Raw genomic sequence first — 285,151 nt, forward strand, 5'->3', positions numbered from 1 at the left:
CGTAATCCTGCGAGCATCGTGTCGATTAGTTGCTGAAATGCGGCCGGTGCAATTTTGATACCCGGTGGTAGGCGATTGTAGTGGTACAGTCCACGGTGCGTGTTGATGGTTAAGAGGGGGCGGTATTTAGCATCTATTTCGACCTGTAAAAACGCGTCCGAAAGGTCGATTTTGCTAAAAAATTTACATTGCGCCAGCTTTGCGAATATATCATCCGGGAGCGGTAAAGGGTACTCGTATGACTGGAGAGCCGAATTCAATCCTGTCGAGTAGTCTCCACAAATCCTGATACTACCGTTCCCTTTTCTTACGACGACGATGGGCGCTGCCCAATCGGAATAATCGACTGGCGTGATGACGTTAAGTGCCTCTAACCGATCAAGCTCTTTTTCGACTGTAGCTTGCATAGCATAAGCCACTGGGCGCTTGGGACAGAAGGTCGGACGAACGTTTTCTTTTACTTGCAGCTTTATACTCGCCTTGGTGCATAATCCGGTACCGTTGAAAACAGTCGGAAATCTGCTCTCCCATTTCGCAGATTCGCACTCGACTCGATTGCAGAACTGGTCCATTGGCAAAGTTCCTAGCGAAAAAATGTCGACAAAATCGGCTCCCAGAAGCTGTAGATTAGAGGGAACAACTCGAATCGTTGCGGATTTTGTCACACCGTTGATTGTGACTTTCGCCTCAAACTCGCCATCCAGTTGAAGGCGTGATCCGGATGCTGTCTTCGCATGCACTTTTGCTGGCGTTAGAGGCGGCATGCCTAGCTGCTTCCACGTTTTCCTTCCGACTATAGTGATGTCCGATCCCGTATCGAGTTGCAACCTTGCTGATTTGTTCCCTATTCGAATATTTACAAATTTGCGCTTGTGAATGTTTCGAACGTTTACTATCACTACACGTGTCGCTGTCGAAGTGCGCTTGTGAGATCGGATGAATCTCTTCTTTCGGCCTGACGAGCTGCAATGACCCTCGCGATGGCCAAATCTCCCACAATCCTGACACTTGTGAGAGCCGTACGCGCACTCTCTCACCCAATGGGATTCGCCGCATAACCAGCACGGTCTCGGTGGCTTCGTTGCCGGTGAACTTCGGTCGGGATGTCGCTGGTTGGTACGCTGGTTCTTCTGAGCGCTGCGTTGCTTATTCTCGCCCTGTAATGCGAGAACTTTCTCTTCCTTCCCGGTAGCGAACATTGTACTTGCTACCTTTAAGCCGGTTAAACGTTGGCCTTCGGCGGATAGCTGCTCCAGCGTTAGATCCGGTCGATCCTCAATTCGCGCTAGGAGCCTTGTTCGGACATCGGTATCCACTTCCTCTCTTAAACCGCAAACAAACATTAAACACTTGAACTGATCCTCCGTCATGGTAGCGAACTGAAAATCGTTGCAGGCACGATTTATCCTGCAAGCGAACGGAAGCAAATCCTCGTTTCGCTCCTTTACCGTTTGGAGGCACTTGTATCGCTTACAACTAAGCGATTCTACTGTTCCGAATAGCTTGTTCAGTTTGCTTACCGTGTCTTCGAACGTGAGGTCGCGGGGAAGGCAGGGAAGAATGAAGTTTGCGTATCGTGCGTGTTCCGCTGTGCCCAATTTGCGAGTGAGCAGGCGGATTTTTGCTGAGTCATCGAGCCGGGAAGCGTCTTGAACGAACAGATCCTCGAAGCGCGAGTACCACGCTTGAAATGTGGCACCGGATTCTGCGTCGTACCGAAACTCGCTTATGCTTCCCGATAGGGCGTCCATGATTAGCTCGGGATCCCTCGGCGCTATGGACTGCTGCTGGGCGGTGGGCTGGGGTGTCGTGTGGTGTTGCTGCTGCATCAGCTGGGCCATCATCTGCTGCTGTTGAGCTGCTTGTTGCTGCTGCTGTTGCATTTGCTGCTGCATTACTTGCAGCATTTGGTACAGCATCCCGAATTCAGGACTCTGCGTTACCGATCCTGACTGGAGTGACGCTACGCCTGGATGCTGCGATGGTGGTTGCTGGGCCGATGCATTTTGCAATGGTGGAGGTAGGCGCTGCGAAAAAGCCGCGTTCAAAATGCTTGCACCATTTTGCGACAAACGACGCTGTTCGTCCGTCTCTGGATTTTCGCCGGGACTATACATTTTTGCGCTGTGTTCAACGGAATTGTCTATAATTTAAACAGAAAGCACTTCACACACGAAAAAAAAAATTCTTTTTTTTTTCAACACTTATAGTTCCTATTTTATTCTTCGTTTTCCTCGTCGCCACTTTTATGTTTCTTTCTTTGCCACGGGAGGACACCATACAACACCGAATGAACTGGACACGTGACCCGTTACAACACGTATTACAAACTATATATTTTACACGTAAAACGCAACACGTTACAATATTCACGCTCCCGCAACGCTCATCGCTCATAGCGTGCCCGAACCGAAGTGTCGACCGCGCGCGCCCGTGCGGTGACCTCTCGTTAGCACCGGTGGATTACACTTACACCATCGACCGCTGACCGTTACTTGTCAGCGGTGAGTTACCGTGTCGGATCCACCGATGCGTTATAGGGTGGTCCATAACACAGACAAAATTCCTTAAATAATCCGCTGACAAATTGCGGTCCGTTATCGCTGACCAAAGTTGCAGGCATGCCGAAACGTGCAAACAGGCTTCTCAATATAGTGATGGTAGCTGATGTGGTGGTGCTCGATGTTTTCACTATTTCTGGCCACTTTGAATAAGAGTCGACTACGACTAAAAGGTACGAACCTTCCCATGGCCCCGCATAGTCAATATGAATCCGAGACCAGGCGCCTGATGGTTTTGGCCATGCCACTGGCGTTGCTCTTGGGGGTGCTTTTGCGGCCGCTGCACAAGCTCCGCAATTAGCTACATAGCTTTCTATGTCGCTGTCCAAGTTTGGCCAATAAAGATGACTACGTGCAATTGATTTCATTCTTTGCACTCCCGGATGTCCTCGATGAAGTTGGACCAGACATCGAGTGCGCAATCTTTCTGGAATCACCACCCTCTCTCCAAACATAATACAACCATCAACAGTTGTCAGAGATTCCCTTCTATCATGTAGTTGCGCAGCATTTGTTCCAAATGAAATGTCTCGGGGCCAACCGTTCTGCACGTACTTGTACACCTTCTGCAGCAAGGTATCTTCTTGTGTGGCAACCTGGACTTCTCTAAAACGAAGAGGGAATGCGTTTAATGCGTTTATGGCAACTGACCTTAGATCTTGCTCCAATTCCACACTGGCGATTATGTATTCAGCTTCCGGCTTAGAGTGGTTTTGTATGAGTCGCGACAGGACATCAGCGTTTCCAAATGCGCCGGTGGGTATGTATTCGATGTCCATATCATACAGTTGGAGTGTAAGTGCAAACCTTTGAAGGCGATTTGCCGTGTACGTCGGAATTCCCTTTTTGCTGCCGAATATGCGTACTAGTGGTCGGTGATCTGTTTGTAAGGTGAAGTGGCGGCCATACAACATGCGATGAAATTTGGTCACCGCAAAAATGATAGCCAATCCCTCTCGGTCGATCTGGCTATATCCTTGTTCTGCTTTAGTGAGCGCTCTTGAGGAATGCTGAACAACACGAATGGAGCCGTCGGAATATTGATGACTAATTGTAGCTCCTAAACCCACTGAAGATGCATCTGCTGATACTATTATTTTCTGTGTTTGGTCGTAATGAGTTAACAGCAGTTTAGAAGATAGCAAAGATTTAAAAGTCTTAAATGCTTGCGTGCACTCTTTCGTCCAGTGAAATGGTGCGTTGGTTTCTAGTAATTTGTCCAAAGGGTAGCGTAGATCCCTCATGTTTGGCACGAATTTGCCGTAATAGTTAATAGCGCCCAAGAAAGATCGTATTCCTGTGAGGTCTGTTGGCTCCGGCAATTTTGTGATGGCCTCTATCTTCGCTGGATCTGGGCGCAAACCATTGACGTCGATGATGTATCCCAATAACTGGATTCGGCTGACCTTAAAAGCGCATTTTTCCGCACGAATAGTAAAACCGTATTCCTCGATTCTCTTCAGGACCTCCGATAATTTAGCGTCGTGTTCTAGCTCCGTTGCACCTCCGACAATGATGTCGTCCATGTAGCCTGATACGCCTTCGATTCCAGCTAACATCGTGTCTACGATCTGCTGGAACGCAGATGGAGCTATTTTGATACCTGGAGGCAATCTATTGTAATTGTAGAGTCCACGATGCGTATTTATGGTAAGCAGGGAGCGATAGCGAGCGTCAACCTCAACCTGCAAGAAAGCATCGGATAGATCAATTTTGCTAAATACTTTACTACGAGCCAATTTTGCAAAGATGTCCCCAGGCAAGGGGAGTGGATACTCATGTGGCTGCAAAGCTGAGTTTAATCCGGTTGAATAATCGCCACAAAGTCGAACACTTCCATTTGCTTTCCTTACGACGACTACCGGTGCCGCCCACTCCGAATAGTCGACTGGCGTGATGATTCCTAAACCTTCTAGCCTATCGAGCTCCTTGTTGACGGTCTCTTCCATCGCATACGCGACAGGCCGTTTCGGGCGAAAAACTGGTCGGCTGTATGGTCGTAGCTGCAGATAAACACGGGCTTTGGTGCAAAGTCCTATGCCTTGGAAAACTGATGGAAATTTGTTCTCCCACGAGATTGGTTGTGCTACTCCAATCTGATTACAAAAGTAATCCATTGGGACCGTTCCCAAAGAGAAAAGGGTTACAAAATCTGCTCCTAGTAGTGCCAATTCTGCTTTCGACACTCGAATTGTGGCTCGCTTCACTTTACTTCCGATGGACACGTGCGATGTGAATTCCCCTTTCAGTTCAAGGGTGTCGCCTGAAGCTGCTTTGGCTTTAACTGTTACCGGCATAAGGTCAGGTCTGCCCAACTGCTTCCACATACGCTGGCTTATCACAGAAATATCGGAACCTGTATCTAGTTGCAAACGAGCTGGCTTCTTTCCGATTAGGATGTTGACATATTTCCTATTCTGCTGTACACCACAGACGTTCACCTGGACCACTTTAGATGCTGCATTTTTGTGACGATGAAAATTGTCACGTTTGCCACGGCGGTTGTAGGAAGCGCAGAAACCCTCGCGATGACCAATGCGAGCACAGTCTCGGCATTTGTGTGCTTTGTATGTGCATTCCCGGGTCCAGTGAAATGCACCACACAGCCAACATGGGTTGCGGGGTTTAGATTCAGGATACCGCTCCTTATTCCGCTCGTTCCTTGTTGGCAGCTGGTGTCGCTGCCTTTGTCCTCCTGCATGCAATGCGTGTACTCGTTCACTAACCCCAGGCGCGATCATTGCACTATCAGCCTTCACACGAATCAGTCGCTGACAAAGTTCCGCTAGCTGCTCTAGAGTTGCGTCCTTCCGTTCCTCCAGGTTAGCTAACAACTTAATTCGTACATCGCGGTCACCTTCGTCCTTTAACCCACACACTAAAACGAGACACTTGAACTGTTCTTCTGTCATTGAAGAAAATTCCGCTTCCACGCAGGCACGGTTTACGCGGCAGGTAAATGCCAGTAAATCCTCATCGCGCGTTTTCGTCGTATTGAAGCACTTAAAACGCTTGCATAGGGTAGACTCCATTTTGCCAAAGAGCATTTTAAGCTTTTCCACCATTTCGGAAAACGCGAAGTCACGGGCGGATCGTGGCAAAATGTAATTAATAAAACGGGCGTGCTCGGCTGCGCCCAACTTACGTCCTAGCAAGCGGACCTTCGAAGCGTCGTCTAAGCGGGCTGCGTCCTGCGCAAAAAGGTCATCGTACCGCGCATACCAGGACTCGAACGTAACGCCAGCATCGGCATCGTAATGAAATTCCGTTATGTTGCTGGCTAGAGCTTCGAGGATGAGCTCCGGATTGCTGGGCTTTGGCGGTGGATGCTGCTCGGGCTGTAGAATTTGCGGCGCGGGAAGCTGCTGTTGCACCAATTGAGCCAGGAGCGCTTGTTGCTGAGCTAATTGTGATTGCAACAATTGCAGCGTTTGCTGTATCGCCGGGGCGTCGGATTGCAGCGGTGGTGGATGCTGCGATGGTGGATGCTGCCAGAACGCGGCGTTCAGGACACCATTTTGAGATAACCGACGCTGCTCCTCGGTGATCGGCGTCTCTTCTGGGCTGGACATTCTGCGTCGTTTTCGTGGAATTTTTATCACTGTTATCACGCGAACCGTATTCGTTTATCCTCGTCGCCAGTTGTTGTGTCGTCACTCGTTAAAAATATATGCTGAGACAATTACACATTAAAACTCGTTTATTATAAAATTAAGACACGCACGGTAACATGAAAAACGACCGTCTCCAGTGGACGCACAAACGAGAAGAGAGACTGCACCAACGAGACCAGGGCCACACAAACGAGAAGGGCCCCAAGGATCGCGAGAGCGATCGGTGATCAAACGGTAGGCGGTGTAGGCGGTCGCAAAAAATTTGTGTAGTAGTAACTTTCCACTTTCCACTTTCCATATGCAAAATTTTCCTCTTCCTTTCGAAGAAACTTGGTGAGCGAGAGTGTAAATTGTTCAGTTTTTCATCGGAAAATGTTTGCCACTTGTTTTTGACGAAATTGTTGTTCAGACTATTAATACGGTTAGATTAGTGTTTTATGATGTAGTAAAAGACAATTTATTATAGGACTTGTGAATTCAGTTCACCAAGAAAGAAAATCTACAGCATTTCGGATGAGGAACAATGTAACAAAAGAATAAAAATCACTGTAACGTTTAGCATTACACAAATAACAAAACAATAGCTCATAAAGTATAAAAAGAAGCTAAAAGAAGAGAAAACAACTTGCAATGTAAATATAAATATAAAAAAGGTTACTTTAAGGTTAGGTTACAACAGAATGTAAAACAAAACTTAAAAAGAAATATTAAGAATGTAAATAAATTACCATTAAAATTGGAATTTATGTAAAAAATTAGGTAAGATAATTTGTTATAACTTTATTAAAGCCTTTGCTGTTTTCGCTTGACTTGCATAATTACCAAATATTTTCAGTTCAAATTAGCTAAGTATCATAGGTATAGTACAGTGAAGATTTATGTTCTCGTTGAAACAGACGTGCTTTAAAACACACTTTTATTAATTTCAACTATTCGACAACTTCAATACTAATTCACCTTCTCTTAAGAAAATGAAAACATATTACTAAAGGGTGCACTCCAACTCATTATTGCATCATTTAATTGTTGACGAGTGCAAAGCGGTGACATAATGGAAACATGTGTGTCACCGTACCCTGTTGAATTGTCACGAGGTTCACGTTAATTTCCACTACGAAATTATGCACTATCCGTGAAATTATCTTTCCCCTCCACATTTACTACTGCTGAAACTGCTGGCAGCTGAATGTGCCGAATCTAAAGCCGTGTTTGTTTAACTGTAGCTGTAATCTGTAGCACAAACGCTTCTTAAAAATAGAACCATGCAGAAAAATAACTATTACGTTATTTAATGAAAAAACATGTTCATGTTTGTTTTTAGTATCTTTAATTTCATCCTTTATTAATACATTTCAGATTTACATGACTGGTGTAACAAAGTACATGTGTGATATTTGCCATTTCACTAATTCGATGTAAAATATTTATTTTTTTATCCGAGAATACGCGAATTTCTATTTTTAGTTCCAAAGGTACGATACAAGATAACGAAATATAGAGGTGTATAAGAATACGCAACAAACCGAACAGTATCGCCATCTGACGGCATCGAGGCTTCGAAACGAAACACTAACTGTTGTGGTGTGATTTACTTCTTGCTGCCCTTTCCAGTAGGTTTGCTTCCCTTCGCTGCAGGCCCAGACCCTGTAGCGTTCGTGACCGATATGCGAACTTTAGTGTTCGTAGCCTCCGGCCCACCGGCACTCGCCTTCTTCCCGGGTTCTCCTTTATGGGTAACATTTTTCCAACCCGGTCCAGTGTTCGTAGCCACCGGCCCACCGGCACCCGCCTTCTTCCATGGTCCTCCTTTTTGTGTCACATTTTTCCAACCCGGTCCAGTGTTCGTAGTCTCCGGCCCAACGGCACCTGCCTTCTTCCATGGTCCTCCATTTTGTGTCACATTTTTCCAACCCGGTCCAGTGTTCGTAGTCTCCGGCCCACCGGCACCCGCCTTCTTCCATGGTCCTCCTTTTTGTGTCACATTTTTCCAACCCGGTCTAGTGTTCGTAGTCTCCGGCCCAACGGCACCCGCCTTCTTCCATGGTCCTCCTTTTTGTGTCACATTTTTCCAACCCGGTCCAGTGTTCGTAGTCTCCGGCCCACCGGCACCTGCCTTCTTCCATGGTCCTCCTTTTTGTGTCACATTTTTCCAACCCGGTCCAGTGTTCGTAGTCTCCGGCCCACCGGCACCCGCCTTCTTCCATGGTCCTCCTTTTTGTGTCACATTTGTCCAACCCGGTCCAGTAGCTGCCCTGGAGGTGGCGTCACCTTTCGCATGGTTCGATACTCCACCACGTACTCCGGGAGCTTTGGATTGTGCTTCTTTCCGTTGGTGGAGCGTTGTTTTCTGCTTGTGATCATGTTGTTGTTCTTTTGCAGGATCATCTGTACGGAAGCCGACCGTTTTTTTCCGCGAAACGGGTGCACTGTCACTGACACGATCTTTGCCATCGGAAGTCGGCTGGTTGGTAGATTCGTCGTTGTCATTTCCATTTAGATTCGTCCGTTTCATGTCATTCGTACTTTTCTCTTTAGTCGAACCCAGTATGACGGAGGCGGGTTTGGGACCGTGGGATGGACGACCGGTACGCCACGGACGACGGGTAACAGGTCTGGTCGTTGGAGCGGTTGCAAATATAATCTGACGAGGAACATAGCTGTAAGAGCTGGTCGATGTGGACTCCTCCTTCTGGCTCATTTGGTGTGCGCAATCGATACAACGAAATCGGCAAATGTGGCACAATCGACACGATTGGAAACAAGCTTCCATTGTGTCCAAACCGTAGAAAGATGTTTTTCCATTTAGTGCCGGCCCCAATTTTGCCAAAGGTTCCTCCTTTTGGGTTTTGTTGCAACACTTTGGACAGCAGTACTGGATTGACAGCCAATTCAAACAAGCGTTGCAACGTTCACAACAGCAGAAACAGCGTTCCATCATGTAAGCTGGTGTAAGATGGTTGCTTTGATAGGAATGATTATATTTCGATGTTGTCAAAGGTTTATATTAGCTAGTCGACGTATGGTTGCTTCGATTGTAAATTTCTGAATGCTTATATTTCAATGTTGCCTGTCAAATAGTACTGTCAAATAGAACTGTCAAATAGTGCAGGATTTGCTTTCCTAACAGGTTTCAGTCGTCGTAAAAAAATTCCTTCACGCTTCTTTGCAGCCCATCAACGAAGTGAAGAAGACGACAATCTGTTCAAAGTCCAAAATGTGTATTTTAACAGATTATATTTTGATGTAACTTGTGAAAAAATTATAATCTGTATCCAAAAGGATAGGGTTTTGCAATGAAAGATCCAAGAAAATAATGAAAAAGCTAAACTGAAACTACATGTGTATCCTTAAAAATATTTCGACTTCTGAACATGACCTAATTAATCGAATCGAACGCTTCTTAAGCAAAAAAATTAATTTCCAATAGCAATAACTGTCGTGATTCTCACTCATTTTTCAATTTTATTTAGTCAATTTTATATTTTTTTAGGAGCACGTCACCAAACCAAGTCTTCTTTTCGCGATCAACCACAAGACTGACTATTTTCCTCTAACTCGCTTTCCTTCTTTTCGCCCCGCTCTTCGTCTGACAGTACTCCACACAATCGAACTCCGGTCAAGGTTTGGATATTTGTTTAAACCTTGAATCGTTACATTTCGCTCTCTGAATTTGAATCCGCAGTTATTTCCATTACAATTTTTTATAATTTTCCTATCTCACGGCTCTCGATCCCTACAATAACATAAAAAAAAATCAATTTTTTCCTTCGTGCAATTTAATGTATGTGTACAAGTGCGTATGTTTAATATTTTATTTATTTTTATTATTTATTAGCTGAACCACTTGTGATAATTTCCAAATAATAGTTTTTAAGAAAAAAAATCATAAAAATATCGATTACTATTGTAGTTTTTAAACGTCTTTCAGCGTTAAATAACGGTGATTTCACTTATTAGATGTGGTTGAAACTTCATTCTGAAAAAAAAGATTGCGGCTGTGTGTAGGCAATCGGAGAACATGTCTAATGGGCATCAATTCAAATCAACACTAGAATGGTTAAAATTTTATACCAACAAAACCTATTATCGTAGTAGACAGTTCTCAATGTTTTGCTTATTTTCTATTGCATTACCGTATTGCCGAAAAATAGTGATAAGACTCCGTGGATGTATTATAAAATGTGCCATATAAGCTATCAACACTACGAGCCGCTTTCTAACAACCACAATCGCCGCGATAGCTTGAGTAATAGTGTGCGTGACATCACCTGCCTTTTGCAGCCGACCGAAGCGCGCCGAATGAACGAGCAAGCACCGTCAGTCAGTTCTCGAACGACCAGGCGTCCGCTTCAAGCGACGTCACCATTTTCTGTTGCGGCTGTACAGCGAAACGTTGGTGACCGAGAAAGGATATTAAAGCAGAGCACGAGCTGTGCAAGCGGAAACGAGTGCCGAGCCTGAACTATCCGGCCGTTACGCAGACTGCACTGCTGGAAGGACCGGAAGCGCTTAAACCTTTATGTTGCAACGCAACGTTCTTTTCAATTTCGTTTTCACCACCGCGGACGCGTTTATTAACACCAAATTTTGCAAGTTTCTTAAACCAATTTTATTTCCTACTTCAAACTTAACGTCTTTCGCGGAGCACTTTCTTAGACCGGTTTTGGTTTTGTGGTTCGGTTTGGCGCGGGTGTAGTTCGGCTTCGCTAGAGGTGTAATTCGGGATGCGCGGCTTGTCTTGGGTGCGCGTTAAAAAATTACACGTCCTTTCGCTGGCGGGTTTCGACTGTGAATCCCTAAAATCGATGGCGCACACGCGATCCGTAACGGCACTGTCACCCGTCACCGAACTGTCACCGTCATTACGTCAGGTGACATAAACAAAAACGAATCATACGTTCACCGTTGTCTACAACACTTTATCTAAAGTAATAATGTAAGTAATTTCATAGAAGTAGACGTCCGTTACTTAATTTAACAATTTGCTCTCCTTCCCTCATCTACCTTTTCAGTCATAGAGTAAACGTGTTTCTGCTCATCTACCAGCTCGGTACTTGCTGCGTGTACGTTGTGTTTGTGTCGTCTAACATTAAGGCCATTGCTGACTACTACACCGATACCGATGTGCGGCTATACATGCTGATCATTCTTCTGCCACTCATCCTGATCAACTGGGTCTGTAGCCACTTGCAGGAGCTGCCTCTTCCGTTGCACTAAACCACGTACTAATTCGTCGTTTGACTGTTACCGGATCTCCCATTGTGTAGGTTAGGAATCTGAAATCATTGGCACCATTCTCGACGGTAGCTAATTTTGTCACGCTCGTCTCGTTCGGCATCATCTTGTACTACATCTTCCGCGAGCCCATCTCGTTCGAGAATCGCGACAAAGTCGGCACAATGAGCGGTTTCGCGCTCTTCTTCGGCACAGTGCTATTCGCTTTGGAAGCAATCGGTGTGGTGAGTAAGCAGTTGTTTGTGCTACGATATTCGATAATGCGGTTACACATGTCTTATTGCTTTTAGATCCTGCCATTGGAGAATGAGATGAAAACTCCGAATAAGTTCGGTGGTAGTTTTGGTGTGCTGAACAAGGCAATGATCCTGATCGTCACACTGTACATTGGTATGGGCTTTTTCGGATATCTGAACTACGGTTCAGCTATAAAGGGATCGATAACGTTGAATCTGCCTGAGGAAAAATGTAAGCAGTTTGAGCAGCCATTGTAGCCGAGATCGTATGATTAAATGATTTACTTTGCTCTTCTCCTCCCTCAGCTTGGCCCAGTGCGTTAAGGGAATGTTAGCCTTTGCCATCTACATCACCCACGGGCTGGCGTGTTACGTAGCGATAGATATCACCTGGAACGACTACTTGAAGAAGAATTTGGGTGATTCTCCACGAAGCACCTTTTATGAGTACATCGCACGAACGGTGCTAGTGTTAATCACATGTACGTATAGGTTTATTTGGATTCCAGCGCGGATTTGCTCATCTAATGCACTTCTCCTCTCATTACAGTCTTGCTGGCAGTGGCCATTCCCAATCTGGAACTCTTCATTTCGCTGTTCGGAGCACTGTGCCTTTCTGCCCTGGGCATTGCATTCCCTGCATTGATACAAACCTGCACGTACGGGCACCATCGGCAGGGTATGGCAAAGGTGTGGATGGTTGCGAAGAACAGCGTTATTGGCGTGGTAGCCATGCTGGGGCTGGTGATCGGTACCTCGACCAGCATGATCGAAATCATTCACACCCTCGGACATGACGATTGAGGATTGTGCGGCTGTGTGCGCTAGCAATAAACAAGCAGCGAAAATCAACATCCGCAACCAACATGAAGTATTGATTCGCCATCTTTTCACTCCATCATTACAAATAAGTATTACTCGACACGTAAACAGCGCACCTGGCGACCGAGAGAAAGTGCACTTTTGAGGGCAGGACTGTGAGGGGTGTGTTATGTGAATGTGTGGGACAGAGAAAGAGACAGGGTGGAACATTTGGAACAGAAAGAAGATAATTGTTAGAGCCATAACCATTCCTATGCTAAATGCGTCGAGAAGTCAAAGCGTTAGCTGTAGCTGTCGAACTACTACCGAGCTGCTCCTGATCTCCTGATCATGATGTGACAGGCGATGGTTTACCGGTCTGCCGGTCCATTTGCCGTCAGCTGTTCAATCATTTCTATCATATGTGCTTTTATTTTAAGGTGTTCTTGCACATTCATTCGATGTTCCCTATGATCGCAACGATCGCAACTGTGAAGCGGTGGTGTATACACATGAAGCCCACCAGGACGAACATATCTATCTTGTAAGACTAGCTAAGCGAAGCGAAATGATCAAACGGAAAATTGAAAAGTTGTGTACATAGCGTAAGTGAAGTTGCAATAAACTAGTATTTTAAAGAAAACAGCTATGCTGGAGCGATGTGTTCTCTTTATGTATTGCAGTCCGACCGGCAACCTCTCCTAATAAAACTTTTTTTTAACGTATAAGACAACCTAGCTGATTTATTGGTAGTTGGAGTAAGCCTGTTAGTACCGTATACATTTCATACATTCCGCTACGGGTGGTCCCCAAGAAGCTTAACCCATTACATCACTTCATCGTATTCAACTTGATACGCAAAAATACACTATTTTAACAAGTTTACACGTATGCTTTAAATCAAAAGCGTGAGGTATATTTCGTTCGACCTTTAGCTTTATCGCACCTAAATTTCATCTGTTGAAATGACTAAAGGCTATCGCCTCACGTGTTAAAACATTCTGAAAGCTTTCCAAATTATTGTTTATTTTTAGAGCATTTGAACAAAATCCGTGTTTAATGATACCAGATGATAATTTAAGAGTTCTTTTAGTGCTAGTTCCACTTTGTAGGTCAATTTTGACCGTTTATATCAGCGGCGGATCAAACGGTAGGCGGTGTAGGCGGTCGCAAAAAATTTGTGTAGTAGTAACTTTCCACTTTCCACTTTCCATATGCAAAATTTTCCTCTTCCTTTCGAAGAAACTTGGTGAGCGAGAGTGTAAATTGTTCAGTTTTTCATCGGAAAATGTTTGCCACTTGTTTTTGACGAAATTGTTGTTCAGACTATTAATACGGTTAGATTAGTGTTTTATGATGTAATAAAAGACAATTTATTATAGGACTTGTGAATTCAGTTCACCAAGAAAGAAAATCTACAGCATTTCGGATGAGGAACAATGTAAGAAAAGAATAAAAATCACTGTAAAGTTTAGCATTACACAAATAACAAAACAATAGCTCATAAAGTATAAAAAGAAGCTAAAAGAAGAGAAAACAACTTGCAATGTAAATATAAATATAAAAAAGGTTACTTTAAGGTTAGGTTACAACAGAATGTAAAACAAAACTTAAAAAGAAATATTAAGAATGTAAATAAATTACCATTAAAATTGGAATTTATGTAAAAAATTAGGTAAGATAATTTGTTATAACTTTATTAAAGCCTTAGCTGTTTTCGCTTGACTTGCATAATTACCAAATATTTTCAGTTCAAATTAGCTAAGTATCATAGGTATAGTACAGTGAAGATTTATGTTCTCGTTGAAACAGACGTGCTTTAAAACACACTTTTATTAATTTCAACTATTCGACAACTTCAATACTAATTCACCTTCTCTTAAGAAAATGAAAGCTGATATGGTCCACCCTGATCCATCGGTAGATCTGTCACGGTAACTCACCGTTGACAAGCGACGGTCAGCGGTTGATGTGTGAGTGCAATCTACCGAAGGGTCAGCGTACGCGCTCGCTCTCGACACTCCGATACTAGAAGGGCAAGTGAGCGGACCAGCAAGCGCGCGTAACGGAAGAGCAAGCCGGCTCGAAATGTATGTTTGTAATGTTCGTGAAACGTGTGAATATAGTGTTATGTTAAAGTACCTAATCGTCTAAATGTTCAAGTAACATACGCGAAAGAAAAGAAACACAAAAGTGGCGACGAGGAAAAACGAAAAAAAATAGGAACTTAAAAAAAAAAAAAAAATATCGGTGTTAAAGTGAAAATATTTCTTTGTTCTTCGCGTGTGTCTTACGGTAAAGACAGTTTCGCAAACGCCGTAGCGCAATGTTCAGTCCTGACGACAATACCGGGATGGACGATCAGCGTCGTTTGTCGCAAAACGGCGCGAGTGCTTTAAACACTGGTTTTAATCAACGCCTGCATCCATCGACGCAGCCAACGCAGCCGCCATCGCAGCATCCCGGCTTGGCGTCACTACAAGCAGGACCGTCGTCACAAGGTCCTGATTTTGGGATGCTGTATCAAATGCTGCAACTAATGCAGCAACAAATGCAGCAGCAGCAGCAACAGGCGGCTCAACAGCAGCAGATGATGGCTCAACTGATGCAGCAGCAACACCACACGACGCCCTCGCCCTCCGTACAGCAACAGCCCACAGCGCCTAGGGATCCCGAACTGATCATGGACGCGCTGGCGGGAAGTATAAGTGAATTTCGCTACGACGCAGAATCCGGTTCCACATTCCAGGCGTGGTACTCGCGCTTCGAGGATCTGTTCGTGCACGATGCTTCCCGTCTCGAGGATTCCTCAAAACTCAGGCTGCTAATCCGTAAATTGGGTACAACGGAACACGCGAGGTACACTAATTTCATTTTGCCCTCCTTGCCCCGCGACCACACCTTTGAAGAGACGATAGGCAAGCTGAAGACCCTTTTCGGAAGCGTCGAATCGCTAAGCAGCAAACGGTACAAGTGTCTCCAAATGGTCAAAGAGCGAAATGAGGATCTTCTCCCGTTCGCTTGTCGGATTAATCGTGCTTGTAATGACTTTCAATTCTCTTCAATGACCGAAGACCAGTTTAAATGTTTGAAGTCGATAGCGATATCCGAGTACGGCTCCTAGCACGCGTAGAGGATCGAGCAGATCTCACATTGGAGCAATTATCTGCCGAAGGGCAGCGCATTATGGGCCTGAAGGAGACCAGCGCTATGTTCGCCACCGGAAAGGACGAGAAAGTTTTAGCGATGCACCGCGAGAGAAAACATCCGCCTACGCAGAGAAACCGCCGAAGCAATAACAACCTGCGGGATTCTCACCGAAACAGTGTAGAGAAAAATTCTTCAACGTCGAAGCCATCGAGACCGTGCTGGTTGTGCGGTGAACTCCACTGGGTGAGAGAATGTTCGTTTAGCTCTCACAAATGCCAAGATTGCGGGAGATATGGGCATCGCGAAGGACATTGCAGCACTTCGGCTCGAAAACAGAAATTTACGAGATACCGCAAACGCTCTCCGGCAGCAATACGAGTAGTCGTAGTAGATGTGCGTAGCATACACAAGCGTAAGTACGTTAGTATACAGATAGAGAATAAGCCAGTGAAACTGCAGCTCGATACGGGATCCGATATCACTATCATCGGACGGAACACGTGGAAACGGCTCGGCATGCCAACTCTAACGCCAGCAAAAGTACATGCGCGAACGGCATCCGGCACACGCTTGCAGCTAGACGGCGAGTTTGAGGCTAACGTAACGATGAACGGAACGACCAAATTCGTAACGATCCGTGTTTTTCCATCGGATCTAGAACTGTTAGGAGCAGACTTGGTGCATAATTTCTCTCTAGGAACGATACCGATGGATGCATTCTGTAACAGAATCGAGGGCGAATCTGCTAAATGGGAGAGCAGATTCCCTGCTGTTTTCAACGGCACCGGTTTATGCACCAAGGCGAAAATACATCTGCAAGTGAAAGAAAACGTACGTCCTACTTTTTGTCCGAAGCGCCCGGTTGCTTACGCGATGCAAGCAACCGTCGAAAAGGAGCTTAATCGGTTGGAATCGCTAAACGTAATCACGCCAGTCGACTATTCAGAGTGGGCTGCGCCGATCGTCGTCGTTAGAAAAGGAAACGGCAGCATTAGAATCTGCGGAGATTATTCGACGGGACTTAATTCTGCGCTCCAGTCTTACGAATACCCTTTACCGCTCCCTGACGATATTTTCGCGAAGTTAGCGCAGTGCAGATTCTTTAGTAAAATTGACCTGTCCGATGCGTTTTTGCAGGTCGAAATCGATGCGAAATACCGTCCCCTGCTCACCATAAATACGCACCGTGGCCTATACCACTACAATCGATTACCACCGGGCGTAAAGATAGCTCCGGCCGCGTTTCAACAACTAATCGATGCAATGCTCGCGGGATTGAAAGGCACATCCGGCTATATGGATGACGTAATCGTTGGCGGTAAAACGGAACGCGAGCACGACGAAAATCTCCTGAACCTTTTTCGCAGAATCCAGGAGTACGGTTTCACAATCCGTGCGGAAAAGTGTGCGCTAAAAATGCAGCAAATTGAGTATCTGGGTTTCATCGTTGATCGTCGTGGCCTCAGGCCAAACCCAGCAAAGATCGACGCTATCCTCAAGCTGCCGGCACCAACAAACGTTAGCGAAGTCAGATCATACTTAGGCGCAGTAAATTATTATGGTAAATTTGTTCCGAAAATGCGCGACCTAAGGTATCCTCTAGATGTGCTCTTACAGAACGAAAGCAAATTCATCTGGACTCGCGAATGCGAACGCGCTTTCACACAGTTTAAAGATATACTGTCATCGGATTTGCTACTAACGCATTATAACCCAAACGCCGAAATAGTAGTATCTGCAGACGCATCATCGGTGGGACTTGGCGCAACTATTAGCCACAAATTTGCGGATGGCTCAGTAAAGGTTGTTCAGCACGCATCAAGGGCGCTCACGAAAGCTGAAGAAAAGTACAGCCAAATCGACCGCGAGGGTCTTGCCATCATTTTTGCGGTTAAGAAGTTCCACAAGATGCTCTACGGTCGGCATTTCCGTCTGCAAACAGACCATCGTCCCTTGTTAAGAATATTCGGGTCAAAGAAAGGGATTCCAGTTTACACGGCTAACAGACTGCAACGTTTCGCACTCTCTTTACAGTTATATGATTTCAGCATCGAGTATATACCCTCTGCGAAATTCGGAAACGCTGATTTATTATCCAGGCTGATAAGCGAGCATGCGAAACCGGATCCCGAATACGTCATAGCCAGCACTGAACTCGAGGATGATGTAAGTTTTGTAGCCATTCAATCGTTAAATGCATTTCCTCTTAATTTTAGAGACGTTGCGAACGCTACACGGGCTGATCCGGTACTGCGCAAAGTTCACCACTACATCATGCAAGGTTGGCCTAAAAACAACGCATACGGTCAAGAGTTGGCGCGCTTCTTCAATAGAAGCGAATCTCTCTCCATGGTACGAGGATGTATTTTGTTCGGGGAGAGGGTAGTATTACCTACCAGATTACGCCACAAATGTATTAAGCAATTGCATGAGGGTCATCCAGGAATGCAGCGTATGAAAGCGCTAGCCCGGAGTTACGTGTATTGGCCGGGTATGGATGATGACATAGTGAACCATGTTAGAGCGTGTCATGCTTGTGCGATTGCCGCAAAATCGACCCCTCACACTAAGCCGGTATCCTGGCCATCCAGTAAACGCCCTTGGGAACGCATTCATGTCGACTACGCGGGACCGATCGACGGCGAATATTTTTTGATCGTAGTTGACGCCTACACGAAATGGCCAGAGATCATCAAGACGAACAGTACAACTTCACCGGCAACGATAGCGATACTGAGGAGCCTTTTCGCAAGGTTTGGTTTTCCTGTGACGCTTGTAAGCGATAACGGACCGCAATTTTCTAGCGCTACATTTTCGGAGTTTTGCGCAAACCGCGGGATTCAACACATCACCAGCCCGCCATTCCATCCTCAGTCTAACGGACAGGCTGAACGTTTCGTCGACACCTTCAAGCGGTCTGTGAAGAAAATCATGGAAGGTGGAGCATCCCATGCAGAAGCGCTTGACATTTTTCTGCAAACATACCGAGCGACCCCCAATCCAGTGTTAGAGAAGCATCGGTCGCCAGCGGAGGTAATGTTCGGGAGAAAAATACGAACAGCAATGGAGCTGCTTATACCACCTTCAACGCCGGAAGCAGAGCCAGCAGGACGAGCCTGTTCCTTCCAGCGCGGCGATCTTGTATTTGCCAAATGGTACGCCCAAAATTCATGGAAATGGATTCCAGCAAAGATCGTTCGCGCATTAGGTAACGTGATGTACGAGATCGAAACGGATGATCACCGTGTACACCGCCGCCATGTAAACCAGCTACGCAAAAGGGTTACAACCAGCTCGCACCAGTCGTCCTCGCCAGCAGCTCGCCACCAACTACCGATCGACCTTTTAATGGAAGGTACATCCAGCGACGAACGGGCAGTGTCTGCTGGAAGCGCCATAAATGCATCATCGCCGATAGAGGCATTCCCCAGACCGGTACCTTTTATACCTAGCCGACGTCAACAGCCGAGAGGATCGCCACGCCGGTCTTCTAGGATTAGAAGACCTCCGCGTAGGTTTGAAGGATATAGGCTGCAAAATAAAAGGGGGAGATGATATGGTCCACCCTGATCCATCGGTAGATCTGTCACGGTAACTCACCGTTGACAAGCGACGGTCAGCGGTTGATGTGTGAGTGCAATCTACCGAAGGGTCAGCGTACGCGCTCGCTCTCGACACTCCGATACTAGAAGGGCAAGTGAGCGGACCAGCAAGCGCGCGTAACGGAAGAGCAAGCCGGCTCGAAATGTATGTTTGTAATGTTCGTGAAACGTGTGAATATAGTGTTATGTTAAAGTACCTAATCGTCTAAATGTTCAAGTAACATACGCGAAAGAAAAGAAACACAAAAAAAGCATATTACTAAAGGGTGCACTCCAACTCATTATTGCATCATTTAATTGTTGACGAGTGCAAAGCGGTGACATAATGGAAACATGTGTGTCACCGTACCCTGTTGAATTGTCACGAGGTTCACGTTAATTTCCACTACGAAATTATGCACTATCCGTGAAATTATCTTTCCCCTCCACATTTACTACTGCTGAAACTGCTGGCAGCTGAATGTGCCGAATCTAAAGCCGTGTTTGTTTAACTGTAGCTGTAATCTGTAGCACAAACGCTTCTTAAAATTAGAACCATGCAGATAAATAACTATTACGTTATTTAATTAAAAAACATGTTCATGTTTGTTTTTAGTATCTTTAATTTCATCCTTTATTAATACATTTCAGATTTACATGACTGGTGTAACAAAGTACATGTGTGATATTTGCCATTTCACTAATTCGATGTAAAATATTTATTTTTTTATCCGAGAATACGCGAATTTCTATTTTTAGTTCCAAAGGTACGATACAAGATAACGAAATATAGAGGTGTATAAGAATGGCTGCGATTAACCGGACATGTTGGAGAAATACGCAACAAACCGAACAGTATCGCCATCTGACGGCATCGAGGCTTCGAAACGAAACACTAACTGTTGTGGTGTGATTTACTTCTTGCTGCCCTTTCCAGTAGGTTTGCTTCCCTTCGCTGCAGGCCCAGACCCTGTAGCGTTCGTGACCGATATGCGAACTTTAGTGTTCGTAGCCTCCGGCCCACCGGCACTCGCCTTCTTCCCGGGTTCTCCTTTATGGGTAACATTTTTCCAACCCGGTCCAGTGTTCGTAGCCTCCGGCCCACCGGCACTCGCCTTCTTCCATGGTCCTTCTTTTTGTGTCACATTTTTCCAACCCGGTCCAGTGTTCGTAGTCTCCGGCCCAACGGCACCTGCCTTCTTCCATGGTCCTCCTTTTTGTGTCACATTTTTCCAACCCGGTCCAGTGTTCGTAGTCTCCGGCCCACCGGCACCCGCCTTCTTCCATGGTCCTCCTTTTTGTGTCACATTTTTCCAACCCGGTCCAGTGTTCGTAGTCTCCGGCCCACCGGCACCCGCCTTCTTCCATGGTCCTCCTTTTTGTGTCACATTTTTCCAACCCGGTCTAGTGTTCGTAGTCTCCGGCCCAACGGCACCCGCCTTCTTCCATGGTCCTCCTTTTTGTGTCACATTTTTCCAACCCGGTCCAGTGTTTGTAGTCTCCGGCCCACCGGCACCTGCCTTCTTCCATGGTCCTCCTTTTTGTGTCACATTTTTCCAACCCGGTCTAGTGTTCGTAGTCTCCGGCCCAACGGCACCCGCCTTCTTCCATGGTCCTCCTTTTTGTGTCACATTTTTCCAACCCGGTCCAGTGTTCGTAGTCTCCGGCCCACCGGCACCCGCCTTCTTCCATGGTCCTCCTTTTTGTGTCACATTTGTCCAACCCGGTCCAGTAGCTGCCCTGGAGGTGGCGTCACCTTTCGCATGGTTCGATACTCCACCACGTACTCCGGGAGCTTTGGATTGTGCTTCTTTCCGTTGGTGGAGCGTTGTTTTCTGCTTGTGATCATGTTGTTCTTTTGCAGGATCATCTGTACGGAAGCCGACCGTTTTTTTCCGCGAAACGGGTGCACTGTCACTGACACGATCTTTGCCATCGGAAGTCGGCTGGTTGGTAGATTCGTCGTTGTCATTTCCATTTAGATTCGTCCGTTTCATGTCATTCGTACTTTTCTCTTTAGTCGAACCCAGTATGACGGAGGCGGGTTTGGGACCGTGGGATGGACGACCGGTACGCCACGGACGACGGGTAACAGGTCTGGTCGTTGGAGCGGTTGCAAATATAATCTGACGAGGAACATAGCTGTAAGAGCTGGTCGATGTGGACTCCTCCTTCTGGCTCATTTGGTGTGCGCAATCGATACAACGAAATCGGCAAATGTGGCACAATCGACACGATTGGAAACAAGCTTCCATTGTGTCCAAACCGTAGAAAGATGTTTTTCCATTTAGTGCCGGCCCCAATTTTGCCAAAGGTTCCTCCTTTTGGGTTTTGTTGCAACACTTTGGACAGCAGTACTGGATTGACAGCCAATTCAAACAGGCGTTGCAACGTTCACAACAGCAGAAACAGCGTTCCATCATGTAAGCTGGTGTAAGATGGTTGCTTTGATAGGAATGATTATATTTCGATGTTGTCAAAGGTTTATATTAGCTAGTCGACGTATGGTTGCTTCGATTGTAAATTTCTGAATGCTTATATTTCAATGTTGCCTGTCAAATAGTACTGTCAAATAGAACTGTCAAATAGTGCAGGATTTGCTTTCCTAACAGGTTTCAGTCGTCGTAAAAAAATTCCTTCACGCTTCTTTGCAGCCCATCAACGAAATGAAGAAGACGACAATCTGTTCAAAGTCCAAAATGTGTATTTTAACAGATTATATTTTGATTTAACTTGTGAAAAAATTATAATCTGTATCCAAAAGGATAGGGTTTTGCAATGAAAGATCCAAGAAAATAATGAAAAAGCTAAACTGAAACTACATGTGTATCCTTAAAAATATTTCGACTTCTGAACATGACCTAATTAATCGAATCGAACGCTTCTTAAGCAAAAAAATTAATTTCCAATAGCAATAAAATAAAAAAAGAATCAATTTTTTCCTTCGTGCAATTTAATGTATGTGTACAAGTGCGTATGTTTAATATTTTATTTATTTTTATTATTTATTAGCTGAACCACTTGTGATAATTTCCAAATAATAGTTTTTAAGAAAAAAATTCATAAAAATATCGATTACTATTGTAGCTTTTAAACGTCTTTCAGCGTTAAATAACGGTGATTTCACTTATTAGATGTGGTTGAAACTTCATTCTGAAAAAAAAGATTGCGGCTGTGTGTAGGCAATCGGAGAACATGTCTAATGGGCATCAATTCAAATCAACACTAGAATGGTTAAAATTTTATACCAACAAAACCTATTATCGTAGTAGACAGTTCTCAATGTTTTGCTTATTTTCTATTGCATTACCGTATTGCCGAAAAATAGTGATAAGACTCCGTGGATGTATTATAAAATGTGCCATATAAGCTATCAACACTACGAGCCGCTTTCTAACAACCACAATCGCCGCGATAGCTTGAGTAATAGTGTGCGTGACATCTCCTGCCTTTTGCAGCCGACCGAAGCGCGCCGAATGAACGAGCAAGCACCGTCAGTCAGTTCTCGAACGACCAGGCGTCCGCTTCAAGCGACGTCACCATTTTCTGTTGCGGCTGTACAGCGAAACGTTGGTGACCGAGAAAGGATATTAAAGCAGAGCACGAGCTGTGCAAGCGGAAACGAGTGCCGAGCCTGAACTATCCGGCCGTTACGCAGACTGCACTGCTGGAAGGACCGGAAGCGCTTAAACCTTTATGTTGCAACGCAACGTTCTTTTCAATTTCGTTTTCACCACCGCGGACGCGTTTATTAACACCAAATTTTGCAAGTTTCTTAAACCAATTTTATTTCCTACTTCAAACTTAACGTCTTTCGCGGAGCACTTTCTTTTGGTTTTGGACCGGTTTTGGTTTTGTGGTTCGGTTTGGCGCGGGTGTAGTTCGGCTTCGCTAGAGGTGTAATTCGGGATGCGCGGCTTGTCTTGGGTGCGCGTTAAAAAATTACACGTCCTTTCGCTGGCGGGTTTCGACTGTGAATCCCTAAAATCGATGGCGCACACGCGATCCGTAACGGCACTGTCACCCGTCACCGAACTGTCACCGTCATTACGTCAGGTGACATAAACAAAAACGAATCATACGTTCACCGTTGTCTACAACACTTTATCTAAAGTAATAATGTAAGTAATTTCATAGAAGTAGACGTCCGTTACTTAATTTAACAATTTGCTCTCCTTCCCTCATCTACCTTTTCAGTCATAGAGTAAACGTGTTTCTGCTCATCTACCAGCTCGGTACTTGCTGCGTGTACGTTGTGTTTGTGTCGTCTAACATTAAGGCCATTGCTGACTACTACACCGATACCGATGTGCGGCTATACATGCTGATCATTCTTCTGCCACTCATCCTGATCAACTGGGTCTGTAGCCACTTGCAGGAGCTGCCTCTTCCGTTGCACTAAACCACGTACTAATTCGTCGTTTGACTGTTACCGGATCTCCCATTGTGTAGGTTAGGAATCTGAAATCATTGGCACCATTCTCGACGGTAGCTAATTTTGTCACGCTCGTCTCGTTCGGCATCATCTTGTACTACATCTTCCGCGAGCCCATCTCGTTCGAGAATCGCGACAAAGTCGGCACAATGAGCGGTTTCGCGCTCTTCTTCGGCACAGTGCTATTCGCTTTGGAAGCAATCGGTGTGGTGAGTAAGCAGTTGTTTGTGCTACGATATTCGATAATGCGGTTACAAATGTCTTATTGCTTTTAGATCCTGCCATTGGAGAATGAGATGAAAACTCCGAAAAAGTTCGGTGGTAGTTTTGGTGTGCTGAACAAGGCAATGATCCTGATCGTCACACTGTACATTGGTATGGGCTTTTTCGGATATCTGAACTACGGTTCAGCTATAAAGGGATCGATAACGTTGAATCTGCCTGAGAAAAAATGTAAGCAGTTTGATCAGCCATTGTAGCAGAGATCGTATGATTAAATGATTTACTTTGCTCTTCTCCTCCCTCAGCTTGGCCCAGTGCGTTAAGGGAATGTTAGCCTTTGCCATCTACATCACCCACGGGCTGGCGTGTTACGTAGCGATAGATATCACCTGGAACGACTACTTGAAGAAGAATTTGGGTGATTCTCCACGAAGCACCTTTTATGAGTACATCGCACGAACGGTGCTAGTGTTAATCACATGTACGTATAGATTTATTTGGATTCCAGCGCGGATTTGCTCATCTAATGCACTTCTCCTCTCATAACAGTCTTGCTGGCAGTGGCCATTCCCAATCTGGAACTCTTCATTTCGCTGTTCGGAGCACTGTGCCTTTCTGCCCTGGGCATTGCATTCCCTGCATTGATACAAACCTGCACGTACGGGCACCATCGGCAGGGTATGGCAAAGGTGTGGATGGTTGCGAAGAACAGCGTTATTGGCGTGGTAGCCATGCTGGGGCTGGTGATCGGTACCTCGACCAGCATGATCGAAATCATTCACACCCTCGGACATGACGATTGAGGATTGTGCGGCTGTGTGCGCTAGCAATAAACAAGCAGCGAAAATCAACATCCGCAACCAACATGAAGTATTGATTCGCCATCTTTTCACTCCATCATTACAAATAAGTATTACTCGACACGTAAACAGCGCACCTGGCGACAGAGAGAAAGTGCACTTTTGAGGGCAGGACTGTGAGGGGTGTGTTATGTGAATGTGTGTGAGAGAGAAAGAGACAGGGTGGAACATTTGGAACAGAAAGAAGATAATTGTTAGAGCCATAACCATTCCTATGCTAAATGCGTCGAGAAGTCAAAGCGTTAGCTGTAGCTGTCGAACTACTACCGAGCTGCTCCTGATCTCCTGATCATGATGTGACAAGCGATGGTTTACCGGTCTGCCGGTCCATTTGCCGTCAGCTGTTCAATCATTTCTATCATATGTGCTTTTATTTTAAGGTGTTCTTGCACATTCATTCGATGTTCCCTATGATCGCAACGATCGCAACTGTGAAGCGGTGGTGTATGTGCATGAAGCCCACCAGGACGAACATATCTATCTTGTAAGACTAGCTAAGCGTAGCGAAATGATCAAACGGAAAATTGAAAAGTTGTGTACATAGCGTAAGTGAAGTTGCAATAAACTAGTATTTTAAAGAAAACAGCTATGCTGGAGCGATGTGTTCTCTTTATGTATTGCAGTCCGACCGGCAACCTCTCCTAATAAAACTTTTTTTTAACGTATAAGACAACCTAGCTGATTTATTGGTAGTTGGAGTAAGCCTGTTAGTACCGTATACATTTCATACATTCCGCTACGGGTGGTCCCCAAGAAGCTTAACCCATTACATCACTTCATCGTATTCAACTTGATACGCAAAAATACACTATTTTAACAAGTTTACACGTATGCTTTAAATCAAAAGCGTGAGGTATATTTCGTTCGACCTTTAGCTTTATCGCACCTAAATTTCATCTGTTGAAATGACTAAAGGCTATCGCCTCACGTGTTAAAACTTTCTGAAAGCTTTCCAAATTATTGTTTATTTTTAGAGCATTTGAACAAAAACCGTGTTTAATGATACCAGATGATAATTTAAGAGTTCTTTTAGTGCTAGTTCCACTTTGTAGGTCAATTTTGACCGTTTATATCAGCGGCGGATCAAACGGTAGGCGGTGTAGGCGGTCGCAAAAAATTTGTGTACTAGTAACTTTCCACTTTCCACTTTCCATATGCAAAATTTTCCTCTTCCTTTCGAAGAAACTTGGTGAGCGAGAGTGTAAATTGTTCAGTTTTTCATCGGAAAATGTTTGCCACTTGTTTTTGACGAAATTGTTGTTCAGACTATTAATACGGTTAGATTAGTGTTTTATGATGTAATAAAAGACAATTTATTATAGGACTTGTGAATTCAGTTCACCAAGAAAGAAAATCTACAGCATTTCGGATGAGGAACAATGTAACAAAAGAATAAAAATCACTGTAAAGTTTAGCATTACACAAATAACAAAACAATAGCTCATAAAGTATAAAAAGAAGCTAAAAGAAGAGAAAACAACTTGCAATGTAAATATAAATATAAAAAAGGTTACTTTTGTTAGAGCCGGTAAAGAACTCATGTGCACACGCGGTGGCTGATGGATGTGAACTGAACTTGTCCTTTTATTTTATTGACAGTTGAGGTGTGTACAGTTGAGTGTATACAGTCGAGGTATGACACATTGTTATATTCGTACTTTATCATATTTTAACACTCCCCCTCAATGTGACATATCTAGTTTTCTTAATCCTATTTGTTCCAAATTTTCATGTAATTTTTGCGGTCCTAACGGTTTTGTCAAAAGATCTGCTTTCATTTTATCCGTTGGACAGTATTCAATTTTTATCGTTCTGTTTTCGCACAATTCTTTAATAAATTGGTATTTAGTATCAATATGTTTGGATCTTCTACTTATGCGCTCCGTTTTTATGAAGTTTATGCATCCCTGATTGTCTTCATTTATAATGGTTGGATGTTTTTGAGTTTCTCCGAAATCTGTTAGTAGCTGCCTTATCCATATTGTTTCCTGACAACATTCACTTAATGCAATGTATTCACTTTCCATAGAGGACAGTGATACACACTGTTGGCGTCTACTAGCCCACATTATCGTTCCACCACCGTATTGGAACAACATGCCAGTAGTGGATTTTCGTGTTTCTACATCACCACTCCAATCTGCATCAGAATAACCGAGCAGCTTGTGTTTACAATTATTACCTAGTTCTAGATGGTAATCTTTTGTTCCTTTTAAGTATCTCAATATGCGTTTTGCAGCTGTCCAATCCTGTTCAGTTGGATTGCTAAACTTTCGTCCGAGAATTGCTACACTAGTAGCTATGTCTGGTCGAGCTACTACTGCTAGATAAATTAATCCACCGATTAAGCTTCGGTATTTTGTAGTATCTGCGAAGCTATTTCCTTCAACTATGGTTTTTGCATAGGCTACATCCATGGGAGTGGATATTGGTTTACAGTCCGTCATTCCGAAGTCTTCAAGTAGTTTTTCTATGTAGTTCTTCAGATTAAGATGAAATGTATTATTTTTCCTTATTACTTCTACGCCTAGGAAATTCCGAACTGCTCCTAAATCGATGATATTAAATTTTTCCTTTAATTTACTTATTGTTTCTTCCATTTCTTTGATGTTATTCGAGGCTATAAGTATATCATCTACATATACCATTAGGAATGACTTTTGATTTCCAATCTGTTTTGAATAAAGACAAGGATCTGCTTTTGCTGCAATGTATCCAATCGATACTAAGACTTGGCTTAATTTCTTGTACCAACATTTTGCTGATTGTCGCAATCCGTAAATACTCCTATTTAATTTGCATACCAGGTGTTCTTTTCCTGGTTTTTCATAACCAGGAGGTTGTTTCATGTAAACCTCTTCTTCCAAATTTCCGTACAAATATGCAGTTTTTACATCTATATGATTTACTTTCATGCCTTTCATTGCCGCTATAGTTAAGAAAATACGGAACGTAGTTTGTTTCGTTACTGGGGCATAAACATCATTTATGTCTATTCCGGATTCTTGAGCAAATCCCTGGGCTACGAGTCTAGCTTTAAACTTTATGATTTTATTATCTGCATCTCTTTTGATTTTAAACACCCATTTTGAACCTATTACCTTGTGTCCTTGTGGTAATTCTGTTATGTTCCATGTTTCGTGCTGTTCATGAGCTTTTAGCTCATCTTCCATAGCTTTTCTCCAATTATCATCTGCTAAAGCTTGGTTATAATTTACTGGCTCATTTTTCTCGACACGTATGTCAGCCAAATAAGAAAGATTAAAATCGTCTAAATAATTTGGAGTTTTTCCTTTGTTTTCACGATTTGATTTTCTAATATTTTCTATTGGAATATTTGTTTCATCATTTGTTTGTAATATTTCATTTTGTTCTTCATTCGCTATTGGAATATTTGTTTCATTAGTTGTTTTTAATTTTTCATTTTGTTCTTCATTCACTGTTGGAATATTTGTCTCATTAGTTTCATTTTCAGATTTTTCTTCATTCTGTTTACCAATGATTACTTCAAATTCGATATCTTCTTCCTGTTCGGTATCAATTCTATTTTCTTTTCCGATCTTTTCTATAGCAATTTTCTCTTCTTTTAATTCGTTAATGAATCGAGCATCTCTGCTTATAGTTATTTTGCTTGTGGTAGTATTTAGGAAACGATAAGCTTTCTGATTAGCAGCATACCCTACAAAAACTAGTTTCTCAGCCTTTTTATCTAATTTTTGACGTTTCTGTTCAGGTATGTGTACGTATGCTACGCTACCAAAAATTCTCATATGGCCAACATTTGGTTTTCTATTGTGCCATTTTTCAAAAGGTGTACATTTTATCGGAGCTGTGTAAGTTCTATTCTGTATGTAATTAGCAGTAAGTACAGCTTCTCCCCAAAACTTTTTGTTTAGTTTAGCGTCAAATAACAAACATTTTGCCATTTCTATTAGTGATCTGTTTTTCCTTTCCGCTACACCGTTAGATTGCGGTGAATAAGGTGTCGTAAATTGAGGTTCAATACCTTCTTTTCGATAAAAATCTAACAGCTCTTTGTTATTATATTCTCCCCCTCCATCAGATCTTATATACTTGGGGTTCCTGCCATATAAATTTTTTACCCATGACACATATTCCATAATTTTATACTTCACATCTGATTTGTTTGTAAGTAGAAAAATTACCGTATAGCGGCTGTAATCGTCGATGATTGTCATGATATATTTGTTACCACTAGGTGTTTCAATTTCTAGTGGACCACACACGTCTGTATGTATGACATCTAACACTTTTGGGGATGTTTGTTCTTGCCTTGAATGAAAAGGTAATCTTGTAAATTTTCCTTTTAAACATGATTCGCATTCATGCACTATACCACATTTTTTGTATTTTATCCCTGTCACCATGTTACCTTGGATCATTGATTCGATAGCTTGCCAGTCTCGATGTCCAAACGTTCGATGAAGATTATGTTGACAATTATCTGTGTGATAATTTTCAATCGCCGCATTCGCCGATTCTGCATATCCCAACACATACAATCCGCCGCGTTCCATCATCACTGCTTTTTCGTTGGTTTGTAGATTGATGATTTTTGCACCGTGTTTTTCAAAAATAACTTTAAAATGCTTTTCGGTTATTTTTCGTACGGATATCAAATTCGCTGCTAGGTCGGGGGCGTACTTCACGTTGCTTAGCGTTATTATTATTTCTTCGCCCTTTTGATTTACTCCGTTAACTTCGCATTTGCCTTTTCCAAGAACCAATATTTGTCTACCGTCGGCTATTGTTATAGTTTCGGCAGCACATTCAGTCAACTCGACGAATCGCTTTTTGTCTCCTGACATGTGTGTGGTTGCACCGCTGTCCAAAATCCATCCACGTTCTTTCCATGGATTAGTGCCAAGAGCAAAATTTGCTCCAACGTTTGTCTTCTTACAAGCGTCTGCTTTTGCGTTGCGACAGTCCTTTTTCATATGCCCCGGTTTGCGACAATAATTGCAAACAATTGATTGTCTTTTCGGCTTAAAGCCTCGGCTATGAAACGCCTGTTCGCCTTTAGTATTGTTTTGGTTGCGCTCAGCCAATCTGTTGTATTCATCGTTGATTCTCGCCTTCACCGATTCCAGTGAAATGCTGTTTTCAGGAGCACTGTCTAATGCCGTTACTAAGCCGTCATATGATGGAGGTAGACTTCTTAGAAGCATGCATATTCTAATTTCTTCTTCTAGTTTGGTTCCCGCAGCGTTTAACTTTTCACATATATGTTCAAACTTTCGAATATGTTCTTTTATGTCCCCGTTTGTATAGTTTATTCCACACAAATTTTTCAAAAGAGACACACGCATGGATCTAGTCGTTCGTTCGTGATGATTTTTTAGCGTTTCATACACGTCTTTTGCATTGACACAATCCCTGACTATAGTTAACTGATCATCGTCTAATAACAAAATTATGGTAGCTTTGGCCTTGGTGTTTGCCTTTATCCACGAAACTTTTGATTGTTCTTCTGGGGTTGGCAAGTCTTTCTCTACCACATCCCAAAGATCGTCTTTTATTAACACCATCTGCGCACGCACTTTCCATGTGGCCCAATTGTCGGCTGATAGCTTCGGTATACGTATTTTTTCATCCATTTTTTCTCTGACTTTCTTAGACACCACTTTCGCGAATTACAGAACACTGCTTTTGATTTTTATTCCTTTTGAGACCGTTAGCGCTCTGGGCCCATAACCTGTTAGAGCCGGTAAAGAACTCATGTGCACACGCGGTGGCTGATGGATGTGAACTGAACTTGTCCTTTTATTTTATTGACAGTTGAGGTGTGTACAGTTGAGTGTATACAGTCGAGGTATGACACATTGTTATATTCGTACTTTATCATATTTTAACAACTTTAAGGTTAGGTTACAACAGAATGTAAAACAAAACTTAAAAAGAAATATTAAGAATGTAAATAAATTACCATTAAAATTGGAATTTATGTAAAAAATTAGGTAAGATAATTTGTTATAACTTTATTAAAGCCTTAGCTGTTTTCGCTTGACTTGCATAATTACCAAATATTTTCAGTTCAAATTAGCTAAGTATCATAGGTATAGTACAGTGAAGATTTATGTTCTCGTTGAAACAGACGTGCTTTAAAACACACTTTTATTAATTTCAACTATTCGACAACTTCAATACTAATTCACCTTCTCTTAAGAAAATGAAAACATATTACTAAAGGGTGCACTCCAACTCATTATTGCATCATTTAATTGTTGACGAGTGCAAAGCGGTGACATAATGGAAACATGTGTGTCACCGTACCCTGTTGAATTGTCACGAGGTTCACGTTAATTTCCACTACGAAATTATGCACTATCCGTGAAATTATCTTTCCCCTCCACATTTACTACTGCTGAAACTGCTGGCAGCTGAATGTGCCGAATCTAAAGCCGTGTTTGTTTAACTGTAGCTGTAATCTGTAGCACAAACGCTTCTTAAAAATAGAACCATGCAGAAAAATAACTATTACGTTATTTAATTAAAAAACATGTTCATGTTTGTTTTTAGTATCTTTAATTTCATCCTTTATTAATACATTTCAGATTTACATGACTGGTGTAACAAAGTATATGTGTGATATTTGCCATTTCACTAATTCGATGTAAAATATTTATTTTTTTATCCGAGAATACGCGAATTTCTATTTTTAGTTCCAAAGGTACGATACAAGATAACGAAATATAGAGGTGTATAAGAATGGCTGCGATTAACCGGACATGTTGGAGAAATACGCAACAAACCGAACAGTATCGCCATCTGACGGCATCGAGGCTTCGAAACGAAACACTAACTGTTGTGGTGTGATTTACTTCTTGCTGCCCTTTCCAGTAGGTTTGCTTCCCTTCGCTGCAGGCCCAGACCCTGTAGAGTTCGTGACCGATATGCGAACTTTAGTGTTCGTAGCCTCCGGCCCACCGGCACTCGCCTTCTTCCCGGGTTCTCCTTTATGGGTAACATTTTTCCAACCCGGTCCAGTGTTCGTAGCCTCCGGCCCACCGGCACCCGCCTTCTTCCATGGTCCTCCTTTTTGTGTCACATTTTTCCAACCCGGTCTAGTGTTCGTAGTCTCCGGCCCAACGGCACCCGCCTTCTTCCATGGTCCTCCTTTTTGTGTCACATTTTTCCAACCCGGTCTAGTGTTCGTAGTCTCCGGCCCAACGGCACCTGCCTTCTTCCATGGTCCTCCTTTTTGTGTCACATTTTTCCAACCCGGTCCAGTGTTCGTAGTCTCCGGCCCACCGGCACCTGCCTTCTTCCATGGTCCTCCTTTTTGTGTCACATTTTTCCAACCCGGTCTAGTGTTCGTAGTCTCCGGTCCAACGGCACCCGCCTTCTTCCATGGTCCTCCTTTTTGTGTCACATTTTTCCAACCCGGTCCAGTGTTCGTAGTGTCCGGCCCACCGGCACCCGCCTTCTTCCATGGTCCTCCTTTTTGTGTCACATTTGTCCAACCCGGTCCAGTAGCTGCCCTGGAGGTGGCGTCACCTTTCGCATGGTTCGATACTCCACCACGTACTCCGGGAGCTTTGGATTGTGCTTCTTTCCGTTGGTGGAGCGTTGTTTTCTGCTTGTGATCATGTTGTTGTTCTTTTGCAGGATCATCTGTACGGAAGCCGACCGTTTTTTTCCGCGAAACGGGTGCACTGTCACTGACACGATCTTTGCCATCGGAAGTCGGCTGGTTGGTAGATTCGTCGTTGTCATTTCCATTTAGATTCGTCCGTTTCATGTCATTCGTACTTTTCTCTTTAGTCGAACCCAGTATGACGGAGGCGGGTTTGGGACCGTGGGATGGACGACCGGTACGCCACGGACGACGGGTAACAGGTCTGGTCGTTGGAGCGGTTGCAAATATAATCTGACGAGGAACATAGCTGTAAGAGCTGGTCGATGTGGACTCCTCCTTCTGGCTCATTTGGTGTGCGCAATCGATACAACGAAATCGGCAAATGTGGCACAATCGACACGATTGGAAACAAGCTTCCATTGTGTCCAAACCGTAGAAAGATGTTTTTCCATTTAGTGCCGGCCCCAATTTTGCCAAAGGTTCCTCCTTTTGGGTTTTGTTGCAACACTTTGGACAGCAGTACTGGATTGACAGCCAATTCAAACAGGCGTTGCAACGTTCACAACAGCAGAAACAGCGTTCCATCATGTAAGCTGGTGTAAGATGGTTGCTTTGATAGGAATGATTATATTTCGATGTTGTCAAAGGTTTATATTAGCTAGTCGACGTATGGTTGCTTCGATTGTAAATTTCTGAATGCTTATATTTCAATGTTGCCTGTCAAATAGTACTGTCAAATAGAACTGTCAAATAGTGCAGGATTTGCTTTCCTAACAGGTTTCAGTCGTCGTAAAAAAATTCCTTCACGCTTCTTTGCAGCCAATCAACGAAATGAAGAAGACGACAATCTGTTCAAAGTCCAAAATGTGTATTTTAACAGATTATATTTTGATTTAACTTGTGATAAAATTATAATCTGTATCCAAAAGGATAGGGTTTTGCAATGAAAGATCCAAGAAAATAATGAAAAAGCTAAACTGAAACTACATGTGTATCCTTAAAAATATTTCGACTTCTGAACATGACCTAATTAATCGAATCGAACGCTTCTTAAGCAAAAAAATTAATTTCCAATAGCAATAAAATAAAAAAAGAATCAATTTTTTCCTTCGTGCAATTTAATGTATGTGTACAAGTGCGTATGTTTAATATTTTATTTATTTTTATTATTTATTAGCTGAACCACTTGTGATAATTTCCAAATAATAGTTTTTAAGAAAAAAATTCATAAAAATATCGATTACTATTGTAGTTTTTAAACGTCTTTCAGCGTTAAATAACGGTGATTTCACTTATTAGATTTGGTTGAAACTTCATTCTGAAAAAAAAGATTGCGGCTGTGTGTAGGCAATCGGAGAACATGTCTAATGGGCATCAATTCAAATCAACACTAGAATGGTTAAAATTTTATACCAACAAAACCTATTATCGTAGTAGACAGTTCTCAATGTTTTGCTTATTTTCTATTGCATTACCGTATTGCCGAAAAATAGTGATAAGACTCCGTGGATGTATTATAAAATGTGCCATATAAGCTATCAACACTACGAGCCGCTTTCTAACAACCACAATCGCCGCGATAGCTTGAGTAATAGTGTGCGTGACATCTCCTGCCTTTTGCAGCCGACCGAAGCGCGCCGAATGAACGAGCAAGCACCGTCAGTCAGTTCTCGAACGACCAGGCGTCCGCTTCAAGCGACGTCACCATTTTCTGTTGCGGCTGTACAGCGAAACGTTGGTGACCGAGAAAGGATATTAAAGCAGAGCACGAGCTGTGCAAGCGGAAACGAGTGCCGAGCCTGAACTATCCGGCCGTTACGCAGACTGCACTGCTGGAAGGACCGGAAGCGCTTAAACCTTTATGTTGCAACGCAACGTTCTTTTCAATTTCGTTTTCACCACCGCGGACGCGTTTATTAACACCAAATTTTGCAAGTTTCTTAAACCAATTTTATTTCCTACTTCAAACTTAACGTCTTTCGCGGAGCACTTTCTTTTGGTTTTGGACCGGTTTTGGTTTTGTGGTTCGGTTTGGCGCGGGTGTAGTTCGGCTTCGCTAGAGGTGTAATTCGGGATGCGCGGCTTGTCTTGGGTGCGCGTTAAAAAATTACACGTCCTTTCGCTGGCGGGTTTCGACTGTGAATCCCTAAAATCGATGGCGCACACGCGATCCGTAACGGCACTGTCACCCGTCACCGAACTGTCACCGTCATTACGTCAGGTGACATAAACAAAAACGAATCATACGTTCACCGTTGTCTACAACACTTTATCTAAAGTAATAATGTAAGTAATTTCATAGAAGTAGACGTCCGTTACTTAATTTAACAATTTGCTCTCCTTCCCTCATCTACCTTTTCAGTCATAGAGTAAACGTGTTTCTGCTCATCTACCAGCTCGGTACTTGCTGCGTGTACGTTGTGTTTGTGTCGTCTAACATTAAGGCCATTGCTGACTACTACACCGATACCGATGTGCGGCTATACATGCTGATCATTCTTCTGCCACTCATCCTGATCAACTGGGTCTGTAGCCACTTGCAGGAGCTGCCTCTTCCGTTGCACTAAACCACGTACTAATTCGTCGTTTGACTGTTACCGGATCTCCCATTGTGTAGGTTAGGAATCTGAAATCATTGGCACCATTCTCGACGGTAGCTAATTTTGTCACGCTCGTCTCGTTCGGTATCATCTTGTACTACATCTTCCGCGAGCCCATCTCGTTCGAGAATCGCGACAAAGTCGGCACAATGAGCGGTTTCGCGCTCTTCTTCGGCACAGTGCTATTCGCTTTGGAAGCAATCGGTGTGGTGAGTAAGCAGTTGTTTGTGCTACGATATTCGATAATGCGGTTACAAATGTCTTATTGCTTTTAGATCCTGCCATTGGAGAATGAGATGAAAACTCCGAAAAAGTTCGGTGGTAGTTTTGGTGTGCTGAACAAGGCAATGATCCTGATCGTCACACTGTACATTGGTATGGGCTTTTTCGGATATCTGAACTACGGTTCAGCTATAAAGGGATCGATAACGTTGAATCTGCCTGAGGAAAAATGTAAGCAGTTTGAGCAGCCATTGTAGCAGAGATCGTATGATTAAATGATTTACTTTGCTCTTCTCCTCCCTCAGCTTGGCCCAGTGCGTTAAGGGAATGTTAGCCTTTGCCATCTACATCACCCACGGGCTGGCGTGTTACGTAGCGATAGATATCACCTGGAACGACTACTTGAAGAAGAATTTGGGTGATTCTCCACGAAGCACCTTTTTTGAGTACATCGCACGAACGGTGCTAGTGTTAATCACATGTACGTATAGGTTTATTTGGATTCCAGCGCGGATTTGCTCATCTAATGCACTGCTCCTCTCATTACAGTCTTGCTGGCAGTGGCCATTCCCAATCTGGATCTCTTCATTTCGCTGTTCGGAGCACTGTGCCTTTCTGCCCTGGGCATTGCATTCCCTGCATTGATACAAACCTGCACGTACGGGCACCATCGGCAGGGTATGGCAAAGGTGTGGATGGTTGCGAAGAACAGCGTTATTGGCGTGGTAGCCATGCTGGGGCTGGTGATCGGTACCTCGACCAGCATGATCGAAATCATTCACACCCTCGGACATGACGATTGAGGATTGTGCGGCTGTGTGCGCTAGCAATAAACAAGCAGCGAAAATCAACATCCGCAACCAACATGAAGTATTGATTCGCCATCTTTTCACTCCATCATTACAAATAAGTATTACTCGACACGTAAACAGCGCACCTGGCGACCGAGAGAAAGTGCACTTTTGAGGGCAGGACTGTGAGGGGTGTGTTATGTGAATGTGTGGGACAGAGAAAGAGACAGGGTGGAACATTTGGAACAGAAAGAAGATAATTGTTAGAGCCATAACCATTCCTATGCTAAATGCGTCGAGAAGTCAAAGCGTTAGCTGTAGCTGTCGAACTACTACCGAGCTGCTCCTGATCTCCTGATCATGATGTGACAGGCGATGGTTTACCGGTCTGCCGGTCCATTTGCCGTCAGCTGTTCAATCATTTCTATCATATGTGCTTTTATTTTAAGGTGTTCTTGCACATTCATTCGATGTTCCCTATGATCGCAACGATCGCAACTGTGAAGCGGTGGTGTATACACATGAAGCCCACCAGGACGAACATATCTATCTTGTAAGACTAGCTAAGCGAAGCGAAATGATCAAACGGAAAATTGAAAAGTTGTGTACATAGCGTAAGTGAAGTTGCAATAAACTAGTATTTTAAAGAAAACAGCTATGCTGGAGCGATGTGTTCTCTTTATGTATTGCAGTCCGACCGGCAACCTCTCCTAATAAAACTTTTTTTTAACGTATAAGACAACCTAGCTGATTTATTGGTAGTTGGAGTAAGCCTGTTAGTACCGTATACATTTCATACATTCCGCTACGGGTGGTCTCCAAGAAGCTTAACCCATTACATCACAGCGTATTCAACTTGATACGCAAAAATACACTATTTTAACAAGTTTACACGTATGCTTTAAATCAAAAGCGTGAGGTATATTTCGTTCGACCTTTAGCTTTATCGCACCTAAATTTCATCTGTTGAAATGACTAAAGGCTATCGCCTCACGTGTTAAAACATTCTGAAAGCTTTCCAAATTATTGTTTATTTTTAGAGCATTTGAACAAAAACCGTGTTTAATGATACCAGATGATAATTTAAGAGTTCTTTTAGTGCTAGTTCCACTTTGTAGGTCAATTTTGACCGTTTATATAAGCGGCGGATCAAACGGTAGGCGGTGTAGGCGGTCGCAAAAAATTTGTGTAGTAGTAACTTTCCACTTTCCACTTTCCATATGCAAAATTTTCCTCTTCCTTTCGAAGAAACGAAGTGATTTCACTTATTAGATGTGGTTGAAACTTCATTCTGAAAAAAAAGATTGCGGCTGTGTGTAGGCAATCGGAGAACATGTCTAATGGGCATCAATTCAAATCAACACTAGAATGGTTAAAATTTTATACCAACAAAACCTATTATCGTAGTAGACAGTTCTCAATGTTTTGCTTATTTTCTATTGCATTACCGTATTGCCGAAAAATAGTGATAAGACTCCGTGGATGTATTATAAAATGTGCCATATAAGCTATCAACACTACGAGCCGCTTTCTAACAACCACAATCGCCGCGATAGCTTGAGTAATAGTGTGCGTGACATCTCCTGCCTTTTGCAGCCGACCGAAGCGCGCCGAATGAACGAGCAAGCACCGTCAGTCAGTTCTCGAACGACCAGGCGTCCGCTTCAAGCGACGTCACCATTTTCTGTTGCGGCTGTACAGCGAAACGTTGGTGACCGAGAAAGGATATTAAAGCAGAGCACGAGCTGTGCAAGCGGAAACGAGTGCCGAGCCTGAACTATCCGGCCGTTACGCAGACTGCACTGCTGGAAGGACCGGAAGCGCTTAAACCTTTATGTTGCAACGCAACGTTCTTTTCAATTTCGTTTTCACCACCGCGGACGCGTTTATTAACACCAAATTTTGCAAGTTTCTTAAACCAATTTTATTTCCTACTTCAAACTTAACGTCTTTCGCGGAGCACTTTCTTAGACCGGTTTTGGTTTTGTGGTTCGGTTTGGCGCGGGTGTAGTTCGGCTTCGCTAGAGGTGTAATTCGGGATGCGCGGCTTGTCTTGGGTGCGCGTTAAAAAATTACACGTCCTTTCGCTGGCGGGTTTCGACTGTGAATCCCTAAAATCGATGGCGCACACGCGATCCGTAACGGCACTGTCACCCGTCACCGAACTGTCACCGTCATTACGTCAGGTGACATAAACAAAAACGAATCATACGTTCACCGTTGTCTACAACACTTTATCTAAAGTAATAATGTAAGTAATTTCATAGAAGTAGACGTCCGTTACTTAATTTAACAATTTGCTCTCCTTCCCTCATCTACCTTTTCAGTCATAGAGTAAACGTGTTTCTGCTCATCTACCAGCTCGGTACTTGCTGCGTGTACGTTGTGTTTGTGTCGTCTAACATTAAGGCCATTGCTGACTACTACACCGATACCGATGTGCGGCTATACATGCTGATCATTCTTCTGCCACTCATCCTGATCAACTGGGTCTGTAGCCACTTGCAGGAGCTGCCTCTTCCGTTGCACTAAACCACGTACTAATTCGTCGTTTGACTGTTACCGGATCTCCCATTGTGTAGGTTAGGAATCTGAAATCATTGGCACCATTCTCGACGGTAGCTAATTTTGTCACGCTCGTCTCGTTCGGCATCATCTTGTACTACATCTTCCGCGAGCCCATCTCGTTCGAGAATCGCGACAAAGTCGGCACAATGAGCGGTTTCGCGCTCTTCTTCGGCACAGTGCTATTCGCTTTGGAAGCAATCGGTGTGGTGAGTAAGCAGTTGTTTGTGCTACGATATTCGATAATGCGGTTACAAATGTCTTATTGCTTTTAGATCCTGCCATTGGAGAATGAGATGAAAACTCCGAAAAAGTTCGGTGGTAGTTTTGGTGTGCTGAACAAGGCAATGATCCTGATCGTCACACTGTACATTGGTATGGGCTTTTTCGGATATCTGAACTACGGTTCAGCTATAAAGGGATCGATAACGTTGAATCTGCCTGAGAAAAAATGTAAGCAGTTTGAGCAGCCATTGTAGCAGAGATCGTATGATTAAATGATTTACTTTGCTCTTCTCCTCCCTCAGCTTGGCCCAGTGCGTTAAGGGAATGTTAGCCTTTGCCATCTACATCACCCACGGGCTGGCGTGTTACGTAGCGATAGATATCACCTGGAACGACTACTTGAAGAAGAATTTGGGTGATTCTCCACGAAGCACCTTTTATGAGTACATCGCACGAACGGTGCTAGTGTTAATCACATGTACGTATAGATTTATTTGGATTCCAGTGCGGATTTGCTCATCTAATGCACTTCTCCTCTCATTACAGTCTTGCTGGCAGTGGCCATTCCCAATCTGGAACTCTTCATTTCGCTGTTCGGAGCACTGTGCCTTTCTGCCCTGGGCATTGCATTCCCTGCATTGATACAAACCTGCACGTACGGGCACCATCGGCAGGGTATGGCAAAGGTGTGGATGGTTGCGAAGAACAGCGTTATTGGCGTGGTAGCCATGCTGGGGCTGGTGATCGGTACCTCGACCAGCATGATCGAAATCATTCACACCCTCGGACATGACGATTGAGGATTGTGCGGCTGTGTGCGCTAGCAATAAACAAGCAGCGAAAATCAACATCCGCAACCAACATGAAGTATTGATTCGCCATCTTTTCACTCCATCATTACAAATAAGTATTACTCGACTCGTAAACAGCGCACCTGGCGACCGAGAGAAAGTGCACTTTTGAGGGCAGGACTGTGAGGGGTGTGTTATGTGAATGTGTGGGACAGAGAAAGAGACAGGGTGGAACATTTGGAACAGAAAGAAGATAATTGTTAGAGCCATAACCATTCCTATGCTAAATGCGTCGAGAAGTCAAAGCGTTAGCTGTAGCTGTCGAACTACTACCGAGCTGCTCCTGATCTCCTGATCATGATGTGACAGGCGATGGTTTACCGGTCTGCCGGTCCATTTGCCGTCAGCTGTTCAATCATTTCTATCATATGTGCTTTTATTTTAAGGTGTTCTTGCACATTCATTCGATGTTCCCTATGATCGCAACGATCGCAACTGTGAAGCGGTGGTGTATACACATGAAGCCCACCAGGACGAACATATCTATCTTGTAAGACTAGCTAAGCGAAGCGAAATGATCAAACGGAAAATTGAAAAGTTGTGTACATAGCGTAAGTGAAGTTGCAATAAACTAGTATTTTAAAGAAAACAGCTATGCTGGAGCGATGTGTTCTCTTTATGTATTGCAGTCCGACCGGCAACCTCTCCTAATAAAACTTTTTTTTAACGTATAAGACAACCTAGCTGATTTATTGGTAGTTGGAGTAAGCCTGTTAGTACCGTATACATTTCATACATTCCGCTACGGGTGGTCTCCAAGAAGCTTAACCCATTACATCACTTCATCCTATTCAACTTGATACGCAAAAATACACTATTTTAACAAGTTTACACGTATGCTTTAAATCAAAAGCGGGAGGTATATTTCGTTCGACCTTTAGCTTTATCGCACCTAAATTTCATCTGTTGAAATGACTAAAGGCTATCGCCTCACGTGTTAAAACATTCTGAAAGCTTTCCAAATTATTGTTTATTTTTAGAGCATTTGAACAAAATCCGTGTTTAATGATACCAGATGATAATTTAAGAGTTCTTTTAGTGCTTGTTCCACTTTGTAGGTCAATTTTGACCGTTTATGTCAGCGGCGGATCAAACGGTAGGCGGTGTAGGCGGTCGCAAAAAATTTGTGTAGTAGTAACTTTCCACTTTCCTCTTTCCATATGCAAAATTTTCCTCTTCCTTTCGAAGAAACTTGGTGAGCGAGAGTGTAAATTGTTCAGTTTTTCATCGGAAAATGTTTGCCACTTGTTTTTGACGAAATTGTTGTTCAGACTATTAATACGGTTAGATTAGTGTTTTATGATGTAGTAAAAGACAATTTATTATAGGACTTGTAAATTCAGTTCACCAAGAAAGAAAATCTACAGCATTTCGGATGAGGAACAATGTAACAAAAGAATAAAAATCACTGTAAAGTTTAGCATTACACAAATAACAAAACAATAGCTCATAAAGTATAAAAAGAAGCTAAAAGAAGAGAAAACAACTTGCAATGTAAATATAAATATAAAAAAGGTTACTTTAAGGTTAGGTTACAACAGAATGTAAAACAAAACTTAAAAAGAAATATTAAGAATGTAAATAAATTACCATTAAAATTGGAATTTATGTAAAAAATTAGGTAAGATAATATGTTATAACTTCATTAAAGCCTTAGCTGTTTTCGCTTGACTTGCATAATTACCAAATATTTTCAGTTCAAATTAGCTAAGTATCATAGGTATAGTACAGTGAAGATTTATGTTCTCGTTGAAACAGACGTGCTTTAAAACACACTTTTATTAATTTCAACTATTCGACAACTTCAATACTAATTCACCTTCTCTTAAGAAAATGAAAACATATTACTAAAGGGTGCACTCCAACTCATTATTGCATCATTTAATTGTTGACGAGTGCAAAGCGGTGACATAATGGAAACATGTGTGTCACCGTACCCTGTTGAATTGTCACGAGGTTCACGTTAATTTCCACTACGAAATTATGCACTATCCGTGAAATTATCTTTCCCCTCCACATTTACTACTGCTGAAACTGCTGGCAGCTGAATGTGCCGAATCTAAAGCCGTGTTTGTTTAACTGTAGCTGTAATCTGTAGCACAAACGCTTCTTAAAAATAGAACCATGCAGAAAAATAACTATTACGTTATTTAATGAAAAAACATGTTCATGTTTGTTTTTAGTATCTTTAATTTCATCCTTTATTAATACATTTCAGATTTACATGACTGGTGTAACAAAGTACATGTGTGATATTTGCCATTTCACTAATTCGATGTAAAATATTTATTTTTTTATCCGAGAATACGCGAATTTCTATTTTTAGTTCCAAAGGTACGATACAAGATAACGAAATATAGAGGTGTATAAGAATGGCTGCGATTAACCGGACATGTTGGAGAAATACGCAACAAACCGAACAGTATCGCCATCTGACGGCATCGAGGCTTCGAAACGAAACACTAACTGTTGTGGTGTGATTTACTTCTTGCTGCCCTTTCCAGTAGGTTTGCTTCCCTTCGCTGCAGGCCCAGACCCTGTAGCGTTCGTGACCGATATGCGAACTTTAGTGTTCGTAGCCTCCGGCCCACCGGCACTCGCCTTCTTCCCGGGTTCTCCTTTATGGGTAACATTTTTCCAACCCGGTCCAGTGTTCGTAGCCTCCGGCCCACCGGCACCCGCCTTCTTCCATGGTCCTCCTTTTTGTGTCACATTTTTCCAACCCGGTCCAGTGTTCGTAGTCTCCGGCCCAACGGCACCTGCCTTCTTCCATGGTCCTCCTTTTTGTGTCACATTTTTCCAACCCGGTCCAGTGTTCGTAGTCTCCGGCCCACCGGCACCCGCCTTCTTCCATGGTCCTCCTTTTTGTGTCACATTTTTCCAACCCGGTCTAGTGTTCGTAGTCTCCGGCCCAACGGCACCCGCCTTCTTCCATGGTCCTCCTTTTTGTGTCACATTTTTCCAACCCGGTCCAGTGTTCGTAGTCTCCGGCCCACCGGCACCTGCCTTCTTCCATGGTCCTCCTTTTTGTGTCACATTTTTCCAACCCGGTCTAGTGTTCGTAGTCTCCGGCCCAACGGCACCCGCCTTCTTCCATGGTCCTCCTTTTTGTGTCACATTTGTCCAACCCGGTCCAGTGTTCGTAGTCTCCGGCCCACCGGCACCCGCCTTCTTCCATGGTCCTCCTTTTTGTGTCACATTTGTCCAACCCGGTCCAGTAGCTGCCCTGGAGGTGGCGTCACCTTTCGCATGGTTCGATACTCCACCACGTACTCCGGGAGCTTTGGATTGTGCTTCTTTCCGTTGGTGGAGCGTTGTTTTCTGCTTGTGATCATGTTGTTGTTCTTTTGCAGGATCATCTGTACGGAAGCCGACCGTTTTTTTCCGCGAAACGGGTGCACTGTCACTGACACGATCTTTGCCATCGGAAGTCGGCTGGTTGGTAGATTCTGTTGGGGGTTACGCAGTATTACACATTAAGTGAAATTGGGAGTTCGGATTGAATGTATAACAAGGAAGAGAAAAAACACGTGCACTTTCCTGTACGTGTATTGGCGGAATCAAATGTACATGCAATGCTTATTCCAGGGTTGAGCAACATGCGGTCCGCAACTGTCAAGCTAATGTTGAGGGGTAGGAAATTGCTTACTTCAACACTCCTCCTCAATTAATAGCCCTCTACTATAATCCTACTAATCCTAGATTACTCGAAAACATGTTATGTTTTATCGCACCTAAAGGTTTTGTTAAAATGTCTGCATTCATACTATCAGTTGGACAATACTTTAAAACGACATCTCCCCTTTTACATAAATCACGCACGAAATGATGTTTAGTCTCGATATGCTTGGACCGCTTAGAAGTTTTCTCCGATTGAGCAAATGATATACAGGCCTGATTGTCTCCGTTCACTGTGGTTGCTTTGTCTTGAACCTCCCCAAAATCACCAAGAAGTCGACGCAACCACAATACCTCCTGGCAGGTCTCCGCTAATGCAACATATTCTGCCTCCATAGTTGACAATGTAACATTATCCTGCTGTCGACTAGCCCAGGATATTGCTCCTCCTGAGAAATATATAACTAATCCAGTTGTTGACTTTCGCGACGAGGAATCTCCTGCCCAATCTGCATCAGAAAACGCAACTAAACCATCGGAAACGATTCCATCATTAACACCACCTAGCTTCAACACCCAATCTTTTGTACCTTTAAGATACCTAACGGCACGTTTAGCTGCTGTCCAGTCACTTTCAGTTGGAGCACTGAATTTCCTTCCCAATATCGTAGCTGTTGTCATAATGTCAGGTCGTGCACAAACTGCTATGTACAAAAGTGCTCCCACAACGGACCGATACTTGGTACTATCTTCTAGTATTTCGCTTCCTACTTCATCTTTCAGAAAACCTTGGTCCATAGGTGTTTTCGCTATTTTCGCTTCGCTAAGCCCGGTTTTGATCACTAGTTTGTTGATGTAATTCGTTAAACCTATATTGTAAACGCCATTTCTCTTCTGAACTTCTAGTCCTAAGAAAAACTTCACATCACCTAAGCAAGTCATTTCAAAATATTCCAGTAACTGTTCATAAACACCCATTATTTCCTTTTTGTTTTCGCACCCTACAAGTATGTCGTCAACGTAAACTATTAAATAGAGCATTTTTCCGTTTCTGTTAGCCATAAACAAACATGGATCGGCAGAACTTGTAGTGAACCCTAGTTTGCTTAGCACTCCCGAAAGCTTCTCGTTCCAGCACCTTGCTGATTGCTTTAGTCCGTAAATGCTCCTTCTTAGTTTACACACAAACTCCTCCTTTCCTGGAACCTCATATCCAGGAGGTTGACGCATAAAAATTTCCTCGTTGATTTCACCATAGAGGTAAGCAGTACGAACGTCGAAATGTTGTAAAGCCATATTCTTCTTTCCAGCCAGTACTAATAACGTTCGTAGGGTAGCATACTTTGTCACTGGAGCATACACTTCATCATAGTCTTCTCCGTAGCGTTGATTGTACCCTTGAGCTACTATCCGTGCTTTGTAACGCACGATCGCATCCGATTCATTTCGTTTTTGCTTAAAGACCCATTTACTACCAAATGCTCTTTTTCCTTTGGGAAGCTGTACCAATTCCCATGTCTCGTTGTGTTGGTGCGATTGAATCTCACTGTCCATCGCCTGTTTCCATGAATTTCGATCTTCACTCGAAATTGCCTCCTTATAGCTTGTTGGTTCATCTGCGGTATACGATGCAACATGTTGGGTACGTACGCAGCCAGGCACTCATGTGCGCTCTCCACGAGAAGTCTCTCGCTGGATGAGAAGCACGAGTGGCCGTTGAAGCAAAAGGGCAACTAGGACGATCGGGATCGTGGCCTCGATCCCGATCAAGCTGCGACGAGTCGGGTTTGAGCAGCGGATCGATAAAGTCAACTATGTGACACTGCACGTTTTAGCCTATAATATAGTATATGTGTTTCCCTGTAACAAACAGTTCTTTTATTTGCGTTTGTGTTGTTTTAAAGTGTAAAGTATCACCAACGTAAAAGTGGCGACGAGGATGGGATACTTATTTTAAACTGTTTGTTAAGTTTTAACGTGTGCAAGTGTAAGTGTCACAAACATTGGTCCACCGTGTCGTAAGCGTCGCAGGATGGAGCAAACCGACGCAAATAGTGTGGACTTCCTCGGGGACGCTGACCCGCGCCGATTATCTCAGAATCGTGCCAACCTCCCAGGCGTTCCCGTGCAAAATCTCGGGCATCGAGAAGGAGCGTCAGTTTTACCACCGACGCACATCCAGCCACCATCGCAGATTACTTCGACGCCATCGCTGCTCAACGCGTCTCCGGCCATGATTAGCAGCGCGGACAGTGCCACAATGCTACAAATGATGAATTTGCTTCAACAGCAAATGGCGCAACAGCAGCAAATACTCAACGAGTTGCTACATTCGCGCATCCAAAATCAAAGCGCAACACCCTCCACCTTCCAGCCTGAGCAAATTATTGATTCTCTGTCTCATCATATTTCAGAGTTTCAATACGACAAAGAGGCTGGTATAACCTTCAAAAATTGGTTTTCACGATATCTCGACCTGTTCCAGAAGGACGCTGCTAGGATTGACGACGCCGCCAAAGTGCGATTGTTGCTTCGGAAGCTGGGACCATCCGAGCACGATCGCTATTTGAGTTTTATCATGCCGAGTCGACCGCCTGATTTTTCACTGGAGCAGACGGTGGAAAAGTTAACATGCCTGTTCGACACCCAGGAATCCCTGCTGAGCAAACGGTTCAAGTGTTTGCAAATCGTGAAAAAGCGGACAGAGGATCACCTGAGTTATGCATGCCGGATCAACAAGGCGAGTGTCGAGTTCGAACTCGGCAAGCTGAACGAGGAAGAGTTTAAGTGCTTGCTGTACGTGTGTGGTTTGAAGGACGAAATCGACGCAGACATCAGGACGCGGCTGCTAGCCCGCATCGAGGACAAGGTCTGCGCAACCTTGCAACAGCTATCGTCAGAATGCCATCGCCTGATCAATTTGAAGAGAGATAGTGCAATGATCGAAGCACCAGCACCAGAGCGTGTGCTTACAGTAAACGCTAAGGCACATCGCGTACAACGACAGTTCCAGCCCAAACGTGAAGCTCCGAAAAGTCCGTGTTGGTCATGCGGAGAGCTTCACTGGAGCCGCGATTGCCCGTATCGAACGCATCGATGCAACACCTGTTTCAAAACAGGCCACAAAGAGGGCTTTTGCAAACGCATGAAGTCGCATAAGCCAGGCAAACGTCTCTGGAAGCAGCAAGGAACGCACTTGAAAATGGTGACAGTTAACGTCCGGAGCGTTCAGCAACGTCGCAGATTTGTTTCATTAACGATGAATGGTACACCAATTCGCCTGCAGTTGGACACAGCTTCCGATATTACCGTTATCGATTATAAAACTTGGAAACTCATCGGAAGTCCGCGATTAGTGTCACCATCCGTGATCGCCAGGACCGCATCAGGTGCTAACCTGTTCTTGGAAGGAGAGTTCCTATGTAAAGTCACAGTGAATGGACAAACAAAAGAAGCTGTGATACGCGTCTCCAGATCCCAATTGCTTCTTCTAGGTTCCGATCTCATCGACTCGTTTGCACTTTGGTCGGTTCCAATGGATAATTTCTGCTGCCACGTTACGGGTACTTTTACCACGCCAAAGCAATGGCAAGAACGTTTCCCAAGAGTGTTTCAAGGTGTAGGCCTCTGCAAAAAGGCCGGTGTTACCTTGACACTGAAAGACAACTGCCGTCCAGTCTTTCGTCCCAAAAGACCCGTCGCATACGCGATGCAGGAACCAGTTAATCAAGAACTTGATAGGCTAGAGAAATTGGGAATAATAACACCTGTAAAGTTTTCGGAATGGGCCGCACCGGTAGTAGTGGTGAAGAAGGCAAACGGGAAAATTCGGTTATGCGGTGATTATTCTACTGGGTTAAATGAAGCGCTAAGAACACATGATTATCCGTTACCAGTCCCAGAGGATATATTCTCAAGGTTGTCAAATTGTAGAATATTCAGCAAAATCGACTTAACAGACGCCTTTCTTCAAGTCGAAATCGAGCCAAGATACAGACCACTCCTAACTATAAATACGCATAGAGGGTTGTACCATTACAACCGCTTACCACCCGGCATTAAAGTTGCTCCAGCTGCTTTCCAGCAACTAATGGATACGATGCTTGTAGGGCTTAAGGGCGTATCAGGATATCTCGATGATATCATTGTAGGAGGAAGTAGTGAACCCGAGCATGATAATAATTTGGCAGAAGTTTTACATAGGCTGCAAGAATACGGGTTTACAATTCGAGCCGAAAAATGCGCGTTTAAACAGCAGCAGATCACGTACCTTGGACACGTGATCGATAGCCACGGGTTACGACCAGATCCGTCGAAGATCGACCTTATCAAAAAGCTTCCAGAACCAAAAGACATATCCGGTGTGCGGTCATTTCTGGGAGCAATTAACTATTACGGGAAGTTCATCCCGAATATGCGAAAGCTACGTTATCCGTTGGACAATTTGCTTAAGGCAAATAATTCATTCTGCTGGACTCCAGAATGCAAGCAGTCGTTCAAAACGTTCAAGTCCCTCCTATCGTCCGACTTGCTTCTAACGCATTACGACCCGAGGCAGAAAATAGTCGTTTCTGCAGACGCCTCATCCATCGGTCTCGGCGCTACTATTAGCCACGTGTATCCTGGGGGTTCAATGCGGGTGATTCAACACGCATCCCGCGCCCTCACCGAGACAGAGCGTCGTTACAGCCAAATAGATCGCGAGGGCTTGGCCATCATCTTTGCAGTAAAAAAATTCCATAAGATGATTTATGGAAGGCGTTTCATTCTCCAAACGGACCATCGACCTCTTCTTCACATTTTTGGCTCAAAGAAAGGTATACCAATCGTCACTGCTAATCGTTTACAGCGTTTCGCACTCACTCTTTTAGCATACGACTTCAGCATTGAGTATGTACGCACCGACGATTTTGGAAACGCTGATTTGCTTTCGCGTCTAATAAACACACAAGCCAAACCTGAGGAAGATACCGTGATCGCATGCATCGAATCAGACGTCAAAGCAATAGTGGTAAGTGCGCTTCAAACAACACCACTCCATTTTGCAGATCTCACCAGAGAAACAAAGAAAGACCCCTTGCTGCAAAAGCTCATGCGATATATACATGAAGGATGGCCAAATAATTCAACATACACAGGAGAACTTTCACGATTCTTCGCCCGGAAAGATGCATTATCAACCGTTGAGGGTTGTATATTGTTCGGTGAGAGGGTGGTGATTCCTCAAGCTTTGCAACGCCAATGTCTACAGCAGATACATCATGGTCATCCCGGCATACAAAGGATGAAATCGTTAGCCAGGAGTTATTTCTATTGGCCCTCCTTGGACTCTGACGTCACGGATTGGGTCAAAACTTGTCATGCGTGCCAAACAGTTGCAAAATCACCCCCTCATTCAAACTCCGTGCCTTGGCCAAAAGCAGCTGGTCCATGGCAGCGCATTCATGTGGACTATGCTGGTCCACTAGGCGGAGACTTCTATCTCATCGTAGTGGATTCATTCTCAAAGTGGCCTGAGATATTCCGAACGAACAGCACTACGTCCGCAGCAACTATAGGCATCTTACGCGGAATATTCGCCCGCTTCGGAGTTCCAACCACACTGGTATCCGATAATGGTACGCAGTTTACAAGCGAAGACTTTAAGTCATTTTGCTCTCAGAACGGCATCGAGCATATGACGACGGCGCCCTATCATCCGCAATCCAACGGCCAGGCTGAAAGGTTCGTTGACACTTTCAAGCGGACTGTTAAGAAGATATCAGCAGATGGAAAAACAATGCAAGAGGCGTTGGACGCATTCCTACTGGCCTACCGAAGTACCCCAAGCTCCGTGTTGGAAGGTACTAAATCACCGGCTGAGATAATGTTAGGCAGACCAATGCGTACAACTTTAGATCTGTTACGTCCACCGCCTGCGGAACGCTTATCGCATGGTTCAGTAGATAGGAAACTTAGACAATTCCGCCCGTCCGATCTCATTTACGCTAAGTGTTACTCTCGCAACGGTTGGAGGTGGATAGCTGGGACCATTGTAAAGCGGATTGGTAATGTTATGTACACCGTCAGGACAATTGATAGAAATATCATCACAAGTCACGTGAACCAGCTGCGCGAGCGTCACGAACGTCATCATCGGCGTGTATCAGCAGAATCTGTCGGTCTACCCCTCGACATTCTTCTGGATTCCTGGCAACTTACTCCGCAACCAAAGACCACTACAACTGAACCAGAACCGCTCCAACACGCTAGCGTATCGACTGATCGACGCACATCAACGCATGATCCTTGTATGGCCTCAAACGAGGCACCGCTGCGTCCAGAGAATGCCCCAATCCCGATGCGACCTCTAATCCAAGAACCACGTCGCTCTTCTAGGCATAGAAGACCGCCAAGTAGGTTCGACCAGTATAGACGATTTTAAAAGAGGGGAGATGTTGGGTACGTACGCAGCCAGGCACTCATGTGCGCTCTCCACGAGAAGTCTCTCGCTGGATGAGAAGCACGAGTGGCCGTTGAAGCAAAAGGGCAACTAGGACGATCGGGATCGTGGCCTCGATCCCGATCAAGCTGCGACGAGTCGGGTTTGAGCAGCGGATCGATAAAGTCAACTATGTGACACTGCACGTTTTAGCCTATAATATAGTATATGTGTTTCCCTGTAACAAACAGTTCTTTTATTTGCGTTTGTGTTGTTTTAAAGTGTAAAGTATCACCAACGTAAAACAACACCTACTACGTAATCACTCAGCTTGCTAGGCAGTTCACCGCGATTTACACGACTCGAACGCCTTACCGGTTCCACGTTGTCTTCATGTTCCACTAAGACCAGGGGATCCACGGTCTCACCAACTTCAGTTGAGTCGAAGAATAAACTATCATCACTCGTACTGTCTGTAACCACTTCCTCTCGGGTTGTTGGTTTCATTGGGTTCGACGTTAAATAGTATTCCACGACATTCTCTGAAGAAGTATTACTTTGAGTGTCTTTTAACAATCTTGTAGTTGTTTGCTTTAATTTTCCTTCAGATGACTTCCATTTATTTACAGGCACTACATCACTCTCCAGGAATATAGCATCCCGGCTGATGGTAATCTTATCCGTTTCTGTATCAACGAAACGATAACCTTTATGTTCATCTGAGTAGCCAATAAAGATTAGCTTGCGTGCCTTGCTTTCGAACTTTCCTCGTTTGACATTAGGAATCTGCACGTACGCGGGACAACCATACACTTTCAGATGACCTAAATCTGGTTTACGACCAAACCATTTTTCGTAAGGTGTCATATTAGTCGCTCGGGTAGGAAGTCTATTTTGTATATATGCTGCTGTCATAACTGCTTCACCCCAGTACCGTTTGTCTAGACCTGCGTCAAGGAGCATCGTTGTTGTCATCTCCTCCAAAGATCTATTCTTTCTTTCTGCTACGCCGTTCTGTTGAGGTGAGTAAGCTACTGTGTACTGCGCCTTGATGCCTTCCTCTGCGTAGAAAGTACGTAAGATGTTATTGACATACTCGCCTCCACCGTCGGATCTTATTGTTCGTGGTTTTCTAGCAAAGAGGTTCTCCACAAAACGAACGTACTCCTTAATTTTACCGGCAGCATCAGATTTCTTCTCTAACAAATAGACAAGAGTAAACCGACTATAATCATCTATCATACTCATAAAGTACCTTTTTCCTCCCGGCGTTGTTGTCCGCGTTGGGCCGCAGATATCGGTGTGGATTAAATCCAAAACCTTTGTTGATTTTATCTCCGCTGCTTTTGGAAAGGGGTGTCGTGCTAATTTTCCCTCGATGCAGCTTTCACAAGTTTCACTAATGCCGCAGTCCACCATTTTCATTCCGGTGCATAAATCGTCGTTTATTATCTTCGTGATAGTTTTCAGGTCGCGATGACCAGAGCGACGATGCCACATGTGTTCACAGTTAGCATTATGTGTCTTCTTCTCAGCTGTATTTGCCACTTCAGCCGTTTTCAGTTTATATAGGCATCCGGAACGTTCGCCTTTCAGCATAAGTTTATTGGCCTCGTTGCGAATCTCGTACCCATCGATTTTGAACGCAATTGTGTAGCCATTGGCCGCCATTTTGTCCACTGAAATCAGTCCTGCCGTCAATGACGGAACATACAGGACGTCTTTTAAAGTGATTTTTATAATGCCGCCGTTCGCACCTACACAACGAACCGTTCCATGTCCAATACCGGTTGCCTTTGCAACGTTCCCGTCGGCCAAAACGACACTTGGTCCTTTTTCATACACGATGAGTTTTTCGAAGAATTTCTTGTTGCTCGTCATGTGGCAACTTGCACCACTATCAATGAGCCACACATGTGACTGATTTATGCCAACCATGAAACACATACTGTTGCACTCTGCGCGACTGCCATTTTGTTTTCTTTCCTTAGACCGACAGTTTCTTTTCATATGTCCCGGCTTACCGCACTTATAACAAACTGTTCCGTGGCTTTGTTTCACGTGACCTTTCATGGCCTTTGGTTCGCTAGTGTTACCTGACCGATCTTTTCTTCGCTCGCTTTCGTCGAGCAACTTCGACTTAACGACTTCCACCGTTAACTCGGAATCCGGACGACTCTCCAATGCAGTCACCAGCCCACCATATGACTCCGGCAAGCTCCGGTGAATCATTGCAACACGTAGCTCTGGCTGAAGCACCAGACCCGCTATTGTGAGTTTATCGAATAAACTCTCGAGCTCCATTAAATGTTTTTCCATGTCGCCACCCTCGATCAGTTTCATGTCACAGATTTTCCCTAGAACCGACACTCGCGACGTTGCACTCGTCTTTTCGTGAAACAGTCGTAGTTTTTCCCAAAACTCTTTTGCCGAAGGTATGTCTTTTACCAGATTGACCTGGTTATCCTCTATACAGAGCCCCATTGTGGCACGCGCCTTGCGGTCATCCTTGACCCATTTCTCCGGTGGTGATTCTGGTTTTGGATCAGCGATCACATACCATACTTCTTCTCGAATCAGGAGCATCTCCATTCGAAACTTCCAAGTGCTGTAGTTCGAATTGTTCAATTTTGCAAGCGAGAGTTTTCCGGGTTCCGCCATTTTATTTTGCACACTATACCGTACAACACACAAAACCGACGCGCACGTTCCTTTAGCAAAAACTAGCCTTTCTTCACTGAACAATCAAAATTTCCCAGGATAATTATATCCTGTCTGGGCCCATAACCTGTTGGGGGTTACGCAGTATTACACATTAAGTGAAACTGGGAGTTCGGATTGAATGTATAACAAGGAAGAGAAAAAACACGTGCACTTTCCTGTACGTGTATTGGCGGAATCAAATGTACATGCAATGCTTATTCCAGGGTTGAGCAACCTGCGGTCCGCAACTGTCAAGCTAATGTTGAGGGGTAGGAAATTGCTTACTTCAACAGATTCGTCGTTGTCATTTCCATTTAGATTCGTCCGTTTCATGTCATTCGTACTTTTCTCTTTAGTCGAACCCAGTATGACGGAGGCGGGTTTGGGACCGTGGGATGGACGACCGGTACGCCACGGACGACGGGTAACAGGTCTGGTCGTTGGAGCGGTTGCAAATATAATCTGACGAGGAACATAGCTGTAAGAGCTGGTCGATGTGGACTCCTCCTTCTGGCTCATTTGGTGTGCGCAATCGATACAACGAAATCGGCAAATGTGGCACAATCGACACGATTGGAAACAAGCTTCCATTGTGTCCAAACCGTAGAAAGATGTTTTTCCATTTAGTGCCGGCCCCAATTTTGCCAAAGGTTCCTCCTTTTGGGTTTTGTTGCAACACTTTGGACAGCAGTACTGGATTGACAGCCAATTCAAACAGGCGTTGCAACGTTCACAACAGCAGAAACAGCGTTCCATCATGTAAGCTGGTGTAAGATGGTTGCTTTGATAGGAATGATTATATTTCGATGTTGTCAAAGGTTTATATTAGCTAGTCGACGTATGGTTGCTTCGATTGTAAATTTCTGAATGCTTATATTTCAATGTTGCCTGTCAAATAGTACTGTCAAATAGAACTGTCAAATAGTGCAGGATTTGCTTTCCTAACAGGTTTCAGTCGTCGTAAAAAAATTCCTTCACGCTTCTTTGCAGCCCATCAACGAAATGAAGAAGACGACAATCTGTTCAAAGTCCAAAATGTGTATTTTAACAGATTATATTTTGATTTAACTTGTGATAAAATTATAATCTGTATCCAAAAGGATAGGGTTTTGCAATGAAAGATCCAAGAAAATAATGAAAAAGCTAAACTGAAACTACATGTGTATCCTTAAAAATATTTCGACTTCTGAACATGACCTAATTAATCGAATCGAACGCTTCTTAAGCAAAAAAATTAATTTCCAATAGCAATAACATAAAAAAAAAATCAATTTTTTCCTTCGTGCAATTTAATGTATGTGTACAAGTGCGTATGTTTAATATTTTATTTATTTTTATTATTTATTAGCTGAACCACTTGTGATAATTTCCAAATAATAGTTTTTAAGAAAAAAATTCATAAAAATATCGATTACTATTGTAGTTTTTAAACGTCTTTCAGCGTTAAATAACGGTGATTTCACTTATTAGATGTGGTTGAAACTTCATTCTGAAAAAAAAGATTGCGGCTGTGTGTAGGCAATTGGAGAACATGTCTAATGGGCATCAATTCAAATCAACACTAGAATGGTTAAAATTTTATACCAACAAAACCTATTATCGTAGTAGACAGTTCTCAATGTTTTGCTTATTTTCTATTGCATTACCGTATTGCCGAACAATAGTGATAAGACTCCGTGGATGTATTATAAAATGTGCCATATAAGCTATCAACACTACGAGCCGCTTTCTAACAACCACAATCGCCGCGATAGCTTGAGTAATAGTGTGCGTGACATCACCTGCCTTTTGCAGCCGACCGAAGCGCGCCGAATGAACGAGCAAGCACCGTCAGTCAGTTCTCGAACGACCAGGCGTCCGCTTCAAGCGACGTCACCATTTTCTGTTGCGGCTGTACAGCGAAACGTTGGTGACCGAGAAAGGATATTAAAGCAGAGCACGAGCTGTGCAAGCGGAAACGAGTGCCGAGCCTGAACTATCCGGCCGTTACGCAGACTGCACTGCTGGAAGGACCGGAAGCGCTTAAACCTTTATGTTGCAACGCAACGTTCTTTTCAATTTCGTTTTCACCACCGCGGACGCGTTTATTAACACCAAATTTTGCAAGTTTCTTAAACCAATTTTATTTCCTACTTCAAACTTAACGTCTTTCGCGGAGCACTTTCTTTTGGTTTTGGACCGGTTTTGGTTTTGTGGTTCGGTTTGGCGCGGGTGTAGTTCGGCTTCGCTAGAGGTGTAATTCGGGATGCGCGGCTTGTCTTGGGTGCGCGTTAAAAAATTACACGTCCTTTCGCTGGCGGGTTTCGACTGTGAATCCCTAAAATCGATGGCGCACACGCGATCCGTAACGGCACTGTCACCCGTCACCGAACTGTCACCGTCATTACGTCAGGTGACATAAACAAAAACGAATCATACGTTCACCGTTGTCTACAACACTTTATCTAAAGTAATAATGTAAGTAATTTCATAGAAGTAGACGTCCGTTACTTAATTTAACAATTTGCTCTCCTTCCCTCATCTACCTTTTCAGTCATAGAGTAAACGTGTTTCTGCTCATCTACCAGCTCGGTACTTGCTGCGTGTACGTTGTGTTTGTGTCGTCTAACATTAAGGCCATTGCTGACTACTACACCGATACCGATGTACGGCTATACATGCTGATCATTCTTCTGCCACTCATCCTGATCAACTGGGTCTGTAGCCACTTGCAGGAGCTGCCTCTTCCGTTGCACTAAACCACGTACTAATTCGTCGTTTGACTGTTACCGGATCTCCCATTGTGTAGGTTAGGAATCTGAAATCATTGGCACCATTCTCGACGGTAGCTAATTTTGTCACGCTCGTCTCGTTCGGCATCATCTTGTACTACATCTTCCGCGAGCCCATCTCGTTCCAGAATCGCGACAAAGTCGGCACAATGAGCGGTTTCGCGCTCTTCTTCGGCACAGTGCTATTCGCTTTGGAAGCAATCGGTGTGGTGAGTAAGCAGTTGTTTGTGCTACGATATTCGATAATGCGGTTACACATGTCTTATTGCTTTTAGATCCTGCCATTGGAGAATGAGATGAAAACTCCGAAAAAGTTCGGTGGTAGTTTTGGTGTGCTGAACAAGGCAATGATCCTGATCGTCACACTGTACATTGGTATGGGCTTTTTCGGATATCTGAACTACGGTTCAGCTATAAAGGGATCGATAACGTTGAATCTGCCTGAGGAAAAATGTAAGCAGTTTGAGCAGCCATTGTAGCAGAGATCGTATGATTAAATGATTTACTTTGCTCTTCTCCTCCCTCAGCTTGGCCCAGTGCGTTAAGGGAATGTTAGCCTTTGCCATCTACATCACCCACGGGCTGGCGTGTTACGTAGCGATAGATATCACCTGGAACGACTACTTGAAGAAGAATTTGGGTGATTCTCCACGAAGCACCTTTTTTGAGTACATCGCACGAACGGTGCTAGTGTTAATCACATGTACGTATAGGTTTATTTGGATTCCAGCGCGGATTTGCTCATCTAATGCACTGCTCCTCTCATTACAGTCTTGCTGGCAGTGGCCATTCCCAATCTGGATCTCTTCATTTCGCTGTTCGGAGCACTGTGCCTTTCTGCCCTGGGCATTGCATTCCCTGCATTGATACAAACCTGCACGTACGGGCACCATCGGCAGGGTATGGCAAAGGTGTGGATGGTTGCGAAGAACAGCGTTATTGGCGTGGTAGCCATGCTGGGGCTGGTGATCGGTACCTCGACCAGCATGATCGAAATCATTCACACCCTCGGACATGACGATTGAGGATTGTGCGGCTGTGTGCGCTAGCAATAAACAAGCAGCGAAAATCAACATCCGCAACCAACATGAAGTATTGATTCGCCATCTTTTCACTCCATCATTACAAATAAGTATTACTCGACTCGTAAACAGCGCACCTGGCGACCGAGAGAAAGTGCACTTTTGAGGGCAGGACTGTGAGGGGTGTGTTATGTGAATGTGTGGGACAGAGAAAGAGACAGGGTGGAACATTTGGAACAGAAAGAAGATAATTGTTAGAGCCATAACCATTCCTATGCTAAATGCGTCGAGAAGTCAAAGCGTTAGCTGTAGCTGTCGAACTACTACCGAGCTGCTCCTGATCTCCTGATCATGATGTGACAGGCGATGGTTTACCGGTCTGCCGGTCCATTTGCCGTCAGCTGTTCAATCATTTCTATCATATGTGCTTTTATTTTAAGGTGTTCTTGCACATTCATTCGATGTTCCCTATGATCGCAACGATCGCAACTGTGAAGCGGTGGTGTATGTGCATGAAGCCCACCAGGACGAACATATCTATCTTGTAAGACTAGCTAAGCGAAGCGAAATGATCAAACGGAAAATTGAAAAGTTGTGTACATAGCGTAAGTGAAGTTGCAATAAACTAGTATTTTAAAGAAAACAGCTATGCTGGAGCGATGTGTTCTCTTTATGTATTGCAGTCCGACCGGCAACCTCTCCTAATAAAACTTTTTTTTAACGTATAAGACAACCTAGCTGATTTATTGGTAGTTGGAGTAAGCCTGTTAGTACCGTATACATTTCATACATTCCGCTACGGGTGGTCTCCAAGAAGCTTAACCCATTACATCACTTCATCCTATTCAACTTGATACGCAAAAATACACTATTTTAACAAGTTTACACGTATGCTTTAAATCAAAAGCGGGAGGTATATTTCGTTCGACCTTTAGCTTTATCGCACCTAAATTTCATCTGTTGAAATGACTAAAGGCTATCGCCTCACGTGTTAAAACATTCTGAAAGCTTTCCAAATTATTGTTTATTTTTAGAGCATTTGAACAAAAACCGTGTTTAATGATACCAGATGATAATTTAAGAGTTCTTTTAGTGCTAGTTCCACTTTGTAGGTCAATTTTGACCGTTTATATAAGCGGCGGATCAAACGGTAGGCGGTGTAGGCGGTCGCAAAAAATTTGTGTAGTAGTAACTTTCCACTTTCCACTTTCCATATGCAAAATTTTCCTCTTCCTTTCGAAGAAACGAAGTGATTTCACTTATTAGATGTGGTTGAAACTTCATTCTGAAAAAAAAGATTGCGGCTGTGTGTAGGCAATCGGAGAACATGTCTAATGGGCATCAATTCAAATCAACACTAGAATGGTTAAAATTTTATACCAACAAAACCTATTATCGTAGTAGACAGTTCTCAATGTTTTGCTTATTTTCTATTGCATTACCGTATTGCCGAAAAATAGTGATAAGACTCCGTGGATGTATTATAAAATGTGCCATATAAGCTATCAACACTACGAGCCGCTTTCTAACAACCACAATCGCCGCGATAGCTTGAGTAATAGTGTGCGTGACATCTCCTGCCTTTTGCAGCCGACCGAAGCGCGCCGAATGAACGAGCAAGCACCGTCAGTCAGTTCTCGAACGACCAGGCGTCCGCTTCAAGCGACGTCACCATTTTCTGTTGCGGCTGTACAGCGAAACGTTGGTGACCGAGAAAGGATATTAAAGCAGAGCACGAGCTGTGCAAGCGGAAACGAGTGCCGAGCCTGAACTATCCGGCCGTTACGCAGACTGCACTGCTGGAAGGACCGGAAGCGCTTAAACCTTTATGTTGCAACGCAACGTTCTTTTCAATTTCGTTTTCACCACCGCGGACGCGTTTATTAACACCAAATTTTGCAAGTTTCTTAAACCAATTTTATTTCCTACTTCAAACTTAACGTCTTTCGCGGAGCACTTTCTTAGACCGGTTTTGGTTTTGTGGTTCGGTTTGGCGCGGGTGTAGTTCGGCTTCGCTAGAGGTGTAATTCGGGATGCGCGGCTTGTCTTGGGTGCGCGTTAAAAAATTACACGTCCTTTCGCTGGCGGGTTTCGACTGTGAATCCCTAAAATCGATGGCGCACACGCGATCCGTAACGGCACTGTCACCCGTCACCGAACTGTCACCGTCATTACGTCAGGTGACATAAACAAAAACGAATCATACGTTCACCGTTGTCTACAACACTTTATCTAAAGTAATAATGTAAGTAATTTCATAGAAGTAGACGTCCGTTACTTAATTTAACAATTTGCTCTCCTTCCCTCATCTACCTTTTCAGTCATAGAGTAAACGTGTTTCTGCTCATCTACCAGCTCGGTACTTGCTGCGTGTACGTTGTGTTTGTGTCGTCTAACATTAAGGCCATTGCTGACTACTACACCGATACCGATGTGCGGCTATACATGCTGATCATTCTTCTGCCACTCATCCTGATCAACTGGGTCTGTAGCCACTTGCAGGAGCTGCCTCTTCCGTTGCACTAAACCACGTACTAATTCGTCGTTTGACTGTTACCGGATCTCCCATTGTGTAGGTTAGGAATCTGAAATCATTGGCACCATTCTCGACGGTAGCTAATTTTGTCACGCTCGTCTCGTTCGGCATCATCTTGTACTACATCTTCCGCGAGCCCATCTCGTTCGAGAATCGCGACAAAGTCGGCACAATGAGCGGTTTCGCGCTCTTCTTCGGCACAGTGCTATTCGCTTTGGAAGCAATCGGTGTGGTGAGTAAGCAGTTGTTTGTGCTACGATATTCGATAATGCGGTTACACATGTCTTATTGCTTTTAGATCCTGCCATTGGAGAATGAGATGAAAACTCCGAAAAAGTTCGGTGGTAGTTTTGGTGTGCTGAACAAGGCAATGATCCTGATCGTCACACTGTACATTGGTATGGGCTTTTTCGGATATCTGAACTACGGTTCAGCTATAAAGGGATCGATAACGTTGAATCTGCCTGAGGAAAAATGTAAGCAGTTTGAGCAGCCATTGTAGCAGAGATCGTATGATTAAATGATTTACTTTGCTCTTTTCCTCCCTCAGCTTGGCCCAGTGCGTTAAGGGAATGTTAGCCTTTGCCATCTACATCACCCACGGGCTGGCGTGTTACGTAGCGATAGATATCACCTGGAACGACTACTTGAAGAAGAATTTGGGTGATTCTCCACGAAGCACCTTTTATGAGTACATCGCACGAACGGTGCTAGTGTTAATCACATGTACGTATAGGTTTATTTGGATTCCAGTGCACTAATGCACTTCTCCTCTCATTACAGTCAGTTACAGATTCTAATGCACTTCTCCTCTCATTACAGTCTTGCTGGCAGTGGCCATTCCCAATCTGGAACTCTTCATTTCGCTGTTCGGAGCACTGTGCCTTTCTGCCCTGGGCATTGCATTCCCTGCATTGATACAAACCTGCACGTACGGGCACCATCGGCAGGGTATGGCAAAGGTGTGGATGGTTGCGAAGAACAGCGTTATTGGCGTGGTAGCCATGCTGGGGCTGGTGATCGGTACCTCGACCAGCATGATCGAAATCATTCACACCCTCGGACATGACGATTGAGGATTGTGCGGCTATGTGCGCTAGCAATAAACAAGCAGCGAAAATCAACATCCGCAACCAACATGAAGTATTGATTCGCCATCTTTTCACTCCATCATTACAAATAAGTATTACTCGACACGTAAACAGCGCACCTGGCGACCGAGAGAAAGTGCACTTTTGAGGGCAGGACTGTGAGGGGTGTGTTATGTGAATGTGTGGGACAGAGAAAGAGACAGGGTGGAACATTTGGAACAGAAAGAAGATAATTGTTAGAGCCATAACCATTCCTATGCTAAATGCGTCGAGAAGTCAAAGCGTTAGCTGTAGCTGTCGAACTACTACCGAGCTGCTCCTGATCTCCTGATCATGATGTGACAGGCGATGGTTTACCGGTCTGCCGGTCCATTTGCCGTCAGCTGTTCAATCATTTCTATCATATGTGCTTTTATTTTAAGGTGTTCTTGCACATTCATTCGATGTTCCCTATGATCGCAACGATCGCAACTGTGAAGCGGTGGTGTATGTGCATGAAGCCCACCAGGACGAACATATCTATCTTGTAAGACTAGCTAAGCGAAGCGAAATGATCAAACGGAAAATTGAAAAGTTGTGTACATAGCGTAAGTGAAGTTGCAATAAACTAGTATTTTAAAGAAAACAGCTATGCTGGAGCGATGTGTTCTCTTTATGTATTGCAGTCCGACCGGCAACCTCTCCTAATAAAACTTTTTTTTAACGTATAAGACAACCTAGCTGATTTATTGGTAGTTGGAGTAAGCCTGTTAGTACCGTATACATTTCATACATTCCGCTACGGGTGGTCTCCAAGAAGCTTAACCCATTACATCACTTCATCCTATTCAACTTGATACGCAAAAATACACTATTTTAACAAGTTTACACGTATGCTTTAAATCAAAAGCGGGAGGTATATTTCGTTCGACCTTTAGCTTTATCGCACCTAAATTTCATCTGTTGAAATGACTAAAGGCTATCGCCTCACGTGTTAAAACATTCTGAAAGCTTTCCAAATTATTGTTTATTTTTAGAGCATTTGAACAAAAACCGTGTTTAATGATACCAGATGATAATTTAAGAGTTCTTTTAGTGCTAGTTCCACTTTGTAGGTCAATTTTGACCGTTTATATAAGCGGCGGATCAAACGGTAGGCGGTGTAGGCGGTCGCAAAAAATTTGTGTAGTAGTAACTTTCCACTTTCCACTTTCCATATGCAAAATTTTCCTCTTCCTTTCGAAGAAACGAAGTGATTTCACTTATTAGATGTGGTTGAAACTTCATTCTGAAAAAAAAGATTGCGGCTGTGTGTAGGCAATCGGAGAACATGTCTAATGGGCATCAATTCAAATCAACACTAGAATGGTTAAAATTTTATACCAACAAAACCTATTATCGTAGTAGACAGTTCTCAATGTTTTGCTTATTTTCTATTGCATTACCGTATTGCCGAAAAATAGTGATAAGACTCCGTGGATGTATTATAAAATGTGCCATATAAGCTATCAACACTACGAGCCGCTTTCTAACAACCACAATCGCCGCGATAGCTTGAGTAATAGTGTGCGTGACATCTCCTGCCTTTTGCAGCCGACCGAAGCGCGCCGAATGAACGAGCAAGCACCGTCAGTCAGTTCTCGAACGACCAGGCGTCCGCTTCAAGCGACGTCACCATTTTCTGTTGCGGCTGTACAGCGAAACGTTGGTGACCGAGAAAGGATATTAAAGCAGAGCACGAGCTGTGCAAGCGGAAACGAGTGCCGAGCCTGAACTATCCGGCCGTTACGCAGACTGCACTGCTGGAAGGACCGGAAGCGCTTAAACCTTTATGTTGCAACGCAACGTTCTTTTCAATTTCGTTTTCACCACCGCGGACGCGTTTATTAACACCAAATTTTGCAAGTTTCTTAAACCAATTTTATTTCCTACTTCAAACTTAACGTCTTTCGCGGAGCACTTTCTTAGACCGGTTTTGGTTTTGTGGTTCGGTTTGGCGCGGGTGTAGTTCGGCTTCGCTAGAGGTGTAATTCGGGATGCGCGGCTTGTCTTGGGTGCGCGTTAAAAAATTACACGTCCTTTCGCTGGCGGGTTTCGACTGTGAATCCCTAAAATCGATGGCGCACACGCGATCCGTAACGGCACTGTCACCCGTCACCGAACTGTCACCGTCATTACGTCAGGTGACATAAACAAAAACGAATCATACGTTCACCGTTGTCTACAACACTTTATCTAAAGTAATAATGTAAGTAATTTCATAGAAGTAGACGTCCGTTACTTAATTTAACAATTTGCTCTCCTTCCCTCATCTACCTTTTCAGTCATAGAGTAAACGTGTTTCTGCTCATCTACCAGCTCGGTACTTGCTGCGTGTACGTTGTGTTTGTGTCGTCTAACATTAAGGCCATTGCTGACTACTACACCGATACCGATGTGCGGCTATACATGCTGATCATTCTTCTGCCACTCATCCTGATCAACTGGGTCTGTAGCCACTTGCAGGAGCTGCCTCTTCCGTTGCACTAAACCACGTACTAATTCGTCGTTTGACTGTTACCGGATCTCCCATTGTGTAGGTTAGGAATCTGAAATCATTGGCACCATTCTCGACGGTAGCTAATTTTGTCACGCTCGTCTCGTTCGGCATCATCTTGTACTACATCTTCCGCGAGCCCATCTCGTTCGAGAATCGCGACAAAGTCGGCACAATGAGCGGTTTCGCGCTCTTCTTCGGCACAGTGCTATTCGCTTTGGAAGCAATCGGTGTGGTGAGTAAGCAGTTGTTTGTGCTACGATATTCGATAATGCGGTTACACATGTCTTATTGCTTTTAGATCCTGCCATTGGAGAATGAGATGAAAACTCCGAAAAAGTTCGGTGGTAGTTTTGGTGTGCTGAACAAGGCAATGATCCTGATCGTCACACTGTACATTGGTATGGGCTTTTTCGGATATCTGAACTACGGTTCAGCTATAAAGGGATCGATAACGTTGAATCTGCCTGAGGAAAAATGTAAGCAGTTTGAGCAGCCATTGTAGCAGAGATCGTATGATTAAATGATTTACTTTGCTCTTTTCCTCCCTCAGCTTGGCCCAGTGCGTTAAGGGAATGTTAGCCTTTGCCATCTACATCACCCACGGGCTGGCGTGTTACGTAGCGATAGATATCACCTGGAACGACTACTTGAAGAAGAATTTGGGTGATTCTCCACGAAGCACCTTTTATGAGTACATCGCACGAACGGTGCTAGTGTTAATCACATGTACGTATAGGTTTATTTGGATTCCAGTGCACTAATGCACTTCTCCTCTCATTACAGTCAGTTACAGATTCTAATGCACTTCTCCTCTCATTACAGTCTTGCTGGCAGTGGCCATTCCCAATCTGGAACTCTTCATTTCGCTGTTCGGAGCACTGTGCCTTTCTGCCCTGGGCATTGCATTCCCTGCATTGATACAAACCTGCACGTACGGGCACCATCGGCAGGGTATGGCAAAGGTGTGGATGGTTGCGAAGAACAGCGTTATTGGCGTGGTAGCCATGCTGGGGCTGGTGATCGGTACCTCGACCAGCATGATCGAAATCATTCACACCCTCGGACATGACGATTGAATCTTGTGCGGCTGTGTGCGCTAGCAATAAACAAGCAGCGAAAATCAACATCCGCAACCAACATGAAGTATTGATTCGCCATCTTTTCACTCCATCATTACAAATAAGTATTACTCGACTCGTAAACAGCGCACCTGGCGACCGAGAGAAAGTGCACTTTTGAGGGCAGGACTGTGAGGGGTGTGTTATGTGAATGTGTGGGACAGAGAAAGAGACAGGGTGGAACATTTGGAACAGAAAGAAGATAATTGTTAGAGCCATAACCATTCCTATGCTAAATGCGTCGAGAAGTCAAAGCGTTAGCTGTAGCTGTCGAACTACTACCGAGCTGCTCCTGATCTCCTGATCATGATGTGACAGGCGATGGTTTACCGGTCTGCCGGTCCATTTGCCGTCAGCTGTTCAATCATTTCTATCATATGTGCTTTTATTTTAAGGTGTTCTTGCACATTCATTCGATGTTCCCTATGATCGCAACGATCGCAACTGTGAAGCGGTGGTGTATACACATGAAGCCCACCAGGACGAACATATCTATCTTGTAAGACTAGCTAAGCGAAGCGAAATGATCAAACGGAAAATTGAAAAGTTGTGTACATAGCGTAAGTGAAGTTGCAATAAACTAGTATTTTAAAGAAAACAGCTATGCTGGAGCGATGTGTTCTCTTTATGTATTGCAGTCCGACCGGCAACCTCTCCTAATAAAACTTTTTTTTAACGTATAAGACAACCTAGCTGATTTATTGGTAGTTGGAGTAAGCCTGTTAGTACCGTATACATTTCATACATTCCGCTACGGGTGGTCTCCAAGAAGCTTAACCCATTACATCACAGCGTATTCAACTTGATACGCAAAAATACACTATTTTAACAAGTTTACACGTATGCTTTAAATCAAAAGCGGGAGGTATATTTCGTTCGACCTTTAGCTTTATCGCACCTAAATTTCATCTGTTGAAATGACTAAAGGCTATCGCCTCACGTGTTAAAACATTCTGAAAGCTTTCCAAATTATTGTTTATTTTTAGAGCATTTGAACAAAAACCGTGTTTAATGATACCAGATGATAATTTAAGAGTTCTTTTAGTGCTAGTTCCACTTTGTAGGTCAATTTTGACCGTTTATATCAGCGGCGGATCAAACGGTAGGCGGTGTAGGCGGTCGCAAAAAATTTGTGTAGAAGTATCTTTCCACTTTCCACTTTCCATATGCAAAATTTTCCTCTTCCTTTCGAAGAAACTTGGTGAGCGAGAGTGTAAATTGTTCAGTTTTTCATCGGAAAATGTTTGCCACTTGTTTTTGACGAAATTGTTGTTCAGACTATTAATACGGTTAGATTAGTGTTTTATGATGTAGTAAAAGACAATTTATTATAGGACTTGTAAATTCAGTTCACCAAGAAAGAAAATCTACAGCATTTCGGATGAGGAACAATGTAACAAAAGAATAAAAATCACTGTAAAGTTTAGCATTACACAAATAACAAAACAATAGCTCATAAAGTATAAAAAGAAGCTAAAAGAAGAGAAAACAACTTGCAATGTAAATATAAATATAAAAAAGGTTACTTTAAGGTTAGGTTACAACAGAATGTAAAACAAAACTTAAAAAGAAATATTAAGAATGTAAATAAATTACCACTAAAATTGGAATTTATGTAAAAAATTAGGTAAGATAATTTGTTATAACTTTATTAAAGCCTTAGCTGTTTTCGCTTGACTTGCATAATTACCAAATATTTTCAGTTCAAATTAGCTAAGTATCATAGGTATAGTACAGTGAAGATTTATGTTCTCGTTGAAACAGACGTGCTTTAAAACACACTTTTATTAATTTCAACTATTCGACAACTTCAATACTAATTCACCTTCTCTTAAGAAAATGAAAACATATTACTAAAGGGTGCATGTTGCGAACGCGAACAAAACTCATGAATGAGCATGCTAGCACCCAAAAGGGGTTAATCATAACAATTGAGAAAACCGCGAAATCAGTCGAAATGTTAAGAACGCGAACAGAATCATAATAGTTGACAGAAAGGCGAGTTCATAAGTAAACAACGTCCGGAGATCCGTACGAAAATCGCATAAACAATAAAAGCCCTCACCGTTTGATATGATAAACAAATACGATCAACGATACGGTTAAGAAATAATTATCGCAAATAAGCTGACACCATACGACCGCCAACGGGCATGTATACCCTCACAATGCAAGATATGCTAAAGTAAGAACAATGATTCGATCTTTCAACATAAGATTGCTAACGTAAGGAGAATGATTCTATCGTTCATCTGGTTTTCGCCTTCAAATCTCAAGACACATTGTTAGTATATAAGCAGGAGATTTTGTCAATAAACTTCACTTGTACTTCAAACCTAACCACGGTATCTTCAAGTCGCTGGGTTGGCAATCGAATTGAACGGAGGTCCACACTAGATACTTACTCTGATTATTCAGAACAACAGGCTAGTGTCCGACCCGAACAATTCCGAGCGCCTTCACTTCTACGGCCCTTCCAGTGAAAGCAGAGGTCCACCGTTAGAAACTCACCCTGGGAAACCCAGTTACGAAGCCTAACGTCCGATCCGAGCTGACCTGAAAGGTGAACGAGACTTGCGCGAGAGTTTCAGGGTAGGCCAATCTTCGCGTGGTCTACCTACGGCGGCGGACCCAGCAGTCCGAACTTTGTTCCCGCAGCAACAAATGGTGGCTCCAGAGAGGAGATTACATTAACTCGCGCGCGCAATTGTAATCTCTTAGAACGAACTTACGTTCATGGTGTGCTGTCGCCATAAGAACAGCCAAATAGTTCTGTGTATTAAATGATTCGTGAAGACGGTTAAAACATAACAAAAGTGATTAAGCGTCGTGAATATCGAATCAAGTGCAAGTGCAGAACTTTTCAAAGGGCTACGGACTAAAGTGATGTTCTCAAACTTCTACGGACGAGAAAGTGAACAATATTAACCACGAACAACAGTGATTCAAGTTGCGCACCTCTTCCACCGCAGTCGTCCTTAATCGTCACAATCATCAGAGATCCAGCCAGTGCATCAAGGGAAGTTAACATAAATCCGAAAGGGGTAGGTTAAAACATTCTATTATAAGCACGGCAAGGAAATCTTTGATTCGTCCAAAATGCCTCACAAGTTTACCGAGAATAACACAGGTAGTTGTCGACTCTGTACAGCGGAAGATACCGCCAGTGCCAGCGCCAGCCAGTGCATCAAGGGAAGTTAACATAAATCCGAAAGGGGTAGGTTAAAACATTCTATTATAAGCACGGCAAGGAAATCTTTGATTCGTCCAAAATGCCTTACAAGTTTACCGAGAATAACACAGGTAGTTGTCGACTCTGTACAGCGGAAAATACCGCTGAAGAGAGTATGATCGCATGTACAGAATGCGATCGATGGTTCCATTTGGTTTGTGCCAAATTAATACGGAAACCAAAGCCAGAGGAAGCCTGGCTATGCTACAAATGTCAACAGATTAAGTATGAGCTTAATAGGCAAAGAGATGAGCTCAAGGCTCTCGCGGAAAGAGACGCAAAAAATAGGGCAGAGCTGAAGACCTTGAAGGAATGCAAAATGAACCTGGGAGAAGGAAGTTCCACCAGGGAACAAACTCTGCAGGAAATGGTATCACAATTGTTAGTGAGCCAGCAATGGCAAATGAAAGAGTTTGCTAAGCTAATAACAAACAACGGTGGTGAATCCACCCAAATAGGGATCTTGGTCAAAAGACAAGCCCTAATGCAGTTGCCCAGATTCGATGGCAACACGAGGCAATGGACAAACTTTAAAAAGACGTTTGAAGACACTACCCGAGAAGGGGAGTTTTCTAATATAGAAAACTTAAACCGTCTCAAGCAGGTTTTACACGGAACAGCCTTCAAGACTGTTCAACAATTGATGATGGAGGCGGAAAACGTTCCAGAGATAATAAAACGTTTAGACGAAACTTTCGGTAGACCTGATATGGTTTATTTGGAATTATTGAACGATCTCCAAAGGTTACGAAAGGAGTCAAAAAACGTCATCTCGGATATGGCTAACGCACTCGAAAACATCGTGACGAACGTAAAACTTATGGGGAGACCGACGTATTTGAACGATCACAGGCTAGTGATGGATTTAACGGCTAAGTTACCGCATCACATTCAAGTGAAAAGAGCGGAACATATGGCGGCCGCATCATCATCACTAGATGTTCAAAATCTAGAGGAGTTATGTCGATGGCTCAAACCCTATGCCAAAACGTCGGAAATGATGAACGCGATCGCAGTTCATACACAGAAGGGAAACAGTCATTTCCATGATCAAAAACCAACTACTAAGGCTGAACTACAGCCTACAAAAAAGGAAACAAATTCCTACAAGTGGTCAAACGGGGTAATGAAATGCTTAATATGCAATAAACCTCATGCTACGATCACATGCTATACATTGATCAGGGAAGTACCTTCTGAGCGAATAAAAATTGCTCGAAACAAACGTTGTGTCAAGGTTGTTTAAAAACAAACAATCATTCGATAAACGATTGCAGATCCGCACAAACTTGTGGAATAAATGGATGCGAAAGTAAGCACCATAAGATGCTTCATGTAAAGGTTACACCTCCCATAGTTGAAAAAGAAGGTGTAAATAGCCATTATGAACAAAATGCATCATCAACACATTACCAGGTATTACCGGTAACATTAATAAACGAATATAAAAAGATTGATACATATGCTTTCCTAGATCCCGGATCGTCCTTAACACTTTTGGAAGCCAAAGTCGCAAAGAAACTTGAGCTTACAGGGAAAGAAATACCTCTTCAATTACTTTGGACACAAGGCAAAATGGCCGACCACGTTAAAAGTCAAAGCGTGGAAGTAAGAATCAAGGGTGCCACAAAAAAGGGATTTGTACTAAAAGACGTAAGGACAATTAACAATCTTAAGTTGCCAATTCAATCTTTGAATTACGACGAATTGTGCGATGAATATCCTTACCTGAAGGACTTACCCATAAATGCCTATAATAACGTTCAACCAACAATCATAATTGGCGTTAAACACAATCACCTTTTAATGGGAATATCCCATAGATATGGAAAATTAGGTGATCCGATCGCAATGAAAACAAGATTGGGGTGGTTGATTTATGGCAAGGCAGCCCATGATCAAGGAATTAATCATTCCATGATAATAAAAGAAGACGAAGGAAGTCTCCGTCAAATAAAGACAAATTATTTATCAAGAGAGAATTCTGGTGCAAAACCAGTCACTCAGCTTCCCGAATCAAAGGACAAAGCACGAAACAATTATGAATCAGTTGAAAACTTCCCGAAAACACCGAAGAATGCTATCAAAGGAAAGATTAATAAAATAACTGTAAAGGGAATAGAAAGAAAGATAAAATCTTGTGCGGGGTATTCAGAGCGGCTTCAGACAAGCACGAGATATGTTACTGCGGAAATGCAGGAAAATAAATACACACAAGGAAAAGGCACCAACAAAACAAGGATTAACCCAAACATATGGAACGCCTTAATAATCACACTTCTTCTATTTGCAGCTCAAGCATTTGGAAAAACCATCAATGGATTAATCGCATACGACTGTGCGAATGATAACATCAACATAACAAGCTATTCGTTGATGAAAGTAGCTTCATGTATGCCTCAAACGGAAAATATAACTACAGTCGAAACCAAAATTCAGGTATTACAACGCAGCCCGAAAACGTTAACTCATGTTCGTCAATGCAAGGTAATAATTAAACGCTCGATCAAACACTGCGGGGCTTGGTCTCATACCTCTGAATATGAACAAGGTTTCGCGTATATAGTAAAGGAATTTACTCCGGATGAATGTAGGCAGGCTCAAGTGGTAGGCGAAATTTCACTCTCTCATAATTATAAGATTAGGGAATTACGTCGCAATCACACCACCAGAGGGCAAGCATTGATCATCGGCAGCGTCACGGGCTCAGCGTGCGAAGGAGGTGTCTACTCAACACCATCTCATACGTGGACGAAGGCGCTGGTATACTACGAGTACGAGATCAGCATGTACGACTACGAGACGACAGCGAACATCGAGGAAGACCAAGTGACGCTTCGAAGTGGTATCGTGTGCCCGTATAGTGTTGGTTGGTGTTTGGACACGGAGTATGGCTATCTCACCTGGGATATAGATCAACAAAAGCTGTGCGAAAGGACCGACTTTGAAATCATCTACGAAGGTACGGTCAATAAGACGTTTAACAGCAACAAGGGCGATCGCATAAACGCCGTGTACACCTTGATCACACACGAACAAATGTTTTCAATAAGAGCGCGTGAAGTTAAGCAGATCTGTGGTTTCGACAGCTTTGATACAGATCACCCGAGGATCTTCATCCTTGAATTAAACGGTTATCAATCGCCGTTTAAACGCAAGGCGGAAAATGGAAAGAACTTGGATCTCTTTACCTACTTCAACTCCAAGATAACGTTGGTGGAAAGTTACCTCGGGCAGAAACTGAATGATGTGTACACCGCGGTAATGACAGAAATATGCAAGGTCGACAAGGCGCTGATGGAAACAAAACTGACGTTAGCACGTATCAATCCAACCGAATTTGTTTCCAATTTAATACGACGACCGGGGCACACAGCAGTAGTCGCCGCAGAAGTGCTGTACATACTTGAATGCAAGCCAGTTTTCGTCACCTATGAGAGAAAAGATGAATGCTATCAAGAGATACCGGTACGGTATAACAATCGGTCGATGTTCATGGCACCGGTTACAAGAATGCTGCAACTACGTGGTACCCAAATTGACTGCACTCCGCTGCTGCCTGCTAAATTCAGTATCGGTGGTAGATGGTATACAACGGATCAAAGACTACGGGAAACAACGCCACCGCAAGAGTTAACGACGGACGTCGTGACAAGCTGGTCATACACTCCCTTGCCAAGTCTAATGGAAAGTGGCGTGTATGATTACGAGAATCTGCAGCGAATGAAGGATATGGTGTACGAGCAGAGTGACAAACGAATCGCTTCATCAGTCGTACACAAGATGATATCCGGCCAGCATCCCGATCTACAAGGCTTCTCTTTCGAACCGCTCTTCTCCGAAAACGTCATTCATAACGCCTTTCATAAGTATTGGTCGAAACTACTATCATGGTCAACATGGCTGGGCAACGTAACGTCTACAGCGATCGGCATCTACATGTTAACGCGAGCTCTTAAATTCATCGTCGACACCATAATACACGGCAGAATTTTGTACGATATCTACGGCATCGGATGGCAGCTTTTGGCTTCGTTTTGGGACTCGTTGACAAATTTGCTGTCGCATCGCAACCACATGAAGAGGGGTCAGCATACACACGTTCCACCGACAACAGCTCCCGAGCTTGATCATCAGGCCGTCGAAGTACGTTCACATCGTCTTCCAAACACCAAAACCAAGCAGTATCCCGACTTACGCGAAGAAATGGTTAGTCTTCAGGTTCAATGTAATGACTTCGGATCATAAGGTTCTACAAGCATCAGCCCATTCTTCAGATCATCAATTCCGGTGGTAAACAAGTAATTTAAGAAATCAAATGAGAGTGAAATAATTGAATGGATTAATAGTTATCGCGTTAATTTGTAAAACCTTTAGTTTTACCAGGGGAAGAATGTTGCGAACGCGAACAAAACTCATGAATGAGCATGCTAGCACCCAAAAGGGGTTAATCATAACAATTGAGAAAACCGCGAAATCAGTCGAAATGTTAAGAACGCGAACAGAATCATAATAGTTGACAGAAAGGCGAGTTCATAAGTAAACAACGTCCGGAGATCCGTACGAAAATCGCATAAACAATAAAAGCCCTCACCGTTTGATATGATAAACAAATACGATCAACGATACGGTTAAGAAATAATTATCGCAAATAAGCTGACACCATACGACCGCCAACGGGCATGTATACCCTCACAATGCAAGATATGCTAAAGTAAGAACAATGATTCGATCTTTCAACATAAGATTGCTAACGTAAGGAGAATGATTCTATCGTTCATCTGGTTTTCGCCTTCAAATCTCAAGACACATTGTTAGTATATAAGCAGGAGATTTTGTCAATAAACTTCACTTGTACTTCAAACCTAACCACGGTATCTTCAAGTCGCTGGGTTGGCAATCGAATTGAACGGAGGTCCACACTAGATACTTACTCTGATTATTCAGAACAACAGGCTAGTGTCCGACCCGAACAATTCCGAGCGCCTTCACTTCTACGGCCCTTCCAGTGAAAGCAGAGGTCCACCGTTAGAAACTCACCCTGGGAAACCCAGTTACGAAGCCTAACGTCCGATCCGAGCTGACCTGAAAGGTGAACGAGACTTGCGCGAGAGTTTCAGGGTAGGCCAATCTTCGCGTGGTCTACCTACGGCGGCGGACCCAGCAGTCCGAACTTTGTTCCCGCAGCAACAGTGCACTCCAACTCATTATTGCATCATTTAATTGTTGACGAGTGCAAAGCGGTGACATAATGGAAACATGTGTGTCACCGTACCCTGTTGAATTGTCACGAGGTTCACGTTAATTTCCACTACGAAATTATGCACTATCCGTGAAATTATCTTTCCCCTCCACATTTACTACTGCTGAAACTGCTGGCAGCTGAATGTGCCGAATCTAAAGCCGTGTTTGTTTTGTGAGAAATGATCCAACCTGGCTTGAATATATTGTCACTAGTGTCAAATGTCAGAATTGTTGGAATGAGTGCGATGTATATAAGAACGAACGCGAAGCGAATAAAACTCTCTTTCTCCTTGTAACCTGAATCCCGTCAACACGTGTCTTTCTTTGCTAACAGGTTATGGGCCCAGTCGAAATGGTCGAGTTACAACGTTTTAGTGTTCCGAAATTAAATAATAACAATTATAACTCATGGAAATTCTAAATGGAGATGTTGCTAGTGCGCGATGAGGTTTGGTCAACTATAGTTGAACCAAAACCTGAAACTGTAACCTTGGTATGGTTACAGAAGGATTCCCGTGCACGGGCAACAATCGGTTTGTGTGTCGACGACGACCAAGTGAGTTTGGTGCGTGATGCGAAATCGGCCAAGGATGCGTGGGAAGCTTTGAAGAAGTACCACGAGGCCGGTTCAGATACGTATTTGCTAAAGCGTATAACGCGTTTGGACTTGGAGGAAGGAGGAGATATGGAAAGCCATCTACGGACTTTCTCAAGTCTTTTACAACAGATTGCGGACATTTCTGAAACTTTACCCAAGCGAGTTCAAATATCTCTTTTATTTTGCTCGCTACCGGAATCGTACGATCCCATTCGCACGGCGTTGGAGCAGATTTCGCCAAATCTACTCACACTGGAGCTTGTAAAAAGCAAATTGCTTGCCGAAAGCGAAAGGCGACGGGAACGTTCTGGTAAAAGTGCACAGGACAAAGTGTTTCATGTTTCGACAAGAAATAACAAAGTGAGTGAGCGTAACAAAAACTCAAATGTGGTGTGCTATCATTGCGGTAAGGCTGGACATTTTAAACGAAATTGTCGTTTGTTAAGTCGCACACACGTGCAAAACAAAAGTACAAATGATTCAGCAAAGGTTGTAGCTATGGATGGTGAGGATGGGCCGTTTGCATGGATTGCATTCGGTGGATTACCAGCAAATTGGTATATAGACAGTGGTGCATCGCGTCACATGACAAGTGACAAAGCGTTTTTCGAAGAAATCAAACATTGTGCAGAAATGTATGTGATACTGGCAGACGGTAGCAAAGCCAAAGTCGAAGGCGTCGGTTCGGGTACACTTGTATGCGTGTCCCAAGATGGTGGTAAAGCCATAGTGCAAATCAGTGATGTCCTGTACGTACCAACACTAGCAAGCAAGCTAAAAGAAGAGAAAACAACTTGCAATGTAAATATAAATATAAAAAAGGTTACTTTAAGGTTAGGTTACAACAGAATGTAAAACAAAACTTAAAAAGAAATATTAAGAATGTAAATAAATTACCACTAAAATTGGAATTTATGTAAAAAATTAGGTAAGATAATTTGTTATAACTTTATTAAAGCCTTAGCTGTTTTCGCTTGACTTGCATAATTACCAAATATTTTCAGTTCAAATTAGCTAAGTATCATAGGTATAGTACAGTGAAGATTTATGTTCTCGTTGAAACAGACGTGCTTTAAAACACACTTTTATTAATTTCAACTATTCGACAACTTCAATACTAATTCACCTTCTCTTAAGAAAATGAAAACATATTACTAAAGGGTGCACTCCAACTCATTATTGCATCATTTAATTGTTGACGAGTGCAAAGCGGTGACATAATGGAAACATGTGTGTCACCGTACCCTGTTGAATTGTCACGAGGTTCACGTTAATTTCCACTACGAAATTATGCACTATCCGTGAAATTATCTTTCCCCTCCACATTTACTACTGCTGAAACTGCTGGCAGCTGAATGTGCCGAATCTAAAGCCGTGTTTGTTTTGTGAGAAATGATCCAACCTGGCTTGAATATATTGTCACTAGTGTCAAATGTCAGAATTGTTGGAATGAGTGCGATGTATATAAGAACGAACGCGAAGCGAATAAAACTCTCTTTCTCCTTGTATCCTGAATCCCGTCAACACGTGTCTTTCTTTGCTAACAGGTTATGGGCCCAGTCGAAATGGCCGAGTTACAACGTTTTAGTGTTCCGAAATTAAATAATAACAATTATAACTCATGGAAATTCTAAATGGAGATGTTGCTAGTGCGCGATGAGGTTTGGTCAACTATAGTTGAACCAAAACCTGAAACTGTAACCTTGGTATGGTTACAGAAGGATTCCCGTGCACGGGCAACAATCGGTTTGTGTGTCGACGACGACCAAGTGAGTTTGGTGCGTGATGCGAAATCGGCCAAGGATGCGTGGGAAGCTTTGAAGAAGTACCACGAGGCCGGTTCAGATACGTATTTGCTAAAGCGTATAACGCGTTTGGACTTGGAGGAAGGAGGAGATATGGAAAGCCATCTACGGACTTTCTCAAGTCTTTTACAACAGATTGCGGACATTTCTGAAACTTTACCCAAGCGAGTTCAAATATCTCTTTTATTTTGCTCGCTACCGGAATCGTACGATCCCATTCGCACGGCGTTGGAGCAGATTTCGCCAAATCTACTCACACTGGAGCTTGTAAAAAGCAAATTGCTTGCCGAAAGCGAAAGGCGACGGGAACGTTCTGGTAAAAGTGCACAGGACAAAGTGTTTCATGTTTCGACAAGAAATAACAAAGTGAGTGAGCGTAACAAAAACTCAAATGTGGTGTGCTATCATTGCGGTAAGGCTGGACATTTTAAACGAAATTGTCGTTTGTTAAGTCGCACACACGTGCAAAACAAAAGTACAAATGATTCAGCAAAGGTTGTAGCTATGGATGGTGAGGATGGGCCGTTTGCATGGATTGCATTCGGTGGATTACCAGCAAATTGGTATATAGACAGTGGTGCATCGCGTCACATGACAAGTGACAAAGCGTTTTTCGAAGAAATCAAACATTGTGCAGAAATGTATGTGATACTGGCAGACGGTAGCAAAGCCAAAGTCGAAGGCGTCGGTTCGGGTACACTTGTATGCGTGTCCCAAGATGGTGGTAAAGCCATAGTGCAAATCAGTGATGTCCTGTACGTACCAACACTAGCAAGCAAGCTAAAAGAAGAGAAAACAACTTGCAATGTAAATATAAATATAAAAAAGGTTACTTTAAGGTTAGGTTACAACAGAATGTAAAACAAAACTTAAAAAGAAATATTAAGAATGTAAATAAATTACCACTAAAATTGGAATTTATGTAAAAAATTAGGTAAGATAATTTGTTATAACTTTATTAAAGCCTTAGCTGTTTTCGCTTGACTTGCATAATTACCAAATATTTTCAGTTCAAATTAGCTAAGTATCATAGGTATAGTACAGTGAAGATTTATGTTCTCGTTGAAACAGACGTGCTTTAAAACACACTTTTATTAATTTCAACTATTCGACAACTTCAATACTAATTCACCTTCTCTTAAGAAAATGAAAACATATTACTAAAGGGTGCACTCCAACTCATTATTGCATCATTTAATTGTTGACGAGTGCAAAGCGGTGACATAATGGAAACATGTGTGTCACCGTACCCTGTTGAATTGTCACGAGGTTCACGTTAATTTCCACTACGAAATTATGCACTATCCGTGAAATTATCTTTCCCCTCCACATTTACTACTGCTGAAACTGCTGGCAGCTGAATGTGCCGAATCTAAAGCCGTGTTTGTTTTGTGAGAAATGATCCAACCTGGCTTGAATATATTGTCACTAGTGTCAAATGTCAGAATTGTTGGAATGAGTGCGATGTATATAAGAACGAACGCGAAGCGAATAAAACTCTCTTTCTCCTTGTAACCTGAATCCCGTCAACACGTGTCTTTCTTTGCTAACAGGTTATGGGCCCAGTCGAAATGGCCGAGTTACAACGTTTTAGTGTTCCGAAATTAAATAATAACAATTATAACTCATAGAAATTCTAAATGGAGATGTTGCTAGTGCGCGATGAGGTTTGGTCAACTATAGTTGAACCAAAACCTGAAACTGTAACCTTGGTATGGTTACAGAAGGATTCCCGTGCACGGGCAACAATCGGTTTGTGTGTCGACGACGACCAAGTGAGTTTGGTGCGTGATGCGAAATCGGCCAAGGATGCGTGGGAAGCTTTGAAGAAGTACCACGAGGCCGGTTCAGATACGTATTTGCTAAAGCGTATAACGCGTTTGGACTTGGAGGAAGGAGGAGATATGGAAAGCCATCTACGGACTTTCTCAAGTCTTTTACAACAGATTGCGGACATTTCTGAAACTTTACCCAAGCGAGTTCAAATATCTCTTTTATTTTGCTCGCTACCGGAATCGTACGATCCCATTCGCACGGCGTTGGAGCAGATTTCGCCAAATCTACTCACACTGGAGCTTGTAAAAAGCAAATTGCTTGCCGAAAGCGAAAGGCGACGGGAACGTTCTGGTAAAAGTGCACAGGACAAAGTGTTTCATGTTTCGACAAGAAATAACAAAGTGAGTGAGCGTAACAAAAACTCAAATGTGGTGTGCTATCATTGCGGTAAGGCTGGACATTTTAAACGAAATTGTCGTTTGTTAAGTCGCACACACGTGCAAAACAAAAGTACAAATGATTCAGCAAAGGTTGTAGTTATGGATGGTGAGGATGGGCCGTTTGCATGGATTGCATTCGGTGGATTACCAGCAAATTGGTATATAGACAGTGGTGCATCGCGTCACATGACAAGTGACAAAGCGTTTTTCGAAGAAATCAAACATTGTGCAGAAATGTATGTGATACTGGCAGACGGTAGCAAAGCCAAAGTCGAAGGCGTCGGTTCGGGTACACTTGTATGCGTGTCCCAAGATGGTGGTAAAGCCATAGTGCAAATCAGTGATGTCCTGTACGTACCAACACTAGCAAGCAAGCTAAAAGAAGAGAAAACAACTTGCAATGTAAATATAAATATAAAAAAGGTTACTTTAAGGTTAGGTTACAACAGAATGTAAAACAAAACTTAAAAAGAAATATTAAGAATGTAAATAAATTACCACTAAAATTGGAATTTATGTAAAAAATTAGGTAAGATAATTTGTTATAACTTTATTAAAGCCTTAGCTGTTTTCGCTTGACTTGCATAATTACCAAATATTTTCAGTTCAAATTAGCTAAGTATCATAGGTATAGTACAGTGAAGATTTATGTTCTCGTTGAAACAGACGTGCTTTAAAACACACTTTTATTAATTTCAACTATTCGACAACTTCAATACTAATTCACCTTCTCTTAAGAAAATGAAAACATATTACTAAAGGGTGCACTCCAACTCATTATTGCATCATTTAATTGTTGACGAGTGCAAAGCGGTGACATAATGGAAACATGTGTGTCACCGTACCCTGTTGAATTGTCACGAGGTTCACGTTAATTTCCACTACGAAATTATGCACTATCCGTGAAATTATCTTTCCCCTCCACATTTACTACTGCTGAAACTGCTGGCAGCTGAATGTGCCGAATCTAAAGCCGTGTTTGTTTTGTGAGAAATGATCCAACCTGGCTTGAATATATTGTCACTAGTGTCAAATGTCAGAATTGTTGGAATGAGTGCGATGTATATAAGAACGAACGCGAAGCGAATAAAACTCTCTTTCTCCTTGTATCCTGAATCCCGTCAACACGTGTCTTTCTTTGCTAACAGGTTATGGGCCCAGTCGAAATGGCCGAGTTACAACGTTTTAGTGTTCCGAAATTAAATAATAACAATTATAACTCATGGAAATTCTAAATGGAGATGTTGCTAGTGCGCGATGAGGTTTGGTCAACTATAGTTGAACCAAAACCTGAAACTGTAACCTTGGTATGGTTACAGAAGGATTCCCGTGCACGGGCAACAATCGGTTTGTGTGTCGACGACGACCAAGTGAGTTTGGTGCGTGATGCGAAATCGGCCAAGGATGCGTGGGAAGCTTTGAAGAAGTACCACGAGGCCGGTTCAGATACGTATTTGCTAAAGCGTATAACGCGTTTGGACTTGGAGGAAGGAGGAGATATGGAAAGCCATCTACGGACTTTCTCAAGTCTTTTACAACAGATTGCGGACATTTCTGAAACTTTACCCAAGCGAGTTCAAATATCTCTTTTATTTTGCTCGCTACCGGAATCGTACGATCCCATTCGCACGGCGTTGGAGCAGATTTCGCCAAATCTACTCACACTGGAGCTTGTAAAAAGCAAATTGCTTGCCGAAAGCGAAAGGCGACGGGAACGTTCTGGTAAAAGTGCACAGGACAAAGTGTTTCATGTTTCGACAAGAAATAACAAAGTGAGTGAGCGTAACAAAAACTCAAATGTGGTGTGCTATCATTGCGGTAAGGCTGGACATTTTAAACGAAATTGTCGTTTGTTAAGTCGCACACACGTGCAAAACAAAAGTACAAATGATTCAGCAAAGGTTGTAGCTATGGATGGTGAGGATGGGCCGTTTGCATGGATTGCATTCGGTGGATTACCAGCAAATTGGTATATAGACAGTGGTGCATCGCGTCACATGACAAGTGACAAAGCGTTTTTCGAAGAAATCAAACATTGTGCAGAAATGTATGTGATACTGGCAGACGGTAGCAAAGCCAAAGTCGAAGGCGTCGGTTCGGGTACACTTGTATGCGTGTCCCAAGATGGTGGTAAAGCCATAGTGCAAATCAGTGATGTCCTGTACGTACCAACACTAGCAAGCAAGCTAAAAGAAGAGAAAACAACTTGCAATGTAAATATAAATATAAAAAAGGTTACTTTAAGGTTAGGTTACAACAGAATGTAAAACAAAACTTAAAAAGAAATATTAAGAATGTAAATAAATTACCACTAAAATTGGAATTTATGTAAAAAATTAGGTAAGATAATTTGTTATAACTTTATTAAAGCCTTAGCTGTTTTCGCTTGACTTGCATAATTACCAAATATTTTCAGTTCAAATTAGCTAAGTATCATAGGTATAGTACAGTGAAGATTTATGTTCTCGTTGAAACAGACGTGCTTTAAAACACACTTTTATTAATTTCAACTATTCGACAACTTCAATACTAATTCACCTTCTCTTAAGAAAATGAAAACATATTACTAAAGGGTGCACTCCAACTCATTATTGCATCATTTAATTGTTGACGAGTGCAAAGCGGTGACATAATGGAAACATGTGTGTCACCGTACCCTGTTGAATTGTCACGAGGTTCACGTTAATTTCCACTACGAAATTATGCACTATCCGTGAAATTATCTTTCCCCTCCACATTTACTACTGCTGAAACTGCTGGCAGCTGAATGTGCCGAATCTAAAGCCGTGTTTGTTTTGTGAGAAATGATCCAACCTGGCTTGAATATATTGTCACTAGTGTCAAATGTCAGAATTGTTGGAATGAGTGCGATGTATATAAGAACGAACGCGAAGCGAATAAAACTCTCTGTTCACGCACAACAACAACACACCAGGACGAATTGACAGTTGACGATCGGTTTCGTCAAGTTTCGTCAACTGTCGGAATGTGAGTGCCAGGGGCACTCAATGGAGGTTATAAATACTGGTGCAAAAATATAAATCGATCTCTTTTTTCTACTCAACGCCTCGACTCCGGTAAATATTACAGCCAGCAAAATAAATCCGAAATCCGCAAATTCGTTCATGGTGCCGTGACCAGGATCCGACGAACTTGGTTATTGTAATTCTGCCGATTCTCGCGAGTTTTTCTTTCCGCGCCACATATTTACCGCGTCACATCACAACCGTTTTTTTCGCGACCGTCGAAAATTTGTTTCATACACGACCATGCCAGCGTCGACCGTAATACTATCATCGCGAAGGACAATCTTGCTTGTCTCTTTAGACCGTCACGAGAAGTTCCTTCTCGATTTTCTCCCCGAGCGAGACGAGATAGAGATGGAAACGCGCATTGCCAAGTTCGAGCAACTTTCCATCGATTTGGAGAAGATTCAAAGGCAGTTAGAAGATGCAGCGATCACTCCAGAAGAAATAGCTCACAATGCCGCTTTACGCGATGATTTTGAGCCGCGTTTGATACGGGCTCACTCCCAGTTAAAACTAAAAAGGGCACATATTCCTCGGGACAATATTTCGCAACCAAACGCAGGCTTCAATCCACTGCACAATATGAAGCTTCCCTCCATTGCACTTCCAGAATACAATGGTGATTATATGCAGTGGCTGACGTTCAGAGACACATTTGAAGGATTAATTCATGATAATCCTGATTTACCTTCCATACAAAAATTCCACTATTTGCGAGCATCCTTAAAGGGAGAAGCCGCCAAGGTAATAGAATCCATTACCATTAGTGCCGCGAATTATGAAATTGCATGGAAGATGCTAACAGAACGCTACTCGAACGAATATTTGCTTAAAAAACAGCACTTGCATGCATTGTTTGGAATGGCCACTGTAAAACGGGAAAGTGCATCCACGCTTCACCATCTTGTCGATGAGTTCGAACACCATAAGACGACGCTAAGCCACTTGGGTGAAAATACAGAGGCTTGGAGTAGCTTGCTTGAGCATTTATTGTGCACTAAATTACCGATAACAACACTGCGTGATTGGGAAGAGTTCGCTTCCAATAATGAAAATCCAAGCTACCAGAGCTTGGTTGCATTTTTGCAGCGGCGAATGCGGGTGTTAGAAACCATGATGGTAAACAATCCCGATGCGCCCTCTACCGGTAATAATACGCACTTCACACCAAAACATGCGAATCTCACTCGGCTGTCTAGTTTCCCGTCCACCTCTCATGACGCGCGAAAATGCATCATATGCCACCAGGAGCACAACCTCACTACCGCGGGATTCTTAGCGGCCTTACGTCGTTTCACATCCAGGCGCGGATTACCTGCACACATACACTCGGACAACGGAAAAAACTTTGAAGGAGCCGCGCACGAGCTCCGTGAACTTTTCCGCATGTTCCGCGATGAACAGCAGCAACACATCATCGCTAATGAATGTGCCAACAAGGGAATCACTTGGCATTTTACCCCTCCCAAGGCTCCCCACTTCGGCGGATTGTGGGAAGCAGCGGTAAAAACGGCCAAGCGACATCTTTACCGACATCTAGGCAGCACTAGGCTGTCCTACGAGGGATACAGCACCATCCTTCAGCAGATAGAGGCCGCAATGAATTCACGACCTTTATTGCCCACCTCAGACGACCCGAACGATTTGGCAGCACTTACCCCAGCGCATTTCCTCATCGGCACATCCATGCATTCGGTTCCTACTCCAGATTACACTGGATTGAAGATGTGTACACTTGATGAACTCCAAAAGTGGCAACTGATGTTCCAACGTTTCTGGAAACATTGGACATCGGAGTATCTACAAGAATTGCAAAAGGACAACATGAGGCATCACCGAACCAATGAGATACTACCTGGACGATTAGTCATCCTGATGGATGAATCCCTACCAACAACCCGATGGCCCCTCGCACGCATCATCGACGTTCATCCGGGCCAGGACCAACTCACACGAGTGGTTAAACTAAAAACAGCCAAGGGGATCCTCACACGTCCGATCACAAAGATTTGTATTTTACCACTCGCCGCTGACCCGAACACCACGTGCTAACAACTTTAGTTGTTTTTCTTTTTATTATGACATTCCGTCATGGGGGGGAGGATGTTCACGCACAACAACAACACACCAGGACGAATTGACAGTTGACGATCGGTTTCGTCAAGTTTCGTCAACTGTCGGAATGTGAGTGCCAGGGGCACTCAATGGAGGTTATAAATACTGGTGCAAAAATATAAATCGATCTCTTTTTTCTACTCAACGCCTCGACTCCGGTAAATATTACAGCCAGCAAAATAAATCCGAAATCCGCAAATTCGTTCACTCTCTTTCTCCTTGTAACCTGAATCCCGTCAACACGTGTCTTTCTTTGCTAACAGGTTATGGGCCCAGTCGAAATGGCCGAGTTACAACGTTTTAGTGTTCCGAAATTAAATAATAACAATTATAACTCATGGAAATTCTAAATGGAGATGTTGCTAGTGCGCGATGAGGTTTGGTCAACTATAGTTGAACCAAAACCTGAAACTGTAACCTTGGTATGGTTACAGAAGGATTCCCGTGCACGGGCAACAATCGGTTTGTGTGTCGACGACGACCAAGTGAGTTTGGTGCGTGATGCGAAATCGGCCAAGGATGCGTGGGAAGCTTTGAAGAAGTACCACGAGGCCGGTTCAGATACGTATTTGCTAAAGCGTATAACGCGTTTGGACTTGGAGGAAGGAGGAGATATGGAAAGCCATCTACGGACTTTCTCAAGTCTTTTACAACAGATTGCGGACATTTCTGAAACTTTACCCAAGCGAGTTCAAATATCTCTTTTATTTTGCTCGCTACCGGAATCGTACGATCCCATTCGCACGGCGTTGGAGCAGATTTCGCCAAATCTACTCACACTGGAGCTTGTAAAAAGCAAATTGCTTGCCGAAAGCGAAAGGCGACGGGAACGTTCTGGTAAAAGTGCACAGGACAAAGTGTTTCATGTTTCGACAAGAAATAACAAAGTGAGTGAGCGTAACAAAAACTCAAATGTGGTGTGCTATCATTGCGGTAAGGCTGGACATTTTAAACGAAATTGTCGTTTGTTAAGTCGCACACACGTGCAAAACAAAAGTACAAATGATTCAGCAAAGGTTGTAGCTATGGATGGTGAGGATGGGCCGTTTGCATGGATTGCATTCGGTGGATTACCAGCAAATTGGTATATAGACAGTGGTGCATCGCGTCACATGACAAGTGACAAAGCGTTTTTCGAAGAAATCAAACATTGTGCAGAAATGTATGTGATACTGGCAGACGGTAGCAAAGCCAAAGTCGAAGGCGTCGGTTCGGGTACACTTGTATGCGTGTCCCAAGATGGTGGTAAAGCCATAGTGCAAATCAGTGATGTCCTGTACGTACCAACACTAGCAAGCAAGCTAAAAGAAGAGAAAACAACTTGCAATGTAAATATAAATATAAAAAAGGTTACTTTAAGGTTAGGTTACAACAGAATGTAAAACAAAACTTAAAAAGAAATATTAAGAATGTAAATAAATTACCACTAAAATTGGAATTTATGTAAAAAATTAGGTAAGATAATTTGTTATAACTTTATTAAAGCCTTAGCTGTTTTCGCTTGACTTGCATAATTACCAAATATTTTCAGTTCAAATTAGCTAAGTATCATAGGTATAGTACAGTGAAGATTTATGTTCTCGTTGAAACAGACGTGCTTTAAAACACACTTTTATTAATTTCAACTATTCGACAACTTCAATACTAATTCACCTTCTCTTAAGAAAATGAAAACATATTACTAAAGGGTGCACTCCAACTCATTATTGCATCATTTAATTGTTGACGAGTGCAAAGCGGTGACATAATGGAAACATGTGTGTCACCGTACCCTGTTGAATTGTCACGAGGTTCACGTTAATTTCCACTACGAAATTATGCACTATCCGTGAAATTATCTTTCCCCTCCACATTTACTACTGCTGAAACTGCTGGCAGCTGAATGTGCCGAATCTAAAGCCGTGTTTGTTTTGTGAGAAATGATCCAACCTGGCTTGAATATATTGTCACTAGTGTCAAATGTCAGAATTGTTGGAATGAGTGCGATGTATATAAGAACGAACGCGAAGCGAATAAAACTCTCTTTCTCCTTGTATCCTGAATCCCGTCAACACGTGTCTTTCTTTGCTAACAGGTTATGGGCCCAGTCGAAATGGCCGAGTTACAACGTTTTAGTGTTCCGAAATTAAATAATAACAATTATAACTCATGGAAATTCTAAATGGAGATGTTGCTAGTGCGCGATGAGGTTTGGTCAACTATAGTTGAACCAAAACCTGAAACTGTAACCTTGGTATGGTTACAGAAGGATTCCCGTGCACGGGCAACAATCGGTTTGTGTGTCGACGACGACCAAGTGAGTTTGGTGCGTGATGCGAAATCGGCCAAGGATGCGTGGGAAGCTTTGAAGAAGTACCACGAGGCCGGTTCAGATACGTATTTGCTAAAGCGTATAACGCGTTTGGACTTGGAGGAAGGAGGAGATATGGAAAGCCATCTACGGACTTTCTCAAGTCTTTTACAACAGATTGCGGACATTTCTGAAACTTTACCCAAGCGAGTTCAAATATCTCTTTTATTTTGCTCGCTACCGGAATCGTACGATCCCATTCGCACGGCGTTGGAGCAGATTTCGCCAAATCTACTCACACTGGAGCTTGTAAAAAGCAAATTGCTTGCCGAAAGCGAAAGGCGACGGGAACGTTCTGGTAAAAGTGCACAGGACAAAGTGTTTCATGTTTCGACAAGAAATAACAAAGTGAGTGAGCGTAACAAAAACTCAAATGTGGTGTGCTATCATTGCGGTAAGGCTGGACATTTTAAACGAAATTGTCGTTTGTTAAGTCGCACACACGTGCAAAACAAAAGTACAAATGATTCAGCAAAGGTTGTAGCTATGGATGGTGAGGATGGGCCGTTTGCATGGATTGCATTCGGTGGATTACCAGCAAATTGGTATATAGACAGTGGTGCATCGCGTCACATGACAAGTGACAAAGCGTTTTTCGAAGAAATCAAACATTGTGCAGAAATGTATGTGATACTGGCAGACGGTAGCAAAGCCAAAGTCGAAGGCGTCGGTTCGGGTACACTTGTATGCGTGTCCCAAGATGGTGGTAAAGCCATAGTGCAAATCAGTGATGTCCTGTACGTACCAACACTAGCAAGCAAGCTAAAAGAAGAGAAAACAACTTGCAATGTAAATATAAATATAAAAAAGGTTACTTTAAGGTTAGGTTACAACAGAATGTAAAACAAAACTTAAAAAGAAATATTAAGAATGTAAATAAATTACCACTAAAATTGGAATTTATGTAAAAAATTAGGTAAGATAATTTGTTATAACTTTATTAAAGCCTTAGCTGTTTTCGCTTGACTTGCATAATTACCAAATATTTTCAGTTCAAATTAGCTAAGTATCATAGGTATAGTACAGTGAAGATTTATGTTCTCGTTGAAACAGACGTGCTTTAAAACACACTTTTATTAATTTCAACTATTCGACAACTTCAATACTAATTCACCTTCTCTTAAGAAAATGAAAACATATTACTAAAGGGTGCACTCCAACTCATTATTGCATCATTTAATTGTTGACGAGTGCAAAGCGGTGACATAATGGAAACATGTGTGTCACCGTACCCTGTTGAATTGTCACGAGGTTCACGTTAATTTCCACTACGAAATTATGCACTATCCGTGAAATTATCTTTCCCCTCCACATTTACTACTGCTGAAACTGCTGGCAGCTGAATGTGCCGAATCTAAAGCCGTGTTTGTTTTGTGAGAAATGATCCAACCTGGCTTGAATATATTGTCACTAGTGTCAAATGTCAGAATTGTTGGAATGAGTGCGATGTATATAAGAACGAACGCGAAGCGAATAAAACTCTCTGTTCACGCACAACAACAACACACCAGGACGAATTGACAGTTGACGATCGGTTTCGTCAAGTTTCGTCAACTGTCGGAATGTGAGTGCCAGGGGCACTCAATGGAGGTTATAAATACTGGTGCAAAAATATAAATCGATCTCTTTTTTCTACTCAACGCCTCGACTCCGGTAAATATTACAGCCAGCAAAATAAATCCGAAATCCGCAAATTCGTTCATGGTGCCGTGACCAGGATCCGACGAACTTGGTTATTGTAATTCTGCCGATTCTCGCGAGTTTTTCTTTCCGCGCCACATATTTACCGCGTCACATCACAACCGTTTTTTTCGCGACCGTCGAAAATTTGTTTCATACACGACCATGCCAGCGTCGACCGTAATACTATCATCGCGAAGGACAATCTTGCTTGTCTCTTTAGACCGTCACGAGAAGTTCCTTCTCGATTTTCTCCCCGAGCGAGACGAGATAGAGGTGGAAACGCGCATTGCCAAGTTCGAGCAACTTTCCATCGATTTGGAGAAGATTCAAAGGCAGTTAGAAGATGCAGCGATCACTCCAGAAGAAATAGCTCACAATGCCGCTTTACGCGATGATTTTGAGCCGCGTTTGATACGGGCTCACTCCCAGTTAAAACTAAAAAGGGCACATATTCCTCGGGACAATATTTCGCAACCAAACGCAGGCTTCAATCCACTGCACAATATGAAGCTTCCCTCCATTGCACTTCCAGAATACAATGGTGATTATATGCAGTGGCTGACGTTCAGAGACACATTTGAAGGATTAATTCATGATAATCCTGATTTACCTTCCATACAAAAATTCCACTATTTGCGAGCATCCTTAAAGGGAGAAGCCGCCAAGGTAATAGAATCCATTACCATTAGTGCCGCGAATTATGAAATTGCATGGAAGATGCTAACAGAACGCTACTCGAACGAATATTTGCTTAAAAAACAGCACTTGCATGCATTGTTTGGAATGGCCACTGTAAAACGGGAAAGTGCATCCACGCTTCACCATCTTGTCGATGAGTTCGAACACCATAAGACGACGCTAAGCCACTTGGGTGAAAATACAGAGGCTTGGAGTAGCTTGCTTGAGCATTTATTGTGCACTAAATTACCGATAACAACACTGCGTGATTGGGAAGAGTTCGCTTCCAATAATGAAAATCCAAGCTACCAGAGCTTGGTTGCATTTTTGCAGCGGCGAATGCGGGTGTTAGAAACCATGATGGTAAACAATCCCGATGCGCCCTCTACCGGTAATAATACGCACTTCACACCAAAACATGCGAATCTCACTCGGCTGTCTAGTTTCCCGTCCACCTCTCATGACGCGCGAAAATGCATCATATGCCACCAGGAGCACAACCTCACTACCGCGGGATTCTTAGCGGCCTTACGTCGTTTCACATCCAGGCGCGGATTACCTGCACACATACACTCGGACAACGGAAAAAACTTTGAAGGAGCCGCGCACGAGCTCCGTGAACTTTTCCGCATGTTCCGCGATGAACAGCAGCAACACATCATCGCTAATGAATGTGCCAACAAGGGAATCACTTGGCATTTTACCCCTCCCAAGGCTCCCCACTTCGGACGCTTGCAAACAGCCGACCGGAGCAGACGTGTTTTCACCCCGCTCTCGACTTGGTTAGGAGTTCTACGAAGCTTTTTCTACCCTCGGCCTGCCGTCGGTAGAAATTAGTGAAGTGCTCTAAGCAGTGTAAATCATCGACCTGGAAGTGAAGTCAGTGCTTGTGTGTGATCGTGCGTACAACAGTGAAAAGTGCCGAACCGTTTTCATCAATTGTGTATGTGAATGAGCCGGTGCGTGAAGTGTTGTGCGTAGTGATCCAAGTGAGCGTTTATTCTGCCGACTGTGACTGTGATATTGCCTTCTGCATTACGGTGTTTTGCGTGCGCCTTCCGTGTCACGCCGCCGATCTTAATTGCCCTTATAAAGCCGATTGTCTTAAGTTGCCTTCTGCGACGTTCTGCCGACGGCTTTTCATAAATTTTGCTGTAGCTCTCTTCCGTCGGCATATCCTTTTCCGCTCTTGGCTAAATAATAAGTAATAATTAAAAATTTGCCGCTTTGTTGTTTCTCCTTCTTTCGGCGGCATTCTAATCGCCTTCTGCGAATAACGGCTAAGCTTCTCAAAACCCAGCGGCAGAATACAGTGATTTTGTTCAGTGCAGTGCAGTGCAAGTGGGAGGTGTCCGCGTTTGTCGATCGCCATTGATTTATTGTCTTCTACAATTAAATACTGGATAATCGACGGACGGCGTAGACACCATAAATTGGTACGGCCTTTTGCTAAACCAGTCCCATTTTAGTGCGTGCTAGTGCCGTGTTTTTGTGTGCGTGTGTGTGCTGCGGAGAGCTGTTTTATACAATCGTGAGAAGATTAATTCATCAAAGCGACGAAGCATCCTCCCAACGCCAACACCTCACCAAACGGCAAACATTTAGATAATAAGAAGTAGAAAATAGCATTAGCTTTCCCACATCCCAAAAAACCCACAGCCCCTTTGTACGCTACCTCCCATTCTTGACAATATTGTCCCGCTACCGCACAAAACATCCTAAAACAATTACGCCCACCACACCCTCGCTATTTGTTTTAACATACAATTCCATCACAAAAAGGTACATAGAATCCCCACACACCATTCACAAAATTACGGGCACCCCCCAGGGATATTCCCCGCAACCACACAACACACATCGCACAACGTACCTGGCTATCTGCCATTTTCCCTCCATTCACACCTGCACGCACGCAGTACCCGCTACCTGTCGGGATATTCCACCCCAACAATAAAGCATTTTCCACTCTTCTACCCCGACCGCTAACGCTTACGCGATCATAATTCTCCGTTCATACCCATCGGGATATTCCCGCATCCACACACATCCCTAATAATAAACCACACATTTTCCCGCCTTACCCGGCCCCTGTTCACACTTTTCATTCATAATAATTTTTTCCATACCTATCGAGATATTCCCCACTAAAACACACACCCTGCACACTGTAACAAAACGCACCTGAACATTGGTACCACCTTTACTTACCCCCGTATTAATTATCTTCTCCGTACCCATTGGGATATTCCCCGACACCAGACACAATAGTTACCACACAGTCGTTATTGTGTGCCTCGCCACTTACCCTCCTCATTCTGTAAAAGTCATACTTCGAGCTTAACCTTCCATCGGCAACTCAACCCCTTCTTCACGAAATCAACACCTACCTTACTTTCTTCTACTTCCTTTTCCTTATCCGCTATACTTGGCTACTTCTCCTTCTTGTTGGCCAAACTTCATCCCTCCTTCCATCTCTCCACACTATTTACTGCTTCTTCCTTACTTCTTCCAAACCCTAACAAACTAACTAGGCCATGCGCACTCCCCTATTAAGAACCTAGCTTTCTTCCTCCGGAACTCGTTATCTACACCTTCTTCTACTTATTCCATACTTATCTATTTCCTTCTCAAATATCACCTAAGTACGGAACACTGCTCCCTCGCAGATCTCGTTACTACAATTCCCACTCCCCTCAGGCTCTAATACTTCCTCCCGTTCTCTATCTACCAAATCTCTCCCCTTCCCACAATCAATTCGATACTACACTCTCCTCTCGTTTCAGATTTTAGTTCTCGTTCTTTTCTCCAATCTTCTCCCCTTTTATCAAGCTTCAGTTCTCCCTTGCTCCAAACTTCTCCCCTTCCCCCAATCAATCCGGTACTACACTCTCCTTTCGTTTCAGGTTTTAGTTCTTTTTCTGCTCTTTCTCTCCAAATTTCTCCTTTTCTTTTCAGGATTTAGTTCTTCCTTTCGTTCTCTTCTCCAAATTTTTCCCCCTCCTCCCTCATCAACTCGATACTACACTCCCCTTTCATTCCAAGTTTTAGTTTTTTCTCACGTTCCTTTTCCCAATTTTCTCTTCTTAAGGTTCTAGTTCTCTCTTCCGTCATTTCTCCATAAATCCTCACCTTTCTCCCTCCTCAACTCGATACTACACCCTCCTCTCGTTTCAGATTTTAGTTCTCGTTCTTTTCTCCAATTTTCTCCCTTTTTATCAAGCTGCAGTTCTCCCTTTCTCCAAACTTCTCCCCTTCCCCCAATCAATCCGGTACTACACTCTCCTTTCGTTTCAGGTTTTAGTTCTTTTTCTGTTCTTTCTCTCCAAATTTCTCCTTTCTTTTCAGGATTTAGTTCTTCCTTTCGTTCTCTTCTCCAGATTTTTCCCCCTCCTCCCGCATCAACTCGATACTACACTCCCCCTTTCATTCCAGGTTTTAGTTTTTTTCCCACGTTCCTTCTCTCCAATTTTCTCTTCTTAAGGTTCTAGTTCTCGTCTCCGTTATTTTTCCATAAATCCTCACCCTTCTCCCTCCTCAATTCGATACTACACTCTCCTTTCTTTTCAGGCTTTAGTTCTACGTCTTCTTTCTTTTCTCTAAACAGAATATCCTTCAACCTCCTACAATGCCGACTACGACTAGAAGCACAACCAAGTCCCGACTTACACTGACCACGACCCCGGAAAAAACACTGATCCGGAGAACCATTCCGCGCCTTTCAGCTCCCCCGAAGATGACAGCCAGGCAAGAGACCCTGTTCACTCGGCGAATGACACGAGGCTCTTCGTCGACCGCCAACGCCCTTCCAGTAGCGGATTCCACCGCACCTATGGAGAAATCTCCGAAGGTTGGAATGGGCCCAGCTAAGCGGTTGATGATGCAGCCGGTCATCGAAGAGTGCGCGGGCCCGTCGGCTACATCGTCGGTCGAGAGCAACGGAGGAGCCTCTTCGGGCCTGTGCCAGAACGACAATAGACCAGCGGATCCGGTACAAAGGGCAAGCTCGCTGCTAACTGGCCTTGTCCGCACCATACAGGACGGCCAGAAGGCTAAGGGCTTTGCCACCCTGCCGCGAGACTGGGAGACTGTCTTGGGCTCGGCCATTAAGGCGCTCCAAGAGATTCAGCATCGACCGGAAAAACGGAATGCGACAACGCAGACGGAAATTGCCGAGGAAGCACCAACGGGGGCAGAACGCGAACCGAACCTCGCTGCGGCGCTAGTAGTGCGGGGGCGCGAGGGAAACGGTGGGGAGGAGACCGAGTCTACCTACATGGAAGCCCGGTCGCCTTCCGAGCCTCTCACGACGCTCCCACTCCTCAGCGCCACAGTGGAGACGACGGCGAGCGAACTGCAGTTGGCTACCATCCTCATCCAAGCAAATATGGAAATCCTGTCGAAGCTGAAAATCTTCAAACAGGTACAAAAACAACGGAATACGGACGTCGCCAACGACATCATTTTCGCCACAACAACAGCAACATCCAATGCTGGAACGGACGCCCCGACCAGCATACCAGACCACCAACACAACACCACAATAGTCGAAAACGCAATAGTCGAAAACGAACAAACAAACACAAACGAAACCAACAAACGGCGACGGACCAGGAACAAAAATAAGGCAAACGAGAACGGACAACAGGAGGACCATCCAAAAGAACCGGAATCCGGATGGACGAAGGTCCTCAGCAAGCAAGCTAAACGGCGGATGAGGAAGAAGCAGCGAAAGCAGCAGGCAGCGGCAGAAGTTGGTCAACAACATCAGCAGCAGCCGGAGCACCATCAGCCACCGACGCAGCCCAAGAAACGCGCGTATCGAGTCCCGGACGCCCTGGAGTTGGAGGCGATTAACGACACCACGCCGGACGAGATATTGCGCGTAGTAAAGGAGAAGCTTGGCGACGACAGGAAGGTTGTGGAGCGAGTGCGGACCAACTTCCAAGGGAATCTTCTCTTGGAATTGTCCTGCAAGACCCACACCGAAACTCTGGACATGTGGAGAAAGGTGTCCGCGGCGCTCGACGGCAAGGCGAAAGCCCGTCCGCGGACCCCCACTGTTCGGCTCACCTGCACAAACATCCCGCCCAGCTGCTCTAAAGAGGACATCGCCACGGACATTAGCACCGCCTTGGGAGTAACCATCTACGCGGATCAGGTCACGACCGTAAAGTCGAACTACGGTACGTTGGTCGCGTTCTTCGGTTGCCCAGAGGTGGCCGCGACGGAGGAGGTGCTGCAGACGCAGCACGTCATCGGGCTGAGTCGGTGCTGCAGACTCCGGAAGGTGGAGACGAAGCGCCAGTGCTACCGATGCTATGAGTTTGGCCACATCGCCACCAATTGCCGCGGCAAGGATCGGTCCAGCAGATGCCATCGATGTGCTGAGCCTAAGCACTCTGGACCGTGCACTAAGGAGCGGAAATGTCTCGTCTGCAAGGGCCCGGACGCAATCGGACACTCGTTCGGCCAGCGCAACTGCCGCCAAGTAGGAGGAGGGGTCACCAGCCGGCCCTGCAATGGTTAAGGTACTCCAGCAGAACCTCAACCACAGCCAGCTGGCCCAGGACATGCTGCTGCAAACGGCCCGATCGGAAGGCTGCGACATAGTGCTGATCTCGGACCCATACCGGATCCCCGAGAACAACGGCAACTGGGTTGCGGATCCGACGGGCAATGTGGCAGCAGTATCGACAGGAAGGTACCCCATCCAACGCATTATCGAGAATCGACGGGATCGCTTCGTCGTGGTCGAGATGCGTGGCATCGTTTTCTGCTCCGTGTACCTACCACCAGTGGGTCCCGATTCGACTGTAGAGGATTTCCGGCGCAAATGGACAGAGATTGCGTCGGTGATACCGCGGAACCGGGACACCGTGATTGGCGGCGACGTCAACGCCTGGTCAAGAGCGTGGGGCATGGAACGCAGAAGCAACGATGGAGAGCGGGTGCACAGGGGCGCGGTGGTGATGGACGCAGCGGCGTCGCTGGGACTGGTCCTGTTGAATCGGGGCAACCATCCAACATGGAGCGGTCACAGTGGTCGCAGCTCCATCGTCGACGTATCCTTCTGCAGCCCGTCGCTCATGGGAGACAACGACTGGCGCGTCTGTGACGAAAATCCGAGCGACCACAACACCATCAAGTTCACGGTCGAGCGAACGACGGCACAACATAACCTGGGACAGAGGGAGCAGCAAACGGCGGAGTGTAGGTGGGCGACCCGATTCTTCAACAAGGACCTCTTCGTTGAAGTCATGGGCTCGCTGGACATCCACAACCACACCCTCTTGGCGGACGAGCTGACGCAGGCCATGACAACCGCCTGCGACGCGACGATGCCGAGATTGCCTGCGGCCCGAGGAAGACGACGATCGGTGTACTGGTGGAACGAGGAGATTGCCCAGCTACGCCGCAACTACATCGGGATGCGGAGACGGCTCAGGAGAGCACGGACGGACGACCAGCGAGAGGAACGACGGCCGGCCTGTACAGCAGCCAGAGCAGCATTGGAGCAAGCGGTCAAGCGAAGCAAGAGGGAATACGGCGAACAGCTACCTGAACAGCTAGGGCCCCACGGATTCGGGCCGGGTTACAAGGTCAGGAAGCAGCAGTGGACTGGAGCGCGCGTACCGATGGAACGGGACCCAGCGAAGCTCCAGCACATCGTCGGCGAACTTTTTCCGGAGCGACCGCCCATGGATTGGCCCACAGCGGCCAGATTGTCAGAAGAGGACATCGACCGGGATCCCGTCACCGAGGGGGAGCTGTTGAGCATTGCAAAATCGCTCAACCCGCAGCGAGCCCCGGGCGACGACAATATCCCGAACGTGGCCCTGATAGCGGCGATGACGGCCTTTCCCGGTGTCTTCAGGAGAACGTTCCAGCACTACATCCGGACAGGCTACTTCCCGGACGAATGGAAGAGGCAACGGTTAGTGCTGTTCTCCAAGACGGGGAAACCACCCGGGGAACCGTCGTCGTACCGGCCAATCTGCCTACTGAGCGTCCTCGGGAAAGTACTGGAGCGACTCATTCAGCGCAGACTCACGGAGCATCTTGACGCGACGGGTGGTCTGTCTGACGCCCAGTACGGATTTCGAAAGGGACGCTCTACGATGGACGCCATCAACAGGGTGCTCGCCAACGGAAAGATCGCGCTCGACAAGAAGGGCAAGGGCGACCGACTGTGTGCGATGGTGACAATCGACGTGAAGAACGCCTTCAACACGGCTAACTGGACAGCGATCGGAGAGGCTCTGCAGCGAAGGAACACGCCACCGTACCTCCTGGCGATGCTGCGGAACTACTTCGAGAATCGCACGCTCCACTACGAGACGGACGAAGGATTGGTCTCGCTACCAGTGTCGGCGGGCGTGCCTCAGGGTTCGGTTCTAGGGCCAACACTGTGGAACGTCATGTACGACGACCTTCTCCGTCTGGAGCTGTTCGGGAAGCGTGCGGACATCATCGGGTTTGCTGACGACGTGACGTTCACCCTCGTTGGACGGGACACGCAGGACATCAGCGCCCTTGCTACGAGGAACCTGGAGACGATCGAGCGTTGGATGGGAGGAGTGGGATTGCAGCTGGCCCATCACAAGACCGGCTACATGATCTTCTGCACCCATCACACCCCGCAGATAGGCCAACTACGAGCGGGGACACACACGATCGAATCCACGGAGACGCTCAAGTACCTCGGGGTTGAGCTCTGCCGCAAACAGCACCACGGTCGACATCTAGAGGAGGTTTGCAACAAGGCGACTCGTATCACGAACGTCTTGACCGCCCTGATGCCGAACAAGTGTGGCCCAAAAAGCAGCAGAAGGAGACCCCTGGTGAACGTCGGGAATAGCATCGTCCGCTACGCTGCGCCAGCGTGGGGACGGAAGCTTCTACAGAGGAACACTCACCGCACCACAGTCCAGAGGTCGCATCGCACCGGAGTGCTTCGAGTGGCCAGCGCATTCCAAACGGTTTCATACGACGCCGCCTGCGTGGTTGCAAGCACCATCCCGTTAGTTCTCCTCCTAGAGGAGGACATCCGCTGCCACGACGAAAAGGCAGCGAGGGGAGGTCCAGCACCAGACATACGGAAGCGGCAGCGAGAAGAGACCATGGAGCGCTGGCAACGCCAGTGGACAGCCGGCGCAGAGCAGCAGAGTTCGCCAGGTTTGAAGACAAGGAGGCTGATCCCGAACATCAGTTCATGGGTTGGCCGCAAGCACGGGGAAATAGATTTCTATCTTACCCAAGTCCTAACGGGACACGGGTTCCTGCGGAGCTACTTCGTCAACAAAGGTATCCTGGAAGGCTCGCCTAACTGCCCGGTGTGTGAGCATGACGTGGAAGACGTCGACCACGTGATGTTCCATTGTCCACGGTTCGCCCGAACACAACACGAGATGCAGCAACAGAGCCACACCCGCTTGACGATGGACAACCTTGCCACGGAAATGTGTGCCAGCCGCAGCACATGGGAAGCAGTCCGGACGGCCGCACGGACAATCTTCAAAAGCCTCCAAGTGAGGTGGAATGAGGAGAGTCCGCCGACGGCCAGAAGACGACGGCAGCAGCGACGAAGGAACGCGGATCAACGGAGGCAGCAATAGCGGCTCCCCGCCACCAACAACACCAGGACAACGGAAAACAGAAGCAGCAGCGGTAGCGACGAGTAACCAGAGCAGCAGCAGGAGCTAGGACCCACCCGAGAGTGGCGGCCACGGACGGGTGGATTCTGAACAACAGCAGCAGCAGCAGACGGAAGACACGAAGCGGCAGCAGCAGCGAGGACAACTAGGAAGGACGACGCAGCAGTGCGCAACAGCAAGGGTGCTACGCACACACGACCCCGCATGGAGTACTACGCACATCAGCGCATCGGCAGGGTTCGGATCAGGTCGAGGAGTGGTTTAGTGCGGTCGCATCGGTTGCTTGACTCGCTTCACGGGTCAAGCTTCATGATGAATCCCACATAACCCATCTCGAGGGGCGGTGTCTAGCCGCGATATGCCCCTCTAGGTGGGTACCTTTTGAAGGTTCCCTCCCCGTTAACAAAAAAAAAAAAAAAAAAAAAAAAAAAAAAAAAAAAAAAAAAAAAAAAAAAAAAAAAAAAAGGCTCCCCACTTCGGCGGATTGTGGGAAGCAGCGGTAAAAACGGCCAAGCGACATCTTTACCGACATCTAGGCAGCACTAGGCTGTCCTACGAGGGATACAGCACCATCCTTCAGCAGATAGAGGCCGCAATGAATTCACGACCTTTATTGCCCACCTCAGACGACCCGAACGATTTGGCAGCACTTACCCCAGCGCATTTCCTCATCGGCACATCCATGCATTCGGTTCCTACTCCAGATTACACTGGATTGAAGATGTGTACACTTGATGAACTCCAAAAGTGGCAACTGATGTTCCAACGTTTCTGGAAACATTGGACATCGGAGTATCTACAAGAATTGCAAAAGGACAACATGAGGCATCACCGAACCAATGAGATACTACCTGGACGATTAGTCATCCTGATGGATGAATCCCTACCAACAACCCGATGGCCCCTCGCACGCATCATCGACGTTCATCCGGGCCAGGACCAACTCACACGAGTGGTTAAACTAAAAACAGCCAAGGGGATCCTCACACGTCCGATCACAAAGATTTGTATTTTACCACTCGCCGCTGACCCGAACACCACGTGCTAACAACTTTAGTTGTTTTTCTTTTTATTATGACATTCCGTCATGGGGGGGAGGATGTTCACGCACAACAACAACACACCAGGACGAATTGACAGTTGACGATCGGTTTCGTCAAGTTTCGTCAACTGTCGGAATGTGAGTGCCAGGGGCACTCAATGGAGGTTATAAATACTGGTGCAAAAATATAAATCGATCTCTTTTTTCTACTCAACGCCTCGACTCCGGTAAATATTACAGCCAGCAAAATAAATCCGAAATCCGCAAATTCGTTCACTCTCTTTCTCCTTGTAACCTGAATCCCGTCAACACGTGTCTTTCTTTGCTAACAGGTTATGGGCCCAGTCGAAATGGCCGAGTTACAACGTTTTAGTGTTCCGAAATTAAATAATAACAATTATAACTCATGGAAATTCTAAATGGAGATGTTGCTAGTGCGCGATGAGGTTTGGTCAACTATAGTTGAACCAAAACCTGAAACTGTAACCTTGGTATGGTTACAGAAGGATTCCCGTGCACGGGCAACAATCGGTTTGTGTGTCGACGACGACCAAGTGAGTTTGGTGCGTGATGCGAAATCGGCCAAGGATGCGTGGGAAGCTTTGAAGAAGTACCACGAGGCCGGTTCAGATACGTATTTGCTAAAGCGTATAACGCGTTTGGACTTGGAGGAAGGAGGAGATATGGAAAGCCATCTACGGACTTTCTCAAGTCTTTTACAACAGATTGCGGACATTTCTGAAACTTTACCCAAGCGAGTTCAAATATCTCTTTTATTTTGCTCGCTACCGGAATCGTACGATCCCATTCGCACGGCGTTGGAGCAGATTTCGCCAAATCTACTCACACTGGAGCTTGTAAAAAGCAAATTGCTTGCCGAAAGCGAAAGGCGACGGGAACGTTCTGGTAAAAGTGCACAGGACAAAGTGTTTCATGTTTCGACAAGAAATAACAAAGTGAGTGAGCGTAACAAAAACTCAAATGTGGTGTGCTATCATTGCGGTAAGGCTGGACATTTTAAACGAAATTGTCGTTTGTTAAGTCGCACACACGTGCAAAACAAAAGTACAAATGATTCAGCAAAGGTTGTAGCTATGGATGGTGAGGATGGGCCGTTTGCATGGATTGCATTCGGTGGATTACCAGCAAATTGGTATATAGACAGTGGTGCATCGCGTCACATGACAAGTGACAAAGCGTTTTTCGAAGAAATCAAACATTGTGCAGAAATGTATGTGATACTGGCAGACGGTAGCAAAGCCAAAGTCGAAGGCGTCGGTTCGGGTACACTTGTATGCGTGTCCCAAGATGGTGGTAAAGCCATAGTGCAAATCAGTGATGTCCTGTACGTACCAACACTAGCAAGCAAGCTAAAAGAAGAGAAAACAACTTGCAATGTAAATATAAATATAAAAAAGGTTACTTTAAGGTTAGGTTACAACAGAATGTAAAACAAAACTTAAAAAGAAATATTAAGAATGTAAATAAATTACCACTAAAATTGGAATTTATGTAAAAAATTAGGTAAGATAATTTGTTATAACTTTATTAAAGCCTTAGCTGTTTTCGCTTGACTTGCATAATTACCAAATATTTTCAGTTCAAATTAGCTAAGTATCATAGGTATAGTACAGTGAAGATTTATGTTCTCGTTGAAACAGACGTGCTTTAAAACACACTTTTATTAATTTCAACTATTCGACAACTTCAATACTAATTCACCTTCTCTTAAGAAAATGAAAACATATTACTAAAGGGTGCACTCCAACTCATTATTGCATCATTTAATTGTTGACGAGTGCAAAGCGGTGACATAATGGAAACATGTGTGTCACCGTACCCTGTTGAATTGTCACGAGGTTCACGTTAATTTCCACTACGAAATTATGCACTATCCGTGAAATTATCTTTCCCCTCCACATTTACTACTGCTGAAACTGCTGGCAGCTGAATGTGCCGAATCTAAAGCCGTGTTTGTTTTGTGAGAAATGATCCAACCTGGCTTGAATATATTGTCACTAGTGTCAAATGTCAGAATTGTTGGAATGAGTGCGATGTATATAAGAACGAACGCGAAGCGAATAAAACTCTCTTTCTCCTTGTATCCTGAATCCCGTCAACACGTGTCTTTCTTTGCTAACAGGTTATGGGCCCAGTCGAAATGGCCGAGTTACAACGTTTTAGTGTTCCGAAATTAAATAATAACAATTATAACTCATGGAAATTCTAAATGGAGATGTTGCTAGTGCGCGATGAGGTTTGGTCAACTATAGTTGAACCAAAACCTGAAACTGTAACCTTGGTATGGTTACAGAAGGATTCCCGTGCACGGGCAACAATCGGTTTGTGTGTCGACGACGACCAAGTGAGTTTGGTGCGTGATGCGAAATCGGCCAAGGATGCGTGGGAAGCTTTGAAGAAGTACCACGAGGCCGGTTCAGATACGTATTTGCTAAAGCGTATAACGCGTTTGGACTTGGAGGAAGGAGGAGATATGGAAAGCCATCTACGGACTTTCTCAAGTCTTTTACAACAGATTGCGGACATTTCTGAAACTTTACCCAAGCGAGTTCAAATATCTCTTTTATTTTGCTCGCTACCGGAATCGTACGATCCCATTCGCACGGCGTTGGAGCAGATTTCGCCAAATCTACTCACACTGGAGCTTGTAAAAAGCAAATTGCTTGCCGAAAGCGAAAGGCGACGGGAACGTTCTGGTAAAAGTGCACAGGACAAAGTGTTTCATGTTTCGACAAGAAATAACAAAGTGAGTGAGCGTAACAAAAACTCAAATGTGGTGTGCTATCATTGCGGTAAGGCTGGACATTTTAAACGAAATTGTCGTTTGTTAAGTCGCACACACGTGCAAAACAAAAGTACAAATGATTCAGCAAAGGTTGTAGCTATGGATGGTGAGGATGGGCCGTTTGCATGAATTGCATTCGGTGGATTACCAGGAAATTGGTATATAGACAGTGGTGCATCGCGTCACATGACAAGTGACAAAGCGTTTTTCGAAGAAATCAAACATTGTGCAGAAATGTATGTGATACTGGCAGACGGTAGCAAAGCCAAAGTCGAAGGCGTCGGTTCGGGTACACTTGTATGCGTGTCCCAAGATGGTGGTAAAGCCATAGTGCAAATCAGTGATGTCCTGTACGTACCAACACTAGCAAGTGGTCTGATATCCGTGAGCAGTCTAGTAAAAATGGGTATTGTAGGGGTTATGAGGTATAGGGAGAAGAGAAGAGGGAGAGAGAAACGAATATATACATCAGCGGAATAGGAGAAAAGACATGAAGACAAAATAAATGATTCAGTTGAGTTAGAACTGTCAGCTGGAATAGATGTATTCCGATTGTGTTGCGTTTTAGTGTGATCCGAAAAATGTATTTCCTCCTCAAGTCACTACAATGGCGCAGTTAGGAGGGATACGAGTCAGTATTGTGGAAGATATATGCATTAACAATATAAGTAAGTTGATTTACTGATTTTCGTGCGTCATGGAGACGATGTCGGTAAAAGTGACGGTAACGCACATTCCTTCAGGGGATCGATGCAAGTAGAAAGAACTAGAAGGCACATTCCTACGGGATTCGATGCAAACAAGAGTACACACATTTAAGCAAGTCGCTCATACACGAATTTACGGATTCACACACATTCCTTTACAGGAATCGATGTCGATGAAAGTAATCGTAATGCACATTCTTTTATGGGATCGATGCAAGTAAAAAGGATTAGTTTAAGCACATTCCTACGGGGATCGATGCGAGTGTAATATACCAGTAAAGCACATTCCTACGGGGATCGATGCAAGTATAAACACCTAAATAAGCACATTCCTACGGGATTCGATGCAAACAAGAGTACACACATTTAAGCAAGTCGCTTATACACGAATTTACGGATTCACACACATTCCTTTACATGAATCGATGTCGATGAAAGTAATCGTAATGCACATTCCTTTATGGGATCGATGCGAGTGTAATATACCAGTAAAGCACATTCCTACGGGGATCGATGTAAGTATAAACAACTAAATAAACACATTCCTACGGGGATCGATGTAAGTATAAACAACTAAATAAACACATTCCTACGGGGATCCATGCAATTATAAAGAACTAGTAGAGTACATCCTTACGGAGATCGATACAACCAAGTACACGCTCACTTATAAACTAGATTGATTCGTATAGACGGACAAACGGATTCACACACATTCCTTAATGGAATCGATGCCAGTAGATGAGTGTTGACACACTCATCACACACACTATTGTGATGGGATCAATTTTAGTAGTGTTGGTCAGGCGATTATTTCGTAGTAGTGGTATTGCTTTACATAGACTAGTTTCATCGATTTCCGCTAATCGGATAACGAACAGTTGTATTTCGATCGTTCGGCAAGGATATCAGAAAATATAGTTAGTCGCGGAACATAAAGTTGAAGCATAATGAAGCGTGGTTTTGTGAAAAAGACTTATAAGAAGGAGAGTTCAGGATGGTTGGTTGAAGATGATCTCAACAAGGACGATGCACCTAGTTCGTCAGAGTTTGGAAAATCAGCCATGTGCAGCGTGGCACCTCCAGTGTTATCTTCTTTACCATTCGCTACGCTCCAGATTGGCGAATGTAAACCGATGGAAGGAGAAGAAGAGATCGATAAAATTACTTTCGATAGATGGCTCGACGTTTTGGAATCCTCCATGGCGTTGGCGGGCATCAAGGAAGAATCCGTAAAGGCCAACATCTTTAAGATGAAAGCTGGTTCTAAGTTGCTGGATATGCTCGATGGTACTTTGGGCAAGAACGGACCTGATGCGGTCTCTAAGCCATATTCGAACGCAATTCATCGACTTCAAGAGTATTTTGGTTCGCGAGATTATGTTTTGTTCCAACGACAGAAACTTCGATCCATGCCGCAGGGTACGGATGAACCAGATCTCAAGTACGTGCGACGTGTGGCGTCAGTAGCTAAACTTTGCGGTTATGTGAAGGATCAACTCGTGGAAACGGTTGCTGATGTGATCCAACACAACGCGAATAACCGGAAAGTGCGAGACGTTGCCAGAAAAGCTACTCGTAAGGGAAGCTCACTACAGGAGCTTGTAGACTGGGTACGAAGTACAGAGATTGATAAGCAGGCTGAGGAGATTTTTAACAAAAATCATCCTGAGAAAGATATGGCGAGTGTAATGGCAGTGTCCTATACAGACCCTCGATTGCTACGCAGATCAACACCGAGCTTTCGAGGACGGGGTTATTTTCCGCGGAATCGAGGAGGATTTCCTCGTACAAATGTGCCTAATTTTTCTACGAATAAGCCTTGTTGGCGTTGCACTAGTGCGGGTCATCGTCCAGACAACTGCTTCGCTATCGACAAATTCTGTCATCGCTGTCAAACAAAGGGCCACATTCAAAGGGCATGTACATCTCAGGGTATGAAGCGGGAAAGCACTGAAGAAAAAGAGACAACTCCGTTGCCCAAAACACGGAAAATTGCAGCACTGTCGGCTGAATTGAACGAGCAAATCGTAAGTGCTGGATTTGAAGGTGCTAATCTTCCTTGAAGAGACATTTTTCGCTTGTTCATCATTCAGAATGGATTGTCCATATGAGTTTACTTATTAATAAAAGAAAAGACCTTCTGTATTGATACTTTTATTGTTTAATTTTAGAATATAACATCATATTTACCAGAAAGTAAAACGAGCAAAACTATCAGTGGAAACACGTCCGGGCCCATAAGTATCATTGGTCAGGGGATGGGTGTTCCCAAGGTTGATGCAGAACCGGAAGCACATACATTCGATATGATCGATCATGCCACAGTATCGTTTGACAATACACCAGATGCAAGAAACGAAGAAGAATACGTGATGTGTTCGTTGGACCTGCGTCATATGGAGAGTGCGGGTTCAATCATAGGTTCCGTGGCTGGAGTTGCTGTTAAATTTTTGATAGACTCGGGAGCGGAGGTGAACACTATCGGAGACGACGTTTTCAATCGGCTTATGAGTGATCCCAAATCTCATCCAATTTACGCTATGAAGGAAGGAACGGACAAACCGTTGAAGGCATACGCAACCACTCAGCCAATACGAGTTTTGGCTTCATTCTTAGCCGAGTTTGTGATCACACCAGACAGGCCTCGGTTACTTGAAAAATTTTATGTGGTTCCAGGAGCGAAAGCACTGTTAGGGCGTAGCACAGCAACTAGGTATAGCGTGCTACAAACGGGCCTGCATGTACCAATCCTAGAGGCGGAAGGAACGAAGCTTGATGCAACTCAACGAGAAATGTGTGTTGTAGATGCACAAACCCATTTTCCAAAGTTTAATGTGCCACCAGTATTACTTTGCCACGATAAGAGTTTGCCACCATCAAGAAAAGTGTTTACAAATATTCCTCCGGCATTCAAGGCAGATGTTGAGAATAGATTGCAGGACTTATTATTATCCGATATAATAGAGAAGGTTACCAGTGAAATGGATAGATCATTCTGCTCTTCTCTATTGGTAGTGCCAAAGGGAAAGCAAGACATAAGATTAGTCGTAGATTTGAGAGGCCCAAACAAATGCGTCATAAGAACTCCATTCAGGATGCCTACTTTGGAGGAAATTCTTGCTAAACTCCGAGGGGCTCACTGGTTTTCAACCATCGACCTGACCAACGCTTTCTATCATATCGTTCTAGACGAGTCGTGTCGACACTTAACTAACTTTTTCTCGGGAAGGGATACATTTCGATTCATACGCTTACCTTTTGGTCTGTGCAATGCCCCGGACATATTCCAGGAAATTCTGCAGACAGTTGTGTTAGCAAATTGCTCTGGCACGGTGAATTACCTTGATGATATTCTCATATTTGGGAAAACTAAAGCAGAACATGACCGTAATCTTGATGAAGTTTTGTCTCGTTTAAGACAGCATAATGTCTTGTTAAACCCGGCTAAATGTGTTTTTGGTAAACAATCCGTTAAATTTTTAGGCTTCCTCCTCTCTCACGACGGCTGGAGAGTCAATGAAGATAAAAAGAAAGCTATAACAGGATTCCGTACACCAAAAATTATTCAAGAGGTGAAAAGCTTTTTGGGTCTTATAAATTTTATCGAAAGATTTACTCCCAGTAGAGCTGAAAAGACGGAAAAGTTAAGAGCAGTAGCGAATTCGGATATGTTTTACTGGACGGAGGATGAAGATTTTGAGTTCGAGGAGATAAAAAGAATAGCCTTAAACTCAATCGTTAAACTAGGATACTTTGACCACAAAGACAGGACCGAGTTATTTGTGGATGCCTCACCATTTGGTTTAGGAGCGGTGCTGGTTCAGTTCGATGAAGTTGAAAAACCTCGAATAATAGCTTGTATCTCAAAGTCGTTAACTAAAGTAGAAAAACGTTACCCTCACACTCAGAAGGAGGCGTTGGCCATAGTATGGGCAGTCGAAAGATTTAGTTACTACCTTACAAATATCAGCTTCTGTATTTGGACTGATTCGGAAGCCAACAAATTTATCTTTGGCAGCCAATACAGGTCCGGGAAAAGATCAATTACTCGCGCGGAAACATGGGCCCTTCGTCTTTTACCGTTTAACTTCCAAATTAAGTGTGTTCCCGGAGATCAGAACATTGCAGATGTTTTGTCTCGTCTGATAAATGAATCTCAAGTAGATGAGCCATTCGAAGACGATAACGAAAGGCATATGTTATACGCGCTCGACACGTTAAATATGAGTATGTCATGGGCAGATATCCAGCTAGCATCAGAAAAGGACGAAGAGTTAGCAGAAGTACGGCTTGGTGTAGAATCAGGAAAATGGCCTCGACATCTGGGTCGTTATGAATGTTTGGCAAAGCAGCTGAGGACTCTTGATGCCCTAGTGTTCAAAGACGATCTAGTTGTTCTACCCAAATCGTTAAGAGAAAGGGCTCTATCAACAGCACACGAAGGTCATGTTGGCAGCGTGGCCACCAAAAGAATTTTACGGGACCATTTCTGGTGGCCTAATATGTCCAAAGAGGCCCAGAATTACGTTACTAACTGTATGACCTGTCTAGCCATTTCTCAAAGAAATCCACCGGTTCCTCTAATAAGCCGTAACCTTCCGGAAGGCCCATGGGAGATACTGCAAATTGATTTTCTTTCAGTACAAGGTAATCAGGGTTCAGAACATTTATTGGTTTGCGTAGATACCTATTCTCGTTTTTTATACGTTGTTGAAGTGAAACTTATCGATGCAAGTTCAACAAATGCAGCACTGTGTAAGATTTTCAAGACATGGGGTTTACCACTTGCTATTCAAAGTGATAATGGCCCCCCCTTCAAAAGTAAGGAGTTTGTAGAATTTTGGGAGAATAAGGGAGTAAAGGTGCGTAAATCCATTCCTTTAAGTGCTCAATCTAACGGTGCTGTTGAACGGCAAAATCAAGGAATCATCAAAGCCATAACAGCAGCTAAAATCGACAAACGAAACTGGCGTGTAGCTCTCGAGGAATATGTACATTTGCATAACACCCGCAAACATCACTCAAGGTTAGGCATTACTCCTTTTGAGCTTGTTGTCGGATGGCGCTACAGGGGCACTTTTCCTAGTTTATGGGATGCTAGAAGAGACCTTGATAGAGCAGTTGTGCGAGAAGACGATTCTCATGCTAAGCTGGTTAGTAAGAAATATGCGGATGAACGTCGAGGCGCTAAAGAAAGTTGCATTAAGGTAGGCGACAAGGTTGTAGTCTATATACCACAGAAGACGAAGACAGATCGTTCATTCTCTAAAGAATCATTCACAGTATTAGCGAGAGAGGGTGCAAAAGTAGTGATTCGTGGTGAAAATGGGACTCAATTCTCGAGAAATGTGCGAGATGTGAAATTAATACCTAGCAATGCACAATGGCATGACTTAAGAACAGATGAAAATACCCAAGATAACGAAGAGGTAATAGATTCATCGCCTGTTCCATGTTCAAGCAATAGGATAGGGATGGAAAGGCCTCAACGCCAGTCTCGTAAACCAGTCTGGTTAGACGATATGGAGTTATATTAGATTCCTGTATTGTTTTGTTCCACAATCAAGAATTTTTTTTTATTTTTTTTCTTCTCTTATATTTTTATAATATTTTTTACATAACATTAGTAACGAATTATTCAGTACTGAAGAGTAGAGGAGAGGTAGATTGTAGGGGTTATGAGGTATAGGGAGAAGAGAAGAGGGAGAGAGAAACGAATATATACATCAGCGGAATAGGAGAAAAGACATGAAGACAAAATAAATGATTCAGTTGAGTTAGAACTGTCAGCTGGAATAGATGTATTCCGATTGTGTTGCGTTTTAGTGTGATCCGAAAAATGTATTTCCTCCTCAAGTCACTACAGGTATGAAAGTGATTTTCGAAGAAAATGGCTGCCAAGTGAAGAAAATGGATCGAGTAATTGCTGTTGCGGAGAAGAGCGGCAATTTATACAAACTACGCGTCGAAGAAAATGCGCTGGTGAGTACAGTGAATAATGAATGTCAACATTTGTGGCATAGAAGGCTGGGGCATCGAGATCCGCAAATAATAAAACAACTTTTCAACGATAAGTCGGAAATGAAAGAGTTCGGTCCAAATAATGTGTGCAAAAGCTGCCTTGAAGGAAAGATGATTCGATCACCGTTTAAAAGATCAAACAAAATAAGTGACACTATTCTTGATATTGTGCACACAGATGTATGCGGGCCATTCCCACTTACACCAAGTGGTAACAAGTATTTCATCACCTTTATCGACGATCACTCGAGAATGGCGTTTGTGTTTTTAATGAAACAGAAATCTGAGGCAGAACGATTTATTCGAAATTTCGTGGCATTTTGTAAAACACAGTTCGGGAAGACCCCTAAAGCAATAAGATCGGACAACGGTGGTGAATATACTGGGAAAGAGCTGCAAAAGTTCTTTAAAGAAGAAGGTATTATGAGTCAACTAACAGTACCGTACTCGCCACAACAAAATGGCGTCGCCGAGAGAAGAAACAGATATCTTCAAGAAATGGCATTGTGTATGTTACAAGATGCACACATGGAAAGCAAGTATTGGGGCGAAGCAATACTCACAGCTACATACACACAGAATCTGTTAAGGAAAAGATAAAACACCGTCTACAGAACGTAGTTGCCTATTTACAGATCTCTTACTTTATTGCAACTATGTATAGAAAAGAACAAACACGTTGTGACAACTTCCGCTGAAGTGTCACACACAAGATACGTCAGCTCAAACTTCATAGCCACTATGGTTCGCCACTATGGCTAACCGCACAGTGGTCCCGCTGCAGATATTGATCCTCAATACTCCTGCTCAATCTCTGCAATCCTAAAGCTTCACGCAAACGTTCAAATACACTGGGCGGCAAACCTTTCGTCATCAAATCCGCTAGCTGATTCCCCGTTGGAATGTACATAATTTTAATCTTTGCTTGTTCTACCAACTCCCGTATGAAGTTATACTTTATGTCAACATGTTTTAGTCGTCGACTATCTTTCGGCTCTTCTGCTACACGAATGCATGACTGGTTGTCTTCGTGGTACGGTACAGCTCCTATTATTTCGATTCCCAAATCGATCAACAATCTACGCAATCAAATTCCATCGCAAACCGTTGTACATAACGCCATGAATTCAGCTTCTGTTGATGACAACGCAACGGATTGTTGCTTCCTAGTCAGCCACATTACAGTACCTCCGAATACTCGCAAAATACCACCAGAAATAGATCGTCTGTCATTCACATCATTGCCCCAATCCGCATCAGAATAAGCAACCATTGCCTTCGCTTGTTCTCCACCTCGAAACTCTAGACCGATGTCAAGTGTTCCCTTGATGTAACGAAGGATTCGCTTCAAGTAAACCCAATGCTGCTCAGTAGGACAACTTTGATGTTGACTCAGCAGATTAACTGCTGCACATAAATCTGGTCGGGAACTTTGAGCCACATAGGCTAGACAGCCAATCAATTCTCGGTATGGTTGATTCGTTCTATCCGCTTCCATACCTTTCACTAGTTTCAGTCGACTTTCCATTGGTGTTGATACAGGCTTACATTCTTCCATTCCAAATCTGCGCAAAAGATTCTCTAAATATGAACGCTGGGAAATCCGCAAAAATTGACCCTTCATATTTCGTTCTATTTGCATACCAAGGAAGTTTCTAACTGGTCCTAGATCGGACATTTCGAACTCAGCTTCTAAATGCTTCTTAATCTTCATGATACTCATAATATTTCGGCAAACAATCAAGATGTCGTCGACGTAAAGAAGCAGAAACAATTTCGATTCATCTTTTCCTCGCATGTACAAGCAACGATCATTCTCACTGCGACGAAATTTAAGCTTAGTCACCACATCGTGAAACCTTTCATTCCAGGCTCTCGAAGCCTGCTTCAGACCATAAAGGGTACGGTTCAAACGACATACACCATCCTGTCTACCATTTGCTCCTTCAGGCAACATCATGTAAATTTCTTCACGAAGAATCCCGTTCAAGAATGCTGTTTTAACATCCATTTGATGAATTTCCAGATGTTGTTGATTCGCCACAGCCAAAACGGTTCGTACTGTATCAAGTCTAGCTACCGGAGCATATGTATCAGTGTAGTCGTATCCAAATCGTTGCGAAAAACCACGCGCCACTAGCCTGGCTTTATACCGATCCACACTGCCATCATCGTTCCGCTTGACTCGAAACACCCATTTGCACGAAACGGGTTTCCTACCTTCCGGCAACTTGCATGGTGTCCATGTGCCGTTTTTACGATGCGATGCCATTTCTTCTTCGATAGCAGATTTCCAATGTGACCAATCGTCCCGCTTTTTCATTTCCTCCAATGAATCCGGAAAATTTTCAACAAAATTCATTGCATTCATGGCATAGGCAAAATTTACCTCATAATCTTTGTGCCATATTGGTGCCTCACGTTTCCGAACACTACGTTTGCCATGCTCAACATCGTTATCATTTAGAGTCGAATCATTTTCCGATTCCCTTGCTGAATCAGAATTGCCTGGTGCTTGCATGCAATCTTCAAACAAATCTATCGACTCATCCAGAATTTCGACATCTTCCAGATTATCAACCTCTTTGGTCGATACGTCGATCACTTCATGTATAGAGTCGTTGTTCATGTCTTCGCATCTGATTCGCAGGATATCGTCCGAAAGTTTATCTTCATCGGCTCTATCTTGTACGGTCTCGTCTATGATAACGTCACGTAGTATAACCACTTTGCGCCATTTTGGATCCCAGATCCTGTACCCGTTACAATGATAACCCAGAAAAACACCTTTCCATGATTTTCTGTCCAGTTTCTTTCGATTTTCCTTAGGTACATGACAGTACGCTGGACTGCCCCATACGCGCATTTTGGAAACATCTGGTACACGACCTTCCCACAACTCTGCTGGAGTTTTGCCGTTTTGAAGGATACACGCTGGACTTCTGTTTACTAAATATGCTGCAGTTTCGACAGCTTCACACCAGAACGTTTTATCCATCTTAGAATCGAAGACCATCGCACGCGCTTTCTCCATGAGCGTACGGTTCATCCGTTCGCTGACGCCATTTTGTTCTGGTGTATACGGCACGGTGCATTCTATCTGGATACCTTTCTTTTTACAAAAATAAGAAAACGAGTCATTCCGATACTCACCGCCACCGTCACATCTAATACGTGAGATCTTCCGCTCGAACTTTGCAGAAACCATAGCTTCGTAGAGCTTGAAGCATTCCAGCACCTCACTCTTGGACTGCATCCGATAGATGATAGTAAAACGACTCCAATCATCAATGAAACTCACATAGTAACGTGTTCCATCATGAGCCACCGGCGTAATTGGTCCACACACATCCGTATGTATCAGCTCCAATACACGAGATGATCGTCTCTTAGCGCTTTTGGTGAACGATTTCCGAGTTTGTTTCGCTTCAATGCAGGATTCGCAGAATATTTCACTTTTATCCGCATTGGAATTCATTTTTATTCCTGTCACAAGCCTCTTCCCGACAATATGCTGAAGTCCCTTTTCACTGATGTGTCCGAATCGTCTATGCCAAAGCTCATTGCATCTTTTGATTCTTCCGCATGAATACAATGACGAAGATCCTTCCTCCTTTGCAAAGAATTCCATTACGTATTGCATGCCATATCTCTGACCATAAGCGACGACTTCATTGTCTTTGAAGATTTTAACAGCATTGTTGTTGAAAATTGTCTTCATGCCGGCTATGTCCACTTTCCGAATGGAAAACAAATTGAAGCGCAATTCTGGAGCATACAACACATCCTTTAACGTGCACTCTATCATTTTCTTTCCAATCGACGCCATCAAATTCACTGTACCAGAGTATTTCGCAATGGCGGATTGACCATTTAATGCAACAGCAATTTCTACAGGTTGTTGTAAACGCTTCAATTCAACGAAAAGATTCCTATCGTTGGCTATATGTTCCGATGCTCCTGAATCTGCCAGCCAAACAATCTTCTTTCCGTTGTAATCGCCTCCTGCGATGAAACATACTCTACCAGTATTATCTGTTGAATTTGCATTCACAGCTTTCTTCTTTTTCTCACGATCCGGGCACTCTGACGATTTATGACCATTTTGTTGGCAAGTAAAACATTTTAACTTCTTCCTTCTGAATGGCTTTCCTACAAACGCAGCAGGCTCACGGGGCTCTTTCTTAGGAACATTCAAACTAATGCCTTTTCCTTCCAACTTAATCTCTTCGTCAAGCAGCCTACACTTGGCGAACTCTAGAGTTAGGTTGTCCTCCGACATTGTTTCTAAAGCCGTCACTATCGTTGAGTATTTCGGCCCCATCGTCATCAATAAATGACATACCACATCGATGTCATCTATTTGCGCACCTGTTGCTTTATATTCGCGCACAATACGATCAAATATCAAGAAATGATCTTTCAGCTTAGTACTATCCTCGTGCCGCAAATAAAACAGTTTTCTCTTGACGTGCAGACGATTCGCAACACTTTTTCTCTCGAAAACCTTTTGTAGAGCTGTCCACATTCTCTTCGGAGTGGGTTGATCCTGCACATATTCGAGATGAGTGTCGTTTATGCGTGAAATAATCAACGATTTACATCGGCGTTCCTTTTTCTTGCGTTTTTCGATTTCAACATTCCTTTGCTTCTTTACGGCTTCGCTTTCATCCTCTTTGATATACAGCGTCTCGATTTCTTCAATCTCCAGTTCGATGCACTCTTTCAAGTCGTGCTCCTCCAGCACGGTTAGCATCCGGAACTTCCATGATGAAAAATTAGTGCCATCAAATAATGGAATACGCAGCAATTCCATTTCGCGATCCGTCATTCTGATCTGCTCACTATACGGCGGACACACTTAATTATCAATTCCACGAGCTACACAAGCTCTGGGCCCATAACCTGTTAAGGAAAAGATAAAACACCGTCTACAGAACGTAGTTGCCTATTTACAGATCTCTTACTTTATTGCAACTATGTATAGAAAAGAACAAACACGTTGTGACAACTTCCGCTGAAGTGTCACACACAAGATACGTCAGCTCAAACTTCATAGCCACTATGGTTCGCCACTATGGCTAACCGCACAGTGGTCCCGCTGCAGATATTGATCCTCAATAGAATCGACTACCATCGAAGACAATAGGTATGTCCCCTTTTGAAAAGTGGTTCGGTAGAAAGCCATCCTACAAACATTTCAAAGTATTCGGATGTGAAGCATGGGTTCAAATACCTAAAGAAAAACGAGGCAAGATGGAACCTAAAGCAAAGCGATTGGTATTCGTCGGATATTCCATCCAAGAAAAAGCGTACAGGCTTGTAGATACAAGCACAGATCGTGTTGTAATTAGTCGTGACGTCGTGTTTAATGAAACATCATTCGAGCGCGGTAATGAACTCCCAGCTGATGAAATTATTGTCGATGTTGAACCGGATCGATACCAACAGGGCGATGTCGATGAAGAAAGTGAATCGAGCAACGAGCAGGAGGAGCATTATAATACAGCAGATGAAGACGACTCTTCCTCGCCGTGTAGTTCAGACGAGCAACATCAACTAGCTACTAACCTAAATTTGAAACGATCGACAAGAGGTAAACTACCAGCTAAACTAAATGATTATTTTTTAGGTTTAGTGTCGACTGACATGAGTGAACCAACTTCCTATAACGAAGCCGTAACCTCTCTCGACAAGGACAGATGGCTGGAGGCAATTAATGAGGAGTACAAATCGCTAAAGAAGAACAACACGTGGGAACTTACTTATCCTCCAAAGGACAGCAATGTGATTGGATGCAAGTGGGTGTTTAAAAAAAAATTAGACGCTAATGGAAATGTTGAAAGGTATAAGGCACGACTTGTAGCGCAAGGTTTTGGACAGCGAAAAGGTTGTGATTATGATGAGGTTTCTGCACCCGTTGCAAACCAATCAACGTTCAGAATGTTATTAGTTGTCGCAGGGCATAAGAAATTTTGTGTGAAACATCTAGATATAAAAACCGCATATTTATATGGCGTTCTTGATGAGACCATATACATGTATCAGCCACAGGGTTTCACAAAAAGGGGAAATGAAAAAATGGTTTGTAGATTAAAGAAAAGTATGTATGGGTTGAAACAGGCAGCTCGAGTATGGTATAAGACTATAGAAGAAATTTTAAAGCAAATAGGTTTTGAAAAATGTACATCTGATACATGCTTGTTCAAAAAGATCCAAAAAAAGGAAACCATTTATTTACTGTTGTATGTAGATGATATAATCATTGCAGGAAATTATGAAGAATCTATCAATATGATTGATGAGAATATAAGTAAAACTTTGCAAGTTTCATCACTAGGCGAAGTTAATTGGTTCCTAGGAATGCGAGTAATAAAAAACAGTGATGGTTTCTACAGTATAATACAAGATAATTTCATAAGAACTTTGGCAATACGTTTCGGATTAGACCAGACCAAATGTTCAAAGTATCCTATGGACCCTAATCATTTTAACAATAGATTGGACAGTGATGAAATGAAAGATAACGAAAAGTACCATAAACTGATAGGAAGTTTACTATATTTAGCTACATACACACGTCCAGATATAGCAGCAGTTACAGGAATACTAAGTCGATTTGTCAGCAATCCGACAGAAGCTGACTGGCTAGAAGCTAAAAGAGTAGTACGCTACTTACTGTATACAATTGGTTACGGTTTAAAACTCGGAAGTCCTAATGAGCAAGAGCTTAAGCTAGTAGGATATTGCGATGCAGATTGGGCTGGAGATACAAGTGACAGAAAATCATGCAGTGGATACTTGTATCGTTTAGGAGGAGGAACTATATGCTGGGCAAGCAGAAAACAAACTTGTGTATCCATGTCTACCATGGAAGCAGAGTATATAGCTTTATCTGAAGCAGTTCAACAAGCAGTATGGTTGCGAAAATTGTTAAAAGAAATGGATTTAGAACAGAAAGGGGCAACATTAATTAATGAAGATAATAGGAGTTGCATTGATTTTACTTCCTTGGATTATATAAAACGAAAAACAAAGCACATAGATACTAAATACCATTATACAAAAGATCTATGTGCAAAGCAAATAATTAAATTGAATTATTGTGCCACCGGAGAAATGTTAGCGGACATATTAACAAAGCCTTTAGGAGCGCAAAAGATAAAGGAGTTCTCAAAGGGAATCGGACTTAAAGAATATATTCAAGAGGAGGAGTGTGAGAAATGATCCAACCTGGCTTGAATATATTGTCACTAGTGTCAAATGTCAGAATTGTTGGAATGAGTGCGATGTATATAAGAACGAACGCGAAGCGAATAAAACTCTCTTTCTCCTTGTATCCTGAATCCCGTCAACACGTGTCTTTCTTTGCTAACATGTTTAACTGTAGCTGTAATCTGTAGCACAAACGCTTCTTAAAAATAGAACCATGCAGAAAAATAACTATTACGTTATTTAATGAAAAAACATGTTCATGTTTGTTTTTAGTATCTTTAATTTCATCCTTTATTAATACATTTCAGATTTACATGACTGGTGTAACAAAGTACATGTGTGATATTTGCCATTTCACTAATTCGATGTAAAATATTTATTTTTTTATCCGAGAATACGCGAATTTCTATTTTTAGTTCCAAAGGTACGATACAAGATAACGAAATATAGAGGTGTATAAGAATGGCTGCGATTAACCGGACATGTTGGAGAAATACGCAACAAACCGAACAGTATCGCCATCTGACGGCATCGAGGCTTCGAAACGAAACACTAACTGTTGTGGTGTGATTTACTTCTTGCTGCCCTTTCCAGTAGGTTTGCTTCCCTTCGCTGCAGGCCCAGACCCTGTAGCGTTCGTGACCGATATGCGAACTTTAGTGTTCGTAGCCTCCGGCCCACCGGCACTCGCCTTCTTCCCGGGTTCTCCTTTATGGGTAACATTTTTCCAACCCGGTCCAGTGTTCGTAGCCTCCGGCCCACCGGCACCCGCCTTCTTCCATGGTCCTCCTTTTTGTGTCACATTTTTCCAACCCGGTCCAGTGTTCGTAGTCTCCGGCCCAACGGCACCTGCCTTCTTCCATGGTCCTCCTTTTTGTGTCACATTTTTCCAACCCGGTCCAGTGTTCGTAGTCTCCGGCCCAACGGCACCCGCCTTCTTCCATGGTCCTCCTTTTTGTGTCACATTTTTCCAACCCGGTCCAGTGTTCGTAGTCTCCGGCCCACCGGCACCTGCCTTCTTCCATGGTCCTCCTTTTTGTGTCACATTTTTCCAACCCGGTCTAGTGTTCGTAGTCTCCGGTCCAACGGCACCCGCCTTCTTCCATGGTTCTCCTTTTTGTGTCACATTTTTCCAACCCGGTCCAGTGTTCGTAGTCTCCGGCCCACCGGCACCCGCCTTCTTCCATGGTCCTCCTTTTTGTGTCACATTTGTCCAACCCGGTCCAGTAGCTGCCCTGGAGGTGGCGTCACCTTTCGCATGGTTCGATACTCCACCACGTACTCCGGGAGCTTTGGATTGTGCTTCTTTCCGTTGGTGGAGCGTTGTTTTCTGCTTGTGATCATGTTGTTGTTCTTTTGCAGGATCATCTGTACGGAAGCCGACCGTTTTTTTCCGCGAAACGGGTGCACTGTCACTGACACGATCTTTGCCATCGGAAGTCGGCTGGTTGGTAGATTCGTCGTTGTCATTTCCATTTAGATTCGTCCGTTTCATGTCATTCGTACTTTTCTCTTTAGTCGAACCCAGTATGACGGAGGCGGGTTTGGGACCGTGGGATGGACGACCGGTACGCCACGGACGACGGGTAACAGGTCTGGTCGTTGGAGCGGTTGCAAATATAATCTGACGAGGAACATAGCTGTAAGAGCTGGTCGATGTGGACTCCTCCTTCTGGCTCATTTGGTGTGCGCAATCGATACAACGAAATCGGCAAATGTGGCACAATCGACACGATTGGAAACAAGCTTCCATTGTGTCCAAACCGTAGAAAGATGTTTTTCCATTTAATGCCGGCCCCAATTTTGCCAAAGGTTCCTCCTTTTGGGTTTTGTTGCAACACTTTGGACAGCAGTACCGGATTGACAGCCAATTCAAACAGGCGTTGCAACGTTCACAACAGCAGAAACAGCGTTCCATCATGTAAGCTGGTGTAAGATGGTTGCTTTGATAGGAATGATTATATTTCGATGTTGTCAAAGGTTTATATTAGCTAGTCGACGTATGGTTGCTTCGATTGTAAATTTCTGAATGCTTATATTTCAATGTTGCCTGTCAAATAGTACTGTCAAATAGAACTGTCAAATAGTGCAGGATTTGCTTTCCTAACAGGTTTCAGTCGTCGTAAAAAAATTCCTTCACGCTTCTTTGCAGCCCATCAACGAAATGAAGAAGACGACAATCTGTTCAAAGTCCAAAATGTGTATTTTAACAGATTATATTTTGATTTAACTTGTGATAAAATTATAATCTGTATCCAAAAGGATAGGGTTTTGCAATGAAAGATCCAAGAAAATAATGAAAAAGCTAAACTGAAACTACATGTGTATCCTTAAAAATATTTCGACTTCTGAACATGACCTAATTAATCGAATCGAACGCTTCTTAAGCAAAAAAATTAATTTCCAATAGCAATAACATAAAAAAAAATCAATTTTTTCCTTCGTGCAATTTAATGTATGTGTACAAGTGCGTATGTTTAATATTTTATTTATTTTTATTATTTATTAGCTGAACCACTTGTGATAATTTCCAAATAATAGTTTTTAAGAAAAAAATTCATAAAAATATCGATTACTATTGTAGTTTTTAAACGTCTTTCAGCGTTAAATAACGGTGATTTCACTTATTAGATGTGGTTGAAACTTCATTCTGAAAAAAAAGATTGCGGCTGTGTGTAGGCAATCGGAGAACATGTCTAATGGGCATCAATTCAAATCAACACTAGAATGGTTAAAATTTTATACCAACAAAACCTATTATCGTAGTAGACAGTTCTCAATGTTTTGCTTATTTTCTATTGCATTACCGTATTGCCGAAAAATAGTGATAAGACTCCGTGGATGTATTATAAAATGTGCCATATAAGCTATCAACACTACGAGCCGCTTTCTAACAACCACAATCGCCGCGATAGCTTGAGTAATAGTGTGCGTGACATCTCCTGCCTTTTGCAGCCGACCGAAGCGCGCCGAATGAACGAGCAAGCACCGTCAGTCAGTTCTCGAACGACCAGGCGTCCGCTTCAAGCGACGTCACCATTTTCTGTTGCGGCTGTACAGCGAAACGTTGGTGACCGAGAAAGGATATTAAAGCAGAGCACGAGCTGTGAAAGCGGAAACGAGTGCCGAGCCTGAACTATCCGGCCGTTACGCAGACTGCACTGCTGGAAGGACCGGAAGCGCTTAAACCTTTATGTTGCAACGCAACGTTCTTTTCAATTTCGTTTTCACCACCGCGGACGCGTTTATTAACACCAAATTTTGCAAGTTTCTTAAACCAATTTTATTTCCTACTTCAAACTTAACGTCTTTCGCGGAGCACTTTCTTAGACCGGTTTTGGTTTTGTGGTTCGGTTTGGCGCGGGTGTAGTTCGGCTTCGCTAGAGGTGTAATTCGGGATGCGCGGCTTGTCTTGGGTGCGCGTTAAAAAATTACACGTCCTTTCGCTGGCGGGTTTCGACTGTGAATCCCTAAAATCGATGGCGCACACGCGATCCGTAACGGCACTGTCACCCGTCACCGAACTGTCACCGTCATTACGTCAGGTGACATAAACAAAAACGAATCATACGTTCACCGTTGTCTACAACACTTTATCTAAAGTAATAATGTAAGTAATTTCATAGAAGTAGACGTCCGTTACTTAATTTAACAATTTGCTCTCCTTCCCTCATCTACCTTTTCAGTCATAGAGTAAACGTGTTTCTGCTCATCTACCAGCTCGGTACTTGCTGCGTGTACGTTGTGTTTGTGTCGTCTAACATTAAGGCCATTGCTGACTACTACACCGAGACAGATACCGATGTGCGGCTATACATGCTGATCATTCTTCTGCCACTCATCCTGATCAACTGGGTCTGTAGCCACTTGCAGGAGCTGCCTCTTCCGTTGCACTAAACCACGTACTAATTCGTCGTTTGACTGTTACCGGATCTCCCATTGTGTAGGTTAGGAATCTGAAATCATTGGCACCATTCTCGACGGTAGCTAATTTTGTCACGCTCGTCTCGTTCGGCATCATCTTGTACTACATCTTCCGCGAGCCCATCTCGTTCGAGAATCGCGACAAAGTCGGCACAATGAGCGGTTTCGCGCTCTTCTTCGGCACAGTGCTATTCGCTTTGGAAGCAATCGGTGTGGTGAGTAAGCAGTTGTTTGTGCTACGATATTCGATAATGCGGTTACACATGTCTTATTGCTTTTAGATCCTGCCATTGGAGAATGAGATGAAAACTCCGAAAAAGTTCGGTGGTAGTTTTGGTGTGCTGAACAAGGCAATGATCCTGATCGTCACACTGTACATTGGTATGGGCTTTTTCGGATATCTGAACTACGGTTCAGCTATAAAGGGATCGATAACGTTGAATCTGCCTGAGGAAAAATGTAAGCAGTTTGAGCAGCCATTGTAGCAGAGATCGTATGATTAAATGATTTACTTTGCTCTTCTCCTCCCTCAGCTTGGCCCAGTGCGTTAAGGGAATGTTAGCCTTTGCCATCTACATCACCCACGGGCTGGCGTGTTACGTAGCGATAGATATCACCTGGAACGACTACTTGAAGAAGAATTTGGGTGATTCTCCACGAAGCACCTTTTATGAGTACATCGCACGAACGGTGCTAGTGTTAATCACATGTACGTAAAGGTTTATTTGGATTCTAGCGCGGATTTGCTCATCTAATGCACTTCTCCTCTCATTACAGTCTTGCTGGCAGTGGCCATTCCCAATCTGGAACTCTTCATTTCGCTGTTCGGAGCACTGTGCCTTTCTGCCCTGGGCATTGCATTCCCTGCATTGATACAAACCTGCACGTACGGGCACCATCGGCAGGGTATGGCAAAGGTGTGGATGGTTGCGAAGAACAGCGTTATTGGCGTGGTAGCCATGCTGGGGCTGGTGATCGGTACCTCGACCAGCATGATCGAAATCATTCACACCCTCGGACATGACGATTGAGGATTGTGCGGCTGTGTGCGCTAGCAATAAACAAGCAGCGAAAATCAACATCCGCAACCAACATGAAGTATTGATTCGCCATCTTTTCACTCCATCATTACAAATAAGTATTACTCGACACGTAAACAGCGCACCTGGCGACCGAGAGAAAGTGCACTTTTGAGGGCAGGACTGTGAGGGGTGTGTTATGTGAATGTGTGGGACAGAGAAAGAGACAGGGTGGAACATTTGGAACAGAAAGAAGATAATTGTTAGAGCCATAACCATTCCTATGCTAAATGCGTCGAGAAGTCAAAGCGTTAGCTGTAGCTGTCGAACTACTACCGAGCTGCTCCTGATCTCCTGATCATGATGTGACAGGCGATGGTTTACCGGTCTGCCGGTCCATTTGCCGTCAGCTGTTCAATCATTTCTATCATATGTGCTTTTATTTTAAGGTGTTCTTGCACATTCATTCGATGTTCCCTATGATCGCAACGATCGCAACTGTGAAGCGGTGGTGTATACACATGAAGCCCACCAGGACGAACATATCTATCTTGTAAGACTAGCTAAGCGAAGCGAAATGATCAAACGGAAAATTGAAAAGTTGTGTACATAGCGTAAGTGAAGTTGCAATAAACTAGTATTTTAAAGAAAACAGCTATGCTGGAGCGATGTGTTCTCTTTATGTATTGCAGTCCGACCGGCAACCTCTCCTAATAAAACTTTTTTTTAACGTATAAGACAACCTAGCTGATTTATTGGTAGTTGGAGTAAGCCTGTTAGTACCGTATACATTTCATACATTCCGCTACGGGTGGTCTCCAAGAAGCTTAACCCATTACATCACTTCATCCTATTCAACTTGATACGCAAAAATACACTATTTTAACAAGTTTACACGTATGCTTTAAATCAAAAGCGGGAGGTATATTTCGTTCGACCTTTAGCTTTATCGCACCTAAATTTCATCTGTTGAAATGACTAAAGGCTATCGCCTCACGTGTTAAAACATTCTGAAAGCTTTCCAAATTATTGTTTATTTTTAGAGCATTTGAACAAAATCCGGGTTTAATGATACCAGATGATAATTTATGTTGTGTCGTCACTCGTTAAAAATATATGCTGAGACAATTACACATTAAAACTCGTTTATTATAAAATTAAGACGCGCACGGTAACATGAAAAACGACCGTCTCCAGTGGACGCACAAACGAGAAGAGAGACTGCACCAACGAGACCAGGGCCACACAAACGAGAAGGGCCCCAAGGATCGCGAGAGCGATCGGTACGCGCGAACAGTCTACGGCACATCGGTTGCTGTCGGTTCCCAGATAGCAACGAGTAATAGACTGGCTGCGTACGTGACCAAGGTGCACACAACATCTCCCCCAGTTAATTGAGCCGATAGGCTCCTAGCCGACGTGGAAGTCTTCTAACGCGAGATGACCTACGTGGCAAATCAATCGGCTGATTCGTAGTACCACCAATAGGTTCGGGGAGTTGCGCGATTTGGGATGGTGGCAACAATGCGGTCGGTAAAAGTGCATCTTCAGGAACGGTGTCTGTTTTGGATGTAGCAAGCGGAGGCGGTTCTGCTGCGTGTGGCGTCAGCACACGCTGACTGTTTTCTGCTTGTCCGGCGTTCCACTCTGCTAACAGGACATCCAACGGCAACTGCTTCGTGACCGATGGACCACAGCTGTCCCGCCGCCTTAGCTGGTTAACGTGTCGTCGGAGCAAACGATCCTCCTGGTCCCTGATCTCGTACATTACACGTCCGCAACGACGAACGACTTTTCCGGCGATCCACTTCCATGAATTACGGACAAATTGTTTTGCCCATACGGTATCGCCATTCCGGAATCCACGAGCTGACTGATGTTGCGGTGAAGTAGATTCTGCATGGGGTGTAGGAGGGCGCAGTAGTTCTAGCGCCGTTCTTATTGGACGACCAAACATTACTTCAGCTGGACTTTTCTGCTGCTCTAATTGTGGATTTGGAGTCGATCGATACGTCATGAGGAATAGGTCCAAAGCCTCGTCTAGCGTAGTTTCATCCGTTTGGATTTTCCTCAAAGCTCGTTTTACCGTATCGACGAATCGCTCTGCTTGCCCGTTGGATTGTGGATGGAACGGGGCCGTTGTAAGATGTTCAATCCCGTTATGCAGACAAAATTCCTTAAATAATCCGCTGACAAATTGCGGTCCGTTATCGCTGACCAAAGTTGCAGGCATGCCGAAACGTGCAAACAGGCTTCTCAATATAGTGATGGTAGCTGATGTGGTGGTGCTCGATGTTTTCACTATTTCTGGCCACTTTGAATAAGAGTCGACTACGACTAAAAGGTACGAACCTTCCCATGGCCCCGCATAGTCAATATGAATCCGAGACCAGGCGCCTGATGGTTTTGGCCATGCCACTGGCGTTGCTCTTGGGGGTGCTTTTGCGGCCGCTGCACAAGCTCCGCAATTAGCTACATAGCTTTCTATGTCGCTGTCCAAGTTTGGCCAATAAAGATGACTACGTGCAATTGATTTCATTCTTTGCACTCCCGGATGTCCTCGATGAAGTTGGACCAGACATCGAGTGCGCAATCTTTCTGGAATCACCACCCTCTCTCCAAACATAATACAACCATCAACAGTTGTCAGAGATTCCCTTCTATCATGTAGTTGCGCAGCATTTGTTCCAAATGAAATGTCTCGGGGCCAACCGTTCTGCACGTACTTGTACACCTTCTGCAGCAAGGTATCTTCTTGTGTGGCAACCTGGACTTCTCTAAAACGAAGAGGGAATGCGTTTAATGCGTTTATGGCAACTGACCTTAGATCTTGCTCCAATTCCACACTGGCGATTATGTATTCAGCTTCCGGCTTAGAGTGGTTTTGTATGAGTCGCGACAGGACATCAGCGTTTCCAAATGCGCCGGTGGGTATGTATTCGATGTCCATATCATACAGTTGGAGTGTAAGTGCAAACCTTTGAAGGCGATTTGCCGTGTACGTCGGAATTCCCTTTTTGCTGCCGAATATGCGTACTAGTGGTCGGTGATCTGTTTGTAAGGTGAAGTGGCGGCCATACAACATGCGATGAAATTTGGTCACCGCAAAAATGATAGCCAATCCCTCTCGGTCGATCTGGCTATATCCTTGTTCTGCTTTAGTGAGCGCTCTTGAGGAATGCTGAACAACACGAATGGAGCCGTCGGAATATTGATGACTAATTGTAGCTCCTAAACCCACTGAAGATGCATCTGCTGATACTATTATTTTCTGTGTTTGGTCGTAATGAGTTAACAGCAGTTTAGAAGATAGCAAAGATTTAAAAGTCTTAAATGCTTGCGTGCACTCTTTCGTCCAGTGAAATGGTGCGTTGGTTTCTAGTAATTTGTCCAAAGGGTAGCGTAGATCCCTCATGTTTGGCACGAATTTGCCGTAATAGTTAATAGCGCCCAAGAAAGATCGTATTCCTGTGAGGTCTGTTGGCTCCGGCAATTTTGTGATGGCCTCTATCTTCGCTGGATCAGGGCGCAAACCATTGACGTCGATGATGTATCCCAATAACTGGATTCGGCTGACCTTAAAAGCGCATTTTTCCGCACGAATAGTAAAACCGTATTCCTCGATTCTCTTCAGGACCTCCGATAATTTAGCGTCGTGTTCTAGCTCCGTTGCACCTCCGACAATGATGTCGTCCATGTAGCCTGATACGCCTTCGATTCCAGCTAACATCGTGTCTACGATCTGCTGGAACGCAGATGGAGCTATTTTGATACCTGGAGGCAATCTATTGTAATTGTAGAGTCCACGATGCGTATTTATGGTAAGCAGGGAGCGATAGCGAGCGTCAACCTCAACCTGCAAGAAAGCATCGGATAGATCAATTTTGCTAAATACTTTACTACGAGCCAATTTTGCAAAGATGTCCCCAGGCAAGGGGAGTGGATACTCATGTGGCTGCAAAGCTGAGTTTAATCCGGTTGAATAATCGCCACAAAGTCGAACACTTCCATTTGCTTTCCTTACGACGACTACCGGTGCCGCCCACTCCGAATAGTCGACTGGCGTGATGATTCCTAAACCTTCTAGCCTATCGAGCTCCTTGTTGACGGTCTCTTCCATCGCATACGCGACAGGCCGTTTCGGGCGAAAAACTGGTCGGCTGTCTGGTCGTAGCTGCAGATAAACACGGGCTTTGGTGCAAAGTCCTATGCCTTGGAAAACTGATGGAAATTTGTTCTCCCACGAGATTGGTTGTGCTACTCCAATCTGATTACAAAAGTAATCCATTGGGACCGTTCCCAAAGAGAAAAGGGTTACAAAATCTGCTCCTAGTAGTGCCAATTCTGCTTTCGACACTCGAATTGTGGCTCGCTTCACTTTACTTCCGATGGACACGTGCGATGTGAATTCCCCTTTCAGTTCAAGGGTGTCGCCTGAAGCTGCTTTGGCTTTAACTGTTACCGGCATAAGGTCAGGTCTGCCCAACTGCTTCCACATACGCTGGCTTATCACAGAAATATCGGAACCTGTATCTAGTTGCAAACGAGCTGGCTTCTTTCCGATTAGGATGTTGACATATTTCCTATTCTGCTGTACACCACAGACGTTCACCTGGACCACTTTAGATGCTGCATTTTTGTGACGATGAAAATTGTCACGTTTGCCACGGCGGTTGTAGGAAGCGCAGAAACCCTCGCGATGACCAATGCGAGCACAGTCTCGGCATTTGTGTGCTTTGTATGGGCATTCCCGGGTCCAGTGAAATGCACCACACAGCCAACATGGGTTGCGGGGTTTAGATTCAGGATACCGCTCCTTATTCCGCTCGTTCCTTGTTGGCAGCTGGTGTCGCTGCCTTTGTCCTCCTGCATGCAATGCGTGTACTCGTTCACTAACCCCAGGCGCGATCATTGCACTATCAGCCTTCACACGAATCAGTCGCTGACATAGTTCCGCTAGCTGCTCTAGAGTTGCGTCCTTCCGTTCCTCCAGGTTAGCTAACAACTTAATTCGTACATCGCGGTCACCTTCGTCCTTTAACCCACACACTAAAACGAGACACTTGAACTGTTCTTCTGTCATTGAAGAAAATTCCGCTTCCACGCAGGCACGGTTTACGCGGCAGGTAAATGCCAGTAAATCCTCATCGCGCGTTTTCGTCGTATTGAAGCACTTAAAACGCTTGCATAGGGTAGACTCCATTTTGCCAAAGAGCATTTTAAGCTTTTCCACCATTTCGGAAAACGCGAAGTCACGGGCGGATCGTGGCAAAATGTAATTAATAAAACGGGCGTGCTCGGCTGCGCCCAACTTACGTCCTAGCAAGCGGACCTTCGAAGCGTCGTCTAAGCGGGCTGCGTCCTGCGCAAAAAGGTCATCGTACCGCGCATACCAGGACTCGAACGTAACGCCAGCATCGGCATCGTAATGAAATTCCGTTATGTTGCTGGCTAGAGCTTCGAGGATGAGCTCCGGATTGCTGGGCTTTGGCGGTGGATGCTGCTCGGGCTGTAGAATTTGCGGCGCGGGAAGCTGCTGTTGCACCAATTGAGCCAGGAGCGCTTGTTGCTGAGCTAACTGTGATTGCAACAATTGCAGCGTTTGCTGTATCGCCGGGGCGTCGGATTGCAGCGGTGGTGGATGCTGCGATGGTGGATGCTGCCAGAACGCGGCGTTCAGGGCACCATTTTGAGATAACCGACGCTGCTCCTCGGTGATCGGCGTCTCCTCTGGGCTGGACATTCTGCGTCGTTTTTGTGGAATTTTTATCACTGTTATCACGCGAACCGTATTCGTTTATCCTCGTCGCCAGTTGTTGTGTCGTCACTCGTTAAAAATATATGCTGAGACGATTACACATTAAAACTCGTTTATTATAAACTTAAGACACGCACGGTAACATGACAAACGACCGTCTCCAGTGGACGCACAAACGAGAAGAGCGACTGCACCAACGAGACAAGGGCCACACCAACGAGAAGGGCCCCAAGGATCGCGAGAGCGATCGGTACGCGCGAACAGTCTACGGCACATCGGTTGCTGTCGGTTCCCAGATAGCAAAGAGTAATAGACTGGCTGCGTACGTGACCAAGGTGCACACAACAATAAGAATTCCACTCAGTGTAAGCATAGGCGTATCTACAACCAGAGATGCGGAAACTTCGTTCAGCGATCATTCGTCTATGTTGAAGAAAAAGTTATTCTAAGCGGATGCACAATTTAGTATCTACTGATTGCTATAGAACCAATACCGTGGAGCTCTATTTGTAAAAAAAAAAAGTTTCAATCGTAGTAAAAACGCTGAATAAATTCCTGGTTAAAACTGTTTTACCCCACCTTGAGTTCCCAGCCAATTTTATAGTGACTTAAAAACGACTACTGCCTTTGCTAAAGCTTAGTGGCTTCGAAATAAATTACTACTTTTATAATTATCATTATTCATTACATCGAGTTTGCATTTCGAAGAGCTTTCAATACGCCAATTTGTGTTACCTTTGCTGTATCATATTCTTACGATTTTAATCCCAAGAGGTCATTCCTAATGATCTCAGTGGCCAATAGATTGGATGTTTAAAAATAAAAATATACATAAAGGTTTAAAGAAAATATCATATACACAACTAATCATTTACTCGTATTTCTCCCCAAGTACACTTGTCTTGAATGCATGTCTAGTACAAGGAGATATTAAAATTCATAAACAAACCAAAACTAAAATTCAGTAGGACATTTAAAAATCGACATCTAAAATCAATGAAGTAGAAGATTCATACACAGCATAAAATAAAACAATTAACTTTGCATCCTAAAGCAAACCGGCAAACCACGATGTCACGAACTAGTCCCAGCAATCGATTGAAATTCCCACATTATCTAACCAGCACTTCGTTCTGCTTTTCGACGCTTTGCCGTACCATTTTTTAATGCTATGAGTCAAATTAGTCAACATGTTTGTTAACCATGAGTACGATTTTCCGTCGCTGCGACCTGCTAATATCAGGTGACTTATGCATTCAACTATATCGAGAGCTTAGGTACCATTCGCTTTCGGCAACGGTCGTACAAGGTACAGCTTCTCGCCTTGCTTGTTGGTGTAAATGGGAGCTCTTTGGTAATGGTCCACTAGTTGATCCAGTGTGTGAAATTTACGTTGTCCGATGCAGTACATATTACCTTCGACGTGCACACGGAAATGCTTATTGCGACCAGGGGCCTTCAACGATACAGAATAGTCACCCAGCTGCAATAGAGATATACGCATTACATTAGTAGACAATACAGAAACTAGTATTTTCAAACAATTGAGCAGCTCACATTTGTTTCACTATCGCGAATCAAATAATCTCCATCGTGTCCGTGAGAGTTTAGCACCGTATCACATTGACTTCGTGTAATAGCACCGTAGTACCAGCTTTTCCCGGTCAGATGGGGTCTCTCAGGTTGCTGGGAATTATTGTTGTTACTGTTGTTCGTGTTGGAGTTGTTGTTGTTCGATTGCGCATCGTTAGGTCGTCGATCAAGTGAATCCGGACCACTACCATTGCTCCGAAACGGTTGAGCCAAATATTCCGACAGTTCTTGTAAATAGTTACGCGGTACTAATCCAACCTGACCATTATTATTTCGGGCTTTGTACCTACAAGTAACGAGGTAAAATAAATAATCATTTTTAAACGGGATTTACCACTAATTCTGCATATACTGCTCTGGACAATCACACATTATACCATTTAATGGTACGTGCTGGCACACACTTACCATTCTGGATCAGCCGCTGGTCGATCAAGAATTTCCAACCGATCACCCTTTTCAAAAGACAGCTCCGTATCGTTGTTCGAATTGAATGAGTATAGAGCCACAACAATGTCGAGCACATTTTCCGCCATTGCGTACGTGTGCAGCGTATCGTCTTCGTTTTCCTCCGTTGTGTAGTTGCTGGGAAACCATCCAGTCGCTGAGCCACTCTGGCCACGCCACCAACCGTCGTTTGATTTCTCCAGTATCAATATCCGCGTACCCTTGGTCAGCGACAGTTCATCTTGTTGTTGCGCCTGATAATTGTATTTGACTATAGCAGTTCCTATCGGGGTGGAAGCTGTCGTATGTCCGAGTACAGCCAATTGAATAAAGGATGCAAAAAATATTAATACAGAACATTAGCATGATTTTTAAACGAATTAGGATTCTTGTTTGTGAAACTTCCTTACCAATGGCATCCGAAGGATCCGGTGGTAACCGTCGACTCATTGTGGGACTATCGACCTGCCTAGAAGGTGAGCAATTGGGTAGCGTTTTGCTGCCGGAACCCTTTTTAACCTTCTTCTTAAAGCTATCGAACAATGAGACGGATTTTTTCTCCTTCTTAACGTAGTTGCTCGGTACGTAACCCGACTGATTACGTGTATTCTGTACTCTCCACCAGTGCTTACTGTCGTCCAACAGCAGATAACGATCGTTTTTCCTCAAATCTAACTCCTGGGCACCCTGCGCCTCATAATCGTATTTTGCAACCACATAGCAAACATCCTCTGAAAATGTAATTGAAACGTATTGTTAAGGTATAACCACACCTAAACCACAGATCAACCCACGTACCTTGCTTGATACTTCCAGCCATTATGTTGTGTCTTCAATTTTGTTACTTCCACAAAGGAAACGGGAAATTATTATGTTTAATGACTAAAAGCATTCACCGATTGAAAAAAGTATTTCTTCCTCGTGTCGATATTCTTTGTTTAGCGTTTATATTCACGAGCCTATCCCTCAATAGTGAAGGGGCGTTTTCTATATAGGTACGTTTTGAATATTTACTGCTAGATTCTTTTAACTTAAACCGCCACTCGTTGTTCCGCGAACATTTTAACAAGACATGTTTTCAGTTGCTCAAGATCTGAAAGATTCAAAAGAATAAAAAAGTTAGGGCATTAAATATTATAACAACTCGAGCATTTTTTTTAGTAGTAAATCTGGGTAAAAACATGTTAAAAAAGGGACCATATGTTTATGTCGAATATGGCATTACATCAATCGTTCCAAACATAAAAGACCTATTGCGGTCAATGTCATCTGCTAGCATTTCAAAAATTATATCGTGAAGTATATGTGTGCTGTTCCAGAACGGTAGCTACCGCAACACGGTGGCTTCGCTGGAGACGAGCGAGGGCTGCCCAATCCAGCCCGGTTCCAGCCTGCAGAAGGTGATGTATCTAACGCCGCTGCTCTCTTCCAACAAGCAGCGACGTGGTGTCGCCCTGGACGGCCAGATTAAGCGTCAGGAACAGTGTCTAGCTTCGACTACACTGTAAGTAGACAGAGTTGTCCGTTTATTTGACTGTTTACTGCATGTTGAACGATTATGTTACAGCTTGGCTCAACCGGACCAGCGTGATGCGTTTGGCATTATCATTTCGTACGCCGTCAAGGTGAAACTTTTCCTGGGTGCGCTCGGAGGAGAGCTAGCGGCCGAGCTTCCGTTTGTGCTGATGCACCCGAAGGTAAGCTGCTGGAGGAGCTAACCATCTTTAAATTTCATTAACCCTCATTTGTTCTTTGTTTCTCGAACAAAACGAACAGCCCGGTACCAAGGCTAAGATCATTCATGCCGACAGCCAGGCCGATGTAGAAACCTTCCGACAGGATACGGTCGATCAGCAGGCTTCGGTGGACTTTGATTAATTGCAATTCTGCTTGGAGAGGCTAGGAACTCTGGCATGGACTACGACGAAGAACCACTAAGCATCTTCACAAATCAACACAAACACACTAAAAATTGAACATTCTCATACAACCGAACGCAAACGACCTACGACGAAACGATCGATCTCACTTCCCCGTCTTTTTCAACCTGAGCAATAGAATGATGGCAGAGGGAGAGAAAGATGCAGAGAATGCAACGAAACAATAAAATCGAAGACGGACACATCCGAGGAGTCCATTGTTTCGGTAGAGAACTGCAGGGGAGGGACAAGCAACCCAACCAGACGCTTTTCCTCCCTGACGATGTACCTTACAAAATTTACTATTTAGACAACGTCTTCGCCGTGTTAAAACATTCGGTAACTTTGGTATAATTTTCATAGAATCCTTCTGAACGTAAGGACACTATTGAAATTAGCTGTTTTCTTATATGCGACCGATTGCAACGGCGTGGCAGCAAAACCGTCTACCATGTACACACCGTAAACATCTCATACGATTGAATAAAACAAAAACGAAAAGAACAACATACTGATTGGTTGAAAACAAATGTTCTATGCGATTTCGTTCATTTTCCGTGCCCAATAAAATCACGACAGAAAAGGTTGGATTATCCCACGGGTGCTAGCAAACGTTATATTCAGGTTGAAGTATCCAACTGCCTGAGACAACTACGCAGGCTCCGAAACAAAAAAGATGGACCTCTCGTCAACCTCTCCGTGTATACTACACGATCTAATAATCCTCAAACGAAGCTATCGTGGTCATCGAGTAACAATCAATGTAATAAATTAGCAAGCAGCAATGAGCCCGGTCAGACTTGCCGTCATATGCAACAGCTGTTCGTTGGAGTTCGAGAACAGGAGAAACTACCAGAAGAGTGGAAGCTGGGTCTCATACACCCAGGGCACAAAAAGGGTGAGTGGACTGTGCCATCTTTCGAGCCATCACAGTTTTTTTCTGGCCAGTGTAGACTGCCACAGATTTCGTCGGAAGTTATCAAACAGGGTTTGTTGGAGGAAAATTCACCACTGACCAAATTTTCACTCTGCAGCAGGCCCTTCGAAATGCCGGGAGCACCAGATCCCTACGCGCTTTCAATTCATTGACAGGATTACCTGCGATACCTTATATCGAATTGAGGCAGGGATTCGAACTCTGCTGTATGCTGTTTAATATAGCTATGGAAGGTAATGAGAAGCGCGAGCTTCGATATTAGGAACACGATTTTAACCCGTTCACTATAAAACCTTGGAATCGCGGATGACATCGACATCTTCGGACGGACATCTGTGGTGTGCGAAACGTACATCCAATTGGAACATAAGTCTTAAGGATTAGATGGAGGATTAATGCGACGCAGATAAAGTACCTGCTGTCACTGACACGATCTTTGCCATCGGCAGTCGGCTGGTTAGTAGATTCTTCGTTGTCATTTCCATTCGAATTCGTTTGTTGCTTCTCTTTCGTACTTTTCTCTTTAGTCGAACCCAGTATAACGGAGGCGGGTTTGGGACCGTGGGATGGACGACCGGTACGCCATGGACGACGGGTAACAGGTCTGGCCTTTGCGGCCGTCGTTGGAGCGGTTGCAAATATAATCTGACGAGGAACATAGCTAAAAGAGCTGAAAGAACTGGACGATTTGGACTTATCCTTCAGGCTCAATTGGTGTGCGCAATCGATACAACGAAATTTGCAAATGTGGCACAATCGACACGATTGGAAACAAGCTTCCATTGTGTCCAAACCGTAGAAAGATGGCGTTTTTCGATTTAGTGCCGGCCCCATTTCGGACGGGTCGTTGAAGCAGGTTGGCAGAATAGATTTTGCCAAAGGTTCCTTCTTTTGGGTTTTGTTGCAACACTTTGGACAGCAGTACTGGATTGACAGCCAATTCAAACAGGCGTTGCAACGTTCACAACAGCAGAAACAGCGTTCCATCTTGTAGGCTGGAGTATTATGGTTGCTTGGATAGGAATGATTATTTTTCGATGTTGTCAAAGGTTTATATTAGCTGGCCGACGTATGGTTGCTTCGATTGTAAACTTCTGATTGATTATATTTCAATGTTGTCAAAGGTTTATATATACATGCGAAATAGTTACAGTAGTCCTTTGTAGAACTGTCAAATAGTGCAGGATTTGCTTTCCTAACAGGTTTCAGTCGTCGTAAAAAATTCCTTCACGCTTCTTTGCAGCCAATCAACAAAATGAAGAAGACGACAATCTGTTGTGGACACTGCTCGGGTCACTATATCGGACGGTGGAAGGTTACGATATCGATGCGGTGGCGTGCCCGCCCTCCTTCATTGTATTTAAAATTAGAGGCCCCAACTATAATTCCGCCCTGGGCCTCCAAGCGGATTGATCCTCCACTGTGGGTAGGACGTGTGAAGCTGAACTGTTTGGTGGATCATCTTGACGTTGGCCTCAAACAAAAGGATACGATGGCTGGGACACGTGATGAAGATGCCGGACTCATTACCAGGAAGGAGTTTGTCAACAACCTGTTCAAAAAGATCAAGCGGAGTAGGCCATGCCGGAGATTGGGCGCAGAAAGGAGTGGAGGAGAGCTGCACGATGATCCAACATTACTGAATCCAATATAACAGTTCTTGAGGTAAATACACGAGAAAAAATTTGAACTTCCCTCCAACCTCGAACGAAAGCGGCTTGACGATTTGAGCTGCAGTATTAAAATGGGAAAATCTCACTGACGGCTGTTCTCAAAACATCGAACGAAATTCGCACCTCAAGTTCGTGTATACCTCGTTACGCCTGACCGTGAACCGAATTCTTTCCATGCACTCTCTTGTATTATACGATTCTTACTGACTTACTTTGTAACTACTTTCTACTTCAAGAATACAGGGTCATTCAAAATATCAAGCTTGTTTTTTCTATAGATTCATTGATCTTACCTTTATTGCGATGACTTAGTTGTTTTTTTTCCATTACGATATACAATATGCTCATCGATTCACGCCTATGTCTTTACTTCGCATACTTCCCTAGTTCACTCGTTTCCAGTCTGTGCCAGTGATTGGTATAAGTGTTGACTTTAAACTATCGAATCATACCATTGGTTTCGCTACCAAACCGTACGTCGTTCGTTTCAAATCGTACACAACAACACTGCTACACCACGTGCTACGTATCGGCTTGTGAAGAGTCTTTACTTTTCCTTCCTTATTTGTTCACAGTTGCGTCCACGATCGTTTGCAATTATTTCCTGTTTTATTTTATTATTTTATAATATTCTATATTACTTGTATATTTTGGTATTAGGATGATTTCATTTTTCATTTCTATCGCAAACCACTGCGCTTTTGTGGCTAATTTTTCGTGCCTTCAATTTGTTGTTTTGCTTTCTGTTCCCTGTCTTCATTGACCTTACGTTTCATGCTGTGCTGGGTCGAACGTCAACGGTCGCCAACGGCAATTATAATTGCTTCGGCAATGCACTCCAAACGTTACCTTAAACTAATGGATGCCTTAACGGTACGATGTGAATGTAAAGTAGCAAAGAATAGAACACATTTACGGGTGAACATTCGCTTGGAAGGAGTCGATCGACATTCTATCGATCATCCACCATACTGGTGTTGCATTGTTGAACACGTCCAGTCCAAAGATATTTGCTTCACGCGGAAGAGATTCTAGCGGGTGTTGTATTTAGCTGAAAATAGGTTCTACATTTTCACTACCCACGTTGCACTTAATTCTATGTTCAGTTGTTCTACAAAATAAAAAAAAAACGAAATAACACCGGCAGCAAATTAAACTGATTGTAATGGTGTTTGCCAATTCTGAATAATATGGATTTTCTCACGATATTTGGTCGACAGCTAAAGAAACAATCCAATGGGTGAAACCAAACCTTTCATATCTTTGTTGGTGGTTGATCACCTCTGACATACAGAACAATTGTCCATGCACTACTGTCTTACTACGCATATCAACATATTCCATACAAATATAACAAATACATACGTATTGTAAATTTCATAATTTTGAATCTTTGTGCAAACACACCTCCATTTAACCCACTGTTGTCTGTGAATGTCAAGCAAATAAAGTAATATCATGCCAAACTTGGTAATGCTCAACAACATGCTGCCAGTTGGTACTTTTTTACAACGCACATTCGAGTTATGCTGTTAGGGACTAAATCGGTTTCAAAATGGCACTTCGTAGCCCATTTCTTGTGTCTTTGCAGTCACCTTCCATCCAAAGGCAATTGTCCGCGAAATTCGATTATCATTATTCTATTTCATACACCTGCTATTATATTCCGGATTGTAGTTATGTGATGTAAGTAGATAGTTTAGCTATATGTATGTATAACGTTGATTAATTCGCTTCAACTGTTGCTCACGAAAAATTAGTGCCAATGCTTCGTTAGTATGAAAGTTTACGTTCCACATGTCACTTTTTGTTTTGCTCACTCGTTAGCACACCCAAAAATGGCAATACTCAAATACACCGTTGCTTGGCGGAAGATATATGTAGGCTCGTACTCATTTTGTGTATGCCGTCCCCACAGCTGCGGCGGGCGGCTTTTGGATTGATTGAGTTGATTGAAGACATCGATCTCGGTTATGCGTTTTGGCGATACGGAATGGCGGATTACACGCGCCATATGGAGTATCGTTTCAAAACGAACGGGCGTGTGCTTGATATAAAACCGAAACGTTTAGCTATATTTAACAAACAGAGCTCGGCAAAGTTGTACGAGAAAGTATGCTACAAAGCTCCATCACATACCTTGGCTGAACAGCAGTAGTTCTGGGGCCAGGTTGAGGAGAAGGTAGAAGAAAATTAGAGAGCATCACAACACCAATTTACACTTACACTACGACACGACAGAACATTTACACACCATTTGCGGCTGTCGGAGACCGCGTTGGTGTGAGATGTGTGTTTCGTTCAAATAAATCGCATTCCCTCTTTCACTCTTTCTCTCCCTCTGTCGTCGATATAAAAAGGAAGTATCAAAATTACTAATTCCATCACATCGTGCTACCTTGTATAAAATTATCAGACCATCGCTCCCAAATACAGCACAACTCTTCGCGTACAACAGCTGTTGTGTTTGTTTGCCGAATGAAGATACGCTTGCTTCGTCAATTGTTTCTTCCGTTTCAACGGTTGTGGTTGTCCTGATTATATTCACCAGCATGATGCGAATACGTCGCAACGTTGAGTGAACGTTGCATTTAGCTGTGTAAGCAAGGAATGAATTGTTAAATGTTATGAGGAAACCCTATCTCAAAGCCTACTTTAATATATCTTCTGTACACGGATGAGTATGGATATAGATACAATGCTGTCACATTGATTCGTATGCTTATTTGCGTTAGTTACCACTCTGATTAAAACGGTAAAAGGCGAAACTTTATGCCTAATACAGCAATAGCTTAGGGTAACCGCAAAATCAAATTAAAGAAGGAGGAAACAACAGCACCAATATTTAGTATGATTCCTTTCGAACCAGATAGAGAGGTTATCCGAATGCTGCTCTGCAGCAAAACTTGCATTGAAGCACGGCGTGTGGTATGTGCAGAGCTTGTAATCAGAATTGTTTGATAGTGGCCGGATTTTTGTTCTGGTGGTGTAACCGCATGTCGCGAAATCAAATCTTATTTCCAATCCTTCACCGTCCCACTGATGACGAAAGCACGAGACACCGAGCTAAGTCACAGTGGAAACTATATCCTGATAGTTAGTAGCTGGCACAATTAGTTTATCCAATAGATAAAATGGAATAGATGTCACAAACTAACTCGCTTCTTTCTATTTATTGGTGGTCTGTACGATTGTTTTTTTTTTTTGCATTTTGTTTGCTATTCTATTTATCATCAATACTCACACACACACACACCTGTTCAGACTCTGGGGGTGTTTTTTGCGGAATCTACTGAACAGGAACAAAATAAATGCCTACCCTTTGCGTTCTAACAAATACATTTTGTTGCTTTGAGGATGGAAAGATGTATCGTCGCTAAATGCGTCACACTTGGACGTCACATCTATTTGAATGTAGGTACGGTTCCTATACTTGTATCCATATTCGAATGCGTATAAAAAATTGGATGGGCTATGCAAACGAATTGTTTACCGCTTTGGTTATCATTTGAACTACAATTAAATATAAGAATTCCACTCAGTGTAAGCATAGGCGTATCTACAACCAGAGATGCGGAAACTTCGTTCAGCGATCATTCGTCTATGTTGAAGAAAAAGTTATTCTAAGCGGATGCACAATTTAGTATCTACTGATTGCTATAGAACCAATACCGTGGAGCTCTATTTGTTAAAAAAAAGTTTCAATCGTAGTAAAAACGCTGAATAAATTCCTGGTTAAAACTGTTTTACCCCGCCTTGAGTTCCCAGCCATTTTTATAGTGACTTAAAAACGACTACTGCCTTTGCTAAAGCTTAGTGGCTTCGAAATAAATTACTACTTTTATAATTATCATTATTCATTACATCGAGTTTGCATTTCGAAGAGCTTTCAATTCGCCAATTTGTGTTACCTTTGCTGTATCATATTCTTACGATTTTAATCCAAGAGGTCATTCCTAATGATCTCAGTGGCCAATAGATTGATGTTTAAAAATAAAAATATACATAAAGGTTTAAAGAAAATATCATATACACAACTAATCATTTACTCGTATTTCTCCCCAAGTACACTTGTCTTGAATGCATGTCTAGTACAAGGAGATATTAAAATTCATAAACAAACCAAAATTAAAATTCAGTAGGACATTTAAAAATCGACATCTAAAATCAATGAAGTAGAAGATTCATACACAGCATAAAATAAAACAATTAACTTTGCATCCTAAAGCAAACCGGCAAACCACGATGTCACGAACTAGTCCCAGCAATCGATTGAAATTCCCACATTATCTAACCAGCACTTCGTTCTGCTTTTCGACGCTTTGCCGTACCATTTTTTAATGCTATGAGTCAAATTAGTCAACATGTTTGTTAACCATGAGTACGATTTTCCGTCGCTGCGACCTGCTAATATCAGGTGACTTATGCATTCAACTATATCGAGAGCTTAGGTACCATTCGCTTTCGGCAACGGTCGTACAAGGTACAGCTTCTCGCCTTGCTTGTTGGTGTAAATGGGAGCTCTTTGGTAATGGTCCACTAGTTGATCCAGTGTGTGAAATTTACGTTGTCCGATGCAGTACATATTACCTTCGACGTGCACACGGAAATGCTTATTGCGACCAGGGGCCTTCAACGATACAGAATAGTCACCCAGCTGCAATAGAGATTACATTACGCATTACATTAGTAGACAATACAGAAACTAGTATTTTCAAACAATTGAGCAGCTCACATTTGTTTCACTATCGCGAATCAAATAATCTCCATCGTGTCCGTGAGAGTTTAGCACCGTATCACATTGACTTCGTGTAATAGCACCGTAGTACCAGCTTTTCCCGGTCAGATGGGGTCTCTCAGGTTGCTGGGAATTATTGTTGTTACTGTTGTTCGTGTTGGAGTTGTTGTTGTTCGATTGCGCATCGTTAGGTCGTCGATCAAGTGAATCCGGACCACTACCATTGCTCCGAAACGGTTGAGCCAAATATTCCGACAGTTCTTGTAAATAGTTACGCGGTACTAATCCAACCTGACCATTATTATTTCGGGCTTTGTACCTACAAGTAACGAGGTAAAATAAATAATCATTTTTAAACGGGATTTACCACTAATTCTGCATATACTGCTCTGGACAATCACACATTATACCATTTAATGGTACGTGCTGGCACACACTTACCATTCTGGATCAGCCGCTGGTCGATCAAGAATTTCCAACCGATCACCCTTTTCAAAAGACAGCTCCGTATCGTTGTTCGAATTGAATGAGTATAGAGCCACAACAATGTCGAGCACATTTTCCGCCATTGCGTACGTGTGCAGCGTATCGTCTTCGTTTTCCTCCGTTGTGTAGTTGCTGGGAAACCATCCAGTCGCTGAGCCACTCTGGCCACGCCACCAACCGTCGTTTGATTTCTCCAGTATCAATATCCGCGTACCCTTGGTCAGCGACAGTTCATCTTGCTGTTGCGCCTGATAATTGTATTTGACTATAGCAGTTCCTATCGGGGTGGAAGCTGTCGTATGTCCGAGTACAGCCAATTGAATAAAGGATGCAAAAAATATTAATACAGAACATTAGCATGATTTTTAAACGAATTAGGATTCTTGTTTGTGAAACTTCCTTACCAATGGCATCCGAAGGATCCGGTGGTAACCGTCGACTCATTGTGGGACTATCGACCTGCCTAGAAGGTGAGCAATTGGGTAGCGTTTTGCTGCCGGAACCCTTTTTAACCTTCTTCTTAAAGCTATCGAACAATGAGACGGATTTTTTCTCCTTCTTAACGTAGTTGCTCGGTACGTAACCCGACTGATTACGTGTATTCTGTACTCTCCACCAGTGCTTACTGTCGTCCAACAGCAGATAACGATCGTTTTTCCTCAAATCTAACTCCTGGGCACCCTGCGCCTCATAATCGTATTTTGCAACCACATAGCAAACATCCTCTGAAAATGTAATTGAAACGTATTGTTAAGGTATAACCACACCTAAACCACAGATCAACCCACGTACCTTGCTTGATACTTCCAGCCATTATGTTGTGTCTTCAATTTTGTTACTTCCACAAAGGAAACGGGAAATTATTATGTTTAATGACTAAAAGCATTCACCGATTGAAAAAAGTATTTCTTCCTCGTGTCGATATTCTTTGTTTAGCGTTTATATTCACGAGCCTATCCCTCAATAGTGAAGGGGCGTTTTCTATATAGGTACGTTTTGAATATTTACTGCTAGATTCTTTTAACTTAAACCGCCACTCGTTGTTCCGCGAACATTTTAACAAGACATGTTTTCAGTTGCTCAAGATCTGAAAGATTCAAAAGAATAAAAAAGTTAGGGCATTAAATATTATAACAACTCGAGCATTTTTTTTAGTAGTAAATCTGGGTAAAAACATGTTAAAAAAGGGACCATATGTTTATGTCGAATATGGCATTACATCAATCGTTCCAAACATAAAAGACCTATTGCGGTCAATGTCATCTGCTAGCATTTCAAAAATTATATCGTGAAGTATATGTGTGCTGTTCCAGAACGGTAGCTACCGCAACACGGTGGCTTCGCTGGAGACGAGCGAGGGCTGCCCAATCCAGCCCGGTTCCAGCCTGCAGAAGGTGATGTATCTAGCGCCGCTGCTCTCTTCCAACAAGCAGCGACGTGGTGTCGCCCTGGACGGCCAGATTAAGCGTCAGGAACAGTGTCTAGCTTCGACTACACTGTAAGTAGACAGAGTTGTCCGTTTATTTGACTGTTTACTGCATGTTGAACGATTATGTTACAGCTTGGCTCAACCGGACCAGCGTGATGCGTTTGGCATTATCATTTCGTACGCCGTCAAGGTGAAACTTTTCCTGGGTGCGCTCGGAGGAGAGCTAGCGGCCGAGCTTCCGTTTGTGCTGATGCACCCGAAGGTAAGCTGCTGGAGGAGCTAACCATCTTTAAATTTCATTAACCCTCATTTGTTCTTTGTTTCTCGAACAAAACGAACAGCCCGGTACCAAGGCTAAGATCATTCATGCCGACAGCCAGGCCGATGTAGAAACCTTCCGACAGGATACGGTCGATCAGCAGGCTTCGGTGGACTTTGATTAATTGCAATTCTGCTTGGAGAGGCTAGGAACTCTGGCATGGACTACGACGAAGAACCACTAAGCATCTTCACAAATCAACACAAACACACTAAAAATTGAACATTCTCATACAACCGAACGCAAACGACCTACGACGAAACGATCGATCTCACTTCCCCGTCTTTTTCAACCTGAGCAATAGAATGATGGCAGAGGGAGAGAAAGATGCAGAGAATGCAACGAAACAATAAAATCGAAGACGGACACATCCGAGGAGTCCATTGTTTCGGTAGAGAACTGCAGGGGAGGGACAAGCAACCCAACCAGACGCTTTTCCTCCCTGACGATGTACCTTACAAAATTTACTATTTAGACAACGTCTTCGCCGTGTTAAAACATTCGGTAACTTTGGTATAATTTTCATAGAATCCTTCTGAACGTAAGGACACTATTGAAATTAGCTGTTTTCTTATATGCGACCGATTGCAACGGCGTGGCAGCAAAACCGTCTACCATGTACACACCGTAAACATCTCATACGATTGAATAAAACAAAAACGAAAAGAACAACATACTGATTGGTTGAAAACAAATGTTCTATGCGATTTCGTTCATTTTCCGTGCCCAATAAAATCACGACAGAAAAGGTTGGATTATCCCACGGGTGCTAGCAAACGTTATATTCAGGTTGAAGTATCCAACTGCCTGAGACAACTACGCAGGCTCCGAAACAAAAAAGATGGACCTCTCGTCAACCTCTCCGTGTATACTACACGATCTAATAATCCTCAAACGAAGCTATCGTGGTCATCGAGTAACAATCAATGTAATAAATTAGCAAGCAGCAATGAGCCCGGTCAGACTTGCCGTCATATGCAACAGCTGTTCGTTGGAGTTCGAGAACAGGAGAAACTACCAGAAGAGTGGAAGCTGGGTCTCATACACCCAGGGCACAAAAAGGGTGAGTGGACTGTGCCATCTTTCGAGCCATCACAGTTTTTTTCTGGCCAGTGTAGACTGCCACAGATTTCGTCGGAAGTTATCAAACAGGGTTTGTTGGAGGAAAATTCACCACTGACCAAATTTTCACTCTGCAGCAGGCCCTTCGAAATGCCGGGAGCACCAGATCCCTACGCGCTTTCAATTCATTGACAGGATTACCTGCGATACCTTATATCGAATTGAGGCAGGGATTCGAACTCTGCTGTATGCTGTTTAATATAGCTATGGAAGGTAATGAGAAGCGCGAGCTTCGATATTAGGAACACGATTTTAACCCGTTCACTATAAAACCTTGGAATCGCGGATGACATCGACATCTTCGGACGGACATCTGTGGTGTGCGAAACGTACATCCAATTGGAACATAAGTCTTAAGGATTAGATGGAGGATTAATGCGACGCAGATAAAGTACCTGCTGTCACTGACACGATCTTTGCCATCGGCAGTCGGCTGGTTAGTAGATTCTTCGTTGTCATTTCCATTCGAATTCGTTTGTTGCTTCTCTTTCGTACTTTTCTCTTTAGTCGAACCCAGTATAACGGAGGCGGGTTTGGGACCGTGGGATGGACGACCGGTACGCCATGGACGACGGGTAACAGGTCTGGCCTTTGCGGCCGTCGTTGGAGCGGTTGCAAATATAATCTGACGAGGAACATAGCTAAAAGAGCTGAAAGAGCTGGACGATTTGGACTTATCCTTCAGGCTCAATTGGTGTGCGCAATCGATACAACGAAATTTGCAAATGTGGCACAATCGACACGATTGGAAACAAGCTTCCATTGTGTCCAAACCGTAGAAAGATGGCGTTTTTCGATTTAGTGCCGGCCCCATTTCGGACGGGTCGTTGAAGCAGGTTGGCAGAATAGATTTTGCCAAAGGTTCCTTCTTTTGGGTTTTGTTGCAACACTTTGGACAGCAGTACTGGATTGACAGCCAATTCAAACAGGCGTTGCAACGTTCACAACAGCAGAAACAGCGTTCCATCTTGTAGGCTGGAGTATTATGGTTGCTTGGATAGGACTGATTATTTTTCGATGTTGTCAAAGGTTTATATTAGCTGGCCGACGTATGGTTGCTTCGATTGTAAACTTCTGATTGATTATATTTCAATGTTGTCAAAGGTTTATATATACATGCGAAATAGTTACAGTAGTCCTTTGTAGAACTGTCAAATAGTGCAGGATTTGCTTTCCTAACAGGTTTCAGTCGTCGTAAAAAATTCCTTCACGCTTCTTTGCAGCCAATCAACAAAATGAAGAAGACGACAATCTGTTGTGGACACTGCTCGGGTCACTATATCGGACGGTGGAAGGTTACGATATCGATGCGGTGGCGTGCCCGCCCTCCTTCATTGTATTTAAAATTAGAGGCCCCAACTATAATTCCGCCCTGGGCCTCCAAGCGGATTGATCCTCCACTGTGGGTAGGACGTGTGAAGCTGAACTGTTTGGTGGATCATCTTGACGTTGGCCTCAAACAAAAGGATACGATGGCTGGGACACGTGATGAAGATGCCGGACTCATTACCAGGAAGGAGTTTGTCAACAACCTGTTCAAAAAGATCAAGCGGAGTAGGCCATGCCGGAGATTGGGCGCAGAAAGGAGTGGAGGAGAGCTGCACGATGATCCAACATTACTGAATCCAATATAACAGTTCTTGAGGTAAATACACGAGAAAAAATTTGAACTTCCCTCCAACCTCGAACGAAAGCGGCTTGACGATTTGAGCTGCAGTATTAAAATGGGAAAATCTCACTGACGGCTGTTCTCAAAACATCGAACGAAATTCGCACCTCAAGTTCGTGTATACCTCGTTACGCCTGACCGTGAACCGAATTCTTTCCATGCACTCTCTTGTATTATACGATTCTTACTGACTTACTTTGTAACTACTTTCTACTTCAAGAATACAGGGTCATTCAAAATATCAAGCTTGTTTTTTCTATAGATTCATTGATCTTACCTTTATTGCGATGACTTAGTTGTTTTTTTTTCATTACGATATACAATATGCTCATCGATTCACGCCTATGTCTTTACTTCGCATACTTCCCTAGTTCACTCGTTTCCAGTCTGTGCCAGTGATTGGTATAAGTGTTGACTTTAAACTATCGAATCATACCATTGGTTTCGCTACCAAACCGTACGTCGTTCGTTTCAAATCGTACACAACAACACTGCTACACCACGTGCTACGTATCGGCTTGTGAAGAGTCTTTACTTTTCCTTCCTTATTTGTTCACAGTTGCGTCCACGATCGTTTGCAATTATTTCCTGTTTTATTTTATTATTTTATAATATTCTATATTACTTGTATATTTTGGTATTAGGATGATTTCATTTTTCATTTCTATCGCAAACCACTGCGCTTTTGTGGCTAATTTTTCGTGCCTTCAATTTGTTGTTTTGCTTTCTGTTCCCTGTCTTCATTGACCTTACGTTTCATGCTGTGCTGGGTCGAACGTCAACGGTCGCCAACGGCAATTATAATTGCTTCGGCAATGCACTCCAAACGTTACCTTAAACTAATGGATGCCTTAACGGTACGATGTGAATGTAAAGTAGCAAAGAATAGAACACATTTACGGGTGAACATTCGCTTGGAAGGAGTCGATCGACATTCTATCGATCATCCACCATACTGGTGTTGCATTGTTGAACACGTCCAGTCCAAAGATATTTGCTTCACGCGGAAGAGATTCTAGCGGGTGTTGTATTTAGCTGAAAATAGGTTCTACATTTTCACTACCCACGTTGCACTTAATTCTATGTTCAGTTGTTCTACAAAATAAAAAAAAAACGAAATAACACCGGCAGCAAATTAAACTGATTGTAATGGTGTTTGCCAATTCTGAATAATATGGATTTTCTCACGATATTTGGTCGACAGCTAAAGAAACAATCCAATGGGTGAAACCAAACCTTTCATATCTTTGTTGGTGGTTGATCACCTCTGACATACAGAACAATTGTCCATGCACTACTGTCTTACTACGCATATCAACATATTCCATACAAATATAACAAATACATACGTATTGTAAATTTCATAATTTTGAATCTTTGTGCAAACACACCTCCATTTAACCCACTGTTGTCTGTGAATGTCAAGCAAATAAAGTAATATCATGCCAAACTTGGTAATGCTCAACAACATGCTGCCAGTTGGTACTTTTTTACAACGCACATTCGAGTTATGCTGTTAGGGACTAAATCGGTTTCAAAATGGCACTTCGTAGCCCATTTCTTGTGTCTTTGCAGTCACCTTCCATCCAAAGGCAATTGTCCGCGAAATTCGATTATCATTATTCTATTTCATACACCTGCTATTATATTCCGGATTGTAGTTATGTGATGTAAGTAGATAGTTTAGCTATATGTATGTATAACGTTGATTAATTCGCTTCAACTGTTGCTCACGAAAAATTAGTGCCAATGCTTCGTTAGTATGAAAGTTTACGTTCCACATGTCACTTTTTGTTTTGCTCACTCGTTAGCACACCCAAAAATGGCGATACTCAAATACACCGTTGCTTGGCGGAAGATATATGTAGGCTCGTACTCATTTTGTGTATGCCGTCCCCACAGCTGCGGCGGGCGGCTTTTGGATTGATTGAGTTGATTGAAGACATCGATCTCGGTTATGCGTTTTGGCGATACGGAATGGCGGATTACACGCGCCATATGGAGTATCGTTTCAAAACGAACGGGCGTGTGCTTGATATAAAACCGAAACGTTTAGCTATATTTAACAAACAGAGCTCGGCAAAGTTGTACGAGAAAGTATGCTACAAAGCTCCATCACATACCTTGGCTGAACAGCAGTAGTTCTGGGGCCAGGTTGAGGAGAAGGTAGAAGAAAATTAGAGAGCATCACAACACCAATTTACACTTACACTACGACACGACAGAACATTTACACACCATTTGCGGCTGTCGGAGACCGCGTTGGTGTGAGATGTGTGTTTCGTTCAAATAAATCGCATTCCCTCTTTCACTCTTTCTCTCCCTCTGTCGTCGATATAAAAAGGAAGTATCAAAATTACTAATTCCATCACATCGTGCTACCTTGTATAAAATTATCAGACCATCGCTCCCAAATACAGCACAACTCTTCGCGTACAACAGCTGTTGTGTTTGTTTGCCGAATGAAGATACGCTTGCTTCGTCAATTGTTTCTTCCGTTTCTACGGTTGTGGTTGTCCTGATTATATTCACCAGCATGATGCGAATACGTCGCAACGTTGAGTGAACGTTGCATTTAGCTGTGTAAGCAAGGAATGAATTGTTAAATGTTATGAGGAAACCCTATCTCAAAGCCTACTTTATCATATCTTCTGTACACGGACGAGTATGGATATAGATACAATGCTGTCACATTGATTCGTATGCTTATTTGCGTTAGTTACCACTCTGATTAAAACGGTAAAAGGCGAAACTTTATGCCTAATACAGCAATAGCTTAGGGTAACCGGAAAATCAAATTAAAAAAGGAGGAAACAACAGCACCAATATTTAGTATGATTCCTTTCGAACCAGATAGAGAGGTTATCCGAATGCTGCTCTGCAGCAAAACTTGCATTGAAGCACGGCGTGTGGTATGTGCAGAGCTTGTAATCAGAATTGTTTGCTAGTGGCCGGATTTCTGTTCTGGTGGTGTAACCGCATGTCGCGAAATCAAATCTTATTTCCAATCCTTCACCGTCCCACTGATGACGAAAGCACGAGACACCGAGCTAAGTCACAGTGGAAACTATATCCTGATAGTTAGTAGCTGGCACAATTAGTTTATCCAATAGATAAAATGGAATAGATGTCACAAACTAACTCGCTTCTTTCTATTTATTGGTGGTCTGTACGATTGTTTTTTTTTTTTTTGCATTTTGTTTGCTATTCTATTTATCTTCAATACTCACACACACACACACCTGTTCAGACTCTGGGGGTGTTTTTTGCGGAATCTACTGAACAGGAACAAAATAAATGCCTACCCTTTGCGTTCTAACAAATACATTTTGTTGCTTTGAGGATGGAAAGATGTATCGTCGCTAAATGCGTCACACTTGGACGTCACATCTATTTGAATGTAGGTACGGTTCCTATACTTGTATCCATATTCGAATGCGTATAAAAAATTGGATGGGCTATGCAAACGAATTGTTTACCGCTTTGGTTATCATTTGAACTACAATTAAATATAAGAATTCCACTCAGTGTAAGCATAGGCGTATCTACAACCAGAGATGCGGAAACTTCGTTCAGCGATCATTCGTCTATGTTGAAGAAAAAGTTATTCTAAGCGGATGCACAAATTAGTATCTACTGATTGCTATAGAACCAATACCGTGGAGCTCTATTTGTTAAAAAAAAAGTTTCAATCGTAGTAAAAACGCTGAATAAATTCCTGGTTAAAACTGTTTTACCCCACCTTGAGTTCCCAGCCAATTTTATAGTGACTTAAAAACGACTACTGCCTTTGCTAAAGCTTAGTGGCTTCGAAATAAATTACTACTTTTATAATTATCATTATTCATTACATCGAGTTTGCATTTCGAAGAGCTTTCAATACGCCAATTTGTGTTACCTTTGCTGTATCATATTCTTACGATTTTAATCCCAAGAGGTCATTCCTAATGATCTCAGTGGCCAATAGATTGGATGTTTAAAAATAAAAATATACATAAAGGTTTAAAGAAAATATCATATACACAACTAATCATTTACTCGTATTTCTCCCCAAGTACACTTGTCTTGAATGCATGTCTAGTACAAGGAGATATTAAAATTCATAAACAAACCAAAACTAAAATTCAGTAGGACATTTAAAAATCGACATCTAAAATCAATGAAGTAGAAGATTCATACACAGCATAAAATAAAACAATTAACTTTGCATCCTAAAGCAAACCGGCAAACCACGATGTCACGAACTAGTCCCAGCAATCGATTGAAATTCCCACATTATCTAACCAGCACTTCGTTCTGCTTTTCGACGCTTTGCCGTACCATTTTTTAATGCTATGAGTCAAATTAGTCAACATGTTTGTTAACCATGAGTACGATTTTCCGTCGCTGCGACCTGCTAATATCAGGTGACTTATGCATTCAACTATATCGAGAGCTTAGGTACCATTCGCTTTCGGCAACGGTCGTACAAGGTACAGCTTCTCGCCTTGCTTGTTGGTGTAAATGGGAGCTCTTTGGTAATGGTCCACTAGTTGATCCAGTGTGTGAAATTTACGTTGTCCGATGCAGTACATATTACCTTCGACGTGCACACGGAAATGCTTATTGCGACCAGGGGCCTTCAACGATACAGAATAGTCACCCAGCTGCAATAGAGATATACGCATTACATTAGTAGACAATACAGAAACTAGTATTTTCAAACAATTGAGCAGCTCACATTTGTTTCACTATCGCGAATCAAATAATCTCCATCGTGTCCGTGAGAGTTTAGCACCGTATCACATTGACTTCGTGTAATAGCACCGTAGTACCAGCTTTTCCCGGTCAGATGGGGTCTCTCAGGTTGCTGGGAATTATTGTTGTTACTGTTGTTCGTGTTGGAGTTGTTGTTGTTCGATTGCGCATCGTTAGGTCGTCGATCAAGTGAATCCGGACCACTACCATTGCTCCGAAACGGTTGAGCCAAATATTCCGACAGTTCTTGTAAATAGTTACGCGGTACTAATCCAACCTGACCATTATTATTTCGGGCTTTGTACCTACAAGTAACGAGGTAAAATAAATAATCATTTTTAAACGGGATTTACCACTAATTCTGCATATACTGCTCTGGACAATCACACATTATACCATTTAATGGTACGTGCTGGCACACACTTACCATTCTGGATCAGCCGCTGGCCGATCAAGAATTTCCAACCGATCACCCTTTTCAAAAGACAGCTCCGTATCGTTGTTCGAATTGAATGAGTATAGAGCCACAACAATGTCGAGCACATTTTCCGCCATTGCGTACGTGTGCAGCGTATCGTCTTCGTTTTCCTCCGTTGTGTAGTTGCTGGGAAACCATCCAGTCGCTGAGCCACTCTGGCCACGCCACCAACCGTCGTTTGATTTCTCCAGTATCAATATCCGCGTACCCTTGGTCAGCGACAGTTCATCTTGCTGTTGCGCCTGATAATTGTATTTGACTATAGCAGTTCCTATCGGGGTGGAAGCTGTCGTATGTCCGAGTACAGCCAATTGAATAAAGGATGCAAAAAATATTAATACAGAACATTAGCATGATTTTTAAACGAATTAGGATTCTTGTTTGTGAAACTTCCTTACCAATGGCATCCGAAGGATCCGGTGGTAACCGTCGACTCATTGTGGGACTATCGACCTGCCTAGAAGGTGAGCAATTGGGTAGCGTTTTGCTGCCGGAACCCTTTTTAACCTTCTTCTTAAAGCTATCGAACAATGAGACGGATTTTTTCTCCTTCTTAACGTAGTTGCTCGGTACGTAACCCGACTGATTACGTGTATTCTGTACTCTCCACCAGTGCTTACTGTCGTCCAACAGCAGATAACGATCGTTTTTCCTCAAATCTAACTCCTGGGCACCCTGCGCCTCATAATCGTATTTTGCAACCACATAGCAAACATCCTCTGAAAATGTAATTGAAACGTATTGTTAAGGTATAACCACACCTAAACCACAGATCAACCCACGTACCTTGCTTGATACTTCCAGCCATTATGTTGTGTCTTCAATTTTGTTACTTCCACAAAGGAAACGGGAAATTATTATGTTTAATGACTAAAAGCATTCACCGATTGAAAAAAGTATTTCTTCCTCGTGTCGATATTCTTTGTTTAGCGTTTATATTCACGAGCCTATCCCTCAATAGTGAAGGGGCGTTTTCTATATAGGTACGTTTTGAATATTTACTGCTAGATTCTTTTAACTTAAATCGCCACTCGTTGTTCCGCGAACATTTTAACAAGACATGTTTTCAGTTGCTCAAGATCTGAAAGATTCAAAAGAATAAAAAAGTTAGGGCATTAAATATTATAACAACTCGAGCATTTTTTTTAGTAGTAAATCTGGGTAAAAACATGTTAAAAAAGGGACCATATGTTTATGTCGAATATGGCATTACATCAATCGTTCCAAACATAAAAGACCTATTGCGGTCAATGTCATCTGCTAGCATTTCAAAAATTATATCGTGAAGTATATGTGTGGATGCTCATGAAGATCATTTTCTAAAGCATAACGTACACAAATGGCATCACTCCAGCTACATTTTTGGAAGCATTTCGCCCACACCTTCCGGTTAATGACAAAACAGCAAAAAGCAAACCGCGGGCAGCGGATCATACTACAACAGCAAATCTCAACGGGTGATCGTACAAGCTACGATCAATGTCTGAAGGTTTCGCCGGACCTAAGCATACCCACCGCAGCCGAGGGTCTAGCTGTTTGGGTATTGTGTAGTATGAGCGCGTTTCTCTCATAAACAATGAACAGTGAAAAGGTTACCACCACACAACCATTCTGAGAACCAAGTGAAGGTCGCTGTGCTGGTTTTCAGTGTTGCATCGTTATAGATAGGTGCTTTGGTAAAACTTAAATAGCAACAAAAGTTCAACGATGCTGTTCACAACTACAAAGACTAACCTAACGATTCCGATCATTACGTAGCGCGGAACATGTGTTCTTGATTCTTATTTCGATTGCTAGGATCAATTTTATTATGTTCACTATCCTTCGTGAATCATAACACAACAACATAAACCAACCAGCCATTGCATTGCATGATATTTACATAGAGCATTGTTTTTTACATTTTTGTCAAAGCGAAGCCAATCTAAGCTGTGCGGGGACAAAAGTTTCTTCAGTAATTGTGAAAGTCTGCTCCTGCTAACTGCTTGCGTACACAACAACGCAGCGAGTCATTCGCTTATAGTCTGGACCTGACATGGGGTAAACGACTAACGAATATCTAATTTTAAAAGTCGCTGCCACTATTGAATGAGAAGAAATACACTGTCTGTAGTGCCGCCGACTGTCTAGTCTGTCTGTTTGGCACATCATCATCAAAACGGTAAGTAATACGAAAAATCGCACATAGAGCACGCTCGCACGCACGCACGGAGCCGGATTTCCTTGCACGCAGTTTCCCTACCATCAGTTTTCTGCTAGCGTGCAAAGAACGTAAGCAGCTGGGAGGTTTATTGGGTTTGTTTTGTTCAGCGTCGGTTGATTAAATGATAAATCGCTCCCAGCCATACACACGCGCCATTATTAGCAGTGAAAGTGGTAGAGTGTCTCAACGCAACCTTATCTCCGCATCAGACGAATTTAAAGAGGAGCTTTCGAGAAGCATTGTTCAGCCGGCATGATAAGCCACTGCTGCATCGCTGCACATGCACATCCATCATTGAATAAAAAGGGTTACTTCAGTCGAAAGCCTGTCTCCGCGAACTCCAGCAGCGAGTACTTGATTAACGCAACAAAAAAAGTTCATATCGCAAAATGCGAACTAATGTCGAAAACAAAAACAAAGATACCCTCTTTGGGAGGCGATGTTTCGCGACCGCGTTTAAACGGGAAGTTGTCACACATACTCAAACGAAACATTGTCCATATTACGCGAAGGAGTCAAGGCAAGCCAGACACGGATTCGTCCATATGCAAGAATTATACCCTATACAAGCCCCCCACACTGCACAGTCTGCAAGGGAATCGAGTGCAAAGTGCAAAGGACGCGTTCCAACAACAGCAGTCAGTGAAGAAAACTGTATCCGCCCATCTAACACACTCAAACGGAACACGCAAAGGATACGTTGGTACAGTATCATTGCTTTAAACATCGCACACACACTACACAATCATACGCACACCCACGGTCGTCACACAAACCAACCAGTCGTCCTTTTTACTCCTAAGTACCATCTCTGCTTTACTTTGCTTTAGCTCTGTGTATGCAAACGGAGCACACGCATACACTTTCGCACCCTTAACTACCAGGAAACAACTGTCTTCCGATCGCTTTTAGCATTTATTTAACTGGCCGTTCAACGGAAAACCCACTTCCGACTGCATCCTAATCCGGCCGAGAGTTAATAACCACACCAACTTCAATGTAGCGACAAAAGTTGCTACGTACCATTAGCTCATTGCCAATTACGTTGTCGGCGATGTTTTACACCCTTGCACTTCACCTACTACGGTTGGAGTCTGCGGTTCTGGAACTTCTTTTTCCGTCAGCTTTTTTCGTCACTTTACCATTGCACTGACTACTGCACCCGTTGTTAAATTCATTCCTTCACCACCCTAGTATCGTGAGCTGATGCGTCCCAAGTGGTGGTGCAGAAAGTTCCAGGGATTTACCGTACTGATGACCGCACCGAAAGATGATTGTATGGCAAAACCCCTTAACAAATCGAAGGCTCGTAACCTGCACCGACACAACAGGGCAACTGTAAATGAATCACTCACGTACTTCCGGCATTCACTGTAACTACTCCCGAGGAGTGTGTGCACGGTTGAGAATGCAACCGCTCTGGCACGTGGAAATGCGAATTTTCCTATGTATTTTCCACGATATTGTTTCAATCTTTCCTCTGGCTAAACTTCTACAGCGAGCTATTCGAGCAGTTGTCCGAAATCTAGATGTGACGTTAAAAGCGGGTTGATACACACATGATTATGTGACAGCACGGCGAAGCTTGCTTTGACGTTTGTGTTTAGAAACGCACAAAAAGTCTCACCAAAATTAAACTGCGAATTTCTGCAAAGGAATCATTATAATAAAATGAAATAAAACATTGGCACATTGACATTGGCGTGTCGTTGGCACATAAAAAAAAATCCACGAATCTCTGAAAGATTTCTAATCTTCAATTATTCACGAATCCTGGGAAATTTATGATTCTTTATAGATGTACAAATCTTCAATTGAACTCTACGAATTGATGAATGCTGAAATCAATTATGGTTTCCCTCATTGTAATGATCTCTGGAAAACTGAACTGAACTGAACTGAACGGCTGAAAACTGAAATAACCTGCTGACATTCGATTGTGTGGATTAATTGAACAGATTTTATTATTAGCAACTTTTCTAATTTTAACCGTAAACCTACGAAGATAACGGGTTCACAGTTCGTACGATATAACGATAATATCTGACGATTCAAGAAACGTTAAGGAGCAGCAAATCTGTTGAGAACCATTAAACTTCAGAAACTTCATTAATTCATACTTTTGAATTTAAACAAAACAAAAATATACGCGTTTTCATGCGATTACACACTAAAAAATGCGTTATACACGAGTGCTTTTGGTACTTGATGGGCTCAAATGTATCAGACTTGCCGATAAACTTATCGGTTAATTGATTCTACTAGTAAACATATATGCCGTACATATAATTTTGTATAGCATATTTTACTGCTAAGTTATTGCGATTGTAAACTCTTTTTTAATTTTAAATTAATTATACAAATATACTTACCTATACACTATACATACAGTAACTTCTTTCTTAGGAATCTTATAAACTGTAGGTCCGATTTACATGTACACATACGTGAGGTGCATTTATAAATATTGACGACTAACAACATTTTGTAACAATTACCCTTAACCAAACTAATGCAGTAATAGCAAGATCACCAATGCAGTAAGCACCTAGCCAAATCTGTTAAATAGCAAAACAAGAGTAAAGGAACATGCTCTTCCTGGATGATAAAACTTCAGAGATACATTTTCTGCCTTGATCCGAAGAATTCCTCGATCTCAAGGAACCATCCCCTCTTTTGTTGACGGGGCAATTGATGGCGATGATGGAACGCTGGAGGGTAAATTACATCCCACTTGCCGTATCACTTTCCCAGCCACTTTACACCCGTACCGAATGCAGTCCACTAACGTGGGGCTTTCATCGTTCATGAATTTGTATAGAAATCCTGCCACAAATGAATCTCCGGCCCCGGTTGTGTCGATAACGGAGTTCGCTGATATTACCGGTACTGGATAGCTTTCTGCTATGAATTTCGACCCCGCGCCATAGTACAATCGGACACTTCGGCAACCATCGGTTGCGATGAGAATCTTGTTACGGTTGTATTTCCGGTAGGGCTTTATCAGCAACCGAGCCAATGCGTCCACGTCGTCACAGTGATAAATCTGGGCCAGCGCAATAAATTCTGCCAAATTTCCAAACACAAGATCGGCATGTTCGACGAGAAAACGCATCTCGGCTGTAAATTCCTGCAGTATGTAGGATGCATTCAAATTGGTTACCAGCAGGTTTGCCGTACCCTTGCAGTATTGTTCGTAGATGTACGTGCAGATGTGGAACTTTTCTGGCACAAAATATCCCTCGATGTAGAAAATTCGCATGTCCTCGTCAATATTTGTGTGAGCGGCTGATTTGCAAACACCGATCTTTGACTGGCACCATCGAGAACTTACAAATTCCTTCTTGAAATGTAACGACGCACCAATGTTCGCGTTCAGACTCCGTTTGTCGCCACTAATGAGGCACATGCATGTTCCAGTAATTTCATCCGGCAACGTTTGTATACTGCACAACACGGAATTTCGAATAATGGAGAAAAAAGTGAAGCAAAAACCGTTTCATTGCGCGGTATTATTGATTGCATCGGGAAAAGTACTTACCAGGTATTTAGTGCGCAATCTTTCAAGATTTGCTGTAATATTTGGCCATTCTCGTCAACACCAACCGCCCCGCAGAAGATAACGTTCTTTTCTCCAAGGGCGCGCAGTATACGACATGTGTTAAGTGCTGAGCCACCAGGGTTGTAGATTGGATTACCGCAACTGGAGTTGAGAACAACGATTTACAGTACATTATGCTGTCTTCCTAACGCATAAACACCCGTACAACATTGAACTATTTACATCACGTTTAATATCGACAATTCACACACGCTAGTCATGGTCTATTTACGTTACATGATATGTCTTGTGCGTATGAGTCAAATACAGCAGCGTGATTTGGAGAGTGCCCGTCATTGACCAAATACCTACGTTTCTACGGCAACGGAGACAAGGGCAGCAAGTTTGTCTGCAGGAACTTCTCTTTGATCATCGGGTTTCAGATCGAAATCATTCAGAATTTTCCCATCCTTCAACTCTACGCTGATATCAAGTAGAATGTTACCAAATGCGACCATTCGCGGGCACCGATCGCTGCAGTGGTAAAAAACGGAATTACAACCTTAGTTTAGTATACATTACGGCACGCTTTTCCTTCGTACATGCAGCGTGTTTAACCGATGTAAGAACATGCAACAACTGCATATTCTTGTGCACTGTTGAAAGGATTTGCACACTACTTACCAACTTGTGATGGAGAGATCATCGTTTTCGTTGGTCATGCTGGTGGTGGATGTATGCTGGTTTGTTCGCGGCGTTAACAATTCTGTAGATCGCACCAACGTTGATCTACTCTAATATATGTGTTGCAATGTTACATTCACCATACGCTGAAATGCATATGCACGTACGAACTTCGCAAGGACGATTATGTCAAAATCAGTCACCGAACCTCCCAGCTTCAGCCCCTTCCAGCAGCAAATAATTCGAACCGGTTTCGCGCGCACACTCAGCATGGACAAAATATGCTGAGATTTTATGACGAAGCATATGTTTATAGGTAGCTATCAGGTACATTTACCGCATGCACGAATTTTGCGATAGATAAGATACAACATTTATAAACGAAATCTCATTATGAACCAATAAAACGGTAGCTGATTGCGTATGTTTGTGTTTTCTTTTTTGCTGTCATGCACGATGCATCTCACGCTGTCAAATAAAGAGCCGTTTAAAACGTGCAGTTAAAAGCTTCGAGCTGATTTTGGAATCTGTTTGCCAGTGCTCCATAATAGAAAGTGAAAGTTTAATATTTTGATAAATCTTATAATGCGACGATACGATTACCCAGCGCGCTATTGGTCTCATACAAGAATCCTCTAAAATGCTCACTGCGCCCTCATCAGTTAATCCATTATCATCGCCTATCGCGCTCCCTTTGTTGGACGACGTGAAAGGACTATATAGATTGCCTCGTCCTCGTGGCCATTCTAATGACATGACCAGCCCACCGGAGCATGACGAGTCTAATTCACTGTAGGATATGGAGTTCATTGTATAGCTCGTAGAGCTCGGCATTGCTGCGACTCCTCCAATGGGATCTCACAAGTAAGGGGCCTAAAATCAGTATGAACATCGTCCTCTCGAACGCGGATGAGCGGTTTTTGTTGTTGCGATGGCTTAAATAATCTTTGATCCTAAAGGGATTCTTTCATTTCTCTCACAGATGTACACATCAAGTTTTTACCTATGAAACCTATTAATTTCGCACGATTTCAACGGTGTGACTATTTATCCATTCGATTTATTCGACCAACTGGTGCACTGGGGGTGCCACCATCAATTTGGTTTTTGTCTCGTTAATCTTCTACCAGAGGTGGATTTTTCCACCGCCGGCTCAATCATCTGGAAAGCCGTAAACCAGTTCACATCAAATGATGTCTAATTAATGTTACAACACTGCTTCAACACAACCATTATATCTGTAACCTTTACTGTTGGGATTAGGAATCTTTTCGTCCAGAGGATATATTACATTGCTGAAACGGTAACTGTGAATTCAAAATGCACAAAGGTCATGAAGAGTTTTCTATGTTCGAATTCGTTCGAACTTGCCGTAGAGTATGTGTTTGTCTCGCTTTAAAACACCCTATCTCGCTCTATCATATGTAACAACTATGGGAAAAGTGGGACCCAGCACGCACTATGGGTTTCCGAAATGTTTAGACAGAATGGTAGCGCACAATGACAGCAGTCGTTCAGTCGTTGTCAATAAAAAAACACATAAAAAAGCCTCTCGATTACATTACGGCATAGCCGACGAAGTTAGTTTGTCAAGTCACGATTGACAACTATTATTATGGTCGGAAAAATTAAAACCCGGAGCAATTCGCAGCGTTAGTGGAAAGTGCAGAAGCTGATCAACTTATTTGTGGTATCTATCTGTGTACAGAATAGCGTGAGGAAGCAGGAAACATCTGTGTGGGCGCAAGGTTACCGCTAAAGAGATCGCGTGCAAGGATTTCAGGATGTAGCACACGCGCGCCTGATAAAGAAAGGGAGCGCAAATGTGCGGCACAATCGTGTGAAAAAGGAAGCAGAGTGGACTAGCAGCAGCAAAAGAGCGAGAGATGCTACACACGGCAGGATAACGCGACCGAGATGGGTTTTGTATCGAAGCCCACGAAAAGGCCCGCCCGTGCATGAGCGAAAACGAAAAGGCGAAACGATTCGGATTGCAGCGTTGGTGGGAACTGTAAAGAAGAGCAGAGCGCGACAAGCGAAGGAAAAAAAGCGGTGGCTCGAAAAAACGGTTCTGAAATTACATAAAACAGAATTGAGTTCAAATCGGTCGTATATCGTAAAAAAGGTACGTTTTCGCGTTCAAGAGTGTCGTCCGGCTGTGTGTTGGGGAGTGTGCGCGTGAGGGTAAGAAAATCTATTACACGCGGTAGTGTCACGGACGAGGTGGTGCGTATGGAGTTTTATTTTCGCCCAAAAGGAATAACCCATTCTGCATGTCGTCACAGATAGTTTGATTAGGTGGAATTGTTTAGCAATGGCACCGTGTGTAAGGGTAGGTTGTTGGTTTTAGCAATAGCACGGTGCAGCAAACGATGGCTCTATGAATGGAAAGTGGAATCGAAAGCAGAGGTGACACCCTGAAAAAGGATTCTTTCGCCCAACGTTAGCGATCGAGGAACGATAGGCTTTGGAGTCTGCCGGGCTCAATGACAGTCTCAACGCATTGAAGGTGGGAGTCATTGTGCAAAGAGATAGTGTTGCATGGGAATTAGAGCAAATCGCCTGGAATACAGGTGTGGAAAAATATCCCAGTGTTCATACTTGGCTGCAGAAATTAATACAATATTCTCCTACAAGATGAAAATCATCTGCATTCCTTTTGCGTGTGTGTGTTTGTGCTCCAGTGCGAGTGTGTGCTCGAATGCCTTGAAAGGCTCGGGCGCGGATCAGTGTCAGGATATTTTGTCCGGGGTTCTCAAAACAAGGGGCAATCAAATCAGCATCGGAATTTGTTGCCTCCTTTGTTTTGGGGTGTGATGTCCTGCCACGAAGCAAATGGTCTGTGACTTGTATAAATGTGTTAAATTTTGGGTGCCAGGGCTGGCAGTGTCTACTACTACCGCAAGCATCTTATGCGTATGATTATGTATGGCTGAAATCCGCCACAATGATTGAAAGAGAAGGAGATTCGGCGTGGAATGTATGGTGAATGCTAAAGTGAGAACGGGCAAAATAACCGGAGCGGCATGGAGCAAGAGGGAGAGTGTTAAAAAAGGGAGATCAAAAGAGCATGTGGATCAGTGTGTTGGTTCGCTAAGAAAAAAATCTAGATAAAACATAGCACGAATGAAAGAGAAACAGTGGAATTGTGCGTGTGTGTGAGTGAAAAAAGAAAGAGAAGGAGAGAAGGAAAGAGATACTTAGCCCACTCCTTGCAGGAGGAAAAATGTATTACGTTACGGGAAGATCCGCGGAGTAGTTTTCATTTCGCGAGATAAACACTTACGCACCTACAGGGTTTACACACAGTTCGTTATGATTTCTAAGGATATTCAATACATGGGGACCCCGCTGGTTGGTACAAGAATACAAGTATTTTCTCAAGAAATCGATACTACTTTTGAATGTAAAACGGTGGACCAGCGGCTGCATGAATATAGCATTAGAATTCCAAATAGAAGGCGGCGTACATTAGATCGGATCCAAGTAACGTACCGTCGAACAGTCTGTATGCGATTTTCAGGATCTTTGATGGCAGCGATGGCCTTGTGTCTTCATGATGGATATATTTCGTGCATTTCAGCTAACACAAAACATCATAACACTCCTGGCAGCAGCTTGAATGTGGGACAATCATAACGCTTTTCCGGCATATATTGAGAGAATCGAAAGCACGAGTGCTAGCAGGTTATGTAGCATTTAATTTCCTTTAGTGACGTTTCTTGGCATCATTGGTGTACGAATGCTCTAGAGTTTCTGGCCCATTTCTTGTGCGCTGTTTTTTTTTCTACTCGTAGAGCCACTATCGAATGGCTTCTATAATTATTCGCGCTTTCTTTAGGCCGGGGCCGCTGTAAGTTTGTAGTTTGTAAAAATCACGCAACCAGTTACGATAAACAACGTAACGTGCGTGTGACCGTTCGTATGTCATGTCGTGCGTGACTCCGGACGAATCTGCTTGCGATACACCGGCAAGCAAAAACTCACCACCACCCTGTTCGGCCCCCAGCACTTGGAGGTTACTGTTTGAAAACATCGAGGAGGAATTGTTCTTGGTCGTGGTACGGTTGACCTGATCAGCGTCAAAGGTTACAATCACGTGCTGCATAGACATAGAAAGGCATATAGATGTCGGTATTGGCATTGAAGGTGTGGAACATTTAAAACTAGTGTTCTCAGCCGATGCAAGGTTTGACGAGAGTGAGTTCCAGGTTTTACTTCTGCGGTTGACAAAGACCTCTGCGAGCTTTTCTAAAATACTGCACGCATTAGTGTTACACATGTTCGGTGTTACACTGTTGTCGCAGTGTCTAACCTACTCCGGGATTACATACGATCAGATCCAGTACTGCTGTGCGCTACTCTGCTTATCGACCTCATTGCCGTAACAAAGATGTGTGCTTGTGTGTAAACCGGAAGCAAGAGGAAATGACGATTTTCGGGAGATAATGTACCCGTTTTGCACCGTTATTGCACCGTTTGGGGCGGATCGGTAGTGTAAATGGTAGCGACGCTGGTTTTCACACGTCAGGGCCGGTTTAAAATCCCATCCGGACCATTCCTCTGTACGCAGGATGGACTATCTCGCTACGGGATCGTTGTGCCGATAAGGAAGAAGAAGAATGTTCCCGTTTTGCATCTCGAAATAGCCGCGTGCCTTTACACAGGAAGTGACGTTTGTCAACTTAAGTAAAATAAAAGAAATCCCAGCGACTAGCTGAAAAGGTTTTAATGCATGTAATAACATTATTCGCTTCACTTTTCTCTTTGCTCAATCAGGTGAATTCGTCCCGAGGTGTGTGATGTTTGTTGGTGAGTGAAGTGGGCGATAAGAAGGCAACCCCTCTAGCACAGAATGTGCTGCAGCCAGTGAGCATTCGGCAGAAGTGTGGTGGATCGAAGAAAGTGATAAGAAAGATCTGTGAGATGTAAAGCACACGCATTTGTGCGCTAGTGGTTTTGCGGTTCAGCTCTGAAAACATACGAGGCAACAACAGCACACGGAGCCCGAAACCCCAACCGGCTTCGGTTCTTTTTCCTGTGCAGCAACCCTTCCTGCTAACCATCCTTGCTATCAGTTATTGGTATCAGCATCTGCGCGAGGTACGTTACCAGCCCGCCCTGCCGACGAAGCCATTCCCAAAAGTGTGCGCTGAAGGTTGCCATTCCGTGTTCTGTGTGTGCGTGCGTGTGATTGTTACATACTAGTGTATGTGTGTGGGCATTTTAGGTTGGTCGGGTTGTTGCCATATCCTGCCTCAAAACGGATCATCCTCGCAAACGGGGCAGCCCTCCTTCATCGGTCACCGACGAGTCCTCGTCCTCGTTACTCTTGTCAGCGTCTGCCGGGGGCCGTGGGGGAGGAGGTGGTAGTGGAGGAGGAGCTGGTGGTGGAGGTGGCGCAAGTGGAGCTGTTGGTAAAGCAAGTGGCAGTGGTGCCGGTACTTCGGGCGGTGCGGCAGGAGCGGCAGTTGCAGAAGGTGGTGCCAGAAGCAAAGGCAGAAAGGGCAGTGTAGTCGGTGGAGGAGGAGGAGGCGGTGGTGCTGGTGGTGGTGGTGCTGGTGGCGGAAGTGTTGGTGGCGGTGACGCAGATCGGAGCAGTGGTGGCGGTAGTTCGGCGGCCAGTCATCGGCATCAATCCGGATACCCTCGTCATCTGCAGCAAACGTCAACGGCGGGCATAAACCCGACAACGGCAACGACCACGACTACGACGGGCTCATCATATGAGAAGACCAATAACATGGCTTCATCAAATCACCGCGGCATACAGATTGGTTCCGCCTGGTTTCAACGCAAGATCAACCTTCGGCCACAACACCGTGGCATTCATTTGGTGACGGAGGAGATCCTACGGCAGATGCCAGAGCTGGGTCAATTTTCTGTTGGATTATGTCACGTTCAAAGTAAGTATGTGCTCTGCAATAAATGTCTGCTATCTTGGGGATGGTCTAATTGTGTCCCTAGACGAGAACAATGTTGCACAACTGTGCAATATGCGTTTGTAGCGAATATTCGGGTTGTTGAAAAAACGCATTTAACAGAACATTGAATAGACAATGAGGTTGTAAAGAATTAGGGTAATATTGTGCAAGAATTGCGTTTTTGATTGGAAATCATAACGCATTCAACGATGATCGACCTTATAGTTTATCGCTCTGCCTAATTAACAATGAAATCTGTCAAAGCAAGAAAGCATGATGAATTTGTTGCGCAATGTCGTATTCTACAAATGATCTACTAAGCATCAAGATAAGTAAACACTTCCCCTTTTTTTTATTTGTTATATTTGCGTTCGAATAGCACTACACTCCATTAATGTCATCTTGAATTCGTTAAGTTAGTAAGATAATTTTAAGGTATATTTATTTCTTTCAAAATTTCCTTAACAATTACCAATCATTTATGTATGTTTTGTTCATGTAAACAATTTCGAAGAAGTGGGCTATGTTTTAATCTGATTATTTCGTTTGTCTTTTTATAAAGTTATACCATAGAACACTTATGTAAAAATATTGTAACAACTACATCCAGGAATGTTTAACTAAAAAAATGATCGCATTTGTCAATACGAAAGGTTAGGTAGTTCTATATTCAATGGAAGTTGTAAAGTCAATCAGTCAGTCAGCATGTGGTTAAAACATCGACTTTTTTATTAAATTCTCTTGAAGTTTGAGAATTACTGGAATATTTCCTGGCCCTGCGCAAGTTTGAACGTCAGGCCCTGCGCAAGTGCTTAACTACCTTTATTTGGTAGGCGCCTCTACCTATCTCTTGACAATGCGTAACTAATGTCAAGAAAAACATTCCTGTACATAAAATAAATCCTAAATCAACCGACGATGGTATGAAGTTAGTGAGAGCTTAGGACGATGCTTCCTCGGTGTTATCAAAGATTCTCCTGACGAGAGATTGACGTATTTGAGGCAAATGTTATTCCTCTCATTGAGTAAACAACAAAATATCAACAACGCGAAAATAATTCTATTTTAATGAACAATATGAAATGAGAACATTTGTGTATGTTTTTAAATTTTCACATGTTGATTGAAAGCTTGTAAGCACTTTTTGATTCAGCACTTTTTCGGTGTGGACCGGGTTATTTAATTTTTAATAAAAATTGAACGGAATAGTATTTCCCGCACAACGGATTTATAGTTGGGTCTTTCTGCCAATAGTCGTTATTTTACCACATAGCCCGATAGTTAGCTACTGCTACCGGAGAACGGTTACAGTGGATACAACAAGCTCCAAAAAATAGCAGTTTATGTACCGAGCCGGCACGGTAAAAGATGGTTATTTAAAATTTGTAATACGAAGAACATTTCGGGGCGATGCGAAAGCTTGAGTGTGGGCAATCAAAGGAGATGATCGATGAAGATGCATATACTCAACACGATCTCATAAAGACACTTGGATCAATTCGTTTCCTGTTAGCGAAATGCAATGAAAATGCTCCTAAGGTGAGGAAGCCGAGAGACGTCGAACATCGCTGGTTTACTGTTTGTTTACATGTAAGCGACTGCTGCAATGGCAAAAACCATTGTCTTTTTTTAGATTGTATTATAACTGGCATTGAAAAGTGACCATTTTATGATAACCCAAATCTTAGGGATACGTATGGATACCTCTGCAATGCCTCATCATCGATAATAAAGTTGAATATTCATGGTAAAAACATTATGCAGTGTGTGTTTGGTAGAAGGTGTGATCTGTTATGAGCTGCTATAACCAAAAGAAATGATCACAGTTGATTGCCAATTGCCACTTCGGATTACTATCTGTTCCGGTCTAAGTCACATGATCTGGCTGATTAGCAATTTTCCAATTCCGATGAAGTTGAAAAATGAATAAAATCATGGAGAGCGGTCGAGGAGCCGTTTACAGTGAGTTTAGTGTTTTAGGGATCGGAATGTAACCTGTAAGATGCGAAAAAGTAATAGAGATTGATGTAACATGTTTTGATCCATGAGTAAATAACCAATTATTAATTGAAATAACCAAATCGCGTCAAAACTAAAACGATATAAACAACGTCTACGAAGTAGAAATGGTAGGCCAAAATAGATCCATAAGTTGCAGTGCCCAAAAGAAGATGAAGAAGATATATGCATAAATATGTTTTTTATTTATATTGTGTAAAGTGTTATTCATCAATACAGGTGCCCTCTTCCTATCTCGTTGTTAGTAGTAATATTGCATCAAACGGTTCTGTACCTTTATCGTAAGATGTGCATGGTATTTCATGTGCATATTTTATGCAGATCGTGCTTCATTAGGCATTTTTAAGTGTAAGTTATGTTATGAAGAAACGATGTTGGCTACACTTATCTCCACTCCCGTTAACTACATTACACTCAATCAGTGCATCTTCAGAATTCGTCTGCTAAGCACGGTTCATTGGTAGTGCATCGCGAAACTGAACGAAGTCGCGGCTTAAGCGTCACACTCCTCTCTCTTTCCTCTGCTTTTTGGTTGAGTGCGGCTCAGCTCCGCTCCCTTCGATAATGATACGGCACTTATCGTGTGCTGGTACGTAGCAGGATATGGCTAATTGCAAAATGTGCTGATAATTAAAACCGATAAACAGCAAACTATTTGAAATATGTCTTGATTACTTATTTAGCCGCCCCCCTCGCTCAGCCGTTTGTCGAAGGCGAGGTGCTGAAGGTAGACGTTTCGAATGCTTTTCTTACCCCGACCAACCGTACTGCTCACAAAGCAAAGGAAATCGTTTTTCACTCGGACCCCAGACACAGCGCCCACATTGAGACGAATGTACGTGGGACTGGCCACCGTAAAGTGTATGGCACCTTTTCAATGCTTCGTTACGTTTGCACCCGTTTCGGACTGCATTTCGTTGCATTGACCATGCTCCCATGAGCGGGAAAAAGGGCTGAGTGTGTGTGTGCTTTTTTTTTTGCTGGACAGATTGCAAGTAGTCATTCGTATCCCCGATTCAAACGGTGATAGGTTTAATGGTTGACATTTCCTTGAACCGTCTCCGGGCTGGTTGGCACGGTACGGTTTCGGTTGCGTGACCGAGTGTCATCGTCATTTCTGCCCGACACTACTGTTCCGTGCGGTTGCCCGAAGACGCGCATCCGCAACCCCGTTGGTGAGCTAATTTTGAATTATTTACCGACTTTTTGCGGTGTGCGCTTAACGAGGAGAGTGATGAAGCAACTTGCGATGGTAAAATGAATGTAGGCAACGAAAGTGCAAACGCAGCTCTTATCGCTTAACGACGGCAAGTGGGCGACCGTACAATTTATGTGGCCGAGGTATTGCATTTGATTGATTTTATTCATCTGATTGATAGAGCTTAGTATCAATGTGTAAGATGTGCCTATATTGTGTGATATATGCTATACTATAGGGACATTTAGAATCATTATTTCTGCATGTTAAACGAAAAGAGTGTCGTTTTGAATGTTGTCCAATTTGGTTTTTTGAACGTTAAGAATGACATTTTTGCATAGAATGGCAATATGGATACGATCCTGAGCTTACTGTTAAAACGCCGTGGTGGCCGTGTCGGTCTTCACATGACAGAACCGACCCAAAATCCCATTCGGGCCGATCTCCCCTACACAGGACTTCAGCTACGGGTAAACCTAGTCAATGGATTCCAGAAATGGCTGACCCTAGACCTCTTGAAGCTATTGTACCGTTAAAAAAGAACTGTTAATTCTTGCTACACGAAATAACATAGCTTTACAAACACAGCACGAAAATGGGAAAAAATGCCATAAAGGCCTGTCTAAGTATCGTCCGTTTTACAATCGATTCAGCTGGGATAAATTGGCTTTCTGCATTTACTTATCCAAAACACCGTCTGTAGTTTATAAAAAGCGATCATCGTTTTAACGGCAGGCAGCAGGGCGAAAAAGCCAGGCGAAACGATAAGTCGATAAGGGTTAGGAACATTCATCAGATCGATCCTCCTGCTGATCGAATGAATCCAGGAAGTATTAATGATCGCTACCGTAAGCTGAGGAAGGTGACAAACGGGCATGCGAAGAAGCGCCGGGCCTATTTTTCGAACGGAAGCAACATTGAATTTTTTAAATGGCTAGAATTCGTGTATGTTAGTTACTGGTAGTAAAAAACTGTTTTATTCTAAGACGAAAATGGGATCGTTGCTGATCGTAACTCCATGAATTGATCGTACGCTCAATATGACTGATTTCCTATCTACCAATTGTCAAATGCGGGAAACCGCATTTTCTATTCTAAAGTGAACCATACTGAATTTTGTGTTTATGGACAATAAGTAAATATGTTCATAAATACAACGCTGTATAAAAAAATATTCGAAAATGTTTTCGTCACTAAAAAGCATTCGAGCAGACGATCAGGTGGTCGGTATAAACTACTATGAGTTGTTGAAATCGAACACTTCGTGATAATCGACAGTCTTAGTATAGCAAAGTGATTCTGCAACATCCGTAGGATGGGAAATACTACCGTTTCACTGCTGTATTCTCTAGATGCTACACTATCAGAAAATCATCTGTTCCATTCGATCGCACTTGTCCTGATAAACCAGCAGTAATATGAGAAGCTCGGAAAGTGGCTAAATTCTTGTATTGCTTCAAAATATTACAAAAATATTCGACAACTTATTTGGCAACAAGTAGGCTAAAACACGGGTTAAGGTATGAGCAATATATTTAGTTATTTAGTATTTCATATAATCTTTTCTTTAAGGATATAAAATCTATCAAAAGCTAACAAAAACGAATGTTACTTAGTTGCGTATCTGATACGATAAAATACAACGCGCCACCAGCCAAGTGAATTGCAATACACAAGAGCATTGGGCTTGACAGGTGCATTATAAGAAAATATCGAAGCAAATGGTGCGCGTGTGTGTGTGTACGAAGAAAAGATCCTCATATAATAGTTTGTGTATTTTCAATACCCACCATCGCTTACGATTGAAAGCTGTTCGGGTTGGTGCTGTTGCTCGGTGACACGTAGGCGCACATGAATAAAAAATATTCCGCAGATATAAATCTAAATTATGAGAAGGAAAATGTGTGCGGTCTTTGAAATCGTGCAATGATGCTGTGTTAGGAAGCAAACTGCCTTGGCTCGTTGTTGCTTTCGGGGGGGTAGCAGAGAGGATATGCCACATCTGTGTATTCCTTTTTTACTTTTTTTTTGGTTTTGTAAAGTACAATCCTGAGGAAGAATCAAATAAATTCTTCGATGAAACCGACACGCACACTTCAGAATGTAAGGGGTATCGCTTTGGTGGAGGTGTATATGGTTGATCCTGCAATTATCGAAAGCGATATCCAATGATAACCTTCCACCATTCTTCGGCTAATTTATTTGCATAATTTAATTGAGAACTATATAAGCTACTTATGGGTTTCAACGCAAGGATGATGAACGAAGGGGACAGTCCTGGCTAATACAACTAGTCATTACATCAGGCATCATAGTTAGCAAATCATCTCCGATAAAAGCGCAATGCTTTAAACGGAATACTTTTATATTACGACACATGTATGCAAGATACTCCGGAATCGATCGGCCTACAAAACGCTTGGGCGCGTACTTTATTTTGGCCATGTGTACGTACATTTTTCATACATCAATAATAACGTCCAATTTCCGTCGCTCTCTCCCTCTCTCTCCCTCTTTCTCACTCTTGCTTTCTCTCTCTCTCTTTTTCGCACTGCCGGGGTTGCGTTATCCTTCAAATGGGTAAGCCAAGCCTCGAAACGCTCTAATTCAGGACACAATATCGACCACTCAACATAGCGCGCGTACGGTCGGATATGTGCTGGCGATGCGAGAGGGGGGTTTTTTTTTTTTCTACCGCTGGTGGAAATGAAATAGTGCTTTTGGCAGTGAATATTGTTATTGAATAATACCCTTCCTGTATAACAAGCAAGAAGGTTCCGTAGTGGTGTGGCTATGCCTCTGATGCCAACTAGTGCTGTTTGGTTTGCAGGTGCTGCACGCGCTTCAAGCTTATCTTTAATTAACAAAAAAAAAAATGAAAAGCTACTATTCCGTTGGCCATGTCCAGATGTGGTTAACCCTGTGGCTGCGTTAATGTGCATTTTGTTTCAATCAAATGATATACATCGCTTTGTGATTATACATCCTTTCTTGGACCGCGTGCATAGGAACGCGAAATTAAATTCTGTCAGAGCATTTGTCTTCGGTTTTGGGCATTCTTTTGTGCCGCAAGTGCCTCCAACCGGTAGAAGAATACTAAACGACACGAAGCGTGACTGACCGCATGGAAAATGTTCGTTCCCAGTGGAAAACTGGGCTGGGAAACACAAGGCATGGGGCTGGTTTGTGCCAATCACGAACGGAGTTGTAGCTGTGCAGTAGCGGTGCAGGGCGGCAGCTTCAATAGGTCGTTCCCATTTATGCTGCAGGATGCTACCGGGTCATCGCCAATGCGAGGAAAGGCCGAACGCGGTCAGATAGCACGAGGAACTGGCAAAATTTCGTGTCCATGACCTGACTAAAGTAATCGGTAGCGGTGTATAGTAGGTTGGCTTGTACCTTCTGGTTCTATGTGTATATGTTTGCAGTTTCACTCTCATGCATCGGTTGTTTACGCTATGTTGTGCTGTAATGATGTTGCACGCCGTGAGCGTGCTCAAAGACTACATTGGCGTATTTCTAGCGAGAATACCGCTGCGGGGAGATGACTGTCAGCTCTCGCAAACAGCGCGAGAGGAGAACATTGCCAATCCTAGGTGTGTTTGTATTTTTTGCTCTCACCTTTTTCTCACCTCGGGAAACTGTGGAAAGCGCTGTTGGTTGGAACACATCCGCTGTGCGAACTGGGGCCGTTTGTTTTGCGACTTGGGCGCACAATATCGACGCTACTCAATTAACTCAATCGACGACGCTTGCATGCTGGGCCGGGTAAATCATTTCAAGCTGCTGCTGCTGCTGCAGCACAGCCTTAACGCGAGGATAATGTGTTTCGTAAATCTCCAACGATGTTGTTATCCAATAACATCCTGTCACGGAATGCTTCAATTAGTTCCCCGGTGTGATCATAGAGCACCCGGAGAAATGTGTTGCTTGCATGCCAGAATGAGATGACCACGGTGTGAAGATGTCCGAAAGCGCAGGAGAATCCGAGAGTTGCACTGAGAAAAGTGTCAGTATGCTAAGGGCCATGAGAGGAAAATCGTAATTTTATGTATGCAGAGCTGAGAGAAGAGTTGCTCCATAGAAAAGTAGAGTACAGTGGGACGCTTGCGATAGAGAAAGCGATGGTATGTAAAAACGAGATAGATTAAATCTGGGGAAGAAATATATCCCTTTTTTTGGGGCTACTTTTCAGCAAAGGTCTGTGCCCATTAGCCATACATTCAGCACAAGATGTTCGGAATGGCTTTGAAAGATATTTAGACGATCCGCTGCTCCGCACCATTTCTTCGTAGCTGTGGGTAGTTTTAATACGCGCTTGTTCGTATCTTATAGTAATCAAGTAATTAAATTAGATAAAATATGCACACTGATTTTGTATGCTATTAAATATATCTATCGTCGCAAGGGATCTGAAGTGTATTTAATACACACGTTCTGAGCAAGTTCTAAGTATGGATTTTAACTCCATTTTTTGTGTATCCCCAATCTCCATCATTTGAGCGCCATTGCTGCACAAACCACTTGCACAAACAATGCGTGCGTTTGGTTGGAAAGAATTTATTTGATTGCAAGCGGGCCGAGCGCCAGTGTGTTGCCCGATGGACAACGCCTGCACATATGCAGAATATGCTTTCATGTCGCAGTAAACCACACATCCATGACACTAACGGCAGGTGGCCACTTCCGCCGGGAGGAAGTAGTGAATTTTCCTGCCCATGAGCAAGGCGACGGGCGAAATGCGTACACAATGCAAAGCGACACGATGGGAACCGCTTCTTCTTGCAGCCTGCGCGGAAGTTTCGCGGAAGAGTATCATAGTTGGTTAAAGCAAAATAGTATCCCTTTTGTGAGGCGGAAAGTTTGCCTAGGTAGCGTGCAGGCATTCGCAGAATGTAAAGAATCATGAATGAATGAAAGGAAAGCCCTTGCAAAGTAGCTAGAAGAAGGCGCCACCCAGCGAGCCTGGGACGTAGAATCGACACTGGGGGGGCATCTTTGCGGACGTGGAATTTCCCGCTTCCCGTGGGTTCCTGCTATCCACGCAATTAACCACGCAAATGCCTTTAAGTGTGTGTGCACGTGTTGGTCAAGTGAAACGAGTGTGTTGTAAACAACTTCCTTTCCCCTGTACATTGTCGCTTTGTACATTTACAGCGTTGTGTCTTTAATGCAATGCAACCGTGCTGCATTGCGAAACAGCTCCAAAGGTATAAAGAGTTTTTTTTTTCATCGACAACTCGTTACGTACTTTTGCGTGTATAATAACGCTTTTTCGAAATAACTTGACGTTTCAAACTAGATTGGTATCAGAGAAATTATAAAATACTTATAAAATTACTTATGAAAGCAACATTGAATAATGACAGATTAATGCGAAAAGTATCGATGAATGCGATGTTTATATATATATAGATATTCAAGGATTGCACAGTGTTAATCATTTTCGAAACTATTGTTATGTTATCATATGCAGTGTTGATCATTGATAGATTTTTATTTACGTCCGATGTGATTATTATTTCTTTTCACAAAAAGTTGAAATAAAAAAAAAGATAGACCAAGTAATCTGACAGCTAAAATGTAATGCTTTGATCATAATGAAAATGGCTTCCAGCTCATGGCAATTGACTGTCCACTCATCCAACGAATAGCTTTTGTTTTATGTTTCCATGTTTGCCGATAGCAATGTGACGTTATGAAAAAATGACAACGATGATTTTGTTAGCATGATCTTCATCATCACTGTTTAATGATTTACTTTTAATGTTACATGTGATTGTAAATTTATGCTAATTGTAAAACATGGGGTTATTCACCCTACCAAGATCGTTTCAAGTGTCAGATCATAAGGATGTGATACATTCTGTTTAGTAGAGGTCTTTTGGGATTTGTTTCCAGGGCTTTTATATTTTATATGACCCATCAGGCCCGGTGGCATGGTGGAAACAGCGCCGATCTTCTCACGAACGAACCGGATCAATTCCCCATAGTAAGGACTGATCATTCGGCTACGTGGTAAAATAAGTCGATACGGGCCTGGCCGTTCTAACGAAAAAGAATAATAAAACAACATGCAATAGGAGTAGCAAATTTACTGTAATTTACGTTTAAGCAACATTTTATGTTTTTATAACTTAACCGCTAACTTTACATGTTTCGTTAGAGTCTGTTAGTACAGGGTAATCCTCGGTGTACAAAGTATCTGTTATACGTGGATTTTGAACTTCGACAGCTTTGTTTATACCGCAATTTTAGTTGTCGTGAGAAATATTGGGCCATATTTCTGGGATCGCTCTGTAATTTAGTTCCGGATTTCGGTGACAACAAGACGTCATACAAATTTTGTCAATCAACGGATACTTGAAATGATGCAAAAGGCTCAACAAACAGCGCAACATAAAGTAAATTAGATAATTTTTAACATAAAGTGTACAGTATTTACGTCGTGTGTTTTTATTCGTGTAACTCGAATTTTCACTTAATGCGAATTTCCTTTATAATATCATTTATATTTAGTATTTTTTCACGTTATGGAGCACATTCATTATTAAAATTTCCAGGTTTATTACAAGAATTATAGTATTATTTTACCGAAATTATTTTTGTTATAGGAAAGTGTAACGTATTTTGGGAAAAAATTAAACTTAGTAAAAAAAAATCAATTTCACATACAAAATTACACGAACTGAAATTTTGCGATTCGCGTATCTCGAATTGTAGTTCCTGGATGCACGAATGAAAAATGTGCTTTTTTCAGACGAAAATAAATTTAAACTCGTCGGGTTGAAAAGTAGCATTTGTTAGTGCCGGGTGCATATCGGGAGCAAAACACTTTAGAACAATTGATTTTGTCCATCAAATCATCACTTATTGAAGTAATTCGAAACAATTGCTCATACACTCATTACTAAAAATGAAAATTAGTTTTTATGTTGAAATATAACGAAATTTTGATTGTAAGCTACAGTAGTGATGTTTTAATTTATGTACATGAATTATATGGCTTTAACGTAAATACGGTCCTCAAATAGCGTTTAAAATTCGTTCACATTGTCAACTGAAATTAGCACGATTGATGGTTTAGTAATTTTTGAACTATATTGCCAAAAAATATAGTAGAAATTGAAAAATTTGTATTTTGCGCAACATAGTACAGCATTGCAATATTTTATGGTGCATTAGTCAAGTATTTAATAAAAAAATAATTCCTTGATGGGTTCCGGTGGTATATTTGGTGGCGGCACCGGTCTCACACAACACGACCGGTCTAAAGTCCCATCCGGACCGTTCCCCAAAGCAAGGATTGACTATCCAGCTACGTGGTAAAATATGTCGGTAAGGCCTAGCCAGTCTAACGAAGAACAAAATAGTCTTCCATTATCGCTGCCACTCGACCACTCGAGGCATTTATTTTGAAGCCCCGTTAAATTCTTGTTGCTTATGACACAATGTAGAATCTATAGTATGAGAATATGGGAGCATCATGCTCTTCAATCGATGAATGCTAATTGAAACATCTGCAGGCTCGCACCAGGCTGGCTGTGAATATTAATGCTTTAAAGGATGCACAAAAGATGTATGCTATTTTTTATAAAAATTCTGAACGCAAAGGTAACCGTGCGAAATGGTACTGGGTAACCGGAAAACTCGAGCATTGAAACTCGAAAATGCCTTTTGGTAGTACATCATCATCATCGATATGATATGTTCAGCTAGTATTGCTGCTGTCGGTTAGTGCAATGAACAATAGCTTCGAGTACAATGAATCTTTTGTAACAATGGAACATTAGCATGAAGCATGCAAATAGCAACAGAGGAAAATAAATAAAATGCAACAACAAATTTAAAGCCACATAGCGAGTATTAAGCTACACGAAAATGCATAAATGGATACATAGTCTTCATTTCAATACTCAATATGTTTCGATAATGCTGTTTTAAAACCTGCTTAGGAAATAGTACTATTGCCAATAAGTTATGCATACATTACCTGGCACAAAGTCAGTGATGTATCAAAGAGGTTTCCATTTTAGGTATTTCTACATTTTTTAAAATTATTTTTGTTCTTCGTTCCAAATTTTTGATTAGTGAATTATATCGATCCTCCGCTAATATGCCTTTTAAAGCTTACAAAAAATATGCACAATGTTAAAAAATTAAAATCAGCTGCACAATAATGTATATACTCACAAAACTAAAACTGTACAGGGTGTTCAATAAGTTGGAATACTCATTTTCATCATTAGGTATGCCTCATGTACTTATTCTGGATTGGTATTGATGTGAACATAACTACACATAGACATTAAAGATTGTACATTGTGTTGATATTTGATTAATTGTTGTTCTTTCGAAGAAACCAACTCAAGGAGCACGCAACTTCTTTTAGCACGCTGGTTGGATTAGAAACTGCATCAACCATTATTACGTGTAACCTGACCAGGTATAGACTCCGCCAAGGCTCAACAATCCTGATTCCAATATGAACATCAGTTGCTTCACCGAAAACACCGAAACCCCTGTGTTCTTTGAAAAATAACGCCAAATTCAACGCGACCTACTGTATCACTTAGTTTAGTGGCCTCCTGTCTCCGAACCCTCTGCGGAGATGAGCACTACGTGGTTCAGCAGGACAGTGCGGGCTGGTGCGGCAATTTAATACATACTTCGTTCCAGAAGAATTTAATCGACTTCCTGAACAAGGCTTTGAAGTAATTTAAAGTAATCACTTTGGATCAGATCAAGACAATGACGTTCAAAATCTTGGACGAAATTCTCATGCAGTTCGTGCGTGCCACTTACGTCTGGTTCGTGAGAAAATCTCTCTTTTTTAGAAAAAAAAACCTTCTTTTCTAAAGAAGTATTGGAAAAGTTTCTTATAATTATAGCTTCCTTACTTACTTAGTTACTTACTTATTCGGTTCTGCAACTGCTTCACCAAAACCATCTTAGATTCCTGCAGTAGTACTCTCAACCGCTCGTAGTAGAGAGCCGTCGTCAGTCAATCTAATATCCTGGCCTCTCGAGGCGATTAGCCACCAGTTCAGGGCCTACTACGTCTCCACTGCTCATGTGAACGACCAAAATGTAGTTTTTAAAATGGGACGTACGGTGTCATTCTAATAACATGACCAGCCCACCGAGGCCTTAAGTGTCTAATTCATTTTGCGATAGTGAATCTATCGTACAATTCGCAGAGCATGTTATTGTAGCAGAGTCACATACAGTGACAAAAATCCTTCTAAGTCACTTCCTCTTGAACGGGGTTGAGAGGTAATGTTAGTTATGGACAAAGTCCATGTCTCAAAGGTGTATCGGTGTAGAGGTGTCTCAGAGGAGCACTAGAACTATAAGTTTTGTATAGACCCAATTTCATACTTCGTGCCAGAATTTTTCAGTGGAGAAATTTCCAGAACCTATCAAGAGGTCAGCTTTCAGCAAGCATTCTAGCGCGTATCTCAACATTAATGCTGTTGTTTATTGCTGGCATACAAAATATGTGAAAATTTAACGATCTGTAAAAATAAACTTAAATTAACAATATAACTTACTTGAAAACTAACCTGAATCGAAATTAACAGTGCTAATATCATCGTTTTGTTAGATAATGGGAAATGTACCAATTTTCCAATAAATATGGCGCCCAAAATCAGACAGCTAGTCTTCCATGTTTGAAATGACATTGAAATTAGGTACTTAAGGGAATTAGTTGGTGTTTGATGCTAATGAGAAAACGTATCGCATCGGTCAATTTGGGCTACCATATATGTACCGGTATAGTAATGACGTTTAGAATTTTCAAAACACTCAATTAGCTGATTGCTAGTGGAAGTATGTGTGAACAGAAGTGCGGCACTACGCGAAAGCAACCGACTTCTAATTGACACAACATTATTAGTGCGCAATTTGAAGGTTTTTGCATGGTAGTACTATTCGTACGCTAATCTATTAATCGTCATGAACAGTGCATCATGACAAAACGGACATACGCACGCGACGTTGCAAAAATAGGCCAGACGACGACATGCAAGGAATGTTCCTTGCCGGTCACTCACGATATGTTTCCGCCTTAAAGTAAAACTTGCGCCGGAAGTCTTATGGTGTTGCACAATGAATTTATAGCATTTCAACCTCAACACCGAAACCGATCACGCCACTATAGCTTGCTTCCCGTCGTGATCGTTAACTGGATGTTTAATTGTTGCTGACTTTGACCACAAATTGAAGTAAACAAAGATAAGATTACTGTATGCACTAGTGGTTTGTCGTTGAATAACAGCTGCTATGCTATTGGTAAAGGTCGTTCATTTGTTTGCGTGTATTCGCCTGGTTTAACGCGTGTATAACGAACCTGGTTTAGTGATAACGTGTTGTGAGTTTTCGTTTCATTTTTGGTACTATGTTTTGTTGTCCATGTTATTATATTTTTTTGCATTATTGCAAAAACATTTTAATTTTATTTTTGCAGAAATTTTTACTACTTCGATTTTAACATATTTCGGTATGTCATTTTTTTGTGAACAATGAAAGTTAGTCCTTTTTAATAAAAATGTATTGAAGTCTACGGGATGGTATATTCATATTAATCTTCGGAAGATGTAAAGTCCTATTGTAAACAAAGATATTTTATCTATATATTAGCTATATTTTCATGAAATTGTTACGACTCTCTTCAGCTGAATAAATCTTCCTAAAAATAATCTTTTTTTTCCTTGCCAATTAATAATTTTATGTCTTGTTTATTTCTTTTTTCAGTCCTGCATACATCTGCTAGTTTAGCATTAAATGAAAGCTGGGATCCAGATGTACGGTAAGTGTAACCATGAAATAGCTATTCCAATGTGAAATGCAGTGCAACGATAATGTAGCATTTTTAACCACTTTCAAATTAAATTTCAATATCATAAAATTTATATTTCCTTTTTTGTACACATTTTTAAATGTATATTGATAGTGCTATGCAACAAGATTCACGATGTACATTAATAGCTTAAATTTTATATTTTTAGGGATGATATGGAAATGATGTTGAACAAAATAGTGCCCGAAGGCCTACAGTACAGGCATTCATGCGAAGGTCCAGATGATATGGTATATACTTTGTTTTGTTTCTATCGTGTCTGCACACCTTATCTAGCTCTCCATAATAATGCCCCCGTAATTGTTTGCATTCGCGTTTATTTTGCAGCCTGCTCACGTAAAAGCCTGCTTCCTTGGAAGTTCACTGACAATCCCAATCACCGACGGCAAATTGTCACTCGGTACGTGGCAGGGTGTTTGGCTGTGCGAACATCGGGACCACGCAGGCTCCCGGAAGCTGGTGATAACGCTCTCCGGTTGTCCGCGGGATTCGGCCCGAAGTCCCCTTTCGCCCGTGTCACCAATTGCCTCTACCTCCAGTTAGGGACGGCCGCGCTCTGCTCGCGATAGTCGGTAATCGTGGGTTAGAGCGGCTTTCTGCTGTAAGGTCAACAATTGTGCAACTGCAACAACAACAACAACAACAACAACAACAGCATCAACAGCAATTTTAACCAAAACAACAACAGCAACCACAACAAGAAATACTACTAATGCTACCAGTAATGCTACTACTACTACTACCATTATTAAACTAAATAATAATGCTACTTACGACACTACTTTTACTACTACTACTACTATCACTACTTCTAAAACTATAACGGTAACAAATTGTAATGATTGCGAATCTGTTTGAAAGCTGTTGAAACGAGCAAGCAATTCCGGAGCGAAGGTTAAACGAGCAACAACACGTAACAGCTAACACGGTATTTAACACAAATTGCAAGAAAAAAAAAACTAAACACAACATCAAACACCTTTGCTAATCGCTTTTCGTGGAAGATAAGCGGAAGGCAACAGCATGAACATGATCAGTTGATTGATCAACCAATGTTGATGTTTAGCCATGTGTGCAGTTGGAAATAGTGGAAAAGGATGAAATGCTAAAAATGGCTAATGAAAACTATCTAGCAAACGAATTAATTACAACACGCTGGTGCGCGTAGCGATACCGAGGCAACTGGCAATGAATTCAATTGTTAAAACATTTTAGAAGCGTTACAAACGAAACACAAAAAAAAATGCAAAAAGCAACCTCCCGATGCCGTCATTTTGAACATTGCTACCAACAATAGAACGATAAAATGCTCTGAAACAAACTTATCCTTCCAGCGGGGGTGCGCGTGGAGATAGACGCTCAGTGCGTAATTATAGAAAAATGCAATTGTTACACAAAACTTCAATCCACGAATGTAGCAATACGGCGCGAAATCATAAATAGTAGATGTGCGCAATAAAGGATAGCGAGCGATGCACAGAGAGTGGAACAATAGTGTGTGCAGCACGGTCAAATTAAGAGCTGGGAAGTATTGTAGGGATATAGGTGTTGTTTTTCTAAAGTGAAATAATATGGAGACCTTCTGTTCTGTTGTTTGGTGGGAAACTTTTTTTTATCATATTGTAAATTGCTACCGGTAAGCGACCACATATGTGCCCATTAGTTGACGAAGCTGTTACAGAATGATCATCGTGTGTGTATGATCTTTTGATTTTGAGCCAATCTAACACACTTAATTCGTGTAGTGCATTTCAGGCATAATGGATGCTTCCGTTACGTTTCAATAGTTGCCTTTAATACAGTGGTGCCCCCCTTGTGTTTTGTTTTTGTTTGCAAAGCAAAATCGACTTCAAATCTGTACATAAATGTTTCATACTCGTTAAAGTTTGTCAAACGTGCTAAGTGGAGCATGCGTAACTGGTACTGGTATAAAAGCATTGTGGAAGCAGATGGATCTTTTCGTAACGATTGATTGCGATTGTATGCAGGACAATAACTCACCAATGTGTTGAATGGGTTTTATTTGTTTTATTGCTTTAACTCGCAGTAAAGTTGTAAAGTTAGCTGATAAATTGAGTTCGATTACTAAATGGTTCATTTCGCAACATTTTCCATCTGAATTGCATTTCATTGCATCGGTGTAGTGAAATAGTAATTAAGTTGTTAGAAAACCGTGTATGAGTTGCATGAATCCTTGTATGGGTCTGAAGTTGATTTTTTGTTTAGCTACGTATGACCAAATGCAAATCTTGCCATGGAAAAGCAAATTAAAAAGCAAAAGAATAAACGCAATGGTGAAACAAAATGAGTGGATGTTTTTATTGGTGAGTGTTATGAAGAGAGCGATATGTCAATGAAAAGAGAAAAAAAATTCAAAAACAATTGTACATAGTGCGAATTTTCACATTTTCTGTGATTCGAATAAAAATTAGCAACTCAACATACGAATGTCTTGATCATGTCACTCTAACACAGTAATACCGTCGATTATTGCGAATTCGGGAAGATGATTTACGCGCCTGTTATATTTTGAAGAGATTGTTAATTGCTTTATCTTTACGACTGCATTAGCCAGAAACATTAGTATAAATTAGTTACTTAATTTGTTGTAGTAGTCAATCGCATAACAGTCAAGTTAGACAGAATCGTGTAATAGTGAAGGCTTCTACTTTGATGCTGTATCAAGTTCAAGAACACACGCATTCCATTATCAATTTGCACCTTATTTGATTGGACGTCTGTGTTCAGGCAATGATGAAACAACGATCAGTTAAATGCGTCATGATTTACTTTATGTTTTGGTTAAAAAAATCGCTTTTCAAAAAGAACTAGCTTTCCGAGTCCGTTTATTAAGGGGTACTGTTATTGAACAGGAAATTTTTGTACGTTTCTATTAGTGTGTAACAAAGACGATGAAAAGAATGTATTTTTAAAATGCTCTTTTAAAAACGCTCCAACTTGATCAGTCGCATAGTTCTTTACGTATATCATTTAACTTTCCGGTGGTGGACCGTTCCACGATACCGCACCAATGCATTGTGGTATTATTAAATAAGCAATCATGATAACACCCGCAGGAAAGTGTTCCACGTTTCAATTGGAAGCAGTAGTGAGCATCCCATCGTGACTGTGGTTTCACTATCAATATTTTATAAACACACACACACACAAACTCTTTTCTTCATTAAACTAACTGCACTTTGGCGTGGAGGTAAAAGTGAAAGTGAATAAAACCAAAAAAATGTTAAAAAAAACACACACACACACACAGACAGCAATAAACTTTAGAAAAATGATAAATTCTCGGAACAGACCGATGAGAGGTACTCGGATTATGGATCTTAATGTGACATCGGACCTAACCAGTCCCTGTTTACTACAGCGCGAAGTGGCGCTTTTCCACAATAACATCCGCGAAGCCTGATGGTCAATTTTTTGACAGGGCGGGGGCGCGAGCAAATTGTTGGTAGTATACCGTTACTTAAATGAAATTTCATTCCAAATTCATAACCGATCAATCTCCATTTTGTCACGCGTATAAAACGAAAAGAAATTGAACTTAATAAAACATCAAATAAAGAGGCAAACAAATGTGTAGGATGAGTGAAGTAAAACAAAATAAAAAAAAATCTTGGTATGAGCTTTAAACACGAAATAAATATAATAAAGTAATATAACTAACGTTAAACGATTAGATAAAGGCGTGCGCGTATACATTTACTAGCGAACAATTACAATTTATTTGGAACACTGAGCATCCATCCAAAACGATGGCTGCTGCCCTCCCCCCGGGCGGTACAAAAAGTACACGTTGATAACTAAACAGTTTTGTAATTCAGAGTAAAGAGTAAACAAGAAAACGTTAAGATGTTGGACCAAAAACGTCTTATAAATTATAGGAACACTCATTTACTATGTGGATAATTTCAATGTATCATTTCCCTTTGGTGTGATGTAACTTTTTTTTTAAGATTTAAGCGTTCAGTTAATTACACTTTATATGTTATACACCCGGTTCGACACATAATTCCACTGTTTAGTAAAATCTGCATATTCTGCTATGCTATTGACGTGTACCGTAATACATATGCAGCGTCTGTGACGTGTTCTGAGTCCATTTTACCAACGAGCTCGAAGTAAACATGGAAAACATTGTTCCATCTCTACTCATGTGGGATGTTGGTCGAATAATATATTAAGGATGTAGTTAAGCAAAACTCTAGGCAGTAAAACGTATAGCGCGCAGAGAAAACAACAATCTTTTTGCAAGGCAATTTAGTTGAATTTTCTAGAACAGAGCAATTATTTAGCAGGTAAGCGAAGACGTCGGTGGTACTTTGTAAAGTTATAATATTATTATTATTATAATTATTATCGGGTTGATGAAGGGTGGCAAAGAGCGATTGCTGCACGTGAATGAAAGCGACATTTCTCCTACGATGACAGATTATAAATTTATATAAGATCACTAACCTTTTCGCGAGGCCTGAGTTTCGGCGTTATGCGTTTGATAACGACACAATACCGCGAGCGTAATGGACGATATAGAACGGTGCAGTAGGTAGGACAAAGATTGGATGGATTTAATTCAGTGCAATGTTGCAAGGCAGTATGACACGACGAGAGTATCTTCCCCCTCGTTTGTGTGCGGTCCTGCAGGCGTGCCATTGGACTGGCGCACCTTCACTTCACCAAGGCAAAGTGAATGCGTGACAACACGTCTACAATATTCCGCTGAATATAAACCATCAGAGTAAAGACGAGTTGGGATTGTTAGAAACTATGTAAAAAAATGTGCTATTCATTTCACTCACAGCGATATCCTGGAACATTCTGATCATTTCTAGTTATTGTGTTAGACTTTCTTTTCGACAAGTGGTGTAGTGCACTAGCCGAAATTCCAAGGGCCACATAGAAAGCCTACGGCGAAAACCTATTTTATACACTTAAAAATCGCAAGCATCATTAATCAAAACGCAAACTCGGTGCAGTAAAGAGGCAGATTGTCTTACAGTAAAGGAAGCGTACGTATTCATTTTCATGGCAAACACACAAAAAGATTGCAACACGAAGTGCAGTAGTAAAACAACCAAAAACAAAACCTAAAATACCAAAAGAAATAAATCCGTCAACAAGCAGATCGTAAGATTTGATTAAAGATGAAGATATTTTGTAGTGTTCCCTTTAATATCCCCTATACTACCCGCGGATGGTAACTTCTTGCGAAATGCCTAGAACGACGAGGACATGCCCCGAACGATGCCACATTGGATTATTGAAATGAACCCGCTTGGATTATATACAGCGTGGATGTGTCTCCAGTAAGGATGTTGGCTACAGTCTGCCCAAAAAAAAAAAAAAGACAAAAGATTCAGACGATCGATCGACGCGGATCAAATCTATTCCTTCGAATATTTTCATGCTTTTGCTCTGTAAAAAATATTGTTACACCGATAATAAGCGACGATCGCGGGACGGGAAGGTTGGGAATGTTTGATGTGGGGGGAGGAGTATATCAATAAATACAGGAAAGCCGTTTTATGGTGCGCCCTTTGCCGAAGAATGTAACAAGAAAAAAGATAACAAACAAGCAACCATTATTTTGTATACTACTTGATACGCGCGCGCGCGCGCAAGCAAAATTTCCGCCCTACTGTACTGAGATGAAGCTCACACAATAGCTCTTATATCCGGAGATCGCTGCTTATACTCAGTCATCAGCAAATTGCACACCAAACACACGCGACACCCTGCCACACAGAATATGCAACCACAGGTGCAAGCCATGCAGAAAAGTGACAGACCAATGAAAGGGAAATGTTGGAACAACGGATACACCGCATAGCGACCTGGTGGCATGTAATAGTGAGCTGGAATTATATGCTCCCAAGCCCAAAGCACCACACCACACCGCTCGTCGAGCCAGTGAAAGCCAACACGTCCAAAGGTAGTGAACGCGTGTTTTCTTCGGTATTTTCTTTCTATAGAAAGCATACGGTGCAACTATTTTGCGCGTAACGTGTAGGAAGATTGTAGAGAATTGCCACTGAAGAAGGGTAGAATAAAATTTGCCGTAGCGAAATCAGAGGATTTAGGAAATGAAACAACGAGCTAACGAGCTGCATGTCACGGTCACGGCATTGAGTGGTGTTGTAAAGCTACCCGTTTTGTTTCTCGGCACCCGGAGTGTAAAATCATACGAACAAGTGTAATCCTTTTTTGGGTCGTTTGCGATCTTCCTACCGAGAGTATAATGTTGAGCATGGTTTTACCAGTTCATAGTGGGAATATGTAAAATTATTTGTTTCGTTAAATTCGAAATGCAAGCGTATTAGCAGCCTGAAGCTTTATTTCTTCTTGGGATATTTAATACCGGCAGGCCTATCTCGTGACATAAGCTACTCATAGCTGAATAGCCAAGTTAGATGACAGGATTGTTGGCTCATGACTGTGCCCTCTCTGATGTACCCGTATATCAGTTCGGTTTTTATTTTGGGTAAATTGAAGCATTTTGTCTCGTTTATCTTGGTTCATCTTACCTGGCTAAAAACCATGCTCATGTAGTGTGCCGCAGACTGCGCATCGCACATGCACATTCCCGTCCTGTTTCATCAAGAAATTTATTCGTATCGAAACTGTCTATCTAATCGAGCTGAAACGATGTTAGCCTTACAGCCTTTAGAGAAGCGAACTCTGTTGCCCGCGGAAAATGCAATTAGTAACAATATGCAATGAATAGGCATATACACCTGCAAAAACAAAAAAAAAAAACGCGCGCACAATTACTGCCGTGTGACAGTGTTGCTGAAAAATGGAGTAATAGCAGCAAACTAATAAGCAAAAACAAACAAAGAAAACTGTTAAAACGCTGCTTCCGTAAAGTGGATGCGATGCTGCGACGCAAACGGATTAGTACTCTAATTTTATATAATTAGTTCCGAAATTCTTTACCCTGTCCCTCTCTCTATATTGCTCTACCAGCGAATAGATACTAGCGAACAAAACAAGCAGTAAAATTATGAGAAAAAAAAAACTACACACAAAAGCGCACTGCCAATTTGTAAAAAAAAATAAGAAAACATGATTACTACAACACTAAGAAATGTATAAGCTGAACGCAAATGGGTTACAAAATGCAAAAGTTCGATAAACTAAAGTGCATTTGCGGCAATACACGATCTAATTCTGCTTGAATTAAACAAAAGTAAAGGGAAAACGGATCAAAATTAGATTGGGGAATGAGGACATGGTTTGTTGCCTGAAGTCGTCATTCTGTAAAAAGAAAATACTTTGTTTATGTGTTGCAATAATAAAAATGCCAGCGGTTTTTTGTTTCTCTTCTTTAGAAATTCATTAAAGTACACTCGTTGTTCCATAGAGCACACGTTAAGCAAAACGTTTGACTGTTTAACAAGAAAAAAAACATACAAACACACACACACACACATACATAGACACCTTGATCGATTTTCATCCTATTGTATGTTTTTCGCTGCAATAGAAAAGCATTCATATACAAACGCAAGTGATCAAATAAATAGCAAATTGAGCGAATGTTTGACAAACATTTCGCTCGTTCATTTTGGGTTTGTTTAATTTTTCGAGAACCTTTTGGGGACGCAGTGTAGAAAGCAGGCAAGCATAGCAAGAAAAAAAGAACAAAACCAAAAACTTATAGGAAAACATAACAAAAAAAAGTGAAGATATTTCAGTAAGTATACTCCGTATTCATAACACTGAAAAGCGCTCGCAAGTTTAAAAATATGAAAAAAAACAAACAAACAAAAAAAACGAAAAAGCTGTAGATTGGCAACAGATTGATAACGGCAGCCATGGGCAAATGGGGGTAGTTAAAGATTTGAAGCCGAGTTTAAAAGTCTAGGCAAAAGCAAAATAGATACACTCATGCACACAGAATCGACAATATGTAAATAGATAAATGAAACAAGAAGAAAACTATCTTAAACTAATAACTAGCTAACTAACTAGAAGAAAAACGGATTGACTCCAGAGTTATAGAAGTGCAAAAGGGGGCGAATAATAAACACACAAAACAACAAACACACACGTACATTGGATAAATGGAACTAGTTTAGAATATGTCGGCAATAACAAAACCAAAAAAAAAGAAGGAAAAGAAAAACTCTACGGCAATTCATTACTCGTTGCAATCGTACTTTGTAAAACAAAACAGCAAACCAATCGAAAGAAAGATGGCACAGACAATTTTTAAACAGCAAAACAGTTGGAAACGTAACCGCAAGTAAGAAAAATTGATGATGCTAACCAATTAGTTTTGGAAAACAGTGGAAATGATAAAGCTAGCAAAGTAATGAAGGAACGAAGGAGTATTAAACAGTTTAGGTGATAAAGAAATCTCACGGAAATATGTTCAATTTTTTGTACATAACTATCAGGTTTAGTACATGAGCGTCGTAGCAGAGCGTGACTAACCTTGGCAGACAGGTTGCAAACAGACGCTCCAAAACTCCAAACGATGATTGACATACATACACAAAACAAAGCAGTGAAACATACAAAATGGTTTAGAAGAAATCCTATGAGGAAAATTTCATCAAAAAATGGGTGTTGGTCGGTCTAAGCAATGAACGGAATCAACGAGACAGGCAAGGCATAGGCAAACATTGGCAATGGTTTTCTCAGCCATACTCGTACGATGGAATGCAACAAGCGAATACAGTAATAAGTAAAAGAAAGCAACAAAAAAAACAACAACACTTGAACAGCAATGAAAAACAGTAGTGACATTTACACTAACGATAACAGAAAACGCTAGCAAATTATGGGGTAACATTTAATGGGAACGGGAGTAAATTATTTTGTCAGAACAGAAACACTTAGCATGGCTCCAGAAGTGGCTCGGTATTGCAAACAATCTCTAGAAGATGAATATACGAAACTTGCGCAACAGTCAATAGCAACAACGCATATAACAATACAGAACCGAGGCCGAAGAGCAACCAGTGCCACGTGCACAGAGAGAATATAGGTGTACCGAATCGATAGTGCATGCAATAAGGATGTTAAGTATGTGGGTGCCGAGATGGAAGAAGGTAAGCAACAGGAACAGGAACAAACCACGGATGTATTATTGCCGAACTTCGTTTGTTTGGAATTTAGGGTACCCCATGGAGGATTGAATTTACGTTTTTTGAAATTACGCCGAGTCGAACTTTCGTAACCAAAAACAAACAAAAAATACTCTCTTTGCTGCTCTCTAAGATATATACTAAGGAGATAAGTGCAGTGAGCGAAAATGAAAACGCCAGACGAAAGGGAGTGAGTTAATATTAGAAACAAAGAAGCAGATGAAGAAGAAGGGGAAGAAGAAGACAACAAAACGCAAATAAGCAAACGCTAACAAATACCGGTCGAATTAGATGAAGAAACAAGAGCAAGAAAGGAACATAATACAAGAAGAAAAATATGACGAATTAAAAGAAAACACTTTCAGAAGAAAGTGGAAGTGGATCAAACAAAACGAAAATAATGAAAAAATAAACAAAATATTGAAAAAAAAGATTAAGATTACATTACTGTCCGTATCGTTTTGTGATCAACCAACCCATGTTTGAGTTATGATCCGAAACCAATTTCTTTGTTTCCTTCGGGTTTTTTATTATTATGAGCGATAATTTGAACGAAAGAACGACAATTCGACATTAAATCGTTTGGCTTCATTGGGTCAATTATTTTAGCCACTATTCAATGTCCTAAATTCTCACTTTATCATCACCCGATCATCTCACCGATCTTCAACAACGCAGTTCGGACCTCAGTGTTGAACTGCAGGGGCATATCCAAACAATGTGCAGTTTCCAAAGTCCTTGAATCAGTTGTCTCATATCCACGAGCTAATATGGCTTCATGTCCCAGAGATCTTGTACTTTGAAGTCATCAAATCGATGCCATTTGCACAGACCTTCATTATGCATTTGATCCGCTTTGTGTCCCCAAAGAAAGCAACGTAAAACTACACCAAGTTTGTGTACGATAATCCCCTTCAGTGTTGCCTACCTTATTGAACGTTTGTGCGTCGTTCAGATCGGAGCTATGACTTTGGTGCCTTTCTCCTGTCCTTCCGGAGAACCCCAGTGTGTGATGTCTCAAGCAGCGGCGGATCAAACGGTAGGCGGAGTAGGAGGTCGCCTAGGGCCTCGCCGTGTTGGGGGCCCCAAAAAATGTGTGTAGTAGTTAAAGGTGTATATGACATTAATCACTTCTGCCTGTCGGTGTCACATTCCTATCAAATGCATGAGAGTGCGGGGGGAAAATCAAAACGGATCCTGCATCTTTTGCGCCGTTCCGTCCGTCGAAAACGCTTCAGAAACGGTGGAATTTTCGGTTTCTGACACCAAGAGAGCATCCAAACGAAGAGGTAGCACAAATTTCCGTACCACGTGGTAGCATTTCATTTAGCTGTACCCTTCCCTCTACCGATCATAGCGCTTGATCCGTCAACTGATCTTTCATCTCTTTCCGTTCCTCCAAACAGCACAGCGCTTACCATAACTATACACAAGTTTATTTTTATGCAAATAACAATGTGGAATATTTATGGAATATATTTATATATGGAATCCTTTCAAACTCCCGGACATTCCATGACGACAAGAGATATAAATATTGCGAAATACCCGAACAATAAACACTAAATAATGTCTTCGGAAATAGTGGCACTCCATGTTTCCTACTCCTAATAATTAAAAAAACTTACTTGCTGTACAGTTATGACACGCACTGTAGGAACTGGATGGATAAAATGAGACGGAAGATTCTCGCCACCGTACCTGAGCTATTTACTCTATCGATCGCTCTCCGGAGAGGGCCCTTGTTTGATAGTATGTGTAACTAATAGCCAATCGTAGAAGATCTCTAATCGATCAATAGCATCACAGCGACTGATAACGTGAGCAAGCGACATCAATGTATCATGTACAAACATGGCGGATCCTTGTGCGGATCAGATTGATGTTATCTCCTTTCGTGGATGCTCTCTTGGTGTCAGAAATCACAAAACTGGTCGCTTTTTGGTGGCTCCGCTCGCATGCGCGGAGACTTCGAGGAAAGGAAAAGCGCTTAAAAATAATATGCAATGACGACTAAGATGGCCGTGTGCTCCTCTAGCTCTTGTAAGCTGGACACTAAACACTAACGGTGATTAATTCTTTCCATTTTGCTCTCTGTTGTCCCCCAACAAAGATTGTCATCAAGAAGAAGAATAATCATGTGGGAATGTGGGAGGCAAACAGTACCGCGAGTTAATCCGCTGATATATGTGATATATGACATTAACATCTATTGTACTGCTCTTTATCCGTATCGTCGTATGCTGAGCGGTGTCCACGTCCTTCGGGCACCGGCACAGCTCAGCTCGCCGGTATATCCACCCAAACTATATACTCAGTACAAAACCGCATGCAATTATGAGGCGCGATCAGCATCTGCTGGTGGTGACGCTTTCTTCTAAACGCTTTTACGTACATACGTGTTTAAATGAAGTATTTTGTGGACAGTGCTTTTGTGTGTTTATTAAAAGTTTATTTAATAGTTTGATCTTCGGATTCGTGGTTGAGTTGAGATCAGGGAACAACGGCGGATCAAACGGTAGACGGAGTAGGTGGTCGCCTAGGACCTCGCCGTGTTGGACCCCAAAAAATGTGTGTAGTAGTAAAAGGTGTATACATAGGCCCCCTCTCCTTATGCTAGAGGGAGCCCCGAAGAGACCACAAGAGGCCCCTGGCGAAATTTAACCGCGTACTACCCGTGGGATGATTCAAAGTGAGTTCAGGGGCCCCTTCTTACTGCGCCTTTAGCTTTGCCTCATTTCAAGTGCCTTAATGAACCCCAATTCATCGTTTTTAAAATTAGAGGCCCCATTTATAATTCCGCCCTGGGCCTCCAAGGGGATTGAGCCTCCACTGGTCTTAGGCCCTTATTATTTATCCCCTCTGTAACTAATATCTGTTCCATTTTTACTAACGATTGTTTGCTTATACTGGCAAGTGTTTTTATATTATACCTTTCAACTTTTCCTCCTTCGATTGAGTACTCCATCAACGTTATCTTGATAATTTCCCTATTGGATATTCGAACCATGGTATCTCGGTACCCCTGCATAAATGTAAAGTTGTTTCTTTCTCTTCGTCGTTCTATTTGTTCGCTCTATTGGAACCCTTTCCTTCTTCTCATCCTATTTTAATTGTTTGATTGGTTTATTGAAACGAACCCCAGGGTCCTCTAGATAGCACAGTGGACATACAAGTTACCGCGCGTTACCTGGAGACACCTAGCGACAACGACTGCTGGGACGGGATGTCCCGGTTGGTTCGGGTCGACTCACGCTTTACTAGCTTGAACACGCCGCAAATGAACAGGAACGGGTCTGATGATCAAAGCGGTGAGTGCCGATCATTCACCGCGATCAATGATCATGTAGGGCAGCAGAGCGAAGCGAGTCAACTGTTCACTGGATGGACTCTGAAAGTCGTGCGAGTGGTCGAGCGGCGGTAGAACAGCGTCGCGTAGAACTGAACGGATCACGGAGTTCGGAGATTTTTTCAAAATATATTATAAAATATATATGTAGATAATTTTTGTTAAATCCTAGGAGGTCAAAATAAAAGAAATGATATAAAATCTCTCAAAGAAATAACAAAATTCTGATCGCTGCCACTAAGCGTTTGGGCTAAGAAAATGCATGTCGACTTCTTCCTCAATCTAGCGTTAAATAGGGCCATCCCAGCCTTCGGGGTGAAGAATTTGGGGACCTTTGTAACCCATTTCCTAATATACGCTGAAGATACGCGCTTAGCAAATACTTATCAGATGATCGGGCAGGTGGAGAAAGTCTCGAGGTGACGATTAACGAGATGCCCCAGCTAATAAATACCCATGCCCACCAGAATGGATTGACTAATGAAGCCACTCGATCATGAGTGGTTTAAATTTCTTCTATAGCACATCAGGACCGCTAAAAGGTTGTAGCGCCAGTAAGTTGCCATTAGTTTCTTCCATTGTTAGCATGCAGGCTACCCCGTGACCATGTCGTGTCTTCAAATTCTTTTTGATTATCCAGGAAGTTCGTTATTTTCCACTGTTGAAATCTTCAGAAGCAATCATATACATCAGTTCCAATATGTTGCCCGACACTTGTCTACCGCACATTTCGTTTTGTTTCAAAGATATCAAATTGAATTAACAGAAGCAGTACGGGCGATAATAAAGTTTTCTTTTTCTCGCCTTTTATTTTTCATATTTTCATCTTCCATTACACATAAATAAAAATATCTACTACAGACTTTTATTTATTTTTCTCTCTGAAACTGTTGTTCACTTTCAGCAGCGTGCGCACAAAACAATTGGGATTTTCAATTGTCTACTCGATCAACGGTTTCATTTTAACTGTTTCATTTAACTTCCAGTATACTTGCCACATCTGTCCCTTCGTACCACTGATTTCTTCGATCTGCTGCTGTATTTACCGAGTGTGTTTCGCGTTGGTTTTCTTTGTTAAATGTTTGGTTGAATTTAACGTAAGTTTAGCTGTTGGTGAAATTCGATTTTCTTGTTTGAAAGTCGAGTTGATTTTAAGTTATTCATTCTTTGCAGCGTTGCTGTGTAAATTGCTCTCTTTTATCCCCTAATTTTGTTTTTACGCATTTGAATGAGAATTTTGGTTCAGAGCGTAGCGGATAATCCTGTGTAAAGTTATTTGCAGTATTACTACAAGTTAGCGCTAACTGTGTTGCTTCTCGCATAATAGATAAAAATAAGAAAAGAACTGGTATGGAAAAACAAGACTGCAAAAAAGGGTGTAAACTATTACAATGTACAGAGAATATTGACTACGTTTCAATTGTTGCTGTATAGATTCATTCAATACATTGCCAACACATACGTTGAGTACTGATGCATTTTTCGGTTTGCGAGTTTCGTTTCAATTCCGTACTCAATCGTGGTGGTGCGCGTTGGTTTGCAAATCAACAAATATTCGTCAAATATTCGATAAGAAACAAACTGTGCCAAATAATCATATTTTCGCAGCTTCAATTCCAGTCCATGAACAATGATGTCAAATGGTGGATGAATAAGAACAAACGTGACGACGAGAGACTACCGAGCTCTGGTCAATTGAACCAAAATTGTGGTAGTTAATAATAGTGAAACACAGAAGATTATGCACTCAGGGCACATTTCAGGGACATTTCAGTTGGGCTGATGTTGACGACGATAAACAATAGGGGTTTAGCGCTAAGCGCGTGCGGAACCAGCAACAATAACGGCGGCAAAAGATGCGACTCTGACAGCACGCGGATGACGCGCGCTGGCAACGATGATGCTGATGATATTTCTTCGTTTAATCTAATTTCGTTATCAGATTGGTGGCGAAGTTAGTGCAAGTAGAGGAGAAGTTGTCTGATATAAGGGGAATCATTCCCATTCGGTAGTACCCGGTGGTTTCGACGTCAGGTCTAGTAGCACTCGAGAAATTCCCGGCATATTGGATAATTCATCTACCATTTTTTGTAGTACCTGTAGGATAGTTAGAAGAAAAAAAAGTGAACCATATTAAAAATTGCTTTTGCTTTTAAAAGTTAAAAGTGCACAAATAATGCAAATGTACTAACATTTGTCGGTAACCTGTCGGTACCGGGAATCGCTGGCACACCGGTCATGAAATCGTTTGTAACGAACGGTCGCAACACTACGGATCGCATGCAGGATGGGGTCTTTTGCGCAGGATCACGATCAAAGTGGATTGGTATCAGGATGACAGGCATTTGAGAAATTTTACGCATACATTCGTGTTCCAGCAGAATCTGTAACGAAAAATGATATACGAAAGGTTTATGGGTCGTATCGTTTTCTACTTTTCGTTAGTATTAAGTTCTACGACTAGCCGTAAACATTGCCTGCTTCGTTATTCTTTACCTACCTTATTGACGATGTTATCTACCTGACGTAGCTGCCACACAACGCTTTCGGTGAGCAGTGTGTGGGTAATGTCTTGCACCGGATATTGTACAATATCACCGAAAATGTAGCATACTCTATTTACATTGTGCAGAATACGCGGTATTAGCTTCGCTAAGAAGAGCATATCTTGCCAATTCGGTACATCTTTGCTCGAAAGTCCCACCGCATAGCTGTATGAACGTTTGTCGCCTAGGGTATGAGAGAAGTGTTAGCATCGGATAAACGGTTATCTGCTTTGTCCTGCATAGAATCTGTCATGACTCGACCTACCTTGAACGCCTACGCTTCTTATTGGCAGTAGAGTAGCATTCAATTTGATGTTACTAGAAATACGGCAGAGCTGCTGCTGATCTTCCTTCGAAGTTGTACCGGAAACGCGATTCAGCAGTGCGTGATTTTTCTCAAGTTTATTTTTGTAATCCACTATCACTTTAACAATGACCTAAGCAGAGACATAAATAAAGCAATTGATAAGGTTAGCATATGCCGTGTAAATAATACGTGTCCGGGGTCTTACTTGTGTTTCTGAATAATCCTTCATGAATGCGTCCTCCGCGCACAGCACTCTAATGGCTAGACCAGGACCAGGGAAGGGATGTCTCTCGATCAAATGTGCCGGCAGTCCCAACGAGTAGCCTAGCTGCCGCACTTCATCCTTGTGAAAGTCTCGTAACGGCTCAATCACACGCCCTGCCTCGCGCAGCTTCCTTATCAGTTCTGTGTCGTTATGGTGTGTTTTAATCGTGTCAGCTTTAGCACTCACCAACGCGGAGGCGGATTCGATCAGATCCGGCCGAAGTGTTCCTTGGGCCAGGTACACCTCGTCCGCGTTTAAATTCATCTCGCGCAACACCTCGTTCGATACTTTCACAAACACATCGCCTATGATCTTACGCTTGTCTTCTGGACTGATCGTCTGGCACAGCATCTGTGTGTCCTGATTGTATAAGGAACCGGGAAGTTTGATTGTGGTCGTACCCTTCATGAACTTGTAGATTGCATTCTTTACGAACAAATCTACACCCAGCTCACGCAACGACTTTTCCACATTCGCACTCTCATCCAGCCGCATAAAACCTTTAATGGGAATAAAGAAAATTGTCGCATCATTTACTAAGCCCTAGGTAGTAGTGGGTTATAGAGCATGCATTCCATTACCATTGTCAATATGGACAGCAATTACTTGATCCGGTTTTAAGGCATGTCTTAGCAATGCTGCACAAACTGTCGAATCTACCCCTCCGCTTACCAACAACTGGAATGAACGGAATGCGAATGACATTAGAATAATCGAAGAATCAACTTTAAATCACACATGGGGATGATACTTACCAACACTTTACTGTTGCCCACATGCTCTCTAATATATGCGATGCATTCTTCCTCACGGTTGCGCATTGTAAAGTTTGGTTGCATTCCCGCAATATCGAAAAGGAAGCTAGAGAGCATCTGTTTACCGTTGACGGTTAAATCGACCTGAAGGTAGGAATGTTAAAGGAAACGGTAATTAACCACCAGATTTATTTTTTTTTGATACCACACGTCTGGATACATACCTCCGGATGGAACTGTACGCCATAAATACGCAGCTGTACGTTAAAAATCGCGGCAACGATGCGATTTGAAGAATATGCCCCTACCATAAGTTTGGCTCCCACTCGATCGATACTGTCGCCGTGAGTGAGCAAAACTTTCTGTGAACGTTGTAAGCGGCTGTAAGTGTAAAAAAAAACACATAATATATTTACATCCTTCGCCACCCATAATTCAACTGAATCGATATGAAATGAATTTGAAAATGATTCGAATGAAATTAATTCTCATACAGAATATTACAAAACACTTCATAATGAATGTTAAGCCAGGTGTAGCTTTCTACTATAGTCTTGTTAGATCGAAAGTTGTTCCTGGTTTGCTTTGCTCTGGGAGAATTGTATCAAAGATCACCGTACACTGATGAGATGATCCCTTTCTTATTCCTCCTTCCGATCGCGCGAATCACATGCGAACCGTATGTAATAGTACCACTTACTTGAACAATGGACAACTCTCTTCCACTTCTATAGTATGCTCTCCGTCCTCTCGGATGTCCTTTTTCTGTACTGTTCCATCAAACTCTTTGTTGATAATCTGCATTCCATAGCAAATACCTATCGAATAATGATAATATACAATTATTGTCCATCAACAAGATACACGACTTCTCCTTCATACTTACCTAATATCGGTAAGCCTAACTTAAAAATATCTGGATCATACTTTGGCGCATCTTCGGCGTAGACAGAATTGGGTCCACCGGATATAACAACTGCTCGGTAGCCGAGTTCTTTGAGTTTTAAGGCAGATGTTTCCAGAGGTAAAATATCTGATTTAACGTTGAGTTCGCGCACCTTTCGATCGATCACCTGTTGATAAGAAGCAAATGGATATGTGTTCCGTTTAGAGAGGTTCTGCTAAGCTTGCACTATTATAGCCCAGGACATTAAACTAAACGCACCTTCCCGTACTGTGAACCGGCGTCTAGTATTGCCACGCGGTCATTATGTAACCCTCCATTCTCCGTTAGGCCAGCGGATTTGTTTAATGCACTCATGTCTTGATCGTTACAGCACTAAAACGAAATTAAATGTTATAGTACCAATATTAAGCCAGTCCGCAGAGGAATTACTGCGTCAGCCGCTGTACGCTGTGGAGCCGAGTTTACATAATTAGTTGATAACTCATAGATTAAACGAATTACGGAGAGATGTTGTTATTGCCGGCATTCGACAAGCTATGATCAGTTGCTATGGTAGATCAAGAGCACAAATACTATGTGATTACTAGCGCGCAAACACACACAGCCACATATATATACATACATATTCAAAACATTTCAACTACACTATTGCACCTTCGATTCAATTTAATTATGGTAACTGGACAAGATTGGTTGATCAATTAATATGGATCTAGCAAATATTAAACAATAATTTTACGATTGCAATGTGTAAATAAAATTCTGAGCCAATATAGCTTTTCCTATGCAAAAGTTCATCACGATTTCTCCGATAAGAATCAATCGTTAGAACCTGTCCCATAATAACAGATAAACAATTTAACCATTTCTAGGTTATGATTTGGATAGCATTTTCTAGCTTTTCTTCCGATGACAGTACATTTGCATCGTGCGAAATTGTTAGCTGCTCTACGCACGGTGTCAGATGATATGCCAGACCAGGTAAATGACGCGTCCTATGAACAACAGACACCGTAAACACCGTAATTAGGATTATGTTGTTGTTACACTAGCTGTTCTTTAAGGTCATCGTGACCATCGAGCAGTGCGGGTGCAAATGCGCATGCAGCGGAGGTGGCAGCAACAGTAGCATGAAACAAAAAGAATGAACGAAAAGTGATTATGACAACAGGCACGCATGATGGCACTCCACAGCAAACTACACCACAGCAGAGTGGGCCACAAATACTCAATTCTGTTGTACTGCTGGCTTTTGAAAAAATGCCAATGGGAGTGCTTCTTTGCAACTACAAGACAAAAAAAACAAGCTATGTCCCAGCGGCTGCAGCACAGACAGGCGGCGCAGTAAGATGCAGTATTTACACGGAGAAAGATACGCAAGAACATCCACGACAACTTCCGACGGCCGGATCCGGACTGCTCCGTTTTCTTCGCTTCACAGTCGCTCGTAATGCGACGCTACCGGAAGAGATTCACTTTTCTTATCGGGCCTCCTGTGTTTCGGTGCAACTGCAGCCGAATGGGGTTTTGCGGATCACGGCAAAATGCTTCCGAAGCAACGCACTGTGATAAATTGCGGGCGTAGGAAGAAGGAAAAAAAATACGATCGAGTCGCAAACCGATGATAGATATGGCTCTAATTATTCAGCGACGAACGATTTTCCGCAGCAAACACCTACGATAAAATGCTTCACGTTGCACCTAGGCGTCGATTGAGCACGGACTTTGCACGGATTTTTCACACTTTCAAGCGTCCAGGCAGCAGAATAAAATCAAAAACCTTTTCTTTTTCACTTTGCACGGACGATGATTTCCAACACCAACACCAAGCTGTCATGGGCGCTTCCGCACTGTCATTTGCAAATCCGACAAACGTCATCCTTTTGTCGGAACGTTGACAGCCGCTGCTCACCGCGAAAAAGATCCACACCGGCTTCTCTCTGCCGCACTACCACCTCCAACACCCGCATGAATGTGTACGATGAATATTTTATTCGCCAAAACTGCGTTATCTGCCTATCTAAATTCAATCTTATCTACACTGAAGCACTTTTATGCGAGCCGGACCAAAATTTTGCTCGAAATAATTCGTACTTGTTATCTGATTCAGCGCAAGCACATACATACACACACATATCAATGCACGTACACTGAGCGTTTCAAGCCGAAGTCCATTGAATCATCTATCCGAGTAGGGATAAATCTTTCGACTTTGCAAACGTACCTTTTTGCCGAAGCACGCTAGGAACGACAGCACGGTTAATGTTTCGAATCTCCTTTTCGGTCTTGATTCCAGCAAATCCGTGCACAGGTTACAAGTTTTTATTCCGGATTGTGGAGCTGCAATCTTAACATGCGTGACGCTCTGCTGAACTGCTCTGTCTCAATGCAAAGTGCATAGAGCTATGCCGTCAAGAACATTTGAGTGACAGTTCACAAAAAGGACGATGTTAAAAATTAGATTAGACGAAAATGTACTCCTTATTTAGTAAGGATTTCGGGTAAAACAGATATTCATTCACTTTTAATGGAGGCGTGAACGCTTGAAGACAAATTTATTGGACATCTTGTACTGGGTGTTATGTGGTAAATTAGTTTTAATTTTAAATATTATCGCACTAGTCACAAATTGTGGATTTGCGTATTAAGAACACGATTTTGCTCGGCTTGTTTTAAGCTATGAAAGAACAGTGCGATTTTGTACAAGAGCAATTTTTCGTTCGTTGATGACTAGAAAGAAATGAACGAATATCTTTCACCGTATTTGGGAAGCTTCGGATAACAAGCATGCGGGTGCTATTACCGGCTACATATTCGTGGTAACAAGAAACTGAATATCTAATATATTTTATATTGCGATACTACAACCCGTTTTCTCATTGCTTACTAGTAAGATTGTCGGCAGTCGTTGTTGAAGTTTTTGCGCGCTGCGTCTTGATAGCGTTTACAATATCGACGACGAAGGGATGGGAGAATTTATTTTCCGTCGAGTCGAAAAACTCCTGTAGTTTCATGGGACAGTTATCACGTTTCTCGTATTCGTATGCCTGCATTACCATATCAAGCCGGTCAAGATCTTTTACGAACTTTGCTTCTGGTGTTTTGCCCTCTTCATATTCCTGGCAAAAGATGTAAATTACATTTAAATGGCATTGAATTTAACGAAGAATTCTTTACCAATCCAATCACTACTTACATTGAACAAAGCCATCATCCGATCCTTGTTGGGGCCAAGTAAATCAGCTATATCGGTCATTGCGGAAAATTCTTTCAATAGTTTCTCTTCTCGCGAAACTCCACAGTAAGGTGTAATATCACCTACAATGCCTTCGGCCAGATCATGGACAAGCGCTATAAAATAAAAAAAAACGGGAAACTGTAATATTGGTAATATAGTCGGTTGAGTTATCAAGGTACAAGCGTTTCTTTACACATTTCCATCACACGGATTCGATCCAAACCGTGGCTATCCTCTAGAAAAAATGACATCATCGCCATCCGGTACATGTGACCCGAGACGGTTTCACAATCTTTAACTTTTCTTAGCACCCAGCCAGTCCGTTTTAGATGCTGCAAAATAAATGAATGTTTAGTCAATTACACATATAACCGGACGTAAGGCGATCGACGTATGGTAAACTCATACCTTAACATTTCCTAGAACTTCCATAAATTTAATGTAGTTATTCATGTTTACTTTAGACGATCTATTCCGGCGATGAGCGAGGGAGATTTGGTATAGGATTCTTTAATCCACACAGCGAATACAATTTCTCAATTCACAACCAAAAGGGATTGATAAAAATAACAACTAGGCCACTAAACACTGGATGGATGCAATTTCTGCATACACACTTTCCACCAATGCAGAACAACTCTAGTTGAGAGCAGCTAGCAAGTCATGATTTTATTCAAAACGATCACTAATAAAGTTGTATATTACTACCTTTCTATATGGCCTAAAATTATAATTTCTTCTATTTCACACCTCGGTGAAAACGGATAAAACTGTATTTGTTTTCATCGCGTTTCATCGCGAAATATCGATATCACATGCGAAACGTCAAACGGACACGAATGACAGTACGTTGGAAACAATTCCACTGTAGCAGGGATTTTAGTCGTAAGATTGGATGAGAAAATTGAAGTTCATATCTCCAAGTCCTAGCAACTCAAAACGTTATCCATGGAGCAAAATTATTTTAATTTCCATTATTAGTTGAAATATGAGAGCCAAGTACGCCAAGTGCGTGTACTGCCACTCGCTACGTGTAGTCGCGCACTCAATTGTCTCGTTAATCGATTGCCTGCCCCTGATTGAATGATTTGTTGTGAGGATTGACATTTGCCACAATAACAAACCATCGAACTAGCGAATTAAAAAAAATATTTCAACAACACAGCTGTGTAACGTAACTACACAGATAATTTACTCGATAACCTGGTGGCTCTGGTGAAGAAAACCCGGGTTTTAAAGCAAAGGCCATCATTCTGGCATTGCGTTGTTGACAAATCTTCGAAAAGTAATCATCTACCTCAAATCCCAGCAATGACTTGCACAATCCTACGTAATACGGAAAAGAAATGTTAAAAGTTTCTCACGGCAGTGCCGTTTACAAAGCGTTGCAGGCACAAGTCAGGTAAAGCTCCGTTGGAATGGTTCATAAAATCAAGAATCAACTAATTCTCGTTTTTTGCACATTAAATGCAGATACACCCATCGAACGCATTACAACGTGTTAAGACTACAACCTAACTGCACGACGAGGGATGTTCGAACTGCCTTCATTCAACTTTCCAAAGAAGTATTTAGTTGATGACGGTTGATATAAAGTAATGTGATTGAAACGTTGGGGAACTGATAATCTTTTTTTCGTGTTACAGCTACATCCTGATGCGCACGTTGGTAACACTGGAAGTTATGACAAAAAATCCTTTGTTGAGCTACTGGAAGCTTACAAAGTGCTCAGCAAACCGGAATCACGAGCTGCTTATGATTATGAGTTATCATTGAGCAAGAATCCAGGGAATCAGGTATTTCACAGGTATTCTTCTTCGTGCGTCGTAATACTTTCATCAAGAAATTCACCATTGGAAAGTCGCAAAATTCTACTTATAGACCGTGGGCGGCGAATACAATGCATTATAACAACGAAGAACAACCTTACTACGGAATTAAAGGGGTCAAAAAGGTTAGCAATTGGACGATAGTACTGTTTTGCGGTATTTTTATGCTGATCGGCATCGTTCTACAGGCTGTAGCAATCAGGTAGCAATACACTTTGCGTTTTCATTTATGCTATTTATTAAAATAATTATTGGGTGTTATTGCTGCTATAAGTAAATCGTTCACCTTTAAACGAGATCAACTGGATGAATTTTCGAGGCAGAATGCAATGACCCATGCTGAGGTACGCGAAGAGGCGCAAAAATATGGGAACAAAGCGCAAATCGAGCGCATGAAAGCAAAACTTAACAAGGAAGGAATATGGTAGCGGATGTAAGTTTGTCCAGCGGTTCAGGTGGTTGAAACGTATTCAAACTTGTAATGCTGGATTTGTAAATAATGTAAATGGTAGCAATGATTTTAAAACCAAAAGTGGATTTGAAGGATGAAAAGCGACAAACAATAAATTTACTCTTATTGAAATGTGGCCTGATTTAACACTTCGAGAACGTTTACTTCTCAAACGACAATTTGGGCAATTTACACACCAACAATAAAAAAATTGAAATACGTTGAATAATAGAAAAGATAAACGGTCCATTAACTTACCACATTTTATTTTTTTATTTCATAAGTACATATCAGATTGTGTGGTTTAACAATGAATGTCGATTCGCTCGAATAAATATTTACAATACATATATTACTAACATGCGAATCCCAAAATCCGTTTAATATTCATCAATGCAATCACTCATAAACGGACTATAAAACAAATCGAGTGCAAGTCGTTAACAAACCGATTGCAGCTTGTCCATTCACCTAATAACTTACGGACACGCGTCGATGTGCTTCGTGGAAAATACACATTCAACATGTTTTTTTTATTACGTAACAAAGAAGCCGAATTTATTAGTTTTGCCTAGATCTTTAAAAGTCATTCCAATTTTTTAAAGTCAATATTTCAGACTGCATACCTTGGACAACTTAATGGTGTATTGGTAATGGCACCGGTGTCTTTACACGTCAGGACTGGTCCAAAATCCCATTCGGACCAATTCTCCTTGACATTTGCCACTTGGTCACTCCGTAACAACACATGTCACAGTATATGTAGTAAAATAAATCTAGTCAGCCAGAAATGGCAAGAACATGATTTAGTAGGTCGCCGAACAAAAGTGTAGAGTGAAAACTATCCATGGTTATGCTATTTATAAATAATTATTTATTATCTGATTACCGTTACATATATATCCGCAACACTGTTGCAACCTCATCTCATCACCCAACGTGTGATTGCACCGAACTAATTTAAAAACGTAACTTTAATGATCAAATGGAGCACATTTAAAACACAAGCACTATCACAAGTTAGCATATCTTTGCAAGTATGACTTGTAGCGTTACATGATACAAAAATTTCTTTCGAAAATGCCCCATGAAAGAGGAACCAGATATTTACCGCATCTTTCAATACGCGTAAGTAGTAATTGACATTGCGCGATTCCGTCAGTTGAGTGAATAAAATCCGGTCCTATTACTCTGTGCGGAACAGCGATGTCCGAGCGGGTCATTTTTGTTCGAATCGGGCAACCATGAATACTGGGTCAGATTTGAAGAATCGTTAAACCGTCCAGCGGCCTAGTCTAGCCTAGTGGTCTAACCGTTTCGTCAAGATTCGCAACGCCACGTGAGGTTTCTCGGGGTCGAATACCTGCTCGCCGTTTACGAGGTAGTCCGCGTACGGTAAACGGAACACCTCGGTAAAGTCCATCTTCTCCATAACGCGGGCCGAAAAATGGCTGCTACACAGGACGTGTATCAACTTAATATCATTCAGGGAAGCATATTCCAGTGCGCGATCCGTCAGCATGCCCGCAATGCCCAGGCCACGGTAGTTTGTGTCGACCGAAATGATTTTGCAGTCCAAAAATCGATCGATGTCCGGATACAGCTCGAAGATGTCGAACATCTCGTCCACGTGGTCCATTAACGCCATGATTTTCCTAAATTTGGGATGCGCACAGTTGGTGGCCAACTTTTCCGGTGGTTCATCGCCCGGTTGCTGCGGCCGAGTTGGGAAAAGCAAAACGGAAAAGCAAAATTGGCTTAGTTTGGTGAGAAGAACGAACGAATACCAGTGACACTTACCGGTTTCATGATTGTGCCGTTAAGGATGACTCCCACAATTTCGCCTCTCGAATTAACGGCCTTGAAGGAAGAGTGTTCTCCCAGGCTTTTGGTGCAATACTTCTCCAATTCCTTGCACTCACCGAGCTGGACGTACGTGTTGAGTGGTTCATCCTGGAAAGAAGAAACAGGTAGAATATAAGCGAATAGGATACTAAATATGCTAAACACAAGGGGGAGAAATATGGGAAGAAGACCATTTGATACACGGATACTGTTCCTCGCGTGAAATTGGGACAAACCTCGAAGAGGCCCTCCGTGCTGCATAAATTGAATACTTTCCGTATTTTATTCATCCCATTTCCATGATGATGCATTATTCATGCCCATCGACGGATTCGGTCTATGGGCACACTTGCATTTAATATAATCTTAACGGAAGATTTACGTTCCATGCAAACTGGCATAGAACAGGTAAGGCATGTAGGTAGTAACTAGAAAAATGCTTGAATAACGATATATTGATCAAAACATGTAAATAAGGGTATAACATTTTTTAATAACATTAATCTGAAGCTGTGAAATATTACATTCAGATGTTACAAAACATTTACAGATATATCATGTAATGTATTACAAAGTCAATTTTTGAATATTATAGGACCTCCCCTATTACTCTAGTTGATGCAGTAGTACGAAAATTATGTCACTTTCAATAGTATATCAACAAGTTTGAATGTTGAGCTATTTGTAACACGTTATTCGATATTTTTGGACACGTTTAGTTGATTGATTTGTGAAGCAATAAAAAAAATCTAGCATCTAAATCAATTAGCATAAAAATCTTTAATCTAACTTGTTCTAATAGTTTTCAATTTACATCTGCAAGTATCTCTCCAAATCTAAATCGCCATGTTTATGAACCGGCAACCCTCGTCTAATGAGCTCAGATCGCAACCATGTGCTTCAGCAAATTATCGTTTTTAAAATCTTTTTCTAGTAGAATTGTCCCAGGACTTTTGGGATAGTGTTACACAACGGTAACACGCGCGATAATACGGCATATTATCCACATTATTAGCAATTAAACAAGTAAACTTGGGCTTTATACGCGGTTTTATCAACCATATGTATAAGCTATTTTTTGTCTTCTTGGCGGACACATGGCCATCGTGAGTGGTAGACATATTTTCAGGTTTTGTGCACTCAAATTCACGAAATAGCACAAGAAAGCCTAATAAGGTGGATTCTCATGTCGCATCGCGAAGAAAGCAATAGAAAATCTATGCCTGGGGTCTCGACCCATACTAAACACTAGTGAATCTGTGTAAACTGTGTGCAATGCGGGATTTCTGAAATCTGATATGTAATTGAACTTTTTATTTTCTTCATAAATGCTAACTCAAATTTATTATTGAATGAGTCAATAAATCGTAACTAACATGTTCTGGTTGCTGAATATTATGAACGCATTTCACAGTTTTATTGTATGTTGTATGAATAAATAGTTGTATAATAAGATAGGAAAATGTTGATGGAATTGCTACATCATTGCAAACGTAGACAACAAATCGTTCTAGAGACTTTGACTTATAAGTTCAAGATACATCCTACTTAATAAATCGCTCATTTTGTTTGAAGTTTTGCTCGAGAAAAGTTAGGCTTTTGTTAACAAAAGATGTAAATAATTTATTACAGCAGTTGCCTTTAAAAGCTGCCTCTTCTTCTTAAGATAGTTAACGCTGTTAGTGTGAAGACACAACTGAAGATGCACTCACCTTGAAGAAAAATCGTTTCAGCAGATCCAAAACGTCCACGGTGTCTTCCTCGGTTATGACGGAAATCGATAGTTCCCTATCAATCTCGCTCGGTTTCGGGTCGACATTAGCCGTTCCATCGCAAATTGTTGGCGCTTTCGAAGCCATCCGGTTGCTTCTCGTCAGTAAGTTCGACAGCTAGAATAGAGCGACGTAGTGAAGAAACAAATGCAAAGACAAAACTGTAAACGGGTGCATTGCAAAAGCCGGGCTTTTCGAGATGTCGAGGTTTTAAGTGTGACAAAAATAGCAATGTTGCAACACGAAACATATCGCACGCCATGCGTAATCCAAGAAGCGGCAGGGTGAGAGCTTTTGCCAACTATGCAAACATTTGTTGTAGAGGCGCATTACACTGTTGCAGCATTGTCATGACCGTTGCTGTGTTTGGTTTGCGGTGGACTAATAAAGTAATACTTGCCATCAGACATGTTTCATCCAGTATGAGTGGATCATGGGTGGATGATACGGTGATACCGTTGAGCGCCGGAAGATGATCGACGTGATTTTGTATGTCAACCTTCATTTTGACGATACGGGGATGCGTTCGCTTTTCGTGCGTAATGTGTATATAAGTGTGGGTGCGAATGGAATTGGTTCGGTGCAAAAACAATCACGATAATGTACCACAGCTATGCGTGAAATGTATGTAACAGATAGCTCAGAAGGGATTACGACTTTATCAATAAACTAAAAGCTCATGCAGGTTTTCGAACGGGTCAGGTGGCGAATAACTTTAAGCTAAGTGAACGAATTTACCTGTAATGAAATGAAGCAAAGGAATAAAAGGAAAACAAAGAAAAAACATAGTTGAAATTAAGAGTTAGTAACATAAATTCCACAATAAATCAACTTAAAAAAGAAAATTGGAGCGTTTTAATGCTCAAACAAAAAGATTCCAATATTCAAGCTCAAAATTTGAAATCATGTCAACATTTTTTTTTTATTTCAAGCAGCTTCAAAACAACAAATCTAGTTAAAATTTAAATATTCTAAACGAATTCACGATTTTGAAAAGCACTACCCATATCGGTTTATGATCATCAATTAATTGATCAGTAGTAAAAAAAAGCTTCAACAACTTCAATATTGTAATGAGTTTGCTAACCGAAAGATATTTTTTACAAGTTACTGCATTCTCTAGCATCGTTATGAGCCTCTCTTTTTTAGTTTAAATCACGACCAACCTGATCATCTGATCTGTTTCTCAGCGATGCATAACAATTAGTCCACACAGTGCAGAGTTACATCGTAAATCTGATGCATTGAAGCGTAAACGTGTCCCAATCGAAACTTCTAATGAAACGTTGGGAGTGTGCACCGAACCCACCGCTATTTAACGGCCATTGTTAGACAAGGAAATTACAATGGTGCACTGTTACACCTGTGCATCGAAGGGAACGCCCGTGTTCGAACGTCTAACTCACGTGTTTTCTTGGGATTGGGCTCATTAATATGCAAATTAAAAAACTAATGTAAAACAGTGTCATCTAACGACGGTTATAAAAGCAATACAGCGGTGCAACTCCCCTGGCGGCACCGATTGGGGGTGAACGTTAAATGGTAGAACACAATTTTCGCGAAAACCGCGAATTGCTACCCATCCCCGGATTATTACGTACACATGCCACAGGCTGACGATTCGTCTCACTCACTAACTGCTAAATTAGCCAATCTGTTCGCCGAACTATTCGCTCGAACAGAATTTGCTTTCACGACACTTCCACTTGCACTTTCCGGTGTTTCAAAACCCGGATTTGGTACTATTTTCGCTTGCGCACACGACTACCACTGGCAGCTAATACTTGATTGAAACAGCCAGGACGCGTAACTGCTGCCAAGTAACAGGGAGTAAATACGCGTATTGGTGGAATTTCGCGTGCGCCTTCGAAAACACACTGAACACCGCAGGGACAACAGATGCAATGAGCTTTCATTAGAAACGGTGTTCATATTTATACTGCACCAACTGACGGTTCTGCCGCTTCTAGCCACGAAAGCTTCTAGCAGCACGCGGCCAACACTAGACCCGCGCTACCTTGTCAGTGTGTGCGACACCGTGTGCCTGCGTTCTGATTGTGTACGATAGTGTGCGCGGCGGACATGACAATCGGAGGGTATGGGAGTGGCAGCATCCGACCGTGGGATGGACGGTGGAGGGGGATTGGGGCGTGTTGGGTAAGAAGGGGATAGAATAGGATCGACTACTACCCTAGGATGCATTGAGATAAAACAATATGCAACCTTCCTTCCGTTCTGCTTGCAGTACGTATATACACGCGAACAGAAAGGTGCCTTTCCTGTTCTACAGTGGAGTACAGTGTATGGAAAAAGATATCCTACACCAGGTCGCAACGATCAGTGCGTTGTACGTGTTACAGCAGGTACCTTATTTATAACAAAAGGGTTATATGAAAAAGGGCTCAAAGCCACGATAAAATTTAGCAGAAAACTCGATATGAAAGTTAAAATTTTAGTACAAACTTTTCAGTTCTTATCTGAATTGAGATTTTAACTTTAAGATCTATACGATATAATAGAAAATATTTGAAGCCTTATGTTTTTTGATGATTTTTAATCCAATCTTTAAGTATAAAATAAAATGAAACATATTTTTCTATACATTCGTGGGTGATATGGGAGTACGAGGTGAATTTAACAGTTGCACAGAGAAACGGTTAATCTTCTTTGTACTTGTTATACTTTCAGGATTGACAGAAAAAGCTAAAGAAAAAATGAATTACAGGACTACTAACTAATTCAAAATAGTTTCGATAATAACTTCAATCCAACCTCCGAACTTGGAACAAGCTGATTTCACAGTTTCCACAGGCGAAGGGCCGCAAAAACAGATTTTTAACTAACTAAACTAATTTTTCAACTATTTGAGCATTGGAGTCGATGCATCCTTTTTCAATTCAATTCATTCGATTTTTTGTAAAACTCCGAAGAAATTCAAATAAATTAGTGGGTTTTCAGTATTTTATTTTTCGCTTACCCCAGGAATGAGTACAGATTTAAATGGATAAACTACTTATTCCATAACTCAGACTATTTCTATTTTTAAAAATCTCGAAAATTCCTTTTTTACATTTTTGTGCCCCTTAAATCATTTTTAGCATAATTTTAAATTTAGCATCCAATATTTGTTCTTTGTCTTTTCTTAAATATTGCATATATTTGTTTGATATTTTTTATCTACTCAAACTGTTTTTATCGTAGATTCAATTCATAAAGTAATTTCGTTCAAGTATTTTAAAATTTTCCGGAAAAAAAATGTTTATACAATCGTGGCAAACTTTTACCGCACACTGTATAGGAGGACTGAGAACGTTTTTATGTTTTTCTTTTGCTTAAACACAAAAACCCCTATTTCTTCCCTTTTTTGCACATGCTACTCACATTCCCACCGGGCAGTGCTCTGTCCATTCTTCCTGCCGCTTACGCGGGTTTTACCTTCTATTCTAACATACTCCCTTATACACACAAACGAATCAATAACACTTCCTGGTTGCTTCTTGCACCAGGTTGGTTCTTGGTTGAAATTGCTTGCTCTAATTTTTGTATTTTACCTACATACAACGTACGGCAGGGAAAGGCGTAGCAGCTGAGGATTGTTCAAGGAAGGGGAATAAGAACATGCTTCCCCAAAACATGCTTCATGAATATCATATTTCGGAATACCAGTTTTGGAATGGTGTCCGGAATGCAATACCAATTTAAAAATTGGAACCAAAACAAAACAAATTAGAGCATAAGCCATAGTTGTACATCACACACGAGAGCATGCAGTAGCTCTTGATTTTTTGTTATTAAAATTTTTTGTACTGTTGATGCACGACCTGGCCGATTCTTACAAAAAATTCTTTTACCGAGAAACCTCAGGTGACAAATTATGGAGTGTAATAAACAGGGGAGAAAATAAATCTCAAATAAAAGGCATACGCTTTTACTAATTGATTAGCGAAGACAAGATAAGTGTTGAAGCGATTAATAAAAACGTTTACAATTGCGTTGAAAATCCTCCCGTTCGACTGCATACGCCGGCAACGATGAATGGACGATCGAAAGATAAGCGCGAGAGTATTTTCAAGGTACTTCCGACTGTGGCTCATATTTCATTCGCCAAAGTAAATCCATGACATTGACAGACCCTCCAAGTGGGTTGTTTTATGTAGAAACTCTAAAAATCCTGTCGTACGCCGGAGTGCTATTTTTAAAACCACAACAAAGCCTTGAACGGTTGTTCTGTCCAACGCGCTCCTGGCCAGTATCCCGAGCGTGATCCACGCGAGCACACTGAGGCACGAAACCAGCGTTCGGTTGTTACTGCACTAGCTACTTTTGCTTTCCAGCTACACTGTTGGTAGACTTTCACTTTCTTACCTGTGGAAAACGTTGTAACCCGACCGGACAGATCCTTTGCTGGGTGGAGGCAGCATTGTTTCATGTTCCAAATGCATAGTCGCAGGTGCAAGACGTTAACAGAACACAACAGGACGAGAAGCTGTTGAATAGTGGGTCGTGGAAACGAAAATAATAAACGATTTCATTTCACTCGTCGGCACTCGTCATTGTCAGTTGGCACTGCACGGTGACTGCCCACTTGGTGTACCAGGTCTTGGCGTACTGAGCAGCGGATCAGCGCGGCACAACGTGGCAATCTGCATCAGCCGGGCCCGGTCTGATTGATGGTTAGAGAACCGTTGACACAGAGACAGACAGTACCCCACATCATCTCGGTCTCGTCAATGGCGTACGGCCATCTGCGGGATTTTGGCTACAAGAGCGGGTTAGCATAGGATAGGGTTTTGTGTCTCTGCTAATCTAAAAATACTGTTCACCATGCTTCCTGCGCGAAAAACGTTCCACCTTCCAGCTGCTATCGGTACCTGTGCTATTTATAACGTTTTTGTAACGAAACGAACAAACGGATGAAGTTTTAAACCACTGGCAACGGAGTACATCGATGCTACCGCAATAGCTATGATTGTGAAAGTAAGGACGAAGTACTTCATCATTCGCCATTTGAAGCGCAGTTTTCATTCATTCGCTTTTGATTACTTTTTATGTCGCTCCTGGAACACAGAATGGTTGATGCGAAGGTGTACCATGAGATACATTGCAGTGCAGTACATTGGGTGCAGATTCAAAGTCCACACCACACTGCTCAGAAGTTATTGTGCAGTATTGTACTGAAATAGTTGAATAGCTTTTCCCACCGGAGTATAAAGCAGAGCCAGTCGACAATTCATCCATTATTCGCCTTTCAAAATGTACTATTCTTACTTGATTTATTTGAAGATTTCATTCATTTGAGATTTGAAGAAAATCATTCAGTCGATATCGTTTTTCATACTTCGTTTTTTAGTTTCTAGTTCTTTCTTAAATGTTTTTAGTTAATGCTTAAATAGTTAATTAACTCTCTCGTATATTTTAATATCAAATCCAGACATTAACGTTAATTGAGTTTCTTAATGTAAATTTACAGTTTATAATTTATAGTAAAATTAGAATATAGGGTCGATGCAATCTTTTGTTTCGTGCTATGCGTCTGTTTAATTCCTCATGTAATTTTTTTTAAAATTCTTATCACACTCTATCGCCCTATCGTAATCATCTACGGCCTACTCTGTAAATCCTTTTCCTTTTACTTATATATCTATCTATGGTTAAGTTGATTGTCAGTTTTCAGGTTATTTCTTTAATTTTGCCTAATTTTTTGTTATGTTATCTCTAGTTTTGCTATAATTTATCTATTACCTTTTAGTCTTAAGAATCGTTTGTGTAGCACTAGCAGACGAACGCACAAAATATATGAATTATTATATTAATAATAATAAATAAATAAGTAAATAAAAAATTATATGAACTGCAATCGTTGCTTCCGCTCAAGTTAATTTATTTGAAAATAGCAGCTTTCATGCAACGCATATTTTATTTATAATTATATCCCTTCGAGCAAAATTGCGAATCGATTTTTACCTCTTTTGATTTACTGTCCGTTTTTTGCCATTACGTACTTGCTACAGATTACCGTTCACACAGCGCGAAACAATCTCGCCGCAGACATCGCTTCCTAAAGTCAGCTGATAGCGAACGGGAGGGATAAGCAAACTGATCGTCAACCTTGTGCGCTAAATAAATGTACAATGTCACAGACGAAACAGGTCGAGCAGTGACTATTTTTAAATCAATGGGAAAAACTGCTTCGACACTTATCCGGGTGCAATATGCACTTGGCAACTGGAATGGAAGCAACTCGACCGTACGGGAAAGCCCGTCTGCTCATATGGTGCTCGTATGGTTCACGGCTCCTGTAGAACCGGGCCTGCCAACGCATTGTGCAGAAGTTGTCTTTGTCATAGTGGATGCGGCATCTCAGCATGGGATGCTGAGTGTGGCGAAACATGATCAAGCCTAAAATGTGACTGTGTCGTAATTAATTTCGTACCAATCCGGTGTCAGCGTGCAATTGCAGACTGTTTACCCGTGGTGGATTGGAGCAAACTTTAGATGAATTTATCACCAGATTCGGGTACATAAATTAACTTACCATCGGATCAGACGGTCGCCACAATCCGACCACGGTGTCCTTCCCGTGCCGTTTCGCATTCGCGCTAGTATCGCATGGTCGCTAGCTAGTCGTGAGCCACGCGACCACACCATTAGCATTGGTACAGATCCGCTCCCGGTTCAGTGCTTTAATTTATGCATCATGTGCGGTGAGACGATATGAGAATCGGCAACGCTCCCGGCCGAGTGTTGCTGAATATGGGGAGCACTTATTAGCATAGCGTCATGATCACCAGCCAGCGAGCACCGTATGCACAGCACAATACAATTGATAAGAAAGTAAGGGCAAACAGGTGAAACACCTGCTGCGTTTGTTTGTTTGGCATGCTTGGTGGACGTTACAGGTCGATTAGGAAGTCATGTACTTGTTCTGTCCATATAAGCAACTAGCGAGACAAATGGAATTAAATATGAATTCAACTCACCGGAACTAATCAATTTTGAATTAGTTTTGTATTTAAATCAATATGAATGCAATCAATGCGATAAAGCAGGAGCCCACGTTTAATTTTAAACAATATTCAAACTATCATGACGTGTTTTGGCTATTGTAAGCACAAACATATTTATATAACATATTTCCGAATAATATGTTGTAATATTCTATGTAATATGTTTTTTTTTGTGTTTAAAATGCAGCTAAATAAACCCAAAATTATTGTATTTATTTGGACAGCGTTATTCAAGAGTGTGATGCCATATGATTGTAGTAAATGAAGTTCATCATGCAACAAACATGATCAAGTGATCAGGATTTAAAGGTATTAAACGATACATCCCATTCTCTTCAGCTCGTACCATTTCAGATAACCAGCTCGGATAAAAAAAACATTTAGCGTTTGTTTTTTAAATAAAAACTTCTTCTTCTTCTTTTTGATTGTTAGATAATTTAGTATTAGATTTCAGATACAGACTCAGATGCTTAAAAAAAGTACATTTTACGATTTTGTATTAGGACAACAAACAATAATTGTATTGCAAGTATGTTCATGAGAAAGTAAAGTACATTCAACCGTACAACAAAAAATCCATACAAATTGATCATCTTTCGGGTCATAATCGTGGACAGGTAGATTTAGTGCGTCGGTAATTGTTACAAAGCATTGGCGACTCTTTTGGTGCAGCGAGTTCGAGTTGGGGTCGACTCCTAGTAGGTCCAGTCGGTTCGACGATGCTGGGAGTTTCAATAAAGTATAAGTGACTCCCACCACGACTTCGAGTACAGGTAGAACCTATTGGACCCATGTGCACATACGAGTCATATCGAACATGTTGAGCCCACTATGGTTGGAATAGATTGCATTTGACCCGCATCTGATTACGGGTCGATCTGTGAAATGAATCACGTGACTGGTGCATCCTCTTCAGATTCTATACGAGAAAGCTAAATACATTCTGTGTTTGTACGTAGAATAAAATTCAAACTAATGCTACTTTTAAACCAATTATGAAAGATACTTTAAACTATGTTTAATATGCTTTATCTTTAAACTTGATGGCACAAAATTTATCACATTTGAATTTTTTTGGCATAAGTTGTCGTTGACAACAATGATTTTCAATAGTAAATAGTTTTAGAACAAACACACGGTTAGGATTTCAAACATATTCCTTTCTTTATGTTTTTTTATATTTTTTTCTCTTAAATTTTTTTACAAAACCTGATCAAGCTAGAATAGCCGATCGATATGGGATATGATAGTCCGCTTTGCTTCATTGCAAGGTCAAGCCATAGAATAAACATTTTCATCTCCGATAGTACTTTATTTATAGAGCGTATTTCTCTCTCGTTTCTTATAGAGAAGTATTTCTCTCTCAATCGACCAAAAAGATACAATAAATAAAATTTGACATCGCTTGCCGTTTTGACAGAACTAACTGCCAGCAATAAAACGAAACATTCAATGATATTATCCCTGTAATATTCCACTTCACTTCTATTAAAATGCGATTAATCATGTATGCACCTCGATCCGCACCGAAAATTGCCACACCATTTAAAATGCGCTTTGATTCTGAGCCGAGCGCTAGTACCGATCTGTGACTGTGACTCCGTGCTTCCGCGTCTAATAGGATTACGTAAACGGCGAGGAATTGATTCCCGACCTTATACGCGCGGGCATCGAACATGCCTCCTATTGTGCCGGTTATCATAGATTGATACGGAGGGATTGTCTATGGAAAGGGGAATGTCACGACACGACGAATCGGCTAGCGCAGGAGGCAGGGGGCGTCCGGTCTTTTTCCGCCCTTTTCCTTAAACAGATCGGTTGGTGTTTTGCCGAACGGATATTAAATATCCGCCAACGTGCGTTAGATTGAATGCGTTTCTTTTAGATTAACACTGTGCCGCGATGGGTGCCGCACCAGAGCGAGTGAAGGAAACAAACGAATCAACATCGACAATCACAGCAGCGGTAACACAAAAAAAAAATGATACAAACCGTCTCCCGTGATAAATATTATTCTAACACAACTCCACAACCCCATGGTTCCCGTACGGTTCTACCTTGGGGCGAAAGAGATAGGTTCGGTGGGACCGCGTCAGAACAGATGGATCCGTCTGATTGCCATGCCGCTCGACGGTTAGAAGTAATGTTTTTTTTCTGCACATAGACCCCAGTGGCTGGGGGACGATCGTTTTTCGTGGGAAATATGTACCGACCGTGATGGAGTGCCGCATGGCATCAGAACAACCTTCACGTTTCCGCTGAGTGGATATCGCCTGTACTGGGCTGATCGGGAGTTTTTATACTGCAACCAGGAAGTAACTCATACACTCTCGCATGTCCTTTCACATGTTTTTCTTTTCCTTTTGCTGTTTTTTTTTGTTTTAAGCTTAATAATAAAACACTTACTTACTGCATAAAATATTAAAATATTTCTAGAAAAGATCTGGATTAATAATCCAGATGTGTTTAATTTTGTCGATAAATAAAACCGGGATCAACTGATATAATTACATTTCAATTTGCAATACCAACAGTTCGTGAGCTGTTGATGCCGACAAGACGAACCGTCGATCCCGCCACAAATCACCGGTTGGAATCGCTCGTTGCATCGGCATGCTTTGAAGCATGATGAAGAGAATGGCCAGCTTAAAACGTATCGCGAAACGCAAGAACAAAACAAATTCCAACTCGAAAGCACCCGTTGCGTTGGTGCGGCCTTCTTGCGCACGGTTTGCGGCACGCGCCATAATTTCAAGGAACTCCCTGCGATACTTTATCACTTCCACACCATCGGGAGTGCGCGGAACGGTTTTTGCTTGGCCGCGCACATACGCCGCTACACGTGCCGCCATAATTAGCGCACCAACGAGCGCAAGGAGCAGCTAGAGCCAACCTGACAGATAATATGAATATAAGCGAGTGAGTGGTGGTGTCGAACAACCTATTTGCGATCATCATACGCTAAAAACCTTCCAGTCTGTCGGTAAGTTGCAAAATTTTAACTTTGGATACTAGCACGATCGAGCAACTACAATCATCGCCGGCGAATGGGTACGACATTAAACAGGAAATAGACCAGCGGGTCCCACATTTGACATGTGGCACGCGTCTAAGCGTTTGATAGATGTGAGAAATAAATAGGAAATCGTCATGGAGAAGTATTCCGAATTAAGCCGAATCGAGAAGCTTGTTCCGAATGTTCGTTCGCAATCAAGAACATTAGCGGCGTGCAAAACGCATTGCAAAAAAAAACCGCCGCCGCAATACGTTAAACATGTATTCGATACAAGAAAAAAAAAACGAACAACAAAAAATCCAACCTGTCCCTCGGTGGCACGCGCCAATGTTGTTGCACGATAGCACCAGATTGAAATACGACACTGAAAAGCCATTCGCATTGAAAATTGATTGTAGCGACTTGAACGGACCGTCCGTTGAGCGGTTTCAGCGTAAGGACGGTCTCTTGTGCGTGGTAAACCGAAACAGGTGGAGGCAGGAATCTTAAAGTACACAGGTGGGCGGCAGTACGGTTGTTCTACCCGCTTGCACACGATCGCGATTCGAGTTTGACACTCGGCAACAGGCGCGATCGGTACGCGCAGATCGATCGATTGATCGTGATCAAGTGATTATTTATGAGCAATTAAAGTAATTTTTTAATGCCACTTTCCGCAGTTTCCACTTAGTGTGAGATGCTGGACAGCTTGACAGAACAGTGGTGTCGTACGATTTTCCGGGCCAAAAGGGTTGCACACGAAAGTTGATTCATTTGGGTTGAATTTATGTTACGGACAGGAATAATGGTTTCATTGACAGCAATATCAGCCTGCCTAAGGTAACACGACTAATTTATTTATAGCTTATTGTTTCTTATTTAACTTCTTCAACAAAATGCTGTTAATATTTAACAAAACGATCAAAAACTTACAGTGTGTTGTGTTGTGTTACACATCGTTGCAAGAGAAAGAGCTTTTCGTAATACACTTGAATGAATATATTCAAATGTAAGTATCGTGTCCAAAGAGTGATTGCAAAGGGTGCAATGTGCACACGCGACCAGCATTCCGTCCGTTGCAAGCACAAAATGCTCATACTTGTGGGGCTCGTTCGCCATTTAATTACATTTAATTTAGCTATCCCATTTGCCCGGTCGTGGTATGAGCGGGCTTGCTCTTTTTTTTGTCTCACTTTAGACTTTTCGTGACATTCGTGATCCGATAAGGGAAGGCATGCTCTGGCGTTTATCATCACGGTTGTGACCCCACGACGGTCAAGTATCTGCTTCCGGCTCAACATTTTTGTACACGTGGCCAATGTGTTTGTGTGCTTAAGCCCCTCTCGTTTCGCGTCTCCAATTGTTTTCTGATGTTGTGTTTGTTTTGTGTTTTGTAGCAACAACATAATGCAGTAGCCCCTTATTTTGGGCCCAATATAAGGCTTTATACAGCCTTAGGATGTGGAAGATTGTCGCCTGAATGGGTTATTATCTCGCGAAACAATCGACCCATAGTCGATGGGTGGTTTATTCTCATGCCGATACCGCAAATCGCACTTCCTCGCTTATCACTTTCTGCCCCGGTGAAGTATGATGTCTTTTCTCACACCTTATCATTCAATTGCTTGCACGTCCATTGGCTACAGGTGTAAAGTTGTACCAAGGCATAACGAATGTGACATTTTTTACGGAGGCACGAGTTAATTTTCCGTCGAAGTTTCACCCTTCAATTTGCACGTTTTGGTGTGCATTGAAATTTGTGATTTCCAAAGAGTTTTCGGTTTGTAGGGACGTGCGCGCGTTAAAAGGTAATTATTGGAAATTAATAAGTATTTTTGGACCGCAAATGAAAACCGTAATGTGTTAATTTTTTCACAAATTTAAAACATTGCATATAGCACAATGTACATTTGTGTTGAAATTTAGTTTACGAATAGGCTACTCTGTCAAGACTTTGAACTATAACTTGCTTTGATTGAATCTTCGTCGAAGTATCAGATTAAGGAAGGAATTAGTTTTATAGTCTACTAAAGTTAAAATTATTTACAGGAATATTTTTCATACAGGCATTTTTAAATTTGGGATTTAAATATCGTGTGATGAATGGAGTGTTTCAGACAGAAGTGGTTACGTAGCTAGAATTTAGGGTCATCATATGCATATCATAAGGAATCCAATTATTTTTAAAGGGAGAGATACAGTCAGCATGTTTGAAAAAATAAAGTAATGCATTTTGTTCTAGCTCAGTTTTAGGAACGTCACTTGGACTTTTTACAGCATTCCCTGTAAAAGCCTTAATTTATAAGTATTTTAATTGTTTAAATAAAACAACTCTGTAATATGGACAATAAAATTACGGTAATTTCTAAGGATTAACAATTCTATCGTAGTTTTGTGTACTTATTCTACAGTCAGAATTATTATATATTAAAGCATCCCATGTAAATACCTCGATCAACCGATTGTTCGATATGAATCTTTAATGTCATTCATTATTGAATGATTGAATTCCTAGGGAACCTGACGCTCGATTGCACATTCTCTAATTACCTTGATTGAATTTCAATCAAGTTAAGTCCTTTTATAAAACAAACAAAAAAACCCTTTCATGGATCGGCGTGATTGTTGTGCAAAAACCTCAGAATATTTCCGCGAGTCTGTGCCATTCAATCGCATGCTGTGTCGCGTGCCGGTCATGCATTTCCTTGCATACACAAAAAATGGAACACATGAAAGTGACATATTTATTTAACTGGCTCAAGTTCGTGTTCGATCGAGCGCTGCTACCGTAAAGAGGAAACGTTTGTTTCTAACGCTCCTCACGACATTACACCGTGTGGTGAGCGTTCCCATTGTGAGCCACCTGTACGTACGGTATGTTTTGGGCTATAACCGGATACAGACCTACACTGTGTCTCACGGTTGCCCAACATCGACTACATGGTTGTGCTTGCTGGCCGGTTGGTGCCGCTGATATCACGGCTCGATTTCACGCTGTGCCGACGTGCGACCAAGCGGCTAAGGTAGAAGGTCATGGACTTCGATAATCAGTGCAAGTCGTTGTGTTTCCCGCACTATCACGCTCCCAGGGCGCCAGTCGCGGCAGGTCGTGGTCATTGGATCTCGCGCGATCGGACGACATCCAGTACGGCATCATTGGTGTCACGTCCAGTGGGAGAGTTGACGTTATTTATAGCATAATCTACCTACTATCCGTTGGCATCCACTGCGTCAGCGATGCTGCGATCTCTAATTCTAATTGTAATTCTAATTAATGGGTAGTCGGGTGGTCGACGCTTCGACAGACTCAAGTACAGGAGCACCTGGCCGCACGGTTTGCAGATTGGAACGATTTTTTCGCGTCTTACCCGCTTCAAGTGATCATGCAGCAGCACGATTGGGTCTATGGCGGAATTGTGTACTCTTTGGGTTGCCGGTGTGGTCACCACTCCTCGTTCGATTTGCTACCAAACGAGGTGAAAAGCGTGGGATTAGGGTGTAGCACCTTATTCCCATTAATTTTACTGTCACGAGAATGTGTATGAAAATATTTATGTAATCTGTATGATAATCAGCATATCCCATTGCCGACGACAGATCGTTTATCAGATTACGGTTCTGCGTGACATATTACGCCTCGGTTATGATCCAGATCAACTGCACTAAGTAAGTAGCATGTAATCGTTGTTGATTTAAAACGATCTTACATTATCGTTTTAATAATCAATCAGCGCAGGAATCTTAATCAATGGTGTTACTTCGCAGATAATTAATCTCTAAGCGTGTGTGAAGAAATTGTAATTAGTACTAGATGATCAACCTTTAATTCTCGCACAGTTTACCGGCATGTTGGATTAATAGTCGCATTGGAAGGTTTGATGATGTTTGATGTTTTGTTATCACATTCGGACTATGATCGGACTCAATAAAATTGCTCGGTTGATATCTTCCACGCCGTGTGATAATCGAACATATGACTGATTTGATCAAAATCCTTATCTATGAACTGTTCTTTTGTGCGATAAGGTTCTTTTTGATTAGAGCACCAGTCCTTGGATCTATGTTAAATCGTATCTAAGATTTCCCGAATGTGTGTGAAATATGTGTAAAGACACCTTTTTGTGGCATTTTTGTGGTTTGGTTAATGCTTATCTAAGTTCTTGTTCTTAAACTATGTTCTGATCACTGCCTTGGCGTTAGGCCTAAATCAGTGATTTCAATTTGGGTTTGAAACGATACTTTATTAATTTAGGAATGAAACTCGGCTAAGGTCAGCACCGACAACAGCAACCGAGATAAGTGCTAGGGTGTTGGTTACTAACCGGTCTTTCTACAATCTGGGGAAACTCCACTCCAGAAACCTGCCGAAAGAGAGTCAAGACTAGGACTATAAAGAACTTATCTAGCTACACACGGTTCGAGAGGAAGATGTATTTTTAGCTCCATCTGTGTGCAAGAGAATGGAGGAGTCGTTAGTATTAGTAGCTCTACAAGCACTATTGTACAGCTTACCAACCTCCGATAAACTGGTCGATCTTACTAAAGTCGGGAAGATACGTAGAGAGGGATCTAGGACATATGGTAAGGGACATCTAGATCATGGAGACAGGAGATAGGATTGTTCATGTTATTAGAATAGCACCTACCAACCTAGTCCGTAAAGTCCTTTTAGTTCATCCACATGAACAGAGGAGGTATTGTAGGCCGAAACTCAGATAGAATATTGGAGCCAGATAGGCCAACATAACAGATTCATTGCGACGGCACTCGACCGTGAACGGTTTAGAGGACTCATGTGGAACACTAAGACCGCGTAAAATTTGCGGCTGGATGAGTAAGTACTTAGTGAATGGACATAATTCTAAAGATACATAAAATTTTACTGTGAATATTTTCGGTTTTTGAATTCATAAACTCCTTATTAACTTGTGGAACTAACTTCCGTTCATGAAACATGCTATTTGATCTTTGCTCATTTATAAATTGAACTTATGTTTTTTCTTTTGCAAAATCCGTGCCCAGCCATTTTGTGATAATCTTGTAATCTAGCAATAGGGACCAGATATGAAAAATGTTCATCTACAATATCGTAAAGATAGTCAACATAGACACAATAGGTGATGTGTTTGTCTTCAGTAAATTAAGCACTTCGTATGCTACATGTCGTCTAGTTTTAGGTCAATTTTCTATCCTTTTTTATTCTATGTATTCGTTTCCAATATTTTCTTCTATAATTGCCATTTATCTATCATTTAGCCATTGATAGAATATTTACAATACAAAAAAGAATGTACTGTATTACAAACTTTATGTTCCTGTATATGACAAGTAAATGTCTTGAGTAGTGAATAGAGAATTTCTTGAGCGAACATTCCACTATTAAAGTCAGTTCCAGGTGGTTGTTTTCTTACTCATTATAAAACGTCCTTATTGAACCAGACAAATCAAGTAATTAATCAAGCGACTATATATCATAGTACTTGCAAAAAAAACTTTTGTAATAACATAAATACATGAGCAATTCGAAAAAAACCAATTTATCACATCTATTACGCTACTACATTCACAAAAAATGTGTGGGAATAAGAATAAGTGATGGGGAAAATATATACATTTGTACTATAGTAGTTACAAGAAGCTACACGAAGTTCCAATAGTATATTTCATGACGTTAACAACATATTAACAACAAAATAACAACAATAAACAAATTCTTATAGTATAAATATTTGATATGTGAAGATCTTAAGAGTTTTGAAGATCTGAACAAATTAAAAAATACGACCGATAAAATATAGGGAATTTTATAAAAAAGGTAGCAAAACACGTAGTCACACGCATATGCTATTAATTAAAGAAATAAGATCACCTTTATGTAAAACGATATTAGCAATCATGATGCCGTATATATTAAATTATGAAACAAAAAATTCACGAATCGTGCCAGAATAAAACTAAATACAGCAAAACTACAACACAAAAGATCCTTCTGGGTGAGCGACATGAAGGCTTCATGCTGACAGATATGTACACTTGAGCACCGGTATGTGCTGCTTGGCACAACATCATTACGCAATCACGTGATTTCCCTCGCAATCAGTTTAAATAGGATTCCGTCGAGGATGTCGACGAATCTGCGGCACATGGTACACAGCTGGCGCAAAGCACAAACATAAAAGCGAACGCCGATTTCGTTTGCGTGTAAAAAAAAATATCGCTTTCTGCTCAGGACGTTCACGAGTCGCGCGTTTGCAAAAAGCGGCAGATCGTTACAAAACGAGCTTACGGTCTATCATCAAGCTCCCCTCCGCACATAGTGTTGTGCTAGGACGAGAAATAAATCGCAAACGAGGAAGAAAAATCCGCCAAAAAAAGGGATAAGATTCAGCAGGGTTGCAACACTTTCCCGTACATCTCGAAACGCCAGCCAGTAGGATTGGGTTATTTACTTGGCATTTTCCTTCCTTGCATGGCACGATCGAAGAAAGTATCGGGACAGGTGGCAAAAGGGGGAAAAAGTATTTCGTGGGAGTGCAAACGAGTGTCGAGAATTCGTATCTCTGTTTGGCAAAATTCCTCACCAAGCTTCGACGAGACGCTAAAACATTTCGCTGTACGAAGCACAGTAAAATAAAGGTCAAGCCAAACGAAATCAAATAAAACATTAGTCAGCATTCAGAACGCGTCCGACGGGTTTGGGATGCATGAGACCGTTTGCCTGATATACTGTAGATAATTTCCTGGGAGATAAACACCCACCAACTCAGGGCGGGGATGGGATTCAAACGAAAGCCAAAGCCAACGGACCGACAGCGGGAGCAGGATGCCGGTTTCCGACCTGAACGAGAATGAAGGTGGTCTGGGTGGTTCAGCGGAGGGACAGTGAAAGTAAACGAAAACGAAAGACATAGGATACCAGCCCCTGCCGGAGTTCAATTCAATCCGATCTAAACCAATTCGTGCGATTGCTGTACATAATATCCTGGCTGGGGACACCCAGCATTGCTACTGTTCCGTACCGTAGCATCGGTAAGCCGCGGCGGGAATCCCTTCTGGACACTCTTCATCGTCATTACCACCACGCTTATATAAATAAATGCGGGTATATAAATATTCTCGTGCTGCTTCCGGCTACGATGTCCTGATTGTGTCCGTATAGCTATAAAACGAGTAAAACTCATGTCCCTCTATAAACGGCAATCAGCTCTACAAAACGTAGTAAAGTTTGTCCGCTTTTTTTATTCGTTTTCTTCCGTCGCTTTCCTTCCATCCAAGCTGCTGCTCGTGTCCGAAGGATGGAGGAAAATGGGCGCGAAAAATAACTTTTCAAATCTCGCATGCTTTGCCTAAACCGCTGCCTGCACGGAAACCCATCATCATCCGACCGAGGCTATGGCATACTACTATTTGTGATTGCAAAAAGGATTTTATGTTAAGTTTGTTCTTTGCAGTTTGTTTGAATAGACCTGCAACATCCTGCTTATTTGCATGTTTGCATATTGAGATTCATCTCCTCATACGAACATGAACGCACGGTACCGGTTGCTTATGGTGGTGTGTAGCTAGAGCAAACATCATTCTCCCATCCCTTCGACCGTTACGTCGCTAGTAATGTACACTAAGATAGTAATAAATCAGGAAACAGCTTTTCCGTAACGATGCCAATGTGCTTGAAAGTTTACGAAACCATTAGATTGAAACATCGCTGGCAAATAATTACCCACCGAGCTTGTACGGAGCGGACGATCAAAGCGAGGCGATAGAGGTCGTACGTGGGCAGTAGCGCACGATGAATTGAAATGCCAATCATGTTGTAGTGACAAGGTAATAAATATCCGAAAATCTAATCTCGAAAGATGAGACATATTTTGGGCTCTACCTCACGGTTGAGTTGTTTTGTTTTGCTTTCAGGTTTTGAAACGTTATCCATCAATTTTATGAAAAGTTCTCGTATCATTTTAAAGTATATGTGTTAATAGACCATGCTCTAACTATAAGAACTATATAAATGTTTTAATTAATATGTTTACATGATGCAGAAACATCTTTTGAAGATGGCGCATTGAGTAAAGTTTATATCTAGATTGGTTCTAAGTGAAATATTTACATTCAACCGTCTTATAATACGTTTCAAAGCATTGTTCGTTTTACGAAAAACTCATTTAACAGGAGTTCGTTAGTTTATGTGAAAATAAATTACTCATCAAAAATGTATATAGTTTGTGTAACGATCATATAAAATGGAAAAGTTACAACTATATGAATAAGACATAAATGAACTCTTAACAAAAACTTTCGGTTATTTTCTTTTAAATGTATATCTTTCATGTACATCATCAAAGTTCCATTGTTTTTGACATTTTGTTATTGACCCGAACTGAGAACAATCATTTATTTCGATTGCATAATGTATTCAAACTTATGAGGAAACAGTATTCTATGATTTAAAATTCTTTCGTAAAATTAAGGATTGCTTTCCCTGCGGAAACAAGAAAAGGAAAATCCAAGGCATTGGAATTCCATAAGCTTCAATTCAGTTCAATTCAGGTTCAGGTTTTCGTTGATAGCGCTGAGATGTGAATGTTTTCAACTGCCATATGTAAAGCAATGCTTTGAGTGACTGCTGATCATTCCATATTCCATATCATCTCCATCTTATTAATTGTTTCGACTTCTTCACCGAACAGCAAAACTTGAGCTCCAGAAATTCATCGTGTGGTGAAGGTTTTGAATTTGCACGTTATGCGAAAAACTGGTTCAATTGATACTCGTTATAGTTGTTTATTCTTATGCTTACGGTAACTACTATCGCAATTATCTTAGGAGTTTTATCGATGCTTGAATAGAAAAAAACTTGGCTTTGTTATCGTTTCATGAATTCCAGAAATCCTCTTTATAACCGATTTCGAAGAATCGTTTATCTTGAGCTCAAAATTTGGAATGAATGCATTTGATTTAGATTAGAGAACACAGTGATGAAACACTAAACAGTTTTCGCTCCTAATTGTTTTTCACATTCGATCCCACAACGGAGAAGAAAGTATTATAATTCTAAGTATACTTTCATGTCATAGACAATAATAATAAGTATCCTTTTCTGTCATAGGCAATAACATTGATTGAGAATCACTATGTCTCTTTCTCATGCCTGACATTTTTGGCCTATTGGCCTTATTTTACCACGTGTAGCTGTAAGCCGGATAAGTCAGTCGTCCTTGCTACAAGTCATTATTCCGAATAAGATTTTGATCCGGTTCGTTCGTGTGAAGACCATCGCCACTACCATCATGCCACCGGGCCGCCTTGTAATACGGGGCTCATAATCACTATGTATTCTATTTGTATAAGTCGTGTCATTACAGCATACTTTTAAATATTGATTTTTTTTTTGAGTTACTGTTAGTACATAATCCAGATTTAGACGACTTTGCAAATTGATCTTACTGTACCAAAAATCATCAACAAATGGTTTATTTAAAAACTGAGGTCAAAATTTGAACAAAAATTATGAAAGTTGTTATCAAATACCCCAACTGGTTTAATCGAAACACTTAACTATTGCGATAATGGAGATGTAACGTTATGATGCGTTAGTTGTTGTAATGAAAAAACGGCGTGCTTTAACGTAACACTATTTCTGCATACAGACATCTAGCCGCCACCAGTTAACACATTGAGATGTACTGTATCACAAAGCTGTTTAATGACCGTTATCAGTTGCACAGCACTCTCTTGCACGGGTATCTTTTTGAACAAGATTGACATAAAACAACCCATGCTAAACGATTGCACTTACCTAAACGATGCGTATTAAACGGTTCTAAAACTGGTCTATCCACACCGACGATTGATTGCTTCCAAAAAAAAAACCAGTTACAAATCACACACGCCACACGGACCACGGGACGATAGTGTTACGTTACGTGGAAAACTCTTTAGCACCCGTGGAAAAGCGTTCTGTACCGTACGCCGGATGAAAGCTCACTGACACCCGGGTTACACCGTTCTGAGGATGATTCCCCTGTTCCGTGTCGAGAAGGAAATTTCACCTACTGCTGGGTCTCCCTTCCGAATAGATCCACCCACACCGGTGGGCTCCACTCCGATCGGGACGCTGTGGTGTGTTCTTCCACCCAGCCGGCAAATCCTTCCTTCCTTCCACTGTCTTACGCCGCACTCGATGCGCCCGAAGTCGGCGTCGTCATCGTGGTCGACGTCGTAGCAGTTGCTTGCCACCGCACAGTGTCGTCGTTTTCTTATCACTCTCGCTTATCTCTTCAACCCGGCTCCAAACTCGGCGTTTCATCCGCCACATTCACACACTTCTATCCTGACGGAGAGCGGTGTACTAAGACGGAATTTGTGGTGAGGAAAGATGTATCGGGTTTCTTTCGGGAACTGTATCAGAAATGTGCGCTCGGATCACGTTTCGGTTGAGATTGTGGGAAGGAAGAAATCGGTACCCATGCTCGGGGGGTGCCTGCGTGGAGCTGTGGTGTCTGGAGTTGGCGGTGTGTTTCGTTTGGTCACATACAGGCACGCGCTGTTGTTGCGGTTGTTGCCAAACAACATGCAACCTAGTGGCAAGCGCACCCTTAGTGTCTCTTGTTGGTTTGCAGAAAGTGTCTCCCCAAATAGACTTGCTCAGAGCCGTACTGTCTGGGTTGTTGTGCCCCAATGTGAAGATGAGTACGTGCTTCGTTAGTGGATTTCACTGAAGTGTCCCTTCGCTCGCTCAGTATCGTTCTACCGTTATCATCGGATGGTCTTTTTGGTTTTGGATATTTTCCTAGCTCCGAAGCGCTAGTCCTCACGGTAGCAACGTGTTAAAGGACACATCGGCTAGCTTTCTCGTCTCCGCACCGTCACGAATCACAAAACGCATAAAGTGTTCCGGTTGCACACGATGTGCCGACCCGTGCAGCACGCTCAACCGATAGTCTAGCACTGAGCCGGACCCTTAATCATTCGTTCGCCGATGGGGACCCTCGGTTCGGTTTGGATTTTCAACGGCTTTGCTAACGCTCACAGCAAGGAAATTACCGGCAGCGAAAATAACAACAATCACGACGACACAACACAACCACTGCATGGGTTAGAAAATTCTCTCCCTATCTGTGTCAATTTCTTATGCTTCCTCCGTACCGCGCACTACCCGCGTGCTCCGGCGACTACTAATCCGGCGAACCGGGGTATCAGCACCCCATCGTACATACGACGGAAAGCCACAGTCACGAACGTGCTACCAGCGATATCGGATATCGACGTACCGTTTATGTCGACTCCAAATGGTGCAGCTCAAATGCGACACCTAGTCGTTAGGAGGAGTGAAGGCAGTGTGGTCCGAAATTAGCATTCTCGTAGCCTATTTCGGTGCTGCAGGTAAGGAGAACATTCGGATGTCGTGTGTTTTGGGTGGAAAATTATATCCTAAAACAAAAATAGGCCATCGCAAGGAAGCTAGGGAAAGGTTTCCCTCGTTCGCAAACTTACGCTTCGGCAGCCCTCTTTTGAAGACAATAATCGCACACGCACACCAATTGCTTATAAGAGCACATATTTTGACGAGACATTTAAACTTCGGACGTAGAAACTTGGAGAAAATTGTACAACAGAACTGGAACACGTCTTTTTACTGTGGTTATAAGGAATACATACTGACATTAACTTAAATGAACTCTCGCTTTATGTTTTAGTGCAACAATAAAGTTTTAGTATAAATGTTCACCCCTCGCAAGAGTGTATGAATACATTCGTAAAATTATTGTTGTGTAAGCAACCTTTGGCGTAGCGCCGTAGCGATAAGTAAAAGCGGCCCACTTCATAAACCTTCAACACCAACACTAAAAACGCGGAGCGAGAAATGATAATTGCAACTCTAGTAGATGCTGTATGTTTCTTCAATACTAATTCAATCTACTTATGATACGCTTTGATACGGCGTCTTTCAATAGCTACGAATTGTGTTTGGAACCGGGCCTTCCACACAAGAACAAAACGGCCATTCAGCCTGCATGAAACGAACTCTTATCATTTCCACTTCAGATGTTGAAAAAAAAGACACACACACACATTTTCGCTTCAACGGAACATTGAGCACCGCGAAACGTGCTTGACCGCCACTTGAATGTTTCAGCCTGTTGAACGAATCACTGATGTGTTTCGTTTTGTTTCCTTCATATTTATAATTAAAAGGTTCTTAAACTAGAGAAAAATAATCTCAAAAACGCTCATTCTGCTGAGAATCATCGAATGTGGAATACTTGTGCATATCCAGCTTTATTAAATTATTCTTGAAAGCTACCATGTCCATAAATACGTTGCTACATCTACATAGAGAATTAACACGTTCTGTACCACGTCACGCAAATATGAGTGACGCCTTTGTGAACTTTTAATAAATTATTTATTTGTATTCAAGGTACGGTATTATTAGAACTGCAAATTTCTAATTGAGTCAAAAACAAAATAATAATTTTAAATTTTTTGAAATTTTTGTCATATTTAATAAATTTTTATATTTTTTCTTGTTTGGTCTGTTGTATATTGTCTATTGTATTTTTGCGAATCCAATATGTGAGAAATGTAATATGTTTGTTTCGCGGTTATTAGTGCCGGTAACTTATTTCTGCGATAACCAATCTTTGAAAATGATTTAATGGATATTTTAAAATGTGCTAGACCTTTACAAGAATATTTACAATACCACAAGCAATAAATACAAAACAAAATTGTGAATATACAAAATTATTTGTTTCTTCTGTGTATTTTATGCAAATTGCGACAGTAACATTTTGTACCCACGCTGGGCGCGAACGTGTTAAACAAATGGAGACAATATTGCATACTCCATTTAGACATTGCCCGGCCCGGTGATGTATTTGAAGCGACGCCGGTCTTCACACGACAAGACCGATCGAAAATCCTTTCTGGACTAATTTCTCATGCGCAGAACTGACTATTACGGAGTTACGGATAAATGGATTCAAAGACGGCAGGCCTATACCTTTTGAGGTTGTTGTGTCGATAAAATAGAATACTTGATCCATTTACAAAATCTTACATACTACACAGTTACGGTTTATTTAGGAAACGCACATGACTTGCATATAAAAAGGAATACAAAAAATAATAAAGACGTTTTTTAAACTATTTGTGCCAAAATTTCTAGGAACTTTCCAAGAAATCCTATAAAGCTGTAAGATTGAAGGTAGATTTTTTTAACTTTGACCCAGTATTTCATTCAAATCAAACGTAATCGTTGTATAGGGGAAGGTTTTAGACGGATACAGGACCTAAACAACCACCATAAAATGATTTCGTGATAGAACGAATAAGTTATTCAAAACGGTTGTCATGTTTTTTTTTTCAAACTGACCATAACATGTACTTCCACAAAAAAAAATCTACATACGCGAAATGGAATTAAATTCTGATAATTCGTTTTAAATTAATTTATGATCATTTCAGCGATCGAATGGAAATGTCGAAAAAGATCATACAATGTGCTTAAGATGTAAAATAATTTAGCTGTGTTTTTGAAGATTTTTATAGACTGAATAGTCTTTTACCCAACAATTGTAATATAAAATTACATGAAAGCCTGCCTAGGCTGCACCTTGTATTATCATTGTTAAGTACAGGCGTTAACAACTATTTTTTTACTATAATTTTAGTTGCAATTTTAACATTCAGAAGCATCTTGTGTTCTCCTTAGCTTAACGGCTTGCTTAAGTGGAGTCTCAACAAAACACTTTGAGTAATGCACTTTAAATTATTAATATGATTTGATTATGAATACATGCTAAGGAGCTTCGTGGATACCTTATTCGGTATGAATCCGATATGAATGTACTATCAACGGTACCTGCCATGATAGGCATCCGTACATTAATTGGTTTGCGTAAGCACTTGTTTACGTAGAACGCAGCGCATTGTGCAGCTCGAAAGATTGCTTGATATTGCAGAAGTGTGGGAAGGTATCTTGAGGATAAAGACATATTGTCCAGCAATGACCCTTTCCGTTCTTGGCCTTCAGTATATAAATAACTTTAAAAGTTGTTGGAGCAAGCATGGAACTCTGCGTTGGTGCTAAAAATATTCTCAACTGTTCATTAATGCACCCTGAACCGATCTTCAATGTCACCCAGTAAACCAATTCGGGAAGTACTTTTTTGCAAATATTACCAAGCGCCCAGACGAGGGGTAAGCATTGTTTCGACCCAGAAGATACTCCGAAGATAGCGCATGAGTTGACCGAGGTGAACGTATTTGCGAATTGCACTTGAAGCTTATCTATGAAACAGTAAATATTGTTCAGTAAGTTTTAATATTTTGTAATGGAATGATAAGACGAATTACAGCACCTTTTGTATAGACAAGTTCAAACTTTTCAAAGATAGAGAGATATAAAGATATAGCAAGAAAAAGAGGGAGAGAGAGAGAGAGAGAGAGAGAGAAAGATAGAGAAAGAGAGAAAATGAAAAAGAAGTAGAGAAAGAGGGAGACAAAGAGGAGAGAGAGAGAGAGAGAGAGAGAGAGAGAGAGAGAGAGAGAGAGAGAGAGAGAGAGAATACGATTTTTGCTGCTAAAATGGTAAAGTAAATCGTATCAATATTATACGCAAAATAATAATCTTATAACGGTTTCCTGTATAACATCAATGCGTCAACTTTATATGTTAACAATAATAATAAAGTAGTGTCCAATATTTAAATGTTCATCTAAATAGGGTACTTATATACTTCTCTACTATATACCTATAATTTTTATGTCATTAGGATTGCAGGTTTGCTACACTTATTTTTACTACGTAATAGACAATCGGTATTACGCGGGATCGCTTCAGATGAGACTTGTTCCGGCGAAGGCTTGGTGCCGTAATATCAATTTGTCTAGGAGTTCTAAATCCTCAAGATACTTTTTAAGATACTGTACAGATACAGATGTTATTTGTAACACTTTTCCCGAGTTACGTGGTATCGGATTTACGTGGATTTTAAAATTGGATTGTTCGTGGATTTTCTTATCCTTAATAAGACTTGTTTATTCATGTTATGTGTATGACATAACATGTTTTTTTTTTGTTCAAAAAAAGGGGGTTGATAGATTTTCAACTTACACCTACCAACTTACACCTAAGGGTGTTTTACTCTCTACCACCTTTAGGATAATTATTTGGGATTATTGGTTTATTTTTGGTAGCATACAAAATGTTTAACAATTTGATTTACATGAGTGTTCTCATGTGAGTCTGTCCAAAACTTGCCCCTGATCTTTAAAGCTTTCAATGTGGGGTTGTGATTTCTGTTCATTAAAGTGCACACAGAGACGCAAATCCCCTTTCGAAACAACACCAAACTTAATAAGAATAGGCCATTGCATTTTTAGTAGTATCGTGTATTGTAGCATTTACTAGTGAAAAGTATCTAGTATATAGCTTTGGAAAATTTTTATTATGAGATCATTTATCATGATTTGTTATCATGTTCATTGTGTCTTTAACGGCTTCCAAGCGTACGCGTTATGCGTGCACCAAACATGCGCAAAATGTTTTTTTTTTCAACTTCTCCTAGATATCTAGTCATTTCACTATTCGGTCCATTCCTGGATTACAGTACAATGAATAGTTTTACTTGTTACTTGCTGCCAATTGATTAATAATGCTAATTACTGATAACCATCTAGCCAAATTTGAATGAGATTTAAATTAAATTTTAGATTGGAAGTTATATAGTATTTTCACTAGAAAACAGTATGACAGTCCATTTTTTGACGAAAGCATTTTTTCCAACGATGAAACACCCTGTGCAAATCATTTTGTGCTGTATTTGATCAGTATTGTCTTGATGCTTTTATGGACAAATCAGAAAGGTTCGCTTTGGTGAAATGTTTGCAATTATTTATATACCCTGAAAACGCTTATTTGTGGGGTCACTTGACGAAGTTGTGAAATTGAACGAAACGTTCAGCATGAGCTAACCTGGTTTGCTCGATACTGTCAAATTGGTGTGTATGTGTAGTGGTGAGAGCTATCCTGCTGTCCACCTTTCTCGTCAGTCGATATTTCGTGACAGTGAAAAATTCACAAGCGCTCCGTGAAAAGTTAAAAAATTGAACTAATTAAATGCACCACTAGCAGCTGAAATGTGATAAAACATATGTTTTTTCACGGGCTCGCCAAGAATCAAACAATTGGAGTAAAACACGTGTTGGTTTGACCTACACGGCCCTATTTTGTGTGCCATCTGAACAAGCAATAGATAGTCTAAAGAAACGTCAGGAGAGCGGGAGGAAAGGGGCGATTAAAAGTTGGAAAATTAAACCTGTGCCACAGAGCTAATTTTGTCCGGTTGCATCAAATAGTTCACCGCACCACACATTTTCCATAGAAATGGGTCGCAAGAAGAAGAAGGCATCAAAGCCCTGGTGTTGGTATCCTTTTATAAAATATTTACATTTCACTATATCCGGTTGTAGTGGCGTGACAGCGTCATTGGACGGATTGTGGCAATCGGAGTGTCATGCCAATGTTCTAAATAGCGGTAGCGGTAGACTTTCGAAGTTTACTTCCTGTTTTTATTACATAACGTTGTATTTTCCTTAGCGATGGTTTGCGCCTCCTGGCGTCTTAATTCTGCACAGGTACTGCAACAGAGAGTTCGACGATGAAAAGATTCTAGTGCAGCATCAAAAAGCAAAGCATTTTAAATGCCACATTTGCCACAAAAAGCTTTACACTGGTCCGGGACTTTCGATCCACTGCATGCAGGTGCATAAAGAATCAATTGATAAGGTCCCAAATTCACTTCCCAATCGGTCGAACATAGTTATCGAAATTTATGGCATGGAAGGAATACCTCCGGAAGATATCCGTGACCATGAAAAGCAGAAGAACGGGAATCGGTCAGAGTCGGAAGAAGAGGAACCAGCGCACAAGAAAATGAAACAACCCGAAGGTAAATGGAGTAGTCTGTACGGAGTTGAGAATGGACTAGTGTTATTAATCTGGTATCTTAACTTTTTTCAGCGTCTGTGCCACAGGGAATGATGCAGATCCAGAATATGATGCCACCGCATTTGCAGGCAGCTTACGGAATTAATCCAATGATGAGTGCGATGGGAGGCATGAATCCGTACATGGTACCACCTGGAATGCAAATGATGCCCACTATGATGGCCACTGCTCCACGGCCTCTGTTTCCAGCAGCTGCAGCAGCTAGTGCCGCTACCGTGTCGACTACATCAAAGCCAACATTTCCAGCTTACAGTTCCGCCACGATAAGTGCCCCGCCAACTACCAATAGTGCGATTTCCGCGGCAGCCGCAAACAATAACAGCAATAATGGGTTGGGTGGTGGTGATGCAACAAAGGCCGCATCTTCAACAGTGATACCAAACTCGGGCACCGCAACGTCGAAGATTGTACATCCTCCGGAGGATCTTAGCTTGGAAGAGTTACGAGCCCGGAAACCTCAGTATCAGAAGCAAATCCAGCAAGCTACTCAGCAAATGCTGCAGCAAAAGCAGCAAGAAAAGCAACAGGCACAGGTGGCGGCTGCCGTTGCAGCGGCTCAACAACAGCTACAGGCACAGGCTCAGGCCCAAGCGCAACTGAAGCAGCACCAGCAACACCAGCAGCAGCAGCAGCAGCAACAACAGCAGCAACAACAGCATCAGCAACAACAAGCACAGCTTCAGCAACTGTCGCCATTTTCATCTGCAGCTGGCACCGCATCGATTGTTTCCAACACACAAACGACTGCTGTGATGAAAGACAATCGGATGATGTCGCCGCATGAAGTAAGTCCTGTTATCTGTTTGGCTTAATGTATCATCTCTTTACACATCTATCCAAAATCCTGTTACGTTACTTTCCCTATCCTAACTTACTGAGTAGCTTTTTTAATCGTTGAGATATGGTGCGTGAGCAGATCTGTTTCTATGTTAATGTGCCTCGGATCCTCGACTTGCTGATGTCATGTTTAGTCAATGTTGAATTTTGTAGCATCTAATGTATCCGTTTTGCTTTTAAAAGTCTTTTACTAATGATTTCGATAAACACCGTTTAAAGAATGGTTGTCGTATATGTTTTTACGATGTCGTCGTACTTGCTTACTATACTTGGGTTTACTAAAGGCTAGTTTAAATTTATAAAAAAAGTTTATTGTTGTCTCTCAAAAGGTAGATTTTTAAATTTAGCTTACTTGCAGACTGGTTTTCACCAGATATGGTAAAGCACAATTTTTTGTGATTTGGGTTTACTTTCGGTATCATTTGGTTTGATGCGTTTCGTGTATTGATTTCTGAGTATGAAAGTAGAATTGTTTTTAGTTGAATTAAGGTTTCCAATTCTCATACAGGACATGTATGCATGGGTGTGCGGGTATTAACCTGTTTGCTTCTATTTTCATCTATTTATTTACTTTTGTGCACAGTTTGAGTTTTTTGTATTAGTGTTTGATTTGACTTAAGTTTTCCATTCCTCGTTTGATAAATCTCGTGTTCAAACTCAATTTTGCTGCTCATTTCAAGGTAAAAAAATTCACGTTTTATAGTGTTGGTGGGAAATTATTGGTATGCCAGAAAACGCAAAATTTTGTTAAATTTGGTTACAAGCTAGTGGGTTTAAATTCAATTGCAAAAAACCTGACCAATGCAATACTCTTTTTTATTGAAATCGAATAATCTATTATTATTCTCTGCAATACCATTCTACCCATTTTGTTTGATGGACGCTTGAGAGTGAAATAATACAAGTAATTTTTGTTCATGTTTAATGTAGACATGACATAATATGGACATCGATTAGATTAGATGTCAATGAAAGCGTGAAATCATGATGCGTGATTTTTTGTGTGTAACTTATTTAAACTTCTAAACTGGTACAGAGATATGTTTAGGAAGAATCGAATTTATATGTACAAACTACATAATAAATTTGCCACGTATTACATTGCTGCTGTCTATTTAACAGAAGAATGCAGCTCGACAAGACAAAAATTGCTCAGTCCCTCATGAAAATTACTACAATGTTTACGGTTTTCCCAACGCTTGCTCCACAATTGTAGTTTAACCTCCCATTGCCCTATATCCTCTTCGTTTCGATTTTACTTTTCTGTCCTTGTTTGATGTGCTGTTAATGAAATTCATTTCGGAATTGTGACTTATTTTTTATGCGCTTTTCAGCAAGCCGCAGTGATAGCGCATGCTCATGCCGCTGCGGCCAATCATCACAAACAGATCGAGGAATTGAATCGTGCAGCTATGATTCAACGATTTCAGGCAGCAAACGCAGCTGCGGCGAATGCTGCAGCAGCCGCCGCCAGCAGACCAGGAATGCAACTAGGAATGGTCAGTTTAATAGTTACTGTAGTAGTGTTAGTTATGCTGTAGGTACAATTGCTTTCGTATATTTTTGGTAAACCTAAGTGAGTATATAAATAATTGGTCGTATTTTGCGCACTGGGATGTGTATCATTTTGAACGATGTGGATTGCGGTATGTATGTGTGTATTTATGAAATGTGTGTGTTTGTGTTGAGGGTGTGAGACCAAATGCTACCGGTTTGTGAGGTTACGGTTAAGTATAGATACAACTAAAATTCTTGTATATAGGTGTTACGGTATTCGATAAAAATATGTTTTACTGACTATTCTTTTCTGAAGCATACCTAATATTTGGTTACATTTCGGCTTTTTTTAGGTTCCAGTATCCCTTGGAGGTCCCGTCCCGCTAATGCCTCCAATGATGCGTCAAGGATTGGCGCTCGGCCCACCGGGAGGTGGCAATTTGGCGTTATTAGGGGGAAATATGCTTCGCCCTGGTCCCCCTCAAATGGGTCTTGGTCCAGGTAGGTACAATCAATATTATCGAAAGTGATCATTATTCATATTTGTAGCACAGTAACCTTTTCTATACTATGTGCTATTTGTATGAACAGATTTACTGGCTTCAGATTGTTCTGTTCAGATTTGACACAAAGGTTAAAATGTCGAAAATATGATTGCAAACAAAGCAATGCAAACGAAACGAATACAACTTATTCGTTAGGTAGAAGAATGAAGCATTTGCGGATAGTATGATAATTGTGTATAAATTACAGTCGTCAAACACCCACTAATATTGAATCCACACATAAGTGAAAACATCTAGAGCGATGCTCACATACTCAATACTTTAAGCAATCGTTTTCGAATTTGACTCCTTATATAAACTGGCATATATAATGCAACTTTACATTATACAGCTTAAGTCAACCAATATACAAATTAGAATGACACATACTGTTTACTTTTAGAAGCTTGTTCTGGGTTTTGTACTGTAAAACACAAACTTAAGTGTAAGATTAAGAAATAAGATGATTTAAACATACTTATCAGGAAATATTGTATACAATCACAAACAATTGTGTTCACTACCATAGGTGTACGAATTCGCATTAGTAATGGATTGGAATCCTGATGTAATGTATGGAATTCTAGAAACTGTATGGTATACGGGAAGGGGAGAGGGTCTAAATTTGTACAGGAATTTATAGTTCTGATGGATAAAACGACTGCATATTGAAATAAATCTGTTGTTTTAATAAAATCGTTAAATGGACCAAACTGTCTGACCCAGTAGGTGGTTACGCAAAATCAATTCCAAATCGATTGAAGTTTACAGTTTTTTTAAATCGCGTAATGCAGAGTGACTAGCAAAACAATTTCGTACATATTTGTATCATGAATTATTACATGAATGCGTAAGGGATTTATCTCCATTCTCAATATAAAAACTATAGGATTCAATTTCAATGTAGCGAAGCTTGTTTTAATTAAAGATCTACAAACGAAGCTTGAATGCAGTTCGTGTTTTTAATAAAGTTGTACGTTATCAACTATATTACAGCAAATGGTTTAAAATGATGGTATATTTCATATCATATAAAATCATTTCATAATGGTTTAACGTGTTAATCACTAAAAACATTCGGTACTTCTATGTTATTGAACACAATTGTAGATATAATTTGTGCTTGCAATATGGCTACATATTGGCTTAATTTGCGTAGCTATTGGTACCTAATTTTTGATTTGCTTGAGTTCTGGGGCTGTTCGCCATATGTTCATAATGATGTTCGATTTTGAAATGAATATACTTGATTATACTTGCAGAAAGAGCAAAAAGATTGCTTTAAATTACATAACATTCTACAATATGTAATGGCGCGTTGCAAAAATAATGTTTAATGATAGAAGACACAGTTAGTTAAGGTTTTTTCATTGTGACTTCAAAACACATTTTCAAAATTTCCAAAACGAAGTTTTTACAAAAAAAATGAAAAACAACCGACGTGAAAGATATTGTATGTTTTATATACACTTATACACTGCAGAATATTGAATAAAAAGGTCTAAATAGATTTATTGACTTACAGTAAAATAAACAGTCAATTTTCAACGAACTGATGAAAGAATAACAATCGGGAATTATTCCGTTGCTGGAAAAGATAAACCAACAAACAATCCATTCCAAATTGGTACGTGTTAGCAATATTTATTTGAAAATGTGTTTTACACTACAGAATCCAAATGCAAGATAATGAAATGATTGCACACGATTTAACTTAAGTTGCCTGCGTATGCTAAATGAATTATTTTCTGCAGTTAAATTAGCGGATTGTTGTTCTCTAAGTGTATGTGTCAGACATCGTATCGATACACACAAAGCCGTAAGAATTGTTTTTGTTTGTTCATACATTTGAAATACATGAAAAGTCTTACTCTTCACAGGAAGCATGTATCATTGAAAGTTGTGTATGTTTTGTTTATTTTTCATGCTTTCAAATGATTTCACACACAAATCTACCACTCGAATTTTATCCCATATAAAAATAGTTAAAAGAAAGACCCGCACCAACAGATCGATTTGCCAAAGACAAAAAATAGCATACCAAAAATTCCTGTCATCCCTTTTGCGTTCTGGTAACTTGTCGTTGGTGACGAATTTGAAATCCACGTTGAACGATCGTTCTACTCTAATTCTATTGTAACTTGTCGTAACGATGAAAATCAATATCATGCCTTGTTGATTGGTGTCATCTCCTTCTGCTATCTTATTGTATCCCGTATTTTCTACAGTGCAATGACGTCACACAAATTCGAGTTCGACGCACTCGAGATTTCCTCGTGCGCAAACTGTGTCCGCCCAAGGTATAATAGCGAGGCACATACCTATACTCATATAGACTGTAATATTAATTCTGTTCACACTAATGTTAGCTATATATCATTATCATTGTCACTTGTTCGGAAACACTACTTCCTTCCTCTTTTGTGTGAATGTATTGATTAACTTTCATTTGATAAATTGCTGGTTTTCTTTCGTGTGTGCATTTAAGTGTTTTTGCAAGTTTTCCGGTTAAAATAAGTTTAGTATGCGCAAGCTTGCAGAACGAGTAAGATGCTTCAGCTGCTTTTCGTTCCAGCAATTGATACTTCTAGTGAAAATTGTTTTTTTTCAATCAATGTGACAATTAGGAAATATTATAGGTGATACGATACCTATAAAATTACAAACCATTTTTAGGGAAGAATTTTGTGTTTTTCGTTCTTAATTACTCTTACTAATAATTAATTGGGAACATGTATCGTTTAAAATATCATACATTTAAGATGTTATTTACAAGACTGCATATGTTGGAACAGATTAAGCCAGATTTGTTAAAGTTGGTTTCAATGGTTGATAACATTACATCCCTAACACAGTATGCAATAGAATTGCACCGATACCTTTTATCTTAGCATATTATGTATTTTCATGCTTAATATATATTGTTCTAATGTAATAGAAAAAAACACAGAATAGAAATGACAGACTAGAACAACATTCCGAATGTTTCCAAATGGCTTGGTAACATTTTTTTGAACGAAAAATCTCATAGTATTATGTAGATTGGCGTTCTTGAAAGCTTTATTTTGCTTCAAGCTTATTTTTATTTTATTCGTTTTTGTTTCATGGTGAGTATTTTTTATGATTATTTTTATAGTTACCTTAAAATTGGGTTTATGTATACATTATCTAGATTCTGTACATTCCATGCGTTCCATGTGTGCCCTATCAGTTTTGTAATGCTTACGATAACTAGTATCAAGTTGTACTATTATTGCGCTTGGTTAGTGTATAATCAACATTCAAATCACTGTGCATGTTACATATGTAAAAAAAACGTTTATAGTAATCATTGAAAATTTATAGTAACCGTTTCTACTTAAAATATGTTGATAAGAAATGAAATTTTAACAAGCAAAACAAATCGTTTGTAAATGAAGAATACGTGATATGTTTCTTTTCTTGTTTACGCGGTGGTTTTAATATGCTACAACAGAACATGTGTTAAATTAATACTATTAACATGTAGAATAAGATAACCGTAAATGTGTAAATGCAAAGATAATCAATTACTAGATTAACCGTTATTACAATGGAAGTTTGTCGAGCAGAAATAAGATGCCTGTTGGTGGATTTAGTGAAAGAGCAAAAAAACGCGTAAACGAACCGCTTAAACTGAACCTACTAGCAATACGTTTGTTTTGTCGGTTTTATTTCTAATCCACATTAGATGTTATTTCATTAAAAGCGTGTTTTGCATGATGTATCCTGGTTCTGCCTATTAATTCATTGCTACCAGTAATGTGTACCGCCGTCATATGGCTGATGTTGATGATTGGAGTACTTCTAATTGGAAATGGGATGATTCGTAACAAATAAACAAAAACACATTATATGCCAAAGCCGTTTTCGAAGAGAACCATATATCGGATATGGGATTGCTAACGATGTTGGGTTGGTGAAAAATCATCCACAGTGCCGACTCCTGTTGTTGTCTCTTTTTCTTTTCCAGGACACCAGTGCAGTACAATCGAGAAATGAAAAATGAAATAAAATATAATAAAGGGATGGATGATAGTTTCATACCTGTTACCACTCTTCCCCGTGTCTAAGATAAGCCTATAAAATACTACTAACTCTCACTTAAATGTGTATTCTACTACCCCTTCTGCCAGTAACATTGTGTGTATGTGTGAGTGTGTTTGAGTGTGTGCGAGTGTCCTAGGTTTGGTTCCTCTATTGTCGAAAAACTTATGTGTTAAGTGTGTTAGTTTTATGGTATTATTTCTAGCAGCTTTCCTATGCTTAGAGCAGTTGCAAATATGCTGTTTATGGTATAGTGTACACGTGTCGTAACGGTGAACTATCTTTGACGGACAATCACTAACAATTTACATATATTTTTCCCACTTTTTCTCTACATCTTATATAAGCCCCGCACAGTTTGTTATTTGCAGAATTTTATCGTTATTCCAGTTTTGTTTTTCGGATTGTAGTTTTTTTATCACCTAACAAACCCGTTTCAATGGATTGTGTAGACACTTAGCTATTTGTGTGTGTGTGTGTTTAGTGTAGTAACACCTAACCGTAGCCAATTTGCCAAGTTTCTTATCCATCTACGCATATGTTCTAAACTAATGTTCATAAATAATTATCTGTGGCATCATTGTAGTTTCGTGTCAATAATTTTGCTTCCGTACTTGTAGGGTACTTAAACAAAGATTTGAGAAGAGTCGTAATAAAAGCTACCTCAGTCCGTCATCACTATTAAAATGTACAGTTCTATGTTTACGTCGCTCAAAATGGTCGCATTTCGACTTATTGCGGCTGGAAATACATACGATTTGGCAGTGGTAAACAAAAACAACTCGAGCAGATAAGCAATTTCAATTGTTATACGTATCTATGTTCTGTATCACTACTTTATTACACGTTGTCGTTGCTGTTTTGAATATATAGTTATAATTTTGATGATTTAATATTTTGTAATAACGTTCACTTACTTTTCTTACTGCTACTATTGATATAATCGCTACTACTAATATTTATGCTACTACTGCTACTACCTTCACAAACCACAATCATCACCATCACCATTAGCAGCGTCGTTTTGGTTCGGAATAAATACAAATGAATGAAATCCCCAAAATCAAATAATCTAGTTTTACGTTTAATGGAAAGGAAAGGTGCTTCGATGAACCATTTCTAATACAGTGCGTTGTTTTGCGTTTGCTTCTTTCCGTTGTTTTCTCTACGTACATTAGGTGGATTAATAACGCAAATTCCAACCGTACCCGGCATGGGTGTAGTTTTTCCCGGCGCACCGATGCTACCGATGATGCCACCACGATACCGGTGATTGACTCAACCAGCGCTGCTACCACAACTGTCAGTAACGTCACCTCGTCCGCTAGTAACGGCGGTGGCATCTGCTGCTTTACCACCATTACTGCAACGGCTTCCATTATCAATAGTCTATCCATAAGCAAGTGATCAAGCAGATGTTACCGTGTTTACGTTGATCGCGTTACGCATAAGTACGAAGTACGGCTTGTGCTGACGAAAGACTTCAATGCTGTACAAGTATGAGATAGGAGGAGCTTGTAAGTAAAACTGACTACACTCGTTTAAATTTACTAGAGAACAGCGATTAATGGTGTTTTGTTCGTTCTTTTCGTTTTTTTTCAGAAAGCAACACCTGTACACATGATTTTGCAATTGACAATGTTCTACTAATCGAAAAGCCGTTTATGGAGTATGAACTATTTGGTTGTGACCATTGACCAGGTTTTCATCATCAAGATAATAGCAGCGGTATGTGGTTTTTAATTCATTTTTATAGTTGTAAAATGTACAAACATGGAAAAAAGCAAAAGCAAAAAAAAGGTTCCGCATGTGGACAGTTTTTAAGGCAATAATTTCTATAATAATCCTAAACTATCAAAATTGAAAGGTAAGGAAGTGGCATTACGTAGCAATGAAGGAAAAGTAAAGAAGAGAATACGGGACAATGACATGCTGGAACTGTGTGCAATGCTCAAACATGTGATGTTTAAATTGAAAAATATTAATACACACCAAAGTAGAGCACTTAACAACCGACAGCTTAGGGTCATGGCAGAGTATGTTATGTGCTACCGAGCTATTCTTTGGCATAACATTGCCATGGAAGATAATATGTCATTTAGCTTTGTGTATGTATTCATAATTAAAAGAAATGCAAAAAACAAGAAATAAGCAAATTTTACAATAGATACATCGTCAAACATTTTGGATAAAACATTCATTACGTCTGAAGCATAATGCGGGTGATTAGAACAAGGAGCTTTGACCAGAGTTTGGGATAATCGTTCCTTGTAGCCGATGTTTTACTTGTCCTTTTAATTATTTGATTTTCTTTATGATGTTTGAATCGCGACAGTAATTGTCGCGACTGAAAATGTAACTACATACATTAATAGGAAAAGCCGTGGCAGCTGATTCAGCATTCGTAGTGGTAATTAGCTCATCGTTTGTTACTGTTGGTGTAGAGTTAAAATTTTGATATTCAAACTAACTAACATTAGCCTTTTTACACAATGACGGTATAAATAATACTAAACTCTCTTCGCTTTATGAGTAAGACACCGAAGCGCAACCATCATTCATAACACTTAGCTGCATTACGATATGCTTTAAATCAGGACTAGAATAGATTTCTAGTAATGCGTTTAGAATTCATTCTAGCAATAATGTATGCCTGTAGTGCCTGATAATAGTGTGGCATTGTTGCTGCCAATCCAAAACATCCTAACATTTTCGAAATGGTGGTTAAAAGGTATGCTTGAATTGTCTATAATTTTCTTTGATCAATGACGAATGGAAACTTTTCAAGGTTAGTTTTTCAGTAATTAAAAACAGTAACAATAGACTTATGTAAGTCATTTTATGTTATTTGTTTGTACAAAAATAATGCGAAGTATAAATTACTATTTTCATGTCAATGTTTCACTAAAAAAAGCTGGAACGGAAATTGCTTTAAAAGACATGGAATGCTATATATTTAGCATGAATTGGCGACATTGGTGAATTCAATGTGCAGTATTTTTCTCTCTCTTCATATGAGCCTTGTGTCCTTTTTTCTGAACAGACATGCCTGTTTAGTTGCTTTGGTGGCGCATAAAACTGGACAATCGTCCTTTTCTCGGGTATGTTACTTCCGATGTGCATTATTTTTTTGAAATGAAATGTATGTTGAAATTGAAAGTTTCGAAAGTTTTTTATTTGGGAAATAATTTATTTTCATCAACTTCGGCGTGTTTTCTCAGTTTATACTTTTATATAATTTTTATTCTAAGAAAGTGACTAACCAATACACATTTTTGTAATGTACAATTTCACATTAGAATAGGCACTTTTTTAGTTTGTGAGTTGGTAGTGAAGAGGGCTGCATTTAGTTTATTTTTGTCTAGATCTTGAGTTTGTTTGATGTGTGAATGTGTTAGCGAGGTTCATGAAATTTTGACTACGAGTGTCGCTTATTTTCTCATCGCTCTAGATTTCCCCCGCACTGTCACACTGTTTAAATGTATATATTTTTGATAACGAACCATTAATTTCATCCCAATCCACTTTTGTTTGTTTGGGCTACACCATCGAACCGCAATGTGTAGTGTACAGTTAAGTATAAGAATGGCGAAAACAAGCATTACAATACACTGATGCGATTACTACAGTCCTCCCAAGTTTACTTCCATATTTACAGTACGCGTCCACACGGTGCAGTACCATCATATCACGACCGGCAGACATGTGTCGGGCTCCATTTAATAGTGCATTACGCGACGATTGTAACCGAAAAAGCCGTACGTACAAGCCAGTAGAGGAGAGAGAAAGTCATATGGTAGTAAATAGTAAACAGTTTCGATGGGGTCGTGGGTCCATTTCGTCCTGGTTAACCCGATTAGTTAACGGCTTTACCTTTACTCTTTGTACTCCTTCCTGTCTGTATGTTATTCTAATCCAATTCCATTGCCCGAACTCCAATCGGTCCGTGATCGAGCAGGTGATTGCTCTGCTAATGGCAATCACAAAGTTGATGTTGGATGGACATTGTTCTGTTCCCACCCTTTGAACGGTAGGCTGCATTGTTCCCACCAAGTTTCATCAAGGGTCGGCGACATTGGTCGGAGCTTTCTGTATCTTTCAACGAAATCTGGCCGTGTGTCACATCAATTTTGTTGAGTGGAAAGTCCCTTGCCGAAGAACGATGCGAACAAAGTTTCGCCGAGTGTGCGGTACTTTCAGCATCGCGGGCAGGCGAAATTGTCGGTACAATTTCACAGTTCCTCTTTTATACTGTTTCTTAGCATTAATTATCGTACGGGAACACAAAGATGGTGGATGGTGGTGACACGTCTTGTGGTAATGAGGGGGTGTATGGTGTGTGGTATTCCGTTAAGATAATGCTAGTTGAAAATAGTAACAAGCTTCAATAAATCACTAGATGTGGCCTTGTAATGAAGGATGATTGATGGATGAGTTTCTGAACAAACGAAATGTTTTCATTCTGTATGCAATAGCTGTATTAGTACTGTTTTCGTGATCGTGTTTGTCTGAAACTTTTTTTGTTGGTTGAGATTATAAGTTTTTCGCTTTCTTTGCCTTCCATAAGCCATCCTCCATTGCTGTTTTGCTCGTCTCGTCATAATTTTGATAGACGTTCATAAACGTTTACATGTTGAACATTTGTGGAAAATATTTTTAGTAAAGTTGTCAGTACGTGCAATGATTTTTTTCGGTTTTATACACTCAATATCTGCATATTGGAACTGTTGGACTTTCCATCCCCTGTTCGTGATCGACAATTGGAATGCTGAATACTAGAGTTGCCTCACATATTCTATATTTGGGGGTTTGAGGTGTAGTCTATTGATCTATATGTCTAACTCTCTCTTCCGTTCTTTCTTTCTCTCTCTCTCTCTATCTCTCCATCCATCGATATCATCTCGTGTATGTTCTCTTTACCTGTTTTCCTTTTCTCTATTTTCTATTTCCATTCTCAGTGAGTAATATGAAAAAGAATTGTACGGTTTGAACCGTATGTTTTGGCGGTGTGTATAGCACCAGTGGGTTATCCGATAAACTTCCTATTACTAGCCGTAAGCATATCCTTTTCTTATGAGTTCTGCCTAAATCTTTATTGATGTATGTTAGCTGTTGGTTGGAATTTTAGTTATCTTTCGTTCGGGTGATCGTCAGTTGTGATCGTCTATTTAATGGTTTTGATTTTAATTTGCGGCTTTGACATGCTTAACGGAGAAACAACTAATTGGGGGTTAGCCTGTAAACAATTCCACTGTAGGAAGGACGTAGGTTCTGAATTAATTTGTCATTATTTTTGTGGTGCAAGTATGAGTTTGCTATGAACAGTTCAAAACGTTTCGCATCCATTTACGATAGAGATCATCCAATACACACACACCCAGTCTGCTCTCAATGCTTGATTAACAGTTCAAGTTCAGTTTTTCTTAAGTTTCACCACCTAACCTAAGCTATTGTTTCTCTGTTTGTTTAGGGATTGGAATGGTTGTTACAAATTAAGCATCGATTGATAATATTATTTCACCTGTGTGATGTGGGCTGTACTGTTCGGTTGTATTTTCTTTTCCAACGCTTTATCTGTACAAAGCAATTGTTGATGTGTAATATGAGTGAACAAAAAGATACAAAAAAAATCTAACAACAAACAAGCAAAAAAGCTCGTAAGATTCTTAATTATGCCTAACATTATGCACTACAACAGCTATAGATCCATGTATATGTGAAGTACGTAATGTGTAGCTTAAACAACATCTAACCGTAGCACGTATTTGAATAGACGCCAGTTTCTGATGCGCACCCACTACAAAACAGGACTTTTACATTATGTTTCGATGTTTTCGCGAGTAAAATAGCCACCATATCCTCTGTGACAGTATATTGGTGAAAAAAACAAACAAACAACAACGGTGAACAAGCAATTGAACCTAATGCTAACTGGTGGAGCATATATACCACGAGTGTTATCGTAGAAGCATATTCACTGATAGAAATCTATTGAACGATAAGCAACCAATACTAGTGTGAGAAGCAATTTTCGACGTAAGTTTTTAGTGTGCATATTTATCGTTTCCGAATGCAATCGACGGCTGTATAGGTTGTATATATAGCAATTATGTATAGCAGATATGCATAAGGATATATATACACCTACAAGATTGTGCCACGCTAAGCAAGACAAAGTATGTTAATGATGTTTTCATTTGTTAAGTGTATGGCGATAGGCGGTAAAAGATTTATTCATTCAACACTATCCATTTGCGTAGCGTGTCACCTATGGTATAACAAATGATTAGGGATATGGTAAAATAAATGTATCCGTTGAAACAATAAGGCTCATACACAGTTCGAGTTGATAATAAAAATGATGACAACAAATTAACCTATAATCGAAAGGTGTATAAGTCAAGTTGAAATTAGTGACCAATTTTGAGTAAATTTTCATTCCTTGCCCATTACAATGTGATTTGTTGTATTCATTATTTAAAGAAGGGACGTGATAGTTATCGAATCGACACGGATGATCTTATGTTCCAATGTAAATAGAAATTTAATTTATTACAACTGTTTTTTTTTCGTTTTTCTACATTTATTTTGGTACGTTGACTAATTATTAACAATTATGACACAACTGCACTCAAACCGTTACAAAGCAACATCTTGTAACAGCTATGGCTCTGGATAGAATCAAATGTGTCTCTGGTGATCAATTAAGCTGGCGTGGAAGCAAGTGGTTTCAAGCAAACAAAGTATAACATAGCTTTCAGAAGAACGTTATACAGCAATTTGTCGTAGGGCAAGGTTTTGTCCTTGCTAATATGAAACTGTGTGCAAATCTGGTGCAGAGCGAATGCCTATCGCTCAATGTCAAATAATTATTTTCTTTTCTGCATAACGATTCCTCTTTGTCCCCGTTCAATTCAATACTGATTTTAAAACATAAAGGAAAACAAGTAACACGATGCACTATTATTATTCGTACCACAGACACCTACACAGACGAAAATAGTAAGTACACAACTTCGTTCGTCGTAGCAATATCTAACATGTATCCCTGATTCTGGTTGCTCGGCAAACAGAGAGAATAATATTGGAACACTGCGTCTCTATATCCTGAAGCAGGAGAAACCCGTTAACAGGACGACAAGCATCGAAAACAGAGCCAGCGCGCTGGTAGTTAGGTGCGATGAACCGGCACCACTAGAACCCGTCTTGGGTGCCACGGTGCTCGTCGAGGGTCGCAGAATGTCACCCAGATTGGTAATGATGTCTGGCAACGGCTTAATATTCGTATCACAAGCCGTGTTTTGTATCGCGTCTTTAACCGTTGCCGTAAGAACACGGAAGTTGATATCGTTTCGATTCAGCGACTCATACATGTACTGGTGGAGTCGATCCGACAGCACCCAGAGGTTGCTTTCGTCATCCACCTTCACGTCGTTGGGGAACACCATATCGACGGTGCTCATGTATACCCGTCCGAGCGATTTGATTGTGTACGCACGGTTCGACGTTTTCCAGCACGTGACGGCATTTAGGTTGGGCAGGGCGTAAAAAAGTACACCCGTTTTCTGATCGACGAACGCCACACCCGCCTGTCCATTTGGGCCGCGCGATCCCAGTATCTTAAACTCATGGTAGTTGGACGGGTCGGTGGCATACGTTTGGTTGCGCAGCACTTTCGTTGACACGGAAAACTCATTCAGCGAGCTGAGCGGGTGGAAGTAAAGCGTAGCGTAGCCGTCCGATTGTGGCTTGAGCGCAATGCCGAATAGGCCGTCGTCCCACTGGAAGTTGATGCCGGTGATGTTATAGTTGCCAGCGAGCGGATCGGGATGGAAGTAGTGATGCTTCACGCGCCACGATTCCTGTTGCTTCCAGGAGTACACCACCAGTCCCGGGCTGCCGAGATCAGCCGCGTATGCAAACGTGTCATCACAATCCGTGTCTTCCACCGCAATGTTGGCGTAGAAGGAATTCTCCTTGAGGTGATCGGCGGGAAATTTGTATCTTCGCAAGAGATTGTCGTTGTGCAGATCGTAGACTAAGAGCGACGTTGGGCTGGCGACGGTGGTGTTACCAAGCAGCTCTTCAACCCCAGTATCCAGCACCCACAGGCGTCCGCAGCGGTCAGCTCGTATCCGAAATGGAGATACAATTTCTGGCGCCTCGGTCTCGCTCGTGCGCTTGTGAGCACTCCAACTTGGGTACGGATGCAGGCGAGGCGATTGGGCGGTAGTTTCTGTAAAGGAAATAAAATTAATAATATATTATTTTACATTTCCGGTTCATTTCATGTATTGATATAGTTTCGATTATCAGAGAAATTATTTAACGTTCGCAACATGTATGAAATGACGCTTTTCTTTGGAGAAGCTTTGAAGTTCAGTCTTAATCTGTGAATTAGCAATCTGCTGTATGTACGATATAAAGAGCTTCCTACATCACGTAACGGAATAGTTAATTCTTGCTATAGGGAGGGAGGTTTGGTGTAGATTAAAATATAGACTATTGCGATATCGACCCTCATACGCATGACTGACTACTCAGCTACCGATAATTCAAGCCAGTTAATTACTCATTCAGCAGTGCAATCTGGTTCAGTCAGCGGTTGTAGAGTAGAATTTAACGAATGTACAATTCAATTAGGTATATACTATTTAAATCTAGTTGTTACTAAATCGAAATAGTCAAATAACGCCGCAATATCAACATATAAATGATTTGTGCATTGACGAAACCATTGGAATCGATCGTGTAACTAGTTAGTTCCCGTGAAAATCTAGTTCCGCGCGAACATGACCATTGGACATAGGTTAATTTTGTACCGAATGGAGCGTGCTAAAATTCAGTTCCACGCCCTCGCCATGGTAGTGCGAGGTTGTGCTATAAAACCCAGCCTTGGAACACCAATAAGACAATGGTAACATTCACTGGAAGCATGATATGCGTTTTCGTACATTACTGTTGAGGTCGATACGACGATGCATAGGCGTCGGCTACCGGTGCACGGTCAAAGGCTTAAATGATTGTTAATCGATCGAGAAACATGATCGGTTATTTGCAGTCCGCAAGGTTAGCCAATAGAGCGTTCTCGCGGTGGACCGGTTCAACGGTATCCGTAATTTTGCCTCATGCATTAGGATGGTGTTAACTGGTGTCAACCCACAGTCACATTTTGAGTTCAGAGACAAAAATCATTAATTCCGCTCCCAGTGTGTGAGTGGTCTGCCTACGGCAAGACATGACAAACCGGTAGAAACCACCGACCCGACGGGATCCGCTGTTCAAATTTTCCCGTGACTCATGGGCTGACTGTGGTTTACCAGCAGTGTTTTTAATTAAAATGCGATTTGAACCCCTCAAAAACACCGCGGGATGAACAAACGTGACTCATGGTGTTGTGACACACTATGCCAATTTATGGTAAATTATTGTCGCGACGCTTTGTTGGTATTGCATTGGGGAATAATTAACAGAAGGTATGATTTTGAATATTTGAGCATGTTTATGGACAGTTTAGTTTAGTTTACTGTAAATGATAGCCTTAAATCGGCTTTTATAGTTGCAATCTTAATGACTGTTTAATATATATGCGATATCTTTTTCTGTATGATGTTAACCCACGTGCGCCATACACATGATGGTTTCTTACAATATGATCAATCGCATCACTTACATTAGAGCATATTTGATTTTGTGGTAAGTTGATACTAAGAAAAGTGCACAAAGAATTTAAAATAAAAATGTTATGTGCATATAATTAACCACAACTCCGCTGCCATTGGTGGGTCACCTTTGCGGAATTGACATCCCTTCAGGGGGGAAGCAAAACTTTAGCTCGATCGCCAGAAATGAGATGTGTGACTAAACAGTAGCGCACAATAGGCTGAAATAATAATGAGATGTTGTGCCGCTGGTGTAACCGCATAATGCTGCTGCAAAATGGGGCTCTAACCTCCAGCCTCAAAGCGTGGACTCGACCTTAATCTAGCGCACCGTCGAGGGCTTGTATACCCCAACACAGAGGCACGCGCGCGTGAAGGTACGCGGATGTATGAATTCGTTGGCGCGTGCGCATATTGTTGGCGTATTGAAAGGCGTGTGAATTCGATGGCAAGATAATCCGTTCGTGTCGGTTCATTTGGCTTCCTCATTTCACGACCGTGGTCAGGGTTCGGTCAGTGCAGTGGAAAATGCAACTAAACACGATCATCCTTGAACTCCACCACACACCCAGATGCCTTCAACCGGCTTGGGATGGAATGTCGTCTATTGAGATTCAAATGCAACGACGATGAGTTCCTTGCGAAGGTAGGTTCAAAATGAATAAATTAATGAAATTGTTGTCGTTCCAGCATCTCTGGTGCTTACTGCACATCTACTGCATTAAGCAGTTTTGTTTTATGTTTGTGAAGGGCGTACATTCAAAGAACTCACCGTTGAGATTGATGTATCCAAGGGATGCTGGAATACCTTCCTTCCATCGAGGTAGTGTCAAAAATAGTCGCTTCTTGTAGACTTCCAATCCGACCGGTATCACATTTTCTGGAACGTAACGCTTAGTCGCGATCGCTTCCTGTCGCTCGGCTGCATTTGGAAACTCGAAGTCAATTTCTTTCCATTGATACGCGACCCGCAAATTATCATTCGCCGATATGTGCACAGGTAGAAGAGCTATTAGGCAGCAGCTGATGGTGATGGTCAACGCCAACGGTGTTTGTTTGGTTCCGATCATCGTAGAATTTTCGTTCACTACTCGTACGAACGGAAATGCAGCTTTCTACACTATTCTTCGCAAAACCACTATGTTTCAACACCACCACCGACGAAATCAGATGCGATAGCTTTGAGCAATCGAATGATACTGGTTTATTCCACGATTATATTGCGCGAGACACTGGAATCAATCACTGAGCCCGAGCACTAGGTGTCAATAAACAGTCACCACCAATTGAGAGTCGATCGAAACACAGAATGACGCGTACTGTTCGGAATAATTCAACACCGAGCTAGAACTCTTTTGGTCGCGGTGTCGCTCTGACAACTTCGTACTTCTACCGATACCTTCGCCGTGCGCGGTTAGAGCCACTACTATTGTACTAATGCAACTGCTCAAACCACTCCGCCGACTACTCTCATTCAGACAGCGCACTCGAGCACACCAACCTTCAGCATCCCGGCAAGCGTTGCTCACCGCACCGGTTCGCACTCTCTGCTTCACTCTGCCACGCACGTTGTATCATTCTTTACCGCTCGCACGTTGCCCTCGGCAGCGCAAAAGGCACGTTGTGTGTAGGGTACGGGGGTCCGTCGGTACGTCCACCTTTCTCGCCTGCAAGCTTCCAACCTGGATGATAGTGAGAGGAAACAAGAAGAAAACGATAGTGACCAAAAATTAAAAGAACTTGCGCAGTAAGGTGAACAGCTTTTTCGTCAGCTCCCTTCCCACAGTCAGTCTCGCGCGCGCGTGTGTGCTTGCCTTTCCAAGGGTTGGCACCCCTATCGACGGTGTCGGTGTTTGCCGTCCGGTCTTCGTGGCCTGCCGTGTCTTTGTCGTTTCCCACCGGAGAGCTTTTTTTTTTTTGGTTTGTGCGCTAGTATACAGTGATTGTACGTGTACGTGTATTGAACACCGAGCATATTGGTCATAGCTTTAAAAAATGCACAAGCATTTGCTCGTGATGTGGGCATTTCAAGACCTTAGCCGCTGGGATGGCGTTTGAAGTATTCAGTTGACAATAAATAATATCTTGTGTGTTGGGTTTCGCATATCTTCTGTACTGTATTTTTTCTTGGTTGATGCAACTTTACCTTGAAGATTCTCAAAGGATTTGTTTTTTTTTCTTGTCTGCCGACGAGCATTCCGTCATCCAGCTTAACTTTCAACGGTGTAGTCTTGATTTTACGACGCGAAATGTAAATTCAAACATGTCTGCGTTTGCCTGGTACATTCAGCTGGTTGCAGGTGTGGTCAGTAGCCACTGTGGTGTGTTTGATGCGAGTATGCTACAGCAGGTTTGGAATATTTGAGTCATTTTGCATGTTTATGGAAGACAAAGGCGTACGCTTTTAATTTTCACCACACGAGCTGATTAGACTGTTTAATATAGCAAATATTATCTATTCAGCTACGTCCTAAATAATTTCCCATTAATGCAATAGTACGTCATTTAACTTTAAAGCAATAGAAGAATGAAACAATATTTTTACACAAATATTATCCGATGGATGTGTAGAAATGTAACATATTATAAATTATTAATTATAGTTATTTCTAGTTTTGCTTAGCTTTGTTGTACGACAAGGACATTAGCTTTACCCTGAAGAAGAAAGATATAGTGTTGCTCAAGTTGTTCATTTAAAAAAGGCAAAGGCAGTTATATCGATTAAACGAAATCGAAATTAATACCATCAAAACCATTCCATATCCATTTAACTAAAGCGTTTAAACTACTACAGATGATTCATTGATCGGCTTGAGAAATTCACCACATGGTTGATGGTGTTCCCTTTTTTCGCACTCAAGGAATTCCCCAAGCGGCGAATCATTGCAGAAGCACATTAAAACACGTCACACTAGACAATGTCTTCAGGAAGCCCCACGATCTAGGAGTTACAATTATTGCCTCCTCAATGATTAATTGCTACATGTACCTATAATGACTAGCAAACACTTCCAACCAAAAGGCAGTTTTCTCATAAAGAGTGTCTTTTTCAAGAGGGCCTGCTACTGCTACACTGCTTCCATCAAACGGTAACGTTCGATTATCAATTACAGTATCGATTGAGTGCAGGGAGTGGAATGATAAATTAACTTCCCGATAGATTATCATGCATTATCATCTACCAGATATTGAACACAGCCTTTCTAACCCCTAACCCCCATATAACGCGGTTCGATGCTAATGCTGTAGATATACGGTAGATGTTGAACGATTGAAGGTAAGACTAGGAGATCGATATTCGTACAAATGACTTGCAGTTTGGACATATCTTTTCAAGCAAGACGTCCACTTTAGAGGGTATATATGTGATCGGTTTCGTTCGAGGTGAATGGAAAACCTGCGGCTTAGATTGGCGTCGTTCCGTGAATGGTGACCAACACATGTTATTTTGCAGATTTACTTTCGGTACCTTCGTTCCGTTTTGAATAGGTTCGTCTTTTCTAGACCTTTGAAAGCTATTGGCAAAAATGCACGGGACGGATCTCAGGGCCTGCAGCCAATTACATGCGTCAACTTTCATGTTAGGCGCAATGTTAGGCATGATTGAGACGGCTGTGGCTAAGATTGGAATTCTGCACCAAGGACACCGGGAACGATGCCGTTATGTAAGACAGGACATTTCGATGTGGAAACAAACGAAGCGTAACAAGATCATCTCCAGAAGCGAAATGTCTAGACAGGTTTGATGAGGGGCTTTGATTTGTGCAGTAGGATGGACAAGACTTCCAAGAAGAGAATGCTGATTCTTCGTTCGTCGAATCAAGTTAAAAGAGGTATAAAAAGGATGAATTAAAATTGGACATCCTCCCGCATTTTGATACGCATCGGAGCAATGTTAGACATGGTGTACAAACAGAGAAAGAACGTGTGGTGTTGGTTGGTGAGTGAGAAATAAGGACGGAAAAAGGGGCAAAATAAAAGCAAGAAACATCAACACGACTGGCACGTCGCTGTATGGCGGCAAAATCTAGACAAACAGGAGAAACAGGTTTTTTGCGCTCATCAGGGGGAAGGTCGCACCGGTTGGTGGAGGGTGGGCAGCACGTGAAGTGATGGCCTTTTGGAGATGTATGGGTGGTAGTATTGTATTAGCTACGAAATTTACGCTGCACCCCACTGCTGCTTAGATGGACAAGCCATATTTTCAAGCCGCCTGCTCGAGCGCACCGCTTCAAATTGGGGATGGCACAGAAGCCTAATGTCAGGCACGGGGGGCAAATGTATTAACAAGGTGCAAATCAGCCCAGCCACGAAAGGGTTTTGTTCGGAACGGCGCAAACTGTGCTCATTTTCGGACGCGTTGGCTCTACACAGTCGGCAGACTGTCATACACTTCGCGGGTCAATTGTGTAAATCACGGTTGCCGGTAGTTGATGCTAGCGCACAAAAACACCAATGCGCCCTCGGGGTGCATCATAATGTACGAGAAATTTCACTTTCTACTTTGGCGATGCTGGTGGCCGGAGCAGCTTATTACAGCCAGTGCAGGCAAATTGCTGTTTCCTCCTCTGCTTCCCGGCGAAGAGATGGACCCGCATTTAGCTAGCTCATCCAACTCCCCACATGCCGCGATTGCGGCGATGGTGCGTGGAAGCATGAATTTCCTCCCAAAATTATGACGGCACGGTAGCCACACGGTGATGGGCCACTGATCGTGGGTACTATTATTTGTTCGCCAAAAAGTCTGCATCGAGCATCCGGTATGGCACACGTAATATAACGGTACAGCGGTCTTCGGACTTGCGGACCATTGGGCACTGGTCATTGTTTGCCGTTTTCTTGGAAAGCGATGTTCCGCATTCCGACCGGAGTGGTTGGTAGGTTGTTCGATTAAATTGTGCATGCAAATTGGGGTTTCTGCCCCCCGTAATGCAAAGATCTTTGCGACAGAGTCCATCGATTCGTTCATTGAAAACAACGTTGCAATATTCTTGGTGTTTGTTTGAAAAGTGAAGGCGTTCACGAGTTGCTTCAATCCCCATTGTCGCTAGTGATGCAGGGAATACTCACAACAATGAAGGGTAGAATTACTACACTACACAGCAGCACAGCAGTTACACCACAGCACAGTGTTACGATCACGAGATTCACGTGTTGATGTTCAGCGTTCGACAAACGTGGCGATCCGCTCTCGGTGACTGCGAAACAACGATTGACGTCGCTGGAATGGAAAGTATTTGGTGGCGGATCTCCTCCATTGAGAAAAAGCTGCCCCATCAAACCGGATCGTCGCGTTTGTCGACAGCGCCACGGTGCGACCGATCGATCGCACACATATGCATGTTTGCCGATGTTTGCTTCTCTCTTTTTATCTATACTACAGGGTTTGATCGTTCTCACGCTGGCTTATGCTATCCGGAGGTTTCGGTTTTGTTTGAGCCGAATCTGTGCTCTCCTCCGTTTGCTCCAAGACCAGGGCGCCACTCGGTATACTGCTTGTCTGGACAAGCATGCTGTTTGTATTCGGGAATGTTTCATGCAAAGTTGCGTACCCATCAGGGGCCCAACTGAATAAAGCAGAGCGTCAGGTGTAGCATATGGTGCGATTACCGATGCCAACATATTCTGTGTCAAGCTCTCCGTCTCTGGGCGTACTTTACGCACGAGCGAGCGTACATTGATGCGCTTCGCTGTATGTATATGTCACCCTGATCGTGTTGGAAACATATCCCACATGTGGTCGCCGTATAGCATAGCATTTGCGAACCGTAGAGAAATCCCGATGTTTACAAAACAATGCTGGCCATAGGGCATGCAGCTTGACGCCGTTGGTATCATTTATGTTGTGAAGATATGGGAAGGAAACGGTATCATTGAAGCTTAACAGAATTCGCCAATGATGTACAGATTATGTATGTTCTAACAGGTGGGCTGATAATTGTTTGGCCTAACAGATATATCGCGCTAGAAGATTTATATCCATATCATATTTCGTTTATACTAACCTTCAAACGAATTCTGTCCAAATTTGACAGCACTCGGGCCATAACCTAATGAGCTAGAGCATTTTGTGTGACGCAACTTTTGAGCTTTGAGTAATCATGGAAAAGAAGGAATTTCGCGTGATGATAAAATATTGGTTTTTGAAGGGGAAAAATACAGTTGAAGCCAAAAATTGGCTTGATGAAGAGTCTTTGGACACCGCTCTACCAAAATCAACCATAAAATATTGGTATGTTAAATTTAAATGTGGTGAAATGAGCACTGAAGATGGTGAACACAGTGGACACCCAAAAGAGGTGGTTACTGACGAGGACATTAAAGAAATCATAAAATTATTACAAACAACCGTAATGTGAAGTTGATCGAGATAGCTGACACCCTAGAGATGTCTAAGGAATGTGTTGGACATATCGTTCACGAGTATTTGGATATGAGATAGCTCTGTGCAAAATGGCTGTCGCGCAAGCTCACATTTGACCAAAAACAACGACGAGTTGATGATTCGGAGCAGTGTTTGGAGCTGTTTAAGCGAAATAAATCCAAGTTTTTGCGTCAATATGTTACCATGGATGAGTCTTGGCTTCTCCATTTCACTCCAAAGTCCAATAGACAGTCATCCGAGTGGACAGGACGCGATGAACCTGCTCCAAAGCGGGGGAAAACGCAACAATCAGCTGGCAAGGTTATGGCCTCAGTTTTTTGGGATTCGCAAGGAATAATCTTCATCGACTATCTTCAGAAAATGAAGACCATTAATTGCGACTATTATATCATTTGTTTGAGCGTTTGAAGGACGAAATCGCCAAAAAGGGCCACATTTGAAGAAAAGCAAGTTTCGTCAAGACATCGTACCGTGCCACAAATCAGTCAAAACAATGGCAAAAATGCATGAATTAGGCTACAAATTGTTTCCCCATCCATCGTATTTCTCAGATATGGCTCCCAGTGACTATTTCCATTCCTCAGATCGCAAAAGGATGCTCGCTGGGAAAAACATTGTCGTCGGATGAAGAGATGATCGCCGAAACAAAGACGTTTTTGAGGCAAGGGACAAATACTACTACAAAAAGGGTATCGAAAAATTTAAAGACCGCTATAATTGGTGTATCGCCCTTGAAGGAACGTATGCTGAATACAAAAAAATAATTTGGCCAAAAAAAAGTGTTTTACTGTCATAGGCCAAACAATTATCAGCCCACCTGTTAATTGACATTTAAACTCATAAATAGTTCGTTCATTCTGTACTGTGCGAAGTTGAAGACACAGAAATTTAATTCTAGCTAATGAATAAAGTAAGTAAGTAAACATTTGATTCATTGAGGTTTGCTTCGGTGGTTCAGCCTTCCAGACTCAGGTTTAGACTCAAAACCTTCGAACGTTTTATTTTTTTATCAAATTTAATTCTAGCTAATGAATAAAGTAAGTAAGTAAACATTTGATTCATTGAGGTTTGCTTCGGTGGTTCAGCCTTCCAGACTCAGGTTTAGACTCAAAACCTTCGAACGTTTTATTTTTTTATTCTTTACGGTAATTGAGTAAAACCATTACTGCAGTGAAGAAGAAAGGGGATAATGTTGTAAATATATTTGACTTATAAAATCATGAAATAGGCTAGAGTCATCGCATTCGTTACATTTCAGCAGCAACTTCACTGCTTCGGAACAGAGTCTAAAGGAGGTCCTTTTTCAGACACGTTCGGATCGTTTGCAAACTTCGGGGAGTTCCCATCTTCTGGTTGAGTTGATTGTGTTGATTCGTTGCCCACTGCCTCTCTTGCCATCTGTTTCTTACGCTTTTCGGCTATCAATCGACGAATGAAGACCAGCTCCACGATTTTCTCGAGCAATCCAATAAGCCCAAGAACTGACAAGCCGAGCAAAAATCCAAGTGATCCCCCCAGGTCCGAGACGAATTGGTTGAAATCATAGCCATGAAATTCTTCTACAATCTAAAACAGGAACAAAATGAAACATATCCACCATCACACAGTTCGTCAGAGTGTTAGAGTGAGGGGTTAGAACCTACAGTGACCATTTTGGAGGTGTAGTACACCCAAAGCTGTGCCGCTGGAACACTGATGTGGAAGGGTTTGCGGTTCATCACGGAAGCAGTGTAGATGGTTGTGGTGCAGGGCTGAAAGCAACCGCACTGTGTCCCATCTAGATCTTCCAGATTGCGATAGAGTTTAATTAATTGCTTCGTACTTTCGGAGTTATTGCATTCGTGGGCGCTTAATCCCGGCATCCAAGGTCCGGAACATCCGACTGCTGTAACCACTGCGTTCCAATGGCAAATTTCTCCACACTGCAAGGTTTAGTAAGTAATATAACATTTGCAACGGCTATTGTAAAAAAAATTCTATCAGTAATATGCTTCATACCTTGGTTGAGCTTACGCTGGAAAACTCAACGCATTCATTTTCGTAACTCGCAAGCATGAAGAAGTGTTGCGTTGATAGACGAATTTCCATTTCTTCGTTGACCTCCAGATACAAATACTCCACACGACCAGAGGATTGCATGCGGTTTTCTAAAGGTATGCAATACGCATATCATTACAGGGTGGTTATTCGTTATTAATTTAAATTGCTATTTTATTTATATATTCATCATAAATTAAATAGATGGTATTTTGAAGACCGACGTTGCAAAAAACTAGGTGTGAATACTTTGGATATTTTTTTAACATAATAACTTATTGCGAATGTACTTCGGATTTGAGTTGGCCTTTAAAATTATAATACTGTATCTGTATTGACTTAATTGTCGGTTAGTTTAGTGCAATTTTGTGCTACACTTTTGAGACACCAACCATTTTATTGACTCACCAGCAAATCCTTCAGTTTCGTCATGAATGAATACATGCCAGCCAGGAGGTGTGTCACCAACGCTTACTTGCGAGATATTCGTGTCATGCCTCAGCATGATCGAGTACCCAGCCTCCTTCCAAGAGTGCTTCGTTGTGGTCAGCGGATTCAGTGTGTAGCATCGTCCCATATCCAAGTGCAGACTTTCCACCACCTCTATATCTGTCAACATTGGAAAAGGGCAGGTCTCAAAACTCAGAGGATACTCAGAAATATGATCAGCTGCTAAAGGCAATTGTACACACTATTAGTGCCACCGTTCAATCCGTGCTGGATGAAAAACTCGGTATGATTGTATGTTGCCTCGCTGAACACTTGCTCCAGCGTGGACTCGTTGAAGGGAAACCGATCGAAGGAACTAGTGTACTTGGGATGCATCGCCAGGTTGTACTTCGCCATGACGTCTGCCTTATAGGCCGGTTCGCGACAAAAGGTGATGGCGGGATAGAGCATGGAGTCGTTTAGGTCAAACCGGGAGTGGGTTGAGATTGGGGGATTGAACAGCTTCTTGAAACAATCTGTCAGCTGATACATAACGACAATGCTGCAGATGAACAGCACTAGCCCCCGAACCAGGCGCTTCGGATCGTGGCATAGCTGGTGAAGAAGGTTCCATAGTTTGTGCTTCACTTGCGCGACACTAACCATTATTGCTGCGATCGTCGGCACAGATCGAGTAGCTGAGGGAAACACTTTCGAGTGATCATCTTTCAAAACTAACGCTTAACTCTTCAGCACTACTCGAGACGCGAGCGGTTTTTGGAGCACTAGTGGAGCTTTTAGACGTTTACCAATGGCTTAGTCTCCTGCTGGCACCTTTTATATAAGCTGCTTTCGTTGATAAGCAAATATTGTCTCGGCCATAAATCTAAGGTTTATCAGAATCATTGCACTCTGCGTTTTTTATCTCTCGGAAAAGAAATCGTAAATCTTTAAGCTAAATGCAATACAGGAAAGGCTTGATACATGAAGCATTTTCCAACCAGTTGGTTCATATTGCACAGCGATGTACATGGCAAATATCGCACCGATTTTATCGCCATCATACATTTTATTGATTCGAGGAAATGATACAAGCCCCCAACACGATTGACTATCTCTCGCCGTAACTAGCGTTTTTGTATAATCATTGTATTGATGATGACTTTGTGGGGCTTTCGCGGTTTATGGTACGCAATTCAGCTACCCAATATGGAGAATTATGTTTCTGTGGTTTTGATTGTTTCGATTATTATGTCAGTAATGAGTGAGCAGGTTTGTAAGAGATTTTAACCTAAATCAGTCTTATTCTATATAGTATTGTTTTTTTTTGTAAGCATTATCGCTTTATTTCTGTTTATTTGTTACTACAGTTTCATGAAACAAAAATATGAACGATCACCATGAACGATGTCGCTGGCCGTTAGCGGCTCGGACAACGTATCATTTTCCACTAGCGTTGTTTCAGCGTGGTAAAATTGGTTTAACACAGTCTGCTTCAAATAACAACAAGAATTGCTTAAACTTGACTTAAATATAGTTTTAACCCATGAATGTACTTGAAGTTCACCTTATAATGCATAAAGGCATCCATACTTCCTCTGCGCGTTACTGACGGCCTTGTGAATCGAGTCTCTTCGTCCTCTGTAAGGGTATTGCGCATGTCCTGATTCGAAGATGCCGCGTATCGTTGAGAGGACCTTCCCTCCTTCTACGTTTCCCTGCACCTTCTTCTTCTGCGGATGAAGGAACAGCGCTCATGCTGTTGACGCAGCGTCTCGAGGGTGAAGGTGATGCTTGACTTGGTACCTGCAAAATGACGTCCTTTCGTTCCTGCTCCTCCACTGCTACTACTACTGCCAACTAAGTTTCGGTTCTACCAGACGAGGGATAATGGGAATGTCAAATCCGTCGGGTGCAGGTTTCCCGGAAAAGGGCCGAAATATCGCCGTTGTCAGCAATAGGTTGTTGAGGACCACCTCTTCCTCACGCCACTTTTACTGCAAGAAGACTTATATGGTGTACATGGTTGCTGCCGGACTCCCACGAACTCTGCCACTCCTGGATGGTTACTCCCTTCCTGTTGGCGCCAAGAGTCTCGCTAACCTCTGCTAGCACCTTGCGTCCTCTTGTACTAGCAGCATGTACGGTTAGCACGATGTCGGCCCCGTACGCCACCGAACGGAAAGTGCTGATGATGTCTCATTCAAGTGGTTTTTACATCTGTGTCTGCCGGCACCACTGCAGCTCCGGTGCCTTCGATCAGAAAGGAGCGACTTGGTGACCCCGACCAACAGTCGACGCTTCCTAACCTGGGGACTGCTGTGGTTCCTCATCACCACACTAACCACAGCGAGCGCCTTCGTCGTCTCTCTCTCGACATGTGGCTTTCACGAGAGGTGATCGCAGAGTTGGAGCAGGTAGCGTACATATTGCTTACTACCGCATTGCCAACCCGGAGTGGGACCTCCAAACGTTCGCGTTGTAGGCTAGAGATCAACTATTTGATTATTTGACTGTTAGAAAGTGTTTATGTGTATTAACGACCTATGATAATTTGATATACGATCATTGACGTTAGTTCTATTGACTAATAGTACGCTTGTAGCATAATACTTTGACTAATAAGTTTCGTTCCGGAACGACTTGAAATAATGCTTAAGCAACAAATGAACATACTTGAGTTCGCACAATACTAATTAAATCAGAAAAATTGAAATAAACTACCATAATTTATATTAATTGATTTCGTATAATTTATTACCGCAAATGTGCATCAATTAGTGAATACAAAACGAAAATAATCGCAAATATCAGTGAACTGCGATGAACTCGAACGCATGTACATTTTGCGCCTAAATGTAGATAAAAGAGCTGCATCAGAAGTGTTTGGTGAATTTGGTGAAATAAGTACTGCTGCGAGATCAATGATGATAAATGAATCGAAGGAAAAATACAAAGGTTTACTGTTATTTTTATATTATTCGAAACGAAACGTTGATCAATTTTCTATTTTTATACTTTGAGAAATCGGTGGATTTTTTGTAGTTGAGCTTTTGTAGGTAGCTTTGGTATACGGTAGCCGTTAGATGGCTCTGCATGTGCCGATTTTGATAAAATTTGCTCAAAGGTTTGTTTGTTTGTTCAAATCTTTCTTAATTTTCTTTCTTGTTTATAATAACATTTTAAAATTATAATTACATCGTACTTCATTTCCCGTTAAAAAGATATTTGAATCGACGAACTAAATAGTTCCTACATGGTAGAGCATAGCTCTTCGAATGGAACTGCGCAATAGATTGCAAAATAGAAAAAAAACTACTTCAAGTTGAATGAAAATCTCATTTTCTATTCTATCGTCCGTAGTGACAGTGTGTAGTAGAATATCAGGCATGCCTTTTTCCCATTTTGCTTGACCACATTTTTCGTGACCACGTTCTATTCACCCATGAGGAAGAGAGAATTTTCTTCATATTATCACTGAAATGAATTCTTGCTTGCACACAGATGGTGTGTTTTAAGATGGGTAAATGCTGTCACGAAGGATTTTGTTTCGTGAACCGTTTTTGATGCCGTTAGCGCCAACCGAGTGCGTTACGGCACGGTCACACAGTGACGGAGGGGACGCTGGCAAGAAGCGCGAAAGAAGTAATATGAACAAAAAAGCTACCGAACCTCAGTGGCGGTAACAAAAATGTGTTAAAGTGAACAACAAACACTGATTATAAATACGACCATTCGACATTCCTTGCCGAATATGGGCCGCCAAATCGCACGAACTTGGGTGGTAAATGGAAAGATGACGTAGACCGGGGAGTCGTAGGCGCAGCATCGGGAAATGAGCAACCAGGTTGAGATTATGTGATGTTTGAAATGGAACGACCACAGCACGGTTCGTAACTGACGATTGTAAGGTGTTGCGCTGCTGCTACGTCAAGCGGCAGAACTGAACGAAAAGCCTCACGAAAGCGTTGGCGGCTATTAGCGTGGAAATTTCAATTCCGGAGCTCAGTGAAAATAGATCGTTCATCATAGGTGTTTAGGGATTGTTCGTTAGTTGCAAGCAAGAAAAAAAAACAGAAATGGCACTACAACCTGTTTTGTTGATGAATGGTGTCAGGGATATTGTGGTACGAGGTAATGAGAACAGTAAAGAAGGAAAATGAATTTCTTCTCAACATACGAATAAGGAAAAGAGTGATTGATGTGAATAAGTATTTTAAATTATTTAGTTATACGAAAATGTTCATACATTATTTACATGCTAAGAAATCATGACAGGTTGTATCGTTGTCATTTGTAATTAAAAATCAATCACTTCATAGAATTTACGCATAGATTAACGATATAGCAAGCTCATATTCAATTTCGTTCCATATCGTTCCTGAAGGAATAAAAATAATATTCTGATACGGTAGTCGATTTTTTGTATTTAATATATTCTAATTGTTGTTTACCTCGCGTTTTTTTACATAGCCAATGTTAAAACTATTCAAAAAAATACTAATCGGACGTAAATAGTGAATCAATACATCGGGGCAGCCCGGAGTTGCATTTGGTAATAGTGACGATCTCACACGACAGGATGGAGACAAAATCTGATTCAGGTCGTTCCCCCGTAGGTAAAGTGGTTCTAAACCAGAAATGCCAGACATGACCTAGTTGGTTGTTACGTTAAACAGAAGAAGACGAAGTAATACTTATCTTATATACTAAATCTAGTTCAGCAGATCACGTCATACTAACCAGGGCACATACATATCCTCCATTGTTCATGTGAAACAACACCATGTTTTAATATCATGTGAAGTAAAAATGGTACAGTATACTGGAGAAGTTGAATTATTTTTAACATAAGTTTTAAAATATGTAATGCTTCATTTATTTTCACTAACTAATGTTCTACTCCCTACAAGGCATAAAGCGAATACTGATGAATATAGTATATAATATAATAACTTTACAATATAACTTATTACTTACATTATCCCAGACATACTCCGTTGATATTATAAAACTATTACGGTAATTTATTTCAATCAGATTTCACAAGAATACACATGAAATGTTTTCAATAACTCTTAAGTTATTCAGAAATAGTACACATGACCTAGTTGGTCGTTGCGCCAAGAAGCAGGACTGCTCATTTGAATATCCATTTATTTGATAACCTTTGGCGATGAAAGTTTGTAATATTGGTGACGCAGCATCAAGACGTGACATAAGACGTGAAAGTGTCCAATGAGAATCGTTAAAGAGAAAGTAAAATCCTTGTTTACGTAAATAGCAATAGGAAAATCAACTCATTGTGACAAGACCTTGAATGTGGAAAACCGTCCAACGTTGACAGTGATGGCACTTGAAACGAGGATAGCGTAAGTTGCGTGTGCGTGACTTTTCCTGTTTGTGTTTCTGTATGGATTTGAAATTTTTGAAGCCCGGAGCTTCTACTAGCCCATTGTACATGTTGCTTTTATTTTTGTATATACGGTGTAGGAATAGTAAATGGTAGCATGAATGATCATAATGAATGAGAATGGTTTTCGATAACTGTGGCTTTGCAATGCAGCGGATGCTGAAGTGTTCGAAGATGATTGTGTAATTAGCACGTCAGTTTTCAAACTTTAGAAATTGACTAGACGTGTTTTCCAGAACATGTACTCTCTGGGAGTTACATTATTACAATAATAGAAATTGCTCATTTTTGTTATAGTAACTTGATAGGTATTGTTTGGATATATTTTCAGTTAAACAAGTAAAAACTAGACTGTCTAGAGAATGATCCACGAAATCATTCATGCCGACGGCTTCGTGGGTTTCTGTAAGCAGATTTGCCTTGCTATTAAATTTTAATATATTTTTCTATTGTATACTTGTGGTAATAAGTGTCTAACTATATTTTATTAAATAGACACGTTGGTTCATCGTATATTCTTAAATGGCAAATCATAAATAACAAAGCTTCCTCAGTCGTGCAATTGGTTTGAATTGCATTGAAATTGCATGCTCCCTGTAATAACTGCAGGTGTTTTACTTTTAAAGATGGGTTTAATGTTGATGATTTATAAAGTTTAAAGTAAGAATATCGCTACGAACGAAAATGAATATTATGAGAAAAAATAGTATTAGTTCGTATGTGTATCCTTAGAAGCTAGCTAGAGGAATAATTATATTTATTTTATTAATTTTCAATTTAAAATGGTAAGCTTTATCTGTATTTTTAATATACAAATTAATTAATATTAGTTTTATTTTGTGCAATTAGTATAAGGCATTTCGTCCTTGCATTTTACCTTATGCCTGTATCTTACGAATTTGTTAGTCAAGCTATTCGTAGGTATAATGTAGGTACAAGACGGATGCATACTGTATAAATCGGTAGTCAGTTCTTACTCTATTCGAAGTCGATACAAATTTTCATATGGACGTTCGAGAATGGACGGCTTCATACTCGAAGTTCATACTCAGAGCGTCTGTTTACTTGTATCTCGTATACCAAATAACAGATCGGAAATAAGCTCTGCTTACCATTTATTTTAATAATTATATGTTTTATGTTCTTAAAAAATGAGAAAGCCTAGACTAAACAATGTGATAATGGGCATGATATGGATTTGTTTTAAACTTTTTTAAAACAATTTGTAGCTTGTTATGTCTTACCATATATTATCCTGAATTAAATATGTCACCAAAGCGAGATTTATAATACCAAAACTAACCGTTTATCGGTAGTATGCACACGTTTACATTGCTAACATAGCTAATAACATAGCTCGAAATTAAACAAAAGTAATCAGTTACCATATGGATGCATAAACCCTGTTGAATTGAACAGAAAACATGACAAATTAATCATGTTGTTTTAAATAATTAAAATTAAATATAAGAACTTTTTTTTAAACTTAAATTTCTTATACGTGCGATTGTTATTTAAAGAGATCGAATTTTATTTGACCGTTTCAAATGTTTCAATTAATTTTCTCTCTCTCTCTCTCTCTCTCTCTCTCTCTCCCTCTCTCTCTCTATCTCTCTCTTTCTTTTTCTCTCTCTCTCACTCTTCACGCGCACAAATATTTTTTTCATATCTAATGTACCACGAAAGTTAATAAATGAAAGATTTTTCACACTTACACTTGCTAGTAAAGAATTAGCATGCACCATCAACAAGCCCTGAATCATCAGATTTTGGCAACACTCTGCTGCTCGCAAGCTCAACGTTGCCGTCGTCCATTGCGTGATAAATCATCTTCCATGTATTTAAGAATCCTGTTTCTGCTCCTCTTCGTCCGTCATAATTATCCACCGAGGGAAGAAAAATGACATTTGTTTAATTTCTTTCAAATCCCGAACACACTGCCCCGCTCTGGTTGCGACTTGGAGAAATGGTCGGGGAACATGTTTACTGATTCTTACTTCCCCGCACAGTTCACACCCATATGCTGGCTAGTGTGCCGGACGGGCAACGAAAAAAATATTTACTTCACAGCCCCAGCCCTGCAATCGTGTTGAATTAGTGACGTTTATATTACGAACCATCAGACACTGACTTGCACGAGGTGGCATCAGTATAGCGCGGTCCGTATCGAACCTACAGTTTAGTTTTAGTAGTCAGATCGCAGATGACACTAATTTTAGCGTGAAGGAACTATTTTTATAGCGCGCACACATCGTTCACTAGCTCAGTTCGTGGCGGTGGCAGCGGTTCGCAATCGCACATTAAGCCGGTGCGGTTTCCTTTTTTTTTTGCTCTAGAGATGTTTTTTGACTAGACGTGTGCGGAGTTGGCCGTTGGCAGTTGCACACATCTGACTAGCGAGCTCATCCACTGCAATTATGCTGCTACGGGGCAAAGAAAGAAAATCATTCATAACAGCGAAACCGGCTACCCGGTGCAACCTGATGCTTCGTTACGGTTGCGCTACTCTGCTGCACATGTACGATATGATTGAGTCTGTGTCAGAACTTCTTATTCACCTGCCAAGCGTGGAGACGGACTGTGTCGGAAAAGCTGACTGGAGAAGGAGAGCTGGTTCGGTTGAGATATTATTCTAACCGAAATAAATCCAACGGTGGCATTTCGCAGCTATAATTTAGGCGGGTGTTTGGTGTTTTTCGTACGGCAAAGGTTCTATTTTGGTCGTGCAACGATTTCGTTTTTCTTCCATCAGTGGTCGAGAGAGTGGACCGGTTTTCACTTCAGAAAGCAAAACATCGCGACGGAATATTGCAGAAATACTGTACGTTTCAATGATCGCCACACAAAATGCATTCCACGGTGACCGGCGATGTACCGACTTATCATTCCGCTGAGGCATTGGATGATGGTTCAATTTGTTTGCACTTTGTGACGATCGACCGAGTTAACGGATTGGCACAAGATGCTGTGGATTGATACGATGATCACTCATCAGGTTCAGCGACACTATGTTTGCTTGATCGATGTTTGAAAATACATGCCATCGAAAGCAAGCCGAATAGAGATGCAAACGCGAGCGGCAGCCAGTGGATGGCAAGCAGTAGGTTGGTGTTGCAAACGCATCTCGTCGCACACATTGCTCGCACATTTCTGTGACGAGTCAGCACCTGACAATGCACAAGCAAGCAGCTTTACTTTGCCAAAAGTCACAAGACCGCATCGACTGATTGTGGTCGCCAATGGATTTGGTTGTTTGATTATGATTTGTGCCAAAAATAGGAAATAGTTGCTAGAGCGGATGGTAACACATTTTTTGGCTTTATTTAAACGAAGGTGTGTTGTTTTATTTGAGCCAAGTCTGTGTCTGTGTGTTCCTACACGTCAACAATACGCTGCATAGCGAAGATAAGTAGTTAGGTCAAGTTTCGTTGTAGTGCTCCGTGCTTTTGTCGTACTAAGAACTAAAGCAATGATAAAGTGGAAACAATCAATTCTGATAGATGTCGGGTATGGTCCGATAGCCCTTTGAATGATACATGAAGGATGAAATATGGAGATATGTGTCAGCTTATGCGATCATGACGAATGAAGTATAAAACTAAATAGTCCATCTAATAAATCGTCTGTGCGTTCTGTACTTGAAAACAGTTCGGTTGTTTGGTGTCCCTCGCCTGTTGTGTGGTCCAATAAGTTAAAGTCTGTCAAAAATCATTAACAACTGGTCTTAAGTTTCATTTATGGATATCTTGTCCCTCAAATCATATTCGTTATTTGTTTTTTAGTTTAAAGTCACTCTACGGTTTAAAGCTCCACGTGATAACACGCTTGCTTAGGTTTCGTTCATGAGCCAACTACTTATTGGAGAGATAGACTCACCAGAACCGTTAGCCCTTATACACATCAATGTGCCACCTAGAACGTTTCGAAATCACCGACTACTTAGAATTGACCAAACAAGACAATAACAGCGACTGAACTATGGCCCCGATGGCATTTAAATTGTAATTGTAAGTATTTCTCCTAGTTCGGACCGATTATTCTGTTCTGTAAAATACATATAGTGCATTAACAGTGCATCTGACAGATATATATATAAAAGGCATGATCATTTGGAACGATGCAGTAAATTATGGCTTGAGTTTACAAAAATATTAACTGACTTCAATCATACCTATGTTTTGCAACTAGAAACCTTATGTTTAAAAAAAAAACAAGACGTTATTTGTAATGAATCAAGGAAATATTGTGCGGTGATATCAGGTACAATAGAAGAAAATGTTTCGTTCTGCTCTGTTTGAGTCTGTTGATATGAGAAACAGCTATATCAGAGCTATTTCGTTACGAGTATTCAAAAAAACATCATGTGAAATTGTAAATAATTTCATAAAATAGAAATATATTTCACAACAAGTTCAGGAGGTTTGGACCTATTACTTCTAGTTTTTCTTGACGCCATATACCATTTACTGAAAAGTCAATTCCAGGATACAAAGGAACGGTATCCGCATTTTTTGTCATGTGAAGATCCATCTCGCTATCATAAAAACACCGGGCGCCTCCACTGGGGAAGTCAAATCGCAGAATACTATCGTACACATAGTAAATGAAAAATTTGGAATGACAATGAAGAATATATTTAAAATAATTGAGTGTTTAAAGTGTATTAATGTCATATTGGATGGTCATAAGCATCAGCTGGTCAAAAGTGGTCATACGTGTCATACGTGGCCATAAGCGTCAGCTGAACATTGGCTAACGCTACTACATGAAAATGAATGGTCAGATGAAAATGGTCTAAACACCCATCTTGTCCACGTATTTTTTGCACTGCTTGGTCAATTGTTTCAACTTTGCCTTTGAAACCTTTGTCATTTTGTAGATTCTGCTACACTTTACAGTAAGGTTAGTTGTCCAGTGCAGCACTTCTGTATGGCACTCCGGTATACCTCTGGCATATTTGAGTGTCATAGAGTGCCTCACAAAGCATACCTTCTTTGTTCCATTGTGATGCATACAGTTTGAACAAAGTTTGGAAAGCAATTTTCTGACTGTTCGTAGTAACTGATACAATATTACTGTTTCGTTGTCAAATGACTGGTCACTACATTAAATGGCAGGAAAATTGTGCAATAAGTTACTATAATTTGTCCATTTTATTGTGTGCGCTAGTGAGCTGCTTTCGAGTGAGTTTGAAGTGAGCAGGAGCTCGCTGACGAGTTTCGGACATAATCTCTTATATTGAATATTCGACTCCGTATAATCTCTAAAGTACATATATGCTGAAAAATTGGATGTTGATAAAAAGTGGAGCTATAAATGTTTAAATGAGAAACAGCTATTAATTTGAGACGAAGTGTAACAACTTAGTTTTTGATAATTTTTTTGTGTATCATATAAAACGTCACATGTGTTTTATCTTTATTTTTCTGGAGTATGAACATAGTTTAGCTTTTGTGTTTCTTTTAACAGAAACATGTACAATAAACAAATTAGCAACAAAAATGATTTATAAAAACATTCATAAAGCTTTTGAACATGCACAGCGACGATATAAAAAAGTTAAAAAATCATTTCGTATAACTAAACAATCCTGTTAACGTTCATTCCCCACATGGCTAGTAATTCACACGCACAGCGATTATTGACTCGTCACCTAAAAATTCCGCCAACGGTGAAGTTTGTTATTTCTCGTAACATCGTAAACCTAATGGTATTGTAAATAGTTTATTTCAAACCAACAACAACTTTGCAAATATAACCGAGGACCATTCATCAGCTAGTGGATGCGAAAATGTGTTAATGCACATTTATTTACTCCCAACGGGATGAAGGGTGTATTACATAACATTCTGCAAGACTGCAATGGGAACCAGTTAGCTACCGATCGCAGCAATTATGTCCATTGTAATTTTCGTGGTATAAAAAGATTTCCCTTCTCTCACTTTTGTAGTACTCAATGTAATTTTTTTCATTTTACCATTTTCAAATTTTTGGGGCGCCTGTTTCACTTTCTTTGCCGGGTTTCGTGTGTATGTGTTGGTTTTAAAAATTTGGCACTTTTTTGTTGTTGTTTTCCTTCGTCCAAAAATATAAACTGATCACGGTCATGGTTGGAGAGACGATCCGTGCCAGCACTTCTGTTCGTCGGGTATGGTATCTCTTTCTGCCGTAAACATAGCGGTCGGTTGCGTTGGCGTAAGATTACATCCCGATGTTTGTGATAATTATTCGCAAACGTCTGATCAATAAATCTCAGAACACATAAACATTGGGCTCGCACGTTCGCATTGATAACAGTGGTGTGTCACAGCCGATGTATGGCTACAGTGTTTTTAGCAACTGATACCACCGTCAGCTGTAACAACTGTTTTTTGCCAACTTCAAGATAATTATAATCTCCTGCCCATGATATAATCGAGAAACTGAAGCAAAGGTAGACACTTTATTGCGCAATGTTACCATTTCACAATAAATATAGCTGATAACCTTTGGCCTTTCGATGTGGTTGGGGAAATGTCCTCGATTTTAAAGTAAATCTTAGTTTAGAGTTGTTGAAGGTATTTGCTGAACGGTCAATGTGAAGGTTTCAAAAGTATAGAAATAATCGAAATAATTTATTAACATAATGTTTGGTGATTTGCTTACTTTCGCATTTTACAGGAGTAGATTTCCTAAATAAATATAATTTAATTTTATATTATAATAACTTTACACATATAGTAATGATTATAATTATTAAAATTAAGTGTGCTTATTATCTACGAGTATCAATAACTTAGTAATATCTTAACTGGATATAATTCGTTATGGTAGAAATAATATATTTGTATGATTTGTGGTTTACTTCGTGTCAGCTCCACATGAAGCAGAAATTCCAGTGTCATTGTAATGACACGATCATCCCACTGCCTCATTCTGGCGTGTCTAATTCGTTGTACAATAATGAGGTCAACGTACACATTTCTAGGGTTCGACGTTGTATTGGATGCTCTGTTGTACACGGTAGATGTGTGCGTATGCGCTCTCAGAAATTAAAGAACTGTTCTAAACTTATGTTTTGCTTTTTTGCAACATCTTTACATATTAAAGAAACATTGATCTTCGTTTTGAAAACCCATTCGAGCGTGAACAATGCGAACAATTAGTTAGATAGTTTGTTTTGTACCACGACTCAATTAGACTTTAGTTTATCAGAAAACTTGCTAGAACTTGAGAAACGCTCATGCATCAAGTTTCTTGGACGAGTTGCGTAGGTATTATCTCTGTTCAGTCCAAGCATTTACAACATTTCACGCAAAGCAGTGAGGAGCGAAGCAAGCGAACGTCGGCACTGATCGGTGCCGGTTGCTATTTCTGGCATCGTGTCGGTGAAGGTTTCAGATGCCTGTTGGGAATGACCACTCGTGTGTCATACCTCACACGCATAACCACAAACCGTAGACCGAGGTCATCCGCGGGGGCCACGCAAAGTTTGCACAAATCTTGTTTCGAACTGCTGAATAACTTGTGCTCCTTGATCTTCTTATGATTTCGGCTTTCCATCGTATGACTGTGCGGATGTTTCACTACACCTAACAGATATCAAGGTACCGCCGGCCGGTAGCGTATAAAGTAGCAAAAGAAAGTAAAAGACAAATGGTACCGTCTTTGTTGCACCTTGAACAATGGTGAGAATAGATAAAATTTCGCCACTGCGTGAAAATTGCCTTCTATTATTTAATCGCTCGGATTGGCAGCAATTGTGAAATTAGTACGTTGAAGAACAAATGAGAAAAACAAGATAATCGATAAGAGATCGTTTAATATCGTATTCCTCAATCGTTTAAACCTAAGTGTAGAGTCCTGCAACCCAAATGAAGGTTTTGTAATTAATTTTGTAAATGCGATATTTAAAATATATACATGAAGGAATGTACGTAATTGTAGAATTGTGAAATATTGCCCAAATGTATAATCATGAAAATATCCATTAAGAACCACATATTAGTTAACGTCGTTTAGTTTTAATTTTATTGATTGGATTTCTGTTTACATTGTCACATACATTGTCTGTTTGTTTCAGTTGATAATGATGAATAATGTAGTTCGTTTTCTTAATAGTTTCTCTGTTATTTCTGATTGTTCACTTCGATCAATATTTTGGTTCTGTTTTGTTTTGTTTTTTTTTTTACAATTAAAAATTATTCGACCATTCATTTTTTTTATCACGTACTACTAACTTGTGACCTAGACTGTAATTTTGTGACCTAGATAGAAAAATACTATGTGTAAAAATGCATGTGTATCGTTGGCTGTTCATTTAAAATGGAGTTTTTATTTTTGTTGCAAATGACTATATGTTCAAATATTTTATTTATTTTTGTTCACACTAATTTACATTTTGACTTATTCATTGTTTTATTGATTGATTGATTGATTAATTGATTTATTTATTTCACAAATCTGTCTGCCGCAAGACTATACAAAGTATTTACTTATGATAATGTTAAACTTATAACACAACGAAAGACTGTGAAACAGAAAAGTTTCACTGTAAAGACTGCACAGACTGCACAGTCACTGCAAAGAACAATGCAAGAGACTAATAGGTTAGGATCGAGATGGGGGTGGAAGATCTTAGATCTTAGACAACTTAGAGACGGAAGTCGAAAATTGTACTTTTTTAAAGAAGAATTTTATGTACTACGTCGAAAATTTTTATTTATTTACATTTTTATGTCAAATCAATTCTTTGGAGACTAGGGATTATAGCGAAACACAAATGTGTCTGATTAGTTATTTTATTTATTTATTTTTTGTTTTCGTTAGAACGACCTGGCCGTATCGACAATAGTTATCTGATCTTACAATCTGTTTAGTTATAATAGAAATACTTTATATCAACTTAGGCTAATGTTGTGTTGCTTCTTTTATTGATTTGATTAGTAAATCAAATACTTGCAGTGCGCAGTGCTTATTTCTACACAAGCTTATCAGCGGTAAAACTGACGCCCCGTCCATTCTCGAACAAATTAACTTCCATGCTCCTAGTAGGTATTTAAGAACACGACCATTTTTAACTACTGAGTTTAGATCTACAGAATTTGGCTCGAACGACCCCCTATTAAAAATAGTTAATACATATTGTTCCATAAATAACTATGTCGATCTTAACACAAGTATGTATAATGTTAAATTAATCTTTGCGTAGCACGTTTTAAAATGTTTTATGTATACTATGAGGTTTGGCATAGTTATTTAGGCCACATTAGGCTGGATGACTTTCAATTAATAAACAACAATAAACAATAAAACAATAAAATACGGTCAAACCGTTTGTAGCTACCAGTATTCTGAAATTTTATTTTATTTATTACCTGTGGATAGCCCGCCGTATTGTCAATCGCATATGGATTGAATAGTATATAATAGAACATAAGAGAAGGGTATATGATATAATAGACATTAATATCTCAAGGCATATTCCACATATAGCTTTCCACCTTCCCCATCTTCTGCAGTCATTCAAAAGAACATTAGATGTCATCCTGGCGCAATGGTTTGACGAATGCATGTCGTGCATGAGACAACTGGTATTTCACATTTTCGCTCAATATTAAACAATTGACAAACGAACCATCAAGAAAATAAATTCAGTACAACGATAAAGAATGATTTAAGAGCGTAAAACGTGTGTTATTTTCCTTAACTTCATTCACCCAATAATCAAACTATATGCATTTTTGATAAACATATCCTTGGTGTGGAATGAATACTCGCTATAAGAGAGTTCACTAATATGTTAATTTTAGTTTTGATTTAGTACTATTGTTTAAATTCGGAATCAGAAGAAAAAGCTTATTATGCCTGGTCAATGGTCTTAATGTGAAACAAGTTTAGTGTAAACCATGTATTTATCTTTTATTGGAACGTTATCAATTTTCATCAAATTTGACAATTCTTCCATTCTTTCTATCATTTCATTTCAAAGAAATAACTCAAATTCAAGTCATAAAAGACACTAAAACATTGAATGAAAATTGAAATTATTCCATTTTAAGCTTTCCCCATAAGACCGAGACACAACACTCCGCTGTCAATACCCGTGACCTTAAAATATAACTACCACTACTACGTGCATGGTCTAAACAACTGGTCCTCCATAAACTAGGACAGCAGCGCAATTTTGGTTGAGTATAAATAAACCTTACTAACTAGATTCCCGGATGAACTGGCACGGGAACGATTTGGAACGAACTCCAGTAAACATAGTTCACTAAACGGAATGTTAACCCTAGACCGGATGCATTGGTGTATGTATCGGAACGGGCGTTCGTAAATTACCGATAGTTACTGCTTGAAATATACAAACAAGCACCTGAATTTTACTCGTGATGGATAATTTACTTTCGTAGTATCTCACCCTAGCCATTTGTAGATTTTCAACATCAACCTGAGCTTCGATATTCAAAGATTGCATCAAAGGCTTCGAGTGATCATGAAAATGAGGCAAGATGCAGCACATTCGTGTGCCAGTTTTTTTCAATCCCCATTGCATGCTTATGGTGTTTTTGTTTCTTTCTGCGGTTATCGAAATCGTAACTTTGAACCGATCACGAAACGGAAGGAAAATGGAGCGCATCTGTCGCTTGTACATAGACATTTCATATTAGCAGCGATGCGATGCGGGAACGCGGGAGGGTCAGAATATTTTCCGTTATTTTGGTGTTTGTTTTGCATATTTTTAGCGTATGGCTACGGTGAACCGTATCGTATCATTTTGCCCGATCATTGCTGTCCACCAACACCAACCGTGGCAGACGGCGAGTAGTTCAACCGTGTAGAAAAACGGCCCCGATCGATGGTTCTTAAAAATAGTACTACCCGAACGCATCATCTAGTCTATTGAGTTCGTTCAAATATCCGGACGAACTGACTAGGAGCGCTGGGTACTGGGTAGTCCTACCACCATCGGCTGATGCTACGATCACGGTCCGGGGTTGGTCGAACTATCAAGGCGTATGTACAACTGTTTGGACATCCACGCCTGCGTTAAAATTCTGCTCCCTTCAGTTTGGGTTTTGAATCATTTGTGGCGTTCCACTAAAGTTTAACGTTGGGTCGTCAGAGCTGCAGCATCACCAGTGAGAGCAGCATGTAAATACGAATGCTTGCACAGAGTCCATGCCCAACATGCCAGCCCTCAATCTTGGTAGTGAATAAAGCAATACACGATCACGCCGAACGGAAGATGGCAAGCATTGTTTTTTTTTTGCTACCGTTTGGAGATGGCTATGGTGGGGGTGTGCGAACAAAGTGACTGGTACGGTGTGTTATTTCGTGTTCGCATGGTAAATTTATACGTGGGCCAACGAAAGGCACATCGTGCACACGTTCGTGAACCGGACGGATAAAAGCGGTCAAGAATGTGATAATTTTAGCTCTAGTCATAAGGGTTGTTTTTATTGTTTTCCGCGTGATGGTGTCGGATACACACACGGCGAACAATGGTATTAAGTTAACTTATTATTTTATTTTAGGTACTAAAAGACCGTCTAAATTTTTACCCCCAATCGATCTTCCTTTAAATCGATGTTTAATGAAAACTAGATAAAGTTTGATACGGTTTTGACAACATATTTTGTAAATCAATTTCTGTCGAGTACATGAAAAAAGTTTGCACCTTGATTTACAATGTTATTATTTATTTTGTGACAAATATGGCGAAATATGTTTAATATGCATATCAATAAAATATGGCATACTATTTTTTATAACACAAAAATCACGTTCGTTTATGTTGTTCCTAACATCACTTTTACATCCTTTTTTACACTCATACACATGTGCGGATAATCATCAATCCATTCATATCGTCAACGACCATGCGCCTCCATCGGTGATTTGTTTTTACTCGCGAAGCGAGAAAATTCAATGTGGTATGAAATGAATGCTAATAATATAATCTTAAGGATGAACAACAGATGGTGATGATACAGCATCACAAAGTATGCTAGATGATACTCTAATGCCATACAAATTTATGAAGAGTAATTTTGTATTGCTTTTCTATTTAATTTTTCTAAAGTATTGCTGATAAAAAATCTTAAATTAATTTCAAATTCCTGTTGGTTATTCAGATTAAAACACTCTTCGACCTTTAACGTTGAAGTTATAATTTGATTTGAAATAAGTTGTGTTTTGTTGTAATACTCCGTAAAACCTGTTGCTCTATATCTTAGACTAGATGCCTCAAAAATACCACCTTATTTTATATACTGTAAAGTTGTAATTTGTAATCAAAGCTAACCAACAGTGAAAATTTCATCAGATCTCTAATGAAACACTGGCTCACTTTAGCCATAACGTATCGAGCGAAGGATTGTCTCTATCCTAAAATATCCCTTCGCGCGACAACTCTCTGAAACCAACTCGCAGAAACCGAACATACGGCAATAGCTGAACATAGGGTTTAGGCTAGGGCGCAGACAAATGAACCGGCATTTAGCGAGTGTTTTCGGCCCCGAATCTGTTCAAATTGGCCCAAAAGCTTTGGCCCGCCAGTTAGTCGGCCAGTTTCGTGCAGCCTGCCGTTTCACACTGCCTCTCCCTCAGCCCTTTGTGTTTCCCTCCCTCGTTTACGCTCAAAAAAACCTTCGCCCAACCAATGGTGGTGCTACTAACCAAGAGTCAAAATTTGCATTCCGCTGCCCGATTCCATTGGAGAGCGAACAGATGATGTTCGAAGGAAAAGGAAGGGAAGCAATGGGTCGATCTTCTTTCAGTACTGCACATACGCACCAGTGAACGCACACAAATAGTGACACGATACTACTAACTTTGCCTCGGTGGTTTTCAGCTTTGGTTTGCATTATTTTAAAAATAGCTTACAACACAATTCAGCTCGCGACCGGTGTTAACCACCGTTAACTTCGTTTTTGCTGGTGGTGAAATGTTTTTGTCAGTGAGCTATTGGTAATTCGTTTCGCCTGCTTTTCGAGCATAGAATGTTTCGTGTTCATAATGGTGACCTATGTCCGAAGTTATGCATATGTTCGTTATGTGCTTCTGGTAGAAGATGTGCAACATATCCATGTGCGCATTCCTTAAAAGTTTTCTGGTTTATTCGTACAGCTTGAAGAATAACTTTATCCAGTAGAATCAATATCACTGAGTTGAACAACACTTTAGCGACACACTTTCAATCTAAAGGTTAGATGTGCCTTAGGCATGCAACAAAACAAAATGTCCGTTTCTATAGTACTGTTTGTTGGGCTTAATATTTAAAACTAGGCTGCAGGCTACTGCTACTGTCAAAAGCTAATGTCTATGAGATTCGCAGTATGCTCGAAATGACAACACCGACGGTTACGCCAACAAAGGCTTCCCTGACGCGAGTAACTAAATGGCGGTGCGTCAGATCGGGGTAATGAGACAAAAGAAACTAGCCAACAGACGCCAATAGGCGGTCGTCAACTGCTGCTACCTTGCGATGCGTTGTATGCGTCAGCCATCGTAGCCAACCAACCAACCTGCCGGCCGGCCGAATCAACCTGTGTGAAAAAAAACCGATCATTTCCTCTAGGGAGTGGAGTACATGTGTATGGAGCCCTCATCCTGCCCTTTGCCTTCTAACACACACACCCACACACCCACAATAAACGGTTCAGTCACAAACTGCACCAGCATCCTTTCCTTCGATCCATCGCGCGACTTGCGTCGAGCAAATTCATGTACATACAGTCGACTAAATCATGGTTCAGGTGGTACTACCTGGCGTACGGGTGTGTGTGTGAAATCACGGTGCGATCATCGTGCGATCGTATTGACGATAAATCCACGGCCACGAAGTAGCCCAGGAAAATGACTATCTATTTTCTGCGTGCGCAATAGGATGCGGATAGCCCGCATAGCTAGTGCAACGTTTCCCGAAAGTAGGCCTGCCAGCTTATGTACTTCGCACGGTGCTGGTCGCCTATGTAGCTACTGTCGGCGCTAGTAATACTAGCATTACATAGGGCGAACCGTCTGTAAGCGTGTGCGTGACGGCACGACGACCTCCAACTCGATTCGCACACATACGCACCTGCTCGCACACCACCACGCACGTAATGATAGAAGCTGGCGGTGGTGGCGGCTGGGATGCGAGCGGCAAATCCCAGGCACTCGGCCGTGCGATCAGATTGCGACGTATAAAAAGCAAGTTCCCCCAATTTTCGGTTAGAACGGCTTTCGAACGCGTAAGTGATAACATCCAACATTTCACAGAGCTGAGGGCACACGATCCGAGCGATCGAGTGATCCAGCGATTCATACAGGCAGAGCTAGTGGTGGGAGCGTGTGTGTGTGTGTATGGTTGAGCGAGCGAATGAGATTGTGTGCATGCGTGCGTGTATGTGTGTTTAAGCTGATAACGGAGCATTTGATCATAGGATTCCCCAAAATACCTGCGCTGCTGATAAGCGAGAGAGCCTACAACTATTTGTGCGTGTGCATTTGAGTGTTTCATCATATGTCATCCTGCTGGCTAGAATTGGAATTTATCTGCTAATCGGGATTGGCCGCAGCTCATCTACACCTGGTTGGCGAGGATCGTGTTAGAATGTATCGAAAATTGTAGAACGCTCGATGCAAATTATCAACTGCATCGAATGAAAGTGAATAGGAGTTAGCAAGTGACTAAACAGAAGACACTGAACAGTGGAATTGTGGAAGGACATTTGTTTGCCATGAAAGTGTGGTGGAGTACCCCAGAAATAGGAATACAGTGCTAAGAAGAAAAAAGTACACTCATCGCGCCCTCAGTTGCGGATTCAAGCAATAGGAACACTTGGAGCTGATAACATAATGGTTGCATAATCGTAATCGTGTTGCTTAATGGTGAAAAACGACAGCAAGCTTGAAAATGGGAACATTTCCCTACATCTTGTGGATGAATGTGTGAAAGTTTATGCTGCTCTGGACGTTGTTGGTCGTTGTTGCTAACACGTCGCACACAACCAACACACCGTTCTACAGATGGTGGACTGCGGAATGGAACATATTACCTAAAATAGCAATACGACGCAGTGTATTCGCATATTTGGTGTTCACACATGCGCACTGGACACCCGGCCACTTGCGCCCCCTTGCGCATGGATCCAGTCAGCACCTTCCACGTCCTTGGTGCCCACTGGGACAACACCCCCGGTTTCCACGGTGTGGTGAGCCGCACAGGAGCCATGTTTTTTTCTTCTCCCGATCGTTAAAAAATGGTTTGCCCGTTACAAACCCAAAACGGTTCCCTCCACAACTGGTTTGTCCTACTCCTGGGACTTTTTCAATGGAAAGTACCCATCCTCCGCTCGCGCAATCACTTCTACGGTGCAGATTTTGCCCGGCCGCCGAATGATGGCCGGCTCGCTCGGTTACGTAAATAGAACACGCACAGGTCGCGCATACCTTTGCTCTTACCTAATCCTTGAGCGCTGTTGCGAGGAAAATAAACCCCCTTGCGCTTTTCCTTCGTTACCTTATTTTTTTCGTACGCCCACCCGTTCGCGATCGCGCCGGGGGCCAAATGTTCGCACGATCGTCATAGGGTGCGCGCGCACACACCCTCACCCTCGCGGCGCACACCCCTGTCAGCAAACCGGGGCTGACGAATGGGGCCCGATACATAGCTGAGTCACTGGCCGAAGACAGGCAGCGCTTGGGACGGGCCTTATGTACTAGGACGGGTAGGTTTGTACATGGCTGGTTTTTTCATGGGACTTCATTCAACTGGTCCGCAGCATTTGGTCGGCTCACTTAATTCGATCGGACTCCTCGACGGTGGCGGATCGTTTCCGAGTGAACAACAAGGTGTCTTGCCGTAGTGTATGTTGAACGTTTGAAGTTAAAGTTGACCAGTCACAGTTCAACTGAGGTGAGCTGATGCGAGTTGATCCTGCAGCAATTATAAATCGACATTGGTGTGAGCGTCGACGGTGATCGTGACTTTTTCGCTCGAGAGCAGCGAGTGTGAGCGGCCGTTGGAGAAGTGAACATTTTTTGGAGAGTTTTAAAAATAGTAATCACAGTTGTAACCTACAACAGGTGTGTGCAAGTGAATGACTGATGGGTTATGGAAGATAATCCTTGTGCGCTCTCACTTTTGCAAGTTTTTGCAAAGCAATCAAGCGCATTGCATGGCAAGCGGGTTGGAATGGTGGTTGGAACAGGCCTAAAAATAATTCAAACGCCTTGTGGAATTAGTTTCGACATCCGATGCAATTGGGATGGCCTTTAGTCCTGTGTGTTGTTTTCTCTGAGCTCAATGCAATGTTAGCTGTTTGCGATCTAGTGGTGCGGTACCTAACTCGAGCATGTATTTGTAAAGCGTTAAAAATATCATCCCTTCGAGGTCTATCGGCGGAAATCAAGCAAACCGAAAAGTTCGAATCATCATCCCGTAGCAGCTCGTTCTTCCTCGCCTGGTTTTTTTTTTGGTTCTTCCAACCGCCGATATCGCCATGCAGCATCTGGCCGTGCAAGTCGCACGTACAAGTTTTCCTTGAGAAAAACTGTCGGTTTGAAATATTTCACAAGCAATGTTGGCGATCGATGTTTGCCCGTTTCTCGTCGCTCTTGTGCAATCGCGTAAATGTCTCGAGGTGAAACCTCGCACGCGCGCGTGCTATAAATATAGAACATTTGGGGCGCTACACGCATCACATACCCCCTAGCGAATCTTGCATAACATACGGAACCGAATTCACGAAATGAACCCGTTGTTATTTTCACTTGGCTGAGCACGACGGATGAGTGTGTTCTATTGCGTGGGTTTGTAGGAATGTGAATGTTTGTTTCATTTTTATCTTTCTTCGGTTAACCTCACCAACAGGTGGGGGTTTTTGGGAATAAATCATGCAGTAGGAATGCAAAGAACGTATCAGCGGGACATAGCGAATAGTTGGTCAAATATACCAGTGACTTCTCTGGCGTATCTCTACCGGTTGAGCTATCTTGGATTGTGAACAACAATTTACATTCCAAGAAAGCAAGCAACCGATAGAGACCCAGAGGAGTCACTGGTTTTGCGTTACGTTTGGCTATTTTCGCCTCTCATCAGCAAATCAACCCACCGTGATAGCAAATGCTCCGTTATCTCAACAATCTAGCTAGCTTTTATGTAACCATATCGAACGAATTAAAATAACTCACCACGCTCTGTTTTCCTTCTTTTTTCTCCCTTTTCCACACAGGACGAAAAGCAAGGGCTGAACCAAAATTGTGCCAAAACCAAATTAACGTGTCTCTTTTAGCCCGCGTCTCATTTCGAAAAAACTAATCCAACATGCCGAAGCCACCAGTTCAGGTCGGAGATGATCCGGATCCAACTGAGTTCCTTTTCGTTTCGCTCGAGCAGAAGCGTATCGATCAGAGCAAGCCGTACGATTCCAAGAAGGCTTGCTGGGTTCCGGAAGAGAAGGAGGGCTATGTGTTGGGTGAAATCAAGGCCACCAAGGGTGAGCTGGTCACCGTCGCTCTGCCGGGTGGTGAGGTAATACATTCGCGCCATCGAAGGACTCTGATCTAAGGGGCCTTTGCAGATAAGGCACACCTACAGACCACGAACACTGCACATCTGGTAGCAGACGGCTTGCTTCAATGTTGTTGGAATGCATTATTGCCAACAGCTCTTAAAGACTTACTCGTTCCTCTGTCCGTAAATGATCGTCTCCCTTGCTGACGGCTGAGACGCGAGGTAATGCATGTCCTGCAAGACACTCGTTTGCTGCAAACACAAACGATGTCTTCTAGGGAACGTATTCTATCCAGCTCAGCCTTCACGATGGAGTCGATCAGATCTTCGAACATGATACACATTTCACGTTCACAATTGACCATTTGTCCATTTTCGTATCTTATCGCACCCATTTCAAAACAACCGACCGACACGGATACATACAAACAATCACATGCAAATTCATCTACCGGTTCGCACTACCATACCGATACACCTGCGTCAACTTAACACCACGGAACAGGAGAAAAACTTCAAAAAGGAACAGCTTTCGCAAGTGAATCCTCCGAAGTTTGAGAAAGTCGAAGATATGGCCGATCTGACCTATCTAAATGAAGCTGCCGTACTCCACAATTTACGCCAACGATACTACTCCAGACTGATCTATGTAAGTGCAAAAGCGCAGGGAACTAATTACTGTGTCCGTTCGTTTCCGTTTTCTTCTCGATTCCACTTGGCTCTTCTACGGGATACGTCATTATTTGCTTGATCAAAATGATCACTATTTGATCGCACGCCAAAAACATAAAATCAACCCACGTTGAACTGACGTTCGGTTGGCGTCGATTATGCGTACCGTACCATTCGACATGCCCTCCGTGGCTTGATGATGTACGCGTTAACGTACGTACGTTACGTGAGTACAGACCAAGGACTTCAAGAAGGATTTGGTGTCCCAGGTCAACCCACCGAAATACGAGAAATGCGAGGATATGTCCAACTTGACATATCTTAACGATGCCTCTGTACTCCATAACTTGAGACAGAGATACTACGCTAAGCTTATCTACGTAAGTATCGCTACAGCATGGCTAAAACGCTAGGCTATGGTGTACGTCTAACCCTCTGTCCCACTTCCATTTCGGAACTAATGAAACTCCTTACAGTCCAGTCATCAGCATCAGTAGTTTTCGATGTTTCGCAATCACAATCCAGTAATTATCAAACCACTATAACCAGATACGAAAACATATATTTCTAATAACAAAAGTCTTCGATAACGCTCCCAGATCATTCTCAAAATTAACCATTCCCAATAGAAACACTCACTTTTCCTGTCCAAACTGTGTCCCTTGTGAACGCTTTGTGCGCGCATGAAAAATGTCTAAAATACGACAGCCGCAAAAGCAGCACACCACCTCTCTCTCTCTCACCAGTAAAGAGGCACGGAAGTGAATCCCGCTACTAGAAACCGGGACACGACCTAGCACAATACTACAGCCATTAATTTTCCGTTTCGATGGAGTCATCCAGCGATCGACGAAAATCACCACCGTTACGGTTATCTATAGTAGAACAAGATCTACCTGAAACCGAACGTACCTCTCGTATCACGATGTTTTGTATATTTATAAGAAATTTGCCGTGCCATGTCGACGCATTCTAATTGTTGATATCATGTTCTTTCCACCCGACGCTAAATATCGCCATCGCAGACCTACTCGGGCTTGTTCTGTGTTGTCATCAACCCGTACAAGCGTTACCCGCTGTATACCAACCGTTGCGCCAAGATGTACCGTGGTAAGCGCCGTAATGAAGTGCCGCCCCATCTGTTCGCCGTCTCTGACGGTGCCTACGTCAACATGTTGACCAACCACGAGAACCAGTCTATGTTGATTACCGGTGAATCTGGTGCCGGAAAGACTGAGAACACGAAGAAGGTAATTGCGTACTTCGCCACCATTGGCGCTTCGGGCAAGAAGGACGAGAACGCTGAGAAGAAGGGCTCCCTGGAAGATCAGGTCGTCCAGACTAACCCCGTACTTGAGGCCTTCGGTAACGCCAAGACCGTGCGTAACGATAACTCGTCTCGTTTCGTAAGTATTGCAAAACAAACATGCGAATTCTGGTGAAAGTTTGTCTGGTTGCTAAAAGCCGCACATGTTTTGCCCCATAACAGGGTAAGTTCATCCGTATCCACTTCACTGGAAGCGGTAAGCTGGCTGGTGCCGATATTGAGACTTACCTGCTGGAGAAGGCCCGTGTCATCTCGCAGCAGACGCTGGAGCGTTCGTACCACATCTTCTACCAGATCATGTCTGGATCCGTCAAGGGATTGAAAGGTAATTTACAGCTGTTCACTCTAGGACTTACTCTACCAAACATACTTTACCGGACGGCAGCAATTGACCTACTCTCGAACCACACTAGTAACTTGAAAGACATTCACTATGATACAACTGCGATACGAAGGCAATTTGAAAATTGTTCCAAATCGACCACCTGTCTCAACGTTCTGTTCATCGCCCGGAGCTATGAGGTGGACACTGGTTGACTGCAATCGATCTTCTGTAAGGGCCACGTACAAGGTGGCGGCTGGTCAATCCAAGGAATGGAACCAGCCTTGCCAACGGGAAGAGCCGCAACATTTCCCGGATCCAAGTGCAAGCGTGCTAATGTACACCACAGTTGTCTCTCGCCACCTTCGTTGTCTTGTGTTGACACCATTTTTATGTCCTTACCTTGTTCCACCCCTCCCCCATTATGACCAACATTGGAAACTGTTGTTCAAGCACCCGTTCATAACTAACAGTGTTCTTACCGTTTTCGTAACTTTAGAGAAATGTTTCCTCAGTAACGACGTTTACGATTACATGATCATTGCACAAGGCAAGACCACCATTCCAAATGTCGACGATGGAGAGGAAATGGGTCTGACTGATGTAAGACTCGACACCTTCGTGTGGTGTTATTATGTGTTCTTTATTTTGTTTTTAAAAATTTTGATTTCCTTTTTACTTTTTTGTAAATTAGTAGAATAGTGTTAGTAGTTTGAACTGGTATCAACAATTAGCCAGTATTGATGCACGGCTCGTACCATTGACCCTCAATACGTTTGGTCAATTCGTATGCGAGCATAGTTAGAAACGAATTTAAACCCACCTACACCTACATCCAGATGGCATGCTCCTCGCTCCTATGGAACCGACCCCGAGATCGAGTGTGCCTTCTTACCCTTCAGTAACCTCACGAGTACACGTATCACTACCGAAAAGGCTTTCCAATACAGGACTTTTGATGGAAAACCCGATCCATTTGACATCCACTACTTACGCCCAATACACAATACGACTGTGGTAGAGAGTATTCTACGAAGCGAATATAATCTCTTCTTATGTAAAAAAACAACAGTTTGGCTAATCTTACTATATCTATACTTCATCCACTTCCATATCATACCAACGCGCACAAAACCGTCCAACCTCTAAATCACATACAAACACCACCAACAAACCAATATATCCCGCACAAAACGTGATCACCACCACCACCACTTCCATGCAACCACAGAAATCTGTTTTCTCTCCAACAACATCCATGACTACCATATCGTGGCCCAGGGCAAAACGACAATCCCGAGCGTAGACGATGGAGAAGAAATGCAGATCACCGATGTAAGAATCGGCCGATGGTGCTAAACATGTGTGTCTGAACAGAACACTCAGCCACCATGTTTTTTCGCGAACATTGCTTATCCATGTTGCTTTAACTGTTTGCTTCACGTTCATTTGCACACGTCTAATGGAGGATGTGCTCGCCTGATGCTGTTACGTTCAGCCGTAGTACCTTACATTTTGACTTTAACCATCAACACAACCGGTGTTGATGGGACGTGACTGTTTCGATTAATTGTAGTAGGTACAGATGGTATAATGAAACTAATGATTCTTCTTTCATATTTGAAGAACTTACGTTATTAAGTTCCCGCATAAGCGATTATCCGACCATTACCCAAGGCAAGACACGCATCCCGGGCGTAAACGATGCGGAAGAATTCGAACAGTTGGACGTAAGTTGGGCGGTATCGTTCGTTGCTCAATTATCCCGTACCTGGCGGTGTGATCTGCCTTTGTTTTGCCGACCCCGAAGAAAATAGCACACGTTTCTTTCAGTTCCTTGTACAGTATTAGTCACCGACAACATACGGATGATGTATGTTTTCTTTTTCGTTTTTGCCTATGAATCCTATGTAAGATATAGACCTGTGCCAGTATGTTCGTTTTGTTCCGAATTCGTGCGCGCTGGGAGCGTGTCCTATAATTGGCGTAAAAAGTTCAGTAGCAGTACCCGATGGAATTTTGTTTGAAAAGATCGTCTGTATACAAAATCAATCCTCCATCTTCGAGATCGCTCCCATGTCGCCTTGCTTGATCGTAAATAATCCTAATGAGAAACTCTGTCAAAGAGTTTTTCTTTCGCAAAGCGTGTGTTTTGTAATTTGTAAATGCATTAAACAATTATGTGTCTGTATGTGTGTTCCGTGTGCGTGTGTGAGTGCGTGTGTGTACGTGTAGAAGCTAACGCAAAAGCAGCACAACCAAAACGAAAGGACGGTCGATTAAGTATGCCAGAGACGAACGAAGCCGGTGGTTTCATTACCAGAACATCACTAGGGAAATTGTCCAAACACCTACATTTGCAGCAGAAGAAGCCGTACCCAGCTCGAGATGAGAGAAAAATAATGTTAAACTTTTCCATACAGATATGTGCTTCTTGTCGAACGACATCTACGATTACAACAGCGTTTCTCAGGGTAAAATCACCATTCCCAACGTCGATGACGGTGAGGAATGTCTGTTGACCGATGTAAGTGCCAACTTCCCAGATGTGCAAACATGGGACAGAATACTGTTGTTTTGTCTTCACTCTGTGTTCCCATCTTGTGTCGACCGATCTGTTCACGAGCGAATCATAACTGGACGATCGAATATCTCTGTGAGAAACAGAAGGAATAGCATCGTACCACTGTGGTATCATACGTTACAATCTTGCCCACAAAATAAGCGAATATTAAAATTCAATTCAAACAGTTTTCCATTTGGTGCAAAATCTGTATCAGCGAAGTAATGTGACATCTTTCTAATGCTACAGGAAAAATCACGTAAATCATTGCAGTAAAACTAAGCCTTACGTCTACGTTTTGATGAAGTACTTTCGATCTTTGTAAATAAAGTCGCGCTCTAACGCTTCATTGCCACCTGTACTAAACCTAGTTTATAAGAAACCATTGTGGATGTTCGTACCCTACCCGTTTTGTGACAAAAAAACCCCCCGTCAGAATGTAGCTCTAATAGATCTCTTTTTCGTTTTCTCCACACCAATCGGCACCGGAACACTACAGGAAGCCTTCAACGTTCTGGGTTTCACTCAGGAGGAGAAGGACAACATCTACCGCATCACTTCCGCTGTCATGCACATGGGTCGCATGCAGTTCAAGCAGAAGGGTCGCGAAGAGCAGGCTGAGGCTGACGGTACCGAGGATGGTGACAAGGTTGCCAAGCTGCTCGGTGTCGGCACTGACGATCTGTACAAGAATCTGCTGAAGCCACGTATTAAGGTCGGTAACGAGTTCGTCACCAAGGGTCAGAACAAGGACCAGGTCACCAACTCGGTCGGTGCCCTTTGCAAGGGTATCTTCGATCGTCTCTTCAAGTGGCTGGTCAAGAAGTGTAACGAGACTCTGGACACCAAGCAGAAGCGTGCCCAGTTCATTGGTGTGCTGGATATTGCAGGTTTCGAAATCTTCGACGTAAGTATTTGGGGACCAGGGACACAGTGGACACAGAAAAGGTACAACGGTTACACTTTTACCCGGTTCATGCTCAGTATAGATGCTAGTGGAAGCATTTCAATTGCTGCACATGGCAATCGATGATACAAAACATGGTTCAGTGCTCCACATCTAGGTTTCATTTGTTTGCGACCGCGAAGCTTCACTTGGTGTGAATCTTTATTAAGCGAATTTTATGATTTGAACCATCCCGTAGTTCAACGGTTTCGAGCAGCTCTGTATTAACTTCACCAATGAGAAGCTGCAACAGTTCTTCAACCACCACATGTTCGTCCTGGAGCAGGAAGAATATAAGAAAGAGGGTATTAACTGGGCCTTCATCGATTTCGGTATGGACTTGCTGGCCTGTGTCGAGCTGATCGAAAAGGTGCCTACCCGTCTGTTTGGTTTTCTGTGTGAACAAACAACACCAGACTGGGTTGTGTTGTTCGTATCTGTCGATTGCTTTGAATGATTTATCCAAAGGAAATGGCATGAAATAGCCTGTCTCCATGCATTAACGAATGTGTTTGTGTTTGAAGATGGTCCATACAATAGTAGCGGCTATGATACCGTGCCACATTGTACGGATCATCTTCCAAATACAAAACCCCAAATTGTCCGCATGGGAAAGTATGTGTTTACTCATACAGTTCAACCGAATCACATCGTTACGAAGTGCCGTAGCACATCTATGGTCATCTATGATTAGAAGGTAAATCGTTTTGGTGGCATGAAACTGATTCTCATGTTACATGTAAATGTGAACTAATTTCCTTCATATGAATGTGCCCCGAACACGAATGTGTGTCGTTTCCTATAGGTTCGATACTAGATCGATCTCCATAGAATATTACTTCCCGCTGAACATTTCCACATTCAAATAACTCAATATCAAAACCTATACATTCGGGTAAAGAATAATTCACAACAAGACTCTTTTGGTCTGATCCGCATCACATGTCTGATGTCATATTACCACTACACACTGTCACTTACGTGGTCAAACGTATGGCAACGTTCGTTTGTTTCGGAAACATTTTAACCTGGACCCTGTACGAATCCCTTGACTTCGTCCCCACCCCCCCAAATAGTTCAACGGTTTCGAGCAGCTGTGTATTAACTTCACCAATGAGAAGCTGCAGCAGTTCTTCAACCACCACATGTTCGTCCTGGAGCAGGAAGAATACAAGAAAGAAGGTATCAACTGGGCCTTCATCGATTTCGGTATGGACTTGCTGGCCTGTATTGATCTGATTGAAAAGGTACAACGGCGAGAGGATGCCTTTTTGTGACTCATTATAGAGCGCTTCAATGCTGTGAGCCAAATGTTTCCGACCTGTTTTGTCTAAGTGTAGGCTTAGATGTCTACTTCCAAAAGGCCAATGAACGGACCTTTGTAGGTGATATTTCCTTGCAAGAATAACTTTCGGGAAAACTTCCTGTTAGAGAAACAGCTTCCTGAAAAGTTCCCTTACCCAACAACTCCAACAACTGGACCGATAAGTTCCGGGAAAAGACCGAAAGAGCAAAGTCTTTCCTATTCTAGCTTTAAATACAACTCATACCATACCATACTGGCGAAGAAAATATGGAATTTTCTGACCAGCTCCCTAGCTACATGATTGTTCATTGAAACCGTATCGAAATCTTCCACGTATCGAAATGATTTCGCACTGTCACTAACCTCTATCCATATATTCCTCAACTTTTTATCCATTCCACCATGGTTGTTACATGTTGCTACTTTGTGTTTGGATCGGTTACTACTCGCGCCATATGTGACGATGCGCAGTTTAACGGATTCGAGCAGCTGTGTATTAACTTCACCAATGAGAAACTGCAGCAGTTCTTCAACCACCACATGTTCGTACTGGAACAAGAAGAGTACCAGCGTGAGGGCATCGAGTGGACCTTCATCGATTTCGGCATGGATCTGCAGCAGTGTATTGAACTGATCGAGAAGGTAGAGCTAACTCGGGACTGAACTCTGCCACGCTGCCGCCAACGCCGCGCTATGCTCGATGCTGGAACCCAGTGTTGGAACTTGTTGCCACTTGGATGTTGTGTGACTGTAGTTTACTCATGTTTTGTACCTTCACCATCTGCGATCGGAAAACGAAGCTCGAACCTTCGATCACGATCTCAACTAAACTGAACATCTTTCCCTTTTCTTTTCTCTCTTTCTTCTCGTACCATACATAACCCCGTACCATCCTGTATCGCTCTGTGTTTTGTCATCATTAACCCGTACTGCCCCTATTTCTGCCCACCTTGTTTACGCGCGTCCGATGGCCGTATCCCGCCATCTTGTCTCCATCTGTCCTCTGCTCTTGCCCGTGCGACAATGGCACAGAACAACGGTTTCAATCAGCTCTGTATCAATTTCACCAACGAGCGGCTGCAACAGTTTTTCAATCACTACATGTTCATCCTAGAGCAAGAAGAGTACGAACGCGAAGGCATACAGTGGACGTTTATTGATTTCGGGCTAGATCTGCAGCCTACGATCGATTTGATCGAGAAGGTAGTACCGAAGTGGTAAATTATCTAATCGCCTAGAACCGTCTATGCCTTGGGAAGGGAGTAACTGGAAAGTTGTCCCTGCGGAGGATTTTGCACAAATATGATCTTTTGTTTTGTTTTGTAAGTAGTGTAGCAAAGTACGTGCTTCATAACGTGTATTTTTCATGAAGTACTTTCGAAAATTTAGCTTCAAATAACCTGCATTGAAAACGTGCAAAACCATTATTTTGTCGATTAAACCACTGTGAAATTATCGCAGGGGGGGTAGAGCTCAGAGCAACAGCAGGATCCGTTTTTCCTCAATTCTTTTTTGTCCGTTTTACCCTGTTGTTGAAATGAAGAGTAATTTTGTATTTTTATTGAGGGCGTCATTTTTAACATTCAATATTTTGAACGTTGTTTTAATACCTCCATCCAAACCGTAGACATTTTGTCGAGCTAACCACTTTTTTTGTAGAATTAGCTGCTATTAACACTACGCTGCTTCGAAGCTATTTGCTAAATCTACCAACTGGTAAGTTGAGCGTGCGTGTGCGAAACAAAAGTAACCTAAACCACCGCTCGAATGAGCACCTGTACAAGTTTCTACTAACGTAGCGTAAAAGGTCGACGATTTTGTTTTTCTTACGGAAACAATGCTAATTGCAAGAATTGCTTTGCATGTCATCAGCAGCCGACCGTCCGAAACGTGCAGTTGACTAATGGAAAACGTTTTCTCTCCCAATTTTCCCGTTCGCCACCAACAACTTCGTACTTGATGTCCCGGTAAACAGCCCATGGGTATCCTGTCGATTCTTGAGGAAGAGTCTATGTTCCCGAAGGCCACCGATCAGACCTTTGCTGAGAAGCTGATGACCAACCATCTCGGCAAGTCGGCTCCGTTCATGAAGCCGCGCCCACCGAAGCCAGGTATCCCGGCCGGTCACTTCGCCATTGGTCACTACGCTGGTGTTGTGTCGTACAACATCACTGGATGGCTTGAGAAGAACAAGGATCCGCTGAACGACACTGTCGTCGACCAGTTCAAGAAGGGTAGCAACGCCCTGATGGTTGAGATCTTCGCTGATCACCCAGGCCAGTCGGCTGATCCGGCCGCCGCCAAGGGAGGTCGTGGCAAGAAGGGCGCTGGTTTCGCCACTGTCTCGTCCTCGTACAAGGAACAGCTGAACAACCTGATGACCACGCTGAAGTCTACTCAGCCTCACTTCGTCCGTTGTATCATTCCCAACGAAATGAAGACGGCCGGTGTCGTTGATGCTCACTTGGTCATGCACCAGCTGACTTGTAACGGTGTACTTGAAGGTATCCGTATTTGCCGTAAGGGCTTCCCTAACCGCATGATGTACCCTGACTTCAAGCTGCGGTAAGTATCTTTAACGCAATCTTCCTATTAGGAGCGACGTATCGACATCGTTGAAAAACGTAATCAAACTGGAACTTTGAGATGATACCGATACCTAATCCGAAGTTGGGCCGTGTAGGAACCAGCTGTCTCTAAAGTGGGGAAAAAAACAATCGCTGATTTCTTCGTCTCTCTTCTGTCTCTTCCAATCCTGTTCCCTCTGGTGTCGTACTTGATTCCAACCCCCTCGTTTTACAATCTCAATAGTTATCTGATCTTGGCCCCAGCCGCCATGCAGGCTGAGACTGAGGGCAAGAAGGCAGCCGAGAAGTGCTTCGAAGCCATCGGTCTGGACCCCGACTCCTACCGTATTGGTCACACCAAGGCAGGCATCTTTTTATTATGAACTTTCTTCATGACCTCCACCTCTTGTCCGCTTCATTTGTCTTGTCCATTTGTGAACCATGTGTTTTAGCCGACACGATGAATAATGATCGGCCCTGTCTTCAACCCCTAGTCATCCCTGTACGTGTTTGTAAATCTTGTCGGTTTGTCTTCCAGATCAATGCATCGAACCCCATTCCTCCAGTTCCATTTACTTGGATGCGTGCTTCCAAGCTCCAGCGACAGTATCCACCTTGCAAAACAATCAAGGACCTAGCCCTGTCGAACAATTCGTCCATATGTGCCGTTACAACCATGTATTCATATCATTGTCCGTTTCTTTTTTTCTCCTGTTCCACCAAACTATGTGTTTCAACCGTCACCTGCACGCATTCGATCCCAATACAATTACAAAACCCTTCCGTCCAAAACATCATGAACAATGCCGAACGAATAGGTACATGATCCTTAACCCTAAGGGTGTCGAGGCCGAGAAAGACTTGAAGAAAACTGCCCAAGTCATCATGGATGCGGCCGGTCTCGACAGTGAATTGTATCGTCTCGGAAACACCAAGGCATGACCCCAGTTACTCTATATACCGTTTTATACTTTCAATCATTACTCTGCCACCTAGTGTATTGTGCTGTTGTTTGATATTGGCTGAACCCGAGAGCTGATCGATTGATCAAGCCTACTTTCACATTTGCTTCCTTGTACACCCTGCCCTGGTTGTCTGCACGTTATGGAACCGACAATGAGCGATCAAGGTTCCGACGTTCAGGCGAACGATGTGTTACTACTTCTATACTCAAAACCAACACCAATCCCTCTACTGTTCATTAGGGATCCTGATTTTGCTTTGGTGGACTCTGCAATAACCAATGATGTACTTCGTTGCAGAAGATCACTTTCCCCCACACAGCCTCTATCCACCCTCTCCACTCTCTTTTTTCTCGCTCTCTCTCTCTCCCGTCTGTGTTGTTTCACGTCCCTCTGTTATTGGAACTCTTCTCAAACCAGCTTATGTACCAAACTACAGTAACCTAGAATGATCCAAAATTTCTAATCACAGCCAAATGAATTGGTTTTCTTTCTATTCCAATCTGCGTACATCTACCAATGATTCCATATCGAATTGTGCCAACAAAATGACCAACAATTCGAACAAAATTTGCTCATACAACTAAAACTCCGCCAATAGCTACAAAATCCTGAATCCCAAAGCCGTCGAAGGTATGGACGTCGAAAAAGAAGGTCGCAAAATTGCTCAATTGATCATCGAAGCCGTTGGTCTGAATTCCGATCAGTACCGTTTGGGAAATACCAAGGCATGAACATTCAAATTAGTAAAACGTGTTAAATTTTGTGCGAATTGGCATTAGTAGCAATTGGCATTTAGACTCCTGTGAATAGTATCGCGCCAATCATGGTAGTGCTCGTAGTATTAGCGGAGCGAATTAGTAGTAGTAGAGGTAGAATCAGTAGATGGACTTCCGATTGTACAAAGCAGTGATCTTATTGGCCTGGCTAAAGGGTACACGCACAAGACCGTAAACCTTTACAAAACCCAATACGAATGTATCGAACTCGGCTCGAAACCGTCGGAACCATCGCACATCCACTTGCAGGGCTGACCGGATGCGATGTGTCCGTCTGTTTTCGATTCGAAACCTCCCACAATCGGTTATCTCGATGCGTTCCTCTGTATTATATGTTCCACATGTGCTCCACAACCTGTTTCTTTTTACCACCAAACACATTTATTATTGCACGATATATTTTTTATCTCTTCATACCACAACCTCCAACACCACCAACCACCACTACACGATCCCGTTGAAACGCAGATACAAAATTCTGTGCCCACAACTCATCAAAGAGCCTTGCTCGCCAGAGAAAGTGACTCAGA

The 285,151-nt window shown here is 42.0% G+C and overlaps 25 protein-coding genes and 1 pseudogene across 46 annotated transcripts in view; 15 read left to right on the plus strand and 11 right to left on the minus strand.

Moving 5' to 3' along the window:
- Nucleotides 1-1,841, minus strand: part of LOC128302722 (uncharacterized protein K02A2.6-like) — a 4,825-nt gene extending 2,984 nt beyond the window's left edge. The window contains exon 1 of the mRNA XM_053039583.1: nt 1-1,841. This exon is cut by the window's left edge and continues 1,072 nt beyond it. Coding sequence (XP_052895543.1) covers nt 1-1,841 — 1,841 coding nt within the window.
- Nucleotides 1,842-10,354: 8,513 nt separating this feature from the next.
- Nucleotides 10,355-12,646, plus strand: LOC128302723 (proton-coupled amino acid transporter-like protein CG1139). Its single transcript, XM_053039584.1, has 7 exons — nt 10,355-10,495; nt 10,585-10,709; nt 11,188-11,350; nt 11,443-11,634; nt 11,701-11,885; nt 11,953-12,128; nt 12,197-12,646. Exons 1-7 carry the CDS (start codon nt 10,355-10,357, stop codon nt 12,448-12,450), a joined length of 1,236 nt encoding a protein of 411 aa, XP_052895544.1. The 3' UTR covers nt 12,451-12,646.
- Nucleotides 12,647-16,132: 3,486 nt separating this feature from the next.
- On the plus strand, nt 16,133-19,363 carry LOC128303812 (uncharacterized protein K02A2.6-like). Its single transcript, XM_053040883.1, has one exon. The coding sequence runs from the start codon at nt 16,204-16,206 to the stop codon at nt 19,150-19,152; it is 2,949 nt and encodes a 982-aa protein (XP_052896843.1). The 5' UTR covers nt 16,133-16,203; the 3' UTR covers nt 19,153-19,363.
- A 3,171-nt stretch (nt 19,364-22,534) lies between these two features.
- On the plus strand, nt 22,535-24,926 carry LOC128302724 (proton-coupled amino acid transporter-like protein CG1139). Its single transcript, XM_053039585.1, has 7 exons — nt 22,535-22,675; nt 22,765-22,889; nt 23,376-23,538; nt 23,631-23,822; nt 23,889-24,073; nt 24,141-24,316; nt 24,385-24,926. The coding sequence occupies exons 1-7, from the start codon at nt 22,535-22,537 to the stop codon at nt 24,636-24,638; spliced, it is 1,236 nt and encodes a 411-aa protein (XP_052895545.1). The 3' UTR covers nt 24,639-24,926.
- Nucleotides 24,927-33,816: 8,890 nt separating this feature from the next.
- LOC128302725 (proton-coupled amino acid transporter-like protein CG1139) lies at nt 33,817-36,034 on the plus strand. The gene is made up of 7 exons (XM_053039586.1): nt 33,817-33,957; nt 34,047-34,171; nt 34,658-34,820; nt 34,913-35,104; nt 35,171-35,355; nt 35,423-35,598; nt 35,667-36,034. Exons 1-7 carry the CDS (start codon nt 33,817-33,819, stop codon nt 35,918-35,920), a joined length of 1,236 nt encoding a protein of 411 aa, XP_052895546.1. The 3' UTR covers nt 35,921-36,034.
- A 1,368-nt stretch (nt 36,035-37,402) lies between these two features.
- Nucleotides 37,403-39,498, plus strand: LOC128302726 (proton-coupled amino acid transporter-like protein CG1139). The gene is made up of 7 exons (XM_053039588.1): nt 37,403-37,543; nt 37,633-37,757; nt 38,236-38,398; nt 38,491-38,682; nt 38,749-38,933; nt 39,001-39,176; nt 39,245-39,498. The coding sequence occupies exons 1-7, from the start codon at nt 37,403-37,405 to the stop codon at nt 39,496-39,498; spliced, it is 1,236 nt and encodes a 411-aa protein (XP_052895548.1).
- Nucleotides 39,499-53,983: 14,485 nt separating this feature from the next.
- Nucleotides 53,984-56,087, plus strand: LOC128302727 (proton-coupled amino acid transporter-like protein CG1139). Its single transcript, XM_053039589.1, has 7 exons — nt 53,984-54,124; nt 54,214-54,338; nt 54,825-54,987; nt 55,080-55,271; nt 55,338-55,522; nt 55,590-55,765; nt 55,834-56,087. Exons 1-7 carry the CDS (start codon nt 53,984-53,986, stop codon nt 56,085-56,087), a joined length of 1,236 nt encoding a protein of 411 aa, XP_052895549.1.
- A 1,485-nt stretch (nt 56,088-57,572) lies between these two features.
- On the plus strand, nt 57,573-59,696 carry LOC128302728 (proton-coupled amino acid transporter-like protein CG1139). The gene is made up of 7 exons (XM_053039590.1): nt 57,573-57,713; nt 57,803-57,927; nt 58,406-58,568; nt 58,661-58,852; nt 58,919-59,103; nt 59,171-59,346; nt 59,443-59,696. Exons 1-7 carry the CDS (start codon nt 57,573-57,575, stop codon nt 59,694-59,696), a joined length of 1,236 nt encoding a protein of 411 aa, XP_052895550.1.
- Nucleotides 59,697-61,181: 1,485 nt separating this feature from the next.
- Nucleotides 61,182-63,305, plus strand: LOC128302729 (proton-coupled amino acid transporter-like protein CG1139). The gene is made up of 7 exons (XM_053039591.1): nt 61,182-61,322; nt 61,412-61,536; nt 62,015-62,177; nt 62,270-62,461; nt 62,528-62,712; nt 62,780-62,955; nt 63,052-63,305. Exons 1-7 carry the CDS (start codon nt 61,182-61,184, stop codon nt 63,303-63,305), a joined length of 1,236 nt encoding a protein of 411 aa, XP_052895551.1.
- Nucleotides 63,306-110,789: 47,484 nt separating this feature from the next.
- On the plus strand, nt 110,790-117,703 carry LOC128302730 (proton-coupled amino acid transporter-like protein CG1139; annotated as a pseudogene).
- Nucleotides 117,704-119,458: 1,755 nt separating this feature from the next.
- Nucleotides 119,459-123,434, minus strand: LOC128302731 (uncharacterized). The gene is made up of 2 exons (XM_053039592.1): nt 122,589-123,434; nt 119,459-119,587 (listed from the first exon to the last, which is right to left on the minus strand). Exons 1-2 carry the CDS (start codon nt 123,432-123,434, stop codon nt 119,459-119,461), a joined length of 975 nt encoding a protein of 324 aa, XP_052895552.1.
- A 381-nt stretch (nt 123,435-123,815) lies between these two features.
- LOC128302987 (cytoplasmic protein NCK1-like) lies at nt 123,816-126,490 on the minus strand. 2 transcript variants are annotated; one of them, XM_053039837.1, is made up of 5 exons: nt 126,288-126,490; nt 125,900-126,220; nt 125,451-125,772; nt 125,007-125,328; nt 123,816-124,932 (listed from the first exon to the last, which is right to left on the minus strand). In XM_053039837.1, the coding sequence occupies exons 1-5, from the start codon at nt 126,307-126,309 to the stop codon at nt 124,723-124,725; spliced, it is 1,197 nt and encodes a 398-aa protein (XP_052895797.1). In that variant the 5' UTR covers nt 126,310-126,490; the 3' UTR covers nt 123,816-124,722. The 2 variants fall into 2 exon arrangements, with proteins under 2 accessions (XP_052895797.1, XP_052895796.1); XM_053039836.1 differs by having other exon boundaries at nt 125,451-125,787.
- A 214-nt stretch (nt 126,491-126,704) lies between these two features.
- On the plus strand, nt 126,705-127,929 carry LOC128302733 (arrestin homolog). Its single transcript, XM_053039593.1, has 4 exons — nt 126,705-126,721; nt 126,790-126,993; nt 127,057-127,186; nt 127,266-127,929. Exons 1-4 carry the CDS (start codon nt 126,705-126,707, stop codon nt 127,365-127,367), a joined length of 453 nt encoding a protein of 150 aa, XP_052895553.1. The 3' UTR covers nt 127,368-127,929.
- A 6,192-nt stretch (nt 127,930-134,121) lies between these two features.
- On the minus strand, nt 134,122-136,237 carry LOC128303484 (cytoplasmic protein NCK1-like). 2 transcript variants are annotated; one of them, XM_053040453.1, is made up of 5 exons: nt 136,035-136,237; nt 135,647-135,967; nt 135,198-135,519; nt 134,754-135,075; nt 134,122-134,675 (listed from the first exon to the last, which is right to left on the minus strand). In XM_053040453.1, the coding sequence occupies exons 1-5, from the start codon at nt 136,054-136,056 to the stop codon at nt 134,466-134,468; spliced, it is 1,197 nt and encodes a 398-aa protein (XP_052896413.1). In that variant the 5' UTR covers nt 136,057-136,237; the 3' UTR covers nt 134,122-134,465. The 2 variants fall into 2 exon arrangements, with proteins under 2 accessions (XP_052896413.1, XP_052896412.1); XM_053040452.1 differs by having other exon boundaries at nt 135,198-135,534.
- A 214-nt stretch (nt 136,238-136,451) lies between these two features.
- On the plus strand, nt 136,452-137,675 carry LOC128302734 (arrestin homolog). The gene is made up of 4 exons (XM_053039594.1): nt 136,452-136,468; nt 136,537-136,740; nt 136,804-136,933; nt 137,013-137,675. Exons 1-4 carry the CDS (start codon nt 136,452-136,454, stop codon nt 137,112-137,114), a joined length of 453 nt encoding a protein of 150 aa, XP_052895554.1. The 3' UTR covers nt 137,115-137,675.
- A 2,413-nt stretch (nt 137,676-140,088) lies between these two features.
- Nucleotides 140,089-148,672, minus strand: LOC128302339 (cytoplasmic protein NCK1-like). The gene is made up of 6 exons (XM_053039139.1): nt 148,223-148,672; nt 145,783-146,077; nt 145,395-145,715; nt 144,946-145,282; nt 144,502-144,823; nt 140,089-144,427 (listed from the first exon to the last, which is right to left on the minus strand). The coding sequence occupies exons 2-6, from the start codon at nt 145,802-145,804 to the stop codon at nt 144,218-144,220; spliced, it is 1,212 nt and encodes a 403-aa protein (XP_052895099.1). The 5' UTR covers nt 145,805-146,077; nt 148,223-148,672; the 3' UTR covers nt 140,089-144,217.
- Nucleotides 148,673-149,642: 970 nt separating this feature from the next.
- On the minus strand, nt 149,643-151,641 carry LOC128303932 (adenosine kinase). Its single transcript, XM_053041035.1, has 4 exons — nt 151,425-151,641; nt 151,113-151,274; nt 150,741-150,902; nt 149,643-150,645 (listed from the first exon to the last, which is right to left on the minus strand). The coding sequence occupies exons 1-4, from the start codon at nt 151,460-151,462 to the stop codon at nt 149,856-149,858; spliced, it is 1,152 nt and encodes a 383-aa protein (XP_052896995.1). The 5' UTR covers nt 151,463-151,641; the 3' UTR covers nt 149,643-149,855.
- A 1,309-nt stretch (nt 151,642-152,950) lies between these two features.
- LOC128302217 (UPF0047 protein YjbQ) lies at nt 152,951-172,457 on the plus strand. The gene is made up of 5 exons (XM_053038985.1): nt 152,951-153,114; nt 156,204-157,330; nt 171,324-171,378; nt 171,578-171,659; nt 171,757-172,457. Exons 2-5 carry the CDS (start codon nt 157,168-157,170, stop codon nt 171,970-171,972), a joined length of 516 nt encoding a protein of 171 aa, XP_052894945.1. The 5' UTR covers nt 152,951-153,114; nt 156,204-157,167; the 3' UTR covers nt 171,973-172,457.
- Nucleotides 172,458-184,657: 12,200 nt separating this feature from the next.
- On the minus strand, nt 184,658-190,567 carry LOC128305784 (GMP synthase [glutamine-hydrolyzing]). Of its 2 annotated transcripts, none has more exons than XM_053043392.1 (12): nt 190,449-190,567; nt 188,927-189,040; nt 188,648-188,834; nt 188,462-188,579; nt 187,986-188,142; nt 187,762-187,905; nt 187,588-187,684; nt 186,947-187,506; nt 186,700-186,871; nt 186,389-186,618; nt 186,081-186,272; nt 184,658-185,985 (listed from the first exon to the last, which is right to left on the minus strand). In XM_053043392.1, exons 1-12 carry the CDS (start codon nt 190,545-190,547, stop codon nt 185,884-185,886), a joined length of 2,172 nt encoding a protein of 723 aa, XP_052899352.1. In that variant the 5' UTR covers nt 190,548-190,567; the 3' UTR covers nt 184,658-185,883. The 2 variants fall into 2 exon arrangements, with proteins under 2 accessions (XP_052899352.1, XP_052899353.1); XM_053043393.1 differs by lacking the exon at nt 190,449-190,567 and adding an exon at nt 190,031-190,315.
- A 674-nt stretch (nt 190,568-191,241) lies between these two features.
- Nucleotides 191,242-192,690, minus strand: LOC128304109 (5'-deoxynucleotidase HDDC2). Its single transcript, XM_053041244.1, has 4 exons — nt 192,315-192,690; nt 192,100-192,238; nt 191,865-192,019; nt 191,242-191,787 (listed from the first exon to the last, which is right to left on the minus strand). The coding sequence occupies exons 1-4, from the start codon at nt 192,357-192,359 to the stop codon at nt 191,545-191,547; spliced, it is 582 nt and encodes a 193-aa protein (XP_052897204.1). The 5' UTR covers nt 192,360-192,690; the 3' UTR covers nt 191,242-191,544.
- Nucleotides 192,691-193,025: 335 nt separating this feature from the next.
- LOC128304076 (dnaJ-like protein 60) lies at nt 193,026-194,424 on the plus strand. Of its 2 annotated transcripts, none has more exons than XM_053041208.1 (5): nt 193,026-193,308; nt 193,380-193,473; nt 193,553-193,713; nt 193,788-193,937; nt 194,010-194,424. In XM_053041208.1, the coding sequence occupies exons 1-5, from the start codon at nt 193,253-193,255 to the stop codon at nt 194,161-194,163; spliced, it is 615 nt and encodes a 204-aa protein (XP_052897168.1). In that variant the 5' UTR covers nt 193,026-193,252; the 3' UTR covers nt 194,164-194,424. The 2 variants fall into 2 exon arrangements, with proteins under 2 accessions (XP_052897168.1, XP_052897167.1); XM_053041207.1 differs by having other exon boundaries at nt 193,553-193,702; nt 193,768-193,937.
- Nucleotides 194,425-195,019: 595 nt separating this feature from the next.
- LOC128305635 (arylalkylamine N-acetyltransferase 1) lies at nt 195,020-218,296 on the minus strand. Of its 4 annotated transcripts, none has more exons than XM_053043189.1 (5): nt 217,602-218,296; nt 198,204-198,541; nt 197,744-197,920; nt 195,987-196,139; nt 195,020-195,900 (listed from the first exon to the last, which is right to left on the minus strand). In XM_053043189.1, the coding sequence occupies exons 2-5, from the start codon at nt 198,306-198,308 to the stop codon at nt 195,487-195,489; spliced, it is 849 nt and encodes a 282-aa protein (XP_052899149.1). In that variant the 5' UTR covers nt 198,309-198,541; nt 217,602-218,296; the 3' UTR covers nt 195,020-195,486. The 4 variants fall into 4 exon arrangements, with proteins under 4 accessions (XP_052899149.1, XP_052899148.1, XP_052899146.1 ...); XM_053043188.1 differs by lacking the exon at nt 217,602-218,296 and adding an exon at nt 199,405-199,752; XM_053043186.1 differs by lacking the exon at nt 198,204-198,541 and having other exon boundaries at nt 217,602-218,291.
- Nucleotides 218,297-224,002: 5,706 nt separating this feature from the next.
- LOC128300165 (BUB3-interacting and GLEBS motif-containing protein ZNF207) lies at nt 224,003-238,090 on the plus strand. Of its 3 annotated transcripts, XM_053036134.1 has the most exons (7): nt 224,003-224,239; nt 224,450-224,763; nt 224,835-225,607; nt 226,994-227,158; nt 227,510-227,657; nt 232,945-233,283; nt 233,369-238,090. In XM_053036134.1, exons 1-6 carry the CDS (start codon nt 224,199-224,201, stop codon nt 233,037-233,039), a joined length of 1,536 nt encoding a protein of 511 aa, XP_052892094.1. In that variant the 5' UTR covers nt 224,003-224,198; the 3' UTR covers nt 233,040-233,283; nt 233,369-238,090. The 3 variants fall into 3 exon arrangements, with proteins under 3 accessions (XP_052892094.1, XP_052892097.1, XP_052892096.1); XM_053036137.1 differs by lacking the exon at nt 226,994-227,158; XM_053036136.1 differs by lacking the exons at nt 232,945-233,283; nt 233,369-238,090 and adding an exon at nt 227,748-229,508.
- Nucleotides 238,091-238,756: 666 nt separating this feature from the next.
- Nucleotides 238,757-242,943, minus strand: LOC128300541 (protein yellow). Its single transcript, XM_053036641.1, has 2 exons — nt 242,201-242,943; nt 238,757-240,002 (listed from the first exon to the last, which is right to left on the minus strand). Exons 1-2 carry the CDS (start codon nt 242,496-242,498, stop codon nt 238,867-238,869), a joined length of 1,434 nt encoding a protein of 477 aa, XP_052892601.1. The 5' UTR covers nt 242,499-242,943; the 3' UTR covers nt 238,757-238,866.
- Nucleotides 242,944-249,079: 6,136 nt separating this feature from the next.
- On the minus strand, nt 249,080-250,945 carry LOC128304707 (acid-sensing ion channel 2). The gene is made up of 5 exons (XM_053041920.1): nt 250,543-250,945; nt 250,259-250,459; nt 249,812-249,960; nt 249,457-249,735; nt 249,080-249,379 (listed from the first exon to the last, which is right to left on the minus strand). Exons 1-5 carry the CDS (start codon nt 250,943-250,945, stop codon nt 249,080-249,082), a joined length of 1,332 nt encoding a protein of 443 aa, XP_052897880.1.
- A 20,528-nt stretch (nt 250,946-271,473) lies between these two features.
- The window catches only part of LOC128301480 (myosin heavy chain, muscle), a 24,616-nt gene continuing 10,938 nt past the window's right edge, over nt 271,474-285,151 (plus strand). For 3 of the 13 annotated variants that reach the window (XR_008287346.1, XM_053037995.1, XM_053037987.1), the window contains exons 1-10: nt 271,474-271,578; nt 272,897-273,195; nt 274,086-274,229; nt 274,875-275,255; nt 275,339-275,501; nt 276,730-276,833; nt 278,561-278,968; nt 280,785-280,955; nt 282,289-282,878; nt 283,699-283,816. Coding sequence is in view for 12 of the 13 variants with exons in the window: in XM_053037995.1 (XP_052893955.1) it covers nt 272,989-273,195; nt 274,086-274,229; nt 274,875-275,255; nt 275,339-275,501; nt 276,730-276,833; nt 278,561-278,968; nt 280,785-280,955; nt 282,289-282,878; nt 283,699-283,816 (2,286 nt within the window). In the remaining variant the exon portion in view is untranslated. Of the gene's footprint in view, nt 271,579-271,681; nt 271,749-272,896; nt 273,196-274,085; nt 274,230-274,874; nt 275,256-275,338; nt 275,502-275,997; nt 276,102-276,729; nt 276,834-277,921; nt 278,026-278,560; nt 278,969-280,083; nt 280,255-280,784; nt 280,956-282,288; nt 282,879-283,124; nt 283,243-283,698; nt 283,817-285,089 lie in introns of those variants that run through there. The other 10 variants (XM_053037994.1, XM_053037989.1, XM_053037993.1 and 7 more) reach the window with 8 other exon arrangements.

Source organism: Anopheles moucheti, chromosome 3 (assembly GCF_943734755.1).
Source record: "Anopheles moucheti chromosome 3, idAnoMoucSN_F20_07, whole genome shotgun sequence".
Lineage (NCBI taxonomy): Eukaryota > Metazoa > Arthropoda > Insecta > Diptera > Culicidae > Anopheles > Anopheles moucheti.

Bases quoted from the DNA above. Each gene is read 5' to 3' on its own strand.
- LOC128302723 (XM_053039584.1), top strand. From the start codon at position 10,355: ATGTGCCATATAAGCTATCAACACTACGAGCCGCTTTCTAACAACCAC. The intron at 11,351-11,442 runs GTCTGTAGCCAC...CCCATTGTGTAG, and splicing joins CACTCATCCTGATCAACTGG to GTTAGGAATCTGAAATCATT. The intron at 12,129-12,196 runs GTACGTATAGGT...CTCTCATTACAG, and splicing joins GGTGCTAGTGTTAATCACAT to TCTTGCTGGCAGTGGCCATT.
- LOC128303812 (XM_053040883.1), top strand. From the start codon at position 16,204: ATGAACGGAACGACCAAATTCGTAACGATCCGTGTTTTTCCATCGGAT.
- LOC128302724 (XM_053039585.1), top strand. From the start codon at position 22,535: ATGTGCCATATAAGCTATCAACACTACGAGCCGCTTTCTAACAACCAC. The intron at 22,676-22,764 runs GTCAGTTCTCGA...TGACCGAGAAAG, and splicing joins TGAACGAGCAAGCACCGTCA to GATATTAAAGCAGAGCACGA. The intron at 22,890-23,375 runs GTTCTTTTCAAT...CTACCTTTTCAG, and splicing joins CCTTTATGTTGCAACGCAAC to TCATAGAGTAAACGTGTTTC.
- LOC128302725 (XM_053039586.1), top strand. From the start codon at position 33,817: ATGTGCCATATAAGCTATCAACACTACGAGCCGCTTTCTAACAACCAC. The intron at 34,172-34,657 runs GTTCTTTTCAAT...CTACCTTTTCAG, and splicing joins CCTTTATGTTGCAACGCAAC to TCATAGAGTAAACGTGTTTC. The intron at 34,821-34,912 runs GTCTGTAGCCAC...CCCATTGTGTAG, and splicing joins CACTCATCCTGATCAACTGG to GTTAGGAATCTGAAATCATT.
- LOC128302726 (XM_053039588.1), top strand. From the start codon at position 37,403: ATGTGCCATATAAGCTATCAACACTACGAGCCGCTTTCTAACAACCAC. The intron at 37,544-37,632 runs GTCAGTTCTCGA...TGACCGAGAAAG, and splicing joins TGAACGAGCAAGCACCGTCA to GATATTAAAGCAGAGCACGA. The intron at 37,758-38,235 runs GTTCTTTTCAAT...CTACCTTTTCAG, and splicing joins CCTTTATGTTGCAACGCAAC to TCATAGAGTAAACGTGTTTC.
- LOC128302727 (XM_053039589.1), top strand. From the start codon at position 53,984: ATGTGCCATATAAGCTATCAACACTACGAGCCGCTTTCTAACAACCAC. The intron at 55,272-55,337 runs GTGAGTAAGCAG...TATTGCTTTTAG, and splicing joins CTTTGGAAGCAATCGGTGTG to ATCCTGCCATTGGAGAATGA. The intron at 55,766-55,833 runs GTACGTATAGGT...CTCTCATTACAG, and splicing joins GGTGCTAGTGTTAATCACAT to TCTTGCTGGCAGTGGCCATT.
- LOC128302728 (XM_053039590.1), top strand. From the start codon at position 57,573: ATGTGCCATATAAGCTATCAACACTACGAGCCGCTTTCTAACAACCAC. The intron at 59,104-59,170 runs GTTTGAGCAGCC...TTCCTCCCTCAG, and splicing joins CCTGAGGAAAAATGTAAGCA to CTTGGCCCAGTGCGTTAAGG. The intron at 59,347-59,442 runs GTACGTATAGGT...CTCTCATTACAG, and splicing joins GGTGCTAGTGTTAATCACAT to TCTTGCTGGCAGTGGCCATT.
- LOC128302729 (XM_053039591.1), top strand. From the start codon at position 61,182: ATGTGCCATATAAGCTATCAACACTACGAGCCGCTTTCTAACAACCAC. The intron at 61,323-61,411 runs GTCAGTTCTCGA...TGACCGAGAAAG, and splicing joins TGAACGAGCAAGCACCGTCA to GATATTAAAGCAGAGCACGA. The intron at 62,956-63,051 runs GTACGTATAGGT...CTCTCATTACAG, and splicing joins GGTGCTAGTGTTAATCACAT to TCTTGCTGGCAGTGGCCATT.
- LOC128302731 (XM_053039592.1), bottom strand. From the start codon at position 123,434: ATGTCCAGCCCAGAGGAGACGCCGATCACCGAGGAGCAGCGTCGGTTA. The intron at 119,588-122,588 runs GTTAGTGAACGA...CACCCCATGCAG, and splicing joins GTGCAATGATCGCGCCTGGG to AATCTACTTCACCGCAACAT.
- LOC128302987 (XM_053039836.1), bottom strand. From the start codon at position 126,309: ATGGCTGGAAGTATCAAGCAAG. The intron at 126,221-126,287 runs GTACGTGGGTTG...TTACATTTTCAG, and splicing joins GGCTGGAAGTATCAAGCAAG to AGGATGTTTGCTATGTGGTT. The intron at 125,329-125,450 runs GTAAGTGTGTGC...CGTTACTTGTAG, and splicing joins CCAGCGGCTGATCCAGAATG to GTACAAAGCCCGAAATAATA.
- LOC128302733 (XM_053039593.1), top strand. The intron at 126,994-127,056 runs GTAAGTAGACAG...ATTATGTTACAG, and splicing joins TGTCTAGCTTCGACTACACT to CTTGGCTCAACCGGACCAGC. The intron at 127,187-127,265 runs GTAAGCTGCTGG...CAAAACGAACAG, and splicing joins TTGTGCTGATGCACCCGAAG to CCCGGTACCAAGGCTAAGAT.
- LOC128303484 (XM_053040452.1), bottom strand. From the start codon at position 136,056: ATGGCTGGAAGTATCAAGCAAG. The intron at 135,968-136,034 runs GTACGTGGGTTG...TTACATTTTCAG, and splicing joins GGCTGGAAGTATCAAGCAAG to AGGATGTTTGCTATGTGGTT. The intron at 135,076-135,197 runs GTAAGTGTGTGC...CGTTACTTGTAG, and splicing joins CCAGCGGCTGATCCAGAATG to GTACAAAGCCCGAAATAATA.
- LOC128302734 (XM_053039594.1), top strand. The intron at 136,741-136,803 runs GTAAGTAGACAG...ATTATGTTACAG, and splicing joins TGTCTAGCTTCGACTACACT to CTTGGCTCAACCGGACCAGC. The intron at 136,934-137,012 runs GTAAGCTGCTGG...CAAAACGAACAG, and splicing joins TTGTGCTGATGCACCCGAAG to CCCGGTACCAAGGCTAAGAT.
- LOC128302339 (XM_053039139.1), bottom strand. From the start codon at position 145,804: ATGGCTGGAAGTATCAAGCAAG. The intron at 145,716-145,782 runs GTACGTGGGTTG...TTACATTTTCAG, and splicing joins GGCTGGAAGTATCAAGCAAG to AGGATGTTTGCTATGTGGTT. The intron at 144,824-144,945 runs GTAAGTGTGTGC...CGTTACTTGTAG, and splicing joins CCAGCGGCTGATCCAGAATG to GTACAAAGCCCGAAATAATA.
- LOC128303932 (XM_053041035.1), bottom strand. From the start codon at position 151,462: ATGACCAACGAAAACGATGATCTCTCCATCACAAGTTG. The intron at 151,275-151,424 runs GTAAGTAGTGTG...TTACCACTGCAG, and splicing joins GATCTCTCCATCACAAGTTG to CGATCGGTGCCCGCGAATGG. The intron at 150,646-150,740 runs GTAAGTACTTTT...CGTGTTGTGCAG, and splicing joins GATTGCGCACTAAATACCTG to TATACAAACGTTGCCGGATG.
- LOC128302217 (XM_053038985.1), top strand. From the start codon at position 157,168: ATGGCTTCATCAAATCACCGCGGCATACAGATTGGTTCCGCCTGGTTT. The intron at 157,331-171,323 runs GTAAGTATGTGC...TTCTTTTTTCAG, and splicing joins TGGATTATGTCACGTTCAAA to TCCTGCATACATCTGCTAGT. The intron at 171,379-171,577 runs GTAAGTGTAACC...TTATATTTTTAG, and splicing joins AGCTGGGATCCAGATGTACG to GGATGATATGGAAATGATGT.
- LOC128305784 (XM_053043392.1), bottom strand. From the start codon at position 190,547: ATGACGTTTGTCGGATTTGCAAATGACAGTGCGGAAGCGCCCATGACA. The intron at 189,041-190,448 runs GTTTTTGATTTT...ATTTCGTTTTAG, and splicing joins TGCAAAGTGAAAAAGAAAAG to TGCTGTAACGATCAAGACAT. The intron at 188,835-188,926 runs GTGCGTTTAGTT...TCTTATCAACAG, and splicing joins CCGGTTCACAGTACGGGAAG to GTGATCGATCGAAAGGTGCG.
- LOC128304109 (XM_053041244.1), bottom strand. From the start codon at position 192,359: ATGAATAACTACATTAAATTTATGGAAGTTCTAGGAAATGTTAAG. The intron at 192,239-192,314 runs GTATGAGTTTAC...TTTATTTTGCAG, and splicing joins AAGTTCTAGGAAATGTTAAG to CATCTAAAACGGACTGGCTG. The intron at 191,788-191,864 runs GTAAGTAGTGAT...ATCTTTTGCCAG, and splicing joins GGATGATGGCTTTGTTCAAT to GAATATGAAGAGGGCAAAAC.
- LOC128304076 (XM_053041207.1), top strand. From the start codon at position 193,253: ATGTTAAAAGTTTCTCACGGCAGTGCCGTTTACAAAGCGTTGCAGGCA. The intron at 193,309-193,379 runs GTAAAGCTCCGT...CATTAAATGCAG, and splicing joins GCGTTGCAGGCACAAGTCAG to ATACACCCATCGAACGCATT. The intron at 193,938-194,009 runs GTAGCAATACAC...TGCTGCTATAAG, and splicing joins CTACAGGCTGTAGCAATCAG to TAAATCGTTCACCTTTAAAC.
- LOC128305635 (XM_053043189.1), bottom strand. From the start codon at position 198,308: ATGAAGGTTGACATACAAAATCACGTCGATCATCTTCCGGCGCTCAAC. The intron at 197,921-198,203 runs GCAAGTATTACT...GCTCTATTCTAG, and splicing joins TGGATGAAACATGTCTGATG to CTGTCGAACTTACTGACGAG. The intron at 196,140-197,743 runs GTGAGTGCATCT...TCTTCTTTCCAG, and splicing joins TGAAACGATTTTTCTTCAAG to GATGAACCACTCAACACGTA.
- LOC128300165 (XM_053036134.1), top strand. From the start codon at position 224,199: ATGGGTCGCAAGAAGAAGAAGGCATCAAAGCCCTGGTGTTG. The intron at 224,764-224,834 runs GTAAATGGAGTA...AACTTTTTTCAG, and splicing joins GAAAATGAAACAACCCGAAG to CGTCTGTGCCACAGGGAATG. The intron at 227,159-227,509 runs GTCAGTTTAATA...GGCTTTTTTTAG, and splicing joins CAGGAATGCAACTAGGAATG to GTTCCAGTATCCCTTGGAGG.
- LOC128300541 (XM_053036641.1), bottom strand. From the start codon at position 242,498: ATGATCGGAACCAAACAAACACCGTTGGCGTTGACCATCACCATCAGC. The intron at 240,003-242,200 runs GTGAGTTCTTTG...TTTCCTTTACAG, and splicing joins TGGATACATCAATCTCAACG to AAACTACCGCCCAATCGCCT.
- LOC128304707 (XM_053041920.1), bottom strand. From the start codon at position 250,945: ATGGTTAGTGTCGCGCAAGTGAAGCACAAACTATGGAACCTTCTTCAC. The intron at 250,460-250,542 runs GTGTGTACAATT...CAATGTTGACAG, and splicing joins ATTGAACGGTGGCACTAATA to ATATAGAGGTGGTGGAAAGT. The intron at 249,380-249,456 runs GTAGGTTCTAAC...TTCCTGTTTTAG, and splicing joins ACACCTCCAAAATGGTCACT to ATTGTAGAAGAATTTCATGG.